The 287,465-nt window shown below is 42.2% G+C and overlaps 6 protein-coding genes and 2 long non-coding RNA genes across 18 annotated transcripts in view; 5 read left to right on the top strand and 3 right to left on the bottom strand.

Annotated features, from left to right (window-relative positions):
- EP300 (E1A binding protein p300) overlaps positions 1 to 34,009 on the bottom strand; it is a 61,930-nt gene extending 27,921 nt beyond the window's left edge. Inside the window, exons 1-12 of one of the 2 annotated variants that reach the window (XM_032107885.1) lie at positions 33,734 to 34,009; positions 32,563 to 33,403; positions 17,929 to 18,587; positions 9,081 to 9,257; positions 6,661 to 6,922; positions 5,774 to 5,887; positions 4,631 to 4,867; positions 2,116 to 2,209; positions 1,656 to 1,790; positions 1,152 to 1,269; positions 500 to 674; positions 27 to 104 (exon numbers count right to left, since the gene is read on the bottom strand). In XM_032107885.1, coding sequence (XP_031963776.1) covers positions 27 to 104; positions 500 to 674; positions 1,152 to 1,269; positions 1,656 to 1,790; positions 2,116 to 2,209; positions 4,631 to 4,867; positions 5,774 to 5,887; positions 6,661 to 6,922; positions 9,081 to 9,257; positions 17,929 to 18,587; positions 32,563 to 32,656 — 2,143 coding nt within the window. In that variant the 5' untranslated portion in view covers positions 32,657 to 33,403; positions 33,734 to 34,009. Of the gene's footprint in view, positions 1 to 26; positions 105 to 499; positions 675 to 1,151; positions 1,270 to 1,655; positions 1,791 to 2,115; positions 2,210 to 4,630; positions 4,868 to 5,773; positions 5,888 to 6,660; positions 6,923 to 9,080; positions 9,258 to 17,928; positions 18,588 to 32,562; positions 33,404 to 33,733 lie in introns of those variants that run through there. The other variant, XM_032107887.1, reaches the window with a different exon arrangement.
- Positions 34,010 to 34,112: 103 nt separating this feature from the next.
- LOC116443636 lies at positions 34,113 to 70,317 on the top strand. 3 transcript variants are annotated; one of them, XR_004240009.1, is made up of 7 exons: positions 34,113 to 36,022; positions 36,116 to 36,246; positions 46,660 to 46,728; positions 53,599 to 54,432; positions 55,434 to 55,555; positions 58,801 to 59,008; positions 61,881 to 62,446. It is a non-coding gene; the product is annotated as an uncharacterized LOC116443636 (long non-coding RNA). The 3 variants fall into 3 exon arrangements; XR_004240008.1 differs by lacking the exon at positions 61,881 to 62,446 and adding an exon at positions 67,450 to 70,317 and having other exon boundaries at positions 53,599 to 55,555; XR_004240010.1 differs by lacking the exon at positions 53,599 to 54,432.
- On the bottom strand, positions 63,448 to 74,310 carry RBX1 (ring-box 1). The gene is made up of 5 exons (XM_032107894.1): positions 74,176 to 74,310; positions 71,792 to 71,870; positions 66,224 to 66,294; positions 64,909 to 64,994; positions 63,448 to 63,627 (listed from the first exon to the last, which is right to left on the bottom strand). The coding sequence occupies exons 1-5, from the start codon at positions 74,251 to 74,253 to the stop codon at positions 63,615 to 63,617; spliced, it is 327 nt and encodes a 108-aa protein (XP_031963785.1). The 5' UTR covers positions 74,254 to 74,310; the 3' UTR covers positions 63,448 to 63,614.
- LOC116443635 lies at positions 74,045 to 87,103 on the top strand. 3 transcript variants are annotated; one of them, XR_004240006.1, is made up of 4 exons: positions 74,045 to 74,258; positions 78,123 to 78,261; positions 78,455 to 78,664; positions 80,309 to 87,103. It is a non-coding gene; the product is annotated as an uncharacterized LOC116443635 (long non-coding RNA). The 3 variants fall into 3 exon arrangements; XR_004240005.1 differs by having other exon boundaries at positions 78,455 to 87,103; XR_004240007.1 differs by lacking the exon at positions 78,123 to 78,261 and having other exon boundaries at positions 78,455 to 87,103.
- A 4,823-nt stretch (positions 87,104 to 91,926) lies between these two features.
- On the bottom strand, positions 91,927 to 109,314 carry XPNPEP3 (X-prolyl aminopeptidase 3). The gene is made up of 10 exons (XM_032107888.1): positions 109,202 to 109,314; positions 107,594 to 107,710; positions 104,681 to 105,088; positions 102,754 to 102,956; positions 101,844 to 101,906; positions 100,389 to 100,502; positions 97,984 to 98,069; positions 97,155 to 97,338; positions 95,548 to 95,668; positions 91,927 to 94,746 (listed from the first exon to the last, which is right to left on the bottom strand). The coding sequence occupies exons 1-10, from the start codon at positions 109,260 to 109,262 to the stop codon at positions 94,580 to 94,582; spliced, it is 1,524 nt and encodes a 507-aa protein (XP_031963779.1). The 5' UTR covers positions 109,263 to 109,314; the 3' UTR covers positions 91,927 to 94,579.
- Positions 109,054 to 135,952, top strand: ST13 (ST13 Hsp70 interacting protein). Of its 5 annotated transcripts, none has more exons than XM_032107891.1 (12): positions 109,054 to 109,134; positions 114,843 to 114,900; positions 116,120 to 116,189; positions 116,293 to 116,363; positions 116,884 to 116,950; positions 117,523 to 117,607; positions 120,114 to 120,224; positions 121,163 to 121,265; positions 124,480 to 124,596; positions 125,286 to 125,337; positions 126,512 to 126,606; positions 131,512 to 135,952. In XM_032107891.1, the coding sequence occupies exons 2-12, from the start codon at positions 114,844 to 114,846 to the stop codon at positions 131,638 to 131,640; spliced, it is 957 nt and encodes a 318-aa protein (XP_031963782.1). In that variant the 5' UTR covers positions 109,054 to 109,134; position 114,843; the 3' UTR covers positions 131,641 to 135,952. The 5 variants fall into 5 exon arrangements, with proteins under 5 accessions (XP_031963782.1, XP_031963783.1, XP_031963780.1 ...); XM_032107892.1 differs by lacking the exon at positions 109,054 to 109,134 and adding an exon at positions 109,321 to 109,620; XM_032107889.1 differs by lacking the exon at positions 109,054 to 109,134 and adding an exon at positions 109,720 to 109,894.
- A 5,899-nt stretch (positions 135,953 to 141,851) lies between these two features.
- SLC25A17 (solute carrier family 25 member 17) lies at positions 141,852 to 158,355 on the top strand. 2 transcript variants are annotated; one of them, XM_032107166.1, is made up of 9 exons: positions 141,852 to 142,020; positions 145,817 to 145,877; positions 146,885 to 146,951; positions 149,354 to 149,505; positions 150,540 to 150,656; positions 151,363 to 151,508; positions 153,370 to 153,465; positions 157,211 to 157,293; positions 157,750 to 158,355. In XM_032107166.1, exons 1-9 carry the CDS (start codon positions 141,865 to 141,867, stop codon positions 157,895 to 157,897), a joined length of 1,026 nt encoding a protein of 341 aa, XP_031963057.1. In that variant the 5' UTR covers positions 141,852 to 141,864; the 3' UTR covers positions 157,898 to 158,355. The 2 variants fall into 2 exon arrangements, with proteins under 2 accessions (XP_031963057.1, XP_031963058.1); XM_032107167.1 differs by lacking the exon at positions 141,852 to 142,020 and adding an exon at positions 142,147 to 142,351.
- Positions 158,356 to 182,635: 24,280 nt separating this feature from the next.
- On the top strand, positions 182,636 to 287,253 carry MRTFA (myocardin related transcription factor A). Its single transcript, XM_032105849.1, has 18 exons — positions 182,636 to 182,768; positions 189,943 to 190,035; positions 190,863 to 191,145; positions 199,615 to 199,678; positions 209,437 to 209,698; positions 256,926 to 256,991; positions 271,857 to 271,912; positions 273,491 to 273,566; positions 274,220 to 274,381; positions 275,819 to 275,994; positions 276,455 to 276,610; positions 277,117 to 277,367; positions 277,706 to 277,877; positions 278,154 to 279,269; positions 280,429 to 280,542; positions 282,327 to 282,503; positions 282,894 to 282,954; positions 283,395 to 287,253. Exons 1-18 carry the CDS (start codon positions 182,636 to 182,638, stop codon positions 283,892 to 283,894), a joined length of 3,918 nt encoding a protein of 1,305 aa, XP_031961740.1. The 3' UTR covers positions 283,895 to 287,253.
- Positions 287,254 to 287,465: the final 212 nt, after the last annotated feature.

Genomic DNA, 287,465 nt, shown 5'->3' with positions numbered 1-287,465 from the left:
GTAGCAAATTTTCTTCAAATATTTACCTGGCTGTGCCTGCATGCGATTCATCATCTGGTTTGGCACATTGGCACGTATCAGGGTTGGGTCAGGAAGAGGACCATCTGGGAAAGAAGACATTGAAATAAGATAGTGTTATTCAGAAGACCACCAAGACTTATCCACCACACGTTTTAGTGAGAATTACACATTAAAACCCATGTATAACAAAAGTAAATGTATACAGTAACTAAACATTATTAAAGAGTCCTCAAAGTGTGAGGCAAACTGAAGAACTTCATTGAAAATATAACTACATCCCAGTGACAGAAATACCCTCTGACTTAGAGTCAGCTGTCAGAAAGCGAGGACAAATTTAAAGCATGTTTTCAAGGTGCAACAATGAACAGTAGCTCACAAACAAGTCAGGTACCCACGAACACCTAGATGATCACCAGCCTACTGAAATGACAGTATAGGATTTCCTGTACCAGGTAATCAGTAACCCAAAGGTTCTTACTTGCAGACATTCCTGGCTGTGGCTGTCCCATATTGGGCCCTTGATTCATGGGAGCTTGTGGCATGCCTGGAGCATTTGGGATCATATTTTGCTTCTGCAGCCTGGTTCTTCGTTTCTCCTCCAATTCCTTCTGAATCTTGTAGATCTTCTCTGCTAGCAAGTGATAGTACTCTGCCTGTTTGGGAGGAATAAAAGCCAAGAAAGGCGATCACACACACATTAAGAAAGGGCAAGAGGTCCCAGTGATTCACACTTTGGCTTGGGGTGGGGGGTGGTCTTCCCCTTTGCAGGGACTGTCGTGCAGATAGGAGAGGAAAAAGGGGCACTGCTAAGGGCACTGCTCTCAACTATTAGACAAACACCAGGTATTTCTCTTCTCGTGTCCAACACTTCTCCGGGACAATCACAGTGAAGAGCTTCAACATTGCCTTTAGGGAACTGTGACAAGTCCCAGGCACAGCACATCTCAACTCCTGGCACACCCAGGCAGCAGCCTTCAACTGGCTGATTCCTAGCCCCCATCCAGCAGCCCCTAAACACTTGCTTCCGCAACTTGGGAGTCCCATCTGTGCTTTCATTCCTCTGCCTTCCCAGTCACTACAGGATCAAGGTAGAAATACACAGAACTAGATGACGGGGGATGGCTTCTCACCCTGCTGTTTGCTGATTCATACATATCCCCTTCCACTTTCCGAGCATATGCCACCAGATTCTCCATCCGTCGATCCTTCAATGCTGCAGGGTCAGGAGTAGGAAATATGGCTTGGACTCTGAGGGGGGAGAAAAAAAAAAAAAAAAAAAATGCAGGCAAGTGATTAGAATGTTCCCAGACCAGCATTAACTCCAGTGGTTTGAACACAAAGCAGCAAGCAAATCTGCTGACAGACTGCGGCACTGCTACTGCTTCCACGGAACACTGTCCTTTGTAGATGGCTTGAGTATGGAGTGGGAAACTTCCAAGACAACAGCCCCAAACCAGCAGATGCAACTCCATCTTTTGGGCTTCTGTTTTCCCTTCTCATGCATCATGACAAAATTCTCTCCTTGGCCCTCTAGTTTTGCAAGTCAGGCTTCCTTCTGCAGCCCCTCTGCCCCCAGTACACCTCTGGGGCAGCAGCTCACCTAACAGGAGATTATTTTGATATTAGCTACTCACAATTTATGAACAAGGTGGTTTCGGAGATCCTGAGTGATGTCCTCATGCCACTGCTTTCGAATTCCAGTATTGGGTGGTTGAGCTGTTGGCATGGCTCCCAAACTGGCAACACTGGCGCTTTCACTCATCATGGGGCTTCAAAAACAGAGCAAGAATTGAGGGCAAAAGTCTAGCCCCAGCTTAATCATCTTACAGTCATAGCCTCTTTTAGAATAATGTTAGGACAAAGTGCTAGTTCAGCCATTCCCTAATCAATGGACAAACTGCAGAAATAGCTGCACAGGCACCAAACAACGCCATGAAAGAGTACATGTTGTTCTACCCAAGGATTTGGAAAACTGCAACAGAAGCTACAAAATCCAAAGGGAGAGATAGCCATCAATGGCATTTACTCCACTGTTTACGCAAGAAGTGCCATGAGATCAAAACAAATTCATTGGGTACAAAGGACTCAACTTACTTTTGAGAATTCATGGTTGAATGTAACATTGAGTCAGGCAGCAGATTAGGGGGTTGAACCCCTACTCCTCCATTCACTCCCATTGGATTTGCACCTAGAAAACAGAAGAATACAGAAAAAACAAAGACCACATTTACCATGCAAAGTCAGTAATTGTTCAGCAATAACAAGGGTTTAGACTTTCAAGTACTTGGACTTTTGTGAAGGGAATTTAATTACTCGTTGCTCTCTTCACCATCTTCCTTTTACAAACTTAGAAAAAGCCTGAGGCACAACACTGGTGACCTCCAAGTGAAGCATCAACCTCATTACTCCTCTGCACACCTTCCTGAACTTATCAACAAACAAGTGATTTCAATTTGCTGCAAACATTATGTTCCAGAGTCCTTTCCTGTGCCTCTCTAATGAAAGATTCCAACCACTTCTGCTTTTTTGTTTAGAAGCAGTTGGGTTTTTTTTTCATTCAGAATCTTAGGATATATATTCACAAAGGCTTCAAAAACTTAAAACATCAACTACCACCTACATCAGACAAGATCCCCTCTCACCCACTCCATACTTAATGATCCTACAACTAACTCCAATGTTTGTGACAGGGAAAATCTGACAATCCTTTGCAGGAAACACCTCTAATTTGTTGCATAACAAAATCTGATTTTCTGAATCACACCAGATCTTAATCACCATAAAAACTGTCTTCACACACTTCAGTCACCTCTCAAATAAAGAAAAATGCAGCATATTTCTGTGTGGAGCTTCCAAACAGATAATTTTGAGAATTTGCAAATAGCATGAAAGCCATTACCAAGTTTCACAAGTATTTATTTGAATCCTACAGAATCTGTATTTCAAGCAAAATTACACACTGCATACAAGAGAAACCCAGTGAAATTAAGTATGTGAAGCCTAATGCATACCCCTAATATCACAACCAAGCATTTAACAGATTTTTCATAAATCTGTTCCAAATCGCTCTTCCCTTAGTCCTTTTCTTCTTCCCAAATCCACTTTGCCATCTGAGAGCACACTGGCATGCAAGACAACAGTCCAACTTTATCTTAACTCTCCCTTTTTCAACTGTAAAAACCCACCAGTTTTTTTTGAGCCACTTAGGACTGCATCTTTTCACATGGCAGTCTTCCTCAAATCCCGCTGTTTCTCCTAAACTAGTCCTGTTTTCCTGTAGGCCATGACCTGGTAATTCCTTCTCACCTGTTGTAATTCCCTCCTTAGCCACCTGCTTCTAATAAGGAAGCAACAGTCAAAAGTCTACACTCTCCATGCTTGTCCTATCTACATTAAGCTGCAGTTCTGCACACTCCAAGAGCTTTTTCAATCCCATTTCATTGGATTTTCTTAGCAACCATACAAAGAATGCCCACTGTTCTGCAAGGAATGCACAGGCCAAACACTGTCTATAAGTAATTACATATATAAGAGAATACAAATCCTTTTGCCTCAGAAAAGACTCTAAGGCACAATAGAAAAACGTATTCTTTTAATCCAATTGTTTTAAGACTAAGCTCTCAGGACCCTTACCCTTTCCTCTGTTTTTACACACTGGAAGGTAAAGTTTTATCAAGTCACAATCTACAAGGGCCAGTCATCTCATTAACAAGTCTAATCTACCCAGCAGCCTTTTCCTGAGTAACTCAGGAGCAGCATTCCCTCTGCAGAGGAAAGCAGCAGTTGGTTGCAGGCTGTAGTTTGTGTGCTTCTGCACCAATCTCTCATTCTGTACACAAGTTTGTCATGGGACATGTAGGCAGGATCACTGCAATCCCATACAAGCTTGTGATAAATCACTACCAGTTCTTCTTTCCTCTTTTCCGCTAAAAAAGCCACATCTACTTACGCAACTCAAGCAAACAGGAATAAGAAAAAGTCCTCAGAAAAACTTAGATTTGATGGTTAAAGGTGACTTCATTTGACATCAGCGATAGCCAGGTTCCAATTAACTGCACTTTGAATTAAAATTCTTATCTAGCCCTATGATGTTGCAATAAGCCACCTAGACAATTTAGAGCTATGTGAGATCACACAACAGGATTTGGGGATGATGTCAGTTATTTACTATTTTTCATTTTTTAAACAAACATTACATATCTGAGATACAAATGTAAAATGCTCCACTCTAAGTGACCAGGAAGTACACCTGAATGCTGGCATTCCAACGCCTGTATATCCAATTAAAAACTCCCCAACAGCCTGAAACTTGCATTACAGTACAATTATAAAGCTACCAAAAAAAAACCCCAAAAAGCCTTGAAAAATTATCATTTTTCCAAAGAAACTAGTTTTCCCAGAGAACTTGTTTTCCAGAAGAAGGCACCTGGGCCCTCTAATGTTCCTGTTCCACTGAGTAACTTGCTATTTCAAGTCTAAAATATTGTAAAGCCCTACCTTTTGCAAATTAACTAGCAGTATTAAGCTAGTAGGTTGAGAAAATTTGCATTATATGTAGCATGGGGACGCTGCCTGTAGTTTGCATTTTAACACTAGCAGATAAACTTACTCATAGGATTCATAGGGCGCAGACCCTGGGGTGACTGTCCCTGTTGCTGATTCTTCACTTGAGCCTGGGGCTGTGTCTGCATCTGGTTCCCTTGATAGGTCAGTCCGAGGGCTGCGTAGGCTCTCTCGATGGAGCTGGGGTCTATCTGACTGGTAGTGTTTATGCTGGGCGTTGTCTGCTGCCCCACGCCCACAGAGCCGGTATTGGCAAGTCCTACTGCAGCTCCGCCCAGCAGCGCTGCAAGAGACACGGAGTTAGTGAGGACAGCAGAAGGCAGCCAGAGAGGCCCACCAATACACGGACAAAGAGCGCACTGGCTGCTCAGAACTATGACATCTGCTTCTGGAAGCATGCAGGGAAACAGATCCAAAAAACCTGTCACGAAACAGAAAGACAAGTTTTGACCCAACCAGCCAATCCAACATGCTGTTTTCCCTTTGGGCTGCTCAGAGGAAATCCCACTCTTAAATATTTAGGACACATCTGCTTGCTTCAAACTGAAAACAGAGGCACACCACGTCACAGAGGCTAAAGGCAGAAGGACACAAACAGCTCTCCACCAGCCATTGCAATGCCTTTTTTGCCCTTTTTTTTTTTTTTTTAGTTTTCTTAAACCAAGAAATAGCTCACATTAGTCATGAGAAGAGTCTTCAGTAACATTAAAGGAAGGAGAAAAAAAACCCATACAGGTAACACAATGACAAAAATCTTGCCAAACATTTTGGCAGGGAGACCAAGGGGACACAAAGAGAAAGGGGAAGTGACATCTGATGCAAACAAAGAACGAAGACAGAACCAAGTATCAGGGCTGAAATGACAATGCGCATGTGTGTGCACATCTGTCTCCAGAAACTGTCCAGCCGGAAGAAGCAGTAATGAAAAGCCAATCACTTAGTTGGGACAGCTATGATTTGTTCATCCTTACCACTCTCTTGATAGAAAAGTACTATAAAGTTAGAAAGCTTTCATAAACACTAGTAATCAAAGCCAGAAAAATACTCTGAGATTAAAATAAGAGAAAAATCACATAAACATGTTCCCAGGTTTGAGAGCATCACCACTACCACATGGGTGTAAGAAAGTTTAACTCCCAACATGCATTTTATGGTTTATTCAACACAAAGAATTCCCCAGCAGACTTACATTGCTGATTTCTTTTGTCCCCAGCATTTTTGAGAGGCAAACATACAGGACAATCGTGTCTTGTACAGTTCTTCCAGTGTGAGATGATTTGTCGGGAAGATGCACAATGTGCCACTGAGAAAGAGAAGGAATGAAAAACTTTTACAAACTACTGCCAGTATCTCCACATGGTCATCACAAACTGGGTACAGAGCGATGTTTTCACACATCTGTATCAATGCAAGTCAATAAAGTATTATTTGAAATAGTTCAGCACTAACTAGACCTGAAAATGTAGCCAGATTTCTTCTAGTACTATTGGCTCAACTAAAGCCTACTTGAAAACCCCATGTGATACACCCAAGCCTACGTCTCTGTGGCTTGAAGGATAACTCCATACAGCTCAGGTATCAGGCAGACTGTGCCAAGCAACTGAGATGCCTACAACTGGTACAATCCAGATGAGCCTAGGCTATCAAAAAGGGAGACTTCATTTTAGTAGGACATTACATTTTTAAGACAGAGAGAGGGGTTGTGAGTGCCAGTAGCAGTCAAATTCATGGCATGGTATTGCTTGCGATTGATCGCTTCAGTTTAAGGAAGACAGGCAGACTCCTATTTGCAGATTCCTGGTTTGTGTCTACCTTTAAAAGAAGGCAGCATCCAAAAGATCTTACAGTGAGTTACCAAGTTAGGCAAAAGATTTTTACTCATCTTTGTGGTATCTTATCCCCTCTAACTTGCCTAAACTTTAGAGGCTCAGAAATTGCTTACAATTCCCAGTCTTAAGCAAATAAGACAGAATTTCTTTACCTCATTTCCCAAGTCACCCACTAGTCCATCTCTTTCTAGGAGCCTTTCTCCTCCCTCAAATGTTGACCGTATCTACATAACCACTCCTCCCTTACCTTGGCAAGACTTGCCAGCCTGACAGTGTGTCATGTGGTTCAAGACATTCTTCATGGTTCGGCAATGAGGGAGGTTGCACTGTCGCACCTCCCCGTTGGCTTGTTCTCGACGCTGACACTTGTGAGCATGTAAGAGAAGAACGAGTTGCTGCTGAATGAGTTTGCGCTTTTCTGGATCTGCTGTCGGTGCTCCAGACCCCATTCCTTGAGAAGCTGTTGGCCCCATCCCAGCTTGCTGAACCTGAGGAGCCTGCTGCTGGCCCTGAAGAAGGCAGGAAAGAAATTCCCAGAAATAAATCTATTTTTGAAAAGAATTCATTTAGCAAGTAAACAGCAACACAAGAAAAAGTCCAAGAAGAAAAACAACTACTACTACATTCTACGATTAAGGAAACAGCCCACCTATATGTAGTTCTGGAGGACTCATTAAAAATGCCCCTTAGCAACAGTCCTGGCAATTCTCTTGCCAGCCACAATTTCCTCCCCATATCACTCTATTAGTCCTAGCTCTTGCCTTATCAAGGGCCAGCAGACCTTTGCACAGCTCACAGGTTAATTTGCAGTGCTAGACCAACCAGAAAATATTAATAGCATTTAGATCTCAAATCTCCTCATTTTTGGAGGCTAAAAAGTTGCATCCACAATTCTTGCATTAATGCAAGAAAGCACATTTTACAGTGACCAGAGTTTTCTCTCTCAGTATAAGGTGTCTCAAGTTGCCTACTCCTAGAAAAGGAGAATGAAAGAGAAGTTCTGGGAAGCTTTTAACTTTTCTCCATCACCAAACTTGCACATTGGCATTCAAAACATGCATCTCCCTAGTTTCTGCTAGAGAAGAAGCACAACTTCAGGATAATAAACACCACAGAACTAATATCAGGTATGGCAGCATCTAGTTTGTCTTCTCTGCTTCTGTTTAGTTGTTCAGAAACTTTTGTATTCCTTTCAGGTGACATTTGAGGAATACTCACATAAAGGAGGCTCAGGTACTCTGTGTTGCATCTATCACTTCAGCTCAACAGACTTCACTTTCTAACCGACTCTTCACAGAGGTTCTACAGGATGTTTCTGGAGATCTCCAGAGCTTTAGACCTCAGCTACCTGTATTTCTAAACCGCAATTCTCCTGTAGCTCTTGACTACTAGTATTAACCTTTCATTGTACAAGGAGACTTCACCAATTAGTCAGGCCCTCAGGGTCTGTGCATGTTTCAGTATCACCGTAACTGCCTTGGTTGCAGCCTGGAGTTCTAAACAACAACTGAGAGAGCAGCAACTCTAAGTTCTTACATTCAGCTGGGTAGCAGCTCAGGAGTGTTATATGCTCTGCACTGAACACAAACTTGACAGCTGGGGTTCTGAAAAAGTTTTGGCTGCTTTTTTATTGATTCATACAACCAACTGGTTTGCTCGTCTTCCAATGTTTCATGCTAACACTTTAAAAACCATTAAATAAAACTCACAGGACTGAGCTCTTTTTAATTTAAAGGTACTAGAGTCAACTGGAAATGGTTTTTCAGCAACAGTTAGTAAGATCAATAGACTGACCCTCCCAAGGGGTGCGTGGGAGTGGAATTTGAAGCACGGAGAAACATAAGCTATATTCAGAAATATGAATTTGTTTCCTAAATTAAAAAAATATATATAGGGGAAAAACTTGCAAGACATGTTGCATGTCATACTCCTAACCAATTCAAGCTTTGAAAATAATGAGCCATCAGCATTAAGCTCAAGCCAGGAAATCTAACGCTAAGGCATGTGGCGAGGCACTAGCATTTACAGGCTTGGGTCATCCACTTTTCCCACCATTCTTACTTCCCCTTTCCTCAAGTCCTGCTGATAAGAGTGGAGGTAAAAGGGAAAGGTACCAAGGCTACTATAGTTGCCAGGGAATCACCTCCAGCATCAAGACTGTTGTGCGTATTCATGTAATTCACAACAAGAACGAACACACAGCTGAGGTTTCTAAGCCCTATCATAGGTAATACCTGTTTGAGAAGGGACATTTCTTTTTCCCAAAAGCATCAGCAAGTACAAACAGGAAAATAATTCTCCAGCCAGAGGTACTCTGAGGAGAAGGGGCCCAATACAGCAATGACAAAAGAAGGGATGGGACAGGAGAGCAGAGGTGTCCAAACAGGTTGCAAAGCTCAATTCAGCTCAGAAGCTCTATTTCATTTTCCCTGTTAACAGGGTTTGAAGGCCAAAGAGTGGAGATGCAGTTTATCAACACAGAAAGCACAACTCAGCCCTCTCACTCATATCAGTCTTAGGAGTTAAAACAAGTGCATTCTGTGCGGATTCAGAGCACATATTCACACCAGGCATGACAGCTGCCAAAAACTCACAACGTGGTAAGACCAGAGCATATTGCTCCTCCTTACCACAACATTTTCTGAATACATCTTTCATTCTACTTACCATGTTAGGCATTCCTGCCCCAGGAACTGGCTTCTTGTCCATTGGAAACTGTGGTAAGCTATTCTGCAGTCCAGCTTTATTCTGCATCTGAGGCCCAAGTCCACTGGTTCCAATCTGTTGCCCAGTATTTTGGCTATAAGGCTGGCCATAAGGGCTGGGATTGCTCATCATTCCCATCTAGGAAATAAAATGGTAAGATGTTCAAGTGAGATAGTTTAAGTTCACCATGTAAAAGGCAAATTTATACTTCAGAGAAGTCAGAGCGATCACAGCCATGAGGCAGCTGCAATGCAATACCGATCCACATGCTCCCCCTGCTTCTTCGTGTTCACAGGTTTACCCATCACACAACATTAACTCCTCAACTAGACAGTTCCTGTGAACACAACAAAGCCAACTTAGCAATCTTTGAGGTCTGACTGGAGAGAAGTGGCCTAATTATTTCTTTATAAAATATTTGGTTCAACAGATTTCTCATTTCAGCTTTCTGAATCACAAATTTGTACCATGGACTACATAATTCTTCCAGACTTGAGTTCTCCTCCCTGCACTTGTGCAGACTCCAAATGGAGACAAATACCATCTTCATTCATATCAGCAGAGTTTATCCCAAAAACATCCTACCCAACTGCCAGCACTCCCACAGCTCCTCTCCAGACAGACATAACAATGCAAGTCTGCATTATCAGTACACAAACATTTTCAATTTAAGAATACACCACAGTCATACCAACTCGTTTGCAGTCAGCAGTACTAGAGGTCAAAGGAGAGGACAGGTAGAAACTCTGCAAACAAAACATGTCTACCAAACCCTTCATTCACAGGGGAAAGAGATTCATGTTTCATACAAGCCATATGCATATTCAACAGTTTTAGCACACCACAATATACTGTTTGTTGTCTTGGAACGCCTAGAACCTAAAGAACAAGGACCAATCTTGCCAATAAAGTTGTTTGTCCTCTGACATCTTTTTCCATTCCTTGCACTCCCATCTATTTTCCATGGGAAATCTGGCCTTCTAGGACCAAAAGAACTAGACAGAGGACCAGAAAAACTGGAGATTTTTGTTAAGATTACCAAGTTCTCACCATTACTCAGGCAGGATCCTCAAGGAGCCATAACTCAAAAACAAAGGCACAAAAATACTTTAAAGAGCTGCGTTGTTTCAACTCACATTAGAATTTGACTAGACAAGGTCCAGTCTCGTTGATGCTCTTTGGTTCAAAGCATTTTCCTGCATTCAAAGAAGAACATAACTTCTGTGGTAGGCTTGTTTCTAATCACTCCTACGTTTATTCGCGAAGCATCCATCCCTAGCAGAAACACCTTGTTTCTGCTCACCAAGCTTCTTCAACCTGCACTAGAAGTAACCAACATACCCTGAGATTACCTGCAACTAGTCACACTTCCCTTTTTCAGGCTGTAACAACCTCCAATCCACTATAATAGCCTTCAGTTTGCATTTACAAAATAAGGCAGGATCAAACTCAAGCTGCAGGAAAAGGAATACAAAATTCACTCAAGAACCTGCCACTTTAGACATCTGATATGCACAAGTGAATTCACTTGAGGACAGCCCCCCTCCTCCACACATAAGCAATAACCATAATCACACAGCAGTAATTCATTAGAGAGCAATGAAAAGAATCTCTACACATGGCAGAAAAACAAACTATGTAATGATCAGGCAGAACTAAAAGCCTTTCTTTCCACTGCCACGTCTCGATCACAGTGAATACACCTGTGGTGACCAATGAAGCAGCTGCTGCCAAAATCAGGACAGGCAAGACCCAAGGCCTTCCTTCCTCTCCCTCAGAAGACTAGTAAGATCTTACGTGCAAGTTATGCAGAAGGCAAAGGGAGAAGAAAAACGTAAGGAGTCAGCAAACACTTTCAGAAATACTCCCCATCGTCACTGCCACCTCAAACTGACAAACAGGTTTTCAAGGCTTAGTGAAGGCCTGACAGTAAGAATTAGTCCCTTAAGAAAACAAGTTATGTTTTCCTGTAAGATAGCCTGATCCCTTTGGCTTCAGAGAGAGTTTTGAAAGCAAGGACATCCCCAAAACCATACATTTCTGCACAAAGCTTTCAAGTTCATTAACATTCATGGCTCCCAAAGTCAGTTGATATCTGAGAGTACACCAAAGCACAGACTATGCTGGCTGTCACTATCACCAGCCCCGTTTGACTCCTGTAACTTATGCTATCAGCTTTAAATACAAAAAACAAACCAAACAATTCAGAATTAAAGGCTGAAGACACACTTTCACAACTTGGTGTTACAGGGAGAAATCAAGATCCCCAACTCGGACAACTGGAGACTTCACACACTGGTATCAAAGGATTCAGAATAACTGTCACCTTGTGAGCCAGCTTTGTCCTGACTACAGGGTAAGAAACCCAAACCTAGACTTAATAAAACCACTTTTGCTATGTCACCCAAAACACCTTTCTAATGAAACTTACAGATCAGGTTTCACCAAGCCAATCAACGTTTATATTTGCAACAAAGCTGGATGCAAACTTGATGTGAAGCATCTGACTTTTTCAAATTACTAATCAAGCTGGCTTAGCACAAGAATCTCTGATGCTCTCTCAAGCATCAGCTACTGGCACTGTTTGGGGTGCAAGACCAGCCCCCTCCAACAAGGCTCTCTCCATAGCAGAAACACAGGGCTCCCCTCCCCATCTATCCCACTGTGCTAAGGGACCTGGCAGCAGAACACTACATGCCCAGCTCAGCCTAGCTGCTCCTTACAGGGGTAATATTTTCCCATTTCAGGTTACAGGAGAGGCAAAGACCAGAGAAGCTCAGGCCAGGTTGACAGGCAAGCACACCAAACTGACTCAAAGCTAGACACTCAAGCAACATCTAAGATGCTAAATACCAGATTCCTCAAGGTCTCCCTGAACAAATCAGCAGCCATTACTTGATCCAGGTGAGACTGACACCTGCCAGATCCTCAGCTGAACCGCAAAGCAAGCCCCCCAGTTCTGCCATCACAGACTAACCTGACACCAACCACCTGCATGGTGAGTCAAGAGAAGGGTCATTTGGGAGATTCTCCATCTCGCACAAGGTGGCCTTGTGACCCTGCACAAGAAGCTGGAGCATGCTCATGTTATTTGCTGTGACATGTTGAGAAACATGAATAAAAGAAAACATCTAACAGGAAGAAATGTATGGCCTCATGACTACAGAAGGGAGATCAAAATCCTGTATAATTTCATCAGTAGGCAACCATCAGAAAGACTGACACATAGTTCATGAGCACATGAATGATCTATTGGGAGGGGATAGATAAACAACCAAGTGCAGAAGAACCAGCCAAAGAAAGGTGGTGTTAGCACTACCACATAAGAGAAGTACAAGGCTTCATCTGCAACAGTGCAAAAGCATACATGGCTTAATTATAGCTACAAGTTGGCGAGTACAACCTCTATTTACTCTTCCTGGCCACCACTTCCTTTCACTGCCCTTCCTATTTCTCTTCATATCCATCCAAAGTTTTTCTTCCTCTCCTCACCTTACAGCTTCAACTTAATTTCATCACATATGCAAGAATTTGCACACAAGGAAGAGCAGACAGAAATCTAACTCACAGTAAAGAAGAAGGAAGATCATAAAATGATGATAGGTGGCTGACAGAAGGCAAAGGTAATCTCAAATGATTCTACCTTTTACATGCACAATAGAAAACAACTGGATTTTCCTGCATCCAGTGGAAGCAGGGGCTGTCAATACCAGAATGGTGAAAGGTGTGTATCTCTCACCATGGATGACACGAGTTCAGGAAACATCCTAGTTTACTAGCAGCATCAGACAGCACTGTTCAGGTACTCCCCCATCTAAGAGGAGTAACTACAAAAGCAGAGGAAATTCCCCAAGGTTTTGTTCTAATGCCATGAAACACATGCATCTTCAGCTCAGAAAGTCAAGTGACTAACTTTGCTTCTAGTTTTACTGTTAATACCATGGAGTACAAACTGAAAAGGAATACCTGCTACAGGTATGCACACAGACATTGCAAATATTCTACTGTTTCTCTGTAAGAACAACTTCCTTGTTAACAGTCTAATATTTGAAAAACAGCTAGGTATCAGCAGTAGAATTGAACCATGACCAGCTTTTAGATTTGCAAAGATAACTATAAGCATAGAGAAATAAACAAATAGAATTAAGTTTTAATAACATTCTTTCAAAGAATCCAGCAATCACAGTATCATTTATGTCTATCTCTGTCAGGGAAACTGCAGTGCATGGACTAGTTTAAGGCTATACTGATGGTATCTAGTATCTTTCCATATCCACAGGTTCACAAGTGAAAGTTAATTAACTTTCCCCAAACAGGAAATTTAATTTTAGTAAATTCTAGCTGGGTCTTTAAAAACAAGAACTTACTGTACATCACTTCCTAGTGCCATTCTACTGACTGGTAGAGCATTACTGAACTCAGGCATACCCTAACTACATTTTGCCCATTGCATTCTTTCCAAGGACTGTTACTGATTATCATTCTTTGCACCTAACTGCATCGTTTTTTAAGATACCTTTTTCAAGACACCACCTTTGTGTCACTGCTGTTTCTGCTAGAAACTCCCCATGCCGTTCCAGAAACTTAAGACTCCAAGTCTTCACTACTTCATTTTTCCCTCATAAACAAACGTTCCTCTCTTCCTCTGGAATAAAGTGAGCAATTATTCATTTCTTCCCACCTTGGTTTACCAAAGAAGAGAAAGCCAAGGACTGGAACTCACACTACACTTTGAATGGATAAATGTACTTGATCATATGGTATGCTTGGTCACAGACACTGTAAGTACGGATACATTTACCTGTTGAATCAAATAGCTACTGAAAAAAGAAAGGCAACCAAGAACACTGACCACCTATCTAAAATAAGAAACTAAGGAATATATGACACTTTTATTTTCTTAATCTAATTGCACAGTTTGAGAGCAACATCTTCAATCTCTTCAACTTTGAGCAGAAATTGATTATTATGAAATTTCGTATTGTTCTACTTAGAGGAAGTTGAGGAGATTCTGACAAATTATGTTTGTCTTTGCAAAATATTGCCATTGAATCTTCTTAACAGAAGTTAAACTGATAAAGCCAATAATAGCAGAGATCTTTGTACATACTCAGAGTAAACCAAGTGACAAAGAATTACTACTGGAACTACATGTTTCAAGTGAAATGCTCACATAGCAGAGGCAGTAGTAATGCTCTTACTAATCTGAACTGCCTACACATCCGCTTCATTACAAAAGTAAGGGAACATGGCTTGAATCAGAGAGGAAATGTAAGTGACCTGAAGGTCAGGTGAACTTCATCACTCTGTGGCAGAGCATTGCTGTGACAGAAATGCATACAGCAACTTATAAACAAAATACCCTCCTCCCCTCATATGAAGCTGGACAGTTAAGACCCTAACGGGGCACTCTCAGTAGAACCCAGTGGAAGGACAACACAAAGATTTTAACTAGATAAAATTCCAAATGAAGAATGGTTCAAACCAGGCAACATGAATCAGCTTTTAGCAAATTCAAGCTTTGTAATAAGTTACCTGTTCACATTTAAATCAAAGCTGTAAAACTATCCAGTGAAACAAAAAGCCTGAAAAATACTTAAATGATGACAGAACCCAAACATCATGAACAATTTCCAAAACACTATTTCAAGAGTAAAAGGCACTCTGTTACCCTCTTAACTTGCATAAAACCAAGCACACAGAAAACAAAAAACTATTCAAGAAAGCAAAACTTGTTAAAATTCCATCCCCTCCAAACTTCTAACACTTCCTTTCAGGGTAGACTGTCACAGGCATTTTTATGCCAGTACTGTCACCAAAGTAGGATTCACACCCTCCTCTGACAGGCAAGACCACTCGTTTAAAAAATCCCCTCCCTAATATAGGGATACTAGCTTTCCAACTGATAAGTACAAATGGGACCTGAAAAAAAAACCAACTCAAATTAAATTTTTTTTAATGACCACCTGAGTTCTAATTTGAGTCGGGTTTAGTTTCTCAACACAGCCTGTCATGCAGCTGGCACAGAGACAGCATCCAGACAGAACTGCTTCTTCATATGGTGGTGACTGCTTACATCAGAACAGAAAACTACAGCATTAAACCACAGGATGGAAGCATCAGATTGTGACAGGACAAGTTTATGAATAGAAATCATTTACAGTGACATTGGGAATTTCAAGTCCTAAAAGTAACGTGCACAACTAGAGAAGGTCGGAAGTACGTAGTTAATGTGCAAAGCAAGTGTTTCATTCTATCGCTAGTCAATGTTTTGGGAAGAGAGGAAGAAAACTTCAGTAATTCCACAGGATAACAGAAAGTAGAAATGTAACCAATTTCACTTTCCAAACTGACTAGCCCCTTGGAGCTCATCTTTCCTGTTAGAAGAGCATAACATCCTCCCTCCCAGTTACTCAACATCGCAGGAAACCTAAGCTACTCCATACAAACCATTGCACAAAACACCTCTATTTCACTGAGAGAGAACTCACTGAGGCAACCATCCCATCACCTAAAGGGGCTGACTTTGGCAAGCTAACATCATCAAGTTGAACAATCATAACCAAAGCATCTCATCTGGCTTTTTTTTCCTCCTACTGAAGGAGAGCTTCTGGATAATGCGCATTTTTTTGCGGCAATGAAGGAAACCTACAGAAGTTATTACACAAACTCCCACATTAACAGCAACACATTACTAAATTTACCAATTAGAAAAACTGGCTTTTAAAAACTGCTTAAGGTCCTCTATTTTCATCTACTTTTTGAAGATTTGTAGGTGGGAAAACCCAAAAGCAGATGGGTGGGGAGATAAAATGGTCAGACTTTACTGTTGTCAGACTTTGCTAGCTCTACTGTATGAAGTGAAACACAGGCTCCCTGCCAACAGCCAAACCAATTGAAGACATTCTGGAATTTCAGCCTCCATTTCAGACTGTTCTCTCTCATCCAACAGTTTCAACTCCTTTATGAGGACTATACCCACTATACTTACACAAAAAGTCTCAAGATTTTTTTATCAGCAATTAAAGAACCCTAAGTATTTTTAATCCATCTGGGACTATGAACTAAAAAACAGAAGTTATTGTGTATTTGGTCTAAATATCCTCAAAAGCATAAAATGTTCTTACTTTAGATGTACAGCACTACTGGAATTTAAGTAAGGAAAGAAGACCATTTAATTTTAGACTAAATTGGTCAAAAGCTTGATTTTATGTTCTTTTTAAAATTTTAGATAAATGAGTTTATTATACTGCATAACCCTACATTAGCTCTGATAAGTGAGGAAGAAGTTGCATTTCATCCAAACACTCACTACATCAATTTTTGACCTCTGAAGACAGATTTCTGAAGATGAATTTTTTTTTTTTTTTTTACAGCTAAGGAATAATGAATGACGTGTTATATAATTCAAATACAAGAATACTTCAAGCAGCTACATATTTCTTACGACTGTAAGCTGCATATAATTTTTCTACTGTAGTAATCAAGCTTTGCATTAACTTTCCTATCAGGCAAAAATATCTGAAATGACCAGACCACAGAATCAACTCATTACTAAACACATATATATATATAAAACTCATTACTAAATATATACATACACACACACTCTCTCAAAAGTTAGCACACTGAGCTTAAGGAAGCAACTAAGACCAAAGAATTTCATAATTAATGTTCACAAGACACTAAAGTAATTTCACCTAATATATTAAAGCATTGCAAGACCATTAATACACAGCATTACTTTTATTTATGTTTTAAATACATTTATAGCCTGTTACTTAAAATTCCAAGTCCTCCAAGGGGACTGACTTTAGGCATTTTGAGATAGATTTAGGTACTGCAAAGCACCTTAAAAAAACCTATCCCGTCATTAGCCAGGAAACACAAAATATGCACTTAAAGTGAACTAAAGCACTGAAGTATTTTCTAGGTTTTTGATCAAAAGACAAAAAAATGGAGAATACTCAAGTGGCTCCTACTCTAAGATGGCTAATTGTGCATGACAAAAATGAAATGTAGACATCCTTTTATTAGTTAAACCAGTAGGTCTTCTTTCACCTTTTCGGTGACTTACGACAACAACTTTCTTCCAAACTCCTGGATATTACAAAAGCACATTTATTTCCCCTTCAGTATTAAAAACTTTTTTTTTTTTTTTTTTAGCTCTCCAGTTTACTCTCCTATAGACAAAGCCACTGCAAATTTTAAAACAAAAACTGAGTTGGATTAACAGTCTTAAGAACCCAACACTGCCTTCAGGTGTTTACACAAGCATTCATTCTTTACCTTTAACTCGAATACCCGGCACATACAGTGAGTAGATCAGTCAATTCAAACCTGCATGTGCCTCTTAGCATCTGCTACACCACAAACATTCAATTGATCTCAGACAACAAATACTTGCATTAACTGTCATACAGGAAAAAAGCACCACAACATCTAAAAGGTCCTGACGGATTCCCATCACACTCACAATACCAGCATCACATTAGATGGAAAAATACAGTTGCAGACAAAGCATAAAACAGAATAAAATACAATCAAATTACTTTTCAGTGTTATGGATAATCTGTCACAAGATTTCTAAACCAGGCTTTTTAATCTAGCCATAGTCTTGCTTGTTGCGCAAGATTCAATTTTTGCTTCCGATGACCATCACAAATTCCACTTCAGCAGCATATAAACTATTTAATCCATCATATGGGATTCTTAAAGGAAAAACCCTATAGAATCCACAGTGCAGAGGAATAAATTTTACAAAACAAAGTCAACAATGAGGAAGGTAATAAAGTTTAGCTTGTCTTACCTTGTTCATGGCTCCAGGCTGTGGCCCTCTTAGTCCAGCCTGCCCTCCCATCTGTGGAGTGCCTTGTTGCAGTGTCTCAGCCAACAAGTTACCAGCACTACCCATTCCTGGGTTCGGGTACGGCATATTAGGTCGCCCTCTGCCTGCTCCAATCGAACCGTTCATGACTTGCCCCTGCATCATCCCCTGTCCATTGCCTGCTGCCAACATCCCAGGATTCATGCCAGCATTCATCCCTGTGTTCATTCCCATGCCAGGCTGGTTAACTGGGCTGTTCACTGTTGGCATCATTGCTGCTGTGGATTGGGCAGATGGACCCTGGTTTGGTCCACTTGCACCCATCGCCATATTGGGAGAAGTCAACCCAGCCTGTGCCATGGGGCTTTTCACCATGCTGTTTAACATTCCCATTCCAGGACTATTTTGTTGGGTTTGACTGGCCATGCCTTGGCCAGGGCCACCAACCCCCATATTGAGGTTTGGGGAGCTACCAGCCCGTAAAAGTTCAGACAGCTGCTTGTGTTTAGATGCAGCATCTTGTGCCAGGCCAAGGCTGGTCTGCAGCTGGTTAATGTCACCACCATTGGTGAGTCCAAGTTCTGTGGAGCTGATCAGTTCATCCGGCAAGTCATGTTCCAGATCAAAGAGTGATCCAAAATCTGAAAAACAAAACAGATTGTATATGAGCTCAGAGCAATCAGTAGCGTCTTGAAGTTTCTATTTTTTAATTTCAAGTAACAAGCAAAACTTGACTTTTTATATTTGAGCAAAATTCCCTTATCAGTCATTACTAAAAGCTACCCAGTTTGTCAGGATAAAAGTAATTCTAAACTTTATGGTGTCTAAACTAGAGAAAACTGTTCTACGTCAGCCTCCTACAATTTGTGTCAAAAGATCATGGGATATCTCAGACTATGATCTCTCAACTTGAGAAGTTTGACAAGGGAATAGTGAAAAATATGTATTGAAATCTCTCAGTTAGCCAATGGAATTAAACAGCCATTACAAGAAAGAATTAGCAGGTTGATGGGAAAACACTGTCTTTATCACTTTTGCTAAAAAAGTTATAACTTTTGGACAGCCATAACTAATACAGCAATATCATTTTAAAAAATATATTTACTATTTATAAAATAATAAATAGAGGTTTGGTTATAGGGTTTTATGTTGAATTGGGTTTTCTGGCATTTGGTTTGGTTGGTTGTTTCAGGGGTTTTTTGGGTAGCTGTTTGGTTTTTTTATTCTTCCACATCCAGTCATTACCAGCACTGAATGGCCAAATTTCATTGCACTTCACCGGACAGCCAGTATTTTCCCACAACAAACACTATCAGAAAACAAAGTAACCCTCCTGCCCACAAAGCTGTGAAAAACACCAGGATGAAAAAAAAAATTCCCACCTCAAGAGCCCATGCAAAGCAATCCCTGAGGTAACTAAGTGGCGAAAGATTGCTACTTGGAATACATAGATACAAGAATATTACACAGTACCCAGAATCTATTTGCTCTAGAGAACACGAAGTTCCTATGTCTGCCGAAGCAGCACATAATCTATGATAGTTAAACCAAAAATAACTTAGAAAGCTTATGGTTTCTGACATGCATTAATGACAACTTCCCTCTCCAAGTGAAAGGAGCTGGCAAGAAGAGGTGCTGTAGTGGACCTTGTTCTCACCAACAATGAGTGGCTGCTGAGGAATGCAAAGCTCAAATGCAGCCTTGGCTGCTGGGACCAGAAACAAGTGGAGCTCAAGATCCAAATGGTCCAAGTATTAGTGAAAAAAAACTACAGTTAAACAGCATGCAAGCCAGAAAAGTTCATCAGCATTATGGATTTGTTTAAAATGTTTCACATGATACTATACCCAAATTATCAAACACCTGGACTAACAGAGTTCCTACAACTTCACAACTCTTATCACAGATAAGATCACGACGTTAGAATTCCGAAAATACTGTATGAGATTGGCAAGAAGACAGGTGCACCATAACAGGGATTTTAACACTCCTTTTAGACACTCTACAACACTCCTTTTAGACACTCTACATTACTACAAACCACCAGAGAAAGAAAGAAAATTTCCATTAAAGAACTTTTAAACTATTAAAATCAGGTAGCCAATTCTTCATGACCATGTATCTTGTGCAAGAAGTTACGCTTTGCAAGACACACCAAGGGCTGATTGTTCATTTGCATGACGGGTATTTTTGAAGCTTCAAAAGTGAAGGAGCAATCAGAAGAATAAATCTTTGTTCAAGTTCTCTTTCATCTACAATGATGAACTTAATATTGTGTGTCAGTAGACTCATCTAAAAACACACCACACACACCCCACCCCCATCCCCGCAAAAAAAACCCAAAACAAAACAAAAAACTAAAACCAAAACCAATTCACAATGCTCAGTGGTTAACTTAAGAATTACATTTTGATGAACACGGAAAGAGTTAGTGGAAGAGACCCTCAAATAAGAGATCAAGGAAATCAAAAAAGCAATCAAAAAAAAAATAGATGACAGCTTGAAACAGCTTCAACTAGCACCTTAAGAAGCCTGTCAGGACACATTTAACAGGCAACTGTTGAAACATTACATCCTGAAAACACTGTGGCTAATAATCAGACTAAGAGACCATGAGTGAGGAAGGAGTAAAAAATATGATCAGGAATTCACAAGTTAGCCAGCTGTCCTCAATGACAAACAAATAAAACTGAAAACAAAAGTTAAGTGACTGGAAAAAACATGACCCAGCACAAAGCCTGTACCTACAACATAACCATCATGGCAGCCCAGACACCTCCCATCAACACCCACATGGTCCAAAGGCCACTTTTTTGACTGTAGCTGGGCAAAGAATTTCTGCTCTTGAACAAACACAACTTCCAGTACAGGGCAAGTCCCAAACCAAAAGTCCTCACTTCACCTTTCCTGAGTTCAGACCATTGCATATAAAGCCCTTCACAAAACCAACTGGAGAGTGACCAGCAAATGTTTAATATGAAAAACTAACTTGTTTTTCAAACTACAACATAGTATTTTCCCAGGAAGATCCATGTAGATGATTTCAGATGTAACACCACAAAGGGGCAGTGCAATTCTTGTTTTGAGAGACAAGGATTTGGTCATCTTTACTCACAAGAAAATATTAATCTCCTTCTCTGAAGACCTCACTCTTCTTTAAATTCTCCTTCCTCATAAATGAGGAGATAATTCCAGCTTTAAGGCTTACTAGCCCATTACTAACTGGAGCATCCAAGTACAACCTATATGAACTCCTTGGCCTGATCATTCTGTGACATCAATGAACAGGATGAAAAATGTCATAAAAACTCAAAGTGGCATTAATTCTTTTTATTAATGCCTTAAAACACAACATAGCACCAGCTACATTAACAAAACCCACCCCCAACCTAAATGGTTGTGAAATAATCCTAATTGGATTAGTTGTTTGCACCAAAACGTCTAAGACATCCCATATAAAACTTTCCACATAAAGCTAACTTGCTAGGATTTTTAATCCTAGAGAATATACAATAGGTGATTCATCGTAAAAGAATACTGTCAGCTATTAGCCAAAATTCTAAGTCATAACTACTAAGAAAGCAATATTCTGGTGTGAGTTTGCTCTTTTTAGGAGTCTTTTCCAAAAAGAAACCTTCAAAGTCTTCCTTAGCCAGTAGATAAACAAGAAAACTGGAACAAACTTTCAGTTGTCTGATCAGCTAAGAAAATTACATTTTTAGTCAACTGCTGGGAGGCAGAAACTTTCTGATACAGGACTGAAACACGATCTCAAATGACCACAAAGACGAATAGGACCTTGTCTATATCTAACAACAGCTGCAATCCATTTCTGTCTTCTACACAGAATTGGTGCCCTAAAGCCCACTGTACAGAGTCCTATCTATGCCTAAGCCAAAAACTGACAAGGCTGGGCCAGACAACTCACAAACCATGTGGAAACAAGATCATATATACTCACACAAGAGCCAAAGGCATAGCTTAAGACATGGGTGAGAAATACCCAGAACTGATTGCCTTTCCAGTACACTGAGCCCACTGTTAGTCTTGCAATCTGTTTCATTAATGATACACACAAAGATTTCTCGCTAACAAAATAAAGCTTGTGGGAAGGCAGAGGAGGAAGATTAGTCCTGCAAAGGTTTGTCCACCTGATTCATCATCTCTAGAGATATTGACACAGAAAAATTGGGATATAACAGAACAGACAGTATCTGGCCTAAAGCCCAAAACCATCCAGTAATACACTGGAAGAAAGTGGCAATGGTAGAGCTAAATCCTGATCTCAGTACAGTAGCACAGAGTGATCCCCCATTATGCTGTTTATGGTATTATTGGTGCATTTCTTTCCACAGGTAACAAGAACATATAGAATAGATTGCTGCTGCCACCCAAGAGTCAAAGAAAAGAAAACCTCCTCAAAACAACATCTAAGAAGTAGATCAGACAGTCTTAACCTGAGATCATCTCAACATGCATTTCATAAGTCCTTTGAGGAACTGTACCCCTACTGAACACTGAGCAAGTCTTAAAAAAAAAAAAAAAAGGTCAAGAAACCAGCCTCACTTGCCCTGGCTACATTACATCTGTAGTGAGAAAGTCAGAAAAGACAGAAGGAGGAGCAGGTCCATCTCTTTCAGTGGCAATTCAGTTAGACCGGACTAAGTAGTATGAACTGTGTCCTAAACTGTGAGAAAGCAACTTCAAAAATCAGGGTACTGACCTGCATTGCATGCTACAGATTGTTCTTGATTTTGGATTCTACTTCTAAAAGTCTGCCTTTGACAATGTCTAATCTGAAAAATGCAAGGAAACTGCCAGCCTGGGTTGAAAAGCTACCCGGCACCAAAATGGACTTTAAACTAATACATATGTAGAGTGTGCAATCAAAATCCTTAAGTCAATAAGACTTCAGTGCCTTATCAAGTGATCAATTTTCAAATTAGATACAAAGTATTTATTTCAAGTTAGTTTTACTGCACGAGCACCTGGTACCACCAGTGATGCAACAGCTCTCAAAGCAGGCAAGGCAGGACAGCAATTTATGACAGCGCTTATAAAGCAGGGAAAATACATCAATACTAACTACTTAGCAAGGAAATCAACACGTGTTCAGGTGGCACATACAAGTTTCTTTTACATGCTTTTTAGCCTACAGTCAGGATTCTGTCATTTTCTCATTTCTGGATTAAGACAACAGACCTTTATTCACCTTTCAGAATAAAACAGGAATTTCTATCTATATGGAAGTTATCTGGTCCTAGCAAATAGGCTGCAGTGAACAATACTGGTTTTCTAGGAACTTCCCCATGTGCTAAGTAGCAGCAACACTTTATTCTCTTGTACTGAACCCTCAGACTCCAGACATTTGAGCATTCAGTCTCAAGAAGAGTTGTACAAGCTGAAGAAAAAGCATCATGTGTGATCAGCAATGCCTCAAGAACCCTGCATGGCAGATAGGTCAGACAGCCACTGACTCCTGAGCCTACCTCTGTCAGACCAGCAAAGACATAAGAAACTCAACAGCTCCTGTCCCTGCTTCCCATTTATTATATTCCAAACAGAGACACATCAACTTAGAAAGCTGCTGAACAGCCACCTTTTTACACAACTGTTTCTGCAGCCCAGCAACCTATTAGTGGATCAACTTATATCACAGTCACTGGTTTCACAATGAAACAAGTGGACAAGGCTTATACAGGACACTGAATACAAAGCACGCATGTGGCAGGGTTGACAGGAACCACAGATGATGTTGGACCACATGGAAAACATTACACCTTAGCCGTGCTTTCAGACAAAGAATAACAATAAGGTGCTTCCCTGCCTGGTGATACAAAAACTGAAAATCCAGAACTGAACAGGGCCTACATGTAACAGAGAAAGTGCCCTGAAGATACCACCAGTATTCCAGAGAAATCAGCCATTCAAGCTTGCAGTCAAGCCCCAGCATTACAGGCCCTAAAACACGCTGTCTGAAATGCCCTCCAAAAAAAAAAAATCAGAACTCAAAACATACAACCAACAAAAGGCAGAACAAGATAAGGAGACACAATCTCATAGGATAATCCTCAAGTATCCATGAAAACGCAGAAGCAAAGGTGAAGCACAGACTTGAAACAAAGTGCTAACAGAGTCATCAATTCCCAAGGCCTCTACAATGACAGAAAATTAAGCTAGACATGTCCAGGCAGTTTTATCAGGGAAGAAGAAAAGAAACCAACAAAAAAAACCCAAACAAAAACCCACGTGCCTAAGAAAGAGGCACACACCAGCCTGGTAGGAACTTTGCTATATCGCACTTTGGAGATCAGACCATAAAATCCATTTAAAAAGGGGCCTTTTCATGTAGATCCTCTATGAAGCCACAATTACCCAACGGTAACACAAACTCTGCCAAAATGTTCTCTCTAAATTAAAACATAGAATTAATTTAAATTCATCTACTAAATTGATTCGAAATGAAGGCGCAAAACATCCACATCAGCCTAAGATACCAAGGTCTAGAGTCATCATTGCAGCTACTGCTTCCAAAATCCTCAGACAGCACTCCCTGTATAACCCTAACGGGGGGTGATCCCTTACTCAGCAGCAAATGAGAACTCGTATTCTGTATTATGCCATTTGAGTAACAGTCTTCAGTGTTAGACTTGGATATTAATTCTGTTCCCTTTAAGAAACTGAGAAAGCATTGCCACCTTCCTTCCCTGCCAATCCAGAAAAGACCTGAATTTCTTCACTGCATCAAGAAACATTGTTATTTGAGGTAAGACTGCAAATAATACAAACAGAAAACATATTAAAAAAACCTTATTCAAAACACCTGGAAGACAACAAACATGAAGGCACAAAACATGTTAGCACATTATGGTAGCAAACAACTTCTGGCACAAATATTCTTAAAAACGATCAAACATTTGTTGATCAAAGTCCAATTCACCACCTAGAACACACATGATTCCAGTATTAGTTGTAACAACCAGGCAAAAATATAAGTATTTTACAAGTGTGAACAACAACAAGAATCATTCTAAAGCAGCAACAGCATATCACTCAATATCTACTGAAGTCCTAAAATTAGGACCTCGCTCTCTCCATTTTTTAAACTATCCTAATCCCTAGTCAAACACATCAATTTTGGCTTAAGGAAAATAGTCTCTATTTTGTGAAGCCTCAATAACCTGCAAGTTTAAGTCCTACCTTTCCCAAACTAGTATCAACAGAAATGCCTGTTTTAGTAGACTCTGAGTGATGCATGCTTTTCACAGCTTCAGACGAAAATTGTATTTATAACCCACTTTTCAGTTTCATATTCAAAGTTCTTCAAAAATCAGTATTTAGAGATACAGACAATACCAGGACTTAACCACTGAAAACCATAGTGAAAATGCAATGGGTATGATTCTGGAATATAGAATTGTAACTGTTTTAGGGAAACAGAAGTGGTGTAATCACATGGAAAAGACTGGGGTCAAAATTCGAGAATAAGGTATGTTTAAAGATTTAATATTACTTAAGCAGGAATTTCAGAGACATTTTTATTTATGTACCTGTTTATTTATGCTTTTATACAAAGGTACTAGTCTTGCCATCACTGATAACCCACATAAGATAAAGTTTTGAAATTTTAATTATAAAATGCTGAAGTCACACCATTAATAATTTCCTTGTGAACATGTTGGTATTTGCATAAATCATTGGGCTACCTTTAACTTCAAGATTAGAGTCAAAAGTCTCTAAGTTAGTATTCTTATTCCCAGTGGCATCTGTGTATACATACAGGTCTATAAAGTTAAGAGAAGCTGTGCTGGTCTGCTATGTTGGTGGACAAAACTGGGTACATGAACATAGGATGGGAACACCCTTATGTGCATAGAGCACACTGAATTCATTTTAGAAGTGATTACAAATCAGTTTCAAGAAAAGAGTAAAGTTCATTTCATCGTCAAGTTAACAACGACTTTGAAACTATGCAATCTGCATATACAATTACCAAAAAGTCAAATCAATTTTCTGAGTTCATTCAACGTTACTCCGGAGTAAAAGCAAAAAGCAATGCTGAATTTATGTACAAAAAATACCCAAGTAAACAAAATAACGTAAGTCAGCAGATCAGACTTCATTATCTTAAACCAGTAATTCCCCAGATTTCCTGAAACTGCATTCAGGAACATGTAAAAGGCAGTTTAGCTGCAGCAAAATTTGTACTGAGCAAGCCATATATCAGCACTTTGCTGGAATTTTACTTCTTAGAATTCCGAAAAGGAAAAAACCTTGAGAATTAGTCTTTTAGTTCATTAAAACAGTAGGAATGTGTTACAATCTCTCTTAAAACAAGAGAAATTGTCTATTCAGTGGTATTTGGAAGTTCTACAAAAAAGGAAGTAATAAATCTTGATTCTGCAAGCAGAGAATGTTCAAAACTCCTACACTTAGATCTCTTGTGGGAATACAACAAAAGATGCAGTACAGAGGTGTTTCACACCATCAAATGGAAAAGAGCTAAATCTTTATCTGCCCCATCTCACAACAACCAGTAATAGAAAATAACCTGCTCTTCAAGGTTCTGTACTTAACTGGCACTTTTTAATTAAAATCTTAGACTGGCCCCTGATTTCACATCCTTGATGCCAGGTGTGTTTACAGGAACAGCATCAACTGAGCAACAAGTTACTGTGGTTTGAGTCCACCAGAATTCAACATTCCTGATTTTCTTCAAAAAGATTTGGAAGAAATAGATGCTTGAAGGAGACTACTGCACATCGAGTTTTTAAGATAACTTTAAACACATTCATACACCAGTACATTTTAAGAAAACTTGTTGCTATTTAGGAAGAGAACAATACGTTGTTTGATACTGTTCAGGGAGAGGATCTCTGCTCTAGTTTAAGTTCTACTTGAAGTTCTACAAATTTAAGGCAGCCACAGAAATTTTTTGTCAGGCACACCACCATATGCAGAGACAGATGTATTTTACTTCAGCCTGCTGCTACAGTTTAAGTAAAGACAGAAAAACAAAATCCTTGCAGACAGGTGTGCATTGTTTAGTTGTCAGTGAAATCTACACAGCAGAATTACTCCATTTGTCAAATAATAAATCCAGGTGATTTTTGGGCAAACCCTCTCAGAAGGAGCACTAATTCAGATGATAAGAAAGGTTGAAGTAGTATCATTATGCTGTTGGAACAAGCACTGAAAGGCTGCTCGTGCTAAAGCAGCTAAGCAAGACAATGAGGTGACACACCGGAGATGATCAAGTAGCCTACAGGGAAGACACAGGAAATATATACTAAATCATAAAAAATTGAAATTTAATAATAAAGTAGTTTTCTCCAAGTTGTAAAGATACAAAACCCCAGAATTCGGACAATAGAAGTTCAGCATTTAGCCCCAGTATCTTATTAGACCCACATCCCCCAAAAACATACACTAAACCCTAGAGTCTGATAGACCCTTCCCAGATAAAATTTGGTTTTCTACAAATGCACAACTGACCAATAACCTGAACTCAATGCAAGCCCTGCTTTAGGACTGTGAAGAACAAAATGCAAAAACTAGTACATTTTTTTTTTAATCTAGGATTTAAATTCCCAAGTGTTTTCCCAAACAAAGGTTTTTCCCTGCAATATTAAACTTGTGAATCTATTTATAAATTGCAATTGTAAACTGGTTTTCCAGTCTCAAAGATTTTTTATCTGTAAGTGCTCAACACTCAGTTTTACACCATGGTATGTGTGGTCCTTGTGTTGGAGTATTTATTTTTTTAAAAAATTAGGTACTTTTCTAACACTGCTCAGAAGAAGTACCTATCTACATCAGAGACACAGTATACTTGGTGAAAGACACAAAAGAACAGATACAGCAGTTTGGAAATCTACAAGGTTCAAAAGACTGCAAAATTTTCTTAAAAAAAAAAATCACTAAGCACAATATGAATGATTGGTTTACTTTTTAAAGAAGTCTCACAGACTTAAATTTTCTTAGTTTAAATTTATTCCTAATACAGTTACTTTGAGCCTTTTTAGCTACACACCAAAGACATTCATTTTTGCCACACAGGCATCCACCAATGCATACATATACCTACAGTATATGTCATCCACCAAATGACATTTTAAGGCAAAACCGGCAAAAAGTATGGCTTTTAACAAGAAGGGATGGAAACATAACTGATGGTTGTAAGTTAAATGTAGCTGACCATCTGGTCTTTGACATTAGCTAGAAATCAGACTGGTGTAATGTATTTAATTTTAAATGTAGTATATACAAACGCTAGCAAAAAACACACAGCTCTTGGAAAACAGAATTGAAAAGGGCAGTGAGACAAGATTAATACAACTCATTTTGAGAAAAGAAACATCCTGATCCATTTGGAACAAATGAAAGATGAGTATCAGTCAAAATTGCAGTTGCCCAGAAGAGAAGTTTCGTTACAGGTCTTAGACCTTTGATGTGAGGGAGAATAAAATTTAAAAGGTCAAAAACAGTTCCTGACAAAAAGGAACATCCAGACTTTACAAAAGATGGATACTCCAAGGGAGATTGAAGATGTGCTACTGCACAGAAAAACATGTTTTTTGGATATAGTAAACTGAGGGATGTTAAGGCACGTACCACACATACATTCTCTGATATAACACGTGCCAACTAATTGTAGAAAACTGACTTCCAGTGTCACAGCAAGCCCAAAACACTAAGAACTTAAAATCTTATTTTCAGATCTAGCAGCCTAAAGACATGATACTATACAAACACACTGCAGCAGGGGGTGTACTCCATTTCTATTCTGTGAAGAAACACAGTGGTTCTGAATCCAGAGCCCAAAACAATTTCCCAGTTCACAGAAGACAGGTTACTTCTAAGCAGGAGGAGGCGTGGGGGGTGCTGTAAAATATGATTAAACTCTCCTGTCCTGAATAGACCGCACTGAAATCTGTACATAGCAATTTTAGCACACCTGCATCACTGCAGGAAAAGTTGAGGGATCCACAAATAAAAACACACCTCCCTGCCCCCTGCAAAAAAACCCCCCAAAACAAGTGGTTTAAACCATTCAATTAAAAAGGCATCTTTATGAACGATTTTCACCCATTTCACTCCAAGAGGTAACTCCTCAGGATGCACTCAAGTTATTCTGTTATAGCAGGGGGACTAGTATGCACCAGTTTGCTAACACCGTGTTTAAGAAAGTCTTGCTAGAGTACATGCAACATATCAAAACTGTTGCTACCAGTTAGGAAAGGTGAGCAAAGGAGCTACACTGGCAAAGTACTTCTGTCAATGTAACCGTGCTGGTACAAAAGTGTGACAAAGTCACTGTTGCCATCAAAAGATGAACCCACTGTAGAGTTGTAACGGCCCTCAGAAATCTTAAGGCCTAGACAAAATACACAGATCATTACCATTCTTCTTTGCAACAAATTTAACACTTAAATAGAAGATACCAAAAAAAAAAAAAAAATTAGTTGTAGAAAAACCTGTGGTAGTTCAAGGGAATCCCACAAAGTCCTATCTCTGAAATTATTCTAGAGCTACACAACATTAAAGAAAAAATGGGACCATTCAAATTCTAATATACTACAGGGCACTGAAAATACCAAGACTTTCTAAATTACTTCAAAATGTTTATTACAAGATGTGCTACAAACATTTCTGTTTGCCTCCTAAAGGATGAATTGGCATTAATAAAGCAACTTAAAAGTAAACTAACACAGTATGTTCCACGGCAAAGCAAATTCTGAGCAGGGAACACATGAACCATCCATAACTTTTAAGACAGAAGAAGATGCAGCACTGCAACAACAGTGGGAAATGCAGCTGTACTTGGCTGCTGCCAATAAATCAAGCATATTAGGACAATCTTTGCTTACTTCTTTTTAGAAGAAAGCCACCAACATTACAGTTTAGTACATTCCAGGCCCAGAATATGAGTATCATTCAGGTTTACAGTGAAAACATGAGTCAGAGATTCCTCTTAGTCTTCAATATAAATACACTTAATATCTGCAAATTTAGGAACAATTTAACAGGAGTCAGTCATCATTTTTACATGTCTAACAAATTAAAACATTTCAGATTAAGAAACTAAGCAAAAAGTTAAAAGCAAAACCAGCACTATGGACAAGTGCTGCAAAAAGTTTGTCAACAGTGCAAGTTTCTTGCCTTTCCCCTTCCATCTGATGGTGCTGAGAATCTAACAGTTTTAAAAAGAGTGTTTGAGTAAGTACATAAGCACCATGTTACTTATTTCCTATAATTAACTGAGGAGTGGGGACAATACAAGATTCTATAAGTGGAATTTACTTAATGACAGCTGCTTGCACTATTTCAAAGCAAATTTAACCGACAGATAGGTTAAAAAAAAATGTAAACTTCAAAGCAATTTCCCACAACAGAAGTATGACAAAACAAAGTGCAGTCTCAAGCAGCAAATGAAAAAACATAACTCTCAAAATACATTCATTGGTTCATAGGTTGGATTTTATTTACAGAAATAGATATGATATGTCATGCTAAAAGCCACAGAAAGTAAAACTGTCCCATGTTCGCATAATTAGTTGGCAATTTTTAAAAAAAGGCAGAAGACTAAGAATATTTTAATAGATTTTATGTAGCATATATGAAGTGTTTGCACCACTATAAACCTCTGCATAGCTATCAGGTGATGACAGTCCCAATCACTTTAGGAAAAATTATCACATTTGTACACTACTGAAACTGTCCAGTCCCTAGTGTTTCACCAAAACTGTAAAAAGTTCATTTATTAACTGTAAAAAGCTGCCCAGTAAGTTAACAACTAAAGACTAAGTATTCTGCGAAAGTCTGCACCTGCTAAACTGAAATACATTCACAAATTACCCAACCCTTATTTGATCACAAATGTTGGAACTTAGATGTGTGTTCATTTGAATCAAAATGTGCCTTTAACTTGCATATTTTTAAAGTATCAGAACCTTTCTCACAAAATATTTTTATTTCACCTCTCTAAGCAGAGCAAAATAACCACTGTCAAGACAAGTTAAAAAACGTTACTATTGAATTAACCACCGTTTTCCAAATCTAGCACAAAACCAGCCAACAACTAGTTCCAGCTAAAGAGTAGCTTCTCCAACACTCTTCTACTCTCTTACTAGAGACCTGTTGATATTAGGAATAGTCATGTCCTCCAATTACAACATAATATTGGCTGTATTTAATATGCACTGAAAGTCACACACAAACTTTTCAAAACTAATATGTCATTCACCGAGAATAGAAAAGGCAAAATGAAAATTTTGGAGATGATTCCAAGTAGAATCACATCCTCTGCTCAACCAAAAACCTGCTATTAAAACCTGGTGTTAATTGTCAAAGAGAGCTTTTTAGGAAAAAAAAAAAAACAAACCCAAACCGACAACAAGAAAACAACTCTTCCCTTTTCTTGCCAGTTATTAACTGCATTGAACAAGAGCACTGGTGCCTTCAGAAATGCCACCAGTCACCAGACTGGCAGGAGGAGGCCTCCTCCATATCCCATAGACTAATAGGATCTAATGTGAGTTCAAAGAAACTCCTGTGGGACAGATAACAGAGTATTCTCATAGCAAAATGACACCGAATACTCACCTCCTTCACAAGAAGCATTAAAAAGCTGAAGAGCCCTTTGTTACTTCCTCCCCCCCTCCCAGTACAACCAGTTCATATTTGCTAGGGATTGGGACACCTAAAATTTGCCGGCTCTAGCTTGCCTTCGCAGCACCACCAAAGACCTTTGCAGGACTGCAGAGATGCCCCTTTCCTCTTCACAGCTCAAGTCTACAGGGGAATTTCAGACATTTTGGTCTTGCAGCACAGAAATAGGAGATGCAAGATTAACTACACTCCATATTGATTCTTAATGCAAATAAAGTGAAGTAAAATTTCATCTCTAAGAAGGCAAGAGTCTCGATAAACCTTATGCCACAAGAGTAGCATCTGGATTTTGGTTTTAGCTGTTTTTTCTAAAGCTGATGGTCTATTTGAATCAGAAAAGCAGTATTTTGATACACTTCTGCAAGGAAGAAGAATGAAAGATTTAAAAAAAATAAATCATATAAGCAGACTGCACATAAGACGGAGAAAACAAAAATAGTAGAGAAATAAATCTCTCGTTTCTAAACAAGCTGTAAAAAAACCCCTGTATATGCAAAATAAAATAAAAACCAAGACATTTGTGTGTACACACGTAAATCAACAATAAAGCGTACAAAAGCATCGTCTTTAGCAGTATTTCGTATTTCTGCAACTGGCATTATGCTTAGCAAGGAGCTCGGTAATCGCTACTATTGTGAAAGACACGAAAATGACGAGCTGCTAAGTCCTATCTGCAGCTGATCAAAAACACAATAAACCGAACAGCTTTGCTTTCAATCACTTCCAAAAAATCAGAAGGGCAGAAACATCTGAACACCCTCCCTAAGCCATTAACGCCAATAGGTTCAAATGCAGCGAGAACAGGCGAAACAGACGGGAAGCAGAAAGGCAGGCTCGAGTTAACAGCAGCGAAAGGGAGGAGGAGATTTAGGCAAAAGAGGGGAGAAAAGGGCAGGAATTGCGGCCCCGAGAGAGGTGGGGAGGGCCTGGGCCCCCGAGACTGACCTGTGCCGTCGCTGGCGGACACGGAGAGCGCCGGTGAGGAGAGTTTAGGCCGCTTGGCTGAAGGCGGGCCCGGCTCCACCACATTCTCGGCCATTTTTAATTTTTTAGACAATCACTCAGAGCAGAGAGACGCTGGGGGGTGAACCCCAAAACCTTCACGTTCTTCTGGGGCCCCGAGTCAGCTGAAGAACAACAATAACGCCGAGAGCGAGCGAGGAGGATCTGGCGGAGGGGGGAGGTGGGGGGGGTGGGGGGGGGGCAAGTTCCCCTTTTTCTGCTCCTCGGGCTCTGGGAGGGCGGCAGCGGAGAAGCTGGGAGAGGTGGGAGCTGGGGCGGGCGGGGGAGAGGCCTCTTCCCCCAGGCGAAAGGACTGAACGAAGATGGGAAGAGCAGGTAAAACCCCCGCCAAAAAAAAAAAAAAATTAAAAAAAAAAAAAGGAGGCTGGTGAATATTTTTTTTTTTTTAGTAAAATTAATCCCGGCTGTTGTGCTGGTGCTTCCTCGCCGCCGCCACCATCATCTTCATCCTTCGGGGGGTCTCCTCCTCCTGCTGCCTCCTCACCGCCGCCATCAGCCTCTTCCTCCTCGGCGCCGTCCTCCTCCTCCTCATCGCCACAAGGAGGCGGGCGAAGGAGGGGAGAGGAGGAGGAAAAAAGAAAAAAAGATCACCGTCCTCTAAGCAGCGGCTCCTTCCCCCTCCAACACCACCCTGCGAAAAAATACCCACCGCCAGCGACAGGGCTGGGGGGGGAGGCGGCGGGGGGAGTGGCACGGCGTGCGCGGGGTCCCCAGCTCCACTCGCTTCTTCCTCGCCCGTCGCTAATGGCTGCAGAAAGGGGAGCTGTAAGGATGAGGAGGGTGAGGATAAGTCCCAGGAGTCTCCGCTTCACATCTTGTTGTGCAGGGAAGGAGGAGGGGTTGTTGTCCTGATGGAGGCAGCACCGATCGCGGGATGGGAAGGTGGGGGGCGGGTTTCAACACCCTTTCTGCCCCCCCCCCCCTTTTTCTCTTCTTTCCCCTTCCTCTTTCTCTCGTTCGCAGTAGCAGGCTGCCCCCCCTCCTCCGGCGCAGGCAGAGGGGCCGATCCCACAGCAGCGGCAGGAGGAGGAGGAGGAGTAGTAGGAGGAGGAGGAGGAGGAAGAAGCCGGCCCCTCCCGCCCTCTCTGCCTACCTTCCCCCTTCCCGGGCGGCCGAGGACGGTGGCAGGGAGGGGGCTGCCCGTCTCCGCTCCCGCGGACCCACGGGCGATGCGGGGCGCGATGAGCGAGGGAGGAGACCCTCGGCCGCTGTTCGGGCGCGGTGGGGACTCCCCCTTCGCCTCTGCGAGGGTGGGGAAGGGAGCGAAGAGGTTGGTAGTCGGGGTGGGAGGGGAGGCCGCTCAGCGACCCCTCTGAGAAGAGGAGCGAGAGGTAAAATTAAAATAATAAAACAGGAGAAAAATCACAGCGGAGGAGGCCGGGGGACTCGCCCCGGAATGGCCGGGCGGGGGAGGGGGTCCCCGGCGCTGCCCGGCGGGGGGGGAGGGGGGGCTGGGGCGGGACGGCGGCAGCGCGGGGGCCGAGCGCAGGCTCCGTACTGCCCCTGCCTGGCGCTCCGGGGGCGTGTGTGCAGAGCGGGCAAAGCGGGGGTGGAGGGCAGCGCGGGGGGAGAGAATTCCGGGAAAAGGAGAAGAGAGAAAAGGAAACAGAGAGAGAGGGAATAGCGCGGGGACGGGGCAGGTTGGGAGGGGGGGGCCTCTGGGCTCCTCGCTTCTCTCCCCGTCCCCTGTCCGAGCCCCTGGGTCTCTGTGCGCTGCCCTCCCCCTGGCTCGCCCCGTCCGGCTCGGCCTCTCGCTCCCTCCTCCTCCCTCCGTCGCTCACACACAAACAAAATGGCGGCTGTTGTTCCTTCGCTCTCCCGAGCCCTCGGAGGGAAGCGGCGGTGGCGGCGGCGGCCGGAAATGAGCCAAGAGAACACGGGGGGGCGGGGCCGCCACCGGGGCGTGGTCACCCCTGCGGGCGGAGACATGGCGGGGGCGGGGCCCGGCGGCGCTCGCGCACACAATGGAACGCGGGGCGCCGGCGGGGTGGAGGGGCTGGGACCGTTCCAGCCGCCGTCACGAGACCGCGTTGATCCAATCAGCCCCCGCCCCAAGCCGGGCTCTTCCGCAAACTCCGCTGGCCCCGCCCCTTAGAGGCGAAGGGTTTTTCCCTTAAAAAAAAAAAGAAAAAAAAAAAAAAAAAAAAAGGCTCCTTCTTCTTGCCCCGCCCCACACGGCCTTACTGTCGGCCCAAAAGTGCGCGGCGGAGGCCCGAGGGAGCCTGGCTGGGTCCTGCGGCCGTCCAGTCCTGCCGCACTACCCGGTGCCTGCTACCCGGCCTGCTGGGCTGAGGTGCCGGCGGCAGGAGCGCGGTTGTTTCGCCGCCGCCCTCCTCCTTTCCCTGCCGGCTCCCGGCCGGTTCCCCGCGGCGCCGGCGGGCGGGGCGCTCCTGCCGCCGGTCCCGGGCCGTGCTGCGCCACAGACATGGCAGCCCGGGCTGCCAGCCCCCGGCCTCTGAGCAGAGGGCTTGCGGAGCGGGACCCGCACCCCGAGGCCCCCGAGCCGGGCGGGTGGATGTGCGAGGTCACAGAATCACAAAATAAATTAGATTAGAAAAGACCTCTGAGATCATTAAGTCCGACCTATGACCGAACGCCACCATGTTAGCCAGACCATGGCACTGAGTGCTACGTTCAGTCTTTTCTTAAACACCCCCAGGGACGGAGACTCCACCACCTCCCCGGGCAGCTCCCAATGCCTAATTGCCCTTTCTGTGAGTAAATTTTTCCTAATCTGGGGGCGCTCTGTACTGCCCAGCCCGGAGGTGCCCAGAGCTGCCTCAGGCTCCCGTCGGCGTTACAAAACGTAAACAAAAACCCCAACCCCCCACGCTTTTATGCCAGAGACTAAATAAGCCCACAAGCCCCGCGCTCTGTGCCAGACCCCCGCCTGTGCCGGGGATGGCGCAGGGCACGGTACGAGGGTTTGCAGTGCCCTGACAGCACACCCGCCCCTCAGAGGGGCTGGCGCAGGTGACACTGGCGCGGTCCTTCTCCAGCCCTCTCGGCCCCTGAGCCGTCCCAGAGGTTACGGACCCGCCACGAGTTTTCCTCGAATCTCTGAGGGCTCATCTGTGAGGAAATGCCCCATCCCGGCATTTCCCTTCAGTGCGTTTGGACTCCGTCGGGCCGCACACCATTACAGGATAGGAGTGGAAGGGAAATGCAGGCACGTGCATGTTTTTAACGGAAAGTCGGGGGGTGTTGATCCAAAACCGGACATTTGCGAGGAGGACTTCCCTTGCCACTCACCCTCAGGGCTGAGCTCTCTGCAGTACATGTAAGAGCCGAAGCAGGTATTTGGGAAGAGGCTAGACTAAACACAGAATCAATACTGCAGCCTTCAAGAGGAGCCTACAGGCAGGAGGAGATTCACAGCCTTGTAAGTTATCCACCAGCTCCCTTACATACTCCCACTCTTCAGTTTCCCTTGTTTGGGCTTTATTTCAAGCAAGATTGTTGTTGTCTCCCCCAGCACAAAAGGGGAAACAAAAAACCTCTCCAAAAACGCTTAAAGATTGGATTTGCCTTCCTGAAAAGTCTTGAAGCCATAGGCAGTGCACTAAGAGACGTGGAGGGAGCCTTGCAAGGACAAATAAGCCTCAGGTAAATAATCTGTAGAGCAGAAAGTCCCAGAACTAAAGCTGTGAGGGCTAACAGCATTACTTAAGAGTGGTACCTTAAAAACTATGTTAGTGGTTCTCACAGGTTTTTTGCCTTCTATTGTTTCTAAATTTCCCAAAATATTGCAGTTATAGAAGTTTTATATTACCTCATTTTTTTTTTCAGATTGACTGTTTCCCTTGTTTGTGAAGCACTTTTTTAACACAGCTGAGAGTAATTTAAACTTTTTTTTCTTTTTTTTTCTTTTTTTGGTCTCCTTAGAATTAAAAGTTGATGGAAATAAGTCTATATAAGGTTTTCAGACCATCTGGAGGCCCACAGATCAATAAGGAATTAGTGCTGGATTTATAAAGACACTGAGGTAACACTGAGGTGCACATAAACACCTAAATGCCTTTCAAGTCAGGCCCTTACTAAACAACAAGTTTGGAGCAAAGAAAATGTTTCAAATAAGAGTTTTGTTACATTTGTTCCTACCTACAGACTAGATCCTACCACGCAGTTCAACTGAAATTGTGCTGACAAACAAAATTTTATTTTATTTTTTTAAATTTTTTTTTGGTGCAGCTTAGCCTCTGATCTGGCTACCTGTCTATCTACCCTTGAAAAGGGTTCAGGGAAGCATACCTGAACTGTGGGAAACTTAAACTCTTAGGTAAATGCTACCAAACCAGCATGTAGCTTCTGAGTATTAATTATAGATTTAAGTGATTAACTGATATTTTAGTAAAGGCATAGGTCTGCCTTGCACGCTTCCTACCCAGTAGAATATCTTAGTTCTTTAGACATTAGAAAGTCATATTCTGTTGGCTTTCCATATTAGAGATTTATATGCAAGCTGAAGTATAGGGAAAATAAGTAGAAAAAGAATGGTATTTGTGGGATTTTTCTCGAAAAGAAGGCATCAAAAATAAGAGAAGGAGGAAAAAAAAGAAAAGTCAGGAAAATAGAGCTATGATAAATCAAATATATTTATAAACAATGACAAAAAAAACCTTAAATATCTGTTAAGTTTTCTGAAATCACTGCAGTTTCTTAAATGAACCTTAGTTCATGCACACAACCCATGACAGATAACATTACTGGAAAGCAATAATAGAACACAAAGCATGCTAAGAAGCAAATACATAAACCTATACAAATAAAACCAGGAGGTTATTATACCGTTAAAAGTAAAATACACCTATTTATCCAACAACTTCTCCTCTTTGCTTCAGTTTCCCCATTCTGACAGCAAGAATAGTAATATTTATCACTTGAAAATATTACCTAGAAGAATTGATTAGCTCATCATTGTCAGTAATTACAGTAGTCATTATGTACTTCAAGATAACTGGATGAAAGTACCATAAGTCCGGTTAAAATGAGAATCTGCTCGGGAAAGCAATGAGAGAGGAATGCAGAGCCTTGAACTTTTATCGTGGGATCTTGTTTGGCCTTAGCTGGTAAGTTACTGAAATCTGTAAGCATGCCCAGCTGCTTTGAGGGCTACAAAGAACAAGATAAGATCCCTTTGTACTGCAAAGGTCAACGTGATGCCCGGAGCTCAGCAGCCCAGCTTCAGTGAGATGAGCGGGCAGAGGAATAATCATCTCCCTCGGCCCGCAGAGAGCCGGGACTGTGGCCTTCCCCTTCCAGCTGCTGGATGGAGAAGCGGTGTAAGATCTCAGTCACCCAGCCAGCCTCCCCACCCCCCCGCCTCTAATGCTGCTCAGGAAATCACTTATACCAAATAAAACTTCCCTTCTCCCCTTCAGCAGGATTTGCCCCACAGCCCTGTGGCCCTTTGAGTGTCTCCAAAAGATGTGGACTTGTGGAATGGGAAGCAGGACCCAGGGACAGGACACTCCCATTCTCTCAGTCCTATTTCTGCTTGTAGTTCCAGCTCTATTATCTTTTTCCCTGAGCTTTCCAGGGCTGCTGTTCATGTCTGGCAGGTAACTTCCTCTGTTCCCCAGCTACCTCCTGCCATCACAGCACTCTGCTCACGCCGCAGCTGGGGAGGGGAGGAGGAATGACCCCCTTCTCCGTACCAGCGAGGAGATCTATGCATGGAGGGTCCTTCCTGGCATAGGTCAGAGGGATGAGGAAATAATTTAAGGCTGCAATTTTTTGCAAGTAATGCCAGGGTGCAGCTATATTTCTGGAAAGCAAGAGCCAGCTGTGCCGGAGCAGAGAACATCGCTCAGCACAGCGTCAACATTAAAACCCAGCAGCGTTTTGATATGAGACAAATTTTATTAAAACCATAAGAAGCAACCATCCAATAGTTGATTCTTTCTTGCTTTTAGCATATACATAAAAGAAAGGGCTGGCGTTCTGACAGAAAGCAAAATGCTTTCAGTCCTCAGCCTCAGAAACACAGGCTTCCTTGGTCACACAGTTTTCAATAGCTGCAAACACAGAGTTATGTTGCTAAATGTTAAGGGCTCAGCTGTTTACCAGAAGAATGTTTCCTCCCTGGAACACATGGTTTTGCTTAAAAGAAGTTCTCCCAAAACCCCCACTTTATTTAATTAGCAAATGCAACATTATAGTTCTAACAAACATGCCATGCTGTATTCCCTTACGAGAGCAAAATAAGAAAAGAAGACAAAAATTGACCTCTCAATTTAAGAGAGGGGCAGAAGTACACTCTGCCTAGGAAACATTGCAGCTTTGAGGTCTGGTGATCGAGAGCCAATCTCGTGCTTGAAACGTATATATCTTTGTGTGTCATTTCCATGTCCTGGTTCATGCTGAAAGCACAAATGTGGAATCGGAGCGAGAGGCTTGTGCGCTCTCCCACCTTTTACCAAGGGCTGGTCAAATCTCTGCCTCTCACTTCCCAGGCTTAGCTCTCTCCTCTGTAAGAGGGAGGTGATCCTACTCCCCCTTACAGAAAGCACGTTCAAATCATTAAATAAAAATGTAGTACTCTTGTAGCTTCTAAATGAAGTTACACTGAAATTAATGCATTTACATCAGCAGTTGATTTATCCCAGAGTATTACCAGGATGCAAGCAAGAGCTTCTAGAGTGAAAGTATTATATTTTTAATTAAGGGCCCTTGAACTTGCCACGTGTTTTGAGCTTGTGGAGAGTGAAATGATGGCAAATTTCTGAACAACTCAGCTCAGCAAAATATTTACGATTATCTGCTAAAAATGATCGTTGTGAGACAGAGCTTAAGCTAACATGGGAAATCTGTGCTGAAAGAATTACAGATATTGTTGCCACCCAAAGGAAGCATACTGTTCACATTCCTCTTATTTCTTTTGACTCTTGTATCCAATGGAAAAGTTCTTGATAAGCTTTATTGCACTGTAGAGGGTATAAACAATGCACTTTGAAATCTGCTGAGCTTAAACCCGAAACTTATCTTTTCATTTGTTTCCTGAATTGTCCCACAGACACAAATCCACACCACACATATGTTTATAAAGAACAGAATACATTTATTACTGTCATGCAATCCCTTCCTTTCTTGTTGTTTTTTTTTCTCAGTATTTCTTAATTTATTATTTTTTACTTGCCACGGCATTCTTCTATATGCTGAACTGCAATGTATTGTTTGATGTCTCCACTCAAAATGCAAAGAGAGGGAAAAAGTTTGGGGTTTTTTCTGCTTTAATAGATTCTATGTTTCAAGATTTAAAGTGATTCCTTCAAGGGGGTCAAGCAGGAATTTACTATGTGGCAGGGAAATTTAGTGAATCAAGAGGTTTTCAGTACAGAGGGTATTGGCCTTCTGACGGAACTAATGGGACCCTGTTGTTCACAGGATAATACACTTAGTAAACACAATCTGAGCTGGTTTTACAGCTGCCATGGAAGAAAAAAATTCCACAGGAAATATAGGTCTGGTTGGTTTTTTTTTTCTTTTTCTGTTTCTGCTTTTCTCTAAAAAGATCTTGTACTTTCTTGGCTTTTTGGCATGAGTTCTTTCCTTCTACACTCAAATGGAAGTCAATAATTAACCACAAACACCAAAATACAATTGATTCTAGTGCAACCACTCTGTGTAAAACAGTAGGGTTAATCCTCAGTTCCCTACCTTCCTAATTTATATGAATTTATCACTTCTCTTCCCAGAAGTTTGCCTGTGAACCCTCACATTTCATTGCCTGTCAGTTTTTTTTCTTTTGGTCTCTTGTAGCAAGGGATGCTGACATCAGGCAACAGCAGACATTCTGTTCTCATTCCCTGCCTGTCCCATAGGTGAGGCCTGGGAGCCTTGGAGAAAGGAGCATCAGCCCCTGATGGTGCAACACTACTAAAAGGCAGCAAGGGAGCAGCCAGAATGCAGAAGCTGTGGCAGCCCCCCAGCAACACACTTTTTCTCCTCGTGCTCCTGCATTGCCTCAAGCTATGGAAAGATCATTTTAGCAGAGCAGACCTGCTTTATGGGCTGATCTGTGATACTTACTCCAACCTCCTTTGCCATCTCAGATGCCTTCCCTTTGATCACAGGACAGACATGGAAAGGGGTGCCAGAGCATGCTCCAGATTCAGTGCATGGAGGTGGTCACAAACCACATCAGTGGGGTGTCAGGGAAAGGCCAGTTGCCCAGTCCAGCACGGGCACCATGATAAAGTTGCAACCACCTGGGAGTAAAACTAAAACCTTTTGAGATGGCTGGAATGGTTCATTAAAGAACTTTCATACACCAGCAGGCCCCAAAGAGAAAGGAAAGTCGTGGTTGGCATATGATATTTAGTCAGCAAGGACTTGTTTATCATTCTTTAGAAGTGAAGAAACCTTTTAAGTAGCTTTCAGGGGAAGGTAGAGAGCTTTTCTAGAGGTCAGAAAAGTAACAATTTCAAGGTTGATGTCACTCCTCTGTCCTCAGTGTTTCTGTGACCACAACTTTGTTGCTAATTAAGAATCAGCTTCAAGAAAGCAAAACACAAAGTATGAGGTGCATAATCAGCATCACAAAAGGACAGAAACATTGGTTCTTTCACCATGTGATAAATAAGTATTTTGTGCAGATGTGTGGGCCCCGTGTGAAGGGGCATGGTGCTGCCAGGCCAAGCACCAAGCCCAGGAGAAGCTTCTCTGGATGACCAGGACCCTGGGGTCCCCCATACAGAGAAAATTCCTTTGTCTCAGCAGGAGGAAAAAGAGTTGTAACATCAACCACAAAAAAAATCCCATTTGCTGCTGCTGCCGCCCTGCATTGTGAGTGTTGGCTCCAATTTTGGGAACAGACAGAAGGGACTTTGCCTGGCCATGCTGGATGTGCTCCTAGCATGCCTGCTGCCTGCCTCCCCCAGGACATCCTGGGGGTGATGTCCCAACCAGCTGCTCTGGCAAAAAGGACTGCCGGACAAGGGGAGATGCAAAACTTAGAACACCAGAGTGAGAAGCGTAGTGAAAAGTCTGGCATCTGGATGTGTCAGTCGTCTTGGCAGCTATGCAGAGTTTTTTCTTGTTTGCTCTGCTAGATGTAGGCATCTGAATTCCTGCTGAAAAGAAACAGGGGTGTTCGAAGCCTCTTGCGATTTTGCAATTTGCTGGTTCATATGTCTTCCTATCTGTGGCACTTACAGATATATGTATATCTAAATGTATATGTATATTTATATACCTCAGAGGTATTGGAATGAAATGTGTTTTGTTTTGAATATTCAAGCCATCCCAGCATAGTTAGCTCCTGCAAGAAAATTCTTTAAAAATTATTTTCACCACAGTGAGCATCTTTCACAGAGGAGTCCATCAGCTTCCAGAAGGTGAGACGTGTGAAAGATTTCCTGTTCCCATGCAAAGGAACCAAGCCAAGGACTAACAACAGTGGTCTGACTCTACAATACGAAGGGTGAGCGCGTCTGCGCTTGCACAGAAGTATCCCACATCAGTGCAGAATGGGCCTGTGGATTCCTCCATCCCTCCTGGGTATTTCAATTAAAAGCCGGGAAGGAAGTCCAAGAAAATGCCTAAAATGGCTTGAGTCCTTCCTCATGATCTGGAAATGGAAGTCTGCGGTGACTAACTCCAGCCCAGCCACCAAACCCCTCCCTCCCCGACTCTGCATTGCTCTGTTCATTCCCAGCTCCTCTCCTGCGTTTGCAAACAGTCAGCAGTGGAAACAGTGAAGCAGCCTGGCTTCGAATGCCAGCACCACACGAGTGGTATGTGACTGCAGCAGGGACTGTCACCAGCCCATCCTGGCCCCTAACCTAGGAAGAAATGATTAAAATCTGACCGGGGTAAGGCTTGATTATAAGCAGAGGAATGACTTTAAAAGAGGCTGCTGCCACACCTGCAAACAAAGCCCGATTAAATCCTTCCATTGACTTAAACTGGCTTCAGAAAAGGCCTCTAACAGCTTCTCCAGTTTAAACAAAAATTAAAATGCTTGTTTATCATTTTTAAGCCAGTTCAGATGATGTCTGCTGACTTTCTCACATAGCTAACAGCAATATCTGTAAAGAACAAAATTAGCTAACTGAGTGGTCAGGAAAGCTGCATCCCTTACCCACTCAGAGCTGGTAATATGAGCTTTTTTTTTTTTTCCCCGCCCTCTCATTCTGTTTGGTTATGCATTTGACCTGAATTTGAAAGCATCAATCCTGAAAGAAAAGTTGCCTGGGCATGGGGAGCAGTGGGAGCTCATGCTCTCGTGGTAGGTTACTCCATGGGCACCAGCCCAGTTCCTTCTCTGTTCACTCACATCGTGTGACAAGCATGAAATCTCAGCTCTTCTGGTCAAATTTTAACCATCTAGGTGCAAATACCCAGTGATTTTGTGTGATTTCAGCTGTTCATTTCCTTCCATCACCCATCCACCTCACATAAAAGTCCATTGAGACTTGTTTTTTGTGTGGTGCCTATCCCACAGGAGTGTGTGATCTTTCCTGGTATCCAAGAACTATGACAATGCAAAAAATAAAGAACAGAAGGGGATGCTTGTCAGCCCAGTACTGTATTATTCAAAATCTTACAGTTCAAAATCTCGCCTTCTCTTTCAGTTTAATTCAGTAACAACTTTTTCCTGAAGGACTTCTGGAGTCAGAGCTTTCTGGGCTCATGAGTGAAGCCTAAGGGAGGATAAATCATCCAGTGTGGGGCCCAGGATGCCCTGTCCACTCCTCTTTGGTTGTGCACCATGGAGAGAGACATCCTTGAAATGTTTGACTGCTTCTGAGATGAAGCCCTCCATGCCCTTCATTCAGCAATGCAACAAGATTTTTGGGAGACCAAACATGGCTGCAGATGAGTTTATTCACAAGGTGTATGAGGTGTTGGCTGGAGAGATGCAGAGCTGAGCTGCTAGCATATGCCCTGCCCAAATTTACTCCTGCCCTCAGGTTTGTGACCTCGGTGACTATTTAATAGTGTAAACCTACCTTTTATATTCCCTGCAGAGGTGATTAAAAAGGATGAACACATGAAGGAACACCTGAGCAAGGATATCACTAGATTAATTCATTATTTCTACTAAGCTAATTAAAGGCAGATCAATTAAATGATCACACCGAGATCATGATTAAGATCAAATCAATAAATCAGTAGATTCAAATGGTTGATCAACAGGTTGTATATCTATCAAAGTGACTTGTGAGGTTGCCACTGAAGGAATTACTTAGATTTTAATCTTGTCTAGGAAGATTTCAAGGAGGAGGCAGAGTCTTTTCAGGCTAAAACCCCAGCGAGCTTTCCAGCAGATGCAGTGACCCCCTGGGTGAAGAACATAGGCCTTTGAAAGATATAAGGATGTTGAAGGAGATATCTCCCCTGCTTCGAAGGGGGATGTCCAGTCTTTGGATTTTTTGCCAAGCTGTATGACCCAGGTCATATGGTAATCTTGTTTACACTGTGTTTGGGGATGTAATGTGACAGGCATCACCACAGTAACTTTCCTTTAACACATCTTTCTTAAACCTTGATTTTACTTTTAAATGTATTAACATTTACTGTCTGTATATGCCCTGTTTCACAAGTGGCCCTGTTTTTCTCTACTGCCAAAGCAGAAGGGATGGTTAGGTAAGCCTCGCTACTTCAGAATAATCTTGTTTTCAGCTCCAAAGACTGCCACCTTAACTAATTTACTAGTTAATTTTAGTAGTCCTCCAAGGGTATTTTTCACACAAGCACACCTGGTCACCCATTCATACCAACGAAAAAACAAGAAGAGATGGAATTGATTCATTAAAACAAAGGTGAAAACAAGCAATGTAATTTCATCATTCCTTGGAGGGTTTAATTCATGTCCATATTTCTTCATTACGCCAAGCACAGCACTGAAGGCTTCCTCTGGGCACACAGCCTGGAGTCTGATGTGGCCCCAGAGCAGGCTGCAGCCTGCCCAGCCCAGTGAGAGCCTTCGCTCAAGTCTAGCTCATCTTCCTCTGCGTGCGTTACCCAGAGCAAGGCAGAGTGGTGATGTTGGTGTTTTTATTTTGGGTAGTGGATGATACAAAAGAACCATGTTTCCCTCATCACCATCATCATTTGTACAAGTATAACTTCTACTTCAATCAGCCTTGGGCTCACACTGTAGGGCTGTCAGGCTGTCAGGTGGTTTGGAGGGTATCTGTCATCCAGGTTCCTCACAAGCTGTGTCAGGAAGTCCCATCAACAAGTGACCTTTAATTTTGCCTGATCAGTTTTGATCATACCTTCATCTGTAATATAAAATACAGATGTGTAGGAGGAAGCCTTGCCAGTAAGGCATAAGTTTATCTTGCAGCAGAGGTAAAGGGAGTATAACATGCTGCCGGTGGAAATCTCTCAACTTATAGAAATATACCTGGTATCCTGCTCAGCACATTTTCTCCTTGGTACAGTTTCCTTGTGCTAGTTCCTCCTACAGTTAAAATATTGTGAATTTCTTAATGGAAAAGAATTGGGATGCTAACTTGGGGGAAATTTTTCTCTTACTCTCATGGCTTTTGACCTAAACCTACAAAACACTGTTACATTAATCACTATTTGACCATTAAAGTTTTCTCAGTGTTGACTCTACTTTGGGTCTGTTCTCATCTCACAATGTCCGGTCCAAGCAAGGGTCAAAATGTATTTGAATTCCCAGCTCATGGAGGCCTCAGGCTTGCTGGTAACATGGTGGAAGGCTTTTCACATTTCTTTGTCACTGATGTGAATTATAGCATGTCTGAAGCAGTACGTGGGCCTTAAAAATAAAAAATTAAAATGTAAGATAAAAGATGCTCTGGTTCTCCTTTTGCAGACACAGCACTAATCAGGGGGCGAGCTCTGCACAGTGCTCTGGTAGAAAGTAATTTCCTGATTTAGGGTGATATGTAGCTAAGGATTTTGACTGATCTCATCTGTATGTATATTCAGTCTTTGTGAGATGCTATTAGTAAGCATAGCTGAAATTTTAATATCTTATTTTGTTTTAGAAAGTGTCTTTTGTATTATTTTTAGGGAGAGTTATCTGTGTTACTTGCAACATGACGCAGCTTTGGGTCATCTGCAGACTTAAGCAACCTAATCTTTCTTCTTTCAGGCAAATAATTTACATGAAAGCCATGTACAGGCCTGTGCCAGGACAGATCCTGGCTCACCCTCACTTGGTACAGCCTTTCATTTGGAAAAGAAATCACATTTAAAGACCAGAATAGTACAGGGCTTTGCCACTTGCCCTCTACTAATTTTATCAAGTGTGTTTCTCTGCCTGCTTTAGCAGGACATTGCATGAGACTGGGCCACAGCCTGTCTGGACCCAAGTTGTTGCACCTCTGGAGCTTCTGCTGTTAGTGTGCTTTGGGAGGAAAGCTGGTTGGTGTGGTATGGTTTGGTCTTGACTAATCCAAGTTGGCTGCTTCTCATCTCATTGTCATCTCCTGGATATTTACAAATAAATTAATTATTTGTTCTAAAGAGTTACAGCTAGGCTGACTGGTCTGTGAGTCCCTTGGCTTCTCTTGTCTTCCCTTTTCTGTTCATAGGAACTCCTTTGGCCTTTTTAAACTTGGGGTGTCCTGGCATATCCATCATAAATTCCCCAAATTAACCACTACTGTCAGTTAGTGCTGGGTGAAATTGCTCCTGCACAATGAAATCATAAACATTACCTCATCTGTGTGCTCTCTAACCACTGCTTTCTTTCAGGCTTGCATCTCATTCCCTTTCTTGGCTGCCTGTTCAGCAGCAATATATTCACTGTAGACTGATAATAAAAAAAGTATTAAGGACTTTGACTTTATTGAAAGTATTTATCAATAGCTTTTGCTATTTATTGAGTAGCAGAGCAACTCTTTTCCTTACTCATCTTGTTTTTACCATATGAAATGAAGTCCTCTGTGAACTGTGCCCCATGCTGTAGTCAGGAGCCTTCAGTGCTCTTTTTTAAATCAGTGCATGACAGGGAAAATTTTTTTGAGCCAAGCTGGTTGATTTCTGGCCTCTGTTGGTTTTTAATTAGTTTATTTATTTGGAGTTCTTCAGGTCTCAGTCTCAAACAGAAATTTGGGCCGCCAAAGACACCGAGATCACCTCCCATCCCCACTGCTTGTGGTAAGTCCAGACAACTCAATAGCTGTCCTAAGGCCATGTTTCTGAAGGTCTCTTTCCAAGATTCCAAAATCTCCACATCTGCTCAGTGATTCTTTTGGCAAGGGGGTCAGCAGGAAGGACTCTGTCTGCATAGCCTCCCACCTGTCTCCCTGAAGGGACATCCTCCCTGTGAAGGACAACTCCGAGCGTCCCTTTTGGGATGCTCCTGCTTCTCCTGGGGTAGTGGATGTTGGGTGATGCTCCTGAAGGCTGAGGCTCCCCTGCGTCCTTTTGGAAGCCCCGTCGCTATGGCGACTGTGTGCAGCGTTATGATCTGTTTGTTGTCCACCTCTCTCAATCAGAAACGCTTCTGGAGCTTTTATATTTTCAGTGATTTTCATTCAAATCACTAGTGGGTGGTTTTGAATTTAAAAGGGAAGTGACACACCATGAGGAAAAACTTCCAGAAACCTTTGTGGTCTACTGTTGCACTCTTTTACTTTTTTAATGATTAAAAGAGACTTTTTCTCAATTTTATCTTAATTTTGTGTTATTTTCACACTGCTCTGAGCACATCAGAGAGAAAATTTTTCACTTCACCCCGTTTTGGATGCAAAACTCACCAAATTGCTCCCCAGGGTGGCTGTGGCATTGAGAGGAGCAGCAGAGCCGCCCACATGCTCCCCTGCCCCGATTCTCGGGGGACCAGCAGGAGCCAGGCAGGATGGACCAGAACCCTTAGGGCCTAAACGCAATTTTGCCCTGGAGCAGACCTGTGGTTAGCCCAGGGACATCTCCTTCTTAGTGCTCCCAACTCATCTAGGGGATGAATGAAAAGGAGGAGCGTGTACGTGGTAAATGCACCCGCCTTTGCTCACCTGCTTATTCATCACCAAGTAACATTTCAAACCCTGGTGATCACTCCTCCCAGATTACAACCTAAAGCTTTTACCTGCCAGGCCATAGCACTTCTGATTTGATGATTATTTTAATGAAGGATCACAACTTGCATTAGTGTCCTTCTTGGCCCTTCCCTCTCCAAGGCTTCTGCCTCTGTTTGTCAGAAAGAGGTTTTATTCCTTGACTTCTGCATATTCTTCCACCTGCTCTGACCCCTCTGCCACAGCAGTCCTAGGAGGTGAAGATCTGTTTAGCTTTGACAAGTGTTAGTACTTCTGCATTTGATATTAATATTTTAGGGAGTTGTTTTCTTTCAAAGGAATTTAAATACCTCTCTTTACCTTTGTTGCATTTCAAAATTTCGCATCTTGTGCTGACACGGAAAGAGCTCTTTGGTTGGGAACTCATGGTTTGCTTTGAAGGTTTGAGATTATCAGTGAGGAAATCTTCTTTCTCAACATGTAGTTTAAAAAGAGCTACCAGGTGACTAAAGAAAAAAATGTATAGATATGAAATCAAGAGATTATTGGAGAGAAAAACTGAATGCTTTCAAATACAGAAAATAAGGACTATGGTTTTAGTTGTGTTTTCATGTAGTTTGGTTACTAGTGTTCATTCATTCTGGATAGTCAAAATAAATTATTTTCTTTTTAGATATCCTAATATTTTTACTTACAGAGCATGACAGGATGCTCTTGGATTTGCTACTCTAAAACATAGCAGCATTCCTACATAAACATGCTTAAATGGCACAGGGTACCTCAAGAGCAGGTTTTGATAAACCTTTCACTTTTATGTACAGAACCAAAACATTGGGAATCTGTTTGGTTGAGTCCCTTTGGAAAGTAACTTTCTTTTTCATTTAGCCCTTGGTGTGGCAACAGGAAGAGGCCTAGGGCAAGGAATGGAGGAATGGTTTGCACCCAGCACTCCAGGAGCTGGGGAGCTCACTGGAATGCTCCTGTCCTCCCTGGGTGTGGGGAAAAGCCATGACGAGAGCAGAGGGTTGCAGCAGCTCATGCTCCCAAGTAGCTCTTTCTGAAGGATGCACTGGGGACAAAAAAGGGGTCTGTGGTGTTCACCATTTTTGGTCACAGCCAACACTTTGCAGGCAGCTTCCCTCCACGCTGCTGAGTTGCTGGCATCGCAGCCTGCTCCAAGCCCACCTTATGCTTCAAGTGCAAATTGTGATCCTCTAGGGTAATACTTGATGGAGAGCTGGTGGCTGCCAAGGGAAGACTTTTCCCTATTTACACCAACAGATACCCACAGACCAGTATGGTCCTCCTCATACTGGATATGTGGATAACCCCCACCTGCAAATGGGAACATGGAAAAATGTCAGTCTTCTTGCCTTGCCACACATTTGAAACCAAGGCTAAGCACTGCCCTTCAGAGAGAAAACTTAAATGCTGAGATGGTGCAGAAACACTCAGACAGAGAGAAAACATTTTCCTAAGTGTTACAAATGTGGAAAAACTGTCTGAATGCCCAGGATAACTGTGAATGGTCTGAGGCGCTTTGGCTGATCACCTCCTGTACATCAGTGCTTGCACCCCAATGTGCATCAGCAAGTCAAAGGGGAATGGTGGGTGCTTTGAAAACTTGCAAGCACAGTCCAGTGTTTGGCCCAAGGTTTGCAGGGAGCAATGTGTGGAATTTGCCCTGGCTGAACAAGGTGGTGATGAAAAGTTGCCTCCCTGTTCTGGTAGCAGTGTGTTGACTTTCAGGAGGCTGCTCCTACAAGTGACCAGCACGCTCCATTTGGCCCAGGCATTATTAATAAGCCAGTCCAAGAGTTCAGGCTGGCTGTATGTGTTAGTGACAAAGTTATTAGCATCAGAGGAAATCCCAGCTTTTGTTAGGAAGAATGTAAACAACTGCTGTTCACAAAAGAGATGCTTCATTCAGCATCCAGGAAAGAAAAGAAAAAACTGGGGAAAAAACCCTTCCTAAGCTGTTGCTGCATGGCTGGCCTCCTCAGTGTTGTCCTGCTCCCGAGCAAAGGGCCTAAAGGCTGTTTAGGGACAAACAACAAGGAAAAAGCCTAAGTTTTCATACAGAAATCCACATGGAAAATGTCTGCATACAAGCTTAGGTGTCACCTCACCCCAAAGCCAGCCCCTGCTCCCTTTTACTTGAACTTGGAGCATCATTTCCATATGTTTATGTATACTTATAGCAAAAGTTTTAAGTGGATGGAGCATTTTTTGAGCTCCCAAAGATTTGGGCTACCTGAAGTGCTATAAGTATGAAAAGTGTTGAACTCTTTGCAGTCCAGAGTCCCATACTGGAATTATCTCCCTGCTTAGGATCTCATGGCAGAGCTCGGTACATCAGCTCAGTATCCATCTTATATTTTGCTATAAAGAAAAGGAGGCTGAAAAAACCCTATTTTACTGTATTTTCATCTTAGGGAGTTGAAAAAATAGCAATTTAATTCAGGACAAAACAATCAATTATCACATCACTGAGAGCTTTTCTTTCTTCTGAATAACCTGTCTCCATCTATAAAACCAACCAACTTTGCTGAAGGACCCAGTTTCAAACTGCTTCAGCTCAATCGCAAACCACCCTTTAATTGGACTGAGTCACAAGCTTACCCTGCAGCAGCCCCTCAAACAGCTGTTTTCTGGAGCTACAAGTAGGTCCCAGAGTGGTGTGAGCAGGATATCCAGGAGTAGATGGTTGATGGCTCTGAGTGGGACAGGCTCTGCAGCTGATACTAATCCCAGTTATCATGGCACAACGGGACAAAGAAGAGCCCTGGGGGTCCAGAAGGTGCTGTGCAGAGCAGAGGAGGACACATCTCCCATCCACACTGTTTGGCAGCACCTCTGCCAAGCAGGAAGTCATTTTCCGAACACTGCCAGTGGAGACCCGACAATGAGCATGTTCAGCCCCTTACTACCCCAAGAGGTGTGTTGTTTTGGGGTCCTTTATGCAATCAGGACAAAGCAGAGATGAGCTGGGATTCCAAGTTCCTCAGAAACACCCCATGGACATTTAAACCCCAGGACCGGACAGCAGCCAGCAATGTGGGCAGCATATGAAGAGATTGCAGAGCTCACAGGGATTTTCAGCTCCCTCTCAAGCTCACCCCTACCCTGTGATCATGGTTTCTGTGCTTCTCGGAGTGAGGCTGACCCTACAGCCCCTTTTACTTCAGCTGGGAGTTTACTGCTGTTAGGGTTGTTGAATCCCTCTGCCGCTCCAGAGAACAAAGTATCCAAGAACAGCAGATCCTGCTCTCAGGAAATTGCACAGATTCAGGGCAACCCAGAGCTGGTTGAGAGATCTAAAAATTCCAAGCTAGAGGTTCCCTCTCCTGTTTTGCTGGTGCTGTCTAGTAAGTCCATGGCGATGTCCCACCATGCCAGACAGGCTCCAGCCTTCGTGCTGGAAATGAAGGGAGAGCAGAGTGCTTCTGACTATCTGTGTTGCTGCTGCTGCTACTGCTGCTGCTGGTGGATAAAACGTTGTGAGGAGATGGGAAAGGCCATGGGGAAGGTGGTGGGAGGGCTCTGGTGGTGGCACCTGCCTGAGGTTGCAGCAGCTCCAGGGTGATTCATCCTGAACCGGGAGTAATCGGCTGCTGAAATGCCGAGCTCTGAAACTGTTTCATCATGTTTAGCATTTCCCGCTATATAACACGCAACTTTGCAAAGGGCTTTCTGCTTGGTGTGTGGCTGCAGCAAAGCCCTTAGTCACCTCCTGGTCCCAGCAGCCAAGCGTCAGTCCTGGGGAAGGGAGCAGGCAAAACAGATCTCGCAAGAACAGGCAAATTACTTTCGCTTTCTCAAGGGAAAAGCCTCAAACAAGCAAACAAAAAAAGAAGATAGTAAGAGGAAGTGAATACTTTAAACCAGCAGTATCTGAAGTGAGCTCCTTTATTACAGAAAAGCCAGAACAATCTATTGGCATGGTATGGCAGTTGAAAGTGCCTGAGTGATGGCTAGGAAATCTTTCTGTGCAAGAAGGTGCACACACTGTTGGCAAAGCAAATGATCAGAATTTTGCTAACTGCTTGATGCAGTTTTATCTGACAAGGCTCCTCACTCAGAGCTGAGAAAATAAGTGTCCCCTCAGCAAGGCTCCGTGGGCCAGGGGACTGACACATCCAGGCTCCAACATGCTCTGAGAAGAAGATAATCCTATAGAAAAGGTCTACTGAGAGCATTCAGCATCATGAGTTTTAAGATGTTTGGTTGCATAAAATACTGGTGGATCCATTTTCCAAAACAGGCATTTTGATCACGGGCATCTGGAGAGCTTTATCAGAGCGTTTTGCTCCCTGCACTGCCACCTCAGTCACTGAACTGGAAAAATTCACCCCCAGAAACAAACAGGTAGAGATTGCAGTGATTGTAGCACTCCTGATGGGAGGCATGAAGCAGGTGTTCTCAAAGATTTTCAGGTCCTTCTATCCTGTAACCAGCCCCACAAAGGAGGCTGCAGCAGGAGCACCCCAAGCACAATATGGCACAACTGCGGGGCTCACTGCTCTGTGCCGGCAGCCAGATGCATTCTGCAATCTTCTGTAGCTTCCAAATCGCCTCTAAAGGTGATCCAAAATCCCCCCTGCTGGCAATTCAGGGGTGAGGAGTCTCCCATCCTCAGTATGATGTCAAATGTCCCCTATCTTTGGTAGGATGTACTCGAGCTGTGGGACTCCTCCACCTCTGGCAGTAAGAGAGACCCCTGCCAAATCTTTCACCCCCGCAGCCAGATTTATAGGCCAGTGAAAGGCCACCCCAGCCATAAATCAGGGAGAAACCCTTGTAGAAATAACCCTTCTCATTAAGTCCTGGTTGAGATGCACGATGCAGTGCATCTGGTGTTTGAGCTACAGCTCCAGCATCTCCACAGACTTCAGCCAACATCTTCTAGGTGATGTTTTCAAATTTCCTCTCAGTATGATGAAAGACTGAAAGTTTAATTTATTAAAGAAATCATCTTAGCTCTGGAAGCTGAGATTTCATCACCTTGCCCAGGAGCTGGGACTTTGGCACAGATGGATAGTGTCTATCTGTTAATCCAGACCCAGAGAGAAGAAAGGAAGAAAAAGCTTGTTGTTTCATAGCAAACGAAAGAGAGAAATCATTTTGGAGGCCTGCTCATACCTGAGACTCAAAAAGCACTGATGCATTGAGGCCTTAAAGTGTATTTTTGCAGAGGTCAAGTGCATGTCCCCAGCATGGAATGAGCAGAATAAAAATTGGCATTGAATTCTGTGTGACTGAAACCTTGATTCAGAGTCACTGCAAGTGAAAACCCCAGAGAACATGAAATGCTGTTAGAGTTGTACTACAAGGCTTTGGATTTTTTTTCTCTACCCCTCTGGTGCCTGATGTTCCTGCAATTAATTTAGTCTATGTTTCTAACAGTGAGTGTGCAGAAGGAGGAGGAGCAAATTGATTTTTGGTTTTCCTTGTATCAAAATAGTATGGCTTGCTAAAGGAAGAGCTTACATTTCAGCCCCAACATGTATCTCACTTGCATTGTGGATAATCCTTGAAAGATACCCCAAAGAGTACATTTTGGGGAGGAAAAAAGATGTGCACACAGAGGCATGCAGGAGGACCTGTGCACTGCTGCTCACAGAAGACCAGGTGAGGACCGGGGCCATGTGCAGGGATGTTGGATGCTGGAACCAGCAGCACTGCCCGGAGGCCACCCAGCGGGATGGGAAATGGCTTGAACAGCCAAGGATGAGGACACGAAGTCACTGACAAATTACTTGTGATCTTGCTGTGACTCACTACAGAAACTTCCCTACCTCAGCTCCTCTTCTTGAGACATCTTTACTGGTGACTGATTCGTGGCAGTCTGGTTTTTTTTAAACCCAACTTAGAAAGCCACCCAAACACACAAGCACTGAGTAATTACCATACATGTCTAGCACCTAAATAAATAAAAGTGCTTGCCCTGCGCTTTTCTGATCCAAAGCGCTGTAGACTCTGAGTAATCACTTCTAAACCTGTGTTACAGATGTTTGTGTTGCTTTCCCGGGCCTGCCAACAAGAAAGCTGAGGTGGAGGATGAGCCCGATGTCCTGGAAAAGCTGCAGAGTAAGACTGAGAGAGAGCGGGTGTGGCAGAGCTTTTCAGCTCCTCTTGCTGTACACAGCCTTTTCACAAAGGCAGAGCTGGGGCTCGTCTGTATTTCTCTTCCTGCTGCCCTTCTGAACACCATTCTGCACGCAAATGTGCCCATGGACTAAATACCTTGAAGCTCATATTTTCCAGGAGATGTACATTACCTTGTCTTCTTCAAGCCTCTGTATGGCTTATGCTGCAGCTGATCCCAAAGCACAAGTGAGGGGAAAAACAATGGTGGAAATTCAAGGAAAGAAGGAAGCCAGAGCAGCTCTGTCAGCTTTTATGTCTCCTCCTAAAGTCAGCATGAACATACACGGACTGGAGGAAGCACATGTAGCCATGTCTCTCGCTCACAGCAGTTTGGGATGGGGGTAAGAGGACCTATCACCCCAAACCCAAACCATTTTCCTGGATGAGCTGTTGGAGATCTTTGGTGCTGTTTCCTATAGCCACCTCCTGGCTCAGTAGAGCTGGTGGCACAGGGTCTCCTCCAGCAGTGCCTGCAAACGTATGGGAAGCAGGTGGAGGCATGGCTGGGGAAATGGGGAGGTGCACAGCAGGGTGGATGGACCAAGTGTCCAGAACAGAGAGAGAAAATTGAAATCCCACTGAGGGAACCATTCCTTCTCTTGGAAGGCACTTTGAAGGGCTGTTTTAAAAGATTTCTCCAGTGGACTGAGGAAGAAGAAGACATGCTCGAGGTACAAGCATATATTGCTTTCAGGTATGTTCATGGGGCATTTAGGGACAGCTTGATCTACTTAAGATGCAAAAGATAGTCCAAGGTAAACTGAAAATTTAGAACAAAAATGAAGGACATTGTGCTGTTACAACCAGATAAACAGTCTGTTCCTCTTTCAAAGTTAAGCAGATTTTACTATAGTTATTTCTAGGCTATATCCTCCTGTGTTGTACTTCAGATGAAGTGCTGTCTCCAGAGAATGAAACCTCTCCATATCCACATGGCTCAGGGAAGCTGCTCAGGTCCAGCTGGGGAATGAAACCTGTCCCTGGAAAGAAGTTATCCATAGTCAGTGAAAATACTTGTCAAAATCATACAGAGAGCCTTTTAATTAAAAAAAAAAGTAAAACAAAGCAAACCAGAATCCAACCTGATTATGTTAGTCTTATGATGAGGAATTCAGCCTACTCTTACTCTACCTGCAGCTCTCCTTTTTCAATGGCTGGGAATGGAAATACATATTCAATGCTTGCCCTGGTTCCAGAACTGTATTCAGTCCAAAATGTAAAATCACTTTGGTTAAATGCTCTGTCCTTCTTCAGTCTCCAGCCTTTAAACTTTCACTCATCAGTGTAGTGCCAGTGTTCAGACCCTGGCTTTCATCTGGAGGCAGGGGTGTCAGTGTTTCATCCTCAGGGTGTCAGATGTTTGCAGTCAGATGTTGGATAAAACTCTGCTTTTCAGGGAGACTCTCACAAGCTGTTGGAGTTTTCTGAGCCTATTTTGTCCAAGTAAAAATATTTTAGATCCATAATAAGGAGTTTATTCCAGGTCTTTTTCTATTTTGTATGCAATATTTTAGTTATGGCTCTACTCTTGCCAGCACCACGGGCTGCTATTTTGTTGTTCCTGTGAATGAAGTAAATAGCTCTGCATTCCAGCTCATGATAATAACACAGCTATATTCCTAGTTGGCCTTGGCCAAGACAAGCTATTAAAATGAGTTTTGTTTTGTCATGTTTCATGTTCTGAATCAACTTCAGGAGGTGTGGATCTGATGGAAAGGCACTGAACAGGCAGGAAAAACACCAAGACGAACCTCTCACAGCCAGGATCTACTGGGACAAAAGCAATAATGTTCCTTGTCTCCTAATGCTGTGCAAAGGTGTGTGTGAAAAAAGGTTCACTTTTTAATGTGATCGAAATACAGCCCCCTTTTTCTTTGCCACTTGTAACTCACGGTGAAATGCCTGTGCTGACCGTCCTCTGGCTTCTGCTGCAGGGAAGTGGGCAGTGGAAAATGCAGCACAGGGCTTTGTCAAGTGCTTCCCCATTACTGGAGTAGTTTTGCTCAGTGGCTGTTCTGATAGAGTGAAAAAAGGGTTATTTCATATGACTTGAACTGTGCAGCCTGATACAATCATTAGGAAGCTTTGACTGCGTTATAAATAACTTGTGATGCTAGCACAGCTTTGTGCAGGCACCTCTCTGAAGCTCCTACCTTGGCAGCCGCTGTCAACAGGCTCCCCTAATGTGGAGGCAGTCCGTGATGGCAGTCACTGGTGGGGATGGTGGGCTGAAGAGACCATCCTCGTGCTCACTGCGTGACGCTGCCGCCTTCTGCTTTGCTGTGCATGAGGAAGGCTCGAGCCCTTTCCTCTCCCCACGCTCATCACGCCATGTGCTCCTTGGCACAGGCTCATGGCTTTATTTGTGTAGGGTTGCAATCCATGCCTGGATCCCATAGGACCTTGGTACAGATCCAACATCACTCATTGCATGGGAAAACCTTTCTTTGAAAGGGACCAGAAAATTTCAGGACAGTCAGGAGAGGAGCCTTCTCCTCAGCAAAATAACCCTCTGAGCAGCTGACAATTAGCTGCTGGAACAGCTCATGATTTCAGGTAGTGTTTGAAAGCCAGAGATTTATAATCCAGAGTCACATAAGCTCTATGGCAAATCAAATCTGTGATGAAAAAAACCCTGTAATAAAACGATTCAACACAGGAAGTCTGATAAATTGTTAATTTTACTTAGGATAATTACGGTATTTACATCTAGGTAGCACTGACAGTTCAAGGCTTTGATATACTCTAATGTGATTTATGGGCAGCAGAGAAGAGCTGGGTTGAGCTCATCATCCTCACCTCAGGCACATCTGCTTTGTGTGCAAAGCTCTCATGAGCACGTGCTGCCACAATAGATAGGACTGGCCACAGGTGCCTCCTGTCAGAAGCACCATCTGCATGGGCTGCTGCTCAGAGATGACCAGGGATTATTAAACACTAACGAATATACTACCATTATAGACAGCTCAAAGAGCTTGACAATGCACTCAAGGGAAAGAGCCCAAACTGGTATTCTGATCTCAGAAGAGAAGCGGGAAAGGAGAAAGTAAATGAGCCTGCCTCATCTTCCAGGAGCTGCTTTTAGTGCTTCAGTAGATGGTTGATCAACAGTGGCCTCAAATCCAGGGCCACTGTCATCACCTGTAGCTCCATTCTGCCAATGCAACCTACAGCATAGGTGAGGAAACAGCCACAAGTAATGCCCGGGGTTCTAACAGTGATTTGTGGCATAAATGCTGCAGCTGCTTGTGATTTTGAGGGTTTGTTGTGTCCCTCTCCTATGGATGCCATCCTGCCCCTTGAAGGTCTCCAGGTATAAGCAGGATGAGCCATGTCAGTGAGGTGGTGGAGGCAGTCACAACCCAGGACAGAAATATTGCGTGAGCACAATGGTTGCAGAAACAGTAAAAACAATTTTTGAGAGAGATGTGATATGTAATATGGGAGCAGAAGGAACATCTCTGTGTGCCGGTCTCAGATTTTAAAGATGGGTAGTGCCTGGACCAAAAAGAGACTGTGGTTTGGGTTTATCATCAGCTGACTACTGTCTGAAACGAAGCTAAATCTCATGGGTGACATCAGGGGACACGGGAACAAGGTATGGGAAATAGGTAAAAATCCCCTGAACCAAATCTAGCATGGACCTTTCTGCTTTCTGAATTTTACCCTCCTGGATGGTGTGTCCAATAGACTCATTGGGATTCATGTTTACCTGAAACATCTCAAGAAGATTCCACATGGATAAAATGAAATCTGTCCTAAAATGGCTCAAAAAGGAAGGGGTATCTCATTTTGCCTCCTACCTGGGAGCAACACTTCTTTGCCATCTTACCGCCCCACTGGAAAGGCACCAAGGGACACCAAAATATCCACTGTGAGGACAAGTTTGTGTTGCTTCTCAGACTCCTTTAGGGAGTCTTGGAAGGTTTCTGTAGAAACCAGAGGCTCAGGACAATCCTCACAGAGCTATTGTCTTTCTTTGTAGACTTTCATCTCTGAACATTACATAGATCCGTGATTTAGGAGTATTTAAATGTTTGGTCTCCACTTAGCTAAGCAGGGACATGGATGGCCACTCATTTTGCGTAGAGCAGCAGGATGTGAGAGCCTTGGCACCTGGAGCCATCTCTCATTCCCAAAACTGAACGTGAGTAAAAGGGTTTTGTGACAAGCATAATGACTTGCACACTGAAACCATGTAAAAACTGAACTCATGTTTTACAGAAAAGGCTGCAGCTCTGGGATGAATTTTGGCAAACACACGCCCTTCAAAAATCCACAAAACTGACATTTGGTGAAGGGTGGGAGGGGGAAGAGTGCACAAAACATCCAAGCCCATGTTTTTCATTAAAAAATCATAATGTTTCATGTCTAAAATATCAAAATTAATCATTTCAATGCATCCAATACAACTGCCATGAAGAGACTGCTCCAACAGCACACCACTTCTCTCTGTGAGTGGACAGGAGATGAATGCCCTTTTTGATCTGCATTGAAAATGGTGTCTTCTAGGACATGGGAAAGGAAGCGGGATGAAAAGGATATTAAGTAGGCTGCATCTCGAGAGAAGAAAACCCCCTTTAATCCCCTTCCCAACTCCTAAGCATCCATTTGAGATCCAGCACAGGAAGATGAAGAGGACAGGAGGGTAAGAACAGCACAACCAGAAAAAAAGGATGTGTTCTCAAGGGCACCATCAGAACAATGGCACTTCACATTCCGATCTTGAGTTTTGATACCTACTATGCTGGTACCTCTGGTTCCTTTCCAGAGGAAACTGCTCTGCTGTGTTCCTGGTTTAGGTGTTGGAGCAGTGAGGTCAGGACTCACCTTTCATGCAAGGACCAAGAAATCAGGTGACTGAGCCATATTCACAGTCATATGTAAAGAAAAGGCAGCAAACAGGCAAACTCCAGGCTGCTGCAGTGGAGTGGGTAAATTCATCAAGGAAGCAGGCAGTGGTGCATCCCCGCACTCAGATCTGGCCTCTCCAAAATCAGTTGGTGCTAATTTCCAACAGATTTTCAAATCAAAACACAAATGCCTTTTTTTTCTTCTACAGCCAGGACCATTACTGGGTATGGCAGGATGCAAAGACCTGGCGAGCTACCCCTTCTGTGTCCAATGGAGAGAGGCTGGAGAGCTGCTAAAAAAGGGAAAGAACAGGCCAATGTGCTGTTGTTGTGAAGCAGTCGAGTAGCAGAGAGACAAAACAGAACTTCCAGCACCTTGTAGCTTGACTTCTGGGACTGAATGCAACATCAGCCCAGGTGAGCCCAAAATCATCCCACTAAACCCCTCCCTCAGGCTGCGGAGGAAGGGCACCACTGGTACCTTGGATCTCCATGGGAACCATATCAGAGAGAGGGGAGATGAAAGAGGAGAGCAGAGAATGGACCAGAGAGAGCAGTGGGGAATGGGGAGAGGGTGGTAGTGGGGTGAGGGGCATGTGGAAACCGTCCATGCGCCAAGGTGCCCTGCAGGGAGCAATAACAGGCTTACTGCAAAGCCTGATGCACTGGGGAGGAAAACTAAGCAATGTGTGGAGCCTGTGGTGGGAGAATGGTGTTTCCTCACAGCAGATTAAACTGGCAGCGATACTGGCAGAGGGAGCTTGTGAAGAAAAGCAAAAGCAGGCAAGAAGAGTTCGCTCTTCCCATAGGTCTTGTGGGACAACATAGTGAGCAAAGCAGGGAGACTAAGGATGCTTCTCTACACCCATCCTCCTCTTCCCCTCCAGCCCCCAGAGGAACCTACATTAGGAAAATACCCTCAGCAGTGTCACCTCCTCCTCTTTTTCTTCAGCCATGGCCTGGGGGTCTCCAGGCAGTGATGGCTGTCACCTAGGCTGGGATGAGCAACCTGGGGTGCCAGTGCCCACTTAGCCCACCCAAAGCCTCCTCTTACACGGCTGAGGGGTTCATCCCTTTGTTGGATGGCAAAGCAGCTGCCACAGGGCAGAAGCATGGGAGTTCATGATGGTCCAGGAAAGGGCTGGAAGCATGCTGGCCAAGCAACACTTCACAGGCATCAGCTCTGCACCTTGCAAGTGACTCTCTGCTGTCCCATGACAGCACTACATTCCTGCTGCCCAAGTACCATGTGGGATCATTCCCACACTGACAAAGGGAAGAGCTTGTGTTCTTCACCAAGGGTAGGCCCCATTCTTCAGAACATCTCCTTGCCTGCCTGACAATGGGAGCAAGCACAGAGACTTAGTCTTGGTCTCTGCCTCTGCCCATCTCTGAGTTATCTTCCCCCACATTCTTGGCTGCTCCTTTTTAGTTCAAGGAATGAAACTCATGGCAGAGTCAGTCAGGGAAGTGGTGTTACTGCCAGTCTCTGCTCTGATGCCTTTGGAGGAGGCACTTTTCCAGATACAGTGCAGATCTTCCCAAGTGGGTGCTCCCTTCCTGGAAGCTCAGCTCTCTGCCTGCACAGGCTTTGCTGCAGCTCACACACCACCAGTGCTGCTTTGGCTCATCTTCACATCAGCTCTGCTGATGTGGTCCCAGACCACTTGGGGATGCCATTAGCTTCCTTATTAGGAGATAGTGGGAGAGGGATGACAGCTGCAGGCCCCCTTCTTGCCTGCACACAGACAACTCCACACTCAAAAGTGTATTTTTCTCATGTGTGGCTGGGGTTTCACCATCCCACCTGACCACACAGAATTGGGAGCAGCTCCTGGGGCTCCCCTGCAAGGGGTATTTGCTCAGGGCTACCCAAAGCAATTGCAAAGCTTCCTCATCCCAGCCCAAACAGCTGCTTCTCCACAGATACTCCCTCCCCATCTGACTGAGGCAGGAGGACACGATCATGAAGTTCACTCCATAGTGTATCGCTACAAGCCTGGCAAACTGGTTGAGGCTTCAGCCATTTTTCTCAGACATCAGCCATTTTTCAACCAGCAGATTCCTGCCAGCCTGGCATTTTTCTAATGTATGGTCTGTAGTGATTTTGACAGGAAAATTCACATCTGTCCCCTCCTACTTTCATGCAGCCCAATGTGCCGTGTCATCTTGGTGTCACATTGTCCTGATTCTGGCACTTTAATGCAAGACCACTGAGGGATTTGGTGCATGAGGCACAGCTGATGCCATGCAGCACCTGGAGCTCATTGTCTCCTTTGCAAAAGGCAGAGAAGGAAGTTACTGTCTGGTCATTTTGGCTGCTCTCTGCCATGGCCTGCTCAGTGATGCAGCCTGCTTCGGCTGACAGACTTGTAGAAAGGCTCAGAAATGTCAAAATTACCTTCTGTTCCACAGCAGGTCTACCAGTGATTTGTTTTTCTCTAAGGCGGGCAGCTGCAGGATACACTGCTCTCTGCAGTTTTAACTGTCATTCTCTCCTGATTTTATTTTCAAATCCACAGTTCAAATGCATTCTCCATTTATAAGATGGGCGAGTGGCACTGACATGGTCTTTTCTCCCCTGTGCACCTATCTTCCCCACAGGATACTTAGAAATGTGCTCTATTCCTCCTTCCTCCCCAAGAAGCTCTCTGTATTCTGCAAAAAGGGGAAGCTGTAGTCAAAAATGATTGTTGCTTCAGGAAAAAAGGCAGCAGAAATAAATGGGCTTTCTCCCACATCTAGCAGAGGTGGAGAGCTGAACAGTAAAAGTTAGGACACAGAGACACCAGCCTGAGCAAGCAAGCATTCCCTGGGGAAATGGGGCACTTTGTGCCCTTGGATAAAAGAGATCTCCTGTACCTTCACTTGGTGCTGCCTGTGCCATACATCTTCTCTCTGAGCTCACTTGCTGACGCTTTCCCTTGTCTTCCCAAACACAACCCTAAATGCACTACAGAAAACAGGGCTGCCGGCAGCCTTGTGCCGCAGCAACAAGCCATCACCTTTGCTGCAGGGCCACTGCAACTGGCAGCAGCTGAAAAAGGATTTTCTTTCCTGGGCCTGTAAGCAATTGGTGCTTTGCACTCTGTATTTTTCCATTTGGGAAAACCAGGTTTGGGACAGACACTACAAAAGCAATCTGAAATCAAATTTAACAGAGTTTTACGCACTGCAGCAGCACAGTTTCAAAGGGTGTTTAGGGGAGAGTGCCTGTAGCCAGCCATTTGGAGGGATACATTATAAAAAAAGGCAATAAAAAATACCAACTCCCCTTGTCTTTCTGCAGGCACAGCCCCAAGCAAATGCACACAAAGCCACAAAGGAGAGGAAAATGTGTCTGTCCCCAGCTAAAAAAAATATGCTCAGGACAATATGCACAGTCAAAAGGGGGATGAATCAGAACAACATAGCTGGACCCAACACAAAGTTCTCAAGGATATAAATTGGTGAGCATCTGGGTACCAGGTCCTGAAAAACCAACCACTGCAAGCAAAATGGACAATCAAAACCAGGGACATCTGACATTTCACTTATCTGGACAGGACGCTAAATAGGAGTTCAAATTTCAGAGAATGGCATTTAACCTGGATACCCTGTTGCCTGAATGAATACTTCGACCACTGTTGAGATCATCTTCCCCCTACTCTTCTATTCCATTCCTGCCTCCATCACCAAAACTACCTGGCAAATTCAGGATGAGCTTTCTACCAAGAAACATGGTAAATAAACTGTCTAGCTATAAATTCTCCTAGTCCTACTTGTTCCTATTCTCTTCTTAAGGGTGGAAAACAGTGAACCAGAACATTTCAGAGCAATGACACCAACTGATAAAATAATCCTGACATTTGCTTGCTGCAGATTAGAGAAAGCCCCAGCAATTACTGAAAATCCTGCAAGTTTTGGTTCTGTCAATGGCCATCTTTATCCCCTATCACTACAGTACACTAATGTTTAACATCAGCTATCATATCTCCCATCCTCAGTAACTAGCAAAAAAAATGACATCCAAAGATGGCATCATGAACAGCCAAGGACAGAAATCTACCATGTCTACCATCACGGACATAAAGAGGCAGCCTTTTGTAGCAGAAAGAATTTCTTGGACTGTTTCAGTTCCCAGCATCTGCTGAGGCTGTTGACATAGAGGGCAAAATTTGATGCAGTGAGCAGGATACCAGGCCATTTGGCAGAGGTGACACCAAACAGAACATTACGTAGTTTTCAAAGGCTGGTTAGACTTGAACTGGGAAAAATACCACTAGAAAGTCAACCAAGAATTGGTTTGCTTATATACTGCTTACTTTTAGCCTTCCAGCCAATCTAGCCAATCTAGCACATGAATTTCCTGAGTTTACTTTCATTCAACACATGAAAGTGCTTTATGAACACTGACAAAAAGTGACATCCCGTTTCTGTTTCCCAGAGCTAAACAGCTGGAACTGGGAAGTTAGTGAAAATTTCCTCTGCAGGGGAGCTGGTCTAGTCAAACTCAAGAGCAGAAGTGAGAGAATAGTTTCTAATGATGACACAACCCCTAATTGTATAGATCATCATTTCAACTCAGCTGTAATAAAGCATGTCCACACAAAAAGCTATTTGCATAAACTACTCTTAGCCAGGCCAAGTCCTGCACCCACTGCACTACACAATGGAACCTAATACCGACCTCAGTGAGCCAAAGGTGTGGTTCTCAGTTGTGTGGGAGTAGGACCAAACTCACAGTCAAAAGCCTGGCACAGCAAAAAAGAAGCACTGCCAAACTAAAGAATTAAGCTTAGCTTAAGTCCCTGGTCTGCAGATAATTCTCCTCCCTCATGCTCTGACTGCCCGCTCCTGAACACAAGACAAAAAACTTTGACTGGAAGCTCCAGCAAGACTTTATTCAATGGTATACAATAGCAAGAAATTAGCATGAAAGAAGAATTGTATACACTACTGACTTTCCAAGTCACTAAAACAAACCCATAGTGACAAGAGCAACTGAGTTCGATGACATAACAAGAAGCGTGTGACCATCTCTCTAGTGTCCATACCTGCAAATAGATAATATGTTAATGTTTTTTTAAAAATTACAATTCATAGTAGTGCTGGTTTGGGTGGATTTATTTTCATTCTACCACAGCATAATTAGGATGTAAATGGGATGAAGGTGAAATGTTGTTAAGGAAATCTTAGGATGTTCTCCACATTTCACTTCCCCTAAAACATCTACCCAGACACCAGTCAGAGGAGACTGACAATCCACAGCACCATGTGCAAGAGATCTCAGTACCAGTTATCTTTTGCCCTGAATCCCACTTCAGATATATCTGGCATGTAACAAAGCTTGTCACAGCCCCGGAAGTAACACTGAGCATGCATCAGGAGATATTAATTCATGTCTCCGTTTCTCATCATCCTGCCCGTGCAATATGAAGTGATTAGCCAGGCAACATGGACTCAATTTTCATTGTGTGTTCAGGAAAACGATGGTACTTCATTTGTCACGTCCATGATGATTTGCACACCTGACTGTGTACCAGAGCCCAAAGACAATCCTCAACAGTTATAATACCTATTTTGCTTTGTTTCAGTCTGGATTCTGACTGGAACGAATTTATTTTTTCAAAAAGTTAAGAAAAGATTAACAGATAGATGGTGCAGAATGAAGTAAGTGATAGGCAAACTTCCTAACTATTCTCAATGTACAATTACCTCTCAAAATACGATTACCCCTCAGAAACCCATTCTTGGATCTCCTACTGCTATTCTTAACATGAGACCTTTAAAAAACATTAAACAAAACAAACAATACAGAAATTATGAAAAAAATGGGCCAAAGCCACAGGAATGGCCTTCCAGATGCTAGGAAATCAGCTGTATTAATCTCTGAGGCTATCAGAGTTATAAAACAAATCATCAAGGTAACAGAGGGACCCAATACAATGTCTGGCACCTCAGCAGAAACACTCTGGAACCCAAGCAGATGAATTCAGGTAATTCTCTAAACTCAAATTGCTCATGCAGTGGCACAGTATCCACCTGAGACTCCACTTCTAGCTAATTCCATTTCTCTCCTGCTCTCTATTCTTTAGAGAGAATGTCAATAGAAATCACTACTTTTCAACAGCTCTCACATACCCCACAGCTGTTTGGACTTCCTTCAGAGCTCGCTTAGAACCAGGTGCCTAAGGAAAAGTCCATATACAACAAGGTGGAAGAAAAAAACCTCTCTGAACAGCAACTATACCCTCAGACACACCAATCTGACATTGATCATTTGTATTTACGGGACAATTGGACTTTTCATCTTGAAATCTGTGCAGGATACGTACTTTTGGAACTCCCATTCCCTGTTGTCCAGCGGACATACTTGGCGAGTTTTGAGCCAGCGAGAGATGCAGTGGAAGTGGAAAGCGTGCTGGAAGACAAAGTTCAGATCACATAATTTCAGAATTATGAATGCATCTCAATGTGAAAACTACCATTGAAAGCATCACAGTAAGAAGAGAGTAGCAAGAGTTTACAGGCAAAGGTGGGGACAACTGATCAGTCAATTAGCTGGTAACCACCAAGAAATTGATCCACATTTTCAAAGAGGAGGAAACATTAGTGAAATGGCAGCAGGGAGCCTGTTCCACAGTGCATGCAGTGGCAACTGACTGACTTCTGATGAAGGAGAGAGTGCAGAGTTTAGCAGCTGCTAAAATTGGCAGAGCAGATGCTGATAAGAAGCATAATCAAAAAGAAAAGAGAGGATTTCAGAGTGAGTAGCAGGGATGATATGAATGTACACATGCTGAAGGAAGCTTTCTGTCAGTTTGCAGGAGATACCAGCGCCTGAATAAAAAGGAATTTGCAAAATTAGAAAGAAAAAAAAAAATCTCTTTTATGTGTTTAATAAGGACACCCTTTTCCTTACCCCATACAGCTACTTAAAACCAAGGTTCCCCTTGGTTCCACACACAACATAATTTTGACACTTGAATATCCTGACATGGTTAAAAATTTTGCTCTTGTCCTCTGCAAACAGAATTGCAACATTTAGTCCTGTTCCAGCATTAACACTTTGTAACTCAATCCCACAGCACAGTGAAGATGGGATTGAGGATCAGAATGTTATTCCACTATGGAATCGTTTATCTTCCAACTCAGGCCCAGGCTAGCTAAGAGGTATTCAAGCTTGGAGTTCATGTGCTAGTGGGACCAACTGATTTTATCTTCCCCCAAAACTGAAAGCAAATCACCTGGGTACCCCAGCTTGACTCTTTGAATTAGCCTGCACAAAGACAAATCAAGCAGACTGACATCTAAGTGATCCTATTACCACAGGGAAAGAAAAAGGTATAACTCCTAGGCAAACCATGATCAGGAAAAACATGCTCAGAAGGAAAGATCTATTATTCCTTAAAAAAATAATTAAGGCTCATCTTCTTCCCTTTGCTTCTGTGCCTAATTACATCTCTCCATCTTTCACTTCCTTTTATTTTCTTCCCTCTCTCCTTTCTACACTCTAATAAACATAAGGAATTTAAAGTTCTTATTTCTGGTGGGTTATGTAAAAAATACTACAGAACTCATTCTGTCCCAAGTCTTCAAAAAAGGAGGATCCCCCCCACACGAGCTCCACAATAAAACAGTTTTCCTTACATTGCAGACGCCCCATGCAACTGTGCACTCCTCAGAGGTAGCCGATGCTTGGTTTGCTTGACATTCTATGCCTAGGAAAATAAAGATTGAACAAATATACACAGGAGTTGAAGATGTACATGCAACACTAACTGGTAGATTTCTTCGTAACAGCAAGTGGAGGCATGGGAGGAAGAGCTCTTTTGTGGTATTTAACACACCAGAAAGTATCAAGAGCTATGGTTTAATGTGTACTGTTTTTCCAAAAGCATCAAATCAAAATATACTTAATCCTGATTTCCTCCTTTCTCTACCTTTTTGGTATTCCAAAGTTCCAGAGGGCAGGAGTACATAGCTCATCTGCTGGCAACATGTGTCTGCTTCCCAAATTTCAAGGCTAAATATTTTCATTTTTTCCTCTTGTGTTCAAAGAGACAATCAGTTGACAGTACATTTACTTAAACTTGTTAACCAGGTTTTTCTCAATATAAATTCCTATATGTTCTTGTCACACATTGTATACTTTATTTGCAAATTAATTTGCTCATGTAATGCTGGAGTTTGCCTGTCTTTATTTTATAGTCTTGTGATAGGTAAGTACATCCCAAAAGTCCACAATAGGAAATACAGTATGGTTTGGACTTTTTACACCGTGGAGCTGAGTACTCAGGAGGATTCCCCACGCCCCCACTCCAACTATTTATGAGTTTGGGTTATGTTTTGGGCTTTTGTGTCAGATAGCGTGGATGAAGGAGATGAAAAAGAGTGAAGAAAGAAGGAAGAACAACACTGAGAAAATAAATCCTGCAAGCTGGTTCTCCATTCTAAAGCCTGAACAATTCACTTCTGCTCCAGCTCAAGAAGGAACTTCAGAAGAAAAAAAGATATTTCCAACTCCTCCACTGTCAGCAGCACAAACCTATGAGACTAACATTTTACTCCTTGCTAAAGGATGCTTTCTGTAAGAGTCAAGCCCAAATAATTTAAAAAGACCTGCTGATACGTGATCAGCTTCGAACTCAACACATGAGCTTGCTGCTTTCTTGTTTTGCAGATTTTTTTTTCCTAGCAAAGATGTCTGAATGAACTCCAATTCTCTGTCCACTTTTTGTGTGCTTGAATATGCTTAGAGAAAAGGAGTTTGATTCATCACTTAAAGATTCAAAAACTTTCAAATCGCACAGGTTTGGCTGAAAAATGTAATCTCTATTTGTCCTGTCCTATTCATCCCTTTCTCCATTTTTCAGGTGTGGAGGTGCACAAAATAAAAGAAAGGCCCATTTTTTCTGAGATGCAAGAGACATCAGTTAACCTTGGTCACGAGGAACTACTCAAAACAAGACTGATGTCTAAAGAAACTCAGTAGCAACAGCTGTTCTGCAAGATCTGAGTGAACCCGTATTTATCATATGGTTTACATCAAAGATATGATATACCACAGCAGAAAGTCCAAAGCTCAATCCCTTGCCTGCCCATAGAAGAAAACAGAATCCAGTACTTCTGAAAGGTCTGATGTCTTAATTCCTGAATCTCTCAATACATACAGAAATAAAACAAAATCCGATGAAGAATATGGAAGATGCTCAAGACCCTTGAAAAACTTAAATTACTTTGGATACTTGTATAAAATTCTACACCTGAGATTGTTGCAACAATTTTACTGTTACTACGGTATAGACTCATGGGGCATAAGATATTAGCTTTTATATATCTGGCCAGAGTCTGTACAGCAACAGATAATGGTGAGAAGATGAGTAGAAGGAAAAGATGAGGAAATTCTTCAGAAGGGAGGAAAGTCAAAGAGTAAGCAAAGTTTAACTCAGACAGCCTCTATGACAGCAAGGAAAATACTCCAGCATATAATATACTTATCTTGTTTCTTCTCTTTTCCTTCTGGAAGCAAAATACTGGGCATATTAGATGTGAAGTCCATCTAGCCCATTTTATGTCATTTTGTCTTTTTTTTTTTTTCCTCCTCTCTAAGAGGCCCTAACCTGAGAGCTGCATGAACACAATTCTTAATTTTTCAGGATTTAAAGGACTCTGTATTTTGCCTGGGAGTGAGAGGGAAGAAAGATGGTTTAGGCAAGGAAAAGAAGCAGCACTGACATTCATTTCAGTGTTACTCAAACTTTCACTGACAGTCTAAGGCATGACAGTCCCAAAAGTTTAAGAGGACAGACGAACTTTTGTGGTAGTGGTTGAGGAGGAGTTCTCTGGTGGTGATGTAAAGCCCTTCCAACAAGACACCCAGATTTAGCTCCCTCATCAAATGCACTGGAGATTACTGCTAGCACTGCTACCTTTGGCTGCAAAAAAAGAGCCTCCCAAAAGCTGAAACACTTTTTGGTCTCGTATTTGCTTCATTTTAGAAAAGGACAATATATCAACAAATGAAAAATAAATAATAAATAAAACACACGGACAAGCTCCATCCTAGAATGAAAGCTGATGATTCTGGCTCTTGAAAGAAAGAGAACCTATTTACCATCTGCTGACCCAAAAGAAGCAGTAAGAGTCAGTAACAGGTACTGGAGGAATACTGAATGACTCTTCTGTTGCCTTGCTTTTGACAGAGTATCTGCAGGTGAGGGCAGAAAGATACAGCTAAAACCCGAAATACCTGTAAATAATTGTGAAAGATGCAATGAAAGCATTTCAACTCAAGGATGCAGAAATTCATCTTATATAATGGCAGCTTCTGAATCTTGGCATCATAAGAACCAGCCTACTTCCTATACATTTTCTATTGCAGAAATCTCCTGTATATTTACACATCAAGAAATAAATCCAAACCCATTCCATCTAATAAACATCCTGAGATTCTTCTTTGGATTCTGTGCAACATATCTGTCTTTGTGAAGCTGGATTCATGTACTTGGCACGTTATCGTCAAAGCAAAGGAACAGTATTTTGATGGCACATTTTACACAGTTCAAACCTATATTGGTCATCTTACTACAATAATACATTACACATTTTAAACCAGAAGATAATCCAGTATACTAAACACACTGCTAACACTCCCCAATTTACCATGTTGCAGTGACAGCACCAGAGAGCAAGCCTTTGAAGAAAGACTAAAGTAAAATCTAAACAGAACCTGGGTCTTTCCAGAGAAGAACGAAACCTAAACACTGAAAGTCTACTTATTCCTTCTGTACACTGACAACAAACCAAACTGAGGGCAGGGGGATCCTTTGAACCACATCATTGCTGAGTCATAAGGCACATGCATGGGGAGAACTGCATGACACCTTACCATTGATGCCTGACTTTACAACATTAACAAACTTTCATTACCATGACTGTATTACTTATCACTCTTCTAATGTTTTCCCATCCAAGGTTTCTCTTTGTTGCTAGGAGTGGGAGACATTTGTATCCTGCATTTTATCAAATTGAATCTTGTGTTGTTCTTCCCTGCACATTCTATTAATTTTTTCTCAATTTGTCATCACTTCACATCTTATGTTTGAAAATCTAATTAAAGGGTTGTTTAACAACATTAATGATCTGTAACAAGGAAGTAAGCAAATCCAGAGCCAACACTGATCTCGGAATACCAATTTAGATATCCCTTCTACTCTGTATGCTGTCAATTTTAGTCTGTCATTTGCAGTCCAGGCTCCTCGTAACATTGCTCATACAAATTAATAACATGTTATGCTTGAGCAACTCAAAAATGAAAAAAAGCTTACCTATGCCATTTTCCTTTACTGTTTTTCCTAATCTACCTATATACTCTCAATCCCCACCCACATATGGCTAGGGCTTCTTAAAATTTTTTTTTTAAGAATTGACAAACAAAATTTACTACTGAAAAGTAGCATCTGTCCATTCTCCTTCCAGCTCCTCCACACCTCTCCTTCATCCCTATTTGCTATTTATAAAAAAAAATTGCAAATATATGAGACTGTATTTGGTCTGTCATGGAAGGTACAATTAATTTTGAGGCAGATTGATAGAATAAAACACACCAGCGTCTCCTATCTTAAAATACATCCCTCTTATCGTGAATAATTATCTTGAATTACAGGATTTTATCTATTTTTTCTATACATTTGGAAATTCTATAAATGTAACTTACGTTCTAATAAATCTTTGAAATTCCATTTGCCTGTCAGCAACATGCTTTCCTCTCTAATATAGCATAAACCTGAGAGACTAAGTAGTAGCCCAGTGTCCACCTTCTTTTGAAACTCCTTTCCGAGATGGTACAGGTTAGAGACACTTAGAAAGGAAATCTTCAATTAAAGGACATCAACTTATTTCATAATCCCTGTTTTTTTAGTGTTATCACTCCCTGTCTAATAACCAAGAATAAACTGAAGCATGGCTAGGCAGTAGCTGGCTCAAAATACAAATATATCTGTCCAAAAGAAGTGAACCTGCTTAATCCATTTTCAGACCAGTGTGTTACAGTGTGTTTTCTCTGTATTAGAAAAAAGAAAAAAAACCACCCAAACAAAGCTTCTGAAAGTAATTTTGTAATTATTATTAAATATGAAGTAAAATCAGATGCATCCTTCAGTAGCTATTAAGTCTCATTTTTCTGAACTGTTTTATTTTCATACAGTCTTATTGACAAGAAGTTGCCAATAGTGTTGGTTCCAAGGGCGACCACATAAAAACAAGTCCAACAAAACTGTTCCAGTGGGATCAGATGAGGCCATCCCCAGGCACTGTCGTTGGACCTGGGCTTGCTTTGGGGGGTTCCACCAGCCTCACATTTTAGAAATAGACGCAAATTTCTATCTGGGGTATATTAAAAGGTCTTCTGTCCCTCATGATTGAAACAAGATGGACAGCTATGATGCCAACAGTACTTTGTCATTTTTGAGGAGAAAATGAGTTTGTACTCATTACCAATACTCTAAGGGACTGAAATCAGTGACTTCATGTATACACTCCTATTTCATGATAGAAATGAACCATCAAGACTATACAGCAAAAAAAAAAAAAAAATTGAAATCAAACCAATACTAACAACGTATTGCTTTTTATTTTGGCATTTGATTACTCTCCTTTGTAAGTGAACAAATAATTCTCTAGGTGTTTAAAAAATTCCCCCTCCTATAACACGTACTAAGTTAGTTAGGTAAGGTAGGTTTTATAGAATGAGGAGTCAAATTAATTTGCTGGTCCATGCCTTTCCTTGCCAGACACAGACACAGAGAATGTTACAAGACTTCATCTTAATGAGTGTCATCAAGAAGTCGATACTCATAGCAACCTCCCCAACTCTGAAATATAATACCTCTTTGTAAGCAAAGCCTGTCAACCCTGAATAATTTCAGTTCCCTTTATTATTACTCCTTTTCCTCTTTGTTGCAGTCAAAATACACTCAGCAGCATCATGTCTGTTGATATGGCATCAAGTAATCCTGCTCTTTACAAGAAAAGGGTGAGGGAAAAGCAGTATGGTGACAGAGGTCACAAAAATAGATTATGAGACTTCAGCATTACATAGCAAAATAATCAGTTACTAACTGAAAGCTTTGCTGAATTATATCCTCAGCTGGGGTAATTTCAGCTGTTCATCACATACAAGTCCAAACTGTCAACTGTGTCCCCCCATTTACTTACATAGATCCATAATGTGGTTTCTGCAAATGGCACAGTTATCAACCACAATGTCCCATGCCCACAGAGCTACGGCATTCCACTAGAGAGAGGGGGAAAAAGAAAAACATAGTTTTGATTCAATTTACAGTGGACAGAAACCCTTGTTATTCTTCAAGAGCCCATGTACTTTTTGAAATAGAAAATCTGGGATATTTAAAAAAACCCAAATCTTAGAAGTCCAGAGTAATTCTTCATCATGAGTTCAGGTTACTAGGAAGCAGTGGTACATTCCTCTCACAAACCTCCCAGACGCAATGTCTCCTTCCCACTTCAAAAACAAGGTAACTCCCACAGTCTCCCCCCCCGCCTCTTCTTTTTTGTGAAACAGATGCAAACACCTGGATTTCTATTCAAGATCCAAAAGCAAGGATGCAGCTCATGCCAAATCCTCAATTCTGAAGGAAAGGACAGTCCCTTGGAGAAATACTAATTCAGATGCCATTTTTGTTAAGAGGAATTCCTGTTATTTGCAGCAGTTCTTCTAGTAATCACCCTTCAGAGCAGTTGGGGTCAAGAACTAAATCTCTAATGCTACTCTCCACTGACTCCTGAATAATCTTCCCTACAAAAAGTTAATAAGCAACAACCTATCAGCAAGGCTGGATATAAAAATTTCAAACTACTACCAAATTAACCTTTCAAAGACTTCCTTTATACATACAAAAAAGTAATAGCACTATCCCATGCTACTTCAGGGGAAGGGTTTGAGGACTTTAGGGCAAGCTATGCAGAAAAACATGATACCTTTTTATTCCTCCTGACAAAACCCATAATCAGGTCTTTTGTAAACTCATTAAATAAATGGGCCTGCCTTCAACATACAAAGCAATCCAAAACATTGTACTGGTAATTGGGATAATCTTCATTTACTACTTAAGTAGTATAGATTTTTTTCCCCTTACATTTTTTCAGTATATAATTGTACTGACTGTACTATAGTAAATCTTCCCTTTAGTAAATCTTCTCTACTGTGTTCCATTTCCATCTCAATGTTTTCATTGCTTCCCCTCAGTTTGGGACTCTGAAGGAGGAATGCAGACTTCCAAGTATTGATGAGCAGTATTGGACTTTGATAAGCTTTTAAATTTTTCATTAGTACCTATATAAAAAGTATTCACAATACTACTAGATCTTTTAGGACATGCACCAGTAGTGATCTAATTTTTTTCACCCATCTTCCAACTTCAAGTCTAGCTGGCCTTCTGGCTGAGGTACTCATCTCATCATCCATACTTCAAGGCAGCTGCAATAAAAGTTCTCAGCACCCTTACCTCTCCCACATGCTCCAGTACTTAATTTCTTACCCCATCATGGTCTACACTGATGACCCACAGACCTGTACTGAGCCACACATGCAACAAAGGTCTTGGTACTTTGCTGGGGAGGAGGAATGCCACTGACACATAAACAGTGCCACTTCTTATACCTCTCATTACATCTGTCCCTGTTTCCAAAGGACAAGCAATTATGTCTCCCAAACACTTCCTTCTGCACAGATCCAGGGGTTTCCATCATCACTGATGGCAGCTGCATTTCAAACAAACTCATCTACAAGCAGGAATCCCTGGAAATGTTTACTGATATCCAGTCTAGGGGTCGCTTTTCCTCAAATTATACCTTAGTACAAGCCCACACAATCTCTCCCTGCTTGTCTACATCCTCATGAAGAGCCTCGGACCATCACCACGACCCAGCTGACAAATTGGTGGCACTGGATAGGAGAGCGGTATTATGGCTGCTCTGAGTGAGGAGGAAAAGCCAGGGTGGCATGAGAACATTTGCTGACTAACACGTTGTTATGGCTCGATTTAAATATGAATGAGAAAAAAAGTCGGCCAGAGACATTTGTAGAAAGCATTTTACGCAGCACATGGGGCAGCCCGGGCGGCTGGGCCACAGCGGCCGGGGGTGATGGGGAGGCGGAAGCACTCCAGCGCTGCTTCCCGGCCCGAGCTGCCCAGAGGATGTGGGTACGGAGCAGCCGAGGCCCGTCGGGGCCGCAGCGCCCGAGGGGAGCGAGCGGCACAGCTCCGACCGCGGCATCCCCCGGCCAGCACGGCCCCGTCGGGACCCCCTGCTCCCGCCCCCGCCAGCCGCGCCCGCTGATTGGCCAGTTCGCGCTGCACGTGCAGCAGCCCGCCTCACCCATTGGCCCGGGCGCACGCCAGGACTCCCCGCAGGCCTCGCCCCGCCCCTCCCACCGCCCCGGTGCGGAACCGGGTACCCGGCTCCGTGAGAGCAGAGGGAAGTCGCCCCCTCCTTCGTCCCGCTCGCCGCCATCAGGCCGACCCCAGCCCTCCCCGTGCCTCCGGGAGCAGCCGGAGGAGGCGCCGGCGGAACCTCACTTTCTTCACTTCGAAGCGCTTCTTGCCGGCGCCGCTGTTGGTTCCGCTGGGGGTGTCCACATCCATTGCGGCCGCCATTTTGGGTGCGTGAGTCGGCCCGTGCCGCTCCGCGCGCGTGCGCGGTGGGGCGGGGCGGGGGGACGGAGGAGCGGGAGGGGGTGGGAGGGGTCATCTCATGGCCCCGCCCCCTCTCCCGCCGCGCCCCTCGCCGGCAGGTGGGGGGGGGGGGGGCTGAGTGCGCGGTCACGTGAGGGTGGCCACGTGAGCGCGCGCCTGAGGGCGGCAGCCAGGGCGGGGCCGCGAAGTTACCTCCGCGCTCCGCCAGCCGGGTTCGGGCCCTCGGTGTAGCACCTCGCTAAAATCCCTTGGCACTCGCCTTCCTGCCTTCATCATATGAGGGGCTTTAGCCGTCAATAAACGTCTAGCTTGTTTTCGCCCATCGTAATCGATGCAGAATGAGGTGAGGCCGGCGGTGTTGCTGCTGTAGCCCTTTTGTTCTCCCTCAGTCCAGGTTTTTTTAAAAGGAACATGGAATTGCGGGAGACAAGATGCGCAGCGTCCAGGTTACGCTTACGGCGTGCAATTTGTGCATACAGTAGTTACAGTCAGCATGGATTTAAAGGTGCTGCCAGAGCTGCTCAAGCCTTGCCTGTTCTCTTGGAAGGCTGGAGGCAACAGGCACGGGAGCTGGTTCTGAGAGCTTCCTCCATCAGTACCTTTCCGAGAAGGTCAGTGGTAGTATTGCCCATGTTATGGAAACTGAGGGCAGTACGCTCCCCAGCAGGACAACTGCAGATCTTGAAATTTTACCCAGCTTTGCAGGTCCCTGGAGATGTGATCTGTCTGCAGAGTCACCCCTTCTAAATCCGTTTATACACTGTGCTGCTCCATGGATGTGGGAAAGGGGAGATTGTCAAAGCACTAAAAGGCCATTTTCTTGCATAGATACAGGGGAGCAATATCTGTACTCTACCTCTCATAAGTACTTGGGCCCAAGAGCACTGTTCTGGTCTGTCTCCATTGTACCCATCTTGCTGTGTGCATACAGCTTTTTCCTGAGACCCAGTGCTTTCTGGGGTGGGGTGTCTGGCAATCTCCAAATAAACTTAAGCCTAAAGTAGGGACCTGCAGTAAGAACGAGATAATGCTATTATTGGATGTGTTGGGATAATTTTAATATTTGGATTGGGATTCATATTTGAAAGACATGTAATGCTTGTGCCTTGACTTATGCACAAGCCTAAATATTGGCAGGGTCAGGCTGAGCCTGAAAGTTGCACAGACAATAAAGGTAAGTTTGAAGAAGAAAAATGCCCTCCCTCATGTAAACACTCTTTTAACACCTCTCATTACCTATGTGGAAAGCTTCCATTTCACTGAATGGAAACAAATTCAGGTTTCCATCCTATTGCTCTGTATTCAGGACTATTGCAAAGGAGTATTTTGAAAATGGGAGGTGGGTGCTTGAGAAAATGTATTTTTCACCTTCAAAAAAATAGCTCTTTTCAAAGCAGAATTTGCAAGATTTCTTATTAATAGACACATCAATTCTAACCCTAGTGTGTATGTGATGTAATGTGTATGTCTATGTCCCCAGTAGGACATTCCTCAGTAAGAAGCCAGGACATTGAACAAACGTGTAGACTAGGGCATATACATTCCAGAGAAATGTTAACATTCATTTTCACTTTAAGTGACTGCTGCAATATAAAATGATACTCTCCCCTCCTCAGCTGTTGTCACTGGGGGAAGTGGTTGCCAGTGGGTAAAAGCCATGCAGCCAGCAATCATGTGGTCTGGATTTATCTTTCAGTATCTGGCAGCAAAAATAATGTAGCAACACAGATCTCGAGTTAAGTCTTGCTAAAAAGGTGGTGGTGTTCTTAGGAAAACAAAAAAGATAGCAAACATGGTGCAGGACAGAACACATATCTGCATGTTTAATTAATTAATATTTACTTATCTGTGTATGCAGTTACATTTTACCAACAAGTGCATTAAGAGATCTCCAGTACACTTTGCAAAGTGAAATTAGTGACAGTATAGTCCTGCACTTCATAAAAAGGGCTAAGCTACCTTCTTTTCTACACATAAAATAGTCTGTTTTCTGTTGATTTTAGTGTTATCTCCAATCTCTTTCCTCCTAGGAAAAGTGCATCTCCTCAGACCTGTTTTGCCCTCTTAAGGCTGTATATTATAGAGGGTTGTCAGAAGCTGCTGCAGGAAGAAAGGCTGCAGCTTTGAAAGGCATCAGTCTCAAAAGAAGTATAACACTGTGGTCCAAATTACCAGGGATGCTTTGAAGAATGGATCATTTTTCAAATCTCTGGGACACGCAGGGGAAGAAGAGAAGGCTGCCAAATTGAAAAGGCAGGGAGACAGACAGACTAGGTGGCATGTGACAACTGCTGTGAATATGGTTAGTCCCAATTAAAATGAGAAACTCTCTCTCCCAATTGTCAAAGATTGTTCCAAAAAGCAAGGTACCAACAACCTTTCAAAACCAGTGTCTTGGATTTTGGTCACTGCCCTTCTCCTTTATGTTCATTCTGTTGGCAGATTGTTTATTTTTCTGCAGTCACCAACATTATCCTATGTGGGATTTATCCCTCAAATGCTTCCCTCCTCCATACGTGCACTCTTTGAATGCCTGTGCCTGACTGGACTGCTGTGGAACTGCTCCTGGAGGGATGGCTGCTTGCAGCCCTGGCTCTACACCTGCATGGGGACTGGGCAGAAGGCCTGGTGGTGTTCATACTGACACAGCTTGTCCCTCCAGAGCAGAGGGATCCACATGGCACTGGGAGGATCCCCCAGAACTGAGTTAGAAGGAAAATGCAGACAGGAAAGGTGGATTTGCTTAGTCCTCACTGCCTGAGCTGTTTGCAGCACCAGAGAAGATGAACACTTACCATGACTAATCCTCCAATTTGATGGGGTCTTTCTGGGGCACTGGGGTCACTTAGGAAAGAAACTGTTCTGAAAGAGAATTGCAGCACTTTCAAACACTCTTCAGAGCAAGTCATGAGAGTAAGAATGGGCCTTCCAAGACTGCCAGGAGCAAAGAGGGGGAAAAAAGGGGAGGTGGCCCTTTTCTAGTGCTTACAAACCTCAAGTTTTCTCTTGCCTTTCTCTGCTTCACCCTCTCGGTGCTGCCTGCTTAAGGTGTGGTTTCAATGGTGCCCTAAGCAGCGTCAAGCAGGAATTACCTGGTATATGGGACTAGTTGCTAGTCAGTGGTTGCCATTCAAGGAGCAAAAATCAGGTGCACATTATTACTTTTTAAAGAACTGTAGGGCTGACTGGCTGGCTGCCCTCCAGTTGCTGATGCTAGTAAAACCATTTGAATTGGCTAAGTTGGGATTTCTAGCACCCTTTGCTTTTGGATGCACAAGCCCACAGACAGCATTCACAAATCACTGTTGGGGCAAAACTGAATCTACGGTTATTCTGTGTTGCCACAAAACACAACCTCTCACCAAGGCTCTGTACCAGTCTCTAGCATCTCCAGCTGATTCAGTGTGCTTGGCATAGGGAAATTGAATTCAGAGACAGAGCCAGAGGGGTAGACTAAGCAATATATCCCATAGATTTTTGAACCAGACTGTGCTTGCTTTCTGTGGAAACCCAAACTCCCCGCCTCTGTGTATGTCTTCCAGATGATGGTCACATTAAACCCCATATAGTACCCCTGTCTTTGTAATCCATTACTAAAACCTCAGGAGAGAATGGGAGCCTCCAAACTGGCTAAAAAGAACAGATGAGGTTCTGAGAGAGGAGCAGGTTGTAGCATTTAAAGGGATGGTGACTAATTGTCACTCTTCCTTTCTCCTGGCATTTTTAGCTGCTTGATAGCTAAAATAACACACAACCATTGTGGCAGCCTGCAGGACAGTGGGTGCTTGCAAAACCCACGGTACATACTAACTCTGCCCAATCTCCTGCAGGGAGTCTTTCCCCCCACATGAATAAACAAGCAATTGGGGCTGCGGCTGTAGACTCAGCGAATGACATCGTCCCCACAGTGGGCATCTCGGGCCCCACATCACGCCTGACAATCAGCTGCAGCTGATACAGAGAAACATGGTGAGGACAGAGGGATCCCAGTGTGTTACCATGAGGATGTTGGGCTGATTACATTCTGCTTCAAGAAAGGGCTTGTAGCTATCCCTCCTGTGCATGAGCACCCGTGTACTCCCCATCCTAATCCTTGCTGAGGAGCTCCATTTCGGAAGGAATCCAACACCAACCCCACCTCCTTCCTGCCACCTCTTTGCAGTTCTGGGCGTCAATCTGCATACGCTGATCGTATCTGGCTGTGCTGCCACCTCCCGAGAGAAAGCAGCATCCCGGCTTCTGCTCAGAGGAAAGAAAACGTTCCACAGCCAGGCTCCCAGCCTGCACGGAGGGCCCCGGGAAGCCAGGACTCTCCACACCGCCTGCAGCCGGCGGAGGCAAGACGTGGGCCCGAGAGTCGCCACACCTCCAGGTCAGCTGCAGTCTGAGCACCTCAGTTACTAACAAGGTTGAAGAAGCAGGAGGGTGAGACTGCCCATAGCAACTGAGAAAAAAAAGGCATACACAGGGAAGAGTGATCGCTTGGAAGAGAGGAAGAATCTTTAACCTGAGCTGGGATCCCAATGAGATGTGAGAGACAGGCTAGGATTGTAATTGGAAGAGAGGACAAGCCTTTCAGAGGGTAACTAACAGGAAAGCAGTAGCAAAGGAGTGATGATTGTTAACCTGAATAACCCAGAAGAACTGCATGATGTGACAAGAGGCTATGGGATAGTCCAAGTGCAGGAGATGCACCATTTGAGTATCAGGTCACAGTCTGGATCAATTTAATTGCTCAAACAAGAGTTTTCAAAGTGCCTTTTATCCATTTAAGGAGGATACAAAAAAGAAAAAAAGGACAATGTTATGATAACTCAATAGAAGTAGTTATATTCATTTACTACTGCATGTAAGCAACACTGGAAGATCTGCCAGGCTAATTAGCAGTAGCCAGAAAAAACCACAAGAGTAACCAAGGTAGTAACACAAGCTTGCCTGCATGTAAATCAATAAACTCCTACTGATTTGGGAAATCCATGAACCTTCAGAAACATGAGGGGAGGCAGTTCCAGACTGCTGCGTGGGAGACACTAAAACACTGTTTACAGATATTCTTATCTACAGTTTTTCCCTGACAGTCTTGAATGTGGGAGAGAGTCATACAGAGGGAATAAGCACTAAAATCAGACCAAAAAAAAAAATTCAGAAAAGAGAGGTCTGGAAGCTACCTCCACTGAGTCAAAGATTTTGATGATTTTTGAAAAGGTGACAACCACTGAGCTGTAGCTTTGCATTTGACTTACATATTAATTCTTTATTCTTTTCCCAAGAAATACAGTATGCCAAAATTCCTCCAAAGATCTCTTGATGGAATCAAGTTCCTAACTGCAGGTTCTGCTCAATAAGACACAATTCATTAGCCTTTGCCATCCCTCTTTGTCACAATAGGAAAGATGCTGCTGTTGGTTAAAGCATCTTGTTGTAGTCCCTGGTAGTCATAGCAAAGGCACCATTTGACAATTGAAAACTGTAAAGATCCAAGTTTTTCTGTCACTTTTTTGGTGGGTTTTGTTATTACTCTTGGTTTTATTTGGTTTTAGGCAGGGGGATGTTGAAGGGAGTTCAGATGTGATTTCAGGGAAAAAAAATTGAGCTGATTTTATACCATTTCTTCTTAGAAAGACACAAAGGAATGGGAAAAAAATAGCTGGCCTAACGACATGGCAATTTCTTGTACAAAAACTATATGGATATTACAAAAAAGCCAAGAGTGAGGGAGCCATCAATCCTCTGCCTCCCATACCAGCAGGAATAAAAAGTTGCGGTACCTAACTCAGACAGTCTTCAGAAGGCTGGATTTAAAGTATTTCTGGCATTTAACCACTTTCTGTTATGAATGCCTAGATAAAGACAATATACTGAGGTTAGCCTTGCTTTGGACTTCACTGTAAAGTTCATTACAGCATCTAGGTCAGCAAATCCCACAGGAGATGGTCTCTCTGCTAGTTCTATACTGAACATACCTTGAATGTATCTTGCTGTGTTAAACACCATTTCCTTTAATTTCCAAACTCAGCACAACTGGATCTCCAGAACATCAGTGGAAAGAAGGACAATTTGTGACAGCGAGCTTTCACTGATCAGAACAGAGAAGCTCCCCAATTCTGACCGCTGCAGGAAATGCAGAAAATAGGAGCAAGCAGAGAAGCAAGTGTGAGTGCAGAGCCTACTGCTTTGGTAATTTTTACTTTTGGTAATTTTTGCTTTTGGTAATTTACCACTGCAAAGTGACATTGTCCCTTCTTCTCTCCCCTCCAGTCATGGTGGGGTTTTTGTGGTTTTTTTCTTTCTCCTTCTGCTCACCACATTCATCATTTTATTACTCAACCCAGTTTAAGGATTCACTGACCTGTGCTAGGAGAAACAGGAAAGACCCATAATCTAGCACTAGGAACACACTCCCACTCACCTGCAGTCAACAAGACTTTAAAAAATAAAAGAATAGAACAAGATGCAACAGCTTTGGGGAGGTTTCAGCAATACACATAGAAAGTTCTATGAGTTTACTCCACTTGGTACCAAGGATTTAATTCCTTTACCTCAACATATAGAAATACTCATGAGTTTCCATGGAAGAGCCTTATGTTCGAGTTCATTCACATCCCACAACCTTTTGCGAGTCTGCAACCATTCAAGATAATCACTTGCACAGGTTTGAATAGGAATATTTTAAGTAATTTTGAGGAACCAGGAAAGCTGGAAAGAGGCCAGAAATCTACCACTACCACACACATCCAAACCATCAGCCATCACCACCAGACCCTTTTGAATCCCTGGAGGAGAAAAAACAAAGGCCCAATCTCTTACGTCCCTTTGTTCATAGGAGAACCTACCTTTTAGATATTTAGATATTTGGAATTTAGATAATTCTCTCCTGCTGGGGTTTGGACTGGCAAAGAGAGCTCCCAAATGTCCATCAAACAGCAATCTTCAGTTAGATAGGGGTGCGAAACTGAGGAAGAGCCCTTAAAACTCTTCTTTCATACAGCAAAACCGTCAAAATAATTAAAACATTTTGGAGAGTATAAGGAAAACTGTTCACTTACTTTCCTCAGTTCTAGGACAGGGGAAAATGGAGCAGATGACAATTTATCTGGATAAGAATGCGTAAGAGAGGTTGAGATAGCCTCCAGAAGTTCAGGAGTGCAACTTGCATTCCCATGTTATTGGATTAATAATTGAAGTAGTTGCTTATACTAAACCAGTTTTCCCTCAATTTACTGGGCTATATTCTTCTATTTATTTCTTTCACCCCTGTTTTCTCTCACAGCCTGTTTTATTGTATGATTTTATGATTGTCAGTGATTTTAAACTCAGTCATTAAAACCCAGGTTTACAGGTTTGCTGAAATGTAGAAATTATCAGGTAATCTTTCCCTTCTACAAATACCCATTTTATTCCATCTTATTTGCATTACCAATCAATATGGAGTGAAGTTCATTTTGCATCTCCCATTTCTTTGCTCTGAGAACAAAATCTTTGAAATCTCCCTGTAGACTTAAGGGCTGTTAAGATCAAGGGGCTTCTCTGTAGTCCTGCAAAGGTCTTCAGTGATGTTTTAGGAGAGAGGAGTAATCTACACCACGAGAACACCAAGCTCCTGCAAAGGTAAACTGAAGGTTGAAAACCTTGGATATCCTAATCCCTAGCAAACATGAACTAGAGGAGATTTCCTTTAAACTCACTTTGGATCTTTTAAACCCATGAGATATGGGGGAGGCTTCCTCCTGCCAGAATCTGGCACTTCTGCCTTGTTCATTACAGTTACAGCTGCCAAGAGAAAAGAGTAAAAAACAACCATCATTTGACAGTGAACAGGTTTACAAACACAGCTTTTGGCTGAACCTTGGATGTTTGTTTGGAAGCTTTTTACTGTGCTTTATAGTCATTCCTCCTTTCCTGACAGGGATGAACAGCTTTCACTCCATTAACTGTATCTCCCTTGGGTTCTCTGTTCAAGTTAGAAAGAAAGTTCTTGAAGAACTTGGAGGGCACATTTGGGACTCGTGTACAACACAACAGTGGTTTGTTTGCAGTGGCTTAATTTAAATTGGATTTCACATCAATTCCTTGAACAGCTGAGGAACCCTGTGTGGACACACTTATTTGCCTTAAGAGTTGTCTAAAATCAGTTCCTAATCAATTTAAGCTCCACTGATCAGATTTAAATGTATACTTAAAAGGTCAACACAACCTTTTGAATTGATTTAATGAAATGATATTGAAAGCAATGCTTGAGTAAACTGGTGCAACTCTGTAAAAGCTGTCTGAATTAGCGTAATATGGATTGTCAAAAAATGGAGAAACATCTCTCCCCCTTGAAGTTTGCAAATTCAATCTCTTGATTGAATGCTAGCAAGATAGAGGCTGATGGATCTCTCCCCTGATGGAGCCTCATATTGATTTTATCATTAGATATACAAAACAAATGCCTAATTCAGTAATAGGCACGTTTTATGCCTTCCTTTAACAGTGTTGATCTAAACACTACATATATACACTTTAGCTCAAAATCACATATATTCCTTCTTCAATAGGAAATTTCAAAATTCAGGAATGTTTTTGAAATCATGATCTTTAAAAGATTAGAATCTAGGAAGATAGGACCTATGAAAAAATTTAGAGAAATAACAGCATGAAAGAATCACTTATGTCAGGAGCCTATTTCACTCTTTAACAGGTGCAGATATCCATCATAAATTAAGCTTCATTTGTGCTGAGTGGTTGAATTGCTGAGGAATCAGTTTATTGGTATGTGAAATATTTACTATGTATAGCTGGACAGATACCCAGGAATTCTGATGAAGCCCATTAATGCATAAGAGAGAACATCCTTTCCTTGTAAGACTTGAGAAATCATAAGCTTTGCTCCTCTCAGTATCTTATACAGACCTTTTAAAAACTATCCGACTTGTCCATAGAAATGTATCTAGAATAACTATTAAGAAGGTCTTTTTTGGTAGAAAATGTTCTCTCTTCAGGAGAGCTGCTGTTATAGACGTTAATATCCAAAATAAAACCCGCTTTTATTTAAATTACATTTTTTTGCCCCCTGTGTAGAAATTGCCTTTTTCTTATAGAAAGGTGAGAAACCACATGTTACTTTGAACAATTTCAGATGCCCAAAAGAGAAGAGTGATACTGGGATCACTTCAAAAAATGCATTAACTTAGAAGTCAATAACTAACATTTGGCTGGGAATTATTTGCATGTGTTCTTTGAATAAGGAGCGCCATTTACTGTGGATTTCTGTATCTGTGGAACAACGAAAATAATGGTACAAAGGTAGAAGACACTTCTATTTGCTATCTAAAAGTTTTGGGTTCCCACCTGTAATATGAGATCTGGGTTTGCTATCTAGAATAATTGATCTTCACGACAAATACAAGCAAGTTAAGCTCTTAGAGTGTTACAATATGCAAGGAAAAAAAGACATCAACAGCAGGTTTACACAGACAAGAAATGTTTCAAACAAGTGTAGGCCACGTTCATTGCAGCTGGGGAGCCACATAAAAAACCCAACCAAAATTAAGACAGCAGTAAGAGCCGGTATGAACTGTGCTATATTAAAAAGCTAATACTGAGAGCCATGAAAGCTCAAGAGTTTACACGAGCAACCTATAAAATGCTAATGTAACTAACACCAGGGAACTCTGCAGAAACCATCCCTCTGCAAATTCAAAAGTATATTAAAAAAAAATCAAATTATTTCCAGGACAAGAAATAACACATGTATACAAATTTGCAAAGTTAAATTTTTTAGTCTCTTCATAATGTACAGGCATATGCCACCAAGATATACATATAATTTTCAAGAATATGTTTCTCTGAGATGGAAGTGAGTCCTCTGTCCCACCTGATAAAAACTGCCTCTAAGTTCAGGGAGTCTGAACATGAGTAGTACAAATGTCATTCCATCCTCTAAACCTTGTGGCTATGCAGTGGTCTGCTCACACATCTGAAGGACTGCTATAGAATGGCTGTGAACAGTATGATTTTTTAACAGATTGTTGTCGCAGTATTTTGCATGCTTTGTTCATATTACATGGAAAAGAGTAGGTGTGCAAGGCAGAGTATGTATCTGTGTGCTGGCTTTGAATTTACATTGGGGACATTTCAACTTCTGAATGGTCAGAGAAAGAGTGTATAAAAAAAGGCAATAATTTTTTTTTCTTTTTTTTTAATTTACCATGAGGCACAGAAAACAGGTAGAAAGCCGTCAAGGGTCAAATCTTCCCTTTTTTCCCAAGAAGATACAAACTGGCCATGTAACAAAGGGATGAAGTGTTTCTCCATGAACACTGCACGCATTAGGCTAAACCCATCGCACTAGTTAATTTTAACTAAAATTGCAGAATAAATGAAGAAAGCATACTTTTATTGTAACCTTGAGCATTTTAATTAAAAAAGGAATTGTGGCTTCTGCCATGAGCACTAGCACATTCATAGAGACGTGCAAGAAAGACCTTGCATTCTCACAAAACGGACATTTCCTTCTGCCTCACAGGCAAAAGCTCATAGGGAGCCTGTTGCCCCATTACAGCCAACCACCACAGCCACAGCCACTCTCACATGGAGAGTGATCCTTCCAGTAAAGGGGCAGCTGGGAGAAATTTTTTCTGTTATTTGAATGCATCATTAATACTTAATGTTTCAAATACTTGTTAGAGTATGACAGAGAACATCAGTCACTTCCATCAAGACTGGAATTCATGGGAGCAAAAGTCCTTTACTACAACTAAAACATTGCTGGGATAACACTGGGAACACTTGTTCCTATTTCCACAGGCTCAGCAATACTTCAGCTGGCCTTTTTATGAAGACCAGCTGAGGGTATGATACGTAATAGCAGCCTGTACAGAAATCCCACTTCCAGTCAGAGACGGGAACATGCCAGTTCAAGACTAGTCTAATCTCTACTTGGGAGATTTTACACCTGGGAGCAGTGAAAAGAATGCTTTAAAAATATTAGATATTAAACAGCTACAAAATTCATTGCAATTCATATTGTTAACTTTTGTTAATCAGTTCATCTTCTGCATAAAAAAAGCTAGAAATAAAGAATTGACTTCTTCCTTGCCCAGATTTTTATAATAAAAAACGATTTTAATCTTCTGGTTTATGTAACTATTTCAAAGTTGGTGGAAGAGGATATGATATCTGCAACAAGTATAAATTTCAAGAATGCTTCTATTTTGCCATAAAATAATACTCTATTGAAAAAATAATACACTTAATAAAGAAGCTAAGGCAAATTGTTGTTCCTTGACGCTGGTGACCTCTGAAACTTCCTGAAACAGATTAAATATTATCATCAGTCCAGCCACCTCCAGATAAAATGAAATAATGATTTGTGTGCAAGCAGGTTACAAGAGACTGAATGGAAGAGCCCAAAAAGAGAGCAAAATAATTACATGACTGGCTTGAGAAGATAGAGGAAATAATGAATTCATAACAAGCAATAGAGATTATCCATCACTGTGTGCTCAGTTTGCAATTGCTCTGTGATTTAGGCACTTCTCTTGAACTAATTACTGAAGAAAGGAATGCTAAGGGTGTCTCTGCTTCCCCCTATTTGAATTGAAAAGGGAAGTATGCAGAGAAGCACATGGTGTGTGTACATAGGCTCACAACCCTTCTCCTCCAGGTGTGGAATAATGTTTCACTGAGACATCCTCCTGGTCATTGTCTGGGGTTGGGACAAGCTGCCTGCATCAGACCTTCCCTAAAATTTTTTCCAGGGCAAATCCAGGTTATGGATCCTGTAAAATGTCTCCCCTCTTTTTAACTACACTCAGTGGCAGTTGTATCTTCCAGCACACAATCTGAAGCAAGCTTTCCAATGGAAATGTTCTGAAAATACCAGGTGACAGGATGAAAACATCTCTGCCACAGTATATTTCTGATCTGTTAAATACATTGTATCTGGATCAATGCAAGTATACCAAGTGGATGGGAAAACGTTGGAGGTACGCAAAATTTGTATTGTGCCTGTTAGATTTCAAATGTAAAGCAAGAGCAACAAACAGACAATGAGGATTTTAAGGAAAGACCTTTGCTATTGAGGTGGTTAAAGTTATCAAATGTAACAGAACACAGACAAGGTTGGGCCTTTCCTGAAACACCAGATCCTGAATGCAGAATGTCACCCAAAAGGCAACACCGATTCACAGGATTACTTGGTTCTCTCCTTTATACTTATTCTTCAGGTTTGGATTTTTCTTTCACTTTGTGTTGGCATGAGTAGTCTGCGATCAAAGCCAGATGATTCACGGAATAAAGGGAAGACTTGGATAATGTCTGGACAATGCTGGTGTCCTGTACAGTTGCTTATTTTAAGCGAACAAACATGATGGCAAAAAGAAGGGCAGGCAGGGCAGGTCCCAGTGTAGTATGGATCCAGGTCCAGAGGAGTCACTTTGCAGCCCCTTTTGTATCATTACATTTAATTTTTTAAACTCACCAAGATTATGTTAAGTACTAGGGGAAAAAAGAATAAAAAGGAAATGGCACTATTTTCCAGAAGACTTGATTTTCTTTTTTGTATTTGTACACATCCAAGGTCTTTTCTACCAGAGGAGAGTCATGCAACACGTATGTCTCTTCACTGCTCATTTTCTTTCTTTCCTCTCTGGTTCTTTGTCCTTCTTGCTAAACTGTGAATGGCCCTGTTGTGCAGCTCTGGGGACTCTGAGAAATGCGAATGAATTTCACAGTTGTAGACATTTTTACAGAAGTACAATCACAGTTCCACTGTCAAGGCTACACTGAACCCAGAGCAGGTTTATTAAACATGTAAAGCTGCTCCTTATCCTCTCTGTAATGCCTGTTTGGGGGTAAGGGGTGGGAAAAAAAAGCGCATGGATTTTTGATGATAGGGTGGTTAACAGCTGGAGCAGATGACTGAAAGAAGCCATTTTCCACCTTATCCTTCTCCTCCACCAGCCTTCTGATCAAGGCTTGATATCTTACTGAGGGATCTGTTGCTGTCACACACAAACTACCAGGCTCAGCACTAAATTGAGGTGAATGGCTGTAATAGGAAGGGGCTCCAACTACTTGATCAAAGGGGTCCTTCCTCCTACCCTTTCCTTCAGTGACTCTATTAACAGAATACAGGCAATATTGTAGAGGATTTTAACTCAGTCTTCTATTAGCTTGTGAATCATTAAAAATGGTCTCCTTCAGAAATGTGGCATTTGGTGCAATTCTTGTCTCAAACGAGCTTAGAGAAACAGTTTATCAGTCTTCTAATTTATTATTAGAATTTCAAAGATTCTAAATTCTAATTAAAATTTCAAAGAGTTGCACACTAGAGGAAAATAGCTTTTATATCTAATTGCTGAGATTAATTTACAGTTATCGGTTTATTAGGAATTTAAGTTTGTTCTACAGTTCTTCTTTCCATTAATTGCTCTACTTATTCAATTTTATATCTCTAAAAACCTAAGTTAGAATGATACATTTGGGTTCAAGACTCACATAGTTTACAGTTTTAAGCTTCAAGAGTAATAATCACATCTTTCAGATAGCACATTCTCACCTTTTTTTGCAAAGGCACTCCTCAGGTGAGAATCAGAGGATGCTGTCTCCTGAAAAAAACTCATACTGCAGGGAAATTATATTATAAAAGTGAAAAAAACCCTGAAGATGGAGGCAAAGTTAAGGCCACATGGCAGTGACTTACAGTAAAATACGCTACAGAGATAATGCAATTATTCAAACCCCCAGAATAATAAACCCTGGAACTCCTAGGGTAAAATTATATGTAACAAGAAATCCAAACACAACACAAAGAAGTGAAGAGTCAAATATCTAAGCAATCTTAATTACGGTTGGAGAAAAAATCTTTTAAATCTCTAAATAGCTAGAAGTCACAATGTTTGTTTGCCTAATATGTGATGTTTGTGTATAGATATTAATGCACTTGTGCTTTTGAAGATAAATGATACCTTTCCCCTTCATAGTCTGTAACTGAAAGCTCATGAGAAACCTCTCTCTGTTCTGCAGGAAAGAGCGAAAAAACCAACAAACCCTTAAAAATTTCTTAATCATCTCCAAGTCCACAAATGTAGAACTATCTCAGTACAAACTGCATGGTTTTGCCTGGTTACAGTCACCACAGTAACACCCATGTAGCTGTTAAATGGCTCATCTTCTGGAAAAAAGAAGAGGGTAAAGCATAAATTAGAAAGCAATATACATACCAGATACTGCAATGCATCACAGAAGCCTCAGCGGCACCATATGGAATCTGACAACTGGTCAGTGCAACAAGCACTCCAGAGGCTACAGCTTTTGGCTCCAGACTGGTACCTCTGCAAGCCCTGAAGGGGAAGAGTTAGAAGGACAGTTGGAGATTAGGGCCTCTGTGACAGGAGCAGCTGCATGGGGATGTGAGGACTGGAGATTCCTGAGCTGTCAGTAGGGCCGTGCCTCTCTGTCCTGCTGAGGACAGGAAGACATGAGCAACTGGGCTAATGGACCAAGGGCACGGTGTGCAAGGAGCCAGCCAGACCTGGCTCCACAGCAAAACTCTCCTAACCCCTCATGCCATATCAAACCTTGTCTATCCAAGAAACAATGTTAAAATTGTTAAGCAGATCCTGATGACACATTAGGACAACAGCACAGAAATGCCAACACAAACTTCACAGAGGCCACCCAATAGAAATGGTGATTCTGCCAAGGGGTGGTAAGGAAGGATGTTCATAGGTGGTGTGAGGAACACCAGGTTTTGTAGCCTGGAACAAGGCCTGCAGAGAAAGCTTGAACCCAACCCCCTGCTGTGGCATTAACAGCTGTGCTTTCTCAGAATGACTCTAATAATTTGCTGCGTGTTCATGACGGAGATGTAATACTATTAATTACAGAGGCGCTGCTTGTAGCTCCTCTAGGCAAAACAGATGTTGTATGTTACACGCTCTGTGCACATTAGACTGAAAGAGCAAAGTATATTACCCCAAACTTAAAGCACTACCCGAGTAAAATATTCACATGATAAGAGACTACCTGACATCTGCTAACTATTTCCTGGTACAAGAGTCAGACCACATAATCTTAACTTGGATCAGTGGCCAATCCTATTTTGTATTAATATCCCAAAGGCACACAGGGGCAGAGGCCTTGCTCTGCTGGGAATAAAAAGAAGCTGAGCCTCTCTCCCTCTCACACAATGTTGTTCATACTGGCCTGGTTTACTCACAAAAAGATGCAGTGAGCTGTTTCCCTGGAAAGAACTGCATTTCTAAAAGTTTTTGCTGGAACGAAACAACTTCCAGTTGAACCACAGGCTGAGAGTTCTCAGCCTGTGCTGCCATGACATTTCTGCCTGAATTATGAAAAACTCAGATTCCTTTAAAAAGCCACATGCTCTTTATGGTCTTGAGAGAAAAAAAACCAATACGGAGCTTTAACCACTGTCAGTTCTGCCCCACCACAGCATGTCTGAGACCAGCATTTGCAAAAAGCTCCCAAACAAAGACTGCAGATTGCTCTTGCAGTGCTACCTTTTTCCTTAGCATCCCCGTGGAAGGAACATACTGAAGCCTATAGTAGACATTCTCACTTTAGGGTCTAGAACCAACTTGCTTATTAACCTTTTCTTGTTCAAAAATCTCATTGTCAGGCTTACCCAGACAGGAATTTTTTTTTCCTTTGCCATTGTTAATGGATAACTCTGTCATGGTTGTTAAAAAGGCATACTTGGTATGAGTCAGCAAGTGAAGGTAAGGCGCACATGGAAGAGCTGGAAATTCTTCCTTGTTCCTTTCTGCCTGTCTTCTGAAAAGCCTGGTTTTGGTTAGCCAGATATTGGGTGGTGCTTCAGAGAAACAAGCAGGTAGGCTGAGGCATAAGCTGTCCCAGGAAGACAGGGGTTCATTGCTCCACCTGCTGCTAGGGAAGAAGGCTCAGAGCTGCCAGGCAGTAAAGGCAGCAAGACAAACTGAGAAGGAGAAAGGAGCTGAAAGTGAGTGTCATTGAGCCCACGGTGCCTCACTGTCCATTTCAATTATAAATTCTGCTTTAAAGTGTAATTTATTGTTATATCTCTTAAATACAGTGAATTTTATAGACCCTCTCCTAGAGCCAGCACTGTGACAGTGTCCAAAGGATGATTTTTAAACAAGTGGAGGCTGTGCACACATGTAGGGAGCATATTTAACAGATGTGCTGTAATGATGTCAGAATTATAAACTTAAGTGCACTTTAGATCTGCATACTAATAAAGAGATGCCTGTACAGGCTTCTGGACAACTCAGCTTAAAAGAAACCTAAAACCATCAATTTATGTCAGTGCAGAGTTTTGTTATCCAATTACATAAAGTATTAAATATCATAATTAAAACATTTTTGTCATTTAGTCATTTAGCTCATACAGATTTTTTTTCTAAGTTTAACCCTAACTCTTTTCACCTTATGCTAATTCTCCTGGGAGTAATTACTCAATTTCCACAGCAGTAATTTTGATAGCATAAGAGCCTAGCTCTCTCCATCATAATGAAGATTTTGCCTAGAAACATACATTTTTCCCTTTGCATTATTTAAAATATGACACATAATCAATGCCTGAAACTGCATAAAACTTTCTCATATGATAATTCTATTGATTTTTAAAAGAAATAATTAAACTAACTGTTAAGACCAAGTTCATGAATATAATCTGACTCTTTTCTTCCTCCCTACTGAGTAGGACAAATCAATCAGGGTTATGAAACAGCATAACCAGTTTTCTGGAGCTATTGCACCATTCTGACAACATACTAAATTGCCAGTTTATGCCCTGTTGTTCTCTCCTTGCTCTCCCATCCCCCTGCACACATCCCTGCAGCTCCAAATCACAACCTTCTCCTGATTCTTCTCTTATTGCATTGTACAGTCCCAAAAACCTCCATCTCCATTCTCTTTGCTGTGCTACCTCAGTTTGCTACTCCCTACACCGTGTTCCTTTGCAAAATAATGAATGCAATTTTAGGAAAGACATACTGTATTTTTCCACATAGAGGTAGAATGCCAAATTGTGTTAAATGTCAAATTTCATTCCACTTCAATGACAGAAGCAAATCTGCAAATTGGTACCTCTGCAAATTGCTCAGACTCTATTTAACAACAGGACTTTAGTAGTTCTCTGCAAGGCAAAGCAGTCCCCTGGTAAAAGGTGAAATGGGAAAGCCAAAAGCCTCTCAGGGTTCCTCTGGAAGCAAAGCAGCTTCTCCATAGGGATGACTGGCTCTCGTTTTCTCTCATACTCTGATGCCCTTAAGACCAGAGCCATATGAAATAAAATCTCTCCCCATGTGAACTTGTGTATACCTCAATTTCCCACCAATGCCCTCATCAAGCAGCTGTCGACTTGTGCCACCGCTGAGAGCTGCTCCTGCACCCAAGTGGCTGGAGCGAGGAATCTCTTCTGTGGCAGAGGCAGTCTGGCAGGATGGAATCGGCAACAGGGGAGATACACCACAGGTATGTGCCGTGCCTGCAGCCAGAGAACCCAGCTCTTTATTATAGAGTTTCTTGATGAAGGTCGTGTAAAATGTTTTAAGGATTTGGTTGTTTACAAGGGACACAGCAGCATGTGCGTAGGTCACAGATTATTCATTTCTGCAACAAGTGAGAAAAAGCCTTCAAAAATTTAGGTTCACAGGATGCAGATTTAATACCTTCTGCAAAATGCACCCTTTACATGGAACAAGAGATTCAAACCAGCAGCAGTTTATGCTGAAAAAATGGCTGAACACAGTGGAAGAATTACAGAATATACATGGCCTAAATCAAGACACACTCAGCAGCCCTAGCAGATTCATTACTTTCCACTCAGCAGAGTCACAAAAACTTCTTTACTAACAGAAACATTCATTCGCAGCATTCCTAAGATCTATTGGTGTTTACAACTTGCAGGATTTTCCTGAGAGGAGTAGGAATTAGTGTGTGCCTACATTTGACACTGCTATTTCAAGTCCAAGACAGGTGACACATAATTTATAAATCTCCCTGAAAAATAATGCTGGTTTTGGAGGTGCATATATCTATTCAACAGCATGCAACTTGATGGCCTGAGAAATTACTTTCTACAAACTGTTTTATTTTAAAAATAATTTTTTATATATGCATTTTAAAGGCTTATTTACAGTAAGTATAATTATTAACTCTGTTAGATGCATGGGCAGATGTGCAGATCAGCCTACACATTTATCTCTCAGATTAATGTTATTTTAAGCTGCTTACATAGTTCCAAAATCCCCAAGATTCAGCCCAGTTGGTATGGCTCTAACAGGTGTAATTGGAACAAATGCATTACAGATCAGAACAACATCAAAAGTATTCAACAGGTCTGTGTTCATACTTAGGAAGCCTCCGTCCCAACATTTTAGGCTGTAGCTATCACTGCAACACAGGAGTATTTAACAAGTGCTGCCATAAGAGATTAGCAGATTCTCTTATATAGGTGAAACTTGATACACTAAACCCTGTAAAAGCATTTATTTTTGTCATGTTTAGAAAATAAAATTATGGCCTATCTTTGCTGCCTTTTAGGTGCCAAAATTCAAACCCCAGTGCATGCACCCAGCTCACATTAAATGCAATGAGAGATGCGAGACACTGCCCACTTGGTCTTCACAAAGTGAAATGAAACACAGAAAAAACAAAAAGAAAAAAAAAAGAAAGGAAAAAAAGGAAAAAAAAAAGTCTGCACTTTTGCTAGAGATTACACAGCAACAGAGCCAGAGGTCAAACTCCAGAACCCTGACCACCTTGCCCACATGCTTCTGGCTACATTCACTGTGAGGAATTAGGCCAAACTGGGGAAGAGGCAGTGATGTTGATAAGAAAGTAAAATGGATTAGGAAGCAGTGACACAGTGGGTCAAAAACAGACAATCTAGGAAGAGAAGAGAAAGAAAATTTAGAATAACAGATGAAGAACGCTGAAAGCTACCATAAGAAAGGAAATAAGGTGATGCAACAGCAAGTGTAATTAACAGGAGATGCTCTGATGAGAGTCATTTTTCAGACATGTTAAATAGCTGATTGTCAAAATATTTGCAGTAAATACACAGATGCTGTGCTTGCCTCTAGTAGGTGTATTTACTACAGCGTACAATGGCCTGGATGGTAGGCTGATGTTCAGGGTAGAAAACTCTTCTCTTTACTCCTCATCCAGCCTAGCCCAAATCACATTTGCAGCTGCCTCAAAAATATTACCAGAGCACTTGGCAAAACCCAAAAGGCAGCTCTTATCATGCCCTCAGAGTTCAGAAAAGAAGAATTACTTTAAATTCCAATTAATTCCATATAAAAGCCATGTAAAGACTTGACACTCGCCATAGGGCAGACTCTTCAAAAACACTGCTGAAGTTGCTGGCACTTACAGCACACAGCAAACATAAGCCAGAAAGCTGCTGTGACTGTCCCAGAACTGGACACCTCACGTCTGGGTGACAACCAACAGCTCACCATTGGAATCCAGCATAATCAACATGGCCCTGCTTCCTAGGGTAGAGAGGGACTCAGAGCAGGAAAAAGGAATGGACCTTTGGGACAAAAGGAAGCAAATGTGGAAGACAGCACGAATAAGTATGTCTAACCTTCTGAGCCCTGTTTGTCCTTTTTTAAATTACCCAACACTCCAACAAGCTGAAAGACCAGACAAGGTGTCTTTCCCCACTGCAGGCCTATTTTGCATATGCCTGAACAAGGCCTATACATATCCTTATCCTTAAAATACTAAAAGAATTCTCCACTGGCTTCAGATACAACCATCTCTCCACCAAACACATCTTCCTCATTACCAAACCCTCTCCTTACATGGTTCTATAAAAATTTAAGCTGACACTTTCTTATCCCAAATCAGCATTTACCAAAGCTTCATTTTTAAAATCTGACTCTTGTGAAACTGCTACTAAGGGGGAAAAAATGGGGCCTTGGTCTCAGCTGTTGTACCTATGCATCTGGTGGCACTGACGAAGTTCAACCCCCCCAGGGGCCCCAGGACACATGGATCCACACAGCAGAGGGATGAATCCACTCCCATGTCATACAACAGTTCAACATCACCACCAATCAGAAGAAAAATGCACACAGAAAAGGTTGCTTTGTCTTTTTTTCACCCCTCAGTACCCAAGCCTTTTGCATTCCCCTGCCCAGCCCCAATCTTGGAAACAGCCATCAACTGTCCATGTATTCCATCACTTGACAACTACAGCCGTCTACAGGGATCTGCATCCCTGCAGGGCTGCGTCTCCCAGGGAGAATGAAAGAGGCAGAGAAGAGGCAGAGAAGGTGCATCATGAGCTGCGGCCACAGATCTGCTCAATGTGGTAGATATCCTTGGGACAGTCAGCAGACAAGACAAGAGGTGCATCCTCTGTTATCACAACATCATCCTCAATGCGCACACCAATGCCACGAAACCTCTCCGGAGCACTCGCATCATCTTCAGGGATATAAATGCCTGAAAGAAGAAAGGGAATTAAAACACATAACACTCTCCAGAACACTACCTTTCCCTTACTGCACCGCCAGGAGAGCAGGGTTGGATTTTCAGCAACATAATGTGAGCTTGATCCTGAGAATTTTTAATATGGCAAGTTACTCTTTCCCCTCACTCATGGCTGTTGGTGGGCAAAGAAAGAAAAGTGTCCCTCTGTGCCTACAGATAATAGCACATTAATAAAAACTTCCATAGTTACACCAGGCCTTTTCACAGTTCTTGCTCTCAGTATTGCATTCACAATGATGATTTTAACAATGTTCTGAATAGAGAGAAGAGGCAAGCATTAAATATAAGTTTCCAGCTGACAGCTCCAAATCTAGTGACAAGCAGAAGGGAAGATTCATCACAGTATGCCTAATTTGCAAAGCTAAGTTGTGAATCCCTGTAATTGCAGACTGTAATGCTTGAGGCACACTACCAGTGACTGGTGGCAGGAATACAAAACCCAGCACAAGTGAATCAACCCTGCTCTTCTGCACTGCAGTTCACCTGTGCTGCACAGTCTGAGCTCTACTACTCTGCTTCCTGAGTTTATTCCCACTATGTGCTACCTTGGCTGTGTTTGGGAAGGAAATAGGGTTTTCTAATACTGTAATGACTTTGGGATGGGAATAACTTAAGGCTTTCCAATACTGCTCTAATTTCCAGTTTCACCAGAAAGGGCCTGCATGCTTTGGTCTGCAGGACCAACTAACTACTGAAAGGCAATGCTGCTACCCTCAGTGTTGCATGTTTTTGTCCACCACTGACTGCTTTTACCTGGTTCAATGGTTATCACCATGCCTGGCTGGAACGGGAGCGATCGGGATATATCTGGGGTATCGTGAACATCCATGCCCAAGTAATGGCCCACATGATGAGGGCAGTACTTTCGAACAGCCTAAGAAAAGACAGAACAAGTGTCACAGAGGGAGTTAAACACAGCCCAACTTGTTGCAATACAAAAGATAGGAAAAAGAGACAGAATGGTTATGTGCTTAACTAGCAGTCTTACTGCCATGACTAGGTCACAAAGGGCTGCCTTCCTTGTACTAGAACTGGATGGCCCTTAAAACCCACCAGCACCAGGTGCCTGTTATGAGCACATTGCAGATTGCCTTTCCCCCTCACTGAAAAGAACAGCCCAAACCCATCACCATCTCAGCATGTCAGGCAAGAGGTCAATTTGCAACTCGCTGAGCTTTGCTGCCCCAACCCTTTCCATCCCTTAAACATCCAAGCCCTGCATGACTCTCATCAGCAGACCCTCAGAACTGGCAGCAGTGGATACAGCTGCTCCGGGCTGTGAAAGTGGTCTCCTATGCACAGCAGAGCGAATGCTGTGCCGATTTCACTCAGTAGCTACAGAATGATTTTAATCCATCTCTACAAGGCACTGACACCGCCTCCCCCCGCACCATCCTAATCTCCCTCCCTCCAGAGCAGGAATCAGCGAGAACTCCTCCCTGCCCCACGCTCCTCATTCCCAAGGGACTGAGCTGCAGGCGCTGCTCCCGTCTGGCTGTGCTGCCACCTGCCGGGAGAATCCGGCACGACACCCTCCGTCCCCCGGCGGCAGCCATGGCACCGGCACCGCACACAACTAAATCCGGCAGGAACCCGTCCGGCTGCCAAAAGCCGTAGTGCCGTCACCTGGTTCCGCCATCTTTGCAGTACTGGCATCTGCAGTCATGCAGCTTTGCAGTGAGAGTGACCGGATAGACTTCTCTTAACTGCAAACCAATCCTATTTATCTGCAGGTTCAGCTCTACGGCAGACCAGTTTCCCAGTCTTGTTCATCAGGTAGCTCTGTGAATCCCAGTACTGACACAAAATGGTGCAGAAGAGGCAGCAGGTGGAATGACTGAGAATAGGCTGCACCTTTTGGTGGCACTGCAGATTTATATGATGTTAAACAGATCACAAAACTACGAATAACTGCCTGTAGCCAACTGTGGACCCAGAATCTTGTGCTAGTGCCCATGTCCCTATAGTTCCCTTCAGACTGTGCTCTAAAGCTGTTTCTGCACTGGCAAGTAGTGCAGAGCAATGGGAATTGATCTGCAGAGTGAAACAGCAAGAGCCAAGGAACAAATATTCACACTATGTGCATATAAGACTGGGGGTTACTTCAGACCAAATTGTGCACCAAATGGTTGAATTACATCTTGGAGTTTAGCCCTGTCTCAGAGAAATTAATTCCTGTGCTGAGACCAGCCCACAACATGAATTAAAGCAGCGTGTGTCAATAATTAGAAGAGACATTTTGAAAGCATATTCCTGACCCAAACTAAAGCCCTAACACTACCCAAGGATAAAACAATCAGGATTAATAGGAGTAAACTAGAGTAAATAGGGGTAAACTAGAGTAAAAAACCTTGAAGTACCTTGAAGAAATGGCTGTCAGTGATGCTGCTCTCCAGGACACCCAAGTCTTTCAGTTTCTGTCCAATAAGGCTCAGCATGAGACTGTAGATATTTTCCAGACTCATGCCAGGGGAGCAGAGGCTCAAGCAGGACTTCTGGATATCCAGGACAGCTTGATATAGTTCTGCTTGGGGTTTGGTGAACCTGAAGACCATTGAAAAAAGGAGTATCTCACAACTAAATCTGTTTCCAGGAGAAAAGAGGTTCTGTCCCCAGAACCTATTTTGGGGACAGGTTCAGTTCAAGGACAGAGCAGGGGAAAATCAGAAAACAAAGCAACTGTCTCCTTGTATGAAAGGCTAGACAAAGGATCACTGCAACATGCCCTTCAATGCACTGTGTATGGTTTCTCAGTTGAGAACCTAACCCCAAAGCAAAGCAAGGTGAAGCTACTGCAGGAAAAAGAATGCACTTGAGCCAAAACATACAGGAATCAAACAAAAACACAGCGACATCACACCAGCAAATTCGAAACTGGCAGAGCTATGTACCCATCAACTGAAACTCCTGTTTTTTTACACACAACTGGAGTCAGCCACAGCTGAATGTACAAAAGCCCTCTCTGCACTTTAAGCATGCTGTAATAGCTGAAAATAGCAGTAATCACACATATTCATGTAGTAATTAATGAGGCAGTGGGGAATACAGCTGAACGATTACTTTATATAATTTGATTACTCTGAAGCACCACAGAATGGGACATGGTAAAACTATGATTAAACGCACACTCAATCCATCAATTACTTAAGAACTTATCAAAATTCTTCAAAAAAACTTATTGCAGCATACCTTCCATTGACAGGCCAGGTACGTGTGATGTCACTCACATAGCAGGAAAATTCACATCCACCATCTAGCAAGACCAGTTCGCCATCCTGGAGAATAACAGGAAAGAATGCTCTGTGGGTCAGTCCAGCTATTAATTGATTTTTCTGTCTGAGAGCAGGAAAGGAGATTATACTTCTGTTTTACAACGCAGCTGCAGAAATGTGAATTCCTTTTGCAGAGTAATATCCCGGGTACTACTGTTTATAAATAGGCTATTCCAGTTGGATTGTTTCTCCGCAAGCTCATCTCTAACTGTTACGCTTCTCTAGTGTTTGAACTTCTAAGATGAAGATTTTGGAGTTAAAAAAAGGCATTCGCCTTGAACTATTCTGCTCTCTGAGACACGAGTCCAATTCACACCTGGATCGCTTACTCCAGCAAATTATGCCTACAACTCCTTTCACTAGAAGTTCCCAGCTATAGTGACTGAAACAGAGGGGGTTTGCAACAAAACCATAGGATTTCTGAGCTCCCCACAGGATCACTAACATTTACCCTTGTCATAGGACATGAGGACCCAGCAAAATCACTGTGTATCACAAAATCTGACAGTGTATCACTGCTGTAAATGCAGTGTTGAATAGCTCGTACCGCCTTCCCCATTCTCTTCTTGGACTTTCTTGACTGCTCTAACATATCTTTCTGCATCTATCTGGTAATGAAGAAAAAACTTTGGAGATGGGAATCTCCAATTCACTTCAGCAAAACTGTTCCATATCAATTAAATCACTGACTACACATCCCCCAAAAGTCACACAGAAGAAACACAAAGGGCCAGGAACAAAACCACTGTCTTGCTTTCCCTCCTTAAAGGGACTAACAACAAATAGAGAAGGAAGATGTTCAAAAAGTTTGGATTAAATTCTCTACAAATTTACACTGCATGTAGAGATTCATTCCACAGATCCATGACTGTGCCAGCAGACATGATGTGGAATGACAAGCCATAATTGCAGCATGTCAAGGGAAAGAATGAAGCAGCAGAATTTCACTGCTAACGCTACTTCCAGTGCTAGCTGCTATGATTGGGTACAGTTACGTGACACAAACAGATACACAGCAGATAAACCAGCAGTGAGCAGATCTCACTATCCCACTGAATAGACAGGCCATTAACTATCCATTTAAATTGTACTTTTTAACTTTTTCAGAATAGTTGGTTCAATTCTTTAAGGCAAATATGAAATTACAATACCTGTCATATTCCAACCAATTAAACAAGCTAAGTAACAATTTATTGACTAAGGGAATTCAGCCTTTTGATTGTCCAGTAAATGCCTTATGCTGTGCTTGTCCTCTTTTTTTAAAGCGAAGCCCTCTAAGTAAAAGACTGAATGAAACATTCAGATATCACCCAAAGTAGACACTTTGTTAGCCTATTTGGAAACAAGATCTGTAGGAAGCAGCACACAAAGGAAGAGTTAAGTTTATGGGTTTAACCTCCTACTTAATCATTTTGGAAAAAACAAGTGACAGTCATTTAACTGAACAACTTTAACAGAAGCAACTGGAGTTACATCAGCATGCCTGACCTTGGATGACAGAACAACAAAGGAGGCTTCTTTCTGCCAAAAGCAGCCTGTCATATCTTTTGTACATTTGTCTCTGCAGATCATTTCAAGGTCTGCTAGCATGCCAGCTTCAAGAAAAGACAATGCTAGTGGGAAAGTTTCATCCTGTGTTAAGACAGAGGAAAAATACTCTCCTCTGAAAAGTAAATAGTGAGCAGAGCAGTGAGGGAATACTGCCCCTGAAAATACTTATCTGAATTTAAAGGCCTATTGTCAGGGAAGCTGGAGAGGGTTCAATTCAATGAGAATCTTCGAAATAAGACAAAACAAGTTACTCTTCCACCTCTTGACATTTAACACTGATCCTTTCCCTATTTGTTCCCCTTTCCTGCTTTGCTGGGCTACATGGAACCAAAATGCTTTTCAGCTTCACCAGAGCAGGAATGCACTTTGCCCCTTATGTTGCAAAGCAAGGCCAAGCAATGCAACTGACAGCAGAAGATCCACCCTGCCCGGGCCTTTGCTCTGCCTGCAACAGTGGCTCCTCTTTTCTGTGAGGCCCCCAGCACCACAAGCTGCTGTGAGAGCAGACATGTTCACTAAATTATCTGCAACCTTGTTTGCAAGTCCTTGCACTGTTCAGAAAATACTGCAGCAAGCACCAAGAGGAAAGAAAGACAAGCCGAATCTGCCACTGACAATAAAATTAACCAGGGCAGGATTCTTTTCCCTTGCTCACATAAAAAATATGTATTTAAGTGCTTTGATCTGTTCAGTCAAAACAAACAGCAGCTAGGGAACATGTATTTGTGTCACAGCACTGCATTTCAAGTTACTGGACAGCACACAGGTTACCTTGATGAGCTGATTATTCTTCACATAGTGCAAAGTGTTTGATCTGTTGCCACCAGCAACAACAGGGGGATATGCCAAGATGTCAGCACCACGAGCTCGGCACTCGAATTCAAACTAGAGTAACAATTCAGAGAAGAGGAAACCATTAGTGCTGATTCAGGTGATTAACTGCCCTAGAACCATAATAATTCATGTCCTTCAACAGTTTTCTTAATTTGTACAGCACAAAGTGAAACTGGAAAGTGAGTTGACTAAATGAAAGCGATCTTGAATGTTCCAAGAACTCTGGAAAAAAAAAGAATACAGAACAATCCACTTTTTCAAAGTTTTTCAAGCCTGTACTGGGGCTCAGGGAAGCTCTTTCTGGTATGAGCTGTTCAGTACTGTCTCAAATGCTCACTACCTTGTCATACATCCAGGTGAGGATTTGTTCTTATATAAAGTAATGCTCTTATTTGCCATATGACTTCGTGAATTTTCGAAGATCCTATATGTCAGCATGACAGTAGTCATGGTTTGTTGCTATCTTTTAAAATTGCAAAGTATCACCATATTTACAGCAGTACCTATTTTCATGACTGTTGGACTAAGAAGGTTTGAAAGCATGCGCTACCTTGATGTCTGAGGGGATAGAAGAAAAAGGCACCATAAGCCTCAAGATCTTTACCTGTCTTGAATGATGAAGCTGATGAAAGCGTGAAAATTACTAAACTTAATCTATAAAGACCCTCAGTATATTAATAGCATGTCTTTTCTATGATTACCAAAATCACATGGGCCAGAACACCCCAGGATGCCTACATAGAGCAAAGGTTTTATGATCCTGGTCCAGACTGAAAAACTGATCTGTAAAATACACTTTAATTAAAGTAGTTTTTACAACTCCGTGCCATGTCAGCACAGGCCCATTCATGTCATAACAGAGGGTCAAATCCTGCTGATGTTTCTTGAACAGGCATTCTCACTGCAACTCCTTACAAAGTTCCTTACCAAATGTGCAGGCCAATTAGTCCTTATTTTTTAACTGAGAGGCATCTAAACTGCTTCACGATGGCTGTGGTAATCTGATGTAGTAATAGACTAGAGGCAAGAGAAGCAGGCTTTACAAATAGGTGTTATAACTACTTAAATTTTGTACAACAGACCTGTATTATAGGATCATGTAATAACTTTATCTCTGATTGTTTAGCAGGTTTTGCATTTCAACATAGTACAAAAAGATATCAACAGATAGAAACTTAGAAAACTGCTACGCTCCTTAAATAAAGGTACAGGAAGTACAGCTGAAGAATTCCTCACACTGACTCTTCTGTGTGTGCAAGGAACCACAAGAGTTGGGTGAAGAAATGTGCTACAGTGGGAGACACATGATAAAGAGATCTGACATTTGTGGTTTCCTGGGAGGATAACCAACATCCAGCCCTTCTATCTCACTTCCAGCTACAAAACACTCACCTTTGCATACAGAAAGGCTTCATCCACAGGGGATTTACTGGCAAACATTGTCTCTGTGAAAGCCTATGAAAAAGAAGGGACATCCAGTTAGCAAGAGAGCCTGAACTTGAGGGAAGTGCCTTTTTTCCACCTGTTATCTTTTGAGGAAGGCCCAAAATCAGCTGGCCCAGAACCAGAGGATTTCACCAACTTCTTTGGTGAAAGTGCTGTCAAGACTAGAACCAGTTAAGCTCTATTCCCTATGAAACTGTATTTAGGGGATGATTAGCTTTTGGGGAAAAAAAAAAAAAATTAGATGATTGAGGCTGATTCCATAGTTTGGCATTTTAGAAGTTGTCTCACCTACAGATTCTCTCAGGTACAATAGGATTGCCTTATGCAGCTTTTCCTTCAGAGAAGGACAACCTGTGCCTCTCTTTTCTACTTGGCTATCTATTTTAATAATATTTACAAAAACATAATTGTATTTAAGGTATCTGTCAGATTTGTTTAAAAGTGGTCAATGAATTCAAAAGGTACTTCAGGGAGAAGGGGGAATGCAGACATATACATAGGAAACGTCTTCAAAAAATCCTGTTACTTCAAAATAAACAGAGTAGATGGGAAAGAAAATTATTTTGAAAAGCCGAGAGGAAGCTGGGAAGACAGTGAAAAGGCTAGCCTTGAACAGATACTGCTTCTAAACAAAGCCTAACAGCTGCTGGCTTGTCTTCAGTGGAGTCACGCTAATTGAGAGAATCTGGTATTCAAAGCAGTCTTCCCATTTCTCCCTGTCCTGTGGAGGGAGCCAAGCCCAGCCAGTGGTGAGACAGAGCAGTTCCAACAGATTAGACCAAAGCTCTCCTTCCAACCCATGTCACCTCATCAATGGAATGCACTGGTTCATTTGGAGAGCACACAACCCCATTACCTCTGCTGTCACCCGGCCAGCTATCTTCATTCTCTCAATCTCTGCAGGGGATTTGATCAGCCGAAGGTTTTGCACGAGATGTCGAATGCCCTGGATGCGGTTTTTGCTCCGAGCTTTTACCTCAGCCAGGGGCTGCATGTAGTCAGAGTGCAGCTCTGTATGCACTGGTTTTCTCAAGTCATACCAAATCATGTTTGACTCACCTGGAATACAAAACAAAAGCTGACACAGACAAAAAGAAATACAGAAATGTCTTCCCCATACTAAACTAACTTACTCCTCCTAAACGAGATCTGTTGCTGTATTTGAGAAAAATAATTTTCTCTGAGTCTACATTGACAGACTACAAAGACACTTTCACTGTCACAGAACACAAGCAATCTCTTCTAAGTTTGGAAGATTACCAATTCATAGCATGTAGATTTGACAAATCCCCACTTCTGGGCAAATACTGGGGTTTACAACAATCACTGAATATATGCATCTGGCTCAAATCCATTCAGAGTTCACGTGTCAAAGTTACACTTGTGTAAGCTAAGTAGCCATCACATCACAGCACACCTTCTGAATGGCTCTCCCATTCAGCCTGTCCACATTGTCGATGGAAGGCAATTTACCTTTTTGCATGGCATCAGGATCATTATCAACAATGCCTCAGAACACCTGGGGGAACGACTGTTTATTTCAGTCACTCAAAGATGAGCTTACTGAGAACAAACACATTTTACCCACAGTGGAAATTTATTCACAACATCAGTTAGCACCAACATTCTCCTCATGGGAACATTTTAAATGCAAATGAGTAGAAAAGCCATAGTGAGTCACTGCTGATGTCCACTCAAGCCCTCCTTCTTTGGTGACAGCAACCATTAGCAGGTGCTTACAAAAAGTGTCTAAGAAACTGGGCATTTATTAAAGAGTATTTCCTTTAGCTGCTTTACTGTTTTTCATGGACCTCTTCCCCACAGAATTACAAACTTCTGATTCCATTTTGATATTCCAAATCTTCCATGAATGATCTACAACTTAAAATGTGCCAAACCCTGCCATGTGATAACTTCAGTGTTCCCTTTGTTTTTAAATTAAGAAAACCAGCAATTAATCATTCACAGTCATCCTCTCTGTGCTTTCCCCAACTATACACATCTCATACCCTGCCTTGTTTTCTCATTTTCAGGCTGAGTGGGTTTGTTCAGCATATATCTCACACACATTTCATGATTTTTTTGATCATCCTTTGCCCTGTGACTTACCTATTTTCATGACATCCTTTTTTGAAACAAAGTAACTAGATTCCAAGATGGTATTTAATACTCAAGAATTCTCTCTCTAGTTGTGTGACCCCTCCAGGGTCACACTTGCCCTTATCATATTGTCACGAGCCTTCTTCAGCTTCATTTTATAATGCATTTAAGTTCCCCCTGTGTTATAAGTACTGAGGCTACATGGTGATGTTAGATGCAGAAGAGTATTTCTAAAGGACAGCAGTGTTTGTATTTCAAGGGCAAGTCATCATCTAGCTAAATGTGAGTGGACTAACAAACTCCCTGTGTGGATTATTTTCCAAGTCTATTATGAATAAAAAGCCTTCAAGATTCCTATACCTCATCTGGTTCTGGCACTGTCAGCAAACAGATATGACTGAAACAGTAACTCAGTCTTTCCTATTCTGTTCCTTAATATTTCATACATGTGCAGCTGGCATTCACATGGATACACAAGAAAGTCAGAAATCTTCAAAACTACCTATCCATTGGTGGTCAACAAGCTAACACGAATTTCCAAGTGCCTTTGTCACAGCCATACTCCCTGCCCCTCCCCAAGTTCATTTTAGTCTTGAAGTGACGTTACAGACCACCTCCCAAACCTGTACCATTCAGACTCTGCAGAACACACCTCATCTCATTGCCCCTCTATTTTTTGTTACCTTTCAGCTTGGCCACCAAGTGCCTGAACTCCTCAATGGTGTAAGCTTCATCTACTCCTGTGAGAGCAATTGCCCCGTCTGGGCCTGATCTGGGCCCGTCCCACAGCTCTCGATTTGGATCTCTCCGGGGCACAAAAAGTATGGATTTGTGAGATGGCAGCGCTTTGCCTGGAATGCTCTGCAGCACCAGGATGCTGTCAGGCTCCTGAAATCCACAGAGGTACAGGAAATTAGTGTCCTGGTGGAAAATATAGGGGATGTCATTGCTCATGTAGTATGTGGGGTTGGACAGCAGAATCACTGTGTGGTCCAAACCATCCAAGCCTTGGGCTTCCTTCTGGATCAACACCATCAGTTTGTGTCGGCGAAGAGCATATTCCACCTGTGACAATCCCGGGGTTACCTCTCCTGTGAATACAAAACAAATCAGATGGAGAAATTCAAGGCACTCAGGGTATTTTACTAGTCACATGCCTGATTCCTGCCTACTCTGTGATGCCTTACATGTGCATGGCTTCCTTGTAATCCCCCACAAGCCTTTCCCTTGCTCCCCTTCAGTTTCCATCCCTATAGCACATCCCCACTCAGTCTGCTTCTCCATCATGCAAAGACAGAAATTGGTTTTAACCAGTTGGATGCTGTGTTACATATTTCTGTGCAAAGGCAGAAATCACAAAACCTGGTAGATTTAGACAAACAGCCAAATGTTTGCAGAGAACATGTTAAAAAAAAAGGGGAAAGGGCAAGGCAAACTGAACTTTGACTGCTAAAAACTGATGGGTTTTACAGCATCTGGACATTGAGCAGAAGTTTGCCTCCTGAGGTTGAGCATTAATTTCCTCAGATAAAGCTAGAATGTCTGTTCAAATACACACTAAGTCAACTCATAAAGTGACTATTTCTAAACCACTAGGGGCAGACTGAGTGTCAGAGATTCTGGGAGATCAGGCAGAAGCACAGAGGTTGCAGAGTCTAATCAGTCACAAGATTCCAGGCAGAAACAAACCATGGACTGCATGCTGCTGTCAGACTCCTGTTAAGGGAAGGGATCTTCTCCAGGGCATATGTGGCTTTTCTAATATTTAACAATTCAGATTTTTCCACAGTTAAATACTATAATTCTAATAACACTAACTAGACAAACGATCTCTTAGATGAAAGTACTCTTTCAACTGCTCCAGTCCCAAAAGACACGAAGTACAGTAATCAAGATACTCACCAAAACAAGACTGAAGTTGAAACAACAACCAACAACAGCTGAAGTATGTATTTTTAAAATTGTGAGACTCCCTAATTATGATCTAAATTAATACAAGAGATTTAATCAGTTCTTTGGCTAACACCCTACTTTAACATAGATTGCATTTTGATAGTGTTTGTTAACTTTCCACTTTCATAATCTTTTCTTCCTCTTTCATGTATTACACAGTGACGATTCTAGAACAAAAATTGACATTCGACTTGTATTGCAAGTGGATTCTTGCACGAGTGCAGTGGGAGGGGGAAGTTCTATCCAGAATGTTTTTCCTTGACAAAGGGGTTTAAGAAAATTTTATATGTTGTATTTGCATTAAATTTTACACCTTTTAAATTATATCCTCAATACCTATTAGGTGTAAAAGTCTTTAAAAAGAGCCAAACAGACCCAACAAACCCACCACATTTATTTCACCCTGCAAATGTACAAATGACAGAGAACACAGAAACTGTTTTAATGCAATCTGGCCTCACAATTCTGCAATATTATACTGCAAATTTCCCATATTCCACCGCATTCCAGTCAGCTTTCTAACTGCCACAGTCCAGCGAATTTCAGAAGCTGCAATGGGGTGGAACATGGGGATACCAGCTGTCTTTCAGCTGTGAGGCCTGGAAATTCTCTTTGCATTAAAGGCATTTGCTTTTTAAAACAATAATTGCAATAAACAATGTCATACTATTTTAAGGAAAACACCTCTCCTTTATTAAATGGGAAAATACTATGGAGAGCTAGAATTCACTTCCAGTGTTCCAGCTGCACTTTAAGGAGTCAGCCTCATTTATTAGTGCCCTAAGCAACCTGATCTAATGCTGAAGTTAGCCCAGCTTTGAGCACAGGGGGAACCTGTTAACTGTGAGGTTCCTTCTGACCCGAGTTATTCTACAATTAAATACAGAAGTGTGTGTAGATAGATAGATAGATATAGACACACACACTCATCTGTTCTCCCTTTATACCCACCTATGGAAGAACACAGAATGTTTTCCTGGACATATTCTTGAATATATTTTTGCTGCAATTCTTTTTGTTTGTTTTTTTAGATTTAATTGTGGTCATCTTATGCCTACATGCTCATTTTCATGAATCTCAAAAAAATGCACAACCTCAGCTTCTCTTTTATCACTACTGTCTAACTTCATAGTCACAAGGTTCCTTTTCTCCTTTTCCTCATATTGAATACTCTTCTGAACAGGGCAAATTCTGTAGACAAGTAGTGTCCATCTATCAATGTCCCTCCCCATTCACCTTTGCTGAACTGCACCTTTACTTTGTGACTCACAAGACATGGAATATGAACCATTCTGACAGGTCAGCTTGCATGGAAGACTCCCTCTTAATAATAAACATATTTATTTGCAGGACAACAAGCCCCCAAAACGCCACTGCCACAAAAATTCTGCACCACCCAAGTAAACAACCCTGAGAACATTATGAGAAGAAAGTAAGAAGCTATGAAAGCCATCACATGTGAAGCCTATTTTTGGAATCAGTATCATCTCAGACAAGGAAATTAGCTACTAAATATAATTACTGGCTAATGAAGGTAATCATAAACAGTTGAAACCACAGACAGTTGTCAGCAAATCAATACACTCAGAAAAACAGAGACAAGAAAATGTCAATGACTGGCTCACACAGTGCCCAGACCTCACCTGGTTTGAGCAGATGTGGGTGTGTGAAGGGGCTGGGCTGGCCCAAGTACCGGTTTGGAATCTTCTTCTGCTGGGCAGGCTGGATGGAAAATCTTCGGAGAGCACATGACTTGCAAACTAGAGGAAAAGAAATGCACCATGTCAAGGTAAAAAAACCCCAAAGTTTTCCAGTTAGGAAACTGCAGAACTGTAGTCCACTCATCAGACTTTTAGCAGCATTCCTTCACTTAATGACATAAATATCCCTCCTTAACTTCTCCATTTGCTGTGTATCACAATAATTTATGAAACAATGTGCACACAACTCGACCAAATATTCATAGAACAGAGAGAAAGAAACAAACATATGCTAAACCTGACAAAGCAGCAAGAAAACCCAGGAAGCTCTGTTGGTTTGCACATCCCAATTCATACAACTGGTGTTCAAGAGGCACTCGGTGCTCTCCCTCCCTTGCTTCCCTCAAACATCACAGGGCTCCAAGCACCACACTTGTATATTGTCTCTTCTTGATTATGTCTTCAAAAACTGTCACCCATCTGGAACAATTATACAGTTTTCAAGGCTTTTCCAGTTCTGTTTTTTACTAATAATGCTCCAAAGAAACCATCAAATAACACAGGTTTATACAGGAGTGTGATTTTCTTTTCCTGTATGGAAGATACCCAAGAGTTCCTGTTTATGCATTGACCTTCCATGGCAGTAGCACTAGCTGAACTAGTTACATATCCCACTTCCAAGCCCACACACAACCACAGCAGGTGAGTTTTAAAGACAGCTACAAGCATGCTTCTGTGAGCTGGGGGTGGGCATGATAAGACAAAAATCTAAAATTAAAAATGAATTGTCAGAAACTTTAGAATTCTCAGTCACAGCATTTTGCAACTGAAGAACTGCTTGTGCCTGAATACAAATCATCAAGACGTGGAAAGAGAGGGTAGTCAGACAGTAAACATCTGATGATTTGGAAATCGGTTGCTGTTTATATTACTTACCGTGTACCTACCACAAAACCAGTATGTGCTGCTACAGCACGGCACAGGATTCTTAGAACAAATGCTATTAACTCTTCACTAGCATAAACAAGCATAATACAAGCAAAACATCTGCTTTTCTGGTAGCTGAGATTCTGAGGCTTACAGCAAAACATACAGACTGTGAATTTGCTGTGGGAGCCAGTATAACTAGCCTCTAATTGCACATCATTTATGCATGGCAACTAATAGTCGTAACATGAAGCGTTCACTATGTGATGCTTGGACCCAGGCAGTGAAATGTAGCTACAGCTCTTTGTGCAGTCTAGTTTAAAATTGGTGTTTCCACTGTTTTTCTCCACATACACAGCAGACAAGCAGGGCAGCTCGCAACGAGGCGGCACAGCGGGCATTAAATAAAGCAACGCCTTGAAAGCAGGGAGGAGCATTCTACACCGTTGCTTTATTTTTCAAGTTAGTGCCTGTTCTTTCCTAGGATTCAGCCCTGAGTGCCACCGCGCCGCCGGGAAGAGCCGCTTTCCCGCGGCCCGGGAGGCGAAAGCGGGACTGTAAGCAGCCATAGCCGGGTGTCGCGACCGGAGCCGCGGGCGCTGAGGGGGAGGAGGGGTGTCTGACCTGCGGCGCCGCGCCAGCCCCTGGCCGCCAGGACGAGCCCCTGCCGCGGGAGGCGCGACATGGCCGGGCCACACGGCGCATGGCGGGGCCTCTCTGCGCCGCCGCGCCGCGCGCTGACACCATCGCCGCGCGCGGCCCGCCGCCAATGAGCGGCGCCGCGCCGCCTTAGGAGCCCCGGAGGCCGCCTGCCTCGGCCGCGAGGGGAACCCCGGCCCACGGCGGAAGCGAGCGACAACAGCAGCAGGGGAGCGGCGCCGCACGGGCCGGAACGCAACTACCAGGCCACGGCTGCCGCTTCCAGAACCTTCACACCGCCACGCAGCGGAGGGCCGGGCCCACCACTGCCGTGGGCGGGGTCGAGGACTCGGAAAAGGCTGGGCGGGGCGGGCTAGAAGGTTCCACAGCGCTGCGCGGCACTTGTAGGCGCGCCCACTGCTTCCGTGGGCGGGACCATGTTTGGTGTGGGCGGAGTCAATTGCGGTGGGCGGCACCAGACCCTGGGGCGGGCGGGGCGGGCTGGAAGGTTCCGCGGCGGGTGGGCGGGGGAACGAGCGCGTCTGGGCTGTCGCCGTGCCGTGCCGCCATGGACTCGCGCAAGCTGAGTGAGCTGCGGGCCTTCGTCCGGCTGTGCAAGCAGAACCCGGGCCTGCTGCACACCCCGGAGCTCGCCTTCCTCCGCGAGTGGGTGGAGAGGTCGGTCCCGGGCCGTGGAAGGAGGCGGCCGTGAAGGGGAGAGGGGGGAAGGGTGTTGTGGCGCGGGACGCGGCGAGGGGAGGGGGGCGTGTCTCCTCAGCGCTTGCCGGCCCGCGGGCGCGCCGCGTGGCCGGGGCGGGGAGCGCGCAGTGTCGCCCCCGCGGGTCGGGTCCGGTTCGGTCCGCGCTGCGGCCTTCCCGCCCTCTCCTCTTCCCGCCGGGCTCACTCCCGGCGCGTTAAAAAGACTCGTTAATTTTTTGTTTTGTTTCGTTAACGCTGGCTATTCCCATTGCAAAAAGCCTGCCCCCCGGCCTTCTCAGTGGCTCAGCTTTCCAGCCTGGAAAGCCCCAGAGTAATACTTACTGAGCTAATTCTCGCATTACGCAGCAGAGTTGGCTAGCCTGTCTTAAAAAGGAGCCGAGTTTGTGGGGAGGTGAGTGGCGTTGATTTACATCCTGGTACCCCAAAGCACAAAATACCTGGCAGCTATAGTTCCTGTCCAAAACGTGTTTTGCTCTTTGAAGTTTAGTGTCTCAAAAGTAGTCGAATTCTCCGCTCCCTGTGAGCCATTTAGGTACCTGCTGTTTACGCTGCACGTACTCTGTGTGAGCCGGGCCTGTCGTAACAGCTGCTTCTCAGTTAAAAATCCTCTTTGGGTTCCACCCTGAGCGCCCAGAAGCACGAGGCTGGAAGGGTTGCGATTGTTTGCTGCTGGCAGAGAACCCACAGAACCCCTGTGTTCAGCTCCAGTACCTCTGCTTGGCTTTTATGGCTGCTACACTGAGGAACTCTTAAGAAGTGAAGGACATACCTTCAGGTGCACATTTTATGCAAATGGGATTTAAAAGATTTTTATTTAGTGGCAAAGTGGGAATTGTTTTAGAAAATTTGCGTTAATCTGAATCAGCAGGGTTTTGTGTGTATAGGTGTATATATATGCACACGTATATGAAGAACTAAACACCGGCATTTCACAATATGTCCTGTAATGAAAATGGCTACAATGAAGTGTTTATTCGTGTTCTTTTACAGTGATATTTGAGGTTTTTTATGCATCTGAATAATACTGTGGTTGTAAAACCACTTGTATTTAACTGAACTTGGCTTTGCAGTACTGACAGTGGATGTACCTCTGTCTAGGAAGGAGATCGATGTCTGTCTCACCCTACTGCAGGTCTTTTTTCCTTTTGCTACTGCATAAAATACCTCAGTGCCTCACCCTGGGTTTCTTCCAGTACTTCTGTTGTGTAAATACGAAGGTGTGGACAGACTGCTTTAAGAGGGAGAGGAAGAACACTGACTTCTTTTGGTCAAAGAAAGTGTTAGGGAATGGAGAGATGACCATCTGACTTTCTCCATGTTAATGGGGAGGGCTTTAATTTCCAGATAAGTTTTAGAATTTGTATTTGGTGCTTGTCTTATAAATACAGAAGTTACATTTAGAGCCATGGAATGTTTTTTACATGTAAAATCTTCACTGGATGTCTTTATCTCAAAAGTTAAAAAATACTTCAGAGCAGAACCTCCTACAGCTCTCTCAAGTTTTCTGGTTTTCTTCACGTATTTGAGTTCTATATTTGCCTAAATAATACACTTGGCTGGTGGTAGTGGTACCCAAATTACTTTCCATGCAAAACTGTCTGAAATTCTGCTGGGTCTCCCTCTGCCTTTACATAATAGTGCTGTTTGCAGTAGAACAATTAAGTGCATTTATAGGGCCTGATCATTCTTTGGAAGCTGCTTCAAACAGCATGACCTGCCTTCAGGTGGAAATAAACTCGGAAGCTCTTACATCTCTGTCTGGCTTACCTGTCTTAATCTGAAAGATATAGGTTTGTTTACCTAGGTAGTGTTATGAATGATTAGAATAATGACTAAATGATACTAAAATCCATCATTAAATTTTTCAACTAAAATTCTGCTAATCTATTTGATTTTTTCCCCCTAAACCTAGGGATTCTAATTTAAATTATGCTAACTACTCATGAAGCCAGAATGGGATGCTTTATTTCTGACTAGCTGTTAATATTGCATCAGTAACCTTAAGTCTTACCTGTTTTCATGCACTTGTTTTCTAACCCTTGTTCTGCCTATATTTCCATATAGGTTCTCTTTGTAGAGAAAGCATACGGTAGTGCGTGAGTGTGTTTGGAAAGTGTTTTGACATTCGTTTTATCAAGCCCATTTTTTCATAATTGCATAAAAATACAAATGTTTTGCTTGAATTATTATGAAATGAGTCATTAAAGGAAACACGTTTCAAAACCCTGCAATTGAACAAAGAAACAATAGCAGTCCTTAAAAATAAAACACAGAATCCCTAATTGATGAATAAGGCTTTTTGCATTTTTTTGTTGTTTTGTTCAAATAGGTTTTTACCCTTTTGAATTCACGGTAATCCAATTTCTCTCTAAATATAATTTTGCTGTCAATAATAAAAGCGGTTGCAGAAATCACATTTGCGGTTCTTCCAACAAGTCATGAACGTGACACTTCTCATGGCTGTGATGAGTGGAAATGTGCAGTCACTGTTGCAATGGAGTCCTGACAACCCCCAGTTGTTGCTGGCATTGCACTCTGTGTGTGTCTTGTGTGTGTCTGTTCTTTTTCTACAGCTCAGTACTCCCCTTTTCCTATGAGAGTGTCTCGTGTTTCCGTATACTGCTGAGGTTTAATACATTGCAAACTTTGCATATATCCCTGCTGTGTATTTAATCGTTGTAATCAAATACTGGTTTAAGAGATTTTAGAGTAACTTTCTTTTCATTCTGGGATTATAACTGTAGTTTAAATAGAGATTACCAGGATAGCAAAAATATTTTCAAGTACTGTGAGTGAAACTGTTTAGCCTTGGCAGTACATGAAATAGCATATTATAAAATATGCATGTATATTAGTAAACATTTCTCAAACTGATCTAAACTTGGATAGTTTTTGGAGGGATATGAAGAGAACAGAGGAGGCTGACTAAGTTGTTTCAATCTTGAGGTGATTTAAGGTGTCAGACTTCAAACCAGGTATTACCATGGATATTAGCTATTAGCACTGCTAAAATGCTTTGTAATTTGTAGTTTTCTTTATGCAAAAGAAAAGTTCCATGTGGATGCTAAAAGGCAGGAGCAGAGGAATTTTCCAGCTGCGAAAGCATTTGTGAAGTTTTTCCTTTCTCATGCTGTAGCTGAGAAACAGAGAAATCCAGCTTCTCACAGCTTCTCTGTGAAAGCTTTGGTTCTCATGCCAACTGGATGGACAACAGTAAATCGTTTCTACATCTGCAAGTTGTTTTGAGAACTGTGAAAATTATTTTCCTTCTTTAAGAATAATATTTGGAAATGGGTGTCTTACTGCTCAACCTGTCACCTTGAGAGGTGGTGAGTCAGTAGGCCAATCATGTAATTTCTCTTTTGCGATCCATGCTATAAAAGATGGGGTTTTGGCATCAAAGGAGGCTTAGCTCTGCTTTGGCCATATCATCTGACCTGGACTTGTGATTTTGCCATCTTTCTGGGGATAACGGCGACAGTTCCAGGGCTCCACTGGATGGTCCCTGTAGTCCTCTCCTTGGTTTTTAGGGACTAATAGAGAGTTATGTGTTCTATTGTCAGCCTACGAGGGCAAAAATTTAGGAGGAACAGTTAGTTCATGCTCTGTGTTTTCTGCCTAGCTGGATAATGATTTCTCAGACTGCAGTTGTTTAGTCCTTGCAGTATAACTTTGATTAAGTAATGTCAGCATCCCGGGAGCTTCAGAACATGCTGGGGTTTGTCACTTGTTGGATTTTTTTTTTTTTGGTTGGTTTGTTGGTTTTGGCTTTTTTTGACAGTTTTGCCTTGTAAATAAGAAGTAGTTTAGTGCTGTTTCTTGCCTTTTGCTGCAGGATGTGTCAGGATGTGTCAATCCTGTCAACTCCTTTTCACTCTTCTACCCTTTCCCCCCCAATTCATCCCTATCACTGTCCTATCCCTCCTCATTTAGGTTTGTTTTCAGCATGACTCTGAGATGGTGCTGCTGACAGGAGGGAGAAAAGAGGGGAGAATGGACTGCAGTAGGTTGACTTAAGAAGCTATAACTTCTCATCCTTGGGGTGCAGTTTTATGTTGCACTAATTCCTGAAAGCAGATAGTCCTACATCCTTCCAGTTCCTCCTGCCCACCCCTGTTTGCCCACCTCCTTCTCCTCTCCCCTGCATCCCATCTTGTGTAGGGCCCCAAGGAGTTGGTTGTTGAGTTCATAGAATCATTTTTATTGAAAACCATCAGTAGGTGGAAATTTGGGGCAGGGGATGCCTGGGAATGGTATTCCTTGTGGCATGCTGTCATAGGTATGATTAGATGTTCCATCTAACACCTGGAGAATTCAGCCTCTTATTCCTGGCTGCTAACCAAAGTCGATAGCATGTGGAAGTTTATTCTGTATTGACAGAATGCTGTCTCTACAAAGACTGCTCCTTAATTGTAATGAAGGAAAAGCAGGAATATTGCGGTATGTAAGAGAAAGGATTTTTTTTTTTCCTAGGCAGCAGGTTTATTTTAATTGCATAGGCCTTTTAGGCTGTTCTCTTTAATTGTTTGACCTCTGTTCAAAAAATAATTTTAGTAATATCTATAATCATAATATCTAGTTTTGTTTCAAACATAAGTTACATTTAAAGGAGAAAATCCATTTGAGCCAAGAGGCAGTTTTTCCTTGTGAGAAAGGGTGGGTGGGTGAAGGGTGATGCAAGTGAGTACAAGTCTCAATGGAGTTGTACAACAGACAGTGTGCATTGCACTATACTGAGAAAAGTGTGGGGGATGTGTACTCTGCTGCTTTGACAGTGAAATGGATCATCATGTTTTGTGTTACAACAAAAAGGCGAGATTATCAGGATTTGAATCAATAAAATACATGTCACTATTTTGATAATATTACTGTTTTGTTTTGTTTTTTCTCTGTTTTGCTGAAAAAGTATGGGAGGCACAATACCACCTGCTCCAGCCAATACCTCCACAGAGGAGACAAGTAAGGTGAGATATGAAAAATTTATCATGGAAAATTGATGCTGACAAAATTACTGAGCAGCAGAAGGGGGAAAATTGCTGTCAGTTTTCACTCAAATGACGGGGCTGAATGTGGCAGTTCAGTCTGAAGCCTGCCCATTGTCTGTTGCAGATGACTTCTTACAGATGGCTTCCTAGTTCATTTCAAGTGTTATCATGCTCCATTTCCCTAATCCTGAATGCCTGATGTTCTCTGCAATGCAAATGCCATACAGAGGCTTGATTTCTTTTTTTTTTGTTTTCTCTTGTCTGTTTATAAACCACTTCTCTAGTCATTAGTGGATTAAATTATAATCTTTTCATGAGAAGAAATATTAATGAGCACGATAAGTAATGAAGTGATCAGTTGAACTATCAAATTTTTAAGGCAGTGTTGCGGAAGATGTTGTTGGTTTTTGTTATTTATTTTAAGGGAGAAAATAAATTTGCTGTGTAGATACTTACATCAGGATTTTTTCAAGTTTGAAATTCTTTTGAAAAAAAGATGATTTTTAATTTATTTAACAAGATAGTGGGTGCTGGAATTACTGGCTAGTTAGAGCTCTATGGAGGGATTGTGTCTATGTACTGAATATAGTGTGTGACACTAAGTATGAAGACAAGCAGCTTGTATCTGTGATAATAGACAGGATGTGCTAAGTTATGGGATTTGGATGAAATTTAGTTAGAAGTTGATAAGAAAGCATTTGAAATTTTTGAAAAAATATTCTAAGTATGTATGGCAACAATCTCAGGCCTTGGCAAATGAAAACAATATTTAAATCACTGTCATCAGCTTATTGTTGCTTGCTAAAAGGCCTTAGCTAAATAGTATTAGATTGAGAGAATTTTTGATCCAGAGAATGTGTGAGGGAAGGCAGGAAGTGGAAGAGTTGGTTAGTAATCACTGCAAAACTGGGTCTGAATTGGGTGTTATTTGGATTTTTTGGTCTTGGTTATTGAATTACAAAATTGGAAGGACCAGCTTTACCAGTAATAGAAGTTCATGAGTCCAGATTTGAGCTCTTAAATATTTGCATACATGATAGACTTAATCTGAGAGGAGGGAAAAGGAGATTAGTATCTTAAAAATAAAATGGTTCAGCTGTATAGTGATCTGACTTTTCTAATACATTGTTGTTCATGAGAGTGGAAATAGAGCATCAGTCAGAAATAATGTGTACTTACAAGTATGTGTCTCTCTCAGGGCAAAGCAGAGGAACATCCAGAGGAGCCGGTTAAATCACCTGAACCAGAAAGTGAAGAGAGTGACTTAGGTGGGGAAAATAGTGACTTTACTGCATTTTCCAACATGAAAATGATTCTGAAAATCCTGTCTCTATAGATGGAGCTTAGTCTTGCTTTTTGTTTTTCCCCCAGAAATTGACAATGAGGGAGTGATTGAACCAGACAACGATGACCCTCAAGAAATGGGAGATGAAAATGTGGAGGTAAGCAAAATCTTTTCAGTGTGGCAGTAGGAAAGATAGAAAGAGGGTTTGAGTGTAATCAGGGATAGCAGCTGAGGGAGGATGAGTACTCTATTATCTGTGTAGCCAGCTTTTGTTTTGGCTCTTTTTTTTTCTCAACAGAAAACTTACTGGCTTAAAATCACAGTCTTTTCTTATTTAAGGTTAGAGTCAATCAAAAAGTTTAATGTGGAAGGTCAAGTCAGAAAACGCCAAAGAAGTTTATCAAAACACCCATGCAAACTAGATATGTAGAATTCTACAATTATTCAACTTAGATTTCAGGTGTTTTATAGCTAAAAATAATGTTGACTAATGTCTTCAAGCTGAAAGCAAAGGTTTTGTGGGTTTTTTTGAACTATGATTTCAATGCAAATTAAAATGAAGGTTCTGGAATTGGAAAACTGAAGCTTTCTCTTTTGGCACAGTCTTAGTGTGGTAGTTCTGGCCGGGACTCTACAGCTTTTGGGGTTTGTGTGTGTTTTTCGTTTAATTTTTTTAGGTAACTGAAGAGATGGCGGATCAAGCTAACGAAAAGAAGATTGAAGCGATAAATGCTCTCAGTGAAGGTGATAAATTGTTTTTTAGTACTTACTCAAGGACATTAGGTTTGGTTCTCCTATTAAAAAAAGAAGATAGTTATCTTGGACCATTTTGAATGCTTTCAAGAAAGTTTTGGGTATCCAACAAGAAGTACGTTTCCTCTATCTAGAACATGAAAGCTTCTTCAAGTACTGTTTTTCCAATGTAGCCATAGTTAGGGAAAGGTGGGAGGGGGAAATGAGGTACTGCAGCATCTTAATTACGCATTGATCATTATAGTAGTTTCCTCCATGTTATGATTAGTGTCTCTAGTGGTTTGTCTTAATGCAGTGAAAAGGTGTATAATAAAGATGTGGCATTCTATTTGATTGCATTCAAAGTTAAATACACAAATTTAACTGGGGAAAGTGTCTCTTCTCAAGCATTAATTTTGGAGTTTGTACTTCAGTAACATAGTGAGAGGGAGAAATTGGTTTTTCTTTGTTGATAATGTTCTATTTAAGAAGTGTCTAGGCACATAACACTGTAAGAAAGGTTTGGGAATTTGGATGTAATTTCATTACATAATGATTGAAATTTCACTGGTACCTATATTTAGGGGATCTTCAGAAAGCTGTTGACTTGTTCACGGATGCTATCAAGCTGAATCCTTGTTTGGCCATCTTGTATGCCAAGAGGGCAAGGTGAGTCATAAACTAGTGATTTATGTTTCTGCCTGTTGTGTTATTTTCCTTAAAGAGTCTAAGTATAAGGCAACTTGAGGATCTGTGTAAACTTAAACCACAGGAGGGAAAGGGTAGTGTTCATTTCATGCAGTTTTTTTTATGTTTGAGTCATCGGATTTGCTGAAGCAGCCATATAAAGAATCTTGATAATACAGTAAATAACAGAATAGTGTTCCAAAATGCATCGTGGTAACATTAAGGGTACTTTCCTGTCTGACCTTCCAGGGGTACCCTCGCAGTCACACTCACACTGAGCTGGGACTGAAACCCCTTTGCAGCTACACACCCCATAGTCACACAGTCAGACCAGGTTTCCTTACTGTCTTGACCCTGCTTTTCCCACAGCAGTCTCAGATACCTGGATCCTTAAAATAATTTAATCATGGTGCAATAACAAACTAGCAGCTCAAGCTGGTGCCTCTGAGGAGGGACCCCAAACAAAGGAAGCCCTGGGCTTTTATACCCTCACAGTCTGTGCTTGTGAAAGTCTGGGGTCATGGGCTTCTGCTGTGTCACAGAGTGTTCACTCACCTGGCTGGGCCACGGGTCCCTGTGCAAAGGCTGGCACCAGTTCTTGCCTGGGGCTCTCAGCACGAGAGTTCAGTCTTCAGCTGACACTGCAGCTGCGCATGGAGCTACCTGCACTGAAAGTATTCCTCAACAATACTGCTTTTGGTGTGTGGAGATAGAATAATGCTGGATTAGAAACATTTGTAAAATCTGAAGTTTATTGTGGGATTAATATGATGATTGAAATGATACTCTGTTTAGATGCAAACTTAATTAAGAATCCTGTGAATTCTGTCCCTGTTGTACCTGCTAAATGAATTTGTTAGTAGACCAAACCTACTGCCTGTAGACTGTTCTGTTCAACAGTCTTATGTTTGAACAGGACACATCTGTATCTCAGCCCATTCTCTACCCACCTTACTGCTAATAACATCTACCAGGCTGCAGATGATGCATTGGGAACTTCCTAAATTCATAATGCACAAACATCTTTATCTTCCTGATTCTTCAGGAAAGCTGGACAAGTATGTGTTGCAGAAGCAGATTTTTTTTTCCGTTCTTATGCAAAAGACCACTAACCATGGACGATTTGATAATTTAGTGGATCTTTCCCATAGCAAGGTATTATTCAAAGAAAACTTCAACTTTCATGAGATTAATTACTGTCCTTTAACTGTTCCATTGTAATACATCTTAACTGGTACTTGCCTTGCTGGTTTTTTCCTTTCCATATCAAAATTTTTGCGTGTAACACCACTTGTGTACCTTAATACACTGTTGCTGTTGCCATCATAACAGTATTTTTAAAATCTCTTATAGTGCCATATCTTCTCAGGACTGGTATAGCAGTGAAAAATAAGAATGTTAGGAGAAGTTTAAAAGTTCCCTCAATTAGGTCTGTTGTAGAAAGAAATGAATAATATATTAGGATATTGTAAAACTTGCCATGCTGATCAAGTGCTATGAGTAATCCATGGTTTTGCTTCTGGAGGGGGGGCTGTGTGTTTAAGAGACTAGTGGCTTTGTGGAGCCAGCAACATTGGAATGGCTCTCATTGGTGAGGTGTAGCTTTGGGACACTTCCCTGACACCCTGTCCACTTGTTTGTTCCTAGAAGAAAGTGTGTGACTCTGTACTTGCTTTATAACAAATCTTAATAATGAAGTTACTTACAGGAAGTGTTGATAAATTGTTTTCAAGTAGATGTAAAAGGGAGATGTAGAATTAGATGTAGATGTAGAAGTTTTGACATGGAATATGTTGAATATTGAATACTTTTGTCAATTCAGGAATGTTTTTTAGTGTTTCCTTCAGAGATTTTTAATTTTAATTACTTGAACCTCCTAAAGTACCGCTGTATCAGTTAGTCTGATATGCTTGTGTGTTGTAAAATTTTCAGTTTTTACATTGAACTGACAAGGATTGGGGCTTCTTTCTGAGTTTGTGTTTGTTTTGCTGCTTTTGATTTTGATGACTCATCTATATCCTTTTCCTCATGACTCTAGCTGTTGATCTTTGTAGCCTGCTGTCATGGGTTAGCATAACTCCTCATGCTTTTTTTGTGTTACTGTGTTAAAGACTGTGCAATATAGCATGCAGAATATTATTGTTGTTTTGTTCAAATTGCTAGTTGCCACTGGCTATAGACCCCAAGCACCATAGGGCTGAACTGTCCTTTGCATTTCTGTGTCTTCTCCTTCTGCACTGGTTATTCTTGCTGGCAGGACTTGAGTCTGAACAATGAATGCTTTCAGTTCTTGCTAATGATTCACCTACAATGCTGGGAGAGTGAGACTAAATTTTAGCTACTTTGTTATCGCTATAAAATCATTTTGAACTGAGCTCTTCAAATACATTATCTCACTAGCTTGCCTGTTAGTCACCCAAAATTATTTCCAGCTTAAGTTAGTAACTTGGTATTTCAATATGTATGATAAATGTTCTTGTTCCCACAGTGTTTTTGTGAAACTCCAGAAGCCAAATGCTGCCATTAGAGATTGTGACAGAGCCATCAAGATTAATCCTGACTCTGCACAGACCTACAAATGGAGGGGAAAAGCACACAGGTAATGAACTGCACTTGATAGTATCTTTACTTGGGGGAAACAGTTTTGTTCATATATTCTCTTTCTCTGTGTCTCTGAACTGTTTGTCTTGTTCCTGAGAGCAGTAGCCATGAGCCAAGAAACCATTGTGCTGTGTATGTGGCTTAGAGAATAGAAAAGATGGTGATTTACTGATGGCAATTTATGAGTAGTCCTCCTGGTACACTCATCCCCTGTTTCCCCCTCCTCCCCCCCATCTTCTAATGGCTTACTGCTTTTCTGAATAACATTTTCTAATCATTTGGTAAAGATTATGAGATCTAGGACTGTGTGGTTTATTTGTTTGGAGGTCTTTTGTTTTCACTTAGTTTGTTGGGTTTTTTTACTGACCTATAATTCTTGAACATTTCTCTGCTGTTCTTATTCCTTAGATCCTGGAGCTCTTCTACATAGTAAATTTAAATGCCATTTGTTGCAATTGAGAAATGTTATTAAGCAAATAGTGTAATTATTTAAAATGGTGTTAGGCATCCCCCCAACTATAGTTCAACTTTTTTTTTTTTGAAATAGCAATAAATCAGAGAAAAAAGATGACAATTCTTATGGCCTGTATAAAAGTGGAAAAAGCAAATGCTAATCTTAGTGTGCTTCATGTGTTTAGCTAGGGTACCTTCTCCCTGTTAGATCATTCTTTATAGCAGACAATGACATGATCTCATGGAGAGTTTTTTACTCGTCGTTACTTCAAGCAAAACTTACTGTAAGGATATCAGGCAAGCAAGCAAGCGTCCTCTAGTGGTATTGTAGTGTGCAACTTAGTGAAAACACCACGATTATTAAACTTCTGTGCGTCCTTGTAGCTCTAGGTAAAAATTCTGAGTGATGCATGGTTAAATACTTTGAAGAACTGTTAAGTGTTCAGTTTTTCCTTCTGACTGTTGGTGTCTTCCCAATTCCAGACTTCTTGGCCACTGGGAGGAGGCTGCTCATGATCTTGCATTAGCTTGCAAACTGGATTATGATGAAGATGCAAGCGCCGTGCTGAAGGAGGTGCAGCCAAGAGTAAGTGGGGAGGAATGTTAAAGGTCTTCCCTGTATTTGTCTGAGTGACAAAGCTGCCTTCATGTTCTTCAATAGGCGTTGTCTGGAAGAAATGTGTTCATGTGTCTTCCAGCACTTCAGACTGCAGTTATAAATACTTCTGTCTTCAGTAACAGCTGTTTATGGCAGTGTGTAGGGAAATTGAGTGTGTGGGGCTGGGCATGTAACCAAAATATGAAGTATGTTCCTTTTTAAAATTTTAAGAGAAGAATCTGAAGCAGTTGAAGTTTGCCAGGTATTTTAGAATCTTGACTAAAAACCTTCAGAAAAGCAAGAGATAACTGATAATGGATTTTTTTTCCCAAGATATTTCTGAGTTGATCAAAGCTTTGTCCTTAAGCATATTTTCTAAAGGAAGGATTTTGCTTTGGTTTGTACTTTCATTAGTCAGCCCCATGAGGGCAGCCTCAGCTTTGCCCAGCGGGTTTTCAGCTGTTCTCCCATGGCTGACCCCAGCAATCTTCTAAGGAGGAACTTCTGTGTAACCAGTGTAACGCTATTGATAGCAGGCTTCCTTTTTCATGTGTTTTTGCCTGTTACTTTGAAGTGGTTGACACACCACAGATGGCAGCTGTTGTATTGTATTGAGTTTACATAGGAAGTTTGGGGAAAGGTGGAGGCTGCAGGGCTGGCCTCTTGTAAGGAGAGACCTGAGGCTGTCCCTGTGAGAGAGGGAGTCAATTCCAGCTGGTGCCGAAGTTGAGTGAGTCAGTGATGCCAGTGGTGCTTCCATGATAACATATTTAAGAAAGGGTTAAAAAATGCAGCATAACAGCTGTGAGAGGGAGGGCAGTAAAGAATAAAAATATGGGAGAAGCAACCCTGCAGAGACACCAAGATCAGTGAAGAAGGAACTGGGAGGAGGTGTGCTAGGCATGGGAGCAGAGATTCCCCTGCAGCCAATAGAGAGGGTCATGGTTAAGCAGATTGTCCTTCTTGAGCCTATGGAGGTTCACAGTGGAGCAGATCCACCCTGCAGCCCATAGAGGATCCCATGCCAGAGGAATTGGGTGCACCTTGAAGAAAGCTGCAGCTCATGGAGAGTCCACTGGAGCAGGCTGCTGGCAGAAACTGCAGCTGGTGGAGAGAAGCCTACACTGAAGCTGGTTTTGTGTCAGGAGCTGCAGCTCATGGGAGACCCATGGTGGAACAGTCTGTTTAAGCACTGAACCTCGTGGGGACAACCACACTGGAGCAGTTTGTGAAGAACTGTATCCTGTGGGGCAGACACGCTGGGGCGGGAAAAAGGTGTGAAAAGGGAGGAGCGGCAGAAGTACAGTGAACTGATGACAGCCCCCACCCCACTGTGCTGTTCAGGATGGGGGGAGGAAGTGGAAGAATGGGAAATGAAGCAGTAAAGCTGAACTTCGGGGAGAAGGTGGCTTTAGTTTTGTCTTTGTTTCTCATCATGCTGCTCCATTTTTAATGGGCAATAAATTAAATGAATATTCTCCATGTTGAGTCTTTTTTGCCCATGATGGTCATGGGTGAGTGATCTTGTCTTTATCTCAAGCCAAGAGCTTCTCCACCTTATTTTCTCTTCCTCTCCTGTTGAGGAGGGGGGAGTGAGGGAGCAGCTTAGTGAGCATCTGGCAGCCAGTCAAGGTTAAACCCCCCACATGCATAAACATTCCTGTGTCTAACAACTTCAGCTTTTCTACCATGTCTTTGCTGTCTCCAGCAAAATGACAGTGGAAACCATTTTACAGCCTTTTAGTCTTCTGTTTATGAGACTATTGATCTGTGGTTAATGTAGGTCTCAACTGGTTTTCATAAGAAGTATACTTAATGCTTGGCTGAGAGGGAACCTTTTCTTTCCCACAGAAACAGCAGAGTATCTGTGATACATGGATGTGTAGTTGCTGGCTGCATGGGAAATTGTGTATGTAGCTCTAGGAAAAACATAGCATCTTTTCATGGGTGATTTTCAAAATCTTAAGTAAGTGAAAAGGATGCATTAATCTAATTTATTCACTTCAAGCTTTACTAGAATTTTTACTTTGTAGCACTTTGAGCTAAAAGTCTAAGTCAAATTCTAAAAACATTTAGTTAGTTTTGAGAAATACTTAGAAATAATGAAAATCTAAACTTTGGAAACTCTTTATGCTTCATTAAAAAGAAAACAGAACACTTACCTCTCTCTTAACGAGCCATTAAATGGCAGTGACATCAGGATCTGATAGCATGTACTGTATTCACTCTGTATCATTCCTGCTGCCTCCAGTGTACTTTCTCTGGCAGATGCACTTAGGAATGATGTAGTATGAAGTGAGTATCTCCTAGCTAAAATAAGGTGTATCAAAGCTCTGCTACTTATAAAGTAATGTTTTCCTTTAAAGAGTATTCTAAAAGAATACAAGATTATCCGTTGTGGTAATAGTATCTTTGTTCCTGCACCCTGATTTTGGTATGTGTTTTTTAGTTACAGGAATGGTACAGAGTAACCATCATACACTATTTCTGAAATCATGAACCATTTTTGCAGTCATTTGTAAGGATACGTTCTGTTTTGAGGAAAGTGGTGCTGCAGTTAGTTCTGTCGTTATAATGAGCCCTGAGTGAGGAGCCTTGGGAAGATTGTTAATTCCTCTTTCGCTGGGGCTGTAGATTTAATACACTTGAGGAAAAAATTACTAAGGGGAAGCAAATATCCTCCTCACCAGCCCTTTCTTGGTTTGATTGAAGAATTCAGTGGTCTGCCTGTTGGTCTGTACATGCTGTAGAGGCATCTGAAACAGCAGTAACACTATCTAAAAAGTGTGTGTGTATGCAGTGGGAATTCTTATTGTGCCCTTTTCCAGGGCAATTGCTGGTTTTAGCCCCAGAGAAATTGCTGGTTTTAGCCCCAGAGAAATTGATATTTTAGCATAAAAAATATGAAGGGACATGGAATAATAACCTGTTCAAGTTCTAACGATGTTGCAAGTCCCAAAACTACTGCAAAAACTATGCTGGAGTGCATGTTTTGGTGAATCCAGTCAGGGTTGAGTAGACATGAATGACTGATTGCCATGGGAAAGAAGTAGCAAATGGCTCCTAAAACAAAGAGCCTTTTAGGGTGTGAAATTTAAGAACTGGTAGAACCAGCTGGTTATGCTTACATGTGTTTTGTATTGAAATACATTGTGTGATATGCTAGACATGTATAGGAGCTCCTGGTATTCCATTGTGACAGGCACAGAAAATTGCAGAACATCGACGAAAATATGAGCGTAAGCGTGAAGAAAAGGAAATCAAGGAAAGAATGGAAAGAGTGAAGAAGGCACGGGAGGAGCATGAGAAAGCACAAAGGGTGAGTATTTAGGCTTTAATATCTCTTAATTATTTGGAGAGTGTCATAGTTATTTTGGTTAAAATGAATTACAGAGGAAGAAATGTTTTAAATTTTAGAGAGTTGGTTTCTGTCTTGCTTACTTGACTGGTAATGAAATCTGGAGAAGAGGGCATTTGAGTTCATCTGGTTTTATTGCTTGTGACAAAAACAGTCTCTGGAATCTCTATTAATCCTGTATTTCAAGAAGTCAGTTATTGTATGACTGTTCCAGAACAGTTTTCACTTAAAGTACTTATGTATCCCAGAGTGGGAGGTTTTAAATTCAGAATTATACTTTGCTTCTCTTTCTCAATTCCTGGCACAGTTTGCTTTTCTTGCTTGCTTTTTTTTGTGCTTTAATTATATATTTTAATTTGTGGGGGGTGGGAGTTCTAAAAATACAGTTGGGAAGCTAAAAGAAATAGTACAGTTCGTACTCAGTAGAAACATACTCTGCATAACTAACCTGCAATCACGTACAAAATTAAGAATAGACAGAGCAATTTCTTGTCAGTGGTTTTGAACCACAGTAGAGTGCTTTGTTTATTGTGATAGCATATCTGCCTGAAACAGTCTCGGCTGGTTTTTTTCTCCTAAACCTAGCTGAGCAGTAGAAAACAGGCTGCATTTCCATTGTTTTTTGTGGAATGACGTGCTTTCATCTGCAGGAGGAAGAAGCAAGGCGACAGGCAGGAGGAGCTCAGTTTGGTGGCTTCCCAGGTATTTTATTTTTAAGCACCAATACTTGAGGTAGAGGTGGCTGTTGTTTCTATATGGAGTGTTATAACTGCTGTTTTTATAGCATTTGTTCTCAAGACACAGAGAAAGATCTTACTTCAAGAAAGATCTTGAAGTTTAGAACTTGTGTACAAATAACTCTTGGAGCACTAGTGGTAAGAGGGTTGGGTTTCTTTCTCTTGAGGATTGATGCTGTGTAGCAAGTAGAGCAAAGACAGAAATGAATAACTGGAGGATAACAGAATGAAAGAATTTAGGTCTGGGAAAACAAAAGAAGCATAATTTGCTTGATAATGTGTTGAAAAATGAGTATAAAAGTGTTTTCTAAATTACCAAGGTTGTCTTGAATCCATTTTGCTTAAGAACAGTAGTTTTCAAGTTGAAAATTTGGATTGAACATGAGGGAAGTCTGTGCTGGTTGCAAGCTGTTATTAAACAGAATAGTTTTTTAAAGGAGGTAGTGCAGATTACCTTGTAGAAAAGTTATCCTTCACAGCATCACAAAAATCAGGCTTTCCATTTTAGACAGTGAACTGGGGAGAAAAAAAAGTACTAATGCTCTTAAGATTGAGCTGTAGTTGAGAGTTGAGATAGGCTGTGTGCATGCTCCAATTGCATCAGCAGCCAGATAGAGACCATATGTGTCATGCTCAGCACAGCTGGGGAAGCTACTGAATAAAGATTCCGTAAGAGAACCTCAAGAATTTTGCTTCAGGGTTATTTTTCTTGGTGTTTTGTTGGGTTTTTTCCCATTGGTGGTACAATTTTTCAAAACCTAAAGTTCCTGCCAAATGTGGAATGTGTCTGGGACATAATACTACTGAGCTGCTTCTGCCCTAAGTTGTTCACCCCAGGCATTCAAACTCCTTATGTTCCTGAGTTTGAGACCTACCTCATTTAAGTTAACCAGAAAAAGAACTGTACTCATTACAAGTCTCCTATTCAATTGGGTTAAAAACATGGATGAAAGAAGATGTAGGTCTTCACAGTAAGAGAAGACCCTACTTTCCATTGAGTGGACCAGCTGTAGCCCTATAGAAGGACACGGCTTTAGAGATGTGGCAAGGGCAGTATGTCTTCATCTCAGTGAACACAATTATTGTATAGGTGAGTTAAATGTTCTTCATCATGCATTTTTCTTGTGTTGGATTTTCAGGTGGCTTTCCTGGGGCTGGAGGTATGCCAGGAATGGCAGGTATGCCAGGTCTCAATGAGATTCTCAGTGATCCCGAAGTTCTGGCAGCCATGCAGGTGAGTATTTGTTAAAGTCAAAGCTACGTGTTCTGAAAGAGAAACTGCCTAAGAGCCTAAGGGGAGGAAGGAAGATGTGACCTTTTGGATAGCGATGGGGTGCTTGCTTATTTCTGTTATAAAATTCTTTCCTGATGTGTGTGACACCAGATTGTCTGGATTCAATGTTAGCTGTTTTGCAAACTAATGGAAGCTTAATTAAAAATCACACACACCCTGCCCCCTGTCTGTGATAGGCAAAACTGTGTGCCATATGCAGTTGTCATATCTTTTGAAAAACTCTCTCTCAAGTGGTTGTTTTCCACACATTATTATTCACTTGCTCATTTTTTGAATGCACACACTTCGTAGAGGGATAATTATGCACAAACAAAAAATTGTTAATATTTTTCTAACACAATATATTATAATAATATTGTGATGAGAATTACCTTTCTCTTAGGAGATTAAATGTTTGAGGTTTTGCCACAAAGTATTATTAGAATAGTTCTTCACTGGACATTTTCTGAATTCATATGCAGAAAGCTTACTTCCCTAGTGGACTTGATTAATTGCTTAATTAATTAATTGCTCAATGTCATGACTACTTCGACTCAAGAAAAGTATTTCAACAGATTAAATGGAACATATCTGGCAACATCAGTTTTAAGGGCTGGTGGGCTAGAAAAAAGTCAGAGCTATGTAGTCACATTTGCATTCTAATAATCAAGTATAAAACTGTCTTGTTTCTTTTTTCTGGATTGCTGTGGTTAAAGTAGAGTTACATATTGTCCTCAGCTCATTGAAATAAAGGCATCTCAAGGGAACCTTATTCAGTATGCCCTGGAATCACAAAAAAACATCACTTACCATGCAAAGGTTTGTGGGTTCATTCTCTTTATGGTTGCTGATGTTGGAAAACCCACCTTTACTTGGACTGCCACAGTCAGCAATGTTGGCTTGCATGCAAACCATGCAGAAAGGGCCCTTGTGTTGTAGCTGTCTTCCTTACTTGGCTACTTCCTGCTGTAACACTGGAGTTTGTGATGAGAGGTTGCTGAAAACAGTGTTGAGGTGCAGCTAAATATTAAGTGCTTGTCATACGCCTTTAAGAAAACTCCATTGCATGCTCATTACATATGCCCCAACATAGGATAGGACTCAGTTGCAAGAATGTGTGTTGACAGTGTTTTCTGATAATGCAGGCAGGCTTTAACATGTACAGCCTGTTAGCAAACCTTGAGTCTCTTACTGTCCTCTTTGTACCAACTTGGTATCTAGGTATGATTTATTAGAACTTGATCTATGTCTACACTGCCACCTTTTCGTAAAATGTCCAATTCTGCGTTCTGGTCTTTTCCGAAGTGGCCATATAAGCTCTAATTTTAAAAGACAGTAGTTTCTACTGCTTGGCATCTGCTCAGTGCAGCTGTGGAATATGTTGATGGATAATGTTAGCTGGCAGCTATTATGTCTGTTATCTGAGGTGACAAAAAAGTCTGAACATACTGAATCACACAAGTTGCTCCAAAATTGCTTTTTAACTGATAGTCTGTAGAGACTTTTCATAGTGAAGAGTTAGTGCCAAAATGGGAATATTCTAAGAGTGAAGGCCACCACCTCAGTCTCCTTAGACTTGCTATGATCTCATCATTTTGGAGACTATTCTCCATGAGTTAACACTGAAATGTGCCTGACTCTTTTAACATCTCAGTAAGCCTGACAACTGTGTGTGCCTGAAGACAAGCCAGATTAAACTAGTTATGCTGTTAACTTCATCTTGTTATCCATAGAAGCAACCAAAGAACCAGATATGGATGCCTGTGGACATGTTTAGGGAAATTACTGCTTGTCATTGGCATAAATCTTACCTGCTCTAGGTGACCCTGCCTGAGCAGGGGGGTTGGCCTAGATGACCTCCAGAGGTCCCTTTCAACCCTAACAATTCTGTGGTTTTGTGATCTCTGCAAATCACTATAAAAATTCTTTCTTGAGGGAGATTTCTGGTTCCATTACCTGAAGATTTATTTCTTCAGGATTTTTTATTATTATTATTTTTGCTCAAAGCAGCAAAACTTCTGTTGCATTTCTTTTCACAGCTTCTTAATGAAAGCAAGGTGTGACTTTTTGCAGTGACTTCTAATGTATGTTATTTTAGCTCATTTGCCCCTAAGCTTTCTAGTCTCCAGAAGAATTGACTGAAATTTTAGTGTGTTTTATTTTACTATTTTGCCTATCTGGAGGGCTGTCCAGTACTTTGTATCTTGCATATACAACAGCTTTCTCTAGACACACGACATTTGCATTTTGGAGTCAAGTAGAAGTGTTTTTTGTAAGGAGTGATGTGTAAGGTAAACCTATGGACTCTTAATTTGACATGTAGCCATATGTTAGACACAGACTTCCAACAAAATGTGTTAAGTTAGAAAAAAAAAATAGTGATAACTTTTTTCTTGGAAGTATTATTTTTCCTTCTGCAGCTAAAGACTAGAGCATTAGAAAACTGAATGTCTCCCTTGTACCATTAATGGAATGGCTACCATTCCACCTTATGTACTGAACATTTCCCTAGAGAAATGTTGATATCCTCAGTCTTAACACTTTATTTCGATAATATTGCTCATCAATGTGAAACCGTGGATGTTACAAACACTCTGTAAGGTTGAGAGCTTCCAGGGAGTCACAGAGGAACAGAATCATTTACTTGCTCTGAATTGATAGGAAGGTGAAACACATAGCATAAAACTGGATATTTAACATTAATTTAGGTGTGCTTTGACACAAACTAGTGACTAAGCTTACTCAGCTTTTTGTTCCAGATTCATATATAAGTGAAACCACACACTTAACAACATGACATTAACTTTATACTCATATGCCCTATTTTGAAATCAATTCAAGAAGTCTGAGGTTGTGAAAGTCTTCCTTTTTTGTTTGCGTGGGAATCCTGTAAAGTGGAGAGAATGTATCTAGTCTCTCTTTTCTGAACTTCAGCATTCTGTTTTCCATATACTTTTGGGGATTATCTTTTGTGAGGGAGACAACACAAATCCTCCCATAATACTGGACTCTTGGTTCCCAACGTATAAAATATGACTGAGGTGTGTGGGTGCTTTCAGTGGAGTCCACACCTTCCAAATGCAGTTTAGGATCAGAGTTGTTAAACAGCTTTGGACTGAGTCCCATGCTAGAATAGATACAGGATGGTGTTATTGTAGCACAGACAGCTCTGGGCACACTTCTTGGGTTTTGATGGTTTCCAAAAAACATGCCTGCTGTAGCAGTGGGTTAGAAGTCTAGGGAGCAGTGTATCTTTTGGTGAAAATACCTAAATGTCCTAGAAAAAACAGCAGATTAAATTACAGCTAACATCTGGGACTTGTATTGAACATAATAAACTGCTTGCACTTTTGTTGAATTAAAAGAAATTGGAATTTTTGTAGATATTGCTTATACTGAAAACATTTCTCCAGGGTGAGATGTAAAGTCGATACATACAGATTCCTTATATTCAAAACATACACATGTAAAACGAATAAAACCAGTTCAAGTTCAGTGGAAGCCAAAGGTGTACTAGAAGTATGGGAAAAAGGTATTAATGCTTCTCATACTAAATAGAGAAGATGGAGTTGTTATTTTTTTGGGCACTGACTTAATGGAATATGTGGATGTATTTATCAACTGCAACACAGTAGTGTGATGAAAGATAACAAGGTTCTCTTCCATGTGTGATTTCTCAGTGAAGGTGCGGAACGACTGGGAATTAGATGCATTTTTAAAAGCCAAACATTACCACATTGTCTGCTCACAACCCAACAGTTTCAGGCTTTTGCTGCTGGAATGAAAAAATGACAAAAGGATGAGTGTAGGACCTTGGGTGGGTTGGACGGTCGGGACGGACGGAGACGAGAGATCTCTGAAGTCAGATCTTGGAACATGCGGTTTATTGCAAAGGGCGTGGGTACAGGGGCACTGCTTAGAGCTGCAGCCGCAGCTCGGAGCAGGCCCAAGAGAGCAAGAGTGTAAAAGTAAGAGCAAGTAGGTAAGAGTGGAGTAAGAGTGAGCGAAGAGGAGGTAAGTAAGAGAGTAAGCGGGTAAGGGAGTAAGTAGAGTGGTGGAGAAGTCCTTGTTACAATACAATAAATCATCTTTTGTACTGAATATTCTAATTTTCACTAGCCAATCTAATACAAGATACAAATCCTATAGCATTTACATACAGCCTATAAGAATTGTTATATTACCATAGAGTGTTACATCTTAACTCCTAAAAACTACTCTTTGGACCCCTTCTGCTGAGCTAGTAGGGTCTGCTCTGACCCTTGGACCTGCCTGCAAGCAGAGGGTATTGTTCCATCAAGAGGGGATTACCTTCAGTCGGCCATACCATTGTTTTCCAGTTGTTCAGTAACTAAGACTTGGTATCTCAAAGGTGGCTTTCATTTCGATGTCGCCTGTAGTTTTCATATTCCCAAAATCTTTTGTCAGGCAATCATATTTATAAGGCTTTCCTGTTTCATCTTCCCCAACAGATGAGAATTAGCTGTTGCTCAGAGTAGAGTTATCCTATCATGCATGCTACACACATCAAAATCCTGCCTCCTTCAAAATGCATTTGAAAGATGCCTGAACAGAAATAATACAGTAGGTGTGGCTGTGTTTGGTAGTTCCTGTTCTGGAAAAACACAACTCTTACCCTATCCCCCCTTGTCACACACTGAACTATTACTGTAACAAGTTCAATAATGACTCTGGTGCCTTAACAACATACACTGTATTACTGGGTTGTCTTTAGAGACTTCTTGCCAGAAGTCTAATGTAGTCTTTTTATGTAAAAGCAAGATTAGATTCATGTGGAACCACATAATCACTTTTGTAGAATTGTTGTACAAATGCCCTAATTTCTTTTTGCTTTTTGTCCTGCAGGATCCAGAAGTTATGGTTGCATTCCAAGATGTTGCCCAGAACCCAGCAAATATGTCCAAGTACCAGAGCAATCCCAAGGTCATGAATCTCATCAGTAAATTGTCTGCCAAATTTGGCGGTAAACCATAAAATCCCTGGTTCTTAAAAATCATATCTGAATGGGAAGGATTGGATTTGGCTAACCAGTGTTGCAATAAAACAAACCATTTTACCTCTGATCTTCCTAAGAAGAGAAATGGGGTGTTCTAAGGAGAGCTGCTCTCTAGCCCCAAGTATTGACTTTATTCAATTATTGGTTTATAGAACTCAAATTATATTCAGATGACCTAGTTTCAACCATCCCCTCTTGTCCAAGAGTTGCAACCTTTTATTATAAATTTAATTGTAAGTATTACAGTTTTCTCTGAATGAGTACGCTTACAACAAATTGTAGTATTCTAGGAGTGCAAGATAAAAACATGCTATTTTTTAAATTGCTCTCACTGAGCAAAGGGGAAAGAACTTTAACAGTTGAAGTCTGTCATAATCCCCTTAAGACAGAAAAATAGCAAAGGTGGGACAAGTCTGAAGAACTAACTGGATAAAGGAATTGTCTACAAATACAGATTTACTTTTTTTAATGGGTGACTGACTTTGTAGAGCTATTATCAGAATAATCAGGCTAGCTAGTTACACACTGGAACTTCTGGCAGTACTGCAAATCCTATATAATTTCAATCACCACAACTGTACAGCAAAGGTACAGTTCTATCCTTTGCACAAGCTGGCATGAAGTACATATTGCAGAGGCCACAGATGTTTTGTTACTTGTTCAGTTCTTGTCCAGCACCTTTACATAACATTTTATTTATCGGTCTGCGTCTGGGAGAGCAGCTTACTGTCTGTGCTTGTGCTCTTGTCCTTTCCCAGTTGGCAGGCCCTCTGCTCATCCTTCCTCGGGGCCATGCTTACCAGGTTGCATCTATTTGGAAACTTTAGGGAAGGAATCTTGTTCCCATCACTACCTCTGTCCCACTGAATCCAAGCCATCCAGAACATGTATATGCAGAGTTATAGGTCGGTGAAGGGGAGAATACCCAACAAAATTGCAGCTCTGGGTTCTGAATTGGTTTAAGTCCTTACATGCTCGCTGATTAAAATTTCTTGGTCAAAGTCCTGCTGTCTCTGTAGAGGTGATGACTCTTTCTTCACCACATTCTGTAGTCTTCCATCTTTTCTTGTAGCCTCTTGTTTAAAAAAAAAAAAAAAAAATCTGTTGTGGTTTCATACCTCCATGGTTTTGAGGCTTGTGATACGGAGGAGAAGATGAAGTAATTGGAACAGACAAAACATTCTTCTAACACATGCATTTATCAGCATGGGTATCCTTGAAGCAGTGTCTGTGCTGATGATGTTCTGCTGATGATGTTCAGTGGATTTGGCTACCAATAAAGACAGTTGCTTCTGTTTGTCTTGGCTAAAACATCTTTATGTGGGAAAAAATTACCATCGTTACCTGTTCACCACTTGAGTTTCAAGGTTTGTGTTACTCTTTTGTAATTCTGTATCTTAAGCCATAACTGATGTTACCATTTTTAAACAAATCTGGTTTGATGTAGGAACTCAACAGCAGTTACAAAAAAGTAAATTTCCAAATGCTTTTTCTCCTACTAATGACCCCACACAGTGAAATGTGAATCTTTTTGCTTAAGAAATACAGTTCTGAATACTTCTCTTAGCCTTTAAAAATAAAGTATGGTTTTGGAAAACACAGCCTCTTGGGTTTGTGGAACTTTCTGATAAAAACTATTTTGCTTAAATTAAATGTGGAAGTGCTTTAATTAAACTGTATATATAACTTGTGTTTTAAATTGGAACTAAATGCCTAAGGGCTTATCTTCATGACCAAATGAACTCAAATTACAGCTGTGTGTTGCTGTGTGCATGGCTTTTGGTCATAGTCTTGATCTCCCATTCCTGGGCAGAGATAGTTGAAGTAGGTCACCCCCAAAATAGGCTGAATCTTGACTTCTGCATTCAGGCTAGTGCATATGTGTTGTGCACAAATCAGAGTATCTTGAATATAGATTTATTCCCTACAGTTTCCTGTTATTCCATCTGGGCTGTTTGTGTCTGTCTAGCCATGAGTAGTCAAAAGTAGGAAGTTACTCCTACCTAATAGAAATGGTCATATCTGTGTCCTGCCCGCTTGCTTACACATCAGTTGCCCTTATTGAGAGTTGATTCAATGAAAACATGCTCCCTCATTTTGATGTTGGTGTTAGCAGTTTAGCTATATTATTTAGAATTCTTGTTCTTTGGGAATACACATCCTATGACTCCTTTGGTGTGTGAGCTTTTTTGGTTTTAGTGTCGCTCAGCAAGTAAATTGATGAGCTGTCTGGACCTCATCTCAGCTCCCTGAGTTAGTGTGTGGACATCTAAGCAGCTAAACTGGTTTGAACAGAAGTACAAGTGCAGAAAGCTAACTGCACAAGAGATGAGCAAAAATGGGAAGTTCCAAATGTGGTATGTAAGTAGCTAAAGGGGGAAGTTGTTGTTTTCATTGGTTGCTCCTGTATTTACTGGCAGCTGCTTCAGGCTATTTGTTCTGTTGCAGCACAGAGTAGGGGGTCGTTCTTGTAAGTGCAGTGGCAATAATCAGCTCTGCTGGCAGTTTGACTCTGAAAGCTGCAAGAGCGTATTGATGTCAACTAGGACAGAGTGCTGCCAGTCCTGCCCCTGGCTCAGGTGTGCCTTTCTGCCTTGTGCACAAGTCCTGTACCATGCTCTTTGGCTGATCCCATGCCACAGATTCAATGCAGTGACACAGCTGCAGCTGACTGGTAGCGGAGGCTCATAGCCTTGTTCCTGTGTGAGTCCCAGTGACTTCACTGTCCTCTGTGGTTCAGCTGCTGCCCCAAGGGAAAGCAAGTGTCCCCTCAGTTGCCACTTCCAGGCTGTTCTAGTTCACAGGGAGTCCCTTTGCATAGTAATGTGGAGAATGCAAAGCTTGGTGCCTTTACCAGAATTTTTTGGAAATATTCTCTCCCTTCATTGTTGGGCTATGAATAAATGGTATTTGTTGAAATGGCTTGGTTTGTCTTTGTGGGAAGGCAGTGATTGGATGAGTAGGAGGCAGACTCTCAAAGTTGGATGAAGGCAGGTGGGACAAGCCTAGGTAGAACAGTGACAGGCCAGAGGAGAATGGGTCAATGAGTATTAAAAAGCCATGTAAAGGTAAAACCATGTTACAGAAACAGCTTTTTGCAAGTACTATATGTAGTTTAAAATATTTGTCTTTAAATGCCACCTCATTTTTCTTGTGTGTTACTTTCAGGGCTTTTGCATAAAGCTCATACAAGCCACACTCTTACATATGCCTGTACATCCCTCTTCTGTGGGATAGAAGAGCAAATAAGGTTGTTATGGGAGCTCATGGCACCTGCTGTCCAAGCAGAATCCTTCACCCATATGGGTGGGGGATTCTGGACCTAGCCAGGGGGAGCTGAAGCCAGGTTAGCTTTGGCATATACCTTTCTATGGATCATGGCGTGCTGCTGACTGGAAGTGTTTGGAGCCCCTTTTAAATCCCACAGGGCATGTAGGGATGCTGCAGTGCTTTCAGGGCTGTAGAGCAAGTGGGTTGTTGAACTGATGGTAGAGACTGGAGGGTTCTGTCCTTTCGTTTGCTGCAGGGCACTCTGACACTGGCAGTTATTGGTACTGATGTGGATTGGTAACCTGGAGCTGGAGGGTGGTTCATCAGGAAAACAGTAGCAGTATTTTCTTCTGATGCCTGGAGAAAGGTGTCTCCTGAACTGTATTCAGAGCGCTGCAGGTGGGCCTCAACCTTGCTTCACACATGATGCAGTGAAGGCAGCATTGTAGGAAAGTAATTCTGGATTACCAAAGAGCTGAAGTGGAGTAAAAAATGGTGGTGTCCAATCAAATGGAGACACCTCCGTGTTCAGTACCACAAGACAAATCATAGGAGGTCAGTAGTGTGATAAAAGAAAATGCACATACAGAGGAGGCAAGAACAGTTTTAATGTGACAAATGAAGCAAGTCAGGTGGTTGCTGGTGACTCTGTACTGTGGAGCAGGAAAAAAAATTCAAGTGACCGGGCTACAAGTCATTGATCACCTTGTGAATCAGAGCTTGGGTAAGTGATACTCACTTGATGTGATCCTCACAAACAGGAGCTTCATGTAAGACAAACCTTTCCTTGTCCCTACTGACTGGAGGTCCTGAGGTCGCACGGAATGTAAATACCAAGGACTCTCCTGTAAATCTGAATCTTGATGACTAACCAAATCCAAATGTTAATTTGTAATCTTGCTAACAAAGTGTTACTACTGTATATGTCTGCTGTACAAACACACTTTTGAAAGATGTATTCTAGATGGATGATCTCAGACAAGCTTGAGATCTTATCAATAAATAAATGTATTTGCAGAATGTGTTATGTCTCTTTTTGTTAAGTGGGTTACAACTTTGGCACCTTCATTGTTGTGCTGGATTTTTTTTAATGTATAAACATTTATTTCAGAGGCTACAAGGAACATGAGTTTCTACTATATGTAAAGAAATTAAACGTGAAGGATTACAGGGTTTAGGTTAGCAGTTTATCTTGGAATTTCTTCCTGCAGTACAGCAGCTGCAGCGGCCCAGATGGTAAGCATCATTTGTATAGAACAAAGGTATTCAGAAAAACAAGGTACTTATTACTCAAGTGCAAAGTAAGTAACAAGGAGGTGAGGTTTAAAGCAGGTAATAGTAAATTGAATTCCATTATTGAAACATTTCATTTTCTAACATTCTCACTGATGGGTAGGAGTTACTAGAAATGAGTTGAACTTGCATTTTGCATTTCAGAAGGAAAAATATAACTAATATCATGTAAGAACCAGTGCAGTGTTCAATAAAATTAACTTTTAAAATAGGCTGAAGGTACAAGTTGTTGGGAAATCATCAGAATTAGATGGAAAAATATCAAAGTACTATATTGAGAATGAGGCGTCTGAGCTGCAGCCAACTGCACTGCCTCTCATTAGAGAAAATTCATTCTGACATTCAGCCACTGGCATCTAGTTCTTATTTGGAAAAGAAAACCACCTGTTATTCAGATTTTTATTTCAGATTTTAAAAAATAGGTCTAAAACATGGCTTATTGCTAAGAGTTTATAATTAAAAATTAACACAACTATTCTACAATATGATTTGCCCTCACACTTTCTTGTGTGTTATCCTACAGTGAGGAAAAGTTCTTGAAAATGAATAGATTTTTCAGAAGCCATTTTGTAATCTGGCACATTTTTTCTCTCTTGTGTGAAAACTTTCCAGACCAGAAAAAGCAAGATTCTGAACTGGAATTAAGTACTAGCCTTTACCAAAAAAAGCCCGCAAAACCCAAAAACAAACAAAAAAAAAACCCCACAAAAAACCCCAGACAAACAAACAAACCCCACCAAATCAAACAAACAAACAAAAAAAACCACAAAAAAACCCCTCATCCCCCCAAACCAACAACAACAACCAACCAACACCAGAAAAATGTGCATTTAGAACAGAACAGTTGCTAGACATTTATCAAGTGCCTAAGAGAAAAACAACAACATCAAGGCAACAAAATTTGTGTTTGACCTAGTCTATGTAAAACTAAAGGTGGCTGAGGGACTTTTGGTCTAGTTAGGCTGTTGAGCAAGTACCATGATGGGAGATTAAATGTAATAATGGCAAATGCAAGTAATTTAAAATAGAAAGAATTTCAACTTTTCTGATGTCCCTGGACCTAGATGAAGTGCATAGGGAACCCTCCGCATCCTTCCGTGGGCTCAGTCAAAATCTGGTCAGGCAAAGTTCACGCAGGTGTGCTTTTTAATATGTTTGTGATTACAATGCTTGCTTCTGGAAGAGGCTGGTTTTACCTTGGCCTTAATACTTAAGCCTGCTCTTGACAAGCTGGTGTGATCAGATTGCTCTATTTAATGAATTCAAATTGTCAGCACATGCAATCTTATTTGTTAATTTCTAGTTGCTTTTATCTGTGATGTACTGGGAGTATGATCCAGTTTATCCACCTTCTCTGAAAGATAAAGTTTTGCAGCAGATTCAGAAAGTTGTTTTGAAAGTAGTAATTAAGTTCTGTCTTAACATGTTTGCACTCTCTAATGAATTGAACTTCTAAGCAAAAATAAAGGAGATAAGCATTTCTGATTTTTTTAAAATTAATGTTAGAATAAGGAGAGTACTAGGGTAGAAATAGTTTAAGTTCAGAGTTTATTCTTTACTTGCAAAGGTAGGACACAGTGCAGAGGCAGTAAATTTGGCCTCTGGAGTCACCAACAGTATCCTCATTCCTTGTCATGAATCAGAAACAAACTTTGGGTCAGCCAAAGAAAAACCACGAAGAATAAATTTTCTCAAGATTGATCACTTCCTTGGACAGGAACCTACAGAATTACGCAAGCAAGAAATTACGAAGATGCAGTTCATGCACAGAGAATATGTTTGTACTTGTAGTTGCTTAACTTAGTTCACTTCTTCCAGGCTTTCCAGTAGAATTGACAGATTTGAGGAAAAGTAGGTAACTTGGGCCTTCTGTCCTTCCTTAAACCCCACTTGTGCATATTATGTGCTTGCCTGGAAACCTGGTGAATTTGCAGCACTTCTGTGAAGACCTTCAGGCCATGCCTTCGTGAAACCTTTTATGTAGGTAGGTTTAGGTAGGTTTTTAGGTAATTTCCTTATTTTTTTTCCTATGTAGAATACAAGGCAAATCTTGTTTAACTTAATCTGTAGTGTGCCCTTGTATTTCTTGGACAGCTTCACTAGGTCTGTATGTTCCAACAATAAAGTAAGTTGCTTTAAGAATATTGCAGTTGTTGCATTACCTGTTAATACTCTTTTGCAATATATACAGGGCATAGTGTTGTATTAAAAATATTGCTAAATGTAGTAGAAATAGCATAGAGTTATTTAGGTGCACATTTATGATGGAATTCCAGTCTGCAGTATAAACTGACTCTTCGGTGAAAGCTTCCCTTCACACAAGAGGGACAAAACCACAAAGAACAGCAGTAATGGGAGTCTGTGTCCTGTTTGAGGTATTTATTCTGAAAGCTCATGAACCTGATTGTGCAATCACTTTGCACAGTTGTTCCCTGGATTTGTAAAGCTGCTCCTGCCTGCTTTAGTGACAGGAGATAGCCAGTGACCTGTGTACACCTTAATTCTAAATTAAGGTCTGAGTCTTTTGCATGCAGGAGTGTGTCACAGGTGAGTTATTAAAAGTACATCAATGTGGGTGTAACTAAAAAGGTTTTATTAATGATTAAACCATGATCAAAGATAATTGACACCTAAATGAAAAGTGAATGATGATAGAATTGTTATTAAGCAATAATTAAAGGGTAATTAAACAGTGATGTAACAATGCTTTAAAATAATTGTTAAAATAATAATTTACACTCTGGTTGAACACTCTACTACTTACTATACTTCTAATAATTAAGCCATAGCTAGATTTATAAAAGCTGCTGATAGTATACAATAAACTTTTAGGCTTAATGTAAAATGTCACTTACCTCATTATAGGTATCAGATATTTGGTAAGGGGATCTTTCAGCCTCGAGCATTAACCTTAAGAGCCATCCCTGCTTGAGAGGGAGATCATTGCTGAGCAGCCTGCTGCTGTACAGGAGAGCTCAATGGGCTCACAGGGGCTACAGATGTTTATTTAGAAGGTAAAATGACTGACTCATAGTCAGAGCCCCTTTTGGTGTATGTGCAGGTGTGCATCTGTAGCAGTTTCAGTTCTGTCCACTCCCAGCTCAGTCTGGCACTGTGAGCTCCTGATAAGAGAGGCCTAAACTCCTTTGCTCCTGGATAAGATACAGCTTAGGACGATTCTCGGTGTTTGCACTGCGGGGATGATTTCAGTCAGGCCTCCTTTTTGGTGGTGCCTGGACCAAAGTACTGTCACTCAGTCAGAAGGGGTGCATCCATTAAATGCCATATAATGGCATTTTCCATTATAAAAAAAAAAAAAAAGGGACTATCAGTGGTATCAGCACTGTATAAAAGAATTGTGTCTCTTAGGCTGCTGGTATCAGCATCTGAAGTCTGAGTACTGGGGTGTGCTGGAGCACTGCACTGGAGAAATGTTTTTCTCCAAACGAAACGCTTGCGTTAGGCAGAGTCGCCTGTGTTCTTTATACCTGCCCTTCCTCAGAGAAGATAATGGGATTTTCCTCACAGAAGGGTAGAGAAGGGTCTATTAATAGCTACCTGATAAAGGAACATCTTCTCAAAAAGGAATGGCTTACCCAAGTGTGTGATAGAAACTCTTGGGAAGAGTGTAATAATCCAACTACCCTGTCCTTGTTTAAGTAATGGATGGTATGGTGATTCCTACCACAGGTATAAGCACTAGGAGCTCTTGCAGCTCAAACAAGAGGCAGCTGGGAGTTGTGGCTGAAGAACTAAGACTTGCAATTATGAAGAAAAAGTTACTAAGTTATTCTTTCAGAGAGAAGGAAAGATGGTGGAGTAACAATAGGAACCAAAGAGCCCAGGAGTAATATAATACAAAGCTAAAGAGAACACTCATTCCTATCTTTACTTACAGTTTTTTCTCAAGTATAGGTGAAACTAATAAAAGGGGAGTGATTATTAACACAGGCAAAACCTTGAAGCTATCTGGAAACTATGCTATATGGCATGAGAATGGGAAAAAACCCAACAGGATGTGAACAGACACATCACAAGAACAAGTGCTGTTATGAATTGTGGCATGTCCAAACTCATTTGATTTCCTCAGCTCCTTCATACTTGTGGAACCTCTCCAACATAACAGTTCAAGAGGAGGCTATAGGATTATTTATTTTTTCCCAAACTGTGTGTTTGATAGCCTTGTCTCTGTGTGCCCTAACTGTGGTGAGCCATGAGCTACCTGTGTCTAGTGCTGTCTTGCTAGGACTTCTCATTCCATCCTCAGCTACCAAAGGGTGTGACAAGCCAGGAGATGTTCTGTTTGTAGCAGTGTGCTTCGGCTGCAGGCTCTCAGCATGATGGCAAAGGAGGAGCAAGGGCTTACAGACTGGGAAAATGAGTAAACAATAAAATTGTTTAGTTTGGAAAAGATTTCTAAGATTGAATCTGACCACAAACCCAGCACTGCCACATCCACCACTCAACCATGTCCCCAAGTGCAATATCTACATGTGTTGTAAATACCTCCAGGGATAGTGACTCAACCACTTCCCTGGACAGCCTGTTCTAGTGCTGGCAACCCCTTCATTAAAGAAATTTTTCTTAATATCCAATATAAACCTCCCTGGTGCAACTTGAGGCTGTTTCCTCTTTTCCTGTAGCTTGTTATCTGGGAGAAGAGGCCAACCCCCACCTTGCTACAACCTCCTTTAACGTGCAGAGTGCAATAAGGTCCCCCCGAGCTTCCTTTTCTCCAGGCTAAACATCCCCTGATGCTTGAACATGCATCAGGCTCAACTGGTCCACAAGGAATAAAAAATTATTGTTTTGAAAAAGTGTTACTTTGAAGATACCAGACTTTAGGTAGGTAAAAGGGACTGTAGTTACCAAAAAGTAGAATCGGAATGTGACGTTTAGTATCGCTCCTTCTTTTTAATTAAATGCTTGTGTTAAATGTTTGGGAAAGAGAATCACAGAATCCCAACATGGGTCATGTTGAAAATGGACCACAGTGGATCATCTGGTCCAGCCTCCCTGTTTGAACAGGGTCATCCCAGAGCACATGATGATGCTTCTGCATCCTTTTCAACTCAGACTGTTCTGTGATTCTCAAGTGAAATTGCTTAAAAAAAACCAAACAAAAACCCCACAACAAAACAGCCCCATTGCTATTAAATATGGCACAGGATTGTGTCCAGATGGTTCTTGAACATCTCCAGTGAGGGAGACTCCGCAACCTCCCTTGGCAGCCAGTTCCAGTGTGTGGTCACTGCACAGTAAAAAGTTCTTCCTCATGTTCAGGTGGAACTTCCTGTGCCTCAGTTTCTGCCCGTTGCCTCTTGTTCTATTCCTTACCACGACCGAGAAGAGCCTGGCTGCATCTTCTTACCACCCTCCCTTCAGATGCTGACAGCCACTGATGAGGTCCCCTCTCGGTGGCCTTTCCTCAAAGAGAAGCGAAGCTGCTGGTGAAGACGCAAGGAGCTACTGCAGTTACAGAGGAAGGACCAAGAACGCATTTCCCGGGCACCTGACGCTGTGTTTCTCCAAAAAGCCTCTCAGACGACCCCGGCCGCCCCCGCCTCCCCCGCCGGCTCCCCCCGGCCCCAGGGCCCGCGCGGGGCGGGGCCGCCGGCGCACGTGACAGGGCGGGTGCCATGGCGGGCGCGGGGGCGGCGCGCGGCAGCCCAGAGCTGGCCGGGGCCGCGGGGGCGCCGGGCCGGGCGGAGCAGCAGCCGCAGCCCCCGAGAGCCGCCGCGATGTCGTCCGTCGCCTCCTACGAGAGCCTGGTGCACGCCGTGTCCGGGGCCGTGGTGAGCGCGCGGGACAGCGGTGGGCGGAGGGCCGAGGGCCTGGCGGGGGGCGTGGGCCGCCGGCAGCCTTTGTTCGGCCGGGCCGGGCCGGAGAACCGGCGCGGGGCTTGGTGAGGCTGGAGGCCGGCGCTGGGCCTGAGCAGCCGGAGCCTCCTCTGAGCCAGGGGGAGCTGCAGGGACCTGCCCCTCAGAAAGCCGGCTTGACGCATCTGGAGCTGGGCATCACTTCAGCGGTGACGATCTAAGCCTCCCAGAAGCTCAGGCAGAGGGGCAGCACCTCAGCTGTGTAATCCGAGAGCTGTACCAAGCATCGTCCTCGTGCCACGGCCTCGTAAGTGCTTAGGAGTTTCGAAGGGTGAGGCAGTGCATAGGTGTTAATCAAAATGTACAGCGAGCGCAGTGCAGCCAGAGGAGGTTTGTGTCGGTTACTGAATTTAATTTTTCATGTGATGCTTGTAAATTAAAAAGTCACATTTAATCTATGTAGATTTCCTAGTATGCCCAGCCCTTGAGTTTTTCCTTTCAGAGTGCTAGCTCTAAATAGCAAATCGGCCTTCTGCTTCCAACAGATTAAGAATTTTAGTGCATGTAGCATGTTGGATTGGGCATACTGTCTCCTACACGTCTCCTATAGGATGGAAGTTGCCAAATGTTATTGAACAGTAAACACTGGAACAGGCTGCCCAGGGAGGTCATGGAGTCTCCCTCTCCGGGGACGTTCAAAACCCGCCTGGATGCATTCCTATGTCACCTGCTCCAGGTGACAGTGCTTTGGCAGAGGGGTTGACTGGGTGATCTCCAGATGTGCCTTCCAACCCTGATAATTCAGTGATTCTGTTACAACAGCTGATTCTAAAAAGGGGAAAAAAGACTCTAAGGGATGTTTTGGTTTTATTATAAATAAATACAAGATTTTTGTCTGCTCTTTAAATACTTTTAAGTCTGCTTGTTTAAACACCAAAGGCAATGGGGATTTTGTTTCCGCTTTCAAAAAGTGGAGCTCTCTCAAATGAGCTCATTATTGAAATACTACCCATTTTCCTTTTGCTGACTTCTACAGAAGTCAGTGATACTTTCTAGACCTTGCTGTTAGCTTCTCACTTCAAATACAGATCGCTGTAATCAGGTTGTGCCCCTGAAAAAAGTTTGTGGCGTGAACCAAGCTTATAAATCCAGCCATAAACCCAGTACTGTGTTGAGCTGATGCATCAAAAGCACGTGTCAGACCACAACGTGATAACTTTTGTTTGTATTCTAATATACTGAAAGTTTGTATACCTTCTAGGCAACCTAGTCAAATTTGAGGTGAAGGAATAGTTTTGTGAATAGTAAAAAAACCTCCAGTGCTTGATTTCCTGTGAACTTTAATTGAATTACATAAGTATTCTTTAACTCTCCATGTAGCTAAAATATAATTTTCCTGTTGTAAAAGCTATAGGGATGAGAATTTTATGGCAGTATTCTAGAGCAGTCAGGCTGCTTTGTTGGCTGAATAGTGGCTGAAAAATAGTATTTAAATTTTTTAATATGTTTTAAGTTTTTTGTTATTACTATTTTTTATAAAGCCAAGCTTCAGGCTGTGGTCCTGCACACATCTTCTTGGCAGCAGTCACCTCAGGCCATTTGTTCCAGGCACCTCGTGGCTACTGCACAGTTGTTTATCTGGTGCTGTGACTGGTGAGTGAATTGATGGGGCTGAAGAAGTAGCCCAGTGGAAAAAGTAGTTTTTCAGCCAGATCAGTTTCTGTGTCTGCATCATTGTGTAGGTGCCCAGAAAGGTATGCTGCTAGGTTGGAGGAGACAGGGGTGCAAATACAGTTGACCAAGAGCCTGGGATTACGTGAACCAGTCTGTACCTGTCCCTGTGATTATTTAGTGGTAATGTGACTTGGCAAACTACCGAGATCCCGTGCTGACAGGGAGGTGGTGGGAGAGCTGACAGTGAAGTCTCACCCTTCCAGTAGTGCAGGGTAATCCATGGCAGCATCTGTTCCTGCAATCAGTAGTGTAACTTACTTCACCTGCTGGTTTCAAGTGCAATTTAGCAAGGAATCTGAGTCTGTCTCGAGGGCTTCTGTTGTTTGGAAAGGACTGGTCCTGCTCATCCCTCTTTTCATTTCTTCTAGCTGTGAAATCCTGTCTCCCCCATATGATGTTTCCAGCAGCCTCCTCATCATGTAGTTGAGTTGTTCCATTTGTAAACCCAGGAGAAAAGTAACTTGGCTTTTCTATTTCCCTCAATTTAGCAAAAGAAGGGGAAAGGGTACAAATTGTTTTTTATGTGCAATGACCTGTTAGGTCAGCTTAGTTATCGGATGATGTTCTCTTGAACTATAGTTCCATATAAATTTTAAGCCAGTTTGACAGTCAAACACTGGAACAGGTCCTTAGAGAGGTGGTCAATGCCTCATGCCTGTCAGTGTTTAAGAGGCATCTGGAAAATGCACTTAACAACGTGCTTTAGCTTTTGGTTAGCCCTGAAGCAGGGTGGGGGCAGCAGAACTAGGTGATCACTGCAGGTCCTTTCCAACTGAAATAGACTATTCTGTGTCTTGCGTCCACAAATCCATTGTGTCCTGTGTGACGCTAGCCAGACTATTTCCTCATTTCCATTTCCTAATTTTGAGTGCAAGTGTGTGTGTGTGTGTGTTGCTGCTGTGTGGTGCATTGCATTGAGAGTAGGATTCAGGACAAATCTCACTTTGGGAGGATGGAAGCAGGGGAAAGCTGGAAGTTGTAGTGACTGCAGTCTTGTTCCGTGTGTAGGTGTAGCTGCGTTTTGAGGCTGTCTTCAAACCTGTGGTAACACAGCTCTCATTAGGAGGAGTATTATGGATCTTTCTGGCGCTTTTTTGTGCTGGCACTGACCTTCTAACTGAGATATGCTTTTTATAAATTTTCAGTAGATGGGTTCATTAATCCACTTGCTGTCCAGCTGGGTACATGGTAGGTGCTGAGAATGAGCAGACACAGCACAAGTACATGGGAGAGCAGAACCAACCATTTTGGCAGGAGCCCAAACTAAACGGGTTAAAATAACCTGGTAGTTGTGGCTGAACCTTTCCTTTCGTCTGCTACCTGGTGTTATGAAAACTGTTTTAATGAAAAACAAAACTGGAGAAACCTAAGTCTGGTTACGACTTTGACCCAGAGTTGTTTTAGTGTGGAAACACCACCAGAAAAAATAATCCTCTGTTGCTGATTGTAGAGATGGGTCCAAGCAGGAGGACGTGCTCTGGAGCTGGAGTATTTCCAGAGGTCAAAGCTCACTTAAATGTATGGCATAAGACAGCTCTAGAAGAGCTCAAGTCACACTGTGCACTGTACTTTAAACACAGCATTGAGTGACTTGCTGTGTCCCAGACCTTCCCACCATTTAAACTGTTTGCATGGCTGCAAATGGAAGAGGTGCCACAGCTTTAGCAGCCATCTGATGCATGGAAAACAGGTTTACACCAAGCCAGGGCCTTTTTGAGGCTAATGGGAGGTAGAGAAAGTGCAATATGTTTGTTTTCTGATGCCTACTAGATTAACTCGTAGGCTTCAAAAACCTTCTCTTTTGGCAAAAGGCTTTTAATGGTTTTAGTTTTAGCTTGATCTAATGCAAGAGCGACACTGCCCCCACCCCCATTTGTAAGTGTGGGAACAAAAAAATGTGTTATGTCTGGAATTTATCCCCTTTTTAAACTTTCTCAGCAGACTGGTTTGTGGGTGAGAAGTGAAGTGCTACAAAGAATCTAGCAGGCACTGTATAAGCAACTGATACACTATATAGCCAGTTTATTTTGTTTTTCAGGGCAGTATGACTGCAATGACTGTATTTTTTCCTTTGGATACAGCTAGGCTTAGACTTCAGGGTAAGTGTCAAAATCTAGTTTCTTTGTACAATGGTGTTTCTGTTCATCCTGGCCTGGGCACTTGTAAGGGTGGTTGTAGGGGGATGTGTTTTACGTGAACAGGAGTCTCAGCTGTCTAACATTAACAGCATTTTTCCAATTGGAGGTAATTCTTCCTTTTGAAAGTTGGGCAACCTTTTAATTTGCTGAAAAGGCTGTGTGATCTGTGGACAGACATGGCTTTTAAATGATTATCTAAGACCAAAGAGAAAAACAAAGATGTGAGATGGCACAGGATTATATTTGTGTGTTGTTGTTTTTGGCTGCTGAGAACACTTCAAAATTCAGGGGTAATATAATGAAAATCAAGTCTAGAATTATTCCTGAGGATGGTTTAAAGGGAAAAATCAGGGTCAGAACTGGGATTAGGAATATGTAATATTTACAAAAATGCATCTGGGTATAAACTGTGTTGTTCTAACATTCTATCTTCTAATCAAAAGTCACAGAATCACCAAACATTTTAGAGCTATGACTAAAGCTCCATTAAGAATTGGAGTGAGATCATCAGCCAGGTCATCAGAAGTATGTAGCTGAGCAATGAACAGCTTTCAGTGCAGGAAGAGACTGTTTTGCTAAGGCTTAGCTGTTTGCAGATGAACTGTAGGGGATTGCTCTGCTGCTGGTGCTAGTCTGGTCTCCAAGGAATAATTTTGAGAGAAATTAGACAGGTCCAATTCTAGCCCTTTACCTAAGGGGAACCTGCCTTCAGTTCATGTCACAGCTATTAGGAACTGGTAATTACAGATACTTTGAAGCACAACTGAACCTGCTAGTCTGGGGAAGAATAAAAAAAGGAAGTAGTCTTACCTAGCAAATGAAAATAAGGAGAAGTAGGGAATTTCTGTCCTTTATGAGGAAGAAGAAACATGAGCTTGCAGGGTATATTCAGAATTGCAAGGATAAGGACTAGAAAAAGAGTGCTAAAAATCTGAATAATCTAAAAGTTTGATTCTTCTGTTTTCCAGTTGATGAGAAGCGGAAGTCAAAGACAACACCGGCAGTCCTTTTGGAAATAATCAAAGAAGAAGGCCTGTGAGTAGATGTTAATTTTCTGTTTGTCTTCTTGTAGACAAGCTCTAAAATGAATTTGATTATGCTTTTAAAGTGGAACACTTTGCCTCTGTGTGGACAGATTTTTATTCCGAATTGAAATGTCTCCACACAAGTGTGATATGACTTGCATAATCTTACGTGTTCATCTTTAGCTAACTAAGATTAACTTTCTTGAGCACCTTATGCAATTGATCTGTTCAGTGATGTAACTGTGCCTTCATTAGTGAGGTAGCTGTGCCTCCTCAGAAATGCAAATGTACCTTCATATACCTGATCAACCAGCTTTGTCTGCCTGGATTCTTGGGTGTGTCTATTTCTCATAACCAAGATGAAATTCCCAGACAACTGAGCCACTTTCAAGAGGAGAATTGAGACATGTTTCCCAGTTGGAAGGTTTTTTTCTTCTCCCTAGCATGTAGAAGTAAACAACACATGACACTTCATGCTGGTGGGATTCAATATCTGTCTAAAAGCAGTTAACTTTCAGCAGTGCTGTGCTTTAGTATTTGTCATAGTCTGAGCTGAGCTGGCTGGGAAAAACAGTTGTATGTCTGTCCTTGTTAGCAGTATTTTCCTAACTGAATCCCTGGAACTCCTAAGTAGACTAGAGCTTCCAGGATATTAAAGCTGACAAAAGTTTAACTTGGCCCATAATGCTGGGCCACCTTTGAACTTGGGCAGTTGTACGCATGAGGAGTTCTCTGCCAGCTGATCTCTCTTGTTCACATTACTGCATTACCTCTGTCATGTGAGAGTGGCAAGTAAACTTCAATTAAAAAAAAAAAAGGAAAGAAAAAAAAGGAAATATAAAGAAGTTAACTGAGGTGGAAAGACTGCAAAAGTGGTCATCCTACTTTTCCTGTGAAACAGAAAAATCAGTAGCTCTGGCAAGAGAGGAACATCGCTTCTTCCAAAGGTATTGGGAAGGCCTGGTGAAGCAATGGTACTAATTTAGAGATGTGCCTGAAGTAACGCAGAAAGCCCAAACAACAAATCTGAAATGTGATGTGAGATCATAAACATTTTGTTCACATTAGCTTGTAGTCTTGTCTCATTACCATGCTTTTGTGAGACTGCTTCTCTCGTCTAGATAAAGCAAATAGGTTGAGCTAAAGGACTTCCTGCTGAAGTTTATCAAACAGCTTTGCTTTCTTCCCTGCACTTCCGTTATTTTCTAGGTGATCTAGGTGAAAGGTGTTCATTAGTGTACACCAAGCTTTTCTCAAAGTTGCAGTGAATCATGGATGCTACTACTGACAATTTAAGTCATTAAAATAAATTCATGGGTTTTGTTTTAGTTTCATGTTTTGTACTGTAAGATGTTCCATTTGAAAATCATCAGAAGTCATTCTTAATAAATCAACTGAGCCCAAACTAACATTCTCAGTTAGAGGACATGATCCCTAGAGGATATTTCTCCCTTTCTTTTCCAGCACAGAAGAGATAGGTAATATAAGAATTGTTTTAATTTAGTTTATGAATGACTTCATAGTCAGGTAATTTGTAATTGTAACTGTATGGTTAGTTAAGCCTGTAACTTCAGAAGCAGTCTTCAGAAGGTGTATTCCCAGCTACATGGGAGGGAGAGGCACTTGATGGATTTGAGACAAAAAGGTGACATTTACATTTTAAGAAAAGTCAGATGTGGTGTTTACCAGCCTTACACCTTTTACAGTCTTATTTGAGATCCTTAAATTCTGTGTACTGCCAGTATTTTAATGAATACTAAAGAGCCTCTGTAACTACTGCTGCTGGGGTGATTTTTTATGCTTTTAACATAATACCAGCTCTCTACCTGTTCTGTGCAACTCCAGTGAAGGTGTGTATAATTATCTTTTTTTGGATGTGTTGTAGAATGTGTTGGGAATGTAGAACAAGCTATTGAGGTGTCCCTGTTTTATGGGATCATCAGGCCTGTCAGAGAGGGGAGCTTTGTTAGTCAGCTGTTACGAAATCATTCCTAAATCAAGATAGCTTTAGATGATATTCAGTTTTTTATCTGTGATTAATCTAGTTAAATTTAACTAGGTAATGTCTTTTTCTCACTTACCTGGCTGATTTGCCCTAGATTTTACCGTAAGGCATTTGTTGGAAGTTCTTCCCACCTGTGTATCTTGTGTCCCAGGCTACATCCTTTGGAAGACTCTCCTAGGTGGAGAATATGAATTTCAGTAACTAGTCTTAAATGTTTAAATTTTGTGTGAGAATCCAGATACATTTTTTCCTTACTCAGGAGTTAAGTATGGTTTTTTTTACCCTTGCTGATAAAGACATACCTAGTTAGCACTTTATGTAGTATAGAGCGCTGTATCTCACATAAAATCAGCCCGATCACATAAATACTATGCTGATTCTTACTGTGACTTTTTGCTCTCCATTAGGTTGGCACCATATCGAGGGTGGTTTCCTGTTATCTCCAGCCTTTGCTGCTCCAATTTTGTTTATTTTTATACATTTAATAGTCTTAAAGCCCTCTGGGTCAAAGGTCAGCATTCAACCACTGGAAAAGACTTGGTTCTTGGGGTTGTTGCAGGTAATACTTAAAAATCTCCATTTTGTCAAGAATGTATTTTTGGTATATGCTATCTAATGATTTTCTTTATGAAGTCCTTTGGATGTCACACTGAGTGCTCACATGTCCCATTGTATGCAGACCTGCTTCTTTCTAATTGCTCCTCTGTGTCCTCCTTACCTCCTAAAGAGATGCATAGACCATTCCTGTTGTGAATTCTGGCACAGAGCACAGTGCTCTTGTGGCTTAGGATGATATTTGTGTCTCGTGTGGTGCTTACCAGGTATTTAAGCATCATCAGTAAGATGCTGAAGACAAGTGGCAGGGAGAGGTGATAGTTGGGTTTTTTTCAGAGGAAAAGATATATGCCATTTTTGAAATAATTTCAGTTGCTGTAAGTAAGAAATTTAATGTAACCATTTGGGTGTCAGTTTTCAGACTTAGTTTTAGGTTGTCACCTGACAGTGACAGGAAGTTCCTAGATATATGCAGGTCCAATGGGACCATATGTTCTTTTTTATTCCATCCTCTTATGTGGATGCTACAGTGCCTTCTTTGAAGGGATCATAACATTAGTGACTTTTCTAGCAAATCCAATGTGCAAAGTTACCACTGTGGGCCTTATGTTTGCCAGTAATATTCTTCAGGGACTATTGCTCATGTGAATGCGTAGAAACAAGCTGATTTAAAAAAAAAAAACAAACCCTGTAAAAAAGACCTCTGGGTTTGGGTTTTTTTGGGGGGGTGGGGGGGTGGTTGGTAGTTTCTTGTACTTTCAGTGTAGGTATAATGACTGGCTGAATAGCTGGTGGAAGTAAGGAAGGAAATTCTTAAGTTGGTTATATGTCTGTGGTAAAATTCCATGTAAGTATATTTTGGAACACAGGCTGCAGGAATAAGGTACAAATTATCATTTACTTTTCCTATATGTTGTGTTGATTTTTTTTTCCTTCTTCCTACCAGAAATTTCAGTAGCCATGTGAATCGGGGGGGAAGGGGGATAAGAAAACATTTGAAACCTTCTGTTTCTGTAATCTTGCTGTGTTTTGCGTTAGGAGTAGTGAATGTACTCGTGACCACCCCTCTCTGGGTAGTGAACACACGCCTGAAGCTGCAGGGAGCAAAATTCAGAAATGAAGACATTGTACCAACCAATTACAGAGGCATAATAGGTAAGCACCTGTTGTTGTCTTCAACCAAAGAGAAGTTAATGAAATAAAATATATCAAGGACTTTGAAGACTTTTGTTCATGTAACTGGTTTCACCCTGTAATCTCTGCCCTACCCTGTCACTTTGCAGTTGTTGAGTCTTACAGGGAGCTGGACGTGGCTATTTATGATGGTAATTAGGAGTGTGCACTCCTGTAACTAAAATACCTATTGCAAGGGCAGATATGTTATCATACAGATAATGGGGCAGTAGTGAGCCCCATGAAGTGGCAGCTGGGAGTCTGAGTTAGGACAGACAGTCTGAAAATTAAACTTCACTCACCTTTATCTCTTAATCACTCACATGTTCAGGCTGTCTTCCTTTTAAAACCAACCAACCAACCAAATAAATATTACTGTAATTTTGAAGAAGGTTTGGAAGACCTTAATGTGGATGCCACACTTGGGGAAAAAAAAAAAGAGGGGGTTGCCTGTGCTGATGATGAGTTTTATTTATGTTAATGGTGATGCGAGCAAGAACCTCCTTTGTCACTGCCTTTCTGTTAACTTCTGGATTAAAATGGGAGATAAAAATGCTTGCATAAAAGACTGCAGTGGATTTTTATACACTTTGTGTATTAGGCTTTAAGAGTAACTTCTCATATCTTTTATATTCAGAGTTTTGTACTCAAAACATTAATGATTTTTTCCCCCCACCTTTTGTCTCAGATGCCTTTCATCAGATAATACGAGATGAAGGAGTCTTAGCTCTGTGGAATGGTACTTTCCCCTCCTTGCTGCTGGTCTTCAATCCTGCCATACAATTCATGTTTTATGAAGGCTTTAAACGAAAGCTTTTGAAAAAGCAGCTGCAAGTGAGTATGTTTTGAGGCCAGATGATGAACATGCTCTGTTATGAGACAGGTTCTTTGATATGCATCACTTGAACAAATTCAGAATGTAGGTTTGGTTTTGGTTCTTGTCTTTTTGAGTGGTTTTTTGAATTAGTGTGTCTAAAAAGGGTCCAGCATCATGAAATGAGATGGGAATCTTTCATCTTCCTAGGGAAGAGATTCCTGTAATGAATTCTTCTACCTGTAAAAATAAAACTGCTGTCCACGTTTGTTTGCATATGTTCACAGGTCTTGATTTAAAGTAGAGATTTCAATTCTAATATATCTTCTATAAGTATTTACATACTGACTGTTTTGAAGTCTGCTTTTAACCCTTTTTGCAGTAAATAACAACTTTTTTTTCTTGAAGATCTCAATTTTTCAATATAATTTTACCAAGGATGGACACTAGAATTAAACATAGCATTACAACCATGCCTTCTTGATTCTCTAAATAGAAGTATAATCACTTTTCTGTCTCTGCTTTATAGTCCTCTTCTTTTTCCTTATTCTTTTTTGTCTATATCACATATAGCATCTCAGCTGAACTCATGTTCTTTTTATGTTCCAGCAAACTGAAAAACGTTCGTGTTACATTTTCAGATAATGTCATAACATATCTTTAAGATGTGGTGCTTTGCTGTTAATTTGTGATTTTAGAATGTTAGGTCATACGAGTATGTTACCAAGCCATCTAGTTTTTCCTCAAGACACAGTGAGATTATTTTTACATGAGATTTTGCATCATCAGTGAGGCGTGGATTTTTTGCTGTCTTTAATTAATAGTGCAGCTGTAGCTCTCCTTTTGTGCTTTATGGATCTACTCAGTTACATTATGCACAATACATTTTTTGAAGGATGAGCTTAGCTTCCATCTGCATTGTTATTTTCCTGTTGGTTAATAACATATTTATTTATATATTTATTTCCTGTGGGTTTTTTTAATTGCTTAGTTCCACCTTAAATTGGGGTATTTTTTTGTCCGTGATCAGTGAAGAGGAGAAATATTTTTTTTTTTCACCTAGCAATGGTAATTCTTATTTTGGACAACATTTTTCTTCCTATTTGGTCCTTTCCTGATTCTCTTAACTATATCAGGTTGACCTTGTGTAAGATGTGCATGCATGAGCATATTTTTAATTGCAATCAATATATTTTAGAATTTATTTTGAGCATGTTTTGATCTGGGCACCTACTTATGTTCAGTGATTAACACTGTTAGACTGAGATGCACTGTAATCAGTATAGGCTGTAAGAATGTATTTGGTGCATCCTGGAGCAGAGTGGGCTTTGGTGCTGAGGATGGGCTTCAGCAGGGGTTCTTAACTAATAGGGAATGAGATTTTTAGCCTATAGCATTGAGACTAAAATTCTACCTGGGAGCATAGTGATTATGTCTCAGGAATACAGAGTGATGTTCAAGGAATCTTTCACTGTCACCTTTTCACAAGTACCATGTGACTTTTTAGTTTCACTGTTGCAAAAACTGAAATGCTTTTTGATTGATGGTATGTTAAAGTATCTTATCTTTTGCCCACTCTTGGTGCTTTGAAGTGGTCTGGTTGTATGGCCTTTTATCAACCATGTTTTAGTAGTCTAGTTATACTGAGAAATGCAAAAACAGGTAGAAGTTACAAATAAACTTAAGTTGTGGAAAAGTAAGTTAATTGAACTATAACCAACTCTTTAAAATTATAAGACCCTGAGATTTCCTGAAATCTTTATGCCAAAGATCCTTAGATAATCTGGTAGCAGGTACCAGTACAGAATCCCCAAATACAAGTGGGTAATTGGCTGTTTTGGTAATATGTGGAAGTAAATCTATTCTTTATCTCTTGAACAGCTCACATCTTTGGATGCTTTTGTCATTGGTGCAATAGCCAAAGCAGTTGCCACCACCCTCACTTACCCTCTGCAGACAGTACAGTCAATTCTGCGGGTAAGTAATAATTTCATTTCAGGGTAACTCTGCCTCTGACTTGGTCTGTATCATGGAAGCCTTGTTCACATGGCTTGTTTTTGTTTGTGTTAATGGACCCATTGTTTTGGGAGGCATTTTTCCCAATGCATGTCACTGATTAGAATGTCTCTCCTCTTTGGTTTTGATTGAACTTGGTGTACTGATGGACATTTGTTTCAAGTAGCTGGTAGGATTGCCAGCATATCGTATTAGTACAGTGCTTCACGGAAGCTGATGCATTGTGCTGCTTTTAGACACGACAAAAATGTACATTTACTTCTTGGAATATAAAGGGAAAATGTGTCAAGTGGGAAATGAAAATTAAATCTTCTAAAACCAGTCTGTTTCCAGATGACCTATAGTAATAAAAAAAAAGTTCTATTTGTAGGCTTTGTTTGGTCAGATGATGGTCTGACCTTGTCAGTGTCCAAAATGTGATTCATCAGGGGAAGCTGAGCTCCCTCATAAATAATATCTTTAACCACTTGCCTGGCCGTGTAGGCTAATTGTAGTGGTAATGGAAACACTTGCATTTATTCTTACTTGCAATTCGTATATGTGCTGGATAATAATGCTGCCTTCAGTGTGTACCAATAATGTTGAAATATTGACACAAGACAAAACTGGGGGGTAGGATGGAAGGAGGAGACCTGGCCATGCATAAGCATATTCTACTTCAATTTCTGTGCCTTAAACCCTGTTTTTGTAACAGTTAAATATTAATAAGTGTTTCCACATGAAATATATTTTCCTAAGTAAGGAGAAGCCTTAACTTGCCTGTATGGTAAAGCCATTGTGTATGTTCTAAAACTTGGACAAATTTGGAGAATGAGTTGAATTGCTGAAAACAAGCCTTCCATGCTGAGGGTATCACTTTTCAGACTTCTCTAATAAGGGAATTTTCTTGGTAATTGTTCATCTGGAAAAAGTAATTTTCAAGCAAGTTTTGCAATTATTTTTCACACTCTAATTAGAATGGAATAAATGTATCTTGATTTTTCGTAGCCTGTAACAAGATAGTTAGGTTGCTGTATTTCAAAGCAAGAGGACTTGAACATATGTACTGTGTAATTTTGTCAGCAGTCATCTTTTCTGAAGTTTTCATAATTTTGGATCAGCTGAGCTAGTATTTTCTTTCAATGCCTTACCCTGTTTTAACAGCCTGGACACATCTCAGTAGCTAAACTAATAACACAGACTTCTGTTACTGGAGTGGCAGATACAGAGAAACATTTAAGCAGAAATAGCTCTGTTTGGATAAGTTGCAACATCAGTCTGGTTTTAATTTGTGATGCAGTTTCTCCTGGTGTGAAGGACAACTGGAAGGAAAGTTGGAGTGCTCTGTTGTAGCCTGAGCACTGCACAGCAGTGCAGGTTTCATGGGGCTGCATCCACAGAGCAGCTTCAGCCCTTGTTCCTTTCCATGGTTCCGAGAGAAGTGGTTACAGTCTTGTGGCTTCATGTTTTCTTTCTCCTTTTAGCTTTTTGAACAAAATTCTTCTGACTCTGGATGACAGTGTAAAAAAAAGAAAAAAAAAAAAAAAATTGCCAGTCCATCCTCTCCCTGTGATGATGGGGAGCACAAGAACCTTGTGTCTAGTTCTGCAGTCACTAGGGGTGACTTCTGTCCCTTTGCTCTATGAAAGAACAGCGAACAGCCAGGGCCCCTGATCACATCTGTCGAGGATAGCAGAAATGTGTGTCTGTGACATCTGTGCTGTCCAGTTCAGACTTGCTTTACTTTGTGATGTGTTTTCTAATCTAAAGTTGACATTGTTCTAGTTGATGTTTTTCTCACTCACACTAAGTGATGTTAAAAAAAAGGGTTATGAGTAAAGGCTCAGTATTTTCAGAACTGATATTCTGCATTAAAAAAAAAAAATTATATATATAGTTGCAGGGGTTTTTTGGAAACAATTTTAGCAGATTTACACAGAGACTAATATAAGCTCAAAATAATTCATATAAACTTACACATCATAACTAAGTTCTGTCATCAAAGTAGTACAGGACTTTTTTTTTTTGACCTTAAACCTTTAGAAACTTACTCTTTTTTGAAAGTTACTAGGGTTCTTTGTAATAAAGTCTCTACACCTTCACCTCCAACTCTGGCACAGCTCTCTTCTTGCTGTCATATAATGAACAGTTATCCTGTGTAATTGACAGTCCTGTCATTTGGTATGTCTCTCCTTTTCAGTCATTAAAACTGTGTAACACTGGTGTTACTCATTATACAGTGAAACTGTTCTTTAGCCTATGTGTCAGTAAAGTGCAGATAAATTAAATTTGCCTCTGGAGGTACAGCAATACAATTAATGTTCTCAGTGATCCCAGATGAAAAATTCTGTTTAAAACTAAGGTCTCTTTTCTCTGTCACAGTCCCTTTGGGAAATCTTCAGTAAACACTGAAGTGTTAACATCCTAGTGAAAAATTAATGGCTTTTTTCCTCTCTTAATGAACCTATGTTTGTAGTACAAATATTGTCAGTGGTGGAGAAGAGAGGAGAATGAAGCACCTAATTGTGGTGTAGTGTGGAAGCCTATGAGTAATCTGGGCAGTGACTGACACTGTAACTTGGAACCTAGTTAGCAATTTTTTGGGGAGTGTGTCTGAGTCTGACAATAATTCTTAACATTGATTTATCAATATCAAATGGTTAGTTGTTGATGAGAAGATTGTGGATTTTGAGTGCATATTTACCTAATGATGGGAGATTTCCACTAGCATTCTGCTGCTGCTGTTTCCATCCAAATTATTAAGATACATAGTAAAGAAACCTGTATCATCCTAGCATTTTCTTAAAATTTTTGAACTGCCTAGATCAGCTGGTATACTTTACCTACTGTCAATGGTAATTTCTTACCCCTAAGAAGTAGCAGTTGCCTGAGCATGTTCTGGGAAAAAACTCACCCAACATGCAGTTGCTCAAGTTCACCTTTCTTAGCACAGAAGCTTAATACAGGCTTCAAAAGCTATTAGGCTGTGCTGTTACAGATAAAAGTGTGCCAACTCTTGTATATTAATAATTCATAGTTACAGCTTGCTGACAGTACTATTGACCTGTATCAGATAAAAGTATCAATGAATGCTAGAAAAGGAGTTGCTGAAATTGCTAGTTTAACTCTTGAGGCATAAAACTACAGCAGCAGCTATCATGCCTACTGAGAACCAGCTTGGGGATAAGCAAGTGCAGTGAGTAAAAGAAATATCATTCAGGCCAGGTAGGTGGATCAAACGATTTTTAGTTCTTCCACAGCAGTTCACACATAAGTGTTTGCTCCAAGACCATTGCTGAGCAGATAAATTCTGTGTTCAACTATGCAATCTCAATGCAGTAATGATTTGCAGATGTGTGAGGGTCTGAATCTTTGCGAAGTGAAAGCTGAGAAAGCTAGAAAGAACTTGTTTTGAGTGTCATATCCCTATTAAGACTGCAACTTATGCTTTTGAGATCTTGAAAACTGCTTCTTCCAGAGCAAATGAAAGAGAGGTAATGTGGCCTTTGTTAGAATCCATCTTAAAACCAAAACAAATTACAGTAGTATGTACAGTTTTAATGCTTGCAAGCGTGAGCTTTGGCCTCAGTTCTCTGCTGATGGCAATATAACGTGGAAAATGTTTAAAGAGGTTTAGGGTAGGGTCTCCAGATTTCATGCATGTATGGTGTTCTCTGCCAAGTGCAGTGGGGAAATAGTACAGCAAAATACTCTTCCTTTTTTTCAGTTTGGACGCCACAGATTGAACCCAGAGAACCGAACACTGGGTAGTCTTAGAAATGTTCTTTACCTTCTTCAACAGAGAGTGAGGTGAGCTTTCTCATTTTATTTCTGCTCCCATGATATAGAAGACTTGAGTATTACTAATATTTGGAAAATGTTGCTGGATCTGGATTTTGTTTCCTTTTGCCTCCCTTAAACTTGACATTTGAGTCAACCTGGTTTTTGTAATATATTGTAGAGTAAGCTCACAAACTCAAATTCCCCTGAATGCCTGTACAGTAAGTGGCATCAAGGATACAGATGGATAATAAATAATTCGATTCACCTCTCAACTTGAAAAGTAGCAGGTTTCTTGCACAAAAGACCTTAAATTTCTGCAGAATTTTTTCTTTAAAACATGATTAAACATAGCTGGCTCGAGACCAAGAGTGGGTTTAAGATTCCTACAGTTGTCATTAAATTGTGATATTGATTCTTCTTTGTAGTGATTTACTTACAGAAAGCTATTCATACTTGTTTTCTTGATTGTTTTTTTCTCCTTAGGCGTTTTGGATTAGTGGGACTTTACAAAGGCCTTGAAGCAAAGCTCTTGCAGACAGTCCTTACTGCTGCTCTTATGTTTCTGGTGTATGAGAAACTGACTGCTGCAACCTTCACAGTCATGGGATTAAAGCACTCACGCAGACATTGAAAAGGAACCTATGCCAAAGAGTCCGGAAAACACATTCCGTTTGTGAGACCTGGCTGGGTAACAAAGGGTCCTCACTTTCTCTGCTTCTCTTTTTAGCCACCTTTATCTCCAGTATTTGGAGAAATCTGGAATATGCTCTATAGGACCTGTTGCCACAAATTCAGGGATAGCCCATTCCCTATTGTTCTGTGGACTCACTGTGTTAAGAAACAAACTAGAGACCTTTTTAAGCACTTGACATGAAATTTAAACTATTACGTGATTTGGTTATTTGGTTGATATTCTTGGCAAGAATGATTATTTCTCACTATGCTTTCTTGTTTGCCCTCAAATTGTCCTCAACTATTCTTGTCTTTACCTTCTGTCAGCAGCTGGTGGGGCTGGTTTTGTGTTATTTTCCTTGACCTGTGTTTGTCACTTTGTATTTGGTTCATTAAAATAATTCATAAAGAATAACATTTTTGGCATGGTTTTTCTTTACCTTCAGGTATGTTTGTGGCACAGGATCTGAACTGCTGGAATGGATATTACAAGTGAGTGGGCAATCTTGTCTTCTTGAATCCAGCTATTTTGAATCTTGAAAATTTTGAATGCAGATACTGACTAGATAGGGGGAACATAAGCTCTTGCTTTTTCAAGCTGAGTCCCTCAAGCTGACTCAAGAGAACGGGCTTGTTACACAGAAATACGTGAAGTATTCTGTGTATCACGTATCACATGTTCTTCCTTGTGAGAATATGTGAATTCACACCATGTTCTTATGCAGACAGGGAGCACTGCCCCATGCTTCAGAAGTGCTGTGCCCACTCAAAAATGTGATTTGTTTATTTTTCCACTGATATTCCCAGACCGTAAAGCCTAAAAGTCATAACTGTTGTCTCAGTTAATGTACATGCGTGTTCATTCTGCATAGTTCTGGTCAGTATTCCTAGACCCTAAAATCCCAGTTAAATCCTGCTCTGTCCATTGTTAAGTTGGCAGTAGGATTTGTTCTGAAGAACCATCTTCTGTTGGAAGTATTGAAAGATTTCGTGGCAGTTTAACACCAAGAATGTCTGGGAGAAGACTTAAGTGCTGCAGGAAATACATTACTAAGTTGCAGAATGGCATCTGTTTCTGGAGTCTCAGTTGAGTCAATTTTAAGTATGAAATTGTAAAACAATTCTGCAGATAATGTCTTTTGAGCAAGAATAAAAGCCTTTACACCAATTGCTTCTTTTAAGAGTATTGAGAGTATCTATACAAGAAGAATGCCCTTAATCCAGTGCTGGTTGACTTTCAGTCCAAGTAGGATTTCTATAGACAAGTAAGAATGAAAAAATGCAATGAGCTGTAGTTATACTTTGATAAAGAATGAAAATGTAAGACTGGAGACCTCACCACTGGAAAAGAATTAATCACAATTCTGAAAATTTCAGTGAAAATACTTTTTTTACTGAAATGAGGTGCCCTGTGGAAAGCTATTTTGCTGTCTTTTGGGTGTTTTTAATAAGAAATTTGGAATCGGTAGTATGGCTCTTGATAAACTATCTCACCTGAAAATTCCTGCTGTCAGAATCATTGTGGGTAACTAAAGTGGTTCTCGTGCCAGTCTGAAATCTGCGTGGCTGCCAGGAGCTGGAGTTCAGCGCCTCGGACTTTTCTGGTCTGTGGTATGAGGGAGCAATTCCTACAGAAATATTTTTCTGGTTGCTTTACCTATAAGAAGAAAGGAAATGCTTGCTAGCATTTACTAGCCAGAAAATGTCTACCTGCCAGTGTGGATTCAAAGGGATAAAGTATTTCCTTTTTGCAAAAAAAGCTGAATACAGAAGCCCCGTGTAAAGGAATGCTGGCCTTGGCTGTGTCTGCGTTACCATTAAACCTGTAACAGATGTTTTTGCCCTAAACTCTCTACTTGGCTCTGCTGACCAATTATAATAAAACAGTTTCATAAAGGAATGAAAGCAAAAGCTACTGAAGCTGGGAGCATCTCCAGTCTCCTTTTAATGGTAGACCTGTGGCATTTAAAATGTTTTTTGCTTCTGCATTCTCCAGTATTGATTTAGACATTAAACTGAAATAACTGAAAAACTACTTAACCTTGTGTGACTGAGCCAAAATGCAGATGGTTGAGGAATTATTTAGTCATTTGTTCGATTGGCAGGCAAATGTTCGTGTTGTAGCTGGTACCCCTACCTGAGTTTTCTCAGATGTAGTTTGAACAGATGATGACATTTCTGTTAAAATTATTTAGGCATTGGTGAGTATTTTTGGGATTAAAAAGTCCATAACTTATCAAAGCAAACTAAGAAAGACTATTTTTAATCTTGGTACTGGAGTTGTAATTCATCCTTGGTGGAAAATACTGTCCAGAAATAAAACCTAAATACAATAATTTTACTCTGTTTTAAAATATATCTACATAAATTGTTATTTCCTGCTGTCCTCGTCACAAGCAAATGGCAGCTTCAGGGGATGGTGTAAAGACGTGATCCAGCTAATCAGGCTCTGTAGATTGGTCATTTCACTGGAGAAAAATAGTTGTAGGAGAACTAATGGCACAGTTCCTGTCAAACAGCACAAAACATACAAGTGTTCTTTTAGACACAAGTGGCTCCTAATGGACATGGTTATGGCAGTTGAAGCTGGAAATGGAACATGGAGGCAGAGTATGAGGTGGTGTGGCAGAAGCAGCTCTAGGCACAAGTACCTGCAGTGACAGCCTGGGTTGCCAGTGCACTGCACTTCTGCTGTGCAGTCAGTAGTAACTGTGTGTGCCATCCAAAAATTGTGTAAATTCACTTCTAGAGAACTTAACAGAAAATATTTTCATTCTCATGTGAAAAACAGATCTTCTCCCTGTATTTTTAATACTATTTTCAAGAGAAGAGAGAAAGGAAAGATGATTACAAAAGACAGCAACAGAGAGGATCGTCTGTCTTAGCCGAGTTCCGTCATGGATAATTCTGTCCTTGGCTCAATTTAGGAGATTTAAATTTAATCCTGTGCTGTTCTTTCTCTTTCCACCCCACACTTTGACTGAAAGTAGGAAGCCCCTGTGGCATCTTAGAGATTGCAAAGCAAGTGGCTTTTCAGGAATCTGTGATGTTTGGGATGAATTCTGCTCCAATTTGTATTCCAAATGATGTTTCTTGCAATTATGGGTTGCTTGCCTGTATAGTAGGGCAGTATTTAACACATTTTAGCTCATTGGTTAATGTTATTCATGTATATATATACATCTCATATATATATATATCTCTATATATCTATATATATATATGTATATATCTTGTGGATATATATATCTTACAACAGAAATGCTGTTCAGTAAGCCTCAGTTAGGAGGATGACAAGTGATAGGGTATAACATGTTCTTTTTGTCTTATGTAATGTTGAATTGCTGAGTGCTGCTAAATAACAGTATTTGCTGCCAGAGCTGGCTGTACTTTGCTGGAAGAGTCTCTCCATGAAACGATTTTCTGGCTGCACTGAAGAAAGTTATTAAAACCTGAGAGCTGGAGCATACTCCTTGCGGGAGGAAAAACAGGATTTACCTCCGGTCTGACCAAGAGGAATAGAGTCTGCTGCACTGCAAAGCTTCTTGTCCAGATTAATCCTTCCTTACACGTCTTACTGCTCACCTGCTGAGGAAGGAAAAGGGGGAGTACTGACCCTGCTTCTTGCTGGACTTTTGTAGTAAAGGCAGGTAAACACAGTCCATTTAGAGGAAAAAACAGGTGAGCTTTCACAACTGGGATATTCCTTGCACAGTCATCTGTTGAAAAAGGTATTCACTGCCATCGATGGAATTATTTTTACACCACATATCAAAAACATTTCTCAGCTGATGAGCACGGGGTAGGGAGAGCACAGGGCTGTGGGAGAGAGGGAGCTATATGGGAGGCCCATAGTGTTTATGCCCATTGTTGGGGTTTATGTCTTCTTTTTTTTTTTTTAATCAATATGATTTAAATTAAAGAAGAATGAGGATGGATGTGATGAGGAAGATGGGTATTAAACCAGTTGTTTTTATGTAATTGTTTAATCACCTAATCTAAAAAGCTGAACTCTGTGTCTGCAAAGGGTATTTTGTGAGCATTATAAACCTCCCTCTGCCTTTTGTAGTCTTTCACAGCAGAAACAGAGAGGTTTTAGGGCATGGTCTGATGGTCCATGTGGGCTAAAGATCCCTCTTCAAAGCAAGTTTTCCTGGTACAGAGAGGGGCCGGGTTCATCTCTTGCACAAATAAAGCTGTGTATGACTGCATGGTCTGTACAGGGCTGTTGATGCTGACCTAGTGTAAAACTTCACTAGTGTGTAACATCATATATAATTTACATAATATTCATAGCTCACAGGTTTTGATAGCACTAGATAAAAAAGGATAGCTTTAGGATTCAATGAACAACAGCAAAAGAGCTTTTCTGAGCTAGCGCTGCACCATGCAATACACTGCCTGCTACAGAGTTATGTTAACTTCTTTATTTTTCCTTTGCTTTGTGTTTAAGAGAAATGAACTCCAGAACTTTCTGGAAAATAATAACTAAAAAGAGATCTCTCCACCTTTGTATTTGGCTGACAACAGTTTTCTCTGCTGTTTGTAGCAATGTAGTGAATCTGTCAGAGCAGCCTGGAGCACAGCACAGCCACTTTAAGGTAAGGGGCAGAAGCTTCTGCAAAGATGGATTTGTTTCTGTCCTCTGCAGTCAGAGAAGTGCCAGTGCAGTTACTGCAGCTGGAGGACAGGGAAGAGCAGGAATTTGGTGGTGGTCCAAATTAGAAAGCCCAGCAAGACAAGACTCCCCATAGCTTGCAGCAATGGACATGTGAAGTTATAACAAGGCCAGAATCTATCTGTGGGAGATTCTCCAGCACATGGACAGATCCTGGCGTAGCACTTGCACAGTGGAGCCCGGCTCATGGGGGTGCTATCGCAGCAGCAATCAACTACACGGTTCACATCTCCATCTCAGCTGTACCAGTGGTGAGAGGCTTCATTTCTACAATCCCTGGCTGAAAACTTGGGTGTATATTCTTTTGGAGATAGAATGGTCTGGATAGTTGGGGGGGGTTCTTGCAGAATACCCCATTACTCAGCACTTTTCATTTGCTGTGTCACTTCCTATGACTTTTCAAACCAGCTGAAGAAAATAATGTGTGTCTAGGTCGCTGGTGTTTTCATTGGGATTTGCTGCCAAAATTGCTTAAGCCATTTAGAAAGTCTCCCAACTGTGGCAATATGCTAGATTGTGAGACAGTCACTGATGACACTGGGAATAGCACCTCAGAGAAGCAGATTTTAACCACAGGAAAATACTCTTCACAATGTTGTATTTGTAGCTTTATCTCTAATTCCAAACACCTGATTGATTCACACGTGCTGGGCTCAGGGATATGTATGCAGAAGGGGCCTGGGATCAGCCCGGGTTTATCCATACATTTTTCTGACTTCAGCCACTGCTCAGTTCACACTGGGGGAGTTGCAATTGTTAGTGCCTGTTATCCAGCTGTCGTCACAGTGCACATTGGTCTTATTCTTAGTAACAGCTAATCTCTTCTGTACGCTTACATCCACATATGGAGGATGAGGTTGGGGTTTTTTCCCGATAGGATTTATTTCAAATTAGAGACAAATGCTGGCCAGGCTTTGGCTGGCTTCGCTGTGGATTCCTTGCTGAAAATTGTCAGTTTACAATTCTTGGCTTGGCCTTTCTGGCCTTCATCTGTGATGGAGAGAAGATTTCAGCATGTCTGGCTGAATTCAATGATAGGGCCTCCCCTAATTGTTTCATTGTCTCAGCTGAGTGATGTCACATCAAGGCCCAGAGTTGCTGTTTTGAGCAGAAAAAATTTCCTTTGTCCTGTTGTTTTGGGAAGTTCATTGTTCTTTTAATGTCCTTGAGGAGTCATGGTGACTTGTTGATGCAAAGGTTTTATGAAGCGCTGTCTTTCAGGAATGCTTGATGTGAGAAAACTAATTTGATGGATTTTTCTCATTATCTTTCCTCGTGCACATGTCCATGGAGTCCCAAGCCTCAGAGTCACCTGCTGCATACAAAACAAATGTCTTCATTTCTTTTGAATTATTTCTCCTAGGCTTGCTTTGTGGCCATGAATCAAGAATACTTTGGCACCACAGTTTTCTAGTTTTGAAATTCCCAGAATTACAGAAGGCAATGTATGAGGGTTTTGTATTTTTTTCACATGACAAATTTTTATCTTACTCTTTCCATAATATTTTGAAAGATACAAGTTGGAGATTTCATATGATGCTTTCAAAACTCTCAAAGTATTTATCAGGAATAAAGCAGAGTGTTCCAAGAAAGCTGAAATACTGTGTTTAGTGAATACATTTAGTGTTTTGAAGATGAAATAGGAAAAATTTCTCTTTTCCTCATAAGCAGGGAAGAGGACAAAGAAATGGAGAAAGAACTAATAAATTTATTTCTTTGTTGCTTTTCTCTGGAACAAATACATATAAGTTTTTTCTAAACTTTACTTTAGTTTTTTCTAAAGCTGAAGGAGAAACATTCATGGAATGTAACAGAGGGGCAGACTGACCTCACCTTTGAGGAGGTGTGTTTTATTTGACTGGCCTTTTAGAAACGCAGTTTGACTCTGGAAGCCTTGTAGGTCCTGTGTGCAAGATATTAACTGCTCCTGTAGTGCGTCACAAGCTTTCATATTATTTAAACCTATAAACATATGCATATCTGTATACATAAAAGCTGTAATAATTTGTGAAACTCAGCACCCTGAAAGTCAGCAACCTATCTCATTCCCCTTCTCCATGATAAGTCTGTTTGATTCCTGCGGAGTTAGAAGGGGCTCAACCCGAGGAGCCGGAGGGCAGTGCCGGTTATTATTTGTATTTTTGGTGTGTTCTGTTTTCGGTGGGCTTTGGTGTGTGTCCAGCGAAGAAGGCGGCCAGACGCCAGGAGGTGGCAGCCAAGCCCTGCTGCCCTGCCTCGCTCTCCCTTGCCGCCAGGAGCCCAAGCAGGGACTTTCTGTGAGCCAAAAGAAATCAAATTACAATCGGGAGATTTGGAACTTTAGCCTGGAGGGAGGGCACACGAGAAGCTGGGAAGGAGGAGAGGGTCAGTGCCATTCTGTGTAGAAAAGTAGTATTTCCTTGCTGGGTGGTTGTGGGTGCTTGCCTTTGGCCTATGCTGGGTGCATCCAATGCTGCTTGTACACATTGGCAAGGTTAATTTTTTCCTTGGTGTCATTGTTGCATTACAGTGAATTAAAACCTTAGGTGAACCTCAAGCCTTTGTTTCAATACAGGCAAAATTTTTGTTTGTTGCCATGTTAGAACATTAATGATTTGAATGTGCTGCTTATTGCCTTGAATGCTGCTGGGGAAAAAAACCCCTCTAGTTTGAAAAACATGTCGAATCAAAGTGAGGGCCTGTTTGGTGGGAAGAAAAAGAAATAGCCAAGTGGTGTGCTCCAGTGCAAGACATTTCAGAGGGGAGAGTGAAACCCATGGCGTTACATGAAATGGAAAAATTAAGTTGCAGGAAGGAAGAATTTGTAATGTAATTGTGGCAAAAGATTGTCTGAATTCAGGCCACTCCAGGGATGTGGTGGGATGGTATTTCCATATTGCTGCCACCAACACCAAAACCTGCCATCATCATATTTATTTCATAGATTTGACATGATTCTGTGAGACAAAATGAATTACTTAGGCTTGCGGAAGTAGATGTTGCTCTGTGTGATTGTTTGCATCTTGCCCGTGTTTCTTACTAGCACTTGGCTTAAAGATATCACTAAATAATTTCACGGTGCCACCAAATTTCATTATTTCAGTCTCTGCTTTCTGGTTTGTGCAACTGAGTCCCTGCCAATGACCTGAGCCTTGAGCATTCCTTCCTCTGCCCAGCTACGACTTCACCACCAGGTCTCCTCCTGCCTATATATACTCCTCTTTTTTTCCTGAGGAGTTACTTTCCAGTTGCATTAGAAGGTCAAAGGTGAATGACAGAATGGGGCCCCATCCCTGTGGAAAATATACTTTTTCAGTTGTGAAAGCCTGTGTGATTTGTAGAGGGGCTGGAGTCACTGACTTCCTCAGTTTGATGTGACAAAGACGTCAAAGCACTGTGTTAAGAGAACTGTCTCTTTGCAACAAGAGCTGCCCCAGGCAGCTACCTCTCCAGTTGCTTTCAGAGAGGAATTCAGGTTAGTTTCCACAGGGCAGTGATAAAATATTCTATACTGTTCCGGTTTGGCCAAATTTGGCTCAGTTCAGAGGCATAGAAAGGCCAATAATTAATTTCTGGGCATAGGCAGCGATATGAGATACGCATCATAAGGTCACCCCAAGACATATACACAGGAAAAAATGGGGAGGAAAAGTCAAAAGTCGTCTGTTAAGTGAACAACACAATGACCTTGAACTGCTTTATTCTGTCCTGACAGATTGTAATGCTCTGTCATTTTCTCTTAATGGAAAGAAGTGTGTGGTTCTGGAAGGCAAAGGAAGGGAAAAATGATGTAGCCGATGAAGGACACACTTGTCAAAAGGCTCCTTTGCAGCACTGCTCTACAAACATAATTAATGTTAAAACAGCGTTAATGAATCTTGACTGTCCCTTCCTAGCTGCTGGAGCAGCTAATGTGATGTATGATATGACACCTGAGCATGAAGCTCGGCTTTCCAATGCCACACAAAATGACATCCAGCCGCCCTTGGCAGGGGATGGCAGCAGCGACGCCGCGGCAGAGCCTCCCCAGACTCTGCTCAGCCAGCTGTCCTCAAGAGCAGAGGCACTGGCTCCAGAGGGACAGCTGTGGCACACCAGAGAAAGTTCTCCTATGGGGGGGACCTCTTCCTGGTTACCTCTCCTTCCCGACCATCTCTCAGCACAGGTGGGATGAATTGCTCTCTACAGTTTCCTGGCTGCAGCCCTCTGCTGAGGGACCCTGGAGCCCCTTGGCCACTCTCTAAGCAGAAGTGAAGCTGTGGCCTGCGGCCTGAGGATGATGGGTTCCGTTAACTGGGACCATTGACTGGTGGCTGTGTGCAAGCTGGGCCATGTGATTTAGTGGGTGCAGGCATTGTCCAGCCTCCACCTGTCTCTACAAAATGTAGCATAGGGCATACAGTGCAGTTTGCTCCATGTGAAGAGACCCTAAGTAGCTCCTCTAGAAGGTCTGGGGGCCACCAACCTCAACAGTGTGGGCTCTGTGATCTTCCAGATGTCTTAGTGTGGTTCAGATCACCTTTCCCAGGTGTCTCATGCTGACTAGAAAAGGGAACATGTGCTCGATTTTACAGCAAATTGTGTTTTTCTGTCTCATGATCTGTAAAATGGGGATAACATCTGACCCCCTTCTCGTGAGGAGAGACCTTTATGAAAGTAATTTCCTTGTTCAATGCTTTGGGGTTAATGCAAATGCCATGTGAATGTGACGTGTTTTTAAGCTGGAAAAGTAAGCGGGCTCAATGCTGACTTCTGAAGTGGTCACTGCTTGACACAGCACCATCATCTTGCAGAGATGTGGCCAAATCAAGTTCAGAGCAGGTTATAAGCCAAACAAGGTCTGTCTCGGAGAGCTTACAGATCAGGTTTGCTTTCAGCACCCTGTCTACCCTGGTAGTCCCTACTGACAATACAATTACCTGAAAGGAGGTTGTATACAGGTGGGCATCAGTCTCTTCTCCCAGGTAGCAACTGACAAGAGGAAATGGCCTCAAGTTGCACCAGGGCATGTTTAGATTTGATACTGGAAAATTTTCTTCACTGAAAGAGTGTTCAGGTATTGGAACAGACTTCCCAGGGAAATGTTGAAATCACTAACCCTGGAAGAGTTCAAAAACTACGTACATGTGGTGCTTAGGGGCATTGTTTATTGGTGGCCTTGGCAGTGCTGGGTTAATGGTTGGACTTTTCCAACCTAAACAATTCTATGATTCCATAAGATCAAGGAGGGATTACGGCTTGATGCTTACATACAATGCATTGCTCCAATCTAGACACAGCTGCAGAGTATCCCCTCATTCACTAAGCACACCATGAGAGATGTGAACCCAACACACCTCCTATTTCTTCTAACCACAGGCGAAGGTGCTTAGAAAATCACCAGGAGAGGCTTTGAATAACCCAGGACAGAAGTTTAACATCTTTCTTCTCATGGCTGCAATGCAACTTGTGGCTGGGGAAGTGTGCTGAGACCTCTCAGCTGGTGGGGGATGTTTTTGGAGACCTCCTCAACATCAACACTCTGCCCAGAGATGTCATAAGCACAGGAATTCCCCCTCTGACTTCTGCCTTGATTAGCCAGGCTGAGTTGTTTGATGCAATCAGCTGTTCCTGGATAGGAAGCTACACTGTACCAGCACTGTTGCCACTGATAATGATTTATTCCTGCCCTGTCTTGCAAGGAGTCTGGTAAGAGAAGCCAAAAAACGTGGGAATATGAAAGCTGCCTTCCTCCTGGTCTCCTTCTGTTTGTCCTTTGTGTGGTGCTGCATCTTATGGCGTGTTTGTATTTTCTGTCTGTCATTTCAGTGATCACTACTATGAAATATAGGTAAAACATGTAAGAAATGCAAGTATGGTTTAAACTCACAATTGTTTTCAGTAGAGGAATCCTGGAATGGTGAGTTTGGCACATTAGTCATGCAGAAGATATTAGAGATCTTCCTCCTAGCTCTTCTACTGAGAAAGGATCTGGCAGGAATGAGGACTGTCTCTATCAAACCATTATGTTATAGTTCTCTCTGGTGTTGATCATTTAAAGAGATGCAAGCAGAAAAGGAAAGAAGGGCTTCCTTTCCTTTTTCTATCTTCACTGTACAAGTGCCTTCTTGTCATGGTAATAGGTGGGAACCTTACACTTTAAATACTTTGCAAGGGAAAGCAGTTGTGAAGTTCCTGGTTTACTTTCCCATGTGTCACTTTGCTGGGATTGATACTAGGCAGAAAAAGGGAGAAAACACAGATAGTAGGAAAGCAGGTTCATTCTCAATGGCTGGAGTTACGTGTGCAAAATAGGGGTGTAATTTTTCTCTCTGCTTTGGATGTGAGGTTGGGATGAAAGGGAGTCAACTGGATGAACTAATTCTCTTCAGGAGAGAATTAGTAGTTTTACAGAAAATGAGTAGTCTTTTCCTTTGTCCTTTTTCATAGTAGATTCATAAAAAAAACCCCAAAAACTTGGGAGCTAAAATATTTGGGCATTTTGCCTGTGGTTGTCCTTATCTGGACTGTCACAGCACTCAAGGGAGCTGCATCATTTAGATGGATCTTTTATAAGTCAAGTGGGATGGAACAAGGGGCGGCTTTGGCCCAGGAGAGCTCAGCAACAGCAGTGCTCCCTACTGCTTTTCCCAAGGCGAGAGCATATTCCCAAGGATAGCAAAGGGAAGACCCCACTGTGTGCAGCCAGGGAACAAGTTCAGGCTTCTGAGCACTCACACAAGCAGCTAATGGACAGTTTTCATTTGCCACCACCCTGCACTCGCTATTGATGTTTCATGTCTGATATTGAATGCATTTCCCTTCCTCCCAGGCTAAGCTGGGGCAGGTGACCTGGGCAGTCTGTGGTACAAGGGAGCAGGTTGCCTGCAGGTGGGAGTTGAGTGGCTCCCTGACCTGAAGGGAGGGGGATCGTTATCTGTCCTGCCTCCTTCCACTGCTGTCAGGCAAGCCTTGCCCCTAAGGTGGGCCACAGCCAGAAACATCTGAAAACTCTTAGCATGGGTCAGTGGTTGAATTCTAAAACTTCACATGTGCATCAGAAAACAAAAGAAAAATAAATCTGTGGCTTCTTCTGTAAGAACACAAAAGAGCTTGGGGTTCTTGTCTGGAGTGAGAGCTAGTCTTGTGAAATTTGGGCTGTTTGGTGAAATGTACTGGATTGGCTCCAATTTGTGATGCTGATTGAGAAAAGTTGTGGGATCAGGCTTGATTTTTCAAGGCAAGTACCTCTTGTTCTGATTTAATTCTCAGGCAGGTCTCTGAGTTGAAATCAGACAGCAGCTACACATCTCGTATCAGACAGCATATGTAGGTCAGTGATACAAAAAATCCTCGTATTAAAGAGTGTGTGTCCATCACTGATACAAAATCCCTGCTGTGTTGTTTAAGCAGTTTTGAAACACAGAATTACTGTGGTGAGTCACACACATACAATTTCCACGTTCCTTCACAATCCAGACCACTTCACCAAGGCAGAGTGGGAGAAGCTGCCACTGCATCCCTGTGAGCCAAAGCATGTCCAGACAGACCAGTTTCTGGTGTTCCTGGCTGGGATGGGCACGGATCCACTTCTTCCTTATGTGAAGGTTCCTGCACCTCATGGTGGTTTCATAATACACTTTCAGGGCCTCTCAGTATTCCCTTTGAGATTCCCTAGTGATAGAAGAGGAAAGAAATTCAGCCAAGTTTTGTTTGCACAGGAAGGTATTCAGGAGCAGTTATCAAAATTAATTTCCTGAGTGTGTAATTGCAGGAACAGGCGAGCCCACGTGTGCTGTTCAGGTTAAGTCGTGTTATTCTTTAATTCTTGTCAGCTCTCTCACAGGCAGATGTGTCCAGGAGGGGCTGAAAACCTCACAGCAGGGAGAGCCAGAGGCTCTTCTGCTGCCGATACATCTGCTTTTTTTAGGGCCTTTCTTTTCACAGCTCATACTTTCTTTACCCAAGTTTAAAAAGAAAGAAGACCAAACAGCCCCCAAAATGAAAAAAAAAAACCCCAAACCAAGCCAGCCTAAACCTTCCTGGAAACATTCAAACATGCAGAAAACTAAAAGAAGTGGAAGGCAACCAAAGCAGCCTTTCTGGAGACCAACGTCTAATGCCACCATCAAAAAATTAGCAGTGACACCCTCTCCTGCAGAGGCAGGGATGAGTGTCAGGCTGAGCCACAGCCTTGCATTTCATCCCAGCTGGGAACCTCCCAGAAGACAAGGGCTGGGTAGAAGTGGCACACTGTGCTGCCTTGAAGGTGAGCAGGCAGATAATCTGTGGTGAAACTTGCTGCCATTTCTGTCCCCTGCTTGTACCACAGCCTGTCTGCTGCTGCCATGACCTGCCAGGTCCTGCCTCTCACCCCAGAGGCCCTGCAGAGGTCACCATCATCATCATCATTTCCTTCCTGTGCACTGGTCCAGTAGCATCCCAGCCTTCCAGAGCAGCTTTGTGAACAGACCTCAAAAACACTGCACTGGAATCTTGAGTGAGTATCCTTCCCTTCCTTTCCCTTCCTGACCTTGCTCCTGGCAGACTTTCTGTCCACCTCATGCCTGTGTAGTTGTCATCAATTCCCAGTTCCTCTGTGCTCCACAGCCTCGTGCCCCTCGCCTATGGTGTTCCTCACTGGCTGGCTGCTCCCTCAGCTGAGCCCAGCGGCACCGGTTATTTTCAGGTTTGGAATGTGACACCCATGGACATGCACGTCCACCGGTGGCCCAGAAAAGTGCGGATGGGTTACAGGTGCAAATGGATGGGCTCCTTGTTCCGGGCTCTGGTGTTCAGGGAGAGGTGCCCCCCTCTTTTTCAGTTGTGCTTCATAACAAAAGCCCTCTTCACCCATCCTCACCGTCACTCACCGCCTCCAGCATTTCACACCCATATGGCTTTGCTTCCTCCTGCCTCCATCCCAACCCACCTTCCTACTAATTCTGCTTTGTGCTGAAATTTTGATCTCTTGGGCAATTGGCAGCTGCACCCCCTCAGTGTGCCAGCAGCCCTGCAGCCAGCGAGAGGGATGTGCTTAAAGAACAGTCCAGCTCTGTTTCAGCAGGTGTCAGACATCCTTAGAGCACAAAAGCTGTTGGTGAGGAAGGCACCGGGCCGAGAGTGGGTGACAGGAGAGAAGGAAACGAAGTCACGTTTTTGTAGAACGTATCACTTTCCATTGTGAGTACACACCTGAGTATGGGTGGGCGAGAGCCTACAGAGCCCTTCAGAGGAGGTGCTGCAGGGACCTGTGGCAGGGATTGATTCTCTCCTGCTCTTCTCATTCATCTCCCCTTTGTTTTCTACTCCCTCATTTTCTCTCCCTCAGCTAATTTTGTGCTGATTCAGCTGTTTTGCCAGGAACTCAGGCTGCAGTGCCAGCTGTGTCTGCCTCTGTGTTGGGACCTGTTCCTGCTTAGGGGTCCTGCAGGAAGTGAGTACCGCACTGTGATTTCTCTGTGAGTTCCCAAAATCTCTGGGATGCTCAAATCATAGAATCATGGATGGTTTAGGTTGGAAGGGACCTTTAAAAACCATGTAGTTCAACCTCCCTGCAATGAGCAGAGATGTCTTCAACTGCACCAGTTTGCTCAGTCCCATCCAGCCTGACCTTGAATGCTTCCAGGGATGGGGCTTCTACCACCTCTCTGGGCAACCTGTTCCAGTGTTTCACCACCCTCATTGTAAAAAACTTCTTCCTTATACCTAATCTAAGTTGGTTGTCCTTCAGTTATCCCTTGTTCAATTGCAACAGGCCCTGATAAAGAGTTTGTCCTCATCTTATTCAAGGCTCACTTCAAGTGCTGAAAGGCTGCAATAAGGTTTCCTCAGAACCTTCTTTTCTCCAGGACTGGGGTGGTCGAGGTGCTCCAGGGGCCAAGCTGCTGCTCCTTTGCCTCCTCTCTACTCCCTCAGCTCCTCTGGGAGCAGCTATGGGCCAGGGTGCTGGAGGGGACCTGCTGGCCAAAACCAGTTTATTTTTTCTGCTGTACTGGGGCAGCTGCCACAGGACCACAAAACCTCCTTGGAGCAGCTAGACAATAGCAGAGAGAGTTTGTTAGGGTGCTTTATTTTATTTATTGGTAATTTTAGCCATTACTTCAGTGATGAAGTTGAATATATTTGTTTAAATCATCTTTTTAACAATAAAATTGAAGGTTGTTTCACAGAGAATTTTCCTTTTGTTCTTTGCTCAAATACTCCTGCCCTTTGGCTGTTACTAGTTGCATCCACAGATTTCTAAACAACTTAATCTGTGGAAATTAGAGTTTATGGGGAGGGTCAAGATCTAGTACATCTGAGAGCAATATTCCTGTCCCTTTTAAACATCATTAATTTGTATTGAATACAGGAGTGTGTAAACAAAATGCCAGCTGTACAGCAGAGGATAAAAATTACAGGGCAGTGAAGCCAATTAAATCAATTGCTGCAGGCTTTGCCTTTCCCTTGTCTCGTGGGAAGGGCTGGGTGGGAAGGCTGGCAAACAGAGGTGTGGGCAGAAGGACACAATAATTGTCCTCTGTATTTTAAAGGCACATTGTCACCACTGCATCAGATACTGTCACCAGCCTTCAGAAAGGGGCTAAGTTGCTATTTCAGCTCTCAAGCCACTCTGCTTGACATATTTGCTTTCAATGCATCAGAGAGTTCTTCACATCCAATTTTGAGCAGTCAAATGGTCTGACTAGCTTCCAAAATAGTGACAAACTCATAATTTTATTAAGAAAATCTATTTAAAACTGAAGGGAAAGGTGGTTGTTCACCTGTCTGAAAAGACTGCTTTTCTAAAACGTAAGCAAGCACGTAAGCCTCCCCTCAGACAGTGTGTGAGGTCCCTGCAAGGGTGGTACTATTTAAGGTTACTTTTGCAACAGAACTTGCAGTTTTGGCTTCTTCAGAGGTTCTTTGGGATACAGAAATCAGCACTTTGTCCTGCAGAGCTGCCCTTCACTGCAACAGGGGAGTCACCATCTACCTATTCTCTGGGCTACAAAGATAGAACAGTATCATGGACTCATAGAATCATTTATGCTGGAAAACACCTTTAGATTATTGAGTCCAATTTTTAACCCAGCACTGCCAAGTCCACCACTAAACCATGTCCTCAAGTACCATACCTTCACATCTTTTAAGTACATCCAGGGATGGTGACTTCACTACTTCCCTGGACTGCCTGTCCAACTGCTAGACAACCATTTTGGTGAAGAAATTTTTATGAATATCCAGTCAAAACCTCCTCTGGCACAACTTGAAGCCACTGTTGCTTGTCCTGTCTCTTGTTACCTGGGAGAAGAGGCTGACTCTCACCTTGCTGCAACCTCCTGTCAGGTAGTTTAGAGAGTGATAAGGTTTCCCCTGAGCTTCCTTTTCTCCAGGCTAAACAAACCCAGGTCCTTCAACTGGTCCCCATAAGATTTGTGTTCCAGAGCCTTCACCATTGCCCTTCTATGGACATGCTCCAGCCCCTCAGTGCCTTTACTGTAGTGAGGAGTCCAAAACTGAACACAGGATTTGAGGTGCAGCCTCAACAGGGCTGAATATGGGGGGATGATCGCTGCACCGGTCCTGCTGGCCACACTATTTCTGGTACAAAATGTCACAGCCAATGTGTTTATGACATCTATTTTTGAGCAAAGCTGCCCACTGGGATTTTCAGCCCTCTGTCACCGGCAGAGGTGAACGAGGCAGTGCTTCCACCAGGCACGTAGCTGGCTCAGATGTGGTTCAGGGGGTCCATGTGGTTTCTCAGTGGCTTTTCTTCATTTGCGTCAGGTGACAGGAAACTCCCAGTGGGTGCAAGAGCACGCCAAGGGGTTTTGGGACACTCACCTCTTTCAGCTCATTTGCTTTCTTTTTTTTTTTACTCCCTCACTGTATCTCAGACTGAGCTGAACAGGACGTTGGTTTTGCATTGCGTGAAAGGAAGAGGTCACCCTTGAAAGGAAAAGGTTTCCCTTGAAATCTCTTGCTGTCCTCAAGGGCAAACCATGTGGGTGGGTTCGGAGTGCTGGTGGCTCACAGCATCCACCCCACAGCAAACTTGGGTCACTGATAGCTGAGGTTCTCCAAAGCCACCCACATTTGGGTATGGACAAATGGTTCCTCAAGCTTTCATCTCTTCCCATAAAGATTTGTCTGGTGCAGGCCAGCTGGCTTCTACACCAAGCCCAATTCCATTTATCATGCCATGTGGGACTGCCAACAGCAGCTGGTTGACATAACAATTGCATTTCCCAGCAGTGGAAATAGTGTTTCCTGTTGCCCATCTTTCCTTCCCGTAATCCCGAGTGGAGGCTTTTGCTCTTATTTTGTTTTATTTTCCTCTTGAGGAAGACATAAACACATTTCTTACTTTCCTGTTTGGAGCAAAGTGGCTGAGTCAGCACCAAAACCAGCTCTGGGCGCCTGCTCATGGTGAAGATGGGAAGTGTATGACTTGGGGTAGCTGCCGAGGGTCACCTAAATTCCTTCTGCTCCTAAACTCACCTTCCTATGAGCTTCAGACTGGGCTTTGAATAGTCGCTGCCCATCCCTGCTCTTAGGCTCCCTGACAATTTTCCCTTGACCTCTTAAGCCTGAAATGCTCTGTGTAGCTTCAGCCACTGCTGGCAGCTGGCCAGTCCTGTGAGCACCACTTCCAGCCAGCCCTCCAGAGTCCCTTTCTCCCTCTGAGCCCTTGTGCACCTCAATTTTTCCAGTAAAGTCTCCTTGTCTCCCCAACAGACAATGAGTTTTCCCCAGTCTTGGAGACCCTCCAGCCTCTTGCTGGCTCTAGGGAAGGTACTGCCTGCTGTGGCCAGAGCCTCAGCCAGTGAGGAAATTTGCTGGCTTCACAGGCAATCAAATTTCAGCCTGCTCCTTTCAGAGACACCTTAACCCGGTCAACTCTTCCCCATCCTGGCCATGTGGATCACAGGGCACACCAAGTGCTGGTGTGGGCAATGCCACGAGGGAGCGGCACCGTCTGCGGGACCCCTCCTCCCTGGCAGCCCTGCAGCTGTATGGGGGGACATGGATGGCTACAGGAGGCAGGGCATGGCAGCCAATCCATTGGCATCACATTTGTGTCCTCTCTGGGAAAACCTTCAGGCTGAGATGAACAACTTCAGCCCAAAGAGGAACACAGCAGGCAAGGGGCTGGAGGGAAGTTGTGGTTTTATAATACTAATTAACAGTGCTTCAGGAAAAAGTGCAAATGGGCTTTCAGGTCCCTGACCCCAGGGATGGCAGGCAGCACTGTTTGTCCTGCAGTCTGTGAGATATCCCCTAAACATCCCAGGAAATCTATTTGCCAGGTCCTGGGGAGCTGAGCTCAGCATCACCCCCCTTTTCTCAGTTGTTCATTCCCCACTTTGAGCTGTTGCAATCATTTGCATGGTCAAACTGCTGACAGGCATCCTGCCTCCCAGATCTCACCGGGTTTATTTTGCATGTGGCATCCCCTGCCTGAGTGCTTTGTGTCACCTGGCCAGCAGCCAGGCAGAGTCGGAGTAGGGGCAATGCAAGGATGGGAATAAATTGGACCCTCACCCTGGCTTAATCCTCATTGAGGCATTTAATGACGCAGTGCAGGGAGCAGATCTGATGAAAAAGCTTTCCTGTTTGTTTTTTTTTAAAGCTCTGCTTAATTTTATATTTTTCTAAATGCTACCTACTCAGATTGGTTCTCCGTGGGAGCAGACAGCAGTGTTGCTACAGGTGGCACAATGAGGGTGGCTTCTCTCATGGCAGAGCCCTCCTGCCAGGAAGGAGAGGCCAGGGGCCCATAATACTGGGTGGAAAATCAGTTTATGAAGGAAACATTTTCAAAATCACCAACCAAACTTCCTACATGCACGAAGAGACTGATGAACAGCAACATCATCAAGCCTTTGCAGCTTTGTTTTCCACTGCCCCCATCCAAGAGAAACAGAGTACCAAATGCAATCCCTCAAGTATTGCTAATATAGCAAAACGGCAAGGACAGGGGACACAGGACTGGGAGGAGGGGCAAAAATAGCCTGGAGGTGTTTTTCTGTCCACGAGGAAGCAAGCTTAGGCCTGAAGTAGTGCTTCTTCTCTTCCCAAACAAGGAGTAACAAGGACCAGCTCTTCCTCGGCTTTGCTTGATGCAATCATTCCTAGAGAGGTAAGAAATTGCTGGGTCTAAGGGGAGAGAACTTTACTAGGATCTCTTGAACAGGTTCCCACTCAAACAAGGCGTGTAGGAAAAGGCCAGCTGAGTCACCGCTGTGGGAGAGGCTGCAGCCAGCAGATAAAAGGTCTGCATCACCAGGTGCTGTCAGACTGAGTGTTAAATTAAGTGTAAGAGAGACACGTTGTGCCTAAGGCTTAATTAACTGTTCCCTTTCACCATGAAAGCTTGCACTCATGCCTTTACTATGTCTTCTGCTTTTTAACTGAGTTCTGACTATCACCAGCTATTTAGAAACAATATCTGCCTGGGGTTTAGCCACGTCCACATGTAAGCAGCTCTTTCAGGGCTGTGGTTGAAGCGAGTGGTGAACTTCAAAAGGACAACCTCATTTCACCAAGTGAGTAAGCAGAGCTTGGGCCACAGGAGGCTCTAAAGGGTGGGGTAGCTCTCAGCTATGGCAGCACTGGGAAGCCCAGAAGCCAAGAGGAAGCTGAACTGCAAATAGAATTGGGGTCTGTGGCTGTGATATGCTGGAGAGGTTTAATTAGGGTGTAGCACTGTGGATAACACTCACTTCTGGGAGTTTTTGTATTTGCAAAGTGAATTTACCAGAGAAATCCTGTGCAATGACTGTTTCCATATTTATCTTGAAAACTTGACCTTTCATTGCTGCTTTCTGCCCCACTGGTCCTCTTTGGTGGCACACAGAGGTCCAGGTGATCTCGATGAATTAATTTCCCCTCCCTCAGATTTTCCCTGACTGTTGCTGCAGCTGGTGGCTCACACAACTGTTTCTGCTTTATCACCAGAAGCTTTCAAGGAAGCCAGCTTGCTGAGACCTGGATTTCTGACAGAGAAGAAAAAATCTGAAGGTAGGAACCGCTTTTTAAAGAAGTCTTTGAGTAGTGAAATAAGTAGGGTCAGAAAGGCACCCACCTTCTTTTTTTTCCATGTGAAGATTATCTCTGAACAGGAGCAGATACAATCAGTGGATCCAAGTGGGGCAAAAACACAGACAGGTTTCTCCATGCTCACACATCCATGCCCAGGGAGGGCTGGTCATGCTCATGGTTGCCATCTGAACCCAGGGGCTGCATTTTCCTGAAGGGCTTTTTGTGGCAACACCCATTTAAAGAGATCTAGCTGTCTTTTCCTCCTAACACCTTGGGGTTTTAGCCTGGATCAGTCCTCTGTTGGGGTTCAAAACTCGGGTCTATAACCCATCATGCTCGTGCTGCAGAGGAGGTGGTGGTTGTGCTGAGGTGCAGCTGAAGGAAGGAATGGCTGGAGACGTAAGGGGGAAGCAATGGCTCCATGAGCACAAGCATTACTAGTGAGGAACCTGAATCACGAGATGGTGGCCTCAGACTTCTGTCCAGAGTTAAATTGCACAGGCTGTAGAAATAAAGCCACGGTGCTGGGTCTTTTCCCCCAATGACCCCTAGTGCCATGCCCTTCCTCAACAGGGGGGCTCTGAGGCCAGGGACAACCCCCTGTTTACATCAGTGGGTTATGGAGCTCTGCTCACAGCAATCCAAAACACAAATAAGCAGGGCCTGAGATGGTCTGACCTCATTAACACCTGTGTTTTCCCTCTTGATAGCACTAATAAAACAGCTCTTGAGCTGGCAAATATAAGAACACTCCCATTATTTTGGGCAGTGCAGGGTTTTCTTAGGATATGGATGTCTGAATAGCAAGAAAAGGCACACAGTCACATTTGTTCCTGCTGATTCTGGACTAGGCTATGTCCATCTACTTCCATGGTCATATTTTCAGTGACAAGCACGATTACCACCATTGATTCATTGGTGTATCACTAGCAGCAATAAAAGAGGTGGGTGCTCAGAGAGGATGCCAGGTGCTCTTTCTCCACACAAGTCATCCTGCTGGATATCCCTTGTCTTTTCACATTGCTTCATCTGCCATAAAACAAAAACAACAGCTAAATTTTGCAGCTTTCTGAAGGTACATGGATATGGCTCCTCCAGTGCCTCACCTAGCTATAAAACTGCTGACCCAGCAAGAGGAGCAAGGCCACATCTGATTATGAGCGGCACAGGGAGGAAAATGCTAATGGCTGAGTTTGCCTAACCCTTCCTCTTAGCAAGTCTGATTTCAAGTTGCTGATAGCATTGACAAGTGGTGTGGGCAGAAATTATCTATGTTGGGTGTCTGTGTGTGACCTGTACTGTCTCAGGAAAACTTCAGCTAAAACAAGACAGTCATTTCCCCGTATCTGAGGGAAACAAGCTTTATTAGCGTAAAAAGAAAACCACATCCTCTTTCATTAAGATTTTCTAACACAGCTGTGCCCTGACTTCAGACATAAAGTTAGTCTTTCTATTACCTTCTGCTCCATGCCTGTTGTGATTACAAGCCATTAAATAAAAAGAGTGATGCTGTCTTGGTTCCTACATTTCCCTCAGCACAGGCAGGCTATGTCCCCAAAGCACGTGCCATCCTTGAATGGAATAGAACATTCCTGGGAATTGTTCCTCCCAGCTGTAGGATACTAGTATGTCACTGGCATTATTTTACCTGTTTTAGATATTATTGTAATTATTACATGCTGTTATATTAGTAATGATAATAATGTTAGGGAGACATTGTCCCTGATATGTTCAGGGGTTCCAGTATTTCTGTTCAAGTGTGGGATTTGGGTGTATGTTAGCAGAGCAGGTTAAAAAAAAGGGTTAAAACAAAAATCAGGACCTATAGGAAAGGAATCAGTGATAGATACCTGGCACAAGAGGTTAACAAACAGGATCTGAAAAGAGAGAAGGATGCAGCTTGGGAGGAACAGCATGGCAGGATTAGGTGGCAAAACAAGAGAGGAGATTTAACCTGCCTCTGTGTGCTTTACCATCTGAGGGGTCAGTGCAGTTCATTCCCCCACCCTACAGCAGTGAGGCAGTCCAGACCCTGTCCAGCACCGCAGCTGTGCCGTCAGCCCGGGGCTGCCGTGCCGAGCAGAGACAGAGCAGAGCGCTGCCGGCACGTCTCCCTCGCCGCCCGGGGCTGGACGGGCTGCGGGCCCTGGCCCGGGGCCAGCCGGAGCCTCTCCCGCAAACAGCACCCGGGCGCCACTGCGAGCTCTGATTCCTGCTCTCTCGGGGGCCACGGCAAAAATCCGGCCCGCAGGCCTTGTCTGAAGAAAGACTGCAGACCTTTGTACGTGCTGGTAGTTCCTGGGCCTCGTATGTCCATCTCGTAAAACAGACCAAGGATTTTCCCAGATAAAAAAAGACACATCTCTTGGCAGAGAGTCACATCTGCAAGTACCCGAGAATGAAAACATCCGGAGAGTGCTGCCTTTGAAACAAAATGCCCAAAAGCTCAAAAACATGGAGGGGAATGGAGAGTGCCATCATGGCAGCACATTCCTGTCTCCTGCCTCCTTCCTACCAGCAATCATTAACCATCCCGGGCCAGAAGCCAGCAGAGAGACGACTCCTGAGCTGGATGCCTTCATCCCAGGAACGAGGGCAGCAGGAAGGAGAAGAGCGGTGCCTCTGCACGGCCTGGCCCTGCCAGGGCCAGGCACAGTGGCATGGTGCAGGCACTTGCTGCCCGGCACTGTGCCCATGTCCTTTTAAACTTGTCACCCACTTTCCAGCGGGAACCCAATGCCGCCTTCTTCACCAAAGCATAAACACAGAACAAGGGAACAACGAGTGCTCATTCACTGCACGTTTGTTTGTTTCAAGACCCAAAGTTTATATAGTTTAAAGCTTCCACATGCCACTTTCACTGGTGCCCCTGCAGCCTGGTAACTGGGATGTGACGGAGAGAAATGGATGTGGAGCACTTTAGCGTGACCTAACAGGAGAGCTATTTGATCTGGGGTTTGGCATGCACTGAAAATGCCAGTGGTTAATGGACTGTGAACATGGTGCAGCAGCTCTTTGCCTCCCTGCTGGCGCAGGAGTCAGTGCTTCGTAAAGCTGAAGAGGATGCTCTCGTTTGCAGCATCTGTCCCACCGATCTAGTGACCAGCCTTGCTTTCCTACTCATCTATCAATGCACAGCCAGCAATACACAGATATTTCTAGCCTTCATTTTAAAAAAAACCTTCATTGAAAAATAGAAAAGTCTGTCTGGGAAGATCAACTTTGATCTCTGGTTTTGACCATTTGCCTGACTTTAAATTTCCACGTCTTCAAACGTCTTCAAATTTGGTTTAGCTCCTGCTACAGTTTTCTAACACAGTGCCTAAATGTCTATTTTTGTCTGAAGTTTTAACATTTCCTCTACTTAGACTGAACATGTTTTATTGCATCCTCTAAACCCCAGGGACACTCCAGTGAAGAGAGAGCACTGTCAATGTGAAAAGCAGTGGTATTTTCCCAGTTTCAGACCACTCATCTGTGCCAGACTCTTACCCAGATCAGACACCATTTTTTTCTCTGCACTTAAAGCTCACCAGGGACAGGAGGACACACACAAAAAAAGAAATTAAAAAAAGCATCAATTCTGTAATAAGAAGACAAATCACTCTTGTCAAATGTATTTGTCTCCATAACGGGAAGAAGTACTTTTTATAGGCTTTTTATTTTAGACACGGAAAATCATGATGTATCTGTCCTCTATGTGCAGTGCCCAACAGAAGATTGTACCATTCACTGTATGCGTCATTTACTCTACGTGCCAGGTTTCTGCTGTTTTAATTTACTGCTGAGGGATTTCATCCTCTTCCTTTTGGGGATTGTTCAAATCAAACAGCGATTATTGTTGGCTCCTTCCATTTTAGGCTGCCACCATCACCATAACTTTTTGAGTGGCTTCGATACAAAAACCCACAACAAGAGTGAAGCTCGCAAAGAACTCAATGTAGTATCTGGTACTTTTCCTCTTCCAAAATAACTACTTGGAAGAAAGGGTTTGTTTGGTTTCTTAGGCTTTGTACAGTTACTTATTTTAGGTCGCTTTATTTAGTTTATATTTTTGTTCCTTGTACTGAGCCAAAACTTTCCTTTTCTCAAATTCACTTGGGTCCTCATGGCTATCACACTAGGACCACTGTAACCACTCCTCCTTCTTTGACACTTAGATCCTCCAAAGCTTTGTGAGTTATTATCATCATTCTCTTGTATACATATTCTTGTCATTTGACCAAATTATACATGGGATTTGTTTAAACATTTTAAAGCATGGAATCACCAGGGAAAATCAAACATCTCTTTTGAAAGTCCTTTCTGGACTTCAGGCACCTGTTTAGGTCCCTTTATGCCCCCTTTAGATCAGCCACTTCTACTTTTTGGCTTGCTATCTGCCTCTTGGCAAATGGGAGGTCAATCCCTGCCAGTCTTGGGCTGCTGACCTGACAGAGAGACCCAGTGACAGCTCTCATGACCCACTGAGTACAGAGAGGGATGAACCAGCTCAGTGCACAGCCCAGGATGAAGTGCACATTTCAGGTGCAAGAGCAGATGAGGATCAGAGGGTGTGTGTGCCCATGGCAGCAAGTGACACCGTGCCCAGAGGAGACCAGACTTAGAGCAATTGTGTGGCTCACTTCACCCTCAGATGGGCACTTTGCTGGGGCAGAAGAGATTTAATCTTTCAGAATATCTGCATGCAGGTAGTACCATGTAAAGGTCACTACAGGACACAGCCAGAGCAGGGAGATTGTATGTCACAAGCTCTGGCACCATCAGGATAAGCCTGCCATGGAGCCAGACCAGGGTAATGTGCCCATGGAAGGCAAATGATCAAGTCAGCAAGAAGGGACTTGCAACATCTTTGGGAGAAAATTGGTAAACAGTGGCTAAACATCAGCCTATGTATGCAGCAGTGAGAACAGGGGTGCTGGAGAACTGCTGACATCCATAGCAGGGGGAGCAAACCTAGGGTCCCTCAACATGCCAGACCCCACTGCCCACACACTGACAGATTTCAAAGATTAAGATGTCTGGAACATGCTGGCAGCAGAGAAGGTTGGATTTCTTCACTACAGCAGAAACAGCAATAGAGATGCAGACAATATCCAGGAAATAGATGATGCTCAAGATATAAAGTTGAACAATATTAACCTAGGAGATTCTCTGAAGAGTAGGTTGCTGTGAAAAAAAGAAGCATAGTCACAAAATACAGATTTAATACCTTTTTTTCTTATGTTTGGGAGAGAATCGAGTGGTTGAAAAAATGTGTCAGTCACTTGACCTCTATTTTCATCTGCCACATCGTGTTTTTCTGCCAAAGAAAGTGGCCTGAAAACAGTCTTTGAAAGTCCAGCTCATACCTTTACTAATACACCCCAGCAGTAAAAAACATACTGAAAAAATTACCCCTGCAGGCTACTATCCTATCTGTGACAGAAACCAGGAGAAGATTATTTCCAGAAAAGTTCAAGAGGAGAATTCAAGAGAAGATAATTTGCCTACAGAAGTAATTTCTAATCGTGGGCTTTCTGAGGTTGCTCTATGGCCTGAAGCTAGGTGGATTTTATCCCTCAAACATGAAAGAGAGAATAAAAGTAACAACCTCTGATTATCCTCATTTTCCCCCTCTCTAATCCTACTTAAGCTGACTCTTGCTCTCAATGACGGTCAGCAAAAGTCTCACAAACAACGTTATTCTGTAGTAAATAAATTTCCTGTACACACCCAACATTATTCTGTAATAAACACGTCTCCTGTTATCCACTTCAAAATGCATCCCTTTTCGGGTTCATTGAGTCCTCATTCAGTATAGGAGCAATCAGGGTGCAGCAGAGCACCTTGACAGACTTCAGTATTTTCTGCTTTTCCATTATGTTCTCTTTTCTGAATTTCTCCCTGTAAACTAAATAATCACAGGGTGCTTCTGCATAGCAATATCTCCCTCCTTTTAATCATATTTGTCCTTCAATTCCAACCTACACCCTTTCTCCAGTGCAGTTTTTTTGAAATGAGATGCCCCTGATATTTCAGGCAAAGCTGCCTCCTGACATTACATACTGGCATCGCGCACATTTCTGGAGAAATCAGCTCCGTGAGAATGCTTTATCATCAGCCCCTTTAACCAGACGTTTAACCCTGACAAAGGGCTCCCTGGAAGCAGAAGGAGTTGTGGAGTGTCGGTATCCAAGATGCTGAGCAGTCCCCAGTGCTAACAAACCGCCCCCGGGCACTTCCCTGATTTGCGTGGGCTCCATCAGGAGAGCCCTGGCCAGGAGCCCGTCACTCTTGCTACACTGCCAGCAGCTGGAAGAGCTTTTGGTGTCTGACGGGCAGCTCTGCCACACAAGGATATCTTTCTTTGGTAGCAAATTCAGCTGCTCAGTTTCAGCGTTGTGCTGCAGCAGGGGCAGGGGAAAGTGGAAAACAGCTGCACTTGAATTTCATTCCTACTTCCTATGTTTGTGCCTCTTTGTTTATCTGGGACACTCATTCCTGGATTGGTTATTTTGTAGGAACATCAGACTTGTCTGAGAGAGGCTGATGCTGCGTTCCCCAGGCAGACATGTTTTTTCATTCTTTTTTTTTTTGCCTTCCATTTGATCCTTCTTTTCTCAAGCATAAATCAGAATACTCTAATTTCTCTCCAGAGCTTTTCCCTCCACTGTTTTTAATAGATATATTTAAATCACATTTTAAAATGTTTCTTATCACAATTGTAAATCTTGTTATTGAGGCTGGAAAGCTGAATGTTATGTTAACAAGCCTTACCCAGACTAGGGAGAGATTTAGAAATACCAGGTGTGTTAGCTGGGTAGAGGTAAACAGAAAAAGGTAAACCGAGGCAGAAGATGAGGCTGCACTCATTTTGGTGAATATCAGCGTATTCTGACATTGTGTTGCACAATTTCCCCGTGGTCCATCTTTTCTGGGCACTGCCAAAATCCTGCTCCAGAGACCATTTAATGCAGCTAAGCTGTGCAAAGGTGATTGGTCAGATCAAAATGCCAAAGGAACTCTTTCCCAGTGGATGGTGATTATTTTCCTCTACTATTTCTGCCTTTGCAGTCTGTTTGCTTTGAAGCCTGTGAGGTCATGGCAGTGTCCAGTTTTATTGAGCCTCTTGGACAGCACACTCTCTGTCCAGCACCTCTCCCAGAGAGTGGGACCCACAGGGCAACTCCCCCCAAGCTCTGAAAATAGCTCTGAACTTTCCCAGCCTCTGCATGTGTTCCTTGGAACCGCAGCCCTGCTGGATGAGTCAGCTCTCGCAGGGTGACATCGCAGCTGAAATCAGACCTGGGCTTTGCAAAGAGAAATCCAAAGATCCTCTTGTTGCTTCATGGGAAACATCTACATGAAGTAAAGATGAGTGTGTCACACACTTCCTCTCCCCAAGCTGATTACTCACCACTCTGGGGAACCCCCAGGGTTGTGTGGAGATCAAATCTCCTCTTTCCAAATCCTTCAGCTGCACCTTTTCTGGCAATGAAAGATGGAGAACACAACTCCTTCAAGAGCAGACTGTGGAGTCAGAACAGCAGCTGGGAAGCAATACAGTCTTGATGAGGATGTGCCAAACCAGAGTGGACTCCAGCATCTCTTTTTTCCATCAAGCCGCTGGAAAAGGAGGCTCTATCCGAAAGACTGGTCTGGCACCAGAAAACCTTTCCCAGCTTTCTCAACTGTTTGGTTGTCACAACCTCTTGCTGCACTCCATATGCCTCTGTAGAAGGGATAAAATGACTTCTGCAAATGTCATGATAGGTATAGAACGACTGGGATATAAAACCAGACACAGATCTTTTCTCCAGTTAGTTGCACAATTGTATCACTGGGATATTACCAATACACAGTCTCCGTGGTTCAATTCATCATGATTTAGTCTGAACGGTGAATGGCAAGACAGACCCTTTAAATGTAATGCTCTTTTGAGAAAATTATCTCTTCTGTGGTCTTGCTTAAAAATAAAAGGCTAGGAAAAGGGTACTCTGTCAAAGTTGCCTCAGACGTTTCCACAGCACTTTCAAATCCAGTGTAATGAAATCTGTTGCCAGGTAAATAAAACCAGTGTGGAAACACTTACTCTTGCCCCTTACTGGGACGTGAGTGGCTTTGCACTCTTCTAAACGCAGATGTGAAGATGCCTTTCTTGGCTCTTGAATTGAGGAAAGAACTTTCAGTTGCTGTCAGGAGAGTAACTATGGTTTCTTACTCCCAAAGATTGGAAATGCTCACTCCTTACCCTGTAATTCTCTTATCCTTGTTTGGTTGATAGCTGTGCCTGTCTTCCTTATGCAGCTTTTTGATCAAATTGCTGTAATTTAGCAATCACTTCACAGGTGGCAGAGACTGTAGACTCCTCTCTGTTCTTTGAAGTTCCTACTTTCTGTTACAAGTCATTGCATTGCAACCATATAGATCCCAAACATTTTGCAGTTGGAGGCCAGAGTCACAAGGCCTGGTAGATCAGAATTTTACCCAAGATCGTAGTGCAACATGGAAGGAAGAAGCCTCCAGACGATTCTTCCTAATGCCTTACCCATTCAGTGTGCAGATGAATAGATCAGTAGCACAACCTGTGATATAATGTATGTTAGAAAGGTTATATTTGTAACATCTGAAAAAACATTTCCCCTCAAGCTGAAAGGGAAGGTCAGTGTCAGATTAGTGCTTTTGTGTGTCACTGTCTGTCGCTGTGGCACTGTAGGAACAGACCTGGGAGGCAATGAACCGATATTAGGAAGTCAGTCCAGGGGAATGGGCAGGAAATGGAGCTTAGGGACCCATGACAAACTCCCCTGCTGCATAGTTCTCCTCTGATTTTGGGAAAGTTGCATGCACTGCTGGTGAGTCACAGGCACCCAGATGATGTGAGTTTGGCTCCATCTAAGGGAAGCAGTGAAATACTACAAAGCCCCAGAAACGAGTTGGTGTCTGTTCCAGTCCTTTCAAGCCAAAAGACGATGGCCAACCTTCACCTCTTCTCATAAACCACAATGTAGCTTTATCCCTGCACTTTTGAACTGATGAGTTTGTAAACTCTGCTATTTACTACGGTAATACTTTTCTATCTATGCGGGTCACAACTTGGAAGTCAGCCTCAGGTTAATGATTAATGTATTCTTTGATAGAAGACACTAATTATTAACCCTGGACTCTGATACTAATCCACACACTTTTTTACGAGCACTGACACTTCCCCAAACAATTTCTTTATTGGAAATTCTCGCACTTGATATTTGCCTAAAGGACATACTTTTAAAAAGGAATTCAGTTTCCTTTGCTCTGTTTTTCCTTTATGTTACTTTTTCTTTGAACAGCTGAGCAGGCAAAATCCTCTTTTCTTGTAAAGGGCACATAGGAAGGTAAATTCCTTGCCCAGCAAAGCTTAGATTAATAGAAATACGTTGGCATTTACCAAACTGAAACTGCTGACCCATTTCAAAACAGAAAATCCTTAGTAAGATAGGAAAATGAGTGTCTCTAACATTTTGAACAGTCTATGAACTACCTCTCTAAGATGTTTATGTCCTTGCCCAACTCCTTTCTCAAGAGACACTTATACTGTAGGGATTATAGGACAGAAACCAACCACTGATGTGCAGGTCATGGAAACTAAGAATGAAACCATGTAAAGAGCAGGATTCAGTTTAAAAAGTGAAAGCGACTGGCCTCACTGAAGGCAAGGAGTCTTGTTAGGCACTTTTTCCAGTTGTCTCTTGCTTGTCAGGACTTGATTAAATAAAGCTGAGAACACACCATCTCCTACTAGTTTTACAATGCAACCCTGAAGTCAACTTTAAAGCTCTCCTGACACAGCAGGACTGTGGCACCACCGTTGGGAGGGTTGCAGCAGCTGCCTGCTCAGAGCTGGACCATTCACAGCCCTCTGCTTTCCATTAGGGGCCCAATCTTCAGTGTCTACAGCCTACTCCTCCTCCTGCATACCCAAACGCATGCCTGAACTCCAGTACTTCTGCATCCTCCTGTTCCTTTCCCTGCCCAACCTTGTCCGGTGCACCCTCCTCCTCAACCTCTGCCTTGCAGCCTGTGAGGGAATTGCAGGCTCTGGCTCGAGGCCAGCCAGGGAAGCTGACCTGATCAAGTGATGGACAGTGCTTGGTGTGGTGGAAGGGCTCCTCCAGCCCTGATACAGACAATAATGGCCCAGCACAATCCATCCACACAAGTGCTCACCAGAGGTGCTGGGATAGAGGTGCTGCAGGGGTGGCTTCCCTTGAGCCCAGGTCAGTGTCTTGCAGGAGCCTGGCCACAGCAGCTGGTGTACAGACTCTGCTGAGCCCAGGGATGGCAATCATCCCTGTTTGGCCAGCTGCCTCTGGAAGGAGCTTCCCAGAGCCCTGGGAAGTCCCTGCACGCTCTTGCTTGTGTGTACACACATGCACGCGTGTGAGGACCTGCTGCTGCGGTCTGTGCAAACCACTGGAAAACCTGGGATCTTGCTGAGCTGCTAAGATGCATGTTACCAGTCAGAAGCCAAGATAGCAGAATTCATTACTCCCCCAAAAATGAAGCTGGACCAGTTATCTGTGCCAACAAGGTTCTTTCTCCATCAGGAGACAATTTGTCCATCAGCCTAATGCCAGGGCACTGTTAGGCATGTTCTGAGTTGTTGGGTCATTAAGGTTTCTGTAATAGCTTGTGGTTTTAAGCAGAGTCATCTTTAGATGGCTGAAGGCCATCCAGACTTTAATGTTAAGCACAACATAGAGCCATTTTAAGAACTTTATCTTTAGAAACACTCTTAGGGACACCCTTTACTTTGTTCTCTTTTGATTTTTTTCCCCTCCATTCTGACTTGCTTTTCTTTAAAGAGGAAAAGAAATCCAAATGCAGAAGTGAATGTAATGCTAAGTCAATGATGACTAAGACATCAGGTCAGGAAAATCAAATATTTCTGTGCAAGATTCCAAGCTTAGTTGTTCATGGTAGGTGCCCAGAAGTAACTTAATTTTGTGATTATGAAATGGAGTTCAGAACTGCATTTAGAATCAGTCTCACGGTAATGGTATTGAATTCTATTGAATTCTGTTATACTTCACTGGTGCCTTCTTTGTTCAGTGTAAACTTTCATCTAACATTAAATCAAATGGAAGTAATTTAATAGACTTGATTCGCTGCCTTTACCAATACTGCAGATGTTCTCATGCATTTGTTAATAAAATGTGAATTTAGTTAATTCATTATGAGTCTTAAGGAAATTGAAAGCTACTGAAAATAACTAGGCCTTCAAAACTAAACCAAAAAATATAGCTTGCATGTAACATGTGTTCTTCATTTGTCCCTGTTCCTGGTGGAAACAGAAATATTTTAGGGAGAAGCAGAATTATTTCTTTATGGTTTCCCCTACTGTATATTTATCAAGGCCTATAAACACCTTTGAGGGCTTAGAAAAGCATAGTAGTACCTACTGAAAGCAATCTGTAACACGCAGGTTTGTAAATCAGTGGAGACCTTAGTGACCAATTGGTGTGACCAGTGAAACCTACAGACAGAAATGAGGAGAAATGCTTCCATCTCTTAAATGTTCATCTGTTTGAAGGCAGATACAGTGAGCAGGACTCCAGCTTGTGAACTGGAAATACGGGCAGAGCTGTGAGCTTTGCCAGTTTGTGGTATGCCCTTGGACACATCATCTGTCCTCCCCTGTTCTGTAAACAGATCTATTAACAAGTCTCCTAAGCAAATGATTTCAAGAATGAGCCACACACCATTGTTGCTAAAATTGGCAATGCAGAACAGGAAGACATCTATGCTCTCTCATTCACTTGGACCATTTGTCTCAGACCCCTAAAGAACTGTTAGAAAACATGGGAGAAAGGAAGGTGAATATTCGTGATTTGTCATTAAACATGAAACTCCCAGAATTACCATCATGCATGGGAATGTTTTGTGTTTTTGACTCTATTGTTCCACTAAACTACCTCCAGAGGGCTAACCCTGTCAAACAGCAGGGAGAAGAATTATGTTACTTTGAAGATTTATGTGCATAGCCAAAGCTGAACTGGATCCCTGGGAATGAAAAGCAAAAAGCTGTAAATGTCAGGATTGAAAACTAGGGCAAGATAGTGGCTGACTGGCAGTAACTGGCTAAGAATTTGGTTCTTCTTAACATACTTGTAACATCAAGCTTCTTATCATGAAGTTCACAGATTAATTGTACACTGCACAAACATTTTTTCCTAACTACTTCACATACATTGCTTTGCAGTTATATCATGTCCTCCAGTTCTCTGACTATATGAGAGAATAAGGAAAGGCCAATGACGCCTTCTTTATATCACTTGTTATTGTATACCTCGCTCTTTTCTTTGTTTTGAAAGGTGATCCTGACTTTTTCAGCTTCACAGTTCGAGACAATCCTTCACGGAGCATTGTTACAGTCTCTGTCATGACTCACGTCCTTTTGAGATACAGTAAGCAGGGGTGAGAACATCACTGCAGGTAAAGTGCACTTACTATTTATAACGATACTATAACACTCCAGCTATGGTCCTCTGCCCTGCTCTTCAGGGATGCCATCATTCTTCTATTTTCTGCACAACCTCACCCCAGTTAACCGAAGTTTTCATTATGGACATTTCACCCACTTGCACCATTTATTTTCCTGGCTTTGTACCACATCAAGAACCTTCGTGCCTCTCCAAGAGAAGGACCAGACCACCCTGTGAGGCATCCTCCTGTTCAGTCACAGGTCAGGCAGCGAGAGCACCACAGTTCCCATTGTTGGTTGCTCCGTCATTTTGAGACTCAGGGACCCCTGAAACCGCTTTTCACACATGAAAGTGTGGAAAAGTTGGAGAGGCATTTCACTCAAAGATTTCAGCTGGCCAATCCCTAATTTCCAGTAAACTTGCTTCACTGAATATTATCTTCCAATTTAAGATTGCGACCGTCCGGCGATAAAGCTGAACAATCACCATCCTGCTGCATTTAGCTTCCTGCACTTAAGATCCAGCCTCTGACGGGAACCCCCCACTCCCATCCCAAGGATTAGGGGTGGGCGGTGCTGGGCGAAAGCATGGGACAAAGGAAGGTAAATATTCCCGACTTGTCCTTAAGCCTGAAGCTCCCAGAACTGCCACGGCGCACGGGATGTTCCATGTTTTCCACGCCCCGCGCTCACTAGCGCACCGCCACACCCCGCCGCGCCCATAAGGGCGGCGCTGCGCCTTTAAGGCCGCGTCCCCGCCCCTCCCCGCCCAGCAGCCAGCCCGCCCCCTCCGTCCGTCCCTCCCGCGATGACCTCACCTCTGCCTTCCGATCGGCTGTGCGCCCCGCCAGTCACACCGTGCCCGCCCCTCGCTCCGTGAAGCTTCCCCAGGTGCTCGTGGGCCATTGGCCACTTCCCGTGCCGCTCACCAGCGCCTCTGCGCTCTGACGGGCGGCTCCGGCGGGGGGCGGGCGCTTCCGCGGTTGCGAGGCGCCGGCCGGCGGTGGCGCGGCCGGGCTGCGGGAGCGGGGGCGGCGCCTTCTCCGGCGGAGACGGGCACGGGCGGGCTCGGGCGAGATGGAGCCGTGACCAGGTGAGTGCGGAGCTCTGGCTCGGCCGGGACCTGCGAGGCGGCCTCGGGGATTGCCAGCGGCAGGGAGAGGGAGGGTGGGCGCGGGCCCGCCCCGAGGGGCCTCCCCGCGCTGGGGCACGGCCGCTCCCCGCGGGCGCGGGGCGGCTGCGCCCCCTCCGGAGCCCCCGCGCTGTGTCCCTGCTGCCCCGGCGCGCGCTGCGCCTCTCCCCGCCCCTCCTCGCCCTCACGCCTGGGAAGGGTCCCGGGCGCCTCGCGGTCAGCGGGTCGGTGGGGGGTGGTTTTGGGGAGCTCTTTCCGGCGTTCGAGGCCGGGCAGTGCTGACAGGGGTTCTCGAGGGTTTGGGCAGCAGCAGCCGCCTTCTCCTGCCATCTTCACTGGGCTCCCTTGAGCGGGGTTGATTTTCCCCACTGGGAAGATGCTTGTCCGTGCTGTGGCTGGGTGCTTATTTGAGGTTACATCCGTGTGTCCCAGCTGTTTGTCTTCCTCTCTGTCACTGTAAAATCTTGTATCAAAGAGGACTGTAATTTCACATCGTCCCTGATCACGGATGAAAACTGATAATTCTATGTGTGTGTCAGTGGAAATAACCCTCCCGAGAGCTTTGTGATATGGATCTGTGTAGCCTTATGCTGCATCATGCAAACTTTGTGTGCATACGGTTCTGTGTGATTCTGTTTTACCAGATGAGCCTTGAGTGAACTGAATAAAGGGTTGCAGGTTTGCTGCTAGCAGTTCCTTTCTGGTATCGTTTGTCCAGACAGTATCAGGGCCCGTGCTGTGAAACTGCATTTTAATCTCCCATCCATAGAAAATAAATTTTGAAGACATTAAAAATGTTTCTGTTTAAGTCTCTAGTTTCTTTTCTGTGTCTTGGCACCTAAAATGTGCTTTTTGTTTCTTGGTAGGAGCTGAAGACACAGCTCTGAATATTTGAAAAATATAAAATGTAGCTATTCTGGGTTGAATGGGTATATCCCAATATTCTGGTTTTATTTCAAATTTGCGTTTGACATCAGGGCTAGTCGTGGCATAGCTGACTTACTGGAAGTGTGTTTTCTATTTGTGTGTTGTTTTTCAGGTAAAAATACAAATGAACTTCCACCACTGATTTCAAAACACATCTTCTGCTTGCACAAAATCCCTCACTGGGTTTCTGTAAAGACACTGTCAAACTGGTGGAAGTGTAATGCCTTTAGGTCTTCATCAGTATTTCCAAAAATATTTCAATCATTACTGAATATGAAATGGAAGGGACACCCATTTGTTCCCATTTGCTGCAGTGATTTAATGAGTGATCTAATAGTTGTGATTAAATAGAATCTAATAATAGAATTTAAAATAAGTGTATGATCTGAAGCTGACTGTGAACTCCTTTTCTGTTCTTTAGATTTGTGCTTTCTGCTGAAAGGAGAAAAAGAGTTGGGGCTAAAAGCAAATGCCTTAAGCTTTCCACAAGTAGGCAAATTTGCCCTTCTTAATTAGCAGATATTAGCTTACTGATATTAGCTTTCCAGTCCTTTCTCAGTTACAATTTAGAAACCAAATGTGATTTCAGGAAAAGAGTGAAATATTGCCAGTTATAGCTTCTTGAGCATCATACTGTTCTGTACAAAATGTAAGCAATTTGCTGGTTCCAACAGTTGTGGAAGCAGCTTTAATTTGTTTAATTAAGGCCATCCACTCCTATGATCATGTGGGAGAAGGCTCCCAAATCTTCAGGCAACAAGCAGATCATGAAATAAAATGCAAAGAAAGGGAGTACAGAAGACATTTTGACATAGAACTAAGAGAATGTGGGATTTTTCCAAAAGCAGTCTTTAATTTTTCCTCCTCTTGAATATGAGATAATGGGAAACTCTTAGGTTTGAGGAGGAGTGCTTGCTTGCTTGTGGTTTTTTTTTTTAACTATGACTTCTACTGGCATGGCAAAGCAGCAGCAATTTTCACAGACTTTCGTACTTGAACCTCCAGGTGAAATGTACATTCAGGCAATCAAAGTACCCCTTAATGATGATGATGATAATAACAACAGCAATCCCTACTGGATTTCCTTCACTGTTGAGCCATGATTAAATTCCTGTATGGTATTTGATGGAGAAAACAGCAGCTGTACTAGAGAGAGAGAAGTATCAGAACAAAAAAGGTTTGCATGTTGGAGAAGAAAGCAGATAAATTCTTAGGATGTGTCAAAACATTATCACAAGATTAATTGTTGCACTCATTTGGAATGTGCAGGGTGTCTCCTTATATGCTTTTTACCCCAAAAGCACAATTTATAGCAACTCCAACAGTCTTCTGTCTTTGGTCTCTATACTCAGCTGTCCTTCCTGTGTTGTAGATAATAAAATTGGACTATCTCAATGTCTGTTTACTTACTGATAACTCAGTATTGTGATTAAGATTCCTTTTGAAGAGTACAGTTGATTTCTTCCATGTAAAAATGGTAATAATTAACAAATCGTATTACAGTTATATTATAGTTATACAGGACTCTTCCTTTAAAGTTGTTTTTTTTTTTTTTTCCATTCAGTTGTGTCCTGAGGGTCAATGTCTCTTCCTGAGAAACTGTTGGAGAGGAAGCAGAAAAAGCAATTGCTCAGCGGTCTCAAACTGTCAGACACCTAGTCTGGGAAAGCCAAATCTAATTATTTCCTGTTGGACATATTGCTGAACTGAGACTGCAAAGAGAGGATGTGGTTACACAGACATTTCTTTTAGTGGTGGGGCTGTCTTAAACAGCTCATATTCCCATGAGCCTCTTTTCCCCTCCCCACCAGGTGCTCAGTAGTGAAGTGGAGTCTATGGAGCTACATGCTAGGCCAGGTTAGAGACCTGATTTTTAATCTGGGCGTGTTCTATTCCTCTCCCCCTCGAACCCCCCACATAAAGGATGCGAGAGAGCTGCAGGAATGCATAGCTGGAGTGGAGGAGCAGATCACTAAGAGCTACAGCTAAAAGGAACTGTAGTTAAAAACTGTTCCTGTGGTTCTTCTTTTATGTGTGGGTGTCAGATGAAATGGATGAGTTTGTGTGAATTCAGAAACTCATTTCTTTGTCAAATACTCTGTTCAGTTCTTCAGGGATACTGTGTGTGTGGTTAATGTGTATGTTTTACCTTCCAACCTTTGAATGCTTTCTGGAGTGCAAATGCTGTTAAGTGTCTTCTTCAGGGGAAGTGAATGGCATTGGGGTGAGGACAGTTTTCATTACCAGTCTTAGATGTGCCACATTGGTCATTCAGCACCTTCAAATTTTTAAATGTGGGTTGTCCTTGCAGAGGCCAAACAGTGCATGCAGTATATACAGAATCTGCCCTCAGTTTTATACTGTTTTAAGATGTGAAGAAACAAGGCTACTAACAGTATTTCGCTTCCTTTGATCCTTTCCTATTTCTTATTCAAGATACTTATTTTCCACACAGATAAATTTTTGAATTTGTCACTGAGTGAGGTAATGTAATTGTTTAAATTAGTTTGGTTTATATTTCAGAAATTGATGTAATGAATTTGGTTTGTGCAGCATTCCTTTCCCTTTCACTCCCCCATTTTCTTGTGTGTGTGCAGCATCATTATTCTTGTGCAAAGAAATATTTTGGATTTAGGCACACGGCCATATTGATAACATCTCTGTAAGAAGGTGAAATGTAACACAGAGTCACAAGTATTTTTAAATCTTGAAAGCTAAAGGCTGAGCTTTTAATTGGAGATTTCTTTTGCACCTTAACCTCATGCCATCCATCTGCTTTTGCTCTTCTACTACAAACTACAGTGTCAACTACTTCTGCTTATCCTTCTTAATTTACTTGTGCTCCTATTTCAGCTTGTTTGGGCCCTGCTGATCCAGAAGAGCAGGGTTTGTGTGGAGCACAGCAGAGGAAGCAGGGTAGCTGCTGCTGCATGTGCCAGCGTGTTACTTGTTAACAGCTGATCACTGGGGGCTGCCTTTTTGGCACTGAAAGAAAAACTTTCTCCTGGACATGGTCAGGAGTTGCTGCTGCTCTTGTCTCTGCTTGCCATGGGTGCATATTGAAATGTGTATGTACCACAGTGCAGGGGCCCTGGCATAAGCAGTGCAGAAATTTCCCTATTTTGCCATCTTCTAGTGAGGCAAATAAATGTGCTGACTACACATCATCTTCAGAGTGTCTTCGTGTTAGGGGAACAGGAGACTGAAATGGTATGTCTAGTTTTGTGAAATTAATTTCGGTCTGGGACAGTCTACGTCACAGATTGTTTCAACCTCAAATTAATGTTTCCGGTAATATTTGGCAATTACAACTAGTTATAGACACACTAGGGAGGGGATGTGTGGTTCCTTGAGTCCTACCCTTCCCGTGGTTTAGTGGAGCACTGAGGATATGTCTTCATTGCACGACTGGTCCATATGGTTGACACCCTGTTTAGGCTTACTAAGATGAGATCATCCTTTACACACAAAGATACCCATGTTATGATGAACTCATTCTCTCTGCAAATGTTTACATGTGTGATGGTACAGCTCTGAGCAAAGATGAGACAGGATTCACTTTCTGTCAATTACAGGGAAGCTTTTCCTCCTTCAGAAAGAAAGTTTTGGAAAAAAACTTTGAAAGACTCTACTTGAATGATTTCCTTAAAAAAAAAAAAAATTACTACTATTTTTGCCCTCCCTAGTGATCTTTATAGCAATACAATTCCCAGCAGAATGTGATTACAGTCCACACTGTAACTTAATTTCTATTCCACTGTGTAAGATGGACCCGCACACAGATGAGAGTTTTCTCTGAGTGACTGGTAGGGCCGTGTTAATGTTAGGCCTAATGTAACTGTCCGAAATTCGCTCTCATATGTCCTGTTGGACATGATTTACAGGAGCAGATAACTTGAGTCTGAATCTTTTCAAAGCCTCCATCTGAGGGACAGTCTGGGTGTTGGAAGGATGGGATATGAATTCTGCCTTGCCATGTTCTGAGCAGACTTACGAGTCATGTCAGTGAGTTTCTGTGTTGTTCAGACGCGCTGAAACTCCAAGTCACCAGTGAAGGCAATAAGCCGTTGTAATCACTGGAATAGCAGCCATTTGGCTTGAACATGTAAACACTGACATATAAACTTTTCCATTGGATGGAGAAGTTTATCAGCAAGATGAGACTTCTGCATTTCTTAGAGATGACACTATTTTTTCTTCAGAAAATCTAGGACAGTAGAGTTCTGCCTGCATTGACTGTAGTGAGAGGAAAAAGGAGTGTTGGAGGAATGTTTTGAGTGTGCTGTGAGCAAAGAATAGCAAAAACAGTTTAAACTGTGGAATTTTGCCAGAAAATGTTTCAGTTATCAGATTAATCTTTGCTCACTCACTGCAGCATAGAAGGAGCAGTAAAGAGCTTGTCTTCCATTACAGTTGTAAGGCTGTTCTGCTAAATATTTGTGAAGCTTGGCTTGTTAATTTTGAAGGCAGGGTGTGTCTGGGTTTTCTGTTGTTTCGTTTTGAAGCTGGATTGAAATTCCACAGAGTGAGTGAATAAGGATAACGATAGGAATATATTATACCTGCAGCATCTCTTAGCTTAATAGCACACACATTAGAAAAAAAATTGACAACTGTTCATGCCTATTGCAAGCCAGTTATCTCCTATTTGGGGTTCAGATCACTAAGCAGTAAAATTGCAGGATGCAATACTTTAACCATCTCAGACTGAGCAGGAACTTTGTTGGCAAATGGGACTGAACGTTTTAAAATTGACCTTTTATTGGCCAGAGTATCTGGAATAAAACTTGAGTTCTTAGTAGAGAAAGTAAGAAAAATGTCCGATGTCCAGAAGGATGAGTTCTGCATGGGAGAACAAGGATCTCTAGGCACCTGAGAAGGCTAATGGAAGTTTTGGAAAGTCAGGAGAAGTAAATAAGTTAAGGCAAGAAAGTTGTTGCAATAATTTGTCCTGTTTGCTGAAGTGCGTGTTTGTATGTTCACATATATGCACCTTATTTTCTGAAAGAAAGTGCTAAGTTTTTGAAAAGATGCCAAAAAAATCAGTGTATGTGTGTACCATATTGTGCCAGGTGAGATGTCTGTCCAGGCTGGTGTTTTGTGTTGGCTGGTTGTTGACTATGAATGCCTTGGAAGGGATGTAGAACTGGGGTGTAAAGGGAGATTCCTCCCCTTCTGCTTCACCCTCCCATCTGATTAGGGATAGCTTGATACGTTCTTCAGCAGTTTGGTATTCAGCAGTTTGAAGTTTTCTGGAAAAAAAAAGCACTGAAGAAAATACAAAGATTATTTTGACTGGGTGTGGGGTTTCGCTTCTGTAAAAAATTCGCAGATTCCCTCTACCAGGATAGGCAGATCAGGAAAAGACTCAGTGTTGGACCTGTCTTGAGTCAATTGAGATTCTGGAGAACATGGATCTTAAGTGCTGGAAACTAAATGCAGCAGCATGGTGATTGTTCAGCTTTATCAGTGCTGTTGCAATCTTAAATTGGAGGATAATATTCAGTGAACCAAGATTACTGGAAATTAGGGATTGGCCAGCAGAAATCTTCAAATGAAATGCATTGCTAACTTCTCCACGCTTTCATGTGTGAAAAGTGGTTTCAGGGATATCTGAGTCTCCAAAAAAAAAAAAAATCCCGAAGCAACAGCAAACTAAAAAATAAAAATCCCACTGAAAACCAAGCTATGCCAAAAACTTGCACTGAAGTCAAGATTTAATATATGGATAAATTTCACTCACTTATAATTTGTGATTTAAAGAATCAACATCATCACGATTAAATTTTGATGTTATGTGCTTAATGCAGTCAGAAGAATGTTTTAGCAAAATTGTTTTGCCAAATTCTCTGGTACCTTGTTCATCGTGTCGGAGTAGCAAACTCTTAACAGTGGTTAATTGTTTACCATCTTTGTGGAAGACTTTCCTTGACTTCTTGAGGCCTTTTTGCCTTGCCTGTTAGAAAATCTAGGATCTGCAATTCTGTAAAAGGTACACTGTAAGTATATACTTCATTGCGTAGTCTTGCATCATTATTATGTTTTAATTACAGTTGTATCAGTTTGACTGCTTTATTAAAGAAAAGTAATTACTTATTATGGGTTCTCACATTAAATTAATTCAGTAGTTGTAAGTAATTCTAAATATTGACTTGATGACAAATACTGTAAGAGGTGGCAGAATGACTTTGTGATTCTGTGATACAGCCATGATTAATGTGCCCTGGCACATTTTATTCAGAGAAAAATAGAAATATTCTCTGGAAGGGAAGTCTCTGAAGCAGTAGTGTCCTTACTTCTTTTTTTCCATTTGTACCAGTATTGTAAATCCCTTCTCCTTCAAATTAGAGGAGTTAAGTGGAGGAGAGTTGACCAAGTACATATGCAATTCATTACCTGTAGCTCCTTCTGAACAGTGTAAACAGAATAAAATTATTTTATTTGTTGGGGATCAGAAAACTCACATTTTGTGTTATGCTGACTATCCAAGCATTAAGCCTAATCAGTCTAATTGGTCTTATTCCTTCTGATGTTGAAGTAGTAGATAGCTTATTCTATATATGTATTTTTTTAAAATTTTTTTTCCTTTTCACTGGAACTATGTTAATACTCATGTCCAAAGTCCATCTGGTCTGAAGTTTGTATTTGGGGAGGTGCCTGTTTCTTTTTTATTTTATCTTATTGACAAAATATCATGGCATCTCGACTGCAGTTCTGTGCTTCTGGTGGGTAGGAAGCCCTAAAGTCTGAAAAGCTCGGAGGAGGAAATGGAATGGAAACTTTGATGATGCGTATTTTTTTTAAAGGTGGCTAAGGAAGTGGGAGTGGAAGCATGGCAACTTCTGACCCTTTTTATTGCCATTTGAGACAGCAATCTTCCAGAGCCTCCGAAGTAATTATTTTCTAGTTAGGTACTGCTGTGTACACCTGTTAGAACTGTATTGCCAAAGAAAATGATGTGTTACTTCAGTACATTTGTGAGTTTTTAAGGTGCACGGGATGGTTCTTCTCCCCCTCCTCCAAAATGGAATTCCCATTGCTGTCTTGACAGATCTCTGTAATGTACTTTTATCTTTTCCCTGTTTTTGTGTGGGTGGGTAACTTGCTGTGATAAGCTAGTTATAACTGTCTTCAAGTTCTACTATCCAGTGTTTAAGAATGATTTCAGTACACGGACCGGAAAATTGAGTGTATGATTTGGTGAATATTCTGCCTTAGTAGATCTCAAACAATGCATTCTTCAGAACTGACAAAGCAGCAGTCCTAAAATAAAAATTCTGCTCTGCATGTAGCATGGGTGTGTGTATACCAGCATGGCAGTCTTGATGGTATGTCAATCCAACTTCTGTAGTGTGTACCAAATGAATTAGAGATTCTGTTTAAAAAGAATCCCAGATAAAGGACTTCGCTCCTTACTCTTAAAGGAGAAAATGGGCTGTGTTTGGTTTGTTTGGTTGTTTGTTTTTAAATCTCTGAGTATTTGTGTCCTGTTTTCTCTTTCAGTGTCTGGGGAGAGAGCTGCTGGCATGGAAGTGAGCTGGGTTTGTCCGTGGGAACTGTGAGTAAGGTATGTATTGTGTTCTTTTTTCTGTCTTTAGTCTGCACCTTTTGTTCTTAGGTTTTGAATTGAAAATTGCTTGTAGTCACTAAAAGTGAGGGATAGTATTGTTTAGAGATAAAATATTTTGAATTTGTTTTAGTGTCAAGTGTGACAGCTGTGCAGCAAGGACTTTATAGTGTTAAAAGAGTATAAACAGCACACATGTCCACTTTTCAGTGCTGCTGAGCAATTAGTAAGACTTGTTTCAAAGAAAGAAGCAGTTGAATTTGGTTGAATTTGGTATCCTATGAATTGGGTGAACACCATGTTTTTTACTCACATTGATTAGATTTCCATGTTAGGTAGCACTTGCTACTTCTTTTCAATAAATTGGTTAGCTTAAACAAGACAGTAATATTGATCTTAGCTTCTCTATGAATCACTGAAGAAAGTTCTTACCTGTTTTCAGTAGTGGGGAAATCCAAGGGTGGAAAGTCAGCTGTTGTAAGGGAAAAAGGGAACAGAATATCTAGTAAATCAATTGCTGGGCATTCCACTTAGTGAATGTCATGCTGGGTAGCTGCATTAGAAGGTGCCAATAAATGCAAAGAAATTTGAATCCTACACCCAGTGTCCGTTGATGGGAAGCAGAGACAAAACCAGTTGGTTTAATTTCTGTAGACAGTTTCATACTGGCATGACTAAAGAATGTGACTGGGGTCAGAAAACTTCTTGCAGACTGTTTCAGGCTTGGTTTTACACTGTACTTCACATGAGGTGACTGAAAGCTGTCATTTTTCAGTGGGCCCTGCTCTTCTGGTTTTTTTTTCCTCTGTTTGTTGGTTTAGGGTGGGGTTTTTTTGTATTTTTTTGTTTGTTTTCTAATGAGATCTGAGGAATCTATGGTTGCATGGTTCAGGTTGCTATCACGATGGGCAAATAAGCATGTTTCAAGGTGTAGCTTTCCATCAGAACAGCAAGCTGAATTGACTTACTCTACGGCTGCAGTGTCACTACTTGAAAGAGAAGGTGAGAATTTCAAACTGTGGTGAGGTGATACAATATGGACATACAATCTCAGTCACAGCCCGTGGTCAGACTGAATTAGATAAAATGTGAAACTACTTCCTCAGACACACAAAAGTAAGTTGCCAAAAAACCTTGCCAAAAAATCCTTAAGATTCTACAGTTTTGCTGTTTTGCCTGCTGCTTTGTGCTGCAATGCGTGTTTGTGCCAGGAACTGAACTGACTGAAATTTAACTACCTTATCTTTGTTTTAATTCTTCTTTTTCTGTGAAAAATTTATAATTAAAAAAAATATTTTCTTTTATTTTAGTCTAGATTTTTCCCTGAGCTGTCTTTCTTGCCTTGCCCAAGTCACCACTTCATTATGTCCTGTCATCCAGTTCTAGACTCAAATTTCAAGTTTTCTGTCTGAAAGCGTTTCTTCTGAGGTCTTCCTTCCATGCTTGTCTTGTCCAATGACTTTCTCATCTCAGTCTGCTCTAAATCCATATTCAGCAAGAGTTCCTTCATACTTTTTCAGCTGTTATTTTCCAAGTCAAAGCTCACATCTGGCTGCAGATCATCAGCATTCCCTCTTCTAATTTGCTGTAGCCTCCCTGCTTCCATCGGTTGTAGGCATCCACTGCCACATGCCTTTGCTGCTAGCTGAATCCATTGCTTCCACTACTTGCCCCTATGGGGTGGGGAGGAATGCTTTGCTTTTAACATGAAGGAAATTTTAAAAGGTGCATCAAACAGCAATTGCAAGGAAGCCAGCCAGTCAGAAGGTGGTGGAAAGCAGGCAGTCTGTTCCAAACACACTGCAGTTCATATCATGCATTTCTTTGGGAGCAGCACAGGCTCAGACAGCTTGCTCCCTTTCTCAGCTCCCTCTGTTTTGCTGGCATAGCTGTTACTGTGGCCATGGTGAGCCACTCTGGAGAACACATCCTCCTGGAAAGAAGTGTTTTTCTCTAGATAATTTTTCATCTGGTCCAGTACATGTTGTCTCTCTAAGATTTATGCTGGTTTCACACTGAGGAAGGTATGAGAGTGGGAATGTGTAGCAGGCTGCCTAAGTTGGCACTGCTGCTAGATATTTAAGTGTGCTCTTTGACATTACAGTTAAGTTGATCTTTCAGTGTGCTGCTCTTGCAGAGGCAGGTCAAACCTTTGCACAGCCATGCACTCCTGCTGCTTCCTTTGCATCAGAGCTGGTGATTGTGCAGCCACAAGGCACGGCCAGCCAGCTGACTGATCTGGGAAAAAATGGTTTCTGATCTTTCACAGAGTGAATCGTCTGCTGGTTCGGCTGAGCTGAGTCACCCCATGGGTGCACAATCATTAGACAAAAGGAAAGCAGCAGGAACCAACAGCTTGGTAGCAGTAGGCTGAATTCTTCTTTTAATTGTGATGTTGAGCTCTATCGTGGCCAAGGTCTAATATACATTAGCGTACCCACTGACACATGACATCTTTTTTGCTCTCTTTTGTTCTTTGAACTTCAGCAGAAATTGTTATTTCTTCAGTAGCTATGATTTTTAGTCTCACAAGCTAGATCATTCATTCACACACTGAGTGGTATGAGAGAATTAGGTGTCTATAAAGGATTTTACCAGTTTGAGGCTTAATGTCCTCTGAAATTAGAAGGATGTCCTCATTCATGCTCTGAACAAAAGTAAGAACTTCAGAAATTGGTGAAGAGTTCATTTTTTTTTTCAGCAAGGATTGTTTGTTCTAAATATCATTGCTAATCTTCAAACTAGCTTTGGTATTATCAGTTCTCTGTGTACCCAAAATTCCATGAGCTTGAAAGCCACAAAGTTCCTCCAAATAAGTATTGAAGAATGAAAAATATTTCTGAAAAAATAGCTGGAATGTCAAACTACATTTCTTAGCTTGCTATTTGTGGGCTTTAAGAAATTAATGTTTAATCATTTTTCAAGACCTCTTAAAAAATTTCTATCACTGCTGGATGGAGTGAAGGAAATGTTAATGTTTTATGAAGGAAATATCTAGGGCTTGAGAAATATCATTATTGATGAGTGGTTGTTAAAATCATGTGCAAGGCTGTGTTTGTCTACACCACAAATGATGCAGTTGATTGCTTTGGACTAGATGTGCATCTTTTCTCCCTCAAGTCCTCACGTCTCTAGACAGCTGTTCATGCCTTTTGTCTGATAACATTTCTTGCTGGCCCAAGCATATTTTGACTCTTGTGCTGCTAGATTTGTTGGAGGTGGTAGTAGAGAGAGAGACGGTGAAGATTCAAAGATATCCTCTGTTACTGCAGTGTTACCGGCACAGTACACATACAGAGTCCGGTTCTTTAGCTCGGATAAAGTTGTGCTCATCTGTGTTTTACCAGCATCTTCATTCCCATGTGTTGCCATCTTTGCCTTTATAATACAGGCTTTACAGGGTAGTGGCTTGTGATCATGGTAGAATGGACAGTTTACACCTCCAGATCACTGGTTCTAATCCAGAACAAATTTGGTTACTTTTTGACTGCTTTTGCCCCTCTGCCCGTCCCTGCTCCCAAATACTGTGAAAGTGAAGGAAGCTGATGACAGATTCATTTTGCAGAAGTCAAATGCATGTGGAATGTGTGTGTTAAGATAAAACTCCATAATCTAAGGTGGCCTCTTTTTAGTGGTCTGCATAGTTTGGTTTCTTAAGGCGGTTCCTGAAGAAGTCCTCAAAACTGTACCTCTTCCAGGATACAGTCTTTGTGATGTTTGCCTCACTGCTGACTCTACTGTATATTCTTTATGGACAGTGTCATCATGTTAGCTAATTCTGCCAACAGTTGTGTGCCTAAGTTAAGCTGACTGACAGGAACTGAAATAATTTTTTCAATACAACTTTATAGGTCTTCCTTTTGGTGACTCTGATATCTAAAGATATCTCTCACTCTGATTGTTTTAACTTCTCAAGCTAATGTGGTGCCTCTGCTCCCACCTGCTGAAAACTTCACTTCTCCTGGGTTATTCTTTTAATTTGTGATGTCCTGGGGAGTATAGTTGCTTTTGGGCATGTCATGGTATTCTCTTCAAGTCTTCTCGCTCATTTCAAAGATTTGTCCACTTAAAACCACTTTGCCCCAAGATTTGTCTCTTAGCTGGATGATCTCAGCTGGCATAATCATTTAACAGAAGGCTGCACTTAAGTTTAAAATAAAAAAATGCCCTGTCTACTCAAAATAGCCCAGCTGCACACACATGCTGTTGCTGTTAGGTGCTGGAGGTTGCTTAGCAATTCTTAAATCGGTAGGAAATTGCTATTGCCCTGGCAACTTGGTCCTATAATGGAAACAAGGGAGAGCTGTTTAGAGAGGTGTCCTTTCTTGATTTGGGAATTGTATGTGTTCTGGGTTTTTTTCCCGGTGCTTCTTTGATTTTTACTTATTTAAAAATTTCTTTTATGTTTTAATTTGAAATATGTTTACTCTATGTTTTACTCTGGTTATTGAGTTTTCATGTAAGGGAAGGTGACAGTGTTCCTTGGTTCGTTTAAATACTGACTGTCAAGATCTTAATTATGAATATTGCCAAAATCATGCAGAGCCATAGCATGCTCTCAGGAACCAGGAATTTTTAAATTATGTTCATATAAAACACAAAACCACTGTTACAACACTACAAGCATGAACCATGACACCTGGGGGGAAATGGATCTGAGAGATCAAGAGAAACATTGGACATTACTTGTAAACATATAAATAATCTTTATCCATTTCTAACTTCTGAAGGCATTTAAATACTTCAATTTCAGACAGACAAGACAGCATCAATTTTGCACAAGGTATAGGATTAAGAACCACAGCCATTAAGAATTTTCAGAAAAGTATTCCCTTTATCAAGCCTGCAAACTACAAAGACTAAACTGCTCTGATGCTTGTTTTACACGATAGCTGTTTAAGCGCATCCTCTTGCTATTGCAACACCATATCACAGTAAACACACAGGAAACCTGATTATCTTAGTCATTGGTAAAAACAGTATTCCACTTTGCATTTACCATGTGACAAAATTACTCATAGAAATTCCTCTTAAAGTTGCTCATCCAGAATCACTGAAGGATAGCTCAAAGCCTGGAAGGTGAGAGGGAAACGAAATGGACAGACATGTACAGTATGGAAATCTGTCTGCCCAACAGTAAGCTAGTGAAAAGTAAACTGGGAGGGGGAGAAAGGTTTAGGATTAGTTTCCTGTCATTTTAGCTCCATTAATCATCCCATCATGAGGGCAGACAAGCACCAATGTTGGCACAGGGAAGCAACAAAGGCATGCATCCAAGACCGCCCCTTTTGGCAAGAGCTGGCTTAGATCAACTTAGCTGTATCATACAACCACATCCTCTGGTTAGACACTAAACTGGCACTGCCAACAAAAGGAGCAGTGCAGCCTGCTCATTCCTCACCTCCTGTCAGCCAGCACAGGCTGAACCAGATCAAGAAACTGATCTGTGTTCAGTTTGACCTGATCATACACACACACACACACACACTACTAGTTTTAATCTGCATCTGTTGCTGATGTGGCTTGCCAGCCAGCCACGCAAAAACTTGGTTATCATGAGGGAGAATAAGGCACAAGGAAGTAAAAAAGAAATCAGGATGGCTACTTTTGGTAACAGTCATCTTATTAAATAGTTTAATCTATCCAACATTTATGTTGGATATGGACACATGCACTATGGTACACAGCTGTGTGTGTAGCTGGCAATGGCCTGGGGAACTGATTTTATTGAATACCCAGGAAAAAATGTCTGGTTTTCAGCTAAATAAGATTCCCCAGTTGAAGAAGGGACAGTGTAGGGACAGAAATGAGCAGCTGGACAGTGGAGGACTTAAAGGTTGCTTAAGCTGATGTTGCTGCTGTAGAACATCTGTGGTATCACAGCCACTCTTGTCCCAGAAGCAGCTGGCCTGAAAGTAGAAAAATGCCATGATAGAAAGCTTTTGCCTGGTTAGGCAACAGATACAAATCCTTGAGGGTACTTACCCTGAAACCCTTATTAAGGATAAGAAATACTTGGTCTTACTACTATCCATCAGCTTCTGGATGACTCACTTAAAGATCATGGCATGGCACATTTCTCTATGGGAAAGTTTCTAGTCTGGTTGGAAATGACAGGAAAACAAACACTGTAAAATTTTAATTAGGTTCTAGATATTAATGTGTGTAACTATCTGATTGATCATTCTACAATGACAGTTATAGAGTGGTTTAACTGTCTGGGAAGTCTAGAAACAGACTTATGTTGGTTGCAGGAAAGGATTCCATGTCTTTCACAGGACTTCCAAACATTGTAGCATGAATGATTATAAATCCTCAAAGCATCTTTCAAATCCCTCTCTGCCCTCATCAGACTTTTAATTGAAAACATTTAAATCAAACTCATCCAATGATAGCTTTTATTGTAATCTTGAGGACTGGATGCCTTTTTTCTTTTTTTTTCATGTGGGGATGTGTTCCATACTAAGACTTGGCACTGATCTGAAAAAGAGTTCTCTTTCCCTTAGGAAGAGGTTGGATGTTTGGATGTACTAATGGTATAATCTGGTTCTGTCCTTGTGAAGTGCCAGCACAAGTGCTGGTGGTACTGCACATCAAACAGGGACCTGATATAGCAGGAGTGTGAACCAAAAGACTGGCTTTTACACCTGGGTCGGTTTTCTAATTGGTTTAATGTGTGTCATTGCAGAGTCTTGTTCTGGTCTGAAGTGGGAGGTGATACGGAGTAAGGAGAAGACAGGCTTACCAAAGGCAATAGTTTAGTGGTTAACCCCAGTTTAGTTTTATTTGAGCTGCAGCCCTTCTTGGACAGAATTGTTGTCCAGATTGTTTGAGATGCACAGAGTCAGACTGATTTTTTTTTTTTTAAATTTTGTGGCGGTGTTCCACTGTACCGTGCTGGTTCAACTGTGCCATGTATGGAGGAATTGATCCAGATGAAAGATTGCATTTCAGCTGGATCAGCTTTCTGATACAGTTCACAGTATGGCTCTACAAGCAGCACTTCTGGCACAATTCAGGACATAGTGGCAGAGCAAGAATGAGTGTCAAGTCAAGTTTTGCTTAAGCTGTGTTCCTTTGATGTGGGACAAACACTGACTGACATGCCAGCTAGGATTAAGATACCTTCCATCTGTGTCTTTTTCTGCATGAGTTAGGAAATGTGCAGGTTCAGGTACAATTGTAGATAGTCCAGCTACTGTGATGAAGTTTCATTGGACAATTTACTGGAGGAGCTCTGGTTTGTAATCCCAGTACTAATTAACAGGGTTTGGTATGGTGTTGCTCAAGGTCACATAGCAAACTGGTGTGTGAGCATGGGTCTCTTGCTCCTTGTTGTGCTGTAGCTGGCTCTGCTGGACTGCTTTTACTGTGGCTTGGTACCTGCTTTTCCATAAATGATGGAGTTTCAGTAGTCTGGCTAATGTCAATATACTGATTAGGGAAATAGATTTTGTTTTACAACACTGTTGTTAAAGTGGTGTTTGAAATGTGATTTTCCTAGTTCATCATGCAGGTTACAAATTCCTCTTGAAAAGAAAATCCAATATGTTTGAAGTTCCTGAAGACATTTTCTGTTTACCTAGTTGAAGCAGATCTTACATATTTTGAGACATGTCAAGGTTTTTTTTCACCTTTTGAGAAGAGGAAGGAAATCTTTTTTTTTCTAGAGTAGATTGAGGAGGGAAGGTTGAGAATTCTGCCATTCCGTATCCTTGTGGAGTGAGTGTTAGATATGTCTGTCACCTGTTTGTGATTTCAGGCCTGGCTGCACTTGTGCTTCTGCATGATCTGACCACCATGTGGAACTAGGCAAAGTGTAATGTCTCCAGTACGTCTCCTTCCATAAAGCAGATTGGCTTTGGCTCCTCTAATGTGGTGACAGCAGCCCTTACCAGCCAGCCTCCTAATTGGGCAATTACTCTTCCTTTTAGCCCCGTTCCACAAGTCTCCCATCCTACAGGGACAGGGCCTGTGGCCAACTATATTGGTTGTGTTTTAACTCTTTCCAGCCTTTGCAAAGGTTGTTGTGGTGTACCAAACTCTGTTCTTTTAAGTCTGTGGTTTAAGGGTGTGTGTTTTGAGGTCTTCTCTATCCATTGTTAAGAGAAGGGCATGATACCAATTTTTTCTCTTTTCAGATTACCGCTACAATTTGCTGTCAAATGGATATGATTCTATGTTTGCTTTGGACAGCAAAAATATCAGGGAAGGGGTAGGCACTTTCTAGCCAAATTTTAACTGAAGTAAAAGCAAATACTTCATATGGCAGTAAGGTTTGGCTCAGTCTCATTTGTTTTAACAAGCACCAGCTTCGGTTGGTGGTTTTTGTTGTTTTCTGCTTTTTTTCTCCACCCTTCTTTTCTTTGCTTCCGTTCAGATCATGACATAGGGTTCTGGGAATGAATATATGACAACATGAATGAAATAATGTTTTCATTACCAGTAAATTCTTATTGTTGTCTTAAATATACACTGAACACATTTTTGAAACAAATTTTTGTACTACTTATAACTTTATTCTGGATATTACAGAACAAATGTTGCTAATCAACTGAAATACGCAAATGGGGGAAGTGACTATTTGAGCTCCTTTGTCAGCTATGGATGTGTTGATGTTGTCACACTTATCCAGGTTAATTATGAGTGTTAAGTGGGGAATACTTAATAAAAAACTATATTGTTAAAATAGTTGTTTCAAGTTTGTTTTTTGATTGAATTCTGGAGGATTATCCTGATGGTTTTTATTTAGGTTGTTTTACCCGCATCTTTTTGAAGTTTGAGGTTAGCCTCTGCAAATACCTTTTGCTTGCTAAATTACAACAATGCAGCAGAGTCTTCCAAGATTAGACTGGTTGAAACAGCAGCATGCTAAGAAGCAGGAGACTTCCATCCTCATTAATCAAAACCAAATATGATTGCCCTTGTATAATGTCCATTACTGTTTAAATGTTGACACAGTAACCATTTCACTGGAGACTTACAGCTGGTTTGTTTCTGTTTAAACTACTGAACAGAAAAGAATTTTAATTTGAACATAGTAGTGGCTTTTGAATACTTATTTAAAGAATTATGGAAATATAATAAAACTTTTAAAAATCACTTATTTCATTAAAGCCCTTTATGTATTGCACATTTTGGTTACTGTAGCTGAGGTTTGAGGCAGAAAAGCTTTTTTGTTTATGTGGAATATTTTTCTTTTATTCATTTTCACTGACTGTAAATGGGGAGGAGAGAATGGAACAAGAGAATTAGTTTTTGAAATGCAGTTGATTTTTATCTGAAAATCCTCATTTGTCATACTCAGCTGTCTTTCCAAGTTTATTATGAAGGATTACTTTACCTGACTGGATTTCAGGTAGACTGTTGTTAAAACACTGTTGCTGATATAAAAGGACAGTAGTCAAGAGTTTAGCAAGGTTCCAAATAGGCTGACTTCACTGCAGTGACTCAGTCTGTCTTCTCAAGACTGGGTTCCTAAAACACCAAAAATGGAGAATGTTCTCATACTTTCTAAGAAAATTATAATGATCTGTAGCTTCATCAGTAGTTTCTGTGGTGATGCTGTTGGAGGTCTATACAAGTTTTTAAACTGCTGAGTTGAGCAAGGTTCAGTGATTCGTTGGATTTCAATTGATAATGATCACACGAACTCAACGTGTTTCTCTATAGCATGGAAGACACCACGTCGAACTGGGCGTATGGCTAAGACTGTCATGTGAGATTTACGGTCTATATTTTTCTGCTTTGTCTTGCAGGTTGCCATCACGAAAGCCAAAGTGGATTTCTCCGGCGTGGTGTGCCTGCCCCCTTCCGTCATTGCTGGAAATGGGCTGGACGGAGGAGGGGCTGGCGAAAATGAAGATGAGCCGGTGCTGGTGTCGCTGTCAGCGGCCCCCAGCCCGCAGAGCGAAGCTGTTGCCAATGAGCTGCAGGAGCTCTCCTTGCAGCCCGAGCTGACCCTCAACCTCCATCATGGCCGGAACCCCAACCTCCCTCCACTCAGTGAAAGGAAGAATGGTAAGGGGTGCAGTGTGCTCATGTCTCATGTAGTGTGTCCTCACCAAGTGGTGGTGTCACGGTACACGTTCTGATGACAGATCTGCGTTTTATTGCTTCTTACTATGTTTTTCTGGTAGGAAAAACTAATGATTTAGAGTTGACAAAACCTATTTACACTGTTTGATTGGAAGAATTGATGTTAGTGGCTGTGGAAGTTCCACAGAGTTCCAGTGATAAATGCTTTATATTATTATGTTAGGTGAATACCAGAAACAGCTTTCCTGTACTTTGTGGTGACTGAGTTGTGCAATGCTGAGACAGTCAGTGAAGGGAAGTGATAGCTCACCTTCAGTCTGTAGCCATCTGTAGATTCTTCTTTGCCACCTTGGTCTACACTTACCAAGAATGAGTAACCTTCTCACTGCAAATGTCTGATAGGTCCTTTCAGACTTCCTGGAAGGAGAAGCAAGACCTAGAGTTAAAAATTAAATGTCCCAGTAGGCCTTCTGATCCTAGAGTGAGAATGGCCTGTGTATGTTTCAAGTTGCAGGTACCTTATGGGCAACTATATAGTGGCAAAATACAGGGTCACTCAGTGACCAGAATTCCTGGCTTTTAAAGACTGTTAACTGCCTGAAGCTCAGGATCACCAGGCTGCCATGAAAGCCTTTGCATGTTCAGACTCATCCTCTGAGAGAGTGATGAAACCATTTGATACGTGGTGGCTTCTGTTTGTGAATTCCTTTTGGTGATCTCCCTTCACCCCATCTTCTGGGGTATATGTTGGTAACTCTTGGCAATATGAGGGTCTTGCTACAGTCTGAATTCATGCTATCACCTGCAAGGTACTGTGGATTTGAGCATGGTCGAGTCCTGTGCACCTTACAGTGTTGGACATTATGGAGTTGCATGGCACAGCGTATTAGAAATGCTGGGGAGCTTCAGAGTGGCTTTATAGCCAAAACAATGCTTATGGTAAAGTGATTTAGAATATGTGCACTGACGACAGTAATTTGGATTGAAGGGGTACCTCACTTAACATGGCTGGATCTTTATCTCCAGAAAATGACCATGCCTTTCTCTGAATAGTGTATCAGTATTTTGCAATTTGGAAGAATTGATTAACTTAAATTGATTAAGTGTTTGGTTTTTAAGAGGTTAAAAAGAGTTTCCTCATTCATATACATTATACCATCATTATGTGATCACAGTTATGTTTACAAAAAATGGAGAAGATAGAAATGGCAATAACAGAACAAAAAACTTCTAATCTTTAATGTTTGCAGTCTTCTAAGATAAAATACAACAGATGGAGATAAAGGTGGTGATGGTGAATAGAAGAAAATTGGAATTTTAGTCAGCAAGGTAGACTGTGATCTCAGTACATCTCAGCTAATGGTAGACTTGGGCATTTTATAGTTTCGAAGGCAAGGAAGGATTTCAAATGGAATTTAATTGAGATAGCATTGAAAGTGATAGTGAGCTGGAACATGGGAAAAGCATATGAGCCTTTGTTTCCAGCACCTGACAGCTGGCCACCTGAAGGTGACATTTTGATTTTTACATCTTAAAAAATGAAACTTTGAATGGTATTGTTATGCTCAGAAGAAAGGATATTCTGGTACGGGAGCAAAAGTCTTCACTGGATTCAGTTGTTGGGATAAGTTTAAAAATTGGTATTTTGGGAATCTTTTACAGAAGTAGATAGTTTTCCTCTATCAGAATAATGTTATTTTTATGGACTCAGCTTTGAAGCTGTGTCATTTTGGGCTGCAAATCTGCTTGACTGGAACAGGTAAAATAGAGTTGTGCTTTAAAAGTATTTGAAAAGGAGCACCTCTGCCCAAAGCATTTGCCAAAGAAAACTAGGATATTCCCGGAAATGACTCATTAGGTGGGTCTTTTCAGAGCTGATTCTTTATCAGGGCTTAGCACAATAGTGGGAATTTTACTGCCGGAGGGGCAGCTTTTCAGGCGAGGCATAAAGTCCAAAGTCCCTGAGCTAGATTACCTGAATATTCCTTATCTTTGGAGGTACACAGGAGATACACAATGCTCTTTTCTCCTAGGCTGCAGTATTTTGTTGTGTGCTGTTTGTGTGTACATTCATTAAAGTACTATGAGAGTTAAAAGTTCCGTTGAAATATGGTTATTTGCAAACTGTCACAGCATAAAAGAACACTTGGTTTAGTGAGCTGTTAAGAAATTTAGCTGATGCATTTTGAATGAATAAATGTCTTCCTTCAAATGGGAACTTCTTCGTTATCTTGGGGTGGAGGTTGCACAGCTGTTGAAAGCTGTTGAGCTTGTTAAAACTCCTTTTTAAAATATGGTATATCTTTGTTGTTGTTGTGTCCTTGGCTTTAAGCATGTTAAAAAACGTTCAGAGATGATCTGCCAGTTGAGATGGCAATCTGCTTAAATATTTGAGCAATCCAAAGTGGTTGTAGAATATATCTTGTGCAGTCAAACTGCTTCTGTGACAACTTGCCAAATTCAAGGTATGAGGAAGATGCAAGCTGAGTGGCAGTGGGAGGGGAGGAGGTGGTAAGAAAGAGACTTGCTGGAAGCTGCCTATCTGTGTCAAAGGGTCTCCTGTTTGCAGTTCTAGACAGGCACTGCTGACTCACAGCTGAACTAACTACTTAGCTGAGAGTTTCTAACAGATTAACTCTTTCTGTAGCTTTTGGTAAGCAGACTTGGCTTATCTGTAGGTATCTGTAGAAAAGCATTGCATGGGTTTGTACAGTATCTGTTGTGACTGACTGTGGTTCTGGAACATAAACTATTAGCTGAGTTAAAATAGCAGTTTCTTTGGCTTGCGAAGCATCATGGAATTATGTATCTCATGGGAAAGCTGGGAGTGCAGTCCTGTATACGCATGCTGCCATGTGCCCTAGGACTGCAGATGGCTTTTAAAATTTTTTTTCCTTCTCTTAGAACTGAAGAGCAGCCAGACACAGTTTCTGGGGCTTTTTTAATTGCTTTTGGTTTGTTTCAGATCCAGACTTCTCTTCATATTCTCCCTTATCACAGCTATGCATTCTCCTTGTAGGCGTGAGTACCTGGAAGGATAGGTACAGCTGGACACGAGTGTAAAGACCTTGAACAACCTGACTGAACAGCTGCTGCTAAGTTACACAGTTAAAATGCAATAGAAGATATTAAGGGTATAGAAATCCAGTATGAAGCATTTGAACACAGGTAGCTAGGAAACAATTTTTTGTCACTTCAGTGGAAGGACACCTTATGTGGTAAGGTGTTAGTAAATTATTTTGACAAAATTATTAGGTTCTATTCAAACATCAAGCTTAATGGGACATTTAAGGTGTAGTTATTTAATTTGTGTTTCAAAGTGAGTTTTCTAGTCCAGATTTACATTCCTTCTCTTTTTCTACCCATGTTCATCAAGGCCTCAACTTTCTTTTAACTATGAGAGATTACCTGTGACCAACTCATTTGTTGCCACACAAGCCAGAAAAAGACCATACTGAGTCATCTGAAGCTCTTCAGTATATCTTGATTTTTCTCAAGTCACCTGTACTAAGATGCCAAGATAACTTTTCCTAGCCCTTAGGGCAGGATTAGAACAAGTCCCTGATGAGTGCATTTACAAAAAAAAAAGAGAAAACCCCCAGCTGATGAGTATACAAATCCTAGGTAGTTTGATAATTTCTTAAAAAAAAAAAAAAAAAAAAAAAAGTCCTTCTCCTTCACCTTCATTTCAAATTATGGTAATTGCTCCACTAGCTTGTTGACTCTCTCTCTTGACCTGTTCCCCCCCGATGAGTTCATAGTTATCTTTGACCAGGGGTCATGAAAAACATTGTCTAAGAACCCACGGGCAGTCCTGGTTTCTTCTCACTGCAGGCTTGTTGAAGATGAGGTAACATTCTTTCCAGTGAACTGTTGCATTTCATGATTACCGGTTTGGACGGAGCTTGCACCAGCTTGCCAGTGTTTGGGGTTTACTTGATCTGGGATAGTTGCCTTCTACAAAGGCAACCATATGTGTTGGGGGAAGAGTCTAGCTGGAATGTGTGGAATTTCAGTATGACTCAACTCACATAAAAGGCATGTGCTTTAGGTATGGGAAGGTACTCGTGTTAGTGCTGTACAAAGCATAGGATAAATAGTTGCTACTTAAGCTGTTGATTATACTCAGAAATTGCAGAGCTGAACTTTTAAAATGGTTCTAAAGAGCTAATTTAATGCCTGTGTTCTTATGCCCATTTACTACTAAAATACACGAGTATTAGGGGACCTTATTTTGTTTTAAATAATTGTGTAGGTGATTTGCTCCTATAATTCTTTTATTAGGCTATACATTTCTACCTTCCTCCTCTGCTATCCCTTTCCCATTTTGAATTGTCATTACACTGAATACAGTTAGATTCAAATACTTCAAATACAACTTATTGTAGGGGTTTGGAAATTTTATTATTGTCTTCTTGTTACTCTGACTTTAAAAACATTAATAACGTTTTCTTCAAATCATACCATAAACTGTCCTTTTAAGAAGTGAATTATGTGACTCATGAACTCATTTGAGAAGCTAGGCATGTTTGCTTATAAACAAGGATGGTATTTTATTTCTGAGAAAGGACTTTAAAGAGATAAGAGTATTCTGAAATTGTTTTCTCAGTTTTTGTGGTTTGGCGTGGGTTTGGGGTTTTTTTTTGTTGTTTTTTTTTTTTTTTTTTCTTCTAGTATATGTCTGCCTTCTGGAATAGTGTGACTCAAAGTTACATGTAATTACCAAGGGGTGGTTACTGCCTCATCCAGAACTTAGATGTGAAGAAGATTAAGTTTGTGTTGTAGCAAAAGGACCAAGACAGAAAATATATAGTTTTCTCTGATCTGTCCTTCACACACATTCCAGTGAGACTTGCTGTTTTCTCTTGTGTGAGAGTACGGGGAATGGTTGTTAGAACAAAAACAACCAGTCTGTCTTGGATAGATTTGTGTTAAGAGACTTTATGTCCCACGAGACTATAAATTTAGCATGCTGTCTGATAGAGCTATGAGATCCAGAGCATGACAGAAATGACTGGCCTGTTACTGATGGGAGCTACCAAACAACTGAGAAGTGGTAATCTCCATGAAATATTTTAAACAAACTTTTAAATACTGATGGGGGGGGAATAGTTGAACTGGAAAGAATAATGCCAAAGGCAGCTTTAATGTCGTGGCTTTAACAAGTTAGCTCTCAACAAAGTTTTTGTTCCTTATCAAGTTAACAAGACTAACACCCTTCTACAATCACTGGCTTGTACTATTCCTCTCCTTTCTGTTTTTCCTTTCCAGTTTCTCTCTTCAGTTTGCCTTGAGGTTTCAAGGTTCAGGGCTGATGGATGAACATTAGACACATAATTTGATAGCTGTTTAAAAACCATTTCTTTTTCATTAATTTAAACTGCTTGCTAAACAAGTCAAGCTGTTTTGTCTGTGTAAGGACTTCTGTTGCTGGTTTTGCTGTTTTAAGTGTTAAGGGTAGTAATGGGGAAAAGAAGCCTGGCTGTTTAAAGGGAGAATGCCATTCAGCAGGATTCTCAATCTGTTCTACTTAAACAGAGAGCGGCTGCTTCACGCGAGAAAGATTGCACTATTTCACAATAGTCAATTGCTGTTAGTACTTAGCCAAGTGAATCCTAGCTTTGGGACCTTTGCTGCTTCTGTAATGTGTGGCTTTCTATAATTAATTTTTATTGGAATACTATCAGCCACTTCTGCAGCTGTAGCTCTCCCCCTACCACAGTCGATACATTGCCACGAAGTATAACGAAGAATCTCTGTTGGAAGACATCTGGTAGTGCAGTCTTCATCTTCCTTGCTGGTCAAATAAGCAACATCCTGGTTAATGCATTAAATTTCATTTGCCCCTTCATGGTCACCGACAGTGCACACGTGCGTACTTCAGGGTGTTAAGTGATGTTCCTGGACACTGTGAAGGATTTCCTTTCCACTTGGGTCATACTGCTTCCTCTTGTATTTCCATGTATCTTAACAAAAATAAGCATACCTTCTGCTAAAAATGGATGTTTTCCTTTATTTATGATGCATATGAATATTCAGGGTAGGTGGTAAAATGACTTATTTCTGTCACTAGTGTCTCTGAATTCTCAGGTTACAGTGTGCTGCTGCAGTTCCTTTTCATTGAGATTGCACAGCAAGAAGAAGCATTTTAGGCCTGCAATTTTTGCCTGTTCTAGCTGCAAATGTAGGACTGCAAAAAAAAAAAAATTGAGTTCGGGAGAAACCCAGATGAGCTGATTCTTGTCCTTTTACAACATACTGCTGATGTAAGGGGTGTGAAAATCAGATAAATACTACAATATCACTACTCTAAGGGATTTTCCTGCATTTTTTGAAGCTGCTAAATGAGGTTTTGCTGCCTCCTTTAAAGTTCCAGATGTGTTTGTGTGTGGGAAGGAAGATATGTTGCTAAAACCTGTCATGCTCTTCCCTCAGCAGTTGAGCAGCTGTCAGGGAGTTCTTGTATCTGAGTGCTAGAGAAGTCCTGAAGTTATTTCACATTAGAGGGGTCAGCAAATAGGGCTTCAGCAGTTTTGCACACAGAAGTACTCATTTTTATGCATACCGTTGTGGCTGGAGAGGGATTCTGACTTGCTACAAAGGGATTTAAAACCTAAAAATTGGTCTGTATCTTAGATGCACAGCTCAATATATTTTAGGGCTTAGTACAAATATATGCAGTTACTTACTTAGATGACCTAAAGAGAAACGATGATGAGCCTTGTGGAAAGATGGGGAATAAGGGAAAGATGCTCTGGGGACAGAAGTGTTGGAATTAGTTTGTTAAGATAATTAAATTATCTGTTGGGCAAATTACTTGAGACTCTTTAGAGACCGAGACTGAATTTCCTTTCAGTTGGGAGCTGGAATTATCTAGTGAGGAAAGACTTAATTCTATTTTTATCTTTTACTCAATAAATACTTGACTATAAAAGTTTTGTCCACTATCCCAAATAATTTGCAATTGATAGTTTGGATGTGGGAAACAAGACTGAATTTTTTTAACCCCTAGTCTGGTTGGATGGAGGGTGTGATCCATGGTGGGAAAAGTCTGAGTGACAAAGGCCAGTTTTTTGTTTTGAAGAAACAGACACGACCATCTCTTAGAGTAGCTCAGGTTTAGAGATCAGCAAGGGAAATTGATTAGGGGAGTAGTTTAATTATTGAGGAAAAAGGATAGGCAAAGGCTGAAGAAAAGTGACTGATCTATCAGCAGGATGTATATGACTTTGGCCATGTTTCAAAGCTGAGGATGTCTGCGTGTTTATGTTAACATTGTGTCTCCTTGTCCTTGGAATGAAATTGCCTCATCAGCAGAGCCCCTTAGGGGACTGAAAGTCTACCCAAGACGTCATCGTCCTCTTATAAAAGGGGAAAAACTGCCAGTTCTGGTGTGTCTGACCCCTTCCGACCCCTCCCTTCGACTTACAGAGCATCAAGGGGCGGACTTTACTTCTGCAAACTACACATCTTGCTCTCCCTTTGAGTATTCATTTTTCTCCTAGCAGTAATTTGATCTTGGGCTGTTCCAGCTTGCCTGTGGTGAATAAGCAGAGAACTGCATATTGAAAGACTTGAGTTTTCTCACTAGGCACAGTTTTCATCATATAAGGATGAGCATTTCATGCAAGTTTTGAATGAGATTAAAGCTGAGAAGTCCTCTTGGATTATTTTTTTTTCTTTAACATATCTGTGTCCGTATAAAGAGAGGTCTTTGAGGGCTTGTAAGTGTTGAGAAAAGGATCAACATGACACTGCTGGAACCAGAAATGCAGATGACAACACTCCAATCAGGTATCACTCCAAACATATCCTGTGGTTAAATTTTGCTAGTGAATCATGGTTGCTGAACTATATAGGAAGTGCCAGGAGGTTGTGTGACTTTGGATAAAGACAAATTAGAGAACTGCAGTGATTTCATGTTCAGGTTGCAGATGGGTACTTTTTGGATGTTAAATACTTTTCAATTTAGAGCTTCATCAGAGATAAAATCATCTCTTTTTTCTTCCCTTGTTGGTCTCCAGAGTTAAATTTATGTAGCTTATGAAGATTAGAAAACTCCAGTCAAAGCTAAGACTTGTTCTAAAGAGTTGTTCCTCTGTTTAGCTTTTGACTGATTTATGTGGTTTTGCTGTTAATTATTTTCTGATTAAACATATTCTTGATACTTTGGAGAGACTTTAAATTGCGTAGTTTGGGAAAAACTCTTACTTGAAACTTTCCAATACTTGTTTCATATCTTGAAAGTCTGTTTCCTTGAGAATGACAATGGTATTTTGTTTACATGATTGCGTTGTAAGCACTGTGGCCTTTTTGTGATGCTGTGCTTACCCTTTAGATAAAGACAGGATTGCATTTCTCACATGTAAGACATGCTAGAGTGAGAATTATCTGTTAATGGGAGCATGATATACTTCTGTAGGGCAGTTTTATCTGAGGCTCTAGGACATTATGTAGTTGTGAAACTTAATAAATATATGTAGAGATATGAATGACCTTTGCTCTATGGATGGCAGCTGTAGAGACTGTAACCTTGGTAAGATTTCACCACAAACTTGTAGTAACCTAGGAGTTTGGGTTTCCATTTGTGTACTCTTAATCTCTTGGGCAGCACTGTCTGAAAAGCAGTACATAGGTAATGCCAAAAGTGTGAAGACAAACTTGTTCCTGAAAGTAAAATGCTTTTTCTTTTTCTCAAGTAATGAGTGGGAAAGAGACAAGTAAACCAGCAATTTCTTAGTTTAATATAGGGTTTTTTAATGTTCTTTTTAAGTATCTGTGAAGATTATATATATATGACCTTTTTTTTATAGTCCTGACATATTCTTTGTTGTTTAGAGAGCCAAAGTGTGGTTATTTTCTCTCTCCCACTGTAGATAGGAAAGACAGGCCTACATCTTATGTAGTGTTTGTCTCAATTTGGAAGGGTGTTTGTACATAATACATCATTCCTCTAGTTGTACTCTTGCAGTCTGTGAATTTTGGAGGTAGGGTTTAGACACTAAGAAGGCGTTTGGTATTGAACAGGATGCAAATGGCAGAATAGTATCTAATCTGGCTTTGCTGTAAAGAAAGCTCTTATGTGAAAGCCTGAAAAAAGATGTTGACTTTAACGTGCTTTGTTTCTAATAAGTTTTTTAATTTTCTTTTTCCCCCAAACAAGGAATAGCCATGGAATTTACATTTCAGGGTAATTATAACTAAATTTGTGCAGTATATTCTCAGGAAACTCACATAATAAAATAACACTTGTTAAAATGGAGAAAACGGCCTTCGTATTAGTATTGCTTTTTCTCAAAGCTTTATTTGTGGTTGTGTTTCTTGTCACTTCCAAATTAATGGGAACTCCTGAGGCTTTCATTTAATTCTGAGGGTGAGAGTTTCTCCCACTAAGGAGTACTTGTATGGAGCTTTTGCTTAAATCAGCTAACCCTAGTCCTAGATTATGCAGTGGTATACTGTAACGTTGAGGCAATTTCCTGGCAAGCTTACCTTACCTAATGAGGAATACAGATTTATTGCACCTCTTCCATCAGTGGTCACTCTCTTCTCTCCTGGATCAACTACTGCTGGAAAAATCTTAAGCAAGAAGCAGGCGAATGTTTACGTAAATGGATTCTCAAGATGGGTGGGGAAATGGAGTGTGACAATAGGAACATGTGCATAATAAGTTTTAAAGATCTGTCTTGAATAATGGAAGTGTATTACAAGCTTCTAGATAAGGAAAATCGCTACTTGATGGCGAGACCAATTCGTTCAATTGTCATATTTAGGGACTTCAGATGCTCTTGGTGGCTGCTCTTGTTTGGCTTAGTGAGGTAGTTGTATGTTGGGTAAACTGAGACTTTAGAGGCTGAAATTGGATCTCCTGTCTGTTGAGAGCTAGACTGAGGAAATGAGGACGATGACTTATCTGAGGAAAGACTTAACTTCTCAAATCTTCTTGGTCCTGATGTTCATCTCCAGAGGCCCTACTGGAAAGATGGAAGCTGGAAACAGTGTCCCAGTCAAGTCATCAGAGTTTCTGAACTGCCACTGAAGAAATAGGAGAATCATGGCCTAAGCTGGGTGAATAAATTATCCTGGTAGAGCTTGCACTCTGTAGACCAAAAGTTCTTCAAGACTGCAGGTCAGGGGGCTGTGCTTATTTACTGCTTGGGTATTAATTGGAGTTGACTCACAAAGTAGCAGTATCTGAAGCCATTGCTGACCTAGGACATAGTGTTTGTATTCTGTGTTGGTGGGCACATAAAAAGCAACTCCTTTGATACTAAAGATGAGAAAGCATTCTTAGTGTTTTGGAGAAAGAACTGAGGAGGACATTACAACTTTACTCTTCTGGGAGCAGAATAGTTTAAGCAGGGAGGGACTGTTTCTTCAGAACAAAAGTAACTGAAGCAAGAACAATATGAACAATGAGGTGCACAATGTATTAACCAGAAAAAAATTAAACATGCCTGTCAAACTGAAAAAAAAGGAGGAGTAAAAATACCAATGTGAGTGGTGACAGCTGAGGAAGGAAAAAGTAAAAGTGAAAATCAAGCTGAAAAGACATTCCAAAAAGGCAGTAGACCTAGAAAAAAATGCAAAAATAAGACCAAAAAACCTGCTCTATTTGACATCTCATTGGACTACCGAACTTATTTAAAGAACTGGTGTTACTGATCCATCATTCAACAAGCACACGAACACAGGGGTGCGAAATTCTACATTCGTTTTCAAGTGTGTAGTTTTGGAACCAGCCCTGGGCCAGTTTGTGTGTTGTCATTCTGTTGACAATGAAGCCGATGTGCAGATCTGTACCAAGCTCTTAGCAGTGGGACATCCCTCATTAGTGTTTTTTCTCAAAGAGTCACTTGGTCTTTTTTGCTGCCCTGACTCTCTCAGCATCAAAATCATTTGTTTTCTTTATATTTATTTGCTGATTCCAAAAGCTTGCTGTTTCCTTCCCTTTATCTACTTCAACCTAATCTCCCTATGTAGCCTCTTTTTTTTGTTCCCCTGAAGCCTTTTTGTTATTTGTGTCACTATCTCATTATCCCATGTAGAGACCTTGCAAATTCTTTTGCTGTTGGTCACTGTTCAGTCAGGATATGGACTAAACAGTTTTTAATGTGCTCTGGCTTTGTAACAGACTGGCTACTGAAGGAATGAGTCATGAATATTATTTTTCCTTTTTCTTTTTTTTAATGGAGAGGCAAGAGTGCTAGAAGCATACGTTTTTTTGGACACAATCTACAATTCAGTAACACTTCAATGTTTTTGAACTGCCATATGAGGGACTCATGCAACTGGGGAAAATCTCAGGAGTCTTGGTGTGCTGCTGGCCTTTATATGCAGATTTTGTGTTTAAGTAACAAACACAAACTTTCAAATAGAATTTCACTTTCTTTTTAATTTTAGTTGTTTCTGTCACAAGTCTCTTTTTGTGGCTTCTAGCAGGTGGCTGGGCAGAAGTGTGCCTGCAGTACTCATACAGAAGTGCAATCAGCCAGAGAGAAACCCTAAATTTCAGATCGTTTTTTCCTGACGTTTTGCATGGATGGATAAGAGTTATGACCACTTAGGGTCATGTAGAGTCTAACAGTGCATTGCCAGAATCAATGGATGTTAGCACTTGGCCAAATGGCTACTTCTGTTAATGAATTCTATTTCCTTATGGTTTTGCTCTACTTAAAACCTTTGTTTACTGTTCTGGGTAGCATTGGTTTGTTTTGGTGCACAACACTGTTGTTTGCAGTGTCTTGGTATAATTGTCCCATTTTAATCTGAACTTCTTTCTGTGAGCGTACTGAAAAAAATTAAGAATTGTTCAGGATAGAATAGCCTATTGGATAGCATCTTTGGGTTTTGATATGTTTGTTCTGCTGACCTGCTGAAAAAAATCTTAAAGTGTATTAGAGATCAAGGCAGGTATGCAAACCCAGAAGCAGGTGGTTCTAAACTGCTAGAAGTTTGGTTTAGATGAACAAGAGGTTTTTTTCCATGCATATTTAGAGAACAAAAGAAGAGCTGTTTTGAAGTCAGCACTGTAAATGAGCACAGAAGTAATTTAGTTCTCTATAGTGGATAAAACTTGACTTCTGTGGTCTAATTTGCTTTTCATCCAACTGATTCTGAAAAAGGATCAATTCTTTCAGCTGAAAATTTGTCATTTTGAATCAAATGCAAAAGTTCCCTTATTTTCTGGGGAGAAGTTGGATTTTTGAGCTACTTTAATGATTAGGGATATATTTAATTTAGGAAAAAGCAGTGCTGATCCCTTCATTCTTTCTTTCAAAACACAACTTCCAGGCTCTTTTTCTTCCCTCTTTACAGGATTTAAGTTGAAGTGCTTTAAGGATGTCAGCTGCTAAACTGCTTTTAATGGGAAGAAAATGGACAGACAGCCTATCTGTGTATTCTTAGAAGGGAGATGTCCCCTTCCTCAGCTCTTTCAGGAGTGACAAATGTTGGAGCTGCAGTTTGTGGTTGATGTTCTCTTTCCTGTTTTAAAGAAATTTAAAATTCAGTATTGGCTTTTAGTACACGAGGAATGACCTTTCATTGAGGCAGTAAAGTGCCTTCTAATGTCATCTTGTCTTTTTCAAGCACCTGTTACAAGGATTTTTTTTTCCCTTGCTGTTGTTTTCATTTCCTAATGAGAGGTTTTTCTAGTTGTGAGGGTTTTTTTCCATTTCATTTTGTTTGAATAGTAGAACTTTTATTTTTCTTCTCTTTTCTTCCCCCCTCCCTCCAACTTGGAATTTCAAGATTGCAATGAGTTCTTGAATCAACACAGTTGGGATTTTGGTTTTGGATGGAGGGTGGAGCTGAGGAGAAGACATTCCTGGCTCTATAGTTTGCATCATCACTACTTTAAAAATAGAACTTTGATTTCTGGTTGGAATCTATGGCATTTGGAAATGTAGCCTTTTGTATCTAGGTAGCAAGGTCCTGGGGAGCGTAAAGAGTTCCCCGGTTACTGGTACAGCTCCCAGAGTGTGTATATTCTGAGTAGTGATAAAATGACTCTTCACTGGCTTTTAACCAGAATCCTGCATGTGATTCAAAGACTGAACAAAGTTATGTGAGCCTCATCGTCATCATGCAGTGGGAATTCTTTCCGAAGCAGCAAATGGGATGTTCCTGAAGTCAGCTTTAAATATGGAAATTTTTGTGCCAGAGCTACAAACTGCAGAAAGTTCTGGGTTGGCTGTTATAAGATGTGGAGAGAGGAGTGCACAGCTGTAGGCTACACGTTAGTGAGTTATTCCATTCACGAAAGCTTTGAACATAACCTTTTGCTACATTTTATCCCTGTGATTAACTATAAGCAAATCACAGTGTGGTTGTGTTAGCCAAGCTAGAGTTAAAGGATTGTACTGAAACTAAGTATATAAGGGATGCTTTTATTTTTTTTTTGCTTTTGGTGTCAAGAATGACAATGTACAATGAAGAGTACTCATTAGAACCACTTAGTTGAGCAGTACCTATTTCTACTGACAACCTTAAATTTAAACAAGAAACTCCCAGAAATCTCTTTAAACCTGGAGTAAGTATTTGTTGAAGCATTAAATCATCTTTTGAAAATAATACTTTTTTTCTCCATCTACTTTGAGAATTCTCTGTTTATTCTTTTTATACAGCAAGTGTTACCCTATAGGTTGAGAAAGAGAGAGCAGGAAAAAACACTCAGGCAGCTTTTTGCCCTTATCCATTCTGTGAACTAAGATGAACTTGCAGGGGGGCACGCACAGGCTGCACTTCTTCTAAACCAGTAAAAATGTGGTAGACACAAAACAATTATTCACTTGACTGCTTTGTCTCCTAACCCCTCTTATGGCTTCAGCTTACTTTAAAATAGAGCTACTGAGAAATAACTTCAGGGGAGTGTGTGTGTGCATTTGAACCAGTTTCCAGTGTACACAGTAAGACTGTTATCATCATACTTCAATTTTTTGTATCATTCACCAATTGTTATTAAAAACAAGATGAAAGTTTAAAATGCATGTAAAGTCATGTCAGGTTTTATATGTTGTAACTGTAATCAAAACAGAGTCTTCCTTGCTGTGAAATTAATGCATTATGTATAATAGGCCCTGTTTAGTTGTTGTCTTCATTCTCTGTGAGTTACCCACTCAATTACATGATGAATATGAATCAACTTTTTTTTAGGAACATAGTTCAAGTGCTTTGGAAAAATGAAGTGAAAAAGAATTACTTTAATCAGGTTTTTTTGGGGGGTCTTTAGGCACAATTGTATAGAAATTATTATTGATTATCTATGTAGGCTCAGACTGATAATTTTTCCCTGTGACTCAGGCAGATCACAGACATCTTCGTGGCCTGCCACTCATTTAGGTTCTGGATTAATATCTGAACGTGTGCTATGCTGAATCTCTCTAAACTGGTATGATGATTATACCACACCTTCTTTGCCTAAAGGGATACACTGCAGACACACATCCGTTCTGTCTCCCAGTTACCTGGTGACTCCTTGCTATCCAGTGTTTGCCAGATTTAAGAGATGACTAATATTTAACAAAGTGCTCAAGTTTCCATGCCTGTGTGATAGCAGAAATTTGCATTAGTGTTTATAATCAGGATTTTTTTTTTAATAATGGGATCCATGTTCAGTCTACATTTTGATCGTAGGCATTAAAGTACAATTTTTTTATGTCTAAGCATCAATGTGAATCAATCTCTAATGTTCTAATGTGTGCCCAGAGCTGTATAGATCAGTGGTAGGGATTATAGGTAACTGCTGAGGTTTTGGGAATGTCTCTGATGTTACTGTTTGATGTTATGTGGAAGCTACTATAAATAAATTTTATTATTAACCTGTTTGCTGTCTGCTTTTACCAGTCTCAAATGACTCCTGCTGCACCAAAAAACCCTCCAAAACCAAACAACAAAAACCCACAAGAAACCCACCCCAAAATCTGAAGTAACGTACAGCTTCATGTTGCATCTGGATTCTCCTTGCTGCTGAGCTGCTGCACCTCACTTCAGACTTACAGCACCCTCTGCTGTTCTGACCTTAGGGTTCTTCCAAGGAGAGACTGGCACTTATTCCAAATTGTCTTTTCAAATGGAGAAACCTCAGCTGGTCAGCTTGAGGCAGTCTGGTTTTTCGTTTGTGTCTAAGGAGACATGAGCCCTACTTTATGGAGGTGAAACTAGAATCTTAATCTTAATGGAAGAAATATTGCTCCCCTTTCCCCTCAATTTCTTGTCAGGAGAATTTTACTATCAGAATCAATATAGAAAACTAGTTTAATTACATTGGCACAGCTCCCTTTTGTGATTAACCTTAGTGTGGTTTAAGAATGCTGTATAATTTAGCAATAGTTTGAGTAGATAAGAAGTCATAAAACGAATGAACTGGAATTGCTCTTCAGGGTTGCAGAGCCCCCTCCCCTGCTGCTGCAAGTAATCAGGTCATATACTCCCCTACATAATTTTATCAAGCACCACTTTAAAAAGTGTTAGATTTCTCACTCATACTGGAAAGCTGTCCTAGAATTTCTCTCTTTGGTTAAAAATCTTCTATTTTTCAATATTAAATGTGCATGTATGGCAGTGGCTTTCAGTGCAAATAACTCCTCCTAGTTAAACTGATGCAAACCTTAATGTAGGCAAAATATTTTCCCTAGAAGAAGCTTTATCTACTTAAAATATTCTTAAAGTAGGCAAGTGCTAAAATAGTATCTGCTAATGTGACCTGCTCAATGTTTTTTTTATATCTTTCTATAGTGATACTTGTTTTAAATCAGATCCTCTAAGTAATGTTAATGATGCTTCCCAGGCATTATGCACAGCATTGGATTCCCAACAGGATATGAACCTGTTTAATTATCCCATGTGAAAAGTAGGTTGCAAAATGTATTTGTAGTTTTTTGTAGTCTTCCATTTTCTTTGCCCTGTTTGTTTTTCCTCAAAAATGAGCGTATTGTAAATAAAGAACTTGCAGCTTCCAGTGAAGCACAAGCAGCCTTGATCAACCTGTAATGATAAGTGACCTTAATGAGACTTTTTTTTCTTTTTTTTTTTTAATTCTGCTGGAGAAACTCTGGTTGAAGCTGTTGTTCCTTGACTATGTTTTTCAATATTTGAGATTTGGACTTTGTGTTCACTGATGTCAACTCAAAAACATGCCTTTTAAAAATAAATTGAGTGGTTTTGATTTATTAAAGTTACTATGTGACACTGAGGTACCACAGATTAAAAATTGCAACTCCCAAAACATTTGGTTCAGAAAGTACCTTGAGCTTGACTTACTGCAAAACACTCCCAAAACTTAAAGCCTTCAATGTTCTTTCACTAAAAACTGTAATAAACAGAAAACACTTTTCAGTATAGCTTTGCTGATTTCATGTTACCTCTAAATAAGTAAGAACAAGATCCAGATTAGTAGACTCCTTATGGAAAAGCCTCTATTGCTAATCTTATCTTGAAAACCCAGAGATTAATGAGTTTCTGGAATATGTAGTGTATGAAAAGTGGTATCTCAGGCAAGAAAATTTCAGCCCATTTAAAAGTCAAAGCATCTTTTAAGTTTAAGCTAGAAAATTACTGGCAACTTTAAATGGACCAAAAGAAAACAGCAATTTTAAGCAGACGTGCAGTGCTCTACAGAATTTTGTTTTGTTTGTTTGCTTTTTAATTTATTATGGTTTGTATATAGTGCAAAATATGTAATCTCAATTCTGGGATTTTTAAAAAAAATTCTGTTCTTATGCTTATTTTTCTTCTCTTTGTCCTGGGCTTTTGCATTATGGTGGCAGACAAAGTGGCTGCTTTTACTAAGAGACTGCTCCACTCCTCCCAGTTTTCCTCGGAGAGAGGCAGTCACTGTTTGCTGTGGTTGTTGATCTAGTGCCTGGGAAGAAGGAGGTTTTTTTGGACCCCTTCCTCATCTCTCTCTTGCTAAGGGAGCCTGCGTCGTTGAGAAATGTTTAACCTTCTGGCCCTGAAGCAGGGCTGGAAACTTTGCTGCAAAATCTAGAAGCTAAAACTGGATCTTGAAAACATTATTTATGTGAACTACTTTTTCCTTTGATTTAATTGGGACAGGAGATTGCAGAGCTTGATTTAGAATTTTGAGTAGCAACTAATTTGGAGAGTTAGCAGGGGGGAAAATAATTTCTTTAGTAAAAAATGGTGAGTAACTGATTTAAGGGAAGAGGAGAGAAGAGCTGGGGGCAGAAAACGGAAAAGTGTGAGAGGACTGAGTGGAGGAAAAATGTCCTAAGATCATAATTCTAGCATTGTCGAGTACTTGAGTAGTTCTTTCTAACTTGTATGAGGAGGCTGGCTGTGCATAATTTTATTCCTATACCATAAGCTGGTTGTGGAGAGCCAGGGGCCTAAATTGTGGTGGGAACCTTATTTCCGGGGGGTTGATTTAATAGCAGATACAGCTTCTTGTATAAGTCTTATTTTCCCAGACTGTCCACTTTTTTCCTTCTGCCTCCTCCCCCATCCTGGACCATGGGGATTCTTCTATCACTTCTGCAGAATTTCCAGATGTCTGGCTGCCCTGCTGGAACTACGCTCCATTAACTGAGAGGGAAGAAGACATTCAGAAATCCCAAACATTTCTGCAGCATAACCATAATAAATCTGACATATCATGAAACTGTTGTGCTTGTGCTAATTAAGTATCTAGTGTGCTTGTAGTACAAAGAGTAATCCTGATGTGCCCACAGAGTGTTGATTTTATTTCACATGCTGTGGCTATCTATACACAGCACATGCCTGTATGTTTATCTTCAAGATACTCCAAACAGAAATGTGGCAGTTCTGTCTCTTGGGGCCCAATCTCTTTATGGTAAAGAGATTGAAACTAAAATGAAGAAGCTTGACTCAAGGGTGAAATAATGAAATAACAGGAAACAGTTTAAACGGACCCAATGATTTGTCATGACCAGTGGGAGGGAGGGGAAGGGGTTGTGCTTTCCTTCACTCTTGTTTTGCAGCAGCTCAGTGCATCTGCTGCTTAGCCCCAGCTAGCTTGGACAATTGGACTTTCTTGTGAGAAGTCTAATTCACTTTTGTAAAACAAACCCATTAAAACCCCCTCACTTTTCTGATGGATCAGTGAGCCTAATTAACTCTCTGAACTTTCTTATGAAACCTCTAGAGCCCTCAAAAAGAAGGAATGATGAGAGGATAAGGCTAGGTTATTTCATCTGGCTTGAGTAACGCCACTTAAACTCTGTACTGAACAGTGAAGCTGAGGAAACTTTGACAGTTTCAGCTCTGAAATCCTAAGTAGAGTGAGAAAATTACTGAGCTCTAGCTCATGGAACCTATAAATGGTGTCAGTGGCTGGGTAGTAAGTCCAGGAGACAGAGAAGATTGGACAGCAATATTAAGAAATTGAATATTAAGAAATACATTAAATTAGAAGTGAGTGATTTTTAGGAGAATATTAAAAATATGTGGATTTGCCCAGTATGAGGTTTGTCATGTTAGAATGTGCTTTGTTTTTACTCTGAGGTTGCTACATATCTATGAATGGACAAACAAGTCCCTGCAAGAAGGGTGGTTACGTATCTCTCACAGAATGGTTGAAGTTGGAATAAAAAAAAGAAGTCATCTTCCCCAACCCCCCTGCTCAAGCAGATTCACCTAGAGCCAGTTGCCTAGGACTGTGTTCAGATGGCTTTTGAATATCTCCACGGATGGAGAATTCACAACCTCTCTGGGCCAACCTGGGACAGTGTTCAGTTGCACTCCACAGTAAAAAAATTCTTTCCTGGTGCTCATAGGGAACCTCCTGTGTTTTGGTTTGTGCCCATTGACTCTGGTCCTGTCACTGGGCATCATTTGAGAGAAGTCTGGTTCTGTGTTCTTTGTACCATTCCTTCAGGTTTTCAGATGGATAAGATCTCCAGTATGACCGTGTCTCTCCTGTCCTGGGGTACAGAGCTTGAGCCAGCGCTCCAGGTGTGGCCTCATCAGGGCTGAGCAGAGAAGGAGGATCACCTCTCTTGATCTGCTGGGAGCATTCCTCCTAGTGCAGCCAAGGATACCTTCCTTAGCTTTTTTGTCCAAGGGCACGTTGCTGTCTCATGTTCAACTTGGTGTCCAGTGAGATCCCCAGGCCCTTTTCTGCCAAACTGCTTTGTGACCACTTAGCCCCCAGCATGTGCTGATGCACCCTCTGGGCCCAGCCAGTCAGCCAGTTTTCAGTCCAGCTCACAGTCTCCCCACCTGACTCATACTTCCATCAGCTTCTCTGTGAGGGTCTTGCAGGAGACAGTGCCAAAGCTTCACTAGGTCAGGGTAGACAATATCCACTGTTCTCCTCTCTTTCACCAGGTCTGTCTCTCCACACTGTAGCTGAAACCTAGAGACAGTTTTGCTGTTGTGCCCAGGGAAAATATTTTCTGATAGGAGAGAATTGTGGGTTCATAGTAAATTCTGCCTTACTATAGCATAGTTGCTAAAAGTAAGCATATGGCAATGTCTGTACTGTTAAAATTGGCTTTGTTCTAAAGAGTTTGTTCTTAAGTGACTCCTGTTAAGCCGGCTGTTAGGTGTACTGGCAGTGAGCAGCCAAGTCCTGTCAGATCATAACGACTGGCAGCTATATAAAAACCATCTTTTTTTCTTTGCATATTTGTCTATTCAATTAGATCATCCACCTGTTTGCTTTTATGCAGTCCCACTTTCATGGTCCCTCTCGTGTCTGGATTCATAAAATAGATTCAGTAGCCAAGGAGGGAAGGATACAAGTGTTTCTAATTCCAGTTGTGACACACAGACTCTGTGTTATATGTAAATCTCTCTACGTGTTTTAAGCCAGTTTGTCCAACCAAAGGGTTTTTTAATAGATTTGAATTGATTAGAATCCATGAATATGAGGTTCTGACTGATAAGTGCTGGCAGCTTATACCAAAGCGAGAAATGAACATCTTAAAGGGATGTGAGGCAGCTAATAGAAAATAGTGACTGAAGAGACTTTTCTGCATATTGTTTCAGGTGAGCTTACAGATTTAGGAGGCAAGCAGAATAGAAAGCTTATGTCTGAATCAGAGCATCATGTTCCAAGCACGCTTCCCCTTAGAGTTATAAGCACTTAGGCTACATGCCTTCCAATGCTTTTAGGCCAATTGGTGATTAAAACTCCTGAGATTTGGCAGGTTACTGGGAAGAGGATACACCCTCACAGTTACTTGTCTTTTTTCTTTGCTTTCAGGGCTGAATTACCAGAAATCTTGAATGTGAGATAAAAGTAATTGAAAGTAATCATGTTCCTTGCAAAGGAGGCCTGTATCTTTGCCCACCCAGATCAAACCAAATGCAATATGTTATTGTGCTTTCCCTACTTCTCTAAAATATTTTCTGCCTTCAAATTTTGTTAGTGATTTTAGTATTGTGGGCACTTAAAAAAATAGTAGTCTCACATATGTGGAAGGGTCTTTGAGGCAGAGGTTTGGAACATGGATATGTGCTGGCTAAGTTTAGGATATAAAACTACAGCATTAATTTTTGTGGCAATTCCCAGTACTCTTGAATTTACGTTCTGATACCAAGCAGTAAAAGCAGGGTAGCTCACCCTGGTTTTCACTGCAGGGAGCTCTTGTCTGTGCAAGATGGCTATTTCTTGCTTGAACTTGGATTTTGCTGAGCATTTGTTTCCATCCAGACATGATTCTTCTCAAATGTCTGAAAAAGATGTTTTGTGAATGTTTTAGGTCACTTGAGGTTGTTTAGGGAAAATGCTGTGTTTTGGTTCTGTACCTGTCAGTATTGTGACCAAACTACAGGGGAGAGGCACAAATGGTGTATGAACTGGGTGAAGTTACAAATTTCATATCAAGAATCTGTCTTCTTTTATAGCCTTGAAGAGCTTTAGGTAAAGAAAAGTAAACCTGTGGTTTGGTTGGTGCAGAATAGGATTCACTTAGAAATGTAGTCTATGGAGAAGGAATGGTAATACTGTCAAAACTATATCTTCCTAAAGTGATAGGCAAGTGAGTCCCATGAAGACATTAAAGGACTTCTTCCACAATAGCATGACCAGAATATTTTTCCTGCCGATCAAAAGGAGTAATTTAGCAGTATCCAGGTAAAAACTATCCCAAATCTAGTCTAAAATTCTCTCCTTCTTGAGACTCATGCTGTATGTTGTACTTAAGGTCTGAAAGGTCTGCATGTGTGGAGGGGGCATGAATCCATACAAGACCCTGGAAGTTTTTTCCAGGATCAGTTTGTCCATATCATGAGTTTAACTGTATGATGGTTGTGTGCCTTGACATTGTCTCAGTCTTATTTCATGTTGTAGCTATAGATTAAAACTGAAACACACTGTACATTTTTATATTGGAAACAGAAAATCAGTTGTTGAAACCACCGTGAGAACTTGCGATTGGCATTGTTAAATCCAGGGAATAGCTGAATTTCAGCACTAAAGGAGGATTTTGAGCATTTGACATTGGAGGTGATTTATAGATTTTTGGCAACGCAAGAACTGAATTTTACATTCTAAAGAGAAATTTATTTTCTTTCTCAAATAATCCTGACAATAGCATTTTTTTTACTGTGGAGTGAGGTGAGCATCCATGATGATGGAAAAGGAGGCCACTACTTTTAGTGGCAGCTGACCACTGAATTGGTTTAGAGGTCTTTGTCTCCTTCACCTCAACCAAGCCTCCACTACTACCTGATTGTGACAAAGGACTTGAACCACTTTTAGAGAAAAAGTTAAGAGTTGAAAAAACCCCACATCTAAAATTATTAGGATTGGCTACTAACTTATTAAATGAATGGGATGGTTTATAGTCTCTTTAGAATTATTTCTCTATCAGTGTGTAGTTTTTTCAAGTTGTGAGGAAATCCTCTGCAACCATGAGGGGAAGATAGCCTTAAATGAAAATCTAGATTCTGAGATTGCAATTCTGTATCAGATTGACCAAGAGTAATGGTCACATTAAGCGTCAACGATGTTGTTACTGCCCATGTAAACAATGTGTTTGGAGAAGGAAGTAGCTTTCTGGGCAAAAGTCACAATCCTGTAATGAAGGTTTACCTAGTAGCAATTCTGCTAGTATAAACTGAGAAGTAAATGAAGGGTTTGCTAATCCTTTCACAAGCAGTGCGTGAGCACAGAGTACAGCCTCTCTTGTTTAGGTACTTTAAAAATAGACTGCATTTTCCAAGTGTTTGCAGGTAACCCTCTTGTGCTGTAAGTAGGAGGGTTTGATAGAGAAGAAGCCTTTTATTGCCAGACATTTAAAGGATGTGGGAGAGAGAAGTGCAGGATAGCTTTTGCTCAACAGCCACAGGAAGCAGTGACATAACTTTTCAAACTCTTAGACATGCCTTAACATGAGGGGAAGGGTATCTTCCTCCTGTCCTTTCTCAGTTACTCCTTCCTAAAGACAATTTGCTGTTTTAAGACAAACTCAAATTGCTTCCTTTTCCACTCTATCCTGATCACTAACTCCCTTGGTCTGGCAGCCAGAACTTCCTCTGTTTTTCTGCTCTTGAGAGCAAAACCAAATGTTTTGGACTTTGCTGTTTTCGCTTGTTCACAGTGGTTTAAATTAAAGTCTGGAATATCTGTAAGAGGAAATGTTTTGAAATGTTTTGAAAAGTCTTGTGCTCAGTGTTCTCCACTGGTCACAGTGTATACTCACATGTCAGTGCTGTTCACTTAAGAGTTGGACTCGATGCTCCTTGTGAGTCCCTTCCAACTCAGTATTCTCTGTGACTTTGTGTGTGTGATTCTTGCAACCTCTGGGTGTTCCTGCCTGTCTGCAGTGGTGGGGGTGGGGAAATGCACATCTGCACGTGTGTGAGCACATCTGCTTACCCCTGGAGAAGTTGAAGTTTTCTGGGGAGCATGTGGGCGAATTAGCGGATTAACTGTAGGCAGGAAGGCTGATAAGAACAATTTTGACTTGAACCTTGAGTAACTGTCTCTGGCTTGAAACCTCTGACTCTTTTATAACAAGTAAACTATTGCTCTTAGGTAAGAGCAAGGAACTGTTACTTCCTTTGGTCTAAGTAATTATTTTAGATCAAGATGGGTAATAGCTGAACTAAAGGAATATATGGAATTCTGTTGTGATTCCAGCTGGAGCAGCTCTCAGTTAAGCCTCCCTACTGGAGATACGCACCCCACATTCGAGATGTGGTACTTGATGTGTGAGTTCTCACTGTGAAGCTCGTTGGCTTAGCCAAGGTAATTTGAGCTAATCTTTCTAACTTTGCACTGGAACACAGTGAGAGCATTCATACAACCAGTTCTGGGGGCTCACAACAGGGTGGTAACTTGAAGAAGGGCTAGTAACTTTGAACTATAAAGAGGTATGCAACAGTGTTTGCATCTAACCAGAATTTATCAACCAAAATGGTAGAAATAACAAATAAGATGTGCTTGGATATGTGTTTTTAATTTACTTGCTTGTTTTTTTTGGGCTTATATGCACAGTGGGCTGTAGTTGTTCGGGAACTAGTTATAAAACTTCTTTCTCTTAATCCCTCTGCTTTTCTTCTATCCTCTACTGTGAAGTTTTCTGTCATGGGCAGAATCCTTCCAGTGCTTTGGTCAGAGAAACCCACCATTTTTTCTTCTCCGGGCTAGAAATCTCTACTTGAGCAACACCTTTTTGTAGTCAAGGAGTGTCTATGCAGCTTTTTAGAGCACAGCATTGACAGAACTTCTGTCAATGGTTTTCTGAATAAAATTCAACTGAATTAACCAACTTGTCTTTAAAAGTTGCACCATTTTCTTTGGCTGCACAGATTACACCTGAGCAGATGTAACACTAACATGTAGTAGTATCAGGAGCATGTGCTACCTAATGCTTTTGTTTGGACATGATCTAGAGTAGTACAGACTTCTGGACCATTTCCTTCTCTTTATCCCACCCAGCTTGCTCAGTGAAGTGGGTCCTGCAAGGAGGAAGGAGGAGAGGCATGGTCCATAAGTGAATCAACGTCTCTGCTTCCCTTCCTCTCCCTCCGTTCCCTCTTTTCAGCCCTTGTAGCAGTATTTCCAGAGTCTCTTTGCAACACTGACATCTGAGTTCCCAGTCTGGGGAGGGGAGAGGTGGGAAAATCAAAAGTTTTAGCTTTGTTGTGCCACACTTTGCTCCTCAGGTCTGCAGAGCCTGGGAGAGAGGCAGGGCTGAGTTACTCAGTGCTAGCAGAGGGGGATGGGATTGCTGCTGCTGTCTTTCCACACCTCACTTACCATGTTGACTTGCCTTGCTGGTTGGAAACTGCTTATCTATGGAGTTAATCAAATGCAGATCAGAGTTGCATTCCTTGGACTGAACTGATTCTTCTTGGTCCAGTGTTTTGCAGATAGGGATCGAGGATTTCATGTGCTGCGTGTTTTCAGGGAAAGGCAAACTGACATCTTGGCCGAATCCCAAGGAATGGAGTGGGTGGCAGAGTTTATATATGGGCTGGGGGTTGATTTGGCTCTAGCTGCTGTGTAAAGTTCACTTTGACAGCTGAAAGATGCAGAGAGAAGCACTTTCAGAATTAGAGACAGTGAGGTAATGAGAAAGTGACATAGGAAAGGAAGTGGAGGGGGGGAGGTGGGGGGAAGGGAGGGCTCAAAACTCGCCTTGACATCATCTGATAGGTTTTCCACCCTGTGCAGCAGCTATTTTTATGCTTTCAACTCACAGTAATTACAGCTCAATGACAGCCAACTTGCCAAAAGCAGGGGTGGTGGTATATCCCAGAGTGGGTTGGAGGACTGAAGAGCGGCTCGAAAGCTACAACAAAAGTCCAGGTTCCCAGGCATGGTTCCTGCTGCTGTGACCTATTTTTACATGTGCATGGTGGTTTACCTTTGGCTACCTGTCATGTCTAGGAGTTTTCTGAATGCTGACTGGCAGCACTAGCTGTCACCAGCTGGTTGAAAAGATAAGAGTAGGTAAATTTCAGGCTCTTCCTGAGAGCTGGAGAAGCAAAAATGGACGGTGCTCCCAGCCTCGCTTTTCTTCCTCTTCCTAAAGGTCACTGTTGGTGGGAGGCACTGTTGGTGGATCCTGGGAATATCCACTCAGCGAACTCATGTTACATAGATGTGATCCCTAGCTGAGAAATAAGCAACACATGTGGCAGTGTGAACTCTGTATTTATTTTGAAGTATAAAATGAATTGAGTTGTAAGACTTCAAAGCTTTACAGTGATGTAGTGCAGCATTCTATTATTTTTCCAGCTTTTGTCTGCTTGCTAGAAATCTCAGACAGATCTTCAAATGTTGTGGGCTCATACTTCTTTCTTGGGATTCATCTGGCTTAGACCTTGACTGAGATCTCTCTCATGTTGCCTGAGTGAGCATATTTTACAGCTGTTTGCAAGTTTTTAGTAGTACATTGTTTATATTTCATCACTAAATTATGTGCATGCAGATGATTGCAGGCATTGTGTCCTGTGAGAACATTATTACTGGGGGAAAGAGGAGAACCTGCATTGAGCTGCAGAGAGGACTGGAGGTGAAATGAGGAAAAAAATACACATTTGAAGGTGGTGGTGGTGGAGATTATAAGCACATTTTCTATCTGTTTATTAATTTGAATTTAAAAATGCAGTATTTTTTGGGGGAAAAAACTAATGATGCGGATTTGTGCTACAGCTGAGCTCATCCAAGGTCTACCCTATGTCAAGGTTGGTGTGTCCCCTCTCTCCTTTTCCTTGGCTTTTCAAGATAGAAAGATACAAGAAGAGAAAGTTAATGAATTAATTAAAATTGTGTGTATTTGAGGTACCACTACCTACTCACTACTCACAGTAATGAGTAGGTAGTGGTACCTCAAATACAAGTGTTGTGTTCCATGCCCACCAGACCTCAGAAGGAGCAGCATGAGTATCTGTGCAAGCTGTGTGTGCACCTGATGCAGCATCTTGAGGGATACATCCCCACAGTCTGCATCTCATTTCACACTTGAAAGTCAAAGGATATATGGCTCAATTGATGTCTCATGGATAGATTATGAAAAATGGGCCTGATGTTTTTCAGATGAGAAATCTGTGGCAAATATTCAGGTCCCCTTGGTAAAGGTGATTGTTTTGCCAACAGCACTTCTGCCAATTCCAGGGTAAAAGTTGTGCAAGACACTGTATGTTGGGTGTGCATTAGTGGGGTTGATCCTACTTTCCTGGAGTGGTTAAGCAACTGAAACTGTTGTTGGAATCCTACCTCTGCTGTGAAATGGGTTTTCCAATCTCCCCTGCTGATTTCCAGAGTAACTGTCAAAGTTACTTGTTCTTACAGTGCATTGATATTTCTGTCCATGTGATTGTTGATCAGACTTTCAGATCTCTTACCAGTATATCAGGATTCAGTAAAACAAATTAAACTTTTTAGAGCTTTTTTGATGCTTATAAACAAGTGAAAATGGTATCAGTGTTTCATACAAGACAAGTTGCTCTTGGCCCTTACTTACCTATTAGAGTCCATGTTTTGCAAGGGTGTACCCCACAAGCGCTTGCTCGTGTTGAAGGTATCCTCCAATCTAGGCGCTTTGGAGTTTATCTTCTTACAGCATGGAGGACATTATCCAAGTCCTTTTCAGAGTGCTGTGGCCCAGATAATCTGGATAATTACTCCTTCTTTTAGAACACTAAATAATGCTGTGGGACAAATTTGATATTGTAAGACAAAATTTTAGAGTATCTTCCTCAGCACATAAAAGATTTATCTACCTACCATTGAGCCAGTCAAGTGTTTTTCTGTCCAAGCTGTTTTCTGCATAGGAAAAAAGAAAGGTATGTCTGTGTACATATATACAGCTCTGCAGTAGTACATTGAAAAGACCAGATCTTCATCAGTTCTCTAAGTTTTCTTCATCAGAACTTGAACAACGTCTTAGGGCTGTTTTGGCAGTACCTGGGTATTGGCAGGTTTGCTGGATAGAGCAGATAGCTAGCGTTTCCCAGGTTTTGTATGCTGTAGTGACCTACTCAGAGGCCCTGGCTGGCAAAATAATAGCAGGTTCTGACCCCTGTAGCTGAATCTTGTCATTTTTACCATCCAGATGGTATACTGCTTGCCAGGAGAAGTAGAACTGGGTCTGACACTGGATAGTTGTTCTTCAGTTATTGCCATAATTATGGGACCTCTCTGCTCAGAGTGTCAGGCCTGACTCAATGTGCAGTTTTGTGTTGCTGCTGAAAGGGGGGATCTGGACAATGTGTTTCTTTATCTTCTCCTTCATCCTGTCTTTAGCACTCTTGTGGTGTGCTGGGTCTGTTTCCCAAGGCAGCTCTCCACAGTGCCGTGACTGCTAATGCTCACACAAAAACAGGCTCATCTATTTATGCAGTAATTTGACCTTACTGGCTAAAGTTCACTGTGAGACTGAACCTTCACCTGACTCTTACAAATCCTAAATTTAAGATGAAAATTTGAGTATATGGTGGTAATTCAGGAGTAGTGCAATTACAGAGCTTTATATTATCACCAAAGGTGTTTTTTCACTCATGGGAACATTGGAGTTTGGATTCTTTCCTGGGTAAAGGTTGAACATTTTGAAGTAAGAAGAGTACTGTTGAAAGTACTCAGAAATGTCACTGATGCCATCTAGCATTTGGTTGAACACTACTTTTTTTAGATATTAGTTTCATTATTAGAGACAATTTTTCCCTATGATTTTAATTCCAGCCTAGCTTTATAAAATGGCTTGAATGCCTCTCAAACTGTTTGAAAATGAGAAATTTTTGTCTTGATTGGGATGGGAACAGAATATGAATTGGAAACTGTTCCTGTAGTGTTTAGAGTATTCATCTTTTTATTTTGGTAATGTCCATGTGGTTATTGTTGCTTCAGGTATGCAGGATAATGCCCATTGCCATTCATCATTTTTTTTTTTTTTGAAAGACACAAGAATACCTGTTTTAGTGTAATCCTTGGATGACTCTCTTTTCTCTTCTTTTTTTTACCTCACCCCAGACTTCATTGCATCTCTTATGATTCATGCTTAGCAAAATTAAAAACCAGCAAAGCTACTGGCTGTACTGGTGAGAGTACCCCCTGGTTGTCGCTCAGATGGAATGTGTCTTTCCCTGGCCACTTCCAATTCCAGTACCATGCTGGGCAGTGTGTACAATCAAAGTTTGTCAGCCATATGGCATCTGTTCATGATGCACATGAAATAAGCTTGAGATGAGGTGGCTGCCTCCATACAAGCACAGATTCTGAAGTTCTAGTGCTTGCAGTAGAGGGTTATTGATTTGGGGCTGCAGATTACCTTCAGGTAGGTGTTTCTGCTAGGCTGGGAGAAAGGATTTAAGGGAAGAAGGGATGACAGTATGTGCTTGTACAGAAGTAGCCTGCTGTTACCTATGCGTGGTCTCAGAGCAAATGCATATGAAGATTATGCATTATTATCAGTATTATCAGTGTTATCAGTTTGGCTTTCTCCACAGCTAAAACTCTTGTTTCTAATGGTTTAAGCAAGAAGGGAGAAAAAGCACGTGGCTTCTGCACTCAGAGCAGGGGTATTCTCCTGGCTGTGTGCACAGCGTGCTTACAGTCGGGAGATGCAGGGGCAGAGAGGGTACTGCTCAATCACATGATATTGCCTGTCTGGCAGGTGTCTGCAGTGTGAGTAGAGAAACCAACTGTTCACTATTTTGGGTGAATGAGGTTGGCTGTTACTGCAAGTGGCCCCACAAAGAAGTCCACGCATCTGTTGATAAGCAGTGCTCTGCATACTGGGTTCCTGAATGCTTATAGCTGCTTGCTGAAACAGTGAAGTTTCTGTCTGACCTTTGAGATCGTAGGAAGAAAAATTTTGCCAAGAGCCTTGCTAGTTTTAATCTTTAGATGTTGGCTGTCAGGGTTTGTCTGTGCCTACAGAACCTCTCTGTTCTGATGCAAGCACAGCCTTGGAATCTAGCAGTAAACTGATTTTTTTTTCTGCTCTACCGCTTGGTGCAGTGACCGAAACCTGGTAGAGAGGGATTGCAGTTGGGTCTCTTGTGAGGTTTAAGAGCCCCTTCCACTTGCTTGGGACGCCTCCCGTGTTACAGAATCCGCCTTCAGGTCCAGGGATTTCCTCTAATATGTTGGATAAAGCCAAGACACTCCAGCCTGCCTATGTTGGGATTGTGCCGCTTGCAGAGACTGTGTCAAAGCAAGGGAAGAGCTGTTCAAGCACATATCAGGATTCATACCACAGCTTACGAGAAGGTTAGCAGGCTCTGCTTTCTTTGTTGTAGGCACTGTATAATTCATTTTTGGGGGTTTTATTTTGGGTTTTTTTGGTGGTGTTGTGGGGTTTTTTTCCCTCTCGCATATTGAATCTGCCTGGTTTTTTGTTTTCTGGGCAATAGTCCAGATTTTGGGTTTCCCACTGACTCCTGTGACCTCTTGTCCCTGAGGGTGCCCAAGCACGTCACTCGACAAGCCTGGAGCTCTGTATGTAGTGACTTGCAGTGCTGGGACCTTGAGACAATTTCACTTGCATTTGGAAGTTTTGATTTCAAAGTTAAGATTTCTTCCTCTCCCCTACATCTGTAGGCCACTTGGGAGCAATGTTTTAAGGCTGTTTCATTAAAGGTGTAAAGGCTTGTTCTGAAGTGGCAACTGCCTTGAAGAAGATAAGAGTATCACGTTTTAAGTTTCTGTGTGTTCTTGTTTTGAAAGCATGCAAGGAGTGTGGTGTATATATCCAAATGTGATTTTGTTTTAATTGATGGTATTCTCCTGCAAATATGTGTGACTTTTTAATGAGGATTTAACAATTCTGAAAGATTATGTAGACAGAGAGAGGTCAGATTTCAGGGAGTGATATCTAGAAGGAAAGAAGAGGATCTGGAGGGATTGAAGAAGAATGAGAAGATGAAAACAGGCAATGATCCATTCATAGTGCGTAGCATAATAAATATCAACAAACAGGAACTGGGAAAAGATTACAGGGAAGAATGGCAGAACATCACAAAAAGCCAATGGCAAGTAGCAAGGTTTATGTTTTATCAGAAATACTGGATCTGTCTAGCTACAATTTTAGTAGGAACTTGCAGAAGGGAACAGTGATCTGAAGTACAGTGGCCTCAGAATAAGGTGATGACTGATTTTAAGAGCGAGTAATGTCATCTGAAAGGAGGGGAAAATAACCTTCTGACATTTTGGACAGCAAAGTAAGATAAAGATGGGGTAGGTGTTGAGGACAAGAATCCAGCTAGAATAAGGCCATGTTTGTTGCATAAAAGATGGCCAGTGTGTGGAAGAGGATTTTAGCAGTTGCATTTAGAGGATTTTTTTCTCTGGTATGTCTCGGCCTGCTGAAGCTGCCAAACAAAAATGTTAGGTTTCTGCCCCCAATTGTCACTCCCCCTACCAAGCCTATTTAACATCTATCAAGAGCTAGCTTGTTGCTAACTTTTAAAAATATTACTATTTTTGTTGCATGTTTTCATTGGAATATTCTTTGTTGAGAAAATATGGAAAAGGAAAAGAAAACTGAAGTCACCGTCCTCAAATTCAAGTTCAGGAGTTATAAATCCATTAGTATAGGCAGTGTTCCCAGATTTCTTTATCTGCTTTGGAGACATAGAGCTGCAGCATATCAATCTTCAGAGGAAAAAAACAACTCAAAATTTAAAAAAGCCAGAACTTGTATCTGTCCTGTATTTGCAAGCATTGATTTTCACAGAAGGTGAGCACTTTGCATTTGAATGTGCCAGGATGCATCTTCCATCCAGTCACTAAATATCACAAGCTGTACAGCGGGATAACATGCACAACAAGGAAAAAGCAATTCTGTCTTACTTTAACCAATATAAAAAGGTTTGTTGCTGTCTCAAGTTGAAGTGAATTAAGACCATTGAAATCTTGTATAATTCTGGTTATTGGAAAAGCTGTGTTGACTCTGCAAAGTCCAGCAATACCATCAGCCTGCGCCATGGCTAATTCATGATACTCTAATATCATATGTGATGAGGAAAGCTGCTTTCCACCAGCTACCAGATGAAGGTTAGGGAAGAAAAATAGATGCTGCCAGCTTCTTTCCTGTCAGATGAAGAAAATAATAACCCTTTAGCTTTGCTGCTGCTCCATTCAAGTCTCCTGCAGTCTCGGGATGCCTGTTGTATTTATGCTGTAGCATGCCCTGTGTTTTGCGGAGCCAAATCTTACAGGCAGCGGAGGAAGAGATGCACCCACGTGTAAACCCTTCCAGAATTAGCATTGAGCTGAAACTAATGACTGTTGTCTTAGATTTTGGTCCCCCTAAAAATGGGACAGCTTAATTTTGTTGTCATCAAGACAGAGAATTCATGCATTTGTCTTCCTCACTCTTTACCACCTCTTAATAAAACTGGGCAAATAAGGGCTGTCTGTATTAATGCTGACAATGCTCATATCTATTCTCTTAATGATTCTCATGGGAAGCAGCTATGTGGAATAGACTACGTCTTGCTTCCTGGTTTCTGGAAAACAGATGTCTCCTAAATCTGATTTATTTCTTCTTTTGAATTAGGACTTGACATTGAAGTTTGGGAACTGGTGATCCTTTCTGCACAGAAATGGTTTGACATGCAGAAGTCAAAGAACTTAAGCTTGTATTTTTCAAAGTGTGTGTTAGGGCAGTTATTTGCAAAATTCCTAGAATTCAGGAATCCATAAACATGTTTTCTATTCAAGAATGCCTTGGAATGATTTAGTTTTCAAATACTAGAGCCCGGTTTGCAGTTCCTAGATCAGTTTGCACAACAGTATGGTAGCCCCTCATGAGAGATATGAAGAGGGAATTGCAGAAGAGTACTCAAAACCCAGTTAGCATTCACGTGAGTTTAGCTTAGAATTAAGTACTTCCAAAACTAAATTCCAACTTTTCCACTTCTGTGCTGCATCTTTAATTTGTTGCTCTTACACTAAACACTTTTTTTTTTTGGCAAGTCCTCCCTTCAGAAACATTCAGTGAGACTCGGGGCCTGACAGTGAAACTCACCTGTCTTTTTCCAAGATTTGTATCTTCGGGCCCAGACACAGGAACAAGTTCCTGCATGCCATCTGATCTGCACGAACTGTGTGCACATTCTTGGTCCACAGCAAATGGGAGGTAATTTGAGTTAGCTTAGCCTTTGATTAAACTATTAATATCTGTTCAGTACTTTGAAGAGATCAGGAGTCGTGCAAGTGCTGGTTAACATTTGGATTTCTTCAGGAGTAATCTAGACCTTACCGTCATTACACCTGTGGGCACCTGAAGGTCCAGCTGGCCCATGGCCATACCTCATCGAGGAGGGGTCAGGAAACCTGCACATGTAGACTCGGAAGCTCTCAGTCCCAAGGAGATCCCCAGCAAGAGGGCAGCCCCTGTGCCCAAGGCATCTCACAGGAATGCAGAGTGACATTTTTCCGTAAAGGGTGATCTGTGTCTTCCTGCTTCAGAGTGGACCTGAAGTTGCTGTGGGAGATGCATGAGCAATGGAAATGCATGGATAAACAGTGTCAGAAACCAGTCACAAAACACACAGATGCCTTTCTGAATTATGGCCTAATGCATCCCACTGTTTGGAATTATTTATGCAAGTAGTGCTCTGACACATTAAAACACAGAAAATGTGTTGAATGCACGAGGAGCTGATGTGCTGGCATTTCTTATGGCAGATCCAGAGGCACACCAGACTCCCTGTAGCCTCTTGCTGCAACCACAGCCTGTGACTATGCTTAAAAGTAAGAGGTGCATTGAAGGTAAGATAATGATAATTTATGTGAAGTGGCTTGAAGTTGTCAATTTAAGGGTCAATTTAACTGTCAATTTAAATTTATTTTTACTTAATAGCCAGTGTGCCTTGTTTGACTGTGAGGACTAGAGGTATTTCAGGGTATTTGTTAACTCTGTGACATGAGTGGGAAGCTTGGGGAAAGGGTTAACACTGAATGATCAGGGGTTTTGTAAGTCAGTTGTTATCAGTGGAAGAAAAGTCATAGCATTATCCCTGGAGCTGAATTCACATGTTTTTTCAGTCTTGATGCGCTAATGTGTTTTTGGTTTTTTTGGATATGACATGTTTTCCCCTCTTGCAGCTTACTGAACTATTCCTGTCAGTGTAATGATCCCCAGCTGTTGCTTTAGCCCTAGCTATTTTCATGCTGGGAATGGGAAGAGGAGGAGGAGTGGGACAGAGGCTAACTTGTTTACCACACTATGATCTACTTAATTTGTCAAAAATGGCTGTTACAGTGCTTTCTGTAGTGCAAAGTAATACTAAAAGGAAAGAGTTGCAGACTCTTACATCCTGCAAGAGCAAGGAGATGTAAGGACTCAACACATGCAGAAAACGAAAAAGAATAGAAACTGGGTGTGGTGTGATGAGTACAGCTGTCAGTAGCATTTATGCAGACAATGCTTTGAACTAGTAATGATACCAAGTAAAATTTCCAGTAAGTGCTTTCCTGCCCTGTCAACTGAATTTTCCTCACAGTTGAACTGAGCTTCATATTCAGTGGCAGTGGTGCTGAGGTACTGATAATCCCAGCAACTTGGAAACATACTAATAAAGCTTGAAAACACTTGTGTGGCTTTCAGATTGTTGATTTTTTCATAATTATCTGTTGTTTCTTTTTTCAAGAAAACATCTCTATTTGTACTTTTAAACAGCAAATGACTGATGCTTAGACTTCCCAGGAGCTGTTGAAAAGCAGATGCTTTTTTTGAAAATGGAACTATGGTATTTAAACTCAAACTACTTTCTTTGCATCCAGAAACAACTTCTGGAGTCCTTGTCCAAGGATGAGGGTCAGTGACAGGAGTGGGTTTTCCTTCTGTTTTCGGATCCACCTCAGGCTGCCTGTGTAAATTTTTCTCGGTGGTTTTATCATCCACAAGATCTGTCAGTAGTCACCTCCAATTTTTCATCGTGCTGTCACACCTGCAAGTCATTGATCAACAACTTAGTGAATATCTATACCAAAAATAAGTGCCTGCTTAGATCTTTCATTTCGTGCCCCAACTCCCGTATGTCCAGTCTTTTCTGAGCATTGAATTACTGATTTTGTCACCTGCTGCATCAATAAATTTCAGTCCAAAATGCAAAACCAGCACATTTTTTGGTAAGAACCTCTGCAACCTATGGTAGAAAATGGGATGTGACTCCTGATGTGGCTTAGGTTTATCAAGTTAAGATGTGTAGTGGGCCTGTGGGGCAAATTGTGCTGCTTTTTCTTGCAGGAGGCTCTGCAGGATATGTAATCTGCCCAAGGGCATTAACATGGAGCGGAATTCATAGTTTCTTTCTTTTACTTGGGCTAATGAAAGTAGATACAATGTTTTTCCCTGGCATTATGTAATATTTACTAACCCGGTATCTCTCCAAACTACGAGCAGACCTGCAGTAGCTGAAGTACATTGCAATATGGTGATTGCTAAGAAGAACTACAAAATGTTTTTTGCTCATTGATGTATTCAGGAGAGATGAGATGGGTAGTAAAACTGTGCAGGTGATCTTCTGTCAGAGTTTATTGTGCATATAATATAATCAACATTCTTTCAAGTGAACAAAGATTTTAACTTTCCAGCCTGCAGTTCTGCCATCTAAAGTTATATTGGCCTGATGCAGCTAATAAGAGATGTGGAAGAAGTTGATGATAAGGAAGAGGATATATTGCTTTGGGACTTAAATTCTTTTCAAAATCAACAGTGAAAATCCAGACTTTCTAGACTATCTTATTTTAAAACCGGCTTTCGGAAATAAACTGTAGAAATAAGCTGTAGAGAAAACCTTTTGTAAAAAGATAGCTTTTTTGGAAAGTTTTCAGTGGAAGTGCCTGTGATGGACTTTTCTCCATCATAGGGACAGGAATCATGTGTTGCAGTCATGCTTATAAAGACCTCATTCTGTGGTCTCCATCCCCAAAGGCAGCTCAAAGGCCTGTCACCATTCTGAGGGTATTTCCCATAACAACTCTGCTCTACCAGCTGACACATTTAGCATCTTTTTGGTAACCTTCCTCACTCAAAAACGCTTGTCAGGCACAAACGTTGTGCTGCCCAGCTGGGTTGCTGGGGGCCGAGCTGAGTAGTGCTCTCTGGGTGACAGAAGGAAGAGATCCACTTTTGACTTTCTCAAATGGAGTTTCTGTAACTTCCCGCTGCTCCATGTTTCTCCAGTAGTAAGTGTATGGAGACTATAGCTGTGTTTTTTGTAGGAATGGAATGTGGCAGGAGGTGTGTTCTTTGGTTACACACCTCTGCAAATTTCACAGCAGTGCTGGAAGCCAGAATACAAGCCAGAAACTCCCTTTGCATAATTTGATCAGTATTACGAGCAACATGTAACCTGTCCCTGGAAATAGTTGTGTGTTTCGTTTCTTATTTTGGTGGATGTTCTTTTTAATCACTTTCACTTTCCTAAGTATTCATGCCTCTGTCTGTGTTACACTTAGGTGTGAAGGTCCTTCTAAGCCTGCCTGCAGCCCTTTTCCGCGCTCTGATGTCAAATTCTCCCTCTTCAGAAGCAGAAGATGACATTTTAGAAGTAGATGCTAAACTACCTTTGTGTCTCCCTGAGAGACTCTTTTACTGCTGCTAATAATACCTGTCACACTGACTGCAGGCAGTGTAGAACGAGGATTGTATCTTCAGGACTGACATGTGATGGTGAATCTTAACTACGGCTACAAACGCTGTCCCCCGCAGCCAGCTCCCTGCCTCATTGCCGCAGGCAGCGACAGAAGGGAAGCGTGTCTGCCCTTCACTTGCTTTTGTTCAGGATATGAGTGAAAGCCCACCTCCATTACCAGTTGGAGAGAATCTTGAAGTGTGTGTGGTCTGCTGCTGCTGGCAGTCCCCTCTGTGCCCTTCAGCAGAGGACTGAGCCAGCAGTAACATTCTAAATGTCTGCAGAATTTATCCACCAGTCTGAAGTCAGTGGTCATGCAGGCCATTCTGGACTGCTGGGTTTTTTTGGTTTGCTGATTGACCTGTTATACAGAATTATATTAGTTAAATATTTATAGCTATGATAGTACATTAAGCCTCATAGCTCGAATTGTTCAATGCTGTGGATCTTCCCTCATGGAAAAAACCACAGTAGTCAGTCCTGGAGAGGTGTAGTCCAGAGTTTTTTTGAAAGAAAGTAAATGTCTATCGAGAAAGGAGGTAACAAACAGTAGATAGGTGTTGTATCATCATGGTGCAAAGATTCTGAGGGACTTTGATGTGCTTTTTATGTGTAATGCAAATTCTGGGGATCAGCTTCCACACTGGGCTGCTGTGGAGGAACTGATTTCTAATGCAGAGTAATATGATGACCACAGCTGAATCTTGCAACATTTTTACAAGTAGCAACAGAATAGAATAGAATAAGTACAAATAGAATTTGTACTTAAACCATAAGAAGGTGTCAGACTGTTGGAATACGGAGGCCAGGATCTTTATTTGAGCCTCAGATGCCATGACTGTGGCCTGTGTTCTTTGCAGAGAAAACAGCAAAGATGTTTTTAACTACCATGCATTAAAGAAATATGGTAATTCCTTGTAGTATCCACCTGAAATTCTTGCTAAGAGAGAGTGCTGGGGCTTGGAGAGAAGCTGGTAAGAGGAATGCTAACTAGATAGGGAATGCTCTGAGTCTTCGTTTTGCATGTAATATGCACCTTGGACAAAACCACTGTTGTTTCATGTCCCATGAAATAACTGTCAGCACAATGAACTGGCTGAAACTGGGAGATACTCAAGCTAGCTAATTTAAAATTATAAGGCCCAGCTTTCTGAGTTCCCTATATAACTAGTTAATTATTTCTTCTAAAGAACTGCTGGTTTTGTATTTAAATTTGCATACTTCTAAGTAATTTTTTTTACTACTTGTGGAAAAACACATTTGCTCTCATTTGCATTTGGTTTCAGTAAACCAAAGATCTTTAGGTGGTTTTAAATCCGAAATGGTCTTGGAAATACAGAATTATTCCATGTTTTAGTGGAAAACCCCGAAACACAGCTCATATGTCGAGGTGTCCCAGCTGTTGCCACAGAAGTTCTGTGGTGTTTTGACCATTAGATGATTCCTGTGAGGGGGACTTTTAACCTCTATCTGTAGAGGGTGCCCTGTGGCAGAAGGAAGGCTGAGTCACTGGGCCAAAACCAGTCTCTCAGAAATGTTTGAGGAAGTTTGTGACCTTGATCTATGAGGCTGTTTGTGCACTGGAGCACTCTGCTGTAGCAGAAATTGAAGTATGGGAGGTGACCTATGAAGGAAAAATATTCAACCATGTCTCACTTCCTGCAAGAAGCATAGAAAGATTTCCTCATCAATTTTAGTATTATAAACATATCTAATCAATCATGTGTGTTTATGGATGTGTCTTGGCATTGTCTCGGTGCTTGATTTTCTTTCTGCTTGTTAGAAACCCACAAAAATGCATCCCTCGAACTCAGAATTTTAAATACAATAAAAAATTGTTCAGATTCTGACATACCTCAAAATGTTTGGTTTTTTCTTTCTGTATAGTTTTTCAGAAAAACTCCCATGTATCATCTTTATGGAAAATGAGCTGGTTGAAACTCTTTCTTCTTATAGGCAGAGATACCTCTATCTTTGCAAGAAAAAAAATGAAGAGTTTGAACTTGTGTTTCCCTTGTGTAGCTTGCCTTTTGTACTGTCACCTTAGTAGACAGCTGTAGATCTAATTGCCAGGATATATCTACCTATTCCTTCTTCTTCCTTCATTTGTCCCCATCTGCCATGTCATATTAAATTATGGGTGAGAATTTCTTTCTAGGGTCTTCTTTGCAGGCTGGTTAAGGGCAATGTTAGTTCCTCCTTATTCATTTTTTCATGGAAAAATACAAATCACTATAGACTATGACTCAAGTTTACACAGAGAGTTGGGAAATTCTCTCTCTTTTTCCCTCCTCAAGACTTCTCTTCCAGCTATAAATAGTAACAATGGATATATAGATGGCATCAACAAGTACTGATTACAGTTAATATTTACTGTACTATGATACCAGTGGGGTCAATTTTAGGTAGACCTTTCTGCCTAGGTATTTTGTTACAGGTCATCTTGTTGGATCATGCATGGTAGCCAGATTCCATAGATATGGATATGTGCCTAGTTACTCACATGCTTAGTTTTCACCTAACCAGCACTACTGAGACAAAATGATTTTATAGGAATCAGTACCCTGCACAGAAAGCAAACCAACTTTTCCTACTGACTAGCTTGTTGTGCCTTTTTACATGTTGCATATCTTACTAAATATACCATGTTACCTGTATTTCAGGTTAATTTCTTAAAGTTGTAACAGTTTCAGCAAGTGCTGAGATGGATTATAGGTGTACCAAAACTTTATGGTTAAGACTGAGCTTTTATGTGTTCGGTAGAAACACTTATGTACTAATAGTAACAAACATATCTGATTTTAAAATTTTAGTATCCAATAAGACAAGATTGGCTTTGCATTAAAAAGTAGCAGTGAATAAAATGGCATTAAGTCCCCCTAAATCTTACATGTTTAATGGAAATGCCAGAAGTTAAGTTATGAAGGAAGAAGGTAAAGGTAAATGCTGTAAAATGCACAGCAACTGCTAGTCTAATTATAAATATATATGAAAAGAACCCTCCAAAGTTCAGCATAACTTTCATGGTAATAATCAAGTTTGCATTTATTTGGAGTCATATACATGAGTAGCTCCTGTGAAATAAGCATGTTCAATGTGTGCAGTATTGAGACTGAATCTCAGAAGTAAAGAAGTAAACTTCTAAGGCTGTGAACTGGCTCTTTCTCTGGGATCTGCACATTTTACCACCAAAGCCAATGCTGACTTGAGCCTTGGAGAACCACTAACAGGAGTAACTGTTCTGTCCTGTCTGGAGCTTAGATCATATTATGTCTTGGTACTTGGAAGGAGCTACTGGTTTTGTTTGTTTTATAGCACCGTGTCCTAACAAAACTAAAATTGCTGTAAATGCTGGTTTTATCTTCTAAATATGGTTTTTAATTAACATTAATGCGATTTCTGCATTTATCAAATTTGATATTAAGCGTCAAAAATGACCTGCTGAGGTAGCTTGTTGTTCTGTGCTCTGTGTGAGCTAGCTACCTTGTGGTAATATGAGGATGGAAATAGATCCTTTTACTTTTGACTGTGTACTTCTGTTTTCATATTCTTTGGGGAATTCTGTAGGTTGGGACTTATGATTCTGCTAAATTAACTGTATCAAAGAATCTATATTTGTCTGTCTCCACTAAGAGAACTACTTAATGCCTCATGACATTGACTCATTAAAAGATAATACAGTATTCCATCATCCTTTGAAAACATCTTTTTAAATTTTTCCTATTTCATATTTCTCTTCCTGTGGCATCTCCCAACAGTAAAGGGCTATTGCCCTGAACCTGTTGTTTTTTTGTTTGTTTGTTTCTAGCCAAAACTAGTCTTCTGGAACACATTCATATAGGCAATCAACAGGCATGTGTAAGCTGCATGCCATGTCAATGATTTTATATGACCCAAGAATATTTTGAGCATTAGAACCTTTGAAGAGTGTGATTTTATCAAGAAACAAGCCCTTCTTCTTCTGAGAGTGAGAGTCAGTTAATTTTCTCATTTCCTTGTCTTTTTGTGTTCTTAATTGACCAGTCACTCCTTTTTCTGTACTTTTCAGCTGCTTTTAAAAGTTTCTGGGCATTTGAGAGCCTGAAGGCTTTTAGAAGTGCTGGATGGAAAAAACCAATTCCAGTGTGATATGACCCACACTGCATCCTTGGATTATTGCTAGCACATACACTGTGAAATATTTTGAAAGTTATTGCTTTGGAGGTGAAGCGCCTGTTCTGTTTTTTAAGAATCACTTGATAGAAGGTTTAGGTCTACATCAGGCAGAATCATACTCCTGTTCACATCTGTACAAATGTTTAATGCTTTCATAAGCTTCCTAAGAGGATAAGAAATAAGAGGTGGTTATGAAAAAAGTTTCAAGTCCTCTATACAAGAAGTGCCTTTGATGCAGCTGTGTGGCTTTTTTGATTAAACCTCCTCTTTGGCTTTGTTCCCAGAATCATCTCTTTTGGACAAGCACAGCTGGGTAAGGAGTTGTCAGTATTCCCTGGACTGGTACGAGACACCTTTCCATCTCAGCATGTTGCAGCAGGACGTGCTGATTTCTGCAGGGCTGCAAAGAAAACCGCTTTTATCGCTCTCAGAACCTGCAACAGGGAGCTGCTCCTGATCCCAGTTTTGTTTCCTGTTCAGGATATGCTTCACAGAACTCCTCTTTGGGTGTATGGAGAGTGGTCCCAATCCTACTTCCCACAGGGGGAAAACCACAGCATGAATATAAATAAGTGGCTTTTGCCTCTAGTGTGAAAGGTTCTTGCAACAGTTGAACAGACCAAACCAAATTTTCTTTCTATGCTTTACCCTCCCAAACTCCATTTTCTCCACAGCATGGTTGCTAAGGAAGGGCAGAGGAAGCTGCCTGCACTTTAATAGCAGCCGTTGTTGTTGCTTCAGTAGAGAAAAGAGGTAGTGGAATGTGAGATAGTCTCAAATAGTAAAGAAATAAACTTCTGCTTAACTCTCCCTTTGTGCAGGCTTGCTTCAAGCTATTCTTTAAAATGCATTGAAATGAACAGAACCGTATGGCTGCTGCTCCCAACAACAGTGGATGCTTGCAAATTGTGAGGATCAACAGTGTATCTGCTGCTTCTCCTTCACGCCACAGAGGGACACGAATTTTTGGCATCCGCTTCCCAGGGTAGCAAACTGTCATATAATCCCTGCAGTTTGGGTGTCATTTACAGTCTGCTTCATTTAAATGCTTCTCTGTTAACTGCACAGTCTGCTTAAATGCAAAGCCAGCATGTATTCTCCATCAGCAGTTAGTGGATTAAAATGCTGTTAGGCTCAGAAAATTGCCTTTAAAAAAGGCCCAAAAAGTTAGCTTTTCTTTGTTGGTAACGCCCATTCTAGCACATTCTGTGTAGTGCGGAGTGTGTTGTCAACAGCACCAGAAAAATGCAGCTCTAAAACAGAAAAAGCAATCCTCCTCAGCAATTTAAGTTATTGAGAATTAATTTTGACCATTGTATACTCACTCACTGATCATAAACTATCACAGCTGATTTTTTCTTTTAGTTTCTTGTGGACGCTACAAGTACTTCGGTACACTAACAGCCCTTTGCTGCTTTTGTACAGAAAGGTGTTGCAACTGGAGTTTTACAGATGCTGCCCTTGCTGGTGAATCTAATCTGGCTTCCTGTTGAGGCATGAAAAATCTAATGCAAGTCAACATTTGTTTTGTAAGCTGGCACAGATGAAAAATGCTCAGAGACCATTTTTTGGTGTGAGACCATTTTTTGTGTTCTTACCACCTCTCCAAGGGACTGAATTCAGTAGGCTGTAGCTTCCACAGAAAACAACAGCTGGTGTGCTGCATAGTCAAAAGCTGAATTTGGCATTTGCTTCTGGTCAAATGTGACTATTTAATCAGAAAGTAGGAAAAATATTGTCTTCTTAGTGTAATTAGAAGGGCTGCTGGCCGAGTGGTAAGTGGAAAGGTGGCTTCATCCTTCAAAGCAGTAGTTACATGGCACTGTGATATTTGAGTTAGAGGCCCCAGTTCTGCACAACCAGCTGTGCCAATTTTGTTCAGCAAATACCCCATGTCATCAAAGTTGTCTTTTATTGTTGCATATTATAATTAAGTTGGTTGCATGCAGGCCATTACATACGGTGTTAAACACACTGGACTGAAAAATTGGAAAGTATGTGTGGGCTGCAAATGGTGGCCATGTGCCACATCTCCTTAGTCCATGGTCTCTGACCCTCACAAAGTAAACCTAGTCAGACCTGCTCAGTGCTAGGCCAGTGAAAATTCTCCTGAAATACCTTTGTCACTACAGAAAGGCAGAGGTGTTCAACTAACTGGCAAGTTCCCATCCCAGCTTGTGCTGTATTAGTGCTTTCTGGTGAATTAACAGGGTGCTGTAGCTGCTCAGTGCTTTCAAAATGGGCTCTGCAGAGGTGCTGAACAATTTACAAATAAATGACTGTGAGCCCTTATGAGCATTAAATTGCTTTTTACTGCTTTTACTTACGCTTGCACTTTCCTCAGCTTAGATAATGAAGTTAGGCTAATTTCACTTGTTCTTCAGTAGTTTCTCATTCTGATCACATGGTTTATTGATTGGGCTGCAAGGATAAATTCTTCTATCAGGCAGACTGCTTTCACTGAATTTACAAAATTGATAAATCACGTCTGTGAGCATACAGCCTTTCTTATTAATATGCAGTTTATGTCTTGCACTCTCCCATTTTGCATGGGTATCCCAGCCCGAATTCCACAGAGTTCTGCCTCCCTCAGTCCCTCTATAGAGTTTCATTTGGCTTTAGCAGCCTTCCTTCCTTCCTGCTCTGCACTGCTGCTCATGCTGTCCCAGTTGTAATCCACCATATGGCTGTGCTTAATCGTTACCTTGGTTGGGTGACCTTAAGTATCGCCTGGGATTCCTCAGCAGGAAAGGTTTTGTAGAAATGTGAGCACAGACTCCCTTTGGCAGTAAGTCTGTATTGAGTATAACATGCACAAGGTCTCACCACAAGCTTGCAGTTCACAGCCCTGTGCTTCTTCTTTCTAGTTTTCAAAAAACAGGAAATGCAGAATATTTTTTAAGTTTATTGTCTCAAACCTATCCTGGTATGTGAGACAGTTTCTGAAAAGAGATCTTAATTTTATTTTTCTCTGTTGAAATGCTGAGATGCAGAATCTGCAGTCTAGTTTCTGCAGTAGTTCTAGTCACATTACTAAATGCAGTGTGGTTTAGAAATAGAAGGGCTTTCAGATATCTATGTCTAAGGGCAGGCATGCTGCTGCAGATTTAGGTGATGATCTGCAAAAAACAACTTAGCTCATCATAGATATTTGTTCTTGCTTCTGCTTACTACTAATGCACCCCTGCACTACCACCAGAGTTGTAGCTGTCCTGAAAGTGCTTATGGGTGCAGGCTCTGTATATTATTTATGTGCTGTTGAATCTGAGCTGCCACCAGCTGTGAGTAGCTGGTCCTGGAATATGCCTGTGGCTGTTGAGAAAATTTTATGTTAAGATGAACAAAAAATAATCATGACATGCTGTATTTTACTAACTCTGGTGACAGTAGCTGTATCACAATATTATTTGTCATTTAATACATCTCCCAGCACCGCAGTTCTTCTCTACTCCTCTTAAACTGCAGTGGTCCTCTCTCCTAGCTCCCAGATTTCTCTGGAATGTTTTACTGATCCTTGGAACAGTCCATTTGGGATATAAAAACATTGTTCAAAATTTAATTGGGAACGTTTCATACTTGTGAAGTAAAAAAATTATGTCCAGTTTTGAGTGGGAAAAACTGACAAGCATACAAATCCCACAGAATATTGCAGATAGTAGAAGGGTAACAGTTTGGAACTTATTTTGTAGCCAGTAGTTATGCACTGCCTTTTATATGACCTGATTTATTCTTAACTTGAAAATTAATTTACAGGTTAAGTACAGGGCTAAAGGAAACAGAAGATTGTCCATTAGTGATTGAAAGACTTACACTTCAGTTTGTCTTAGAGTAGCTTTGAATTTCTCTGGTCATTCTAGACCTTTGGCTGAGCTCCATGTGCAACAGCCTTGGATTGGTGCTTGGGACATCTGTTAATCTATATATAGGATTCACACACTTGCACATGTAAACAGGTGATCTCCTAAATATATGAAATGGCATTGGGAACTCCAAGTACTTAGTTAAGCCAAAATGTATTCAGGAGTGAACTGAAATAATCCTTTTTGCCTTCTTCCCTGCCACAAAAATAAGCTGTATTGGGAAAAAAAAAGTACTTTATGGCAATTATAACTTGTGCTTAATATGTATTTATATACATTCATAAATCCCGGGAACTACTTAGTCTTATAAAAAGGGTCTTGAAAATGACTTTTTTTCTATTCTCCAGTTTAAGTCCTCTTGACAGTTTCTTTCTGTCAAGGGACATAGGGTTTAAAAATAAAAGGTGCATATAATGGGGAGAGAAAACGGGTAGTAGATTGTAACTAATAAAGAAATAAGATATATTTAGAAAATTCATAAGGGAGGCTGCAGTTAGCAGGAGAATTTAAAGTCATTTGATGAAGTCTCTAGCAGTCTGAGATTCATTTCTAATAATTTTGGGAACAGCAGGGAGACTTCAGAAGAGCGAAAGACCAATAACATTTTGCATCACAGGTGATGTAAAGTGAGTAAAAAATGGCTCATCTGCTATCACTTCCAGGAAAAAAAACTATGGAAAATTTGATCAAGAATTTAGGTGGTGTAAGAATAGCAGTATAATCACGCTGATCAGCTTTTTGGTTTGTGAAAACAGGTCCAATCAAATGTGATTTTGTCATTTGGATTAGTGAAATTTGGTTGCTAGGAGTTTTGTCTGGGTGCAACAGATTTTCATAACATCTCTAACTTAGTAGTGTGGTGTATTTTGGTTTCAAGAGGTATATTTGAATTTAATGAAGTAGTGCTTAATTGGATTAAGAACTGGTTGTAATCATAGAAAGCAGAAAAGCATTTCTGGTTGAGATCAGCCTGGTAGAGTCTGGAAACACATGCAAGAGATTGTAACAGTGTGGACAGAACAAATACTAGTGGAGGAATAAATAGTGACATTAAAAAAAGGTTTAGATCATTTAAGCCAACTGAGACAGTGGAGCAAAATGCGCAGTAATACAGATGACAATACAGGTGTGCACCCAGGAGCAAAAAATGCCAGCCACACCTGTGTGGGGGAGTTTTTTGCTGAAAATCCCTGACTGGGAGGTGAAAGGTAAAAAGTAGGCGTAGTTAGAAATGTGAGGGAAGGTAGATGGTCGTAGCAAGTAAGTGGCAGAAAGGGCTAACACACGTTACTAGATGTGTAAATAGGAAAACGTGAGTAATAGTAAGATTATGTACACTTAAAGCTGGGGAGGTGGACCTGATGCTGTAGGTCTGTGCCTTGTCTGTATACATTTAGTAACATGTGCTAATTTAGGGTATGGCTATGAGTCCCTAAACAGCTCAGTAGTAGAAGTAATGCCGTGCAGTGGGAGTTAAATGGGCAGAAATCACGTAGTGGCAGTGTGCTGTTGGAAGGATGAAGTCTAACTCCCGCCTTCAGTGCTGGCGAATACCTGGTGTCCTACTTGTTCCACTACAACTCCTGGCTATGTGGTCATCCTCTTCAACTTACCAACACAAAAACTGGTGCCTGTTTTGACTGGGCTGCGGTCACTGTCGTGTCAGTGAGTCCAGCCACCAGTCAGGGGGACATGAGAGGGGATGGGGGGAGTGAGAAATTTGACACTGTCTCAGCAAGGTGTTAGTTAGATCAAGTGCTTCTGTAGAGTTGGGGTTTGATAACCTCAGAAGCAATCCAGCAAATGAGAAGCTCTGTGAGCAGGCTGGCTGTGAGCTGTGTTGGCCCTCACGCTAGCACAGAAGTAGGAGTGCGATCTCATGCTGGGTGGGAGGAAGAGTCTGGACCTACCACTTCTGTTTGCAGTTTCACAGCCAAATGAAGGGCCTGTTCCTTCCCCTCTGTGTTCACTCCTCCTTCTTCTGGCTCTTGGCTGATCCCACACAGAATTACCATGGTGCTCTGTACATCCTCCTCCCCTCTCTCACTTCCATATACTAAAAGAAAGTAGTTTCCTGCCCAGGATCCATATAGTAAGAAGTCATAATTTGTCTTAAGAAACAGAAGAGAGGTGAGATGTTTGCACACTGTGCACAGAGGTACGTCCATAGGTAGGAGGTACTTTTCTCGGTGTCATAAACAGTTTCAAAGAAAGGGATATCAAGAGTCAATGGAAGTGGAAGCCAGACAAATCCAAGAAGAAAATTAAGTGTGCGTTAGGGTGATTAGGTGCTATGGAAACAACCATAGGAAGGAAGAGATGGATCTCTTTTTTTATACATGTGAAGACCAGAACCCTTATTGGAAGATGTATCTTAGTCAAATGCAAACTGCATAGGTTGAAAGAAACAGGTAAAATGTGGTGATGTCTGTAAGTAGACAAAGTGGCATCTTCTTAAATTTTTTGATCTCTGCTTTAGGGATTGTGCAGTACAAATTTGGATATAATGTATGGAGTTAATGTACTGGACAAGCAAAGTATTTAAGAAAGGTGGCGTAAGGGTTATAATAGGATTGCATTATTAGACTGTAGAGCAGTTTTGCTCTGTAGTGGTTCCACTGCATTTGTGTGGACTTTCATTATGTGGACTATACAAAAGGCATTAGCTTGACAGAGAAATTCAAATTAAGACCGGGGAGATGAGATGCCTTGCCATTCATTTTATAATATGTGGAGTATACTTAGGAGTTTGGGCTTGATTGCAAATGGGATTCAGTGATACTCAGGTTATCCTAATTTGAGTCATGTGTGTGTCTACACATTCATGTGAATTTTTTCCTCAATTTCGAAAGGTCACTTTCGTATGGAAGCTGTCTTTGACTGTAAGAAAAATCTAGAATTTGAAAAAATCTAGAATTTGCTTTGATTGTATAGATTAAAGGGAAACTGCTGTTATAATCTAAATGTTGAAATTATGACTATTCCAGGGATTTGCACTAGAAAAAAAGCCAGCTAATTGCATTTCACACAGGTCATGAATATGTTGAATATGCTAAAACAAATAGGAAAAATTCTAGTGATAAGGGGATTCCTTTTGCAGTGGAAGGACACCTCTAGACGTATCCGTGGTATTTCACTTTCACAAGATGTTTCTGAAGGTGAATTTCTGAGCTGAGGGAGGAAATCAGCCTGGTAATTTAGAGTAACGACCAACAATTTTGACATATCGTTTAATCTGCACATAGTAATTAGAGTTTTCAGGAGTCATTAGCAGCTGGGGTGTCACTCTGTGTTTATTGGAGGACTGTCAGCTGGTGTTTCTCTTTGTTTGTTTTTTAATATTAATGGTTTGGAAAGCAGTTGGTGCTCTAGAAAGAACTGAGAAACAGGCCTGGCTTTGTGGATTTTTATCACCCTGCCAAGACCCTGCGCAACTTCCTCTCCCCCTGGCTGCAGAAGCCTACGGAAACCTGACTGCTGGGGGCCACTTCTGCAATTGCCGCAGGGCAGGGCAGCAGGGTGGGAGGGGGGGTCTTTTCCTTCTGCTGCTCACCAGTGCCTTGGCATCCAAAGAAGAAAACAAGATGCATTTGAAAATGTCTCTTCAGTTGTTTCTTGCACTGATGGATTTCCTTCTCTCCCCTCTCTCTGCTGTCGTGCAGTGCTGCAGTTGAAGCTCCAGCAGCGACGCACGCGGGAGGAGCTGGTGAGCCAAGGGATCATGCCGCGTAAGTACCACTTCAGTTCTTTGCCCTGGTGTTTTTATGCATGTTTTTTGGTAGAGAGTGGTTTCCCATATGATTCGAAAGATCGGGTTCTCTGCTTCTGCATGGAAAACATCCTATGTAAGAGCCCCACCCTGGGGACCAGCCTGGTCCTTCTGAAGTGTTGGTGCCACCTCCGATACTGAGGAAGAGGGTAATGGCTGCAAGTGCAACTGTACTGCAAAACTTGGCTTGCATTTCTTCACGGTGCACAGTCTTCTGGAGACCATGCTATGTTAGAATTCCCTTGACTCCTGCTGGTAATCACTCTTCTAACAGGCTTCCTGCCTCTGCATTTTCTGTTCTTACAGTGTGTCAGCTCCCCAGACCTCTGAGGCACTTTTAACTTTGTGTGTACATATTCCATAAACCGACCAAAACCAGGCAGTGTGTATAAGATGTTAGCCAACAAGGGGCTCTCTTTTATGTTTGTAGCTAGAAACCAGCTAGGAAGAGCCCTGTGGGCATCACCCATTGCCCTTCTTGCAGGGGAAGGCAAAATCTGTGGAGGTAGAGAACGTTTACTTTTCTGGGTAAACAGAGAGGATCTACCCTAAAGCCAAGCTTTCACTGTCAGATTAGCGTTGGAGAAGGTATTTTTCTGTTTTGTTCTCCTCCTTCCCCCAAAAATGCAAAAAAGGTATCTGACAAATAGTTTTGTCATGCTTTGGTACCTCTGAACTAGATGACTTATAGGTAACAATTTGAAGCAAGACCACACAGCAAATGTTTTATTTTTGAGGTCCTCTCAGTTTCACACAACAGCTGTAATAAAAGGCAGTGGATCAGGTATGTGTTTCTTCTTCTGTCAAAAGATTTCCTGCTTCCCTGTTTCAGAAGCTTTAATTGGAAGATGGTGTAGTAATGAGGATTTTCTCAGTTCTTCTGTTTCTGGGGTGCATGCTGTAATATGACACAGTGGTGTGACTTAGACTTTGCTGAGGGCTGAAGGTTAGACTGTCAGCTCCTGCTCTGAGTGAAGAAAAGCTGTCAGCAGCACTCTGTCAGCTGAAGTGGCTTGCTGGATGTCAGTAATGTTCTCAAGAGGTTTCTGGGACCCCTGCTTAAAATTATGTTACCATAGCAAAAAGAAAAGATTATCCTGTCTGGATATATCCTGTCTGTTGTCTATTTTTTAACCTGGGGAGCTTGTATACAAGCTTCTACAGAATACACTTACCTGCTTTTGGATGAAAGACTAGTGTCGCAGTGACTGGGCCTTTTTACTAATTCTTCTCAGAAGAAAATGTTCCTGACTTCTTTGTGGTCTCCTGCTTTAGGTGGATATGTATGCAAATACTTTATTAACTCATGTTCAGTACTGGCTTTCTTCAAAGTGTGGCTGGCCAAACTTGTGATTCCTGAGAGGGGTCTGTTTTACAGGCCTTTTGAAAATGAGGCCCTTGCAAGTAATTCAAGTAAGGCATCCAGAATAATTAGTGAGTCTTAAATTTGTTTCAAACATAGCCTAAATTACTAGTCTTTGCAGATTTGTGCCCTTCATTGCTTCGTTTATATCTCCTACATGTGAGTTTTGTGACAGACCAAAGAAAAACACTCAGTGAAATATCGTGAAAATACTGGCAACACATGAAAAGGTCCTTTCTGCAATGGAGAAAACCCACTTTAACACATCTGTTCTAAACAGGATTTGAAATTAGTTCCTCACAGATAATGGTGTCATTTACCCATACCTGCCAACTGGAAATAACTGAACGTAGGGAAATGTTTAAAACATAATTTGCCTGGGCCATTTTTGAGGAGAAGATCAGATGTGAGATAAATTGTGATACTTAAAACAAAAGTCCCATTTTTGACCTGAGAAGTACAGAGGATGACTAGGGACCGTGTTCCTCCAGAAGGCGTCTCAGAGCCGCAACAGCTTTACTTCTACTTTCAGGAGTTCCTGGATACACATTTTTACTACTGCTAGGAATGTGCAAGTATCCTGTATTCTTTCTTCTCTCTGGCTTATACCTCTTGTCTGTGAAAATGTTTAAGTACTTAATCTTGTCCTGCTGTCATCTGCTACTGAACATGGCTATGCTGGACTCATGTGTCCCTCTTGGGTTTGTTAGCCAGGAACCAAGCCCCACACAGTCCTTTATGATGATTCAGCAAAAGTATAAAAGTTGGAATCCAGAGGATGGTTTGGTGCTGAACTAAAAGAGCTGGATTGCTCTTTCCATGTCAAATGCTAGTTGGCTTCTTTTCTTTCCTTTATTTTCCATCTGGAAAGTCTTAACACTCTTGAGAGAGCCGTGATGGCTGCAGTTCTATCTGCATTACAGGAATGTGCTTTTGAAATGAAGTTCCTGATTGCAACTGCCTACTGTACCTTGCTTTGCACCATAAAATGAAGTTTGAGAGCTGGATTAAATTGGAATGAAGGTAAAGTGGAAAATATTCTGCCTAGAGCTAATATGCATCCAGCCCATGGCACCAGACTACAGCTTGTCTGGCACCACACCTCCAATTCACCTTCATATCCAGAGTGTGGATGTCACTTCCTCAGCATCGACTTTGTTTCTGTTTTGGTCTTACTGTGCTTTCCTACATGTTCGTTTAGATTAGCCTGTGATACAGATCAGTTCCTGTATATCTTGAGGCAAACAGCCATGGAAAAATCCATGAGCCAAGTGTGGGAGAAGTGAAAGGTTTTGTTTTACATTACAAGCTATGTAGTGTGCAAACTCCCATTGGTACCTTCGGTTCTCCTGACTGAATCTAAACCCCACATAAGATTTATTCTGCAAACTGGTGCCCTGAAAGAGAAATTTCATTTCAGGCTTTCATCAACACGAGGTTTTTTGACGCTGGAAATATGAGGAGTGGGAGATGACACATTTGTGTCACCTTTAAGTGAGAGTGAGAGTCATGCTACTCCTGCTGTGCTTGTTCATAACAGAACTGGGAATTGCTTACTTTGTCCCATGTGGAATTTTGTTTATATGATAGAGTGGAAAGGCAAATGTTTCAACATTTTTTTACCAAGTACACTTAATCTCACTTAAATAACCTTCCCTACCCACCAGCCACCTACAGTAGGACTTTGCTCCACTGAAGGATTAGTGTATTGTAGTAAGAAATAAAGCATTTATAGGCAGTGAAAGAGGATTCAAAGTAATTGGGTTTTATGCTTCATTAATTCTTCTTGCTTTCTGTTACCACTTTGTGTAACCTTTTACTAGTAGCAGGATTCATTAGTTGAAGATTAAAATTCTCAATTGCCCTTAGAAAAAAATGTGGGAAGCAAGTCTTCACCTGCAGCTGACATACCTGTGATCTGAGGTAGAATGACTGTATCTTGAAAAAAGGAGAGCTGAGTTTTTCTATTTATTCAGGTTTTGGCCTATTTTCTAACAGTGCAAATAGAAAAGCCATTTTGCTATTTGCATTTTTTTGTAGCTATGCAGAGATGATTTTCATCTTCTTGTCCTCACAAAATGCAAGTTAAACAAAATCTGCTGTCTGTGTTCAACTCTTTGAACTCTTGTGCTGTAGAAGAACAGTCAGATGCTGTCATTTTTTAGTGTCAAATTTAAAGGTTACAGCTATTGTAAGGTTTTTTTGGCGACTATTAAACACCCCATTTTTCACCCTTGAAGAGAATATTTAAAACAGTAGCTAGTGCACATCTGAGTAGAAAGTTATGTGGAAAGTATCTTCAACTAAAACAGCAAAACTTTTTAGGGGAAAGACATTTTGCAAATGTAGCAATACTCTGTTATGCAAAACATGTGGCTCTTTTTCTCTTTTGCAAGATTTAAAGCTTCACATGCCCTTTGTTTTATCCATCAGGATTGTATCTTTGGCTTCTGGCTGCAAACACAAAACACAGGCAAGAATGCAAGGTTGTCATGTGGCACAATCCTGCAGGAAAGCTGTTTTGACCATCACTTCTATCTAAGCAGGCGAAGCAGAAGTAGATAATTTCTGGGAATGTGCCTTGTGTTGCTCTGTAGTCGTGCTTTGTGAGTCTCTGAAAAATGTCACAGGCATCCTTTGAAAAGGGCATTGTGAGCACTGAAAGCTAGAAGGAGGGTGGCTGCTGTACAGGCTGAGAATTTCCAGGAGCTTCTTTTTCACTTCAGTGTATCTGATGCTTGCCAGTTTTTGTGCCCACATCCAACTCCTCTGTATGTTTGTGTTCCGGGATGCAGAACACATGACTCTATGTAGATCCAAAGAGGATGGAATTTGTGCATGGAGATTCCAATAGCATTGCTTTTGCAGGTGCTGAGGTGTTTCTGTGCTCTAGGTCTGTGCTACCACACTCTGATGCAGTTTTTGCTTGGATGTGCAGCCTGCCGGATGCTCGAGCTTATTTCAGAGTACGAGTGTATTTTATCCTCAGACTCCATGAGGGGAATGTGCCGTGGTTCAATTGCAACATGTCACACAATTAGAAATTATTGTGATACAGCAGGCAGTCTCATGATTATCATCTCATTAGGCCTCTCATATCACTAGCTGCATTTTTTTCTAGCCTAAGGTTAGTGGATAAAACGTAGTATTTGTTATTAAACTAAAACGCAGTATTTACTTTCTTGGGAGTCTGTGAGACATTACTTAAAATGAATTCTAAAGGAATTGCTGTTTACTGGGGACAGTTAGTGACTTAAGGGTACAGAACACAGGTTATGCTTTGGCATACCAGTGGTGATCATCGTCTAGACAAAGCTTGTAGTAGCTGGTCTTCTGCATCCAGCACAGCCACCATCACAAAAACCCAAGGATCTTTGAGGTACTGAATTCAGGAAGCGAAGTGCTTGCCACCTGTGAGTTTCTAAGGTTAAGTCATGTCTCTAGACTTCAACATCTCAACCCCAAGATTTGGCCATACATCCACACTTGTGTTTGTGTAGGGTAGCTAAAAATGCTATTTCTGTGTTAGCCTTTACCTGATAGTCTAATCACTTCTCAGTTTAAAAAAAAAAGTTTTATAATACTTGAAAATTATGCACTTCTAGCTTTATTGCATGGCTCTATAATTAATATTTATGTTCATGTTTTCGTAGTTATTCTTATTTCTTATTATGAATCTTGTCAATTTAGTATATGTGTGCTAATTGAAGGAGACCTGTCAGTTGAGGATATAATCAACCTTTGGTTCCTGTTACATACAATAGCTACAGTAGAACATATTAAATGTCAGAAACAAAACAAAAGAAAAAACCAGTTGTATAAATTGTTTAACTGTTAATTGGGAGGTAGGAGCATCTTTCTATGTTTGTCAGAGAAAGGAGAGGCAGCAAGCTGTTGGAACGTGACGGTTACCTACAGGTGCAGTATTGTTCATGACACGAGCTGCTCTGCCATCATGCTGGTGACTTCAGGGGCAGTTCTTCAAGCCTCAGCCATATTTTGTCTTCCACCTAAGGGCTGGGATAGATGAACTGCTGTGCCTGCACGGAGTTTTACTGACTCAGAACCGTTGCAATGTGGCTAGAGAGCTGACATTTCAAGGTTGTAGCGTGTTCTGTTTGAGCTGCAGCTAAACCCATTGCTTTAGCACCCTGAAATAGCTCTTCCTGCTACGTAATGTGTCCCCGTCATTCTCACACCACTGTACATACCAGATCTTTGTAGTGACATTCCTATAGTTTTATGGAATCTATTTAGAGTAACGAAGAAAAAATTCAAATTTACACTTCCCTGACATCTTACGTCTGCTGTTCTGCACATTGGCAACTGCTTCACTTTCAGGCTTTTAAGCTGGAACTGTAATTTCATTTAGGACAAGGAGTTAAAAACATATATGTGGACTGTAACTACTGTTACTCCCAGACTTGTTTAATAAAATGTACAAACCTGTAAAGTCTTTTAAGATCTAAAAATGATAACTTATTTTAATACTCCATAAACCTCTGAATCCGTGCTATTTTCTGGTTCGTAGCGTATAGCACAGCACCTCAAGTACAGAAGCTGCAGCTAGACTTTTAATATACTTAGTGTCATGCTCTGAGAGTAAGACTGGAACACTAAGCAAGTATTGTAAAATAAAAAAAAAAATGTAGAGGACACTTGCAGCTGTCCTCTACATTTTTTCTGTTTCTGGCGTGTTGCACAGAAGTCTGTAACTGGTTTTATTTTAATTTGATCATATACCTATAACTTGTGTCCCAGGAATTATTTGCTGGTTATTTGAATTTGATCTTTTTTCTTGAAGCAAAATTTCAAAGCCTTCAGGCTTTATGTGTTGAAGGAATCTGTACATTTAAGTGGAGAGTCTCATTGTCAGAGGCCTAATAACTGCATCTGCTTTGTTTGTATTTTTAGATATCTGACTGTGTGTGTTTTCCATATGTTTATATGATCTGTGATTAATAAGACATGACTGAGCAATAAAGTTCATTGTGTTAAGGTGGAAATGTGCTGTTTGCCCTTTCTGAAGCTGTAGAAGGAAGAACCATGCTCAGGTGTTTGATAGGCTGTGTTTGGTCCTTGATCCCTGCCATGATAAAAGAATTGCAAGAGAAAAAGTTGGAAGAGAAACATAATAATTCAGGGGAGTAAAGTCTGATATGCAATATGAGTTTCTTCCCTTCGTGTTCCCACAGTTGTCTTAGCTTCATTCTTACTTGTTGTCTGGGAATGGTCTCTCCTTTTTGTGACTCCATACCTTTCCCACCCATGGCACTCTGGAAAGTTATCAGAGGAGTTTGCAAAGGCCGATTTTCCATGCAAGAAACAGGCATGAAATCTGGTCCACGAATGCATGGATCAAAGGGTTCCTGGTAGAAGTTCCTTGTCTCCCTTTTCTTCTTCAGTTTGGAGGTGGTATAATCCTGATTGTAATGAAGCTTTGCCTTTTTTTATTTTTCATTTCAAGATTTAGGTAATGTCTTTTGAATGCCAAGAGTTAATGGTGGTGGATGGAGCAGATTATACCTTAGTTGTATTTGCTGTAAATGTTTTTTGACACAAAGCCGTAGCCATAGTCACCCACAGATCTGATAACTGTTACCATGGGTGACAATTTCCATTTTGCTCCTACAGAGGATGAACCTTGTGAGAAATTTCACATATGTAAGATTTTAAATTAACTCAATGTTGGGCCTTGAAAATATCTTAGTCCTTTCTGCCAATAATTTCATGTTTACTGTGACAAACCTATACCTCAGGCTTTTCACACAGTTAATGAAAATATTAAACTTCAGCTGCATCATCAGAGAGATACTGCTGTACTAGAGTTACTGACAGTCGTGCTGAAAGTGGGCTCTGGTGAGCTGAAAGCAGCTCAGCTGGTGAGTGTCTCCATGGCGAGCCGAGGCAGGGTACCACAGTTCCCCCTGCCTGTGTGCTTCAGCAGCCAGGGCAAGCCCAATGCAGGTAGCTGGAAAGTGGCTCTTTTTGGGAAAAACAGCTGCATGAGCCAGTAGGCTGTGCAGGTTCAGAATGTTGACCCAAGAGAAGGGCTGGCTCTCTGAGGCAGGGTGTCAGGGAGGCAGGACCTCAGCTCTGGCTTCCACAGCAGCCTGGGACTCACCAAACAATCCAGCTAACGGGAACTTCATTTGGCTGTGTTCTGTGCCATGTTTCTGTTGATTGGAATAGCTGGGCAGTGGGGAAGACTCTGAAAAGCTGCAGCACCGTGTCTGTAATGCCGTGCTTTGGCAGTGCTGGCAACAGTAGCAACGTGGAAAGGAGCCTTTCTTCTGTTTGGGTCTAGGAACACTCGTAATTCTTCAGTCACAGTAACATTCTCATTGAAGGGTGTCACTGAAGAGCAAGCTTCATTTGTTTGAGTGCCAGAGATGTGTTTCTTACCTTCATAAATATATTTGGATTGACTTTTTTAGGTCCATCTTAATTTTTAATTTTCTGAGTTTGTGTATTTTTGGATTTGAATAATCAAAATCTAGCAGTTGTGGCTTCTTTTCCTGTCCTTGATACTCATATTTTAGGCTTAATCCAAGGTCATTTACCAATGTTGGGGTATGGTATCTGCAAGAATTCTCAAGTATGATCAGGTCTGTGTACTGGATGAGAAGCTCCTCAGAGCTGCAAATGGAGAAAAGGATGCTGATGGAGATCTCTCTTCTCTCAGCTGTGTATTCTCCAGCCCCTTTTCATATTTCTGCAGCATGCAGCAGCTCTTAGACACTGCCCCACTGGCAAGATGACAACCCCTTCTGTGCATGTGACCCAGTTTTTTAATACCTTTTTCCTCCATGCTGTGAGAAATGCTTTTTGAAAGTGGGGTGAAGATGATGGGAGGAAGAGAGTGCTAACTGCCTTGCTCTGTGGTTCAAGTTCTGTGTCTCTTACCAAATCCTACGGGTGGGAGCCCCACCCTGAACCGACAGCGGAAGTCATCGAGCCTATTTGCAGCACTTTATCTCATCTTTTACGAAAGCATAGTAAACAAGAGAGAGAAACCAGAATTTGGTTGAGAGCAGGGGTGAATAGCTGCAGCAGAAGGTCTTCTGCCATTCTGGATTAAATCAGCATGTCTGAGGTTGGGTTTGGACATGACACAAGCTTCGCTGTCATAGCAAAGGAAGGTTTTTCCTTTCCCTTAGGAACAGGTCTAACTGAAGAGCAAAGTATTTTACTCAGTATTCTGAATTTAGCTGTAGCCTTTCTACAAACATTGTGTGTTGTCTTACCAACTGATTTGCAGTTCAAATATCTTGTTGTCTGTGATGAGGTAGGTACTATGGCCAAGGAAAGCTCACATGCTGCCTCTGCTCTGTCAGTCTACAAGTCTGATAGCCTCGAGTAGTGATTTACTGATTATAGAAGGCTTTGCAGCCTCTGCTTCCCACAAGACACTTGAGCTATGAGTATCTGTGCAGATCCTTTCACCTTTCTTTCTTCCCTGTGTTTGGTTCCGTGCAAACCTCAGTGTTTCTCTCAGCTGCATAAGCAAATGCAGGGTATACGGGTATTTTGACCTCTTTTTGTCAGCAGCTGGGTCAGTCCCCTTCCCCTGCTGTGTTTCATTCTTAGAGTGTCTCAGCCTAGTTCTGATTTCACTTATTTCTCGTGCTAGATAACAGGAACTTGGACATCTTCATATGAATGTCTTTGAAAGCTTTGCACAGCTAAAATCTGCTTTTGTACACTGCAGGGTGTACCCTGAACAGAAATGTTTGGGCCATTTTGCCCAGCTTTTTGTCTCTGCTGTTAGATTGAAGATTTGGGTTTGATTCCTGAGTCTTGATCCAGTCTGTTGTATGTAGCAGCACCAGACTGATGCTTTGCTTTGCTTTTTGTGTCTCAAGGCCAGGCTGGATGGGACTTTGAGCATCCTGGTCTAGTGGAAGGTGACCCTGCAGCCATAGCAAGGAGGTTGGAACTACATGATCTTTAAGGTCTCTTCCAACCCAAACCATTCTGTGGTTCTGTGATTCAGTCACACTTCCATTCACATCTGCAAAATGTGACTTGGACCGGGGGAACACTCAACTCAGGCACTGCAGTTCTGGACCCCGTTTCATATGAGTTAATACATTGCTTTGATGTGAAGATTAGCAACTTTCATCTCTGGGCTTTGTATGGAAAGGTGTGGGTCGATGTAGATGGGGTTTGGGGGGTCAGATGGAAGGACACAGTGGCAATGTACAGCTGCAACATTTTTGAAGCAGGGTGGAGGCAACAGAACAGTTGCATCAGAACAGTTGATCTGCAGGGAGATTTGTTGTGGTAGCTGAGGGTGTGACCACAAAGATGTTCATTCTTCAGGAATTCTGGAGATGAAGCATCACAATGTTCCACAACAGGCAACAGAGAGACTAAAGAAATAGGATGTATGTGGTAGGAATTTCATGAGATCCTTGCTAGCCAGCCTGTCTGTGGCAGCAAAATCAAGTCCTGCTGTCAGTCATCTAAAGGTGAGGGGTAAAACTCATCCTGCTAGCAGCAGATGTTACAAACTGCCACAGTTGTCCAAGTGGGACAAAAATGTGTACAGCTCAGTGGAGGGCACCTGCTGGGCTGTGCTGTCCCAAGCCCTATTGATGATGCTATTGTCCCATCTGTCACTGAGCCTTTTTTAGTGCTTGTTGGGCCATTTGTAACACCAGGCTGTTTTCCTGTGGTGGATGGGGCAGTTTGAAGACATGGGGGGCCATGGTTCAGCAGAGTGGGGGCTGCTGCTGCAGTGCTGGCCTTAAACTCAGCCTCTCATTTCTGACTTTGTCTGGCAGGGCAGTTGTGCTCAGCTTTGCTGATACTATTATTTGTGGAGCTGTGCTGTAAACCAGCATACCAATCCAGGTTAAAAGAACTCTTTCAAAACAACTGTGATCAGAGTCCACAGACCGTTTTGTCAGCATAACCAAGGGCTGACATGCTTTGTCCCAGACCTAGGTACAGGAACAAGGGCAGAAAGTGTAACTGCAGGTTGCTGAGGCTGAAAATACCATGTACATGTCATGTAGAAATAAAATCAAAAGGCAGGCAGGAGGTAACCTAACTGAAATTGGGCATTGCAGAAGTTACTTTTGCATTCTCAACTATTTCTTTTTGCATACAGTGAAAACAGAAACTCAACAGCTCATACAACTGTAGTTTGGCAAGTTTGGTGGTTTTTTTTCCTCTGGCAGCACTCTGTTCTCATCAGGGCTCACTCAAAGTTAGCTGGATAGTTAGATCAAGGATTCCAGTTAAGTTTGGAGAGGGGCAAGTGCCGTGGGGAGGTGCTGGAGATATTTTGTGGCAACAGTTCCACAGTAGAGCTCCCTGTGCAGTACAATTGGAGCATCAATGGCAAGGCAGAAACAAGCGGGAGATGGAAAAGAGATCATTACTTAAGCTGGATCTTCCAGCAGACTAAATATTTGTTGAAATGCTTCCCAGGGAATTTGGGGTGTTAAATGTGTTTTTGCACTTCTTAGGTTTAGTAAGGCACTTGAAACAGCCTTACCTGATGTTTTTGGAAGCAAGCTGGGACTACTTGAAGCTGCCTATGCAACTTGTGAGGGAACAGTATTGGAATAAAGGCTTGGTGTCAGACTGGGAGGTTGTGTTGAGCAGGGTTGTTGAGTGGGATGGGAAGGGAGAAAATCAGTGTTTGACATGATTCAATATTTTCAGTGATTTGATGTAAACAAAGGAACAGTCTGCATGTTTATTAAGCTCCAGGTTAGTAGGCTGGGGGGAGGACGGGACTGGGACTCACAATGTTTGGAGAAGCCAAGAACTATGGAATAAAATGAAAGAAAAAGGCAGAATATCTACTTTTTGTAATGCCTAGTTCGTGGCATGAACTGAGAAGAGTGGCTGGCTTGGTACCGGCGTGGTTTGGTTGAGGCAAGCATAAGTGAACGCTGTGCATTTCATGTACACAAGAAGGCAAACTGGCTGGGACATGTGACTGAGAAGTGTTACTGAAGAATCATTTAACTCTGTAACAGCCAATAAAGCCTAGGCTGCAGTATGTACCCAGTTCTGGACACTAGGCTTCAGCAAAAATGCAGCTCAAATGGAAGGAGTCCAAAAGAGACTAAACAAGCAAAGGTCTGGATAATGTTCTGTGCAAGGGAACATTGAAGCAACTGGCTTTGTTCATTTTATATAACAGAAGATTGTAGGAGAACCAAAGTTTTCAAAAGGGATAGATGCAAAGAGGAAGAAAATAAATTGTTCTTTGTAATGTTTGCAGGTAAGGTGGGGAACAAAGAGTATAAATTGTAGAAAGGGAAATATAAGTTAGACATTCAGAAGGGTTTTTAAATAGTAAAAACATCTATGCACTGGGATAATTTCTCTGCAATAATATTGCATTTTTCATGAGAGGCCTCCAAGAACAGGTTAGACAAACTACTGTAAGGAATAGTTTAGTGTATTTTATGCATGTTGAGCAGTCAGAAAGCATCAGGTGACTGGAGTTGCCTCACCCCATACCCTCTGTGGTTATATCTGATGCTTCAGGTACTAAGGGCTGTGGATGGAGTGGGAATGCTGCCCCACGCCCACCTGGTTCGCACAGGTTCTGCTCCACCAGCTCAGCCACTCATTCACATACACGGCCAGAACGAGCCACCAGAGCTGATATGGCTGAGCACGGTAGAGCTTTATCAATATGGGTAGTTTTGAGTGGAATGGATAAAGCAGCACTCTGGTGAGTGAGCCAGATGGGTTATGAGGCACAGGAATAGTTTTGCAGGGATCAATGCTAAGTGGCTGGGAAGGGTAGTGGTAGGAGCTGGAAAAAGGGCATTTCTGCACTGTGGGTCTCCTTTAGAGCTCACCCAGAGCCTTATTGCTTCCGAGTTCTTCACAGGATTATATTTTTCCTTTTTTTTTTTTTAAATTTGCTATAGTAAAGTTAACAGAGTTGTTCTACAGCTCTGGGCTAAGTAGTCATTTCAAAGCCAAAAAATGTGCAAGGCTTAGTTAACTACAAATGGAGTATGATTTTACAATAAACAGCCTATTCTGACATGTCAGCCTCATCCTAGATTGCTGAGGGAAGCAGCGAAGGATTTGTGCCCTCTTGACATTTTCAGAGGTCGAATATGAAGTCCTCTGTCATGTTGCCAGCCCAGAGAGCTACATCCCAGTGCACGTTTCCAGAGGACTAGTCATGAGAGACTGAAATTGTTCTTTACGAGATTATTCCTGTAGCAGCTCTGCATTACTTACTGTTAAATGTATATGTGTTTTTCTTTTTTCCTACTCAGAGATTCTTTTCTTGCTTTTTTCTTCTGTATGCAAGAGTTTTCCTGGACTACCTGTGACACCAGCTGAACTCCTGCATTTTTCTGACCATTAGCTGTGGTCAGGGAAATGTCACTTAAAGTTCATCTGCTGCCTCATACTGACAGCAGAGGTAGGCAGGAAGGAGAGAGTAAAGAATTACTGCCGTGTCTGCACATTCTGGTAGAGAGCTTTTGAAGACTCAAGATGAATCCTGCTTTGCTTGTCTCCAGGGTAGATGTTTATGCAGATTTAAATGTTGCTTGCTATCTTTGCCCAAGTGGACCTGAGCTTTTATTTCACTTTTCCATGATACGCACACAATGAAAGGAAAGCATGTTCAGGTTCAAGCATGTGTGTATTCACAAGCAGCTCATGCGACTTGAAAAGAGTATTGTTTGTTCCTTGCTCTTCAACGAAGTGCCACGGTCAGACTGCCCAGGACGCCTCCTTGCAGGCATCAGCTGAGGCCTTCTTGGTGCCTCAGCTAGATGGGAAAGTTTTTTTCATTACTTTGTAGTTGCTGCAAAACAATATCCCTACCATACGTCTTTGGTTTATCTCAAAGTGCATTTCACAGCTTGTGTAACTTTCTCTGGTGATTTCTCTCCATAACCAGATTTATGAAACTCATCTGAACAGGACCTATTTGGCCCCTGTTGTAGGGTCTATATACTCACTCACTATAGTTTTCAGTTATTGTTAATTTATTCTACAATTTATTCTTCATTCACTTCTGTAGTCCAATTCCCGTCTATGATGCCTGGCGTGTTCAGAATTCCTGCCATGTGGACTGAATTCTACTTCTTACCCCATTGATGTGAACCTAGAGGGACTCTCTGTATTTCACAGGATGTGTCTTAACGCTCTCTGTGGCTACTTCATTCCATTCTGTAGGAAAGGGCTTGGAAGGCTCCACATATATTAGAAGTAGTTTCTTACATTGCATTTATGCAAGGGCTTTTATTTTTTAATAGTCTTTTGAGACTTCATTATGAACTTACCTTTGAGAACTACTTAATCACTGGTCTTAGGTGAAAAATAATATGAGCAGACTATATTTCCCAGGACCTAGATGCAATACTTTGGGGTTACTAACTATGAGCTTAGTTTTCTGTCTTCAAAAGACTTGCAACTTATCTTTAAAGCTGAGATTCTTTAACTTTTCTGTTTAGCTTGATGGTAATTCAGACAGTTTAAAATATGAGTATTTCAGAAATATGAAAAGAAATTATTATGCTCCCTTCAGCTAGTTCTTAATACAAATCACAGTGTGGTCGTTTTTAAAAAAACAAGCTACTTGCAGCTTCAGGGAAACTGTGAGGAGCTGCTACACCCTCTCTCTCTGGTTTTACTGTGACGTGAGCTTTGTGTGCTCCAGAGGAGCCAGGCAGAGTGAGAGATTCCTCCAGGGTTAGTGTGGTCCTGGACAGCAGAGGATCAGTTTCTTAAAACCTGATCCATTTTGGCTCTGGTTTTAAACAGGGCCCGAGGGGGCAAGGAGGTCTGTTCTATGGAGAGGTGAAGCTAATTCCTCAGGTTGTGGTTTTCTGTCAATAGACAGATGTACTTTTCTCTCCAAGTGTTCCTGTTCTTGCGGTAATTTCTCTTACAGGGAGCAATATATGTGTCCTGTGGACCTGCAGGATTTGCAGCCAGTCCTTGCATGTGTACAAAACACCGGTGCAGATTAAGGAAAGACTTGCAGCTTCCTTTGACATTAAAAGATAGTAAAGGGGATTTACGGTTCATTTGCATTGTCCCCCATCCTTCCAACCATTTGATGTAACTTCAGAGTTTCAGAGTGTTTTCTTCCCGTAAGGGTCCTGTGTATCATACTATGTGTTGAACCTTGTAAAAGGCATTATTTGAGGGGCTGGTTTTGAATCATGTTCCTGGACCCAGCTTTGGGAGCAGTGGTTAGTTTGACCAGAAGTGTACCTGTGTTAGACTCTCCAGTGGCCCACAAAAATTTCAGATCAGTTCCTGTGTCCCGGTGCTGTCAGAGTGTGGCAATTCCCATTGCTTTGTACCAGCTGGAGATCTGCCTCAGTGTGTTGGAAGATGCAGGAGGCAGTTGCTGCGGTGCGTTTGTTGACTTAGTTGGCCTGAAGGGTTGTGCAGTGAGAGAACTTCCATCATTCTAATTCATTCACTAAATGTTTTTCCTCTCCACAGCTCTGAAAAGTCCAGCTGCATTTCATGAACAAAGAAGGAGTTTGGAGCGGGCCAGGGTAAGATGCAATATAATCTTTAGTGTTTTGGGAAAGTCAGGAATAGTATGTCTTGTGTTTTGGGTATCCTGTAGCTGCTAATGAGATGCAGAAGGGAATTGTTCATATTCTGGATGTAATACAGCTTTCTGTAGTCAGAGATGTATTGGGTGGGGTGTTCTGCAGCTTGCATGTGGTGCTGGTTAACCCTCAGTGAACGAGTTGTGCCTAAAAGCCATTGACTATGGTGGCTGGATCTTCCCTAGAGTCATCTTTCTGGAAGTGACTGATACTCTTCCTCACTGTCCATGCACTTGGCATTTTTATTTTTATGGTGTCTGTTTCGCTCTTAATTGCTATTAAATGCTCTTATCATGTGGAGCTCAGTTCCAACCTTGAGGAAAGTTTCTCTGTTACCTGCACATGCAATTGTTTATCTAGGAGACTAGAACTTCAAAATTGAATAGAGAGGATCCCCCCCAAAATCTCGTGACACTGAAATCCCAGACTTCTGGCTCTATAGAAAGAGGAAGCCAGGCATCACACTTCATGTGCCACCTTTTCTAACCAGGGAGTTTCTTGGTAATTTCTGTTCCTCAGAAGGCATCTGGGGCTGTTTTTTTCTGATTAGCCTACAGTGGAATGAAACTTGTTATGACTAAGTTTTGTTTTAAAAGTGAAAGCAACATAAGCAAAAAAAACCCAGCTGTGATTAAGACCTGTAAGGGAGGCCCTTTAAACTGTGGAAGGATTTGAACAGGGGATTTTGCATTAAGACCAGTGACCAAAGGGCTTTTGCTTATTTCTCCTCTTTTTTTCCTAAAACTTTATTAAGTTAATATTTTTATGTGGGCAGTTGAGCAACTATGGTGCAGTTTTCTGACTGACTTTAATACTTGCTTTCTCTGAAGGCCCATCCTGATGGCCAGTCCTTACCAGTCTATTACCCACTGCTTCCAGATTCCCATTCCTCAGCTGTGTAAAGAGTAATGTGTTCAGCCTGTTGGGATCATCTCCGTACATTGCTCTGTAGCACATTCTCCAAAGACAGAGCTAAAAGCAGCTCTGGAAGTGAAATAAGCTTTGTCACAGCATTTAGATTCTGCCCCCCAAGGGACTGCATGGGGTCTTCAGCTTAACAAATAACATATCTTTAATCAAATTAAAGAGTATGCCCCAAACCATAAGTCAGCCCTGAATGTCGGTAGTACATGAAAGTATTTTCTGTGAACAGTGGAACCCCAGTGCACTTATCTTTAATGTAAAAAGAAATCTCATGGATGTTACCCTGGCACAAGTCAGTGGTGGTGCATACAACGGGAAAAGAGGACTTCTCCTGAGGAAGTCCTTCCCAGTTTCCGTTCTGTGGGGCAGCATTGCACAGTTGACTGAGGTAATTACACTGGAAGGTCATCTTCAGAGTAAGCTCATTTTCTGGGCGCTCTGGGACAGGAGATAGGCCCCTTCTCCATTCTGTGCTTATTTAGATCTCAGTAGCAGCTAAAGATGGTTGTTTCTTTTCATTGTGCTGTTCAAGATTACCTCGCTCCTGTGTCTGATCAGCTGAAAGTGGTTCTTGCTTGTTTGTTTTTGCTACAGACAGAGGACTATCTGAAACGCAAAATCCGGTCTCGGCCAGAGAGATCAGAGCTGGTTAGGATGCACATTCTGGAAGGTATGGCACGTGCTGAACGCGGAAACACTGAAAATAAACTTTATTGTAACTACTTTTCTAGCAGCTTTCTGTTTTGCCACTGACCTCCAAAGCTTCCTTTCATTTGGGAGCAGGCAGAAGATCATGCCTGTTTGCATGATTCCTTGGGAGGGATTCAACTCTGCTTGCCTGGAGATTATTGTCATAAGGACCTGTTGTGTGAATTCAAGTTGTGCAGTTTTATGTGGCTGAGCAACAATGAAATAGAATGACCATGGACTGCTCTTCTACTAAGGGAAGACACTGTAAAATGTCCAAGAGGGAGTGAGGCAGATTTGATCTGATTAGTAATGAACCTCAGCTTCAGAGAGGGAGTGCTGTGCTGCTGCTGAGCACCAAGCTTGGGGCACAACCAGAGGGAAAAGATGAACGAGAATTGGGTGACATCAGTTTAAGAACAGTGAATTTGTCACAAGGGCCACTGTAGTTATCTTTATAACCTAAATATATATAGTATGTGTCATATGTCTTTATAGTGCATATCTATTGTTCTCCATCACCTATTTTTCTGCACAGTTATCTACTGTTACCTTTCTGAATAGAATTAAACTGCTGAAGGGTGTGGGTTGACCATTGTTGGATTGATGCTATTTTATTTACTTTGCCCCAAACAGAGACCTCAGCTGAACCCTCCTTGCAGGCTAAGCAGCTGAAGCTGAAGAGAGCCAGACTGGCAGATGACCTCAATGAGAAGATAGCACAGAGGCCAGGGCCCATGGAGCTGGTGGAGAAGAACATCTTGCCTGTGGAATCAAGCCTGAAGGAAGCTATTATTGGTAAGGTCAGATGAGGATCCTTGTGGAGAGCATTTCCCACATGTGGCTGTGATTACCTATCAATCCACCTGCATGTCTAAGGGAGTGCAATCCCATGGCTGGTCTTGTTTTCCTGGCCCAGAATCACAGGCTTTCAGCCCAAGGATCTGGAAAAGCAGATCTCCCTCTGGCCCAGATAATGCTATGGAGACGTTAAATCATAGGGAATGTGGACATTCCGGAAAAATGTGAAAGTAACTGTATGCCCTAAAGACTTGAAAGACTGTTGAAGATTGTATTCCCTAGATTGTCTCCTTAAAATCTCTCTCTCAGTATAACATGTCAACAACATGGTCAGGCAGAACTCACTGACTTAGATCAGGAGGGGAGACAGAATATAAACAGGTGTGATGAAACAAAAGATGTCTGTGAACTCGAAAACTTCAGAGGATTCAACCCCTTTAAAAATAAACCAGAACAGATGTAAATCATGCCAGTGCCATTCCGAGGGTTGAAAGGAATGCTGAGGAATAGCCTTCCCACTGCCTCAGCAGTGCTCTTTCCCGTCTCCCCAGACTGAGCAGTCTGTGTGTCTGTGGTTATTCATCCCCTCAAACACGCACACCTACTGTAAAGACAAATGGGACACAACTGTGAGCAGGATGGAATACTTTCCATAAAAAAGGAAAAAGACGGTGTTGTGGGAGAGCCTGGCTTCACTATTGAGCAAGAAGTAGTTGAGGAAGGGTGAACTTGTCAACTGAAGCATAAGAGATGTGGCTTCCTTCTGACTGGGCAAAGTACATCTCTGGATTCCTCTTGATTTTAGGTGAGGTGCAAATGACAGTATTTCCCTGCTTAGCAGGATTAATTTGAGAAAATGTAGTCTAAAAAAACATTGTTACATTACAAATGTACACTCATGTGAATTTATCTACTGGGCGTGTAGATGGACAGAAATGCTAATAGCAGCCAGGGCCACCACTTAATCCGTAGCCCTTGTTGCTTGTAAGACTAGAGGACAATTTGGGATTCTGTCTTCCAAGACAGAAGAATCCAGGAGAGATTCTACCTTCCACCATACAGGAGGAACACCAAAGAAACTGTGGCTCAACCTTATACTGTCCAGTCTTTTTCTTTGGTGCCAGATGATAGTGAAATAAGCCATGCCACAGAGCTGGGTTTGGGCAGACCTAAGTACTTCTTCTTACACTCACTGATCTTGCCTGGCTAAGAAGCAAGAGAAGTGGTTCACCCCAGTCTGCATCATTTTATTCTACTGATAGATAGTGAATGTAAACACTTAAACCTGATCCAGGTGGGACTCTGTTCTCTCATTTTAGCTGGTGCTTTAAGCACAGCTCTCTCCATGTCATCATTGTCTTTGTGAAACATCTAGTGTCAAGCGAAATCATTTCTTATTCCAGTTTACAGACCAGTTGATGTTTGTGTTTTTAGTTGGACAGGTGAACTACCCAAAGGTTGCAGACAATTCCTCCTTTGACGAGGACAGCAGTGATGCCCTCTCCCCAGAACAGCCAGCCAGCCATGAGTCCCAAGGGTCTGTCCCATCGCCGATGGACTCCCGGATTTGTGAGCCTCTCCCTAGCACCACTGGCACATCACTAGCTCAGGTGAGACTGTGGAGGCCTCCTGCAGTGCCCTGGAGCTTCATGCTGATTTGTGGCAGAGGATCCTAAAAAGTGAGACTAAGGCTTTCCTAAGAGGTGTAGTCTGTGAGATTTCACTAGGGATCTGAGCTCTGTGTGGTCTCAGTCACGTCCTCCTCTGGTTATTCAGAAACCCTCATGGTGGTGCCATGTGGGGAAGGAGGCAGCCATTGCTTGGTGATACAGCCTGTGTGCAGCTGATCCCAGCAGGCAATGCTGGGAGATATAGGTGTGAGATTTTGATTCCTTTTCTGCCCTAAGAAGTTGTGCTGCTTCTCAGGGACAACTGAAGCAGTGGGTTAAAGGAGTCTGATTAAAGATTTGAAACCTGTGCTCCTTCCTTCTAAGTGGACAGTTCCTACACTCTATTAAACTATTTCCCTCCTCTTGTGTGTATTCACGATGCCTTTTTCTGTCCCTGCAGGGTTCATCCCAGTTGCAGATTAGCGCAGACTCCAGTGAAACTCTTTTCCTACCTGAGCAGCCACCTCCGCCACTGCCACCTCCACCTCTTCTGCCCCCTAGTCTTACCAATGGAGTGGCTCTTACTGCTGCCAAGCCCCCACCAACACTCATTAAGGTACTGTTTTGGGTGATGTCTTCATTGTTGTAGACTGAAAGAAGATAAGGTGGTTACTTTTAAGCAGGTTTGGAGCTGGAAGTACTAGATTAACAGTTGCAAAGGAAGGAAACGTTTCTCATTAGTGTATTCCTCTGACACTAATTGTAACATATTTAATGGGATTTTCTGCTCCGTGGAAAGCAGAATTCACCTTCTATAAAATGAGTGCTGAATGCAAAACGTTTTGAAACAATCAGTGTTATCTATAATTAGAGTCAATAAGTCTGCACTGGATAAGCAGATGATCTGATGTGCTGGGAAAGGTGACCTGCATTATGGTGCAGTGTAAGCTGCTGCCGGTGCTGTGTCCGTAATGTTATCTCAGAGAAGCATGGAAAGACCCTGAGGTGAACAAACTAGAGAATTTCAAAATTAAAGTCCCAGTCTGTGTTCTGGTTTACATGGGATGTTATGTTATATCAATGTTTCTATTCTTACTTGCTTCCTCCTTTTCTTCTGAATAGCAAAGCCAGCCCAAGTCTGCTAGTGAGAAGTCTCAGCGCAGTAAAAAAGCCAAGGATTTAAAGCCTAAAGTCAAGAAGCTTAAATATCATCAGTATATTCCCCCGGACCAAAAGCAGGACAAGGGAGCTCCTCCCATGGATTCATCCTATGCCAAAATACTGCAGCAGCAGCAACTCTTTCTCCAGCTTCAGATCCTCAACCAGCAGCAGCAGCACTACAACTATCAGACCATCCTGCCAGCCCCACCAAAGTACGGGTCCGCAGTGGCAGCTCTCTTAGGAAGCGCTTGCTTCCCCAGCACTGTTACCAAAGACGTGGTGTCCTGGGTGTGAGGGGTGGCCACTGGGTGTGACAGGTGTGACACACTTGGTCTTGTAGGTTCGAGAGGGCCTCAAAAAGAGGCGGTGCAAGATGAATCAGACAAAAGCAGCTGAAGTGAGTCGGTTGGCACAGTAAGGGGCATGGATATAGCCGAGAACACTGGTGTGCTTCAGTGTGACCCGGCTGTTTCTGAACGTGTTTGACACTGAGGGCTTCTGGTGTCTTCCCACTGTGATTTTGATGTCTGTGTTCTTTTTTTTCCTGCAGGCCTCCAGGAGAGCAGCAGAGTGGTACCAGTGCCCCTACCGTACGCAATCACTCTGCCACAGTCAGCAGCACATCTTCAGTATCCTCTGGTTCTAGTGGGCTGATGAGACAAAACAGTAACTCTGCGGTGGGCAAGCCTGGCCCTCTCCCTGCCAACCTGGATGAGATGAAGGTAAATGTCCTGTGAAGCCGCAGAGACCCTTTTTGCCATTGTCAGTGGACAGTACCAAACGATGTTGCTGCCCCAGAGTAGGGCTGAGGTGGACTGACAAGAGTAGTGATAGCAGCTGGGACTGCTACCCCCCAGTCTGTACCTGAGGTGCAAGTTTGTTGGCCTGCAGGAAGATCAGTTTAGTCCTTTGTCTCGTAGCTCTGGTAGCTGTTGATAGTTGTTTACTTAGAAGTGTATGTTCTCTTAATGTTGCCCTCTTTTTTCGCCGTCTGTCAGGTAGCAGAGCTGAAGCAAGAGCTGAAGTTGAGGGCCTTGCCTGTCTCGGGCACAAAGACGGACCTAATTGAGCGTCTCCGAGCTTACCAAGAGCAGAACGGTGCAGCCGGCCAAACAACCCCCACTCCCAAGCCCAGCACAGCAGCTGTCCTCCCTAAAGCTGCCGAAGTGGTGGTGGCCTTCCCAACTGCCAGGCTGAGCACAGGGCCAGCCCTGGTCACCACTGGCATTGCACCAGCAGAAGTAGTTGTGGCCACAGTTACTGGTGGCGGCGTGATGAAGTTTGGGAGCACAGGCTCAACTCCTCCTGTTTCTCCAACTCCTTCTGAGCGCTCGCAAATGAGCACAGGGGACGAGAACTCGGCCACTGGAGATACCTTTGGAGAGATGGTGACTTCACCTCTGACCCAGCTCACCTTGCAGACATCTCCAGTGCAGTTCTTGGTGAAGGAAGAAAGCTCCAAGTCCGCCTCCTGCAGCATAAATGTGGCAGCCAGGTCAGAGCGGTGTAGCGCTGGTAACAGCAGAGATGCAGAAGTTAGGGACAAAGACCAGATGCTGCAGGAGAAGGACAAGCAGATCGAGGAACTCACCCGCATGCTGAAACAGAAGCAGCAGCTGGTGGAGATGCTTAGGCTACAGCTGGAGCAGGAGAAGCGCTCTCAGCAATCACAGCCAGCCCCAACAGCCGCGGGAGAAGGAACAGCCCTCGCCTCCAAACCAGGAGCATTCGGCACCCAGGTCAAGAGTGAAAACGGTTTCCTGAGTTGCCAGTCTGTGAAGCAATCCAGTGGCCAAACAGACCAATTCAGCCCTGCACCAACCGCTAGCCAAATGGACACTTCGAATCCAAGCCCAGTGCCAAAGAAAGCCGTGATAGTGAAGCAGGAGGTGCCAGCCGCGGAAGTAGAGCCACCGTGCCAGTCCCACAGCCCGCGGCTTTTCCTTGGCCAGCAAGGGAGCGCCCTGAGCGACCTCATCAAGGGCACCCCTCCCCCCACCCTCATCACTGACTCCACAGGGACCCACATCGTCCTCACCGTGACCAAGCAGAGCACTGAGAGGCAGGGCCTCTCTACCCACGGAAAGGCAGGGAGCAGCTGCCCACCCTTGCAGGTAGGCAAGGGTTGGATCCCATCACTGCTGCGGGCATTTGGGTTCCTCTCTCCTCTTCCCACTGCAGTTACCATAGGATGACTTAATGGGGTGGAAATTCAGTGCAGTAAATACTGAAAGGGCTGAGTTGCTCGCTACGGTGGCTGCTAGATCGTGGCTTTGTAAAACAGCAGTGTAAGCAGATCTTCAGCAAAACGACTGGAATTTGACAATGGTGACCTGTGTACAGCAGTGCACGATTGGCTCTGTGCATCGCAGGCTGTTCAGCATTCTTCCAAACACATGGTTCTGCCTTTTGTCAGGCAGGACCTCAGGCTTGGATGACAAGAGTTTGCTGCCACAGTTCACTAGTTTTTGAAAGAACAACTATGCCCGTGGTAGTAAAATGAGCAGAGTGTATTTCACCTCTTGTCCTTTACTGTAGAGATCGTAGTTGGAGTGATAGATGGGTCATCTTATCTACCAAGAGCTGAAATCAGACCCTGGGAGCAGACTGTTTGCTTTTTGGCTGCTCTTTGTTTTAATGCGTGTCAGTATTTCAGTGTTAACAGAGTCTTTCATCAGAAATGATTTACTGTTCCCCTGCTGGCATGAGCTCAGCACTTAACAGAAGTGTTCCGAGTGTTCCTTCCAGGAAGGGATAAATATGCCCAGGTTTTATGGCATATGTCAAACCCCAGCACCTTCCATGACATCAATGATAATTTTCATTCTCTGCTGATACATTTCTTGCACTTTCTGCAGAGCAAGTGGCAGTGTCTGCCATCAGGGACAAGCACTGAGCAGGCTATGTTTGCTGTATAGCAGGTGAGATGTTGGCAGCTGTCTAAACATCAGCATCCAGTGTCATCCTTGATACCCCAGAGTATCTCACCTGAACTCCACCACTGCTCCACAAGAGCACAGCTCCTTGTGTCAGGTCTGGCAGCCCTCGAGGCATGTCATGGGTAGCCCAGGGATTTAGGCTGGTACTACCTCCTCTCATAGGACTCTGAACTGCACCCAATCTGATTTCTCTGCTCAGTGAAAGAGAAGGATTGAATTTCATAAAGAATAAAGAGTGGCGAAAAACAAACTTATAAATCCTGTAAGAAACCTAAGGTCTGTGTCCATGTCATGTCTGGGGAATAACCTGCTATGGATACCCTTTCCTTTCCAGAGCGTACAATCATCACCCGCTAAACCTTCCAGCCAACCGCCGTGTCAGGTACCTACAAACACCCCTCAGCAGCCCACGCAGCAGCAGCAGCCCAGAGGACCAGACCAATCTAAGGTAGCTCACTGCCTGCTCACTTTTCTCCCTTGGTTTCGTTTGCCTGCTGCCAGTGTTTGTACCCATAGGCAGATACCAGTGGGTGTTGTCTGTGGATTAAAAATGACGAGGGGCCGGAGTGGGCAGCCTTGATTCACAGGGATGTCCCAGATTCTTGAAGGAGTGCTGCTGAACAGAAAAGGTGGCTGCTGCATGGAGAGAGGGTGATGTGGGCAGAGTGCCTGGTGCTGAAGGGGCATGCGAGCTCAGAGGGGTAAACAGGCTGTGACCTTTTAGTCTCTAGTAGTGCTGAGCATGCTGTAATTTCCATTCCCCTGCCTTGAGCATGCCAGTTAATCACCTCTTTGTGAAGTGCTATACTGCTTCAGGAAAGAGCACCTCTGCCTTTACCCCTCTCCAGGTGCTGGCTGTAAAGAGGCTCTGCTGTGCATCTCTCCCTTTCTAGCCCGCTTAGCTGTAGCTCTAACCTGTAATTAAGATAAGATACAGAAAGATTATGAAGAGTTTTTAGAGCTTGGAGGGTCATTTCTGAGTCAGTTCCTGGAAAGGATATGAAGACAGAAGTAATTTCTAGTATATTTAGAGTGAGATACCTGCTTTGCAAAGGGTCACTGCCTTGGTTTTACTTTGAGACCTTGGATAAAGTGCAGAAGGTAAATGAAGGGACCTTTTTCCTCAGAGTCCCTTAGCCTGTGTGCTGCAGAGGCATCTGTACTGACTCTCCCAATCCTTTTGCCTCCCTGTAGGGTCAGAAGCTAGGTCTGCAGGTGGTCACAGGGCAGCTGGCTCACACCATATTGTCTTTCTCAATACCTGCAAATCTGCAGCCTTTCTTCCCCAGTGGTTTCCATAAGCAGTCCCTGAAAACTGGTGCTTCTGGCAAAACCAGCCCACCCAGTGTATCAAAAAAGGTACCCTCCCAGCATGTCCCAGTGGCCTGTGTCATAGCGATGGTTTCCAGCTGTTCTCAGGAAGAGTGAACCCTGGCTAGCACAGCTGGTCTAGGGTCGCTCCTCTGCCTGTGGGTCACAGAACAGATGAGCAGCTTTCCAGGGAAAACAGGATGGGCAAGGGCATCAGCATGTACATGTGTTGGAAGTAGCATTCAGCTGCTGCCCAGGGTTTGCTGCTCCAGGGGCGCAAGTCTCCATGTGGGTCATGCATAGCTGCTGTAGAGGCAGAGGCCTGATCCTCGTTTCAGCTGTCCTTACGAGCAGTTGTGTGCTGATTCATCTGGAGAAGCTGAGTCATGAACACCGCTTCCTGCAGCACTTGGGGTTTCCTTTGGATCTCTGGTGCTGCTGAGTGCTCTGGTGCTCTCTGCCCACCATCAGGCTGTGAAACTTGCTGCTAAATGAAGCTGGCTTGTGACCCCAAAGCAGGCACTGCAGAGGGAGGCAGGTAGAAGACAGGCCCTGGATGTACTGCACAGAGTAAGCTGAACACACAAGGGAAGTGCCCTTTTTCTCCGAAGTGCTGGAGGAATCCCCCACTTGGACAGATGAGGCTCTCCCTGTCCAGGAGAAGTGAGGAGGTGGTTTGTGGTGTGGCTGCTTTAGCATTGGAAAAATCAGCTAAAGATTTCCACCTGTGAGTTGGAGGGGAAATTTGTCTTCTTCCCCTGCAGCCTGAGCATAGGGCATAAAGTCCAGGGAAGAAGGCAGACCGCTGTGCAGTGCTTACAGGGAGAGGTGATGGTCTCTCAAAGCAGCCATGAGACAGGAGTTGATGTGGACTTTTCCCTGATTTGCATTCAATCCCTCTTCTGCCTTCATTCTAAACAGTCCTCATCGCAGCCTGGCTCTCCTGCTGCCCCTTCCCCCTCCCAGATGGACCTGGAGCAGCAACAGCACACGCCGCTTTTTGGAACTCCTCCACCACCTCTTTCTGTTCCCTCGGTCCCAATGAAAGAGCCACCACCAGGCTATGAAGAGGCCATGAAGCAACAGCCAAAGGCCCAGGTGAGAGCAGTTACTCTCCCTGGTTTCCTTGGAGAGCAGATGAAAAGTTGCCATTGTGAAACTAGTTAGTTTCTTGATATGGGGGCCAGTGATAGGAAATGGAGACACAACTGCACCTTCCTTGTTGAATTTCCTCTGGAGGGTTTGGGGCAGACCGTAAATCATAGGTAAAAATCCCAAGCCATTCATTGCCATTGCTGACCATGCTTTCCCAGCCAGTAACAGCCTGGGTTACAGAGGACTCTGGTGCCATGCTCGTGGTGTGCTCGTTCTTGCTAGACAACAGCCCTGTTCCTGGGGCAAGGGAGGAGAGCCAGCAGCCAAGGGTGCTGCTGGAGGTGGAAGCTCTGCTGGTAAAGAGGAAGCTAATCCTGCACTTGCTCTCCCCAGGAGAACGGCTGTTCCAGCCAGCAGATGGACGACCTGTTTGATATCCTCATCGAAAGTGGAGGTAAGGAGACAAAGCCAGCATTTCCCATAGTCCCTGGGTCTGAATCTGGGGGTTGCAGAGCACCGAGAGGAGAGTCTGTCATGGCCCCACTCTTCTCTCTGGTGTCCCTTCCAGTGCCTTTAGCACTGGCAGTAGTCATTAAGGCACTGAGGGAGATGTCAGTCAGGCCTTAATATGGTTCTGTGGTTCTTGATGGCACTGCTGCATCAGATCCGGGCACATTGCTTCTGAGATAGTGGACAGAGATGGAATTCCATGGAGGTGGGCTCAAAACTCTCCATAGTGCAGCAAACACAGGCACAGGATGAGTTTCCTTATCCCAGCTGGTGGTGAGTGATGGCTTAGTCTGGCGGGGGTCCCTGTGGCCCTGGTGGGCGGGAGGGATCCTTCTGGTCTTCAGCCAGACTTTTCCTTACCTGGCTTGTTTGTTCCCTGTACAGAGATTTCTGCTGACTTCAAGGATCAGTCGTCCCCAGCTGGGAAAGAACCACCTGTGGCCCCAGCCTGTTCCCCACCGGCCAGCAGCCACCCCTCCTCTGAGCTGGCAGTGCCGGTGTCCTTGGGGCAGCCGGTGCCCGTGGGCCGGCTGGAGGACTTCCTGGAGAGCAGCACCGGCCTCCCGCTGCTGACTGCAGGCCACGATGGGCCGGAGCCCCTGTCCCTCATTGATGACCTCCACAGTGAGATGCTGAGCAGCTCGGCCATCCTGGACCACCCACCTTCACCTATGGACACCTCGGAATTGCACTTTGCTCACGAGCCATCTGGGGGCATAACCCTGGATCTGGCTGAGGCTAACTTGGACAGCATGGACTGGCTGGAGCTGCCAGGGGGGTCTGTCATGAGCCTGGCTCCCCTGAGCACTGCGGCTCCCAGCCTCTTTTCCACAGACTTTCTTGATGGACATGATCTGCAGCTGCACTGGGATTCTTGCTTGTAATTCTGTGAGCAGAGACTGAAGGGAATGGGAGTGGGAGGGCACAGGCATGCAGGGGAAAGAGGCCAGTCAACCAAAAAAAAGAAAAAAGAGCGAGCTCCTAAGTATTTGTACTCCTCCCCTAACAGTGTCCTTCCTGCATGAAGCTGGCAGTGGGCCAGGGCAGGGAGAACGGCTGCTGGGGGGGGATGAGGCAGGAGGAGCTGTGGGGCTGGTGGCCTCCTGCCCGCTCCACACAGCCTGGCCCAGCCAGGGTGAGAGCAGAGCCAGCAGCCCCTCTTCCTCCAGGCAGGAGCAGCGATGGCAGCGCATTGTTCCCTCACGTGGGACGGAGCATGACTGGGCCTGAGCCGTTTCCAGAAGCAGCACTCTGTGCCTTCCTGGGATTGGCGGATAAAGGGGGTTGTGCTGCCCCAGCATGGTCGGTCTTAACGGTTGTGGAAGGGGATTCTACCTCTGGAGCAGGACACACAGGCAGGACGGCTGCCCGGGGCCCAGAGCAGCTGCCCTCTGCAGCACCTGCCGTCTGTTGGGGGGGAGGGTCTGATCTGCCGCAGGGCTGGGAGGAGCTGGGCAGAACAGGCACCTTCTCCAAATGTAGCCAAAGGGAACCAGGGCTCCCCACCAACCTGGTAACGTCTAAGCTGGTTTCCCAAATATTGCTGAGCTTGGCAGAGGCCTGCCGGCCTGCCTGCTTGCTTCACTCGCTTTGGGCTGCAAAACCATTTTTTAAGGTGCTAAAATCAGGTCCTTATATGTTAAATTGCTGTCAGGCACAGCCCATTGCCCCCAGCTCCCAGGCACTTGTGACGTCCCCAAATGAGCAGGGCAGTCAGCCTGGGGCAGAGACATGGAAGTGCCAGTGTGTCCTGGGTAGCAGGTGAGGGGCACAGCTGGTAATCAGTAACATATCATTGGGGGCCATGTGCAATCTGTCTCCTGCCTTCACTGTGTTGGTGCCTCACTGCAGCACATGCCCCAGTGGAAAGCAGCAGCTGGGGATGCATGTTGGACCCAGTAGGCGAGGAGGGGGAAGTGGGACTGCAAGAGGGGTGTTGTGTGGCGCAGCACAGGTCCCGGCTCAGTGACTGTGAGGGCCTCTTGCTGGGGAGGAGCCTGAAAGCAAGTATTGGGCAGCTCTTCCCTCCCTCCAGTCCCACAGGGTAAGAGGCAAAAGTAAATGGCTGCTTACTTTGAGCTGGTTCCCTGTGTCCCTGTAGGACCCCAGGCTGGTGCCTCAGGGGAACTACAGACTGAGGAGTGGGTGGACAAGCCCCCAGGACCTCAGAGCCATGACAGTGCTATCCTTGGGCAGGGCTCTGTGGTAGAACACCAGGCCTGTGGCTCACTCCTGTGCTCTTACTCCGTTACTTTAAAATTCTTGTGTCAGTAGTAACTCACGGCCATACTGAGCAGGTGGGACATGGCTTAGGTGGATGTGGCCACCTCGCCATGAGGCTGTCCCTGCTTTGGCCCTGAGCTGGGTCCAGGCTGCTTGGGCTGAGTGAGGTGGGGGAAGCTGTGGCTTCTGAAGTCATGCAGAGGTACTGACCTGCTCAGGCAATGAAAGGATCAACTGCCATCCTCAGTATCTCCATGAAGATGCTGTCCCACCTTTCCCCCACGCTGGGCTGCAGAGCTTCCTGCTGGGGAGGGGTAGCTGTGAGCCACATGCTGCTTCCCTGCAACTTTGGTACCTGGTCCTCTTCTCAGGGGGAGGCTGTGCCACAGGGGTGCTGGTACCTGTATTCCATGGTGAGGCAGGTGAATGCCAACCCTGCACAATGTGCTCTCCCTCAGCCACTGAACTGGCAGCTGGGTGGGGTCATGCCTGTTTGCACCTGGGAGATACTCCTGCTTTCCTGAGCCCTGTTTGCTTGTTAACTGCATGGGGAGCCACTTTCTTAATCATTTGCAGGGGGAGCCTGCTGGCAGCTTCCTTCTTTTCTGTCCCCTCCTCTCTCCTCTGGCCCTGAGCTGTAAGCAAGTTGGAGCCTCTTACCTGCCTCCCTCAGTGTCCAGGTTGGGGAGGACACCCTCCCTTCCCCCTTCCCCACAGTCTTTCTATTGCTGAAGCTACAGTGTCACAAACTAAAATCAGAATAAAAGAGACTGCTGGGCATCCCCTTTATCTTCATGAGCCCTCTCTGAATTCTCTCCTGGTGCAACCCAGATGCTTACTGGGAGCAGTGAGTATATAGCAATCACCTTACAGAGGTCTCACCAGCTCCCCTAGGGCAGCTGCCCATCTGTAGGGGCAGGAGGCTAGGACTTTCTAAGGAGGAAAGTATGGGGAGAGTGCGAGGATCTCCGAAATGCTAAGGGGAAAAGTGAGGCTGCCTGTTTGTCAGACTCAAGCAAAATCAGGTTCTTCTAGCCCATAGTTGCAGTAGCCCCCAGAAAAACCAGCTGTGTTCTTTTGTACAAATAATTACAAATCTGCAGCCATTAAATAAAGAAGGAAATTATCAATAAAGTGCAATGAGCTCCTAGAGGAAGGTGGGAGCACTCCAGCTGCAGTCCTGGCCTGACCCAGCCCTGGTTCCTTGCCCTGGGCCAGGTACTCCAGTCATTGGCAGAGAGATGCCAATGCCTGTTATCAGTGTAGCCCTTCCAGAGGTTGCTGGTGAAAGGCTGAGCTCACAGCTGCTCCCTTTCACCTTCACTCATCCACCATCAGGTGTGAAACTGTAAGAATTTAGTGACCCTGACCTTGCCTAACATACGTGCATTGGCTGAAGGGCTGAAGAGCTTCAAGGAGCCCAGAGGATACAGAACCATGAGCCTCATGTCCCGAGGAGCCCGGCTGACCTGTGAGAGTCCCTCCGTACAAGGGCCTTCTGCCAGGAGAACGAGCGATAACCCTGTGCCTGCGGGCAGAGGGGAAGGTGGTGCCTCAGCCCCAGAAATGTTAGAAAGTCTTTTCCCCAAGCAGTGCCCAGAGCAGGCTTGCCCAGTTCTCTGCTTTCTTACTATTATTTGTTTGAATAATAGTTCAATAGTTCTTTGTCGGAAGAGGTATTCCCCTGGACATACATTTTTGCACCCATTGGGAAAAACGAAGTCTGATGTTCTGCCTCTACCTTGAATGTAATCCTGAATCTTTCTGCTGTAACCACTACTTGTTTGTAATGTGTATTTGACTAGCACGCACTCTCCCTTCCACTATGCAGCCAATGGCGAGGGGTGATCAGCACCATCACAGCTGGATGGTGTTGGGGCATCAGATCCAGAGTATTCAACTGGAAAAGGATAAAAGTGACAAGTTAATGGGGGAGAGAACTGATCTTTAAATTGAATTATTTTTTCAGTTACAAATATTTGAAGAAAAAAGTCCATTTTATTAAAAAAATTCCAAACAGCCACGTTCTCAAAAACTTCTCTGCTATGCTGGTGGGAGGGCTTGGGGCCATTCTGCCTTTTTCAGCTAAGGGTGGGTGATCCCTTTGTGTCTTTCTCAAACCTGAAAAAAGCAGCTTAAGTGGTGGTGGCTTATCCTTCTCAGCTGCAGGGAGATTCCCTCAGTGTATGGAAATAACCTGCCCTGCAACCAGCAGGTTTTACCAGGGGCAGC

Source organism: Corvus moneduloides, chromosome 4, assembly GCF_009650955.1.
Source record: "Corvus moneduloides isolate bCorMon1 chromosome 4, bCorMon1.pri, whole genome shotgun sequence".
NCBI classification, from domain to species: Eukaryota; Metazoa; Chordata; class Aves; order Passeriformes; family Corvidae; genus Corvus; species Corvus moneduloides.
This window is presented reverse-complemented; position numbering and strand designations above follow the sequence as displayed.

What these genes read in the sequence shown, in the direction of transcription:
- XPNPEP3 (XM_032107888.1), bottom strand. Translation starts at nt 109,262, where the DNA reads ATGTCGCGCCTCCCGCGGCAGGGGCTCGTCCTGGCGGCCAGGGGCTGG. An exon ending in CTTGGTGGCCAAGCTGAAAG is followed by an intron (nt 102,957 to 104,680) that starts GTAACAAAAAAT and finishes TTTGTATTCCAG; the next exon opens with GTGAGTCAAACATGATTTGG. An exon ending in GGTGATAACCATTGAACCAG is followed by an intron (nt 94,747 to 95,547) that starts GTAAAAGCAGTC and finishes TTCTTCTTTCAG; the next exon opens with GCATTTATATCCCTGAAGAT.
- ST13 (XM_032107889.1), top strand. Translation starts at nt 109,785, where the DNA reads ATGGACTCGCGCAAGCTGAGTGAGCTGCGGGCCTTCGTCCGGCTGTGC. An exon ending in TGGGAGATGAAAATGTGGAG is followed by an intron (nt 116,364 to 116,883) that starts GTAAGCAAAATC and finishes TAATTTTTTTAG; the next exon opens with GTAACTGAAGAGATGGCGGA. An exon ending in TGGAGGGGAAAAGCACACAG is followed by an intron (nt 120,225 to 121,162) that starts GTAATGAACTGC and finishes TCCCAATTCCAG; the next exon opens with ACTTCTTGGCCACTGGGAGG.
- SLC25A17 (XM_032107166.1), top strand. Translation starts at nt 141,865, where the DNA reads ATGGCGGGCGCGGGGGCGGCGCGCGGCAGCCCAGAGCTGGCCGGGGCC. An exon ending in GGTTCTTGGGGTTGTTGCAG is followed by an intron (nt 149,506 to 150,539) that starts GTAATACTTAAA and finishes GTTTTGCGTTAG; the next exon opens with GAGTAGTGAATGTACTCGTG. An exon ending in TTTTGAAAAAGCAGCTGCAA is followed by an intron (nt 151,509 to 153,369) that starts GTGAGTATGTTT and finishes TCTCTTGAACAG; the next exon opens with CTCACATCTTTGGATGCTTT.
- MRTFA (XM_032105849.1), top strand. Translation starts at nt 182,636, where the DNA reads ATGCTGGCAGCAGAGAAGGTTGGATTTCTTCACTACAGCAGAAACAGC. An exon ending in CCTGAAGGAAGCTATTATTG is followed by an intron (nt 274,382 to 275,818) that starts GTAAGGTCAGAT and finishes TTGTGTTTTTAG; the next exon opens with TTGGACAGGTGAACTACCCA. An exon ending in CCAACCTGGATGAGATGAAG is followed by an intron (nt 277,878 to 278,153) that starts GTAAATGTCCTG and finishes GCCGTCTGTCAG; the next exon opens with GTAGCAGAGCTGAAGCAAGA.
- RBX1 (XM_032107894.1), bottom strand. Translation starts at nt 74,253, where the DNA reads ATGGCGGCCGCAATGGATGTGGACACCCCCAGCGGAACCAACAGCGGC. An exon ending in AGCGCTTCGAAGTGAAGAAA is followed by an intron (nt 71,871 to 74,175) that starts GTGAGGTTCCGC and finishes CCCTCTCTCTAG; the next exon opens with TGGAATGCCGTAGCTCTGTG. An exon ending in TTGCATGGGGCGTCTGCAAT is followed by an intron (nt 64,995 to 66,223) that starts GTAAGGAAAACT and finishes TTTGTCTTCCAG; the next exon opens with CACGCTTTCCACTTCCACTG.